This window comes from Argopecten irradians, chromosome 13 (genome assembly GCF_041381155.1).
Source record: "Argopecten irradians isolate NY chromosome 13, Ai_NY, whole genome shotgun sequence".
NCBI classification, from domain to species: Eukaryota; Metazoa; Mollusca; class Bivalvia; order Pectinida; family Pectinidae; genus Argopecten; species Argopecten irradians.
Window position 1 is genome coordinate 8,583,696 of NC_091146.1, and position 288,358 is coordinate 8,872,053.

Here is a 288,358-nt window from a genome sequence, read left to right on the forward strand (position 1 = left end):
GGTCATTAATTTTCACAACTTTGGTAGCCCTTCATCCCAGTATGCTACAGGCCAAATATGAGTACTTTAGGCCTTATGGTTATTGAGAAGAAGTCGTTTGAATGGAAAGTTTACGCACGGCGCACGGCGGACGGCGGACGCCGACGGACGGTGCATGATGACTATAGGTCATCCTGACCCTTCGGGTCAGATGACCTAATAAAACACAAATACAGAAAAGTACAAAAAATTGTAATTTTATTCGTCCATATTTTCTCTACAAAATTCTTTCCTCATCTTCACAAAACATATTACAGACATGATGATAACATTGACATTGTATACATGACTTTGGCTGCTAACATATTGTCGCTTGGTTGGTTTATATAGGGTCACAGTTCAAACTTGTATAGGTATCGACTTGTGAAAGATTTGTATATCCTATAAACTTTTAGGATTTGCTCAACTCAATGAGATGTTTTATGATAGAAATTTAGTATATAATGTTGTGGACAGCTGAGCTGGTAAAGTTGTTAAAATGTATTTAGTTCCACTGGTAGCCGGTTAGTGATCTTGCCACTCTAGTCTCTTGTCATCAAGTTCGCGCTCCGTCGCACAGTAAAAGTCCTTATTGGTTTAACAGTTTAGATGGTTGCAACTTCTAAAGCCAAAGCAATTTAGAATTTTGAGTTTTTGGTTTATATGTAAATACTCGTATGAAACCTTACAGAATGAAACTGCGACCCTTTATAACAAATAAAGGAAACATGAAATGCATGAAACTGGAATCAAAGGCAGCTTTATCTAAAGATGATTGGGGGACAAAGGCAGCTTTATGTAGTGTTGATTGGGGGACCTCCTGGATATATAAGGAACACAGCCGTGTCTCACTCTATTTGTGAATAATAAAATCAGTCAAGCGTCATAATTGGAATTTCAATGCCTTTGTCAAATTGATGTACTTAACATTAAAATTATTATTTTTTATCATTTATTTCAAAATCTTTATTGGAGTGTCTAGATCTATGAACAATGACGACAAACATACGAAACATAAGAAACGACAAATGGTTAGGAGAAAGACATTATAATAAAATCATATGTCAATAAAACCGTGGAGGAAGACACAGAATGAGTTTTTGTCATCTTTCGTTTCCAGTTTCAATGCATACATTAAATAATACCATCTTTTCCAAAGAATATGGCAGACTTTAATCTGTAGTTAACATGTATGTAAGTTTCACCAAAACATTAAAGATACATTTCCATCGGAGAATAGTAAATGAACGATATGAATATGAACTCCATGACATTAGTAAAATTGGAACGATAATTCATGAGAAACATGTTGCGTTTTCAAGTAAATTACCTTCAAACCTGGCCTTAAATCCTTACAAAACAGTATACTACATTAATGTTTCTTTGTTTCTCAACCAACGTCAATAATTGTATAGTATAGAATGATTCAAGATGAAGTAATGCACCTTGGTTTCATTTTCAATCTTATTTACAAATAAATATTCACATGTAAATCGTCCGTCGTGGCATATGGTATGAATTTATTTACATACATGATTTACAATACTGACACAAAACTAAGCTAAGATACCGTTTTGTTTTACAAAATTTAAAATCATCAAAATGAACACGTAAATATAAAGCATTCGACATTTTGTATGTCAGCATAGACACGATTGAAAACGTATAATTCGACTGAACAAAATCATTTTATTTTCCTTAATCATATATTTACCAAAATTTCCCATTATTTCCGAAGTAAGCACGGCTCTTAATCTACCAAGACATCAATCAAAACAGTAACGTTTCTCTATGCCTTGCTAAAGTTTCACCAATATCTTGGTTTTGTTACTGGTTGTCGGTAAAGATCACCCATAAAAATATCACTAAATCAAGTCTGGAACACGTTTCTTGGGTGAAATTCCCTTGGTTTTACTGAAAATTATATAACGAAATCCCAAAGCTACAGAATAATGATATTTCGACAGATAACAACTTTAACAACCATACATTAAAGCCGAGTCGAGATGAATTGTTTTAGTACTTAAATGTGTAATGTTTCCTGGACGAAAACTGTTTCCATGGTGAATTCAAAAAGCACCAAACAACACCTGTTCCAAATACTAAAATGTCACACGCCATCATAATAATTCTTCATGCATAACGATACATTATAAAAATAATCAATCTTGTACAAGCTCATTTACTTCCTAACAGACACGCCCTAATACACACACAACCACGTGATCACTTGCTTCCATCGACCATTATACACTCACCAACACTCTATCCCCAGCAGTACCTCTCACAACCTCGTACACCGCACACTGCTACGCCGCATGTGTTACAAGTATAGATATGCGTTCGTATGTTACAATTGTTCACATTTTAATTACCAAATACGTTAATGTACAACGATATGGCGGCCTATTAATGGTAACAATACAGGTAATGCATTGAAAACAAATGATCTGTAATCTCCACAATTAGGTAGGACTTTCAACTCTTCTTTCATTTCTTATGATAAAATTAACTTAACAGAATCATTTCTACAAGTCCATGGTTGTTATCATATAGAAACCATATTTTAAATGGAAACAAGTTTAGCAATTTTCGCGCTGGCATAAAAAATGCAATATTTGATCTCCACTGAAGTTTCTAGACACAATGATATAAAATGTTACCGTGAATCAACTACAAATCATAATCTACTGTTGGAAGTTCTAGGTTAAAATTAGAGAAAACAAATGTATTTCTGGTAAATAATTGATCTTTTGCTCTATTATTTAATCGAACATCATACCCGGAAATCCCTTCATATGATAGGAAGACATTTCAAACAAACAAATAAATATTATAATTTGTTGATGGGAATATATCATATCTACTACCCACATGAAAAGCATGAAAGAAAGCTGAATGGTCTCAATTCACAAATTCACATATTCTCAGATCTTGAAGGATAAAAAATGAATTATATAGTGGTATCAACTGACATGGTGGACAGCACATGGTGATTTATAAACACTGAAAACTTGTGACATAATCACTAAAATATTCTAAATGGAAACAAAATTAGAATAAATCCTAAAAACAAATCAACAATCATATAAACAGTGTTTGACAACCTGGGTGGGTTCGCGTAAAATAGATAAATCGATAAAATGATATAAAAAGATAAGAAATGATTTGTTCGTTTTGGCTTGTTTAAAACAGGTTCACTTTATCTTTGGTGACTGGACACCGCATTTTTTCCGTTACAAAGCATTTCATACAAAGAGTTAAAACTTGGCAAACCACCAATTGTTCTTGTGTTCTACTTCCAGTGTGAAGGAACGCAGGTTAATTTCTCTATTTTATTTTGTTGCCAAAAGCATCAATAAATATCAGGCAAAATTATTAAAATTCAGCAATATTCAGTAGAAACAATTGCGGATAAAACGGTAAAAGTTAAAAAGGATTAATTAAAATCATTCGTTAATAAACAACAGACAAATGTCTACAATTGTTGTAAATAATTTTCGTTTTTAATTCCAACTTGATATAAATATAATACGGATTAAAATCATGATGATGTCGTCAGTGGGATGGTTTATAAAAGATCCACACGCTGGTAGTGAAGACGCCGCTACCACGTCGTCATTTTATAGGTATTACACATCACTATATACCTCTCATTCTCAATATTCTCACATCTAACACTTTCACCTCAATCACATCCAAGTGAATAAATCTGAGGAAGATCTAGTGTCGCTGCACTTGGTGACATCTTCATAAAGTAGACAGGAAGTGACATCATAAAACACAGCAGGAAGTGACAGCATTAACCATAACAGGAAGTGACATCAACATAGCCACTTCAACAGAAAGTGGTTATCACTCAAACCAGGAAGTGGTGCCATTTTTTGGCGTCACCGATTTACAATGAAATAACATAAGAACAAAATGTAAGAACATTGGAACCTTATGTAAGACCGATGTCATTCCCTATGATAATGATGTGTTTGTTGTCAGCAGCTTGGGCTCTGTTGTCGTGACTGAATACACAGCCAAATGTGCATGTAATTACACTACATCAGGAGTCAACGACGTGTTGAGTTACAAAGATACAGAAAACATTGAAGTCGTATAAATACGTTATCTGTCCTTGTCAGGGGAGATGAATGATGCACGCTTTGGATGAATGAACCTGCACGTCTGTGGTGAATAGTGTTGACAAATGAGTTGTCTGCCCTTTTATGGCGTGGAATATGGAGGGCTAGCATTCGAAGTCTTGTTGTGTGATTGCGTTTAAGTCTTTCATCAGACAATCAAGATTGGCCATCTCTGCTGTCAGTTCCTCTGTACTAACCGACTTCTGAAACAAAATTAAATATTAAAGTGGTATGAAAGAGGTTTTGAGCGGGACATGAAGTCAAACTGAATGGGACGTAGGTTATTTCCTTGGAAAGTAAAATATTTAATACTTTCTTGAGAACTGAGGAGAAAAAGAAATACTTGAAATATTTAAGACAATTTGGTCACTGCGATCTCGAATGAATGTCAGAGAAATTTAATTAATTTATCATACTTGGAAGTCCTTCCTCCTGGGTATCTTGCCTGGTCAACTACATGTAACAGACCCTTAGGTTTTTTCTGTTAATGGGAAGAATGCGACTGCATGAAAGGTTAATGAAATACAACAAAGTGAGAGATCGAAAGTTGACTCACCTGGAGATCTGGATCCTCCTGACTGCCCTTCAGCACCACATCAGGGGCCTTAGGGGTACTGATGATGGGCATCGTTGTACGTGGTTTAATGGGCACGCTGGATATAGGTGGTGTAGGCTTCTTGTATGGACTAGACGTCTGTTGTGGCTTTACTGTAAACATATTACACAGTTATGGAAGACTCATCCACTGAGGAGGAACTCTGGTTTTACAAATATCAATGGTGTCAAATAGTGAGGACAGCGTTGTCGTTTTAATCACCATGACAAATCATCTATGAGGTGTTAGCTCATAACCCAAAAGTGATGTTTAAGATGGTTCAATTTGAATGAAGAAGAACGACTAAACACGGAGAACAGAGTTTCACTATCTATATCAGATTGACTACCTATAGCGCTGGTCTAAACCATTTAACTCATTCCCCGGTTGACACATTTAGAATCTTCTAAATCAAGAACAAAACTTGAAATTTCAGGGGTGATTTGTTTAAAAGTTTTGAAAACAAATGATGTTATATAAAATCTGAGATAATTAACTGAGAATTGAAAATTTCTATATCAATCTGAAATGTCAAATTGAAACCCGTTCTCATGTGAATACCATAAAATATATGTACACAATATCAAAACTACCAAAATAAACAAAGTAATAATGGTAAAATGTACTAAGGGGAAATGTAAAGATAAAAGGAATGTGGTTGTTATATAATAGCTAGCATGCATTCAAACTCTGGAGGTAAGCTATGGGGAATATAACTATACAAGGCAATTTCACACAAGGGAATCACGGAAATGGTTATCTCTCTATAAAATGTAGGCAATTTCCAATAATTTCCATATCTTTCAGACTCTTGTACAATTTCCACATAATAACTACAAATGTCTGTTGACGTTTATGTAACCTATGTGTTTGCATATCAAAGAGTTATATGCCCTTGCTTGTAACGTCATTAATTTGTGAGCGACAATAACGTCTGAAAGGTGTTATGACTATAAACCTGTGATGCACAGTGGGATATTAATCTGTAGCTTGTACATACAGAAGCCATTCTTAATTTCTACCTAACATGTCAGATGTCCATCACAACTCCCGCAAATCATTGGAAATTATGTCCTCCCAATAGTTATTGTTGATGTAAAGTATTTTAAATGGTAAATCACAATCACTACCCATATTTCATACATGTATTAGTCATTAACTTCCCAAGCACCCTGAAAATAAATCTTTCTGCTACACCATTTCCTAACACCCATAAAGCCTTTTCCTGCACCTTTTCCTACAGTTTTCTAAAGAGAATCTTTCGGCTACATTCTTTTCTACTTTCCTTGTCTCTCTTGAAAAAAGCCTTTTCTAACAACCCTTTCCTTTAATCCTGTACAGCCATTATAGATACTGCTAATGAATAGTGTCCCCGCTTTATCCATTTATGACACAGACCCTGGACAGGACATGTACATACCTATTTGGTGTTTTGGGGTGAGGGCGACACTGGACAGGGGATTACCGCCCGGGGGCGGGGGACTGGGCACGGAAAAGCTCCGCAGCGGATGCCGGTGGAGGGATCGGGGTAAACTTTTATGTTCTTCGCACTCGCCAGGTTGCTGTTGGTCGGGCGAGATAATGGCAGTCGGCTGACCCTTGTGGGGGGTAGGGGACAACACCCCCTGGGGGTGAGGATGTGACCCTGACCCTCCACTGGGGGTGATCCCGTGCCCAGCCAGGTGGGGTAGGCTATGGCTCTGCTTGGGGCAGATATCGGGTGATTTAAGGCCTGGAAGTAAATTAGTACACAGCTCATTAGCTAGGCTGGCCAACACAAATCATTTAGTCATCCTGGTGTTCTTTTAGCTCCACAAATATAGTTTAATAGGTGTATTCATTTTTTGTTATGATTCTGTTTTCAGCTTGATTACAGAGATACTGATCGATGATATTCTGTTGAAATAATATTCGGTTTAGTAATTCTGTTTAATTCTTATTAGTTTATTATTTCCAGTTTTTGCCTGGTAAATCTAATTCAAAATGCATCTTTTTTTTTTTTACTATGAATTGGAATTTGAATATCTTGAAGAAATTGTGTACTAATTGTTCAGAATATCAATATTGAAAGACTTCTTGTGGAGTAAGAACAAAAGGAAAGTCATGAAAAGCATGATTTCAGACAATAAAACATGCTCCTATTAATGTGATTGCATCCATGCAAAGCAATATCTGCTTGCAGCATATGGAAGAGGATATAATCATTTTAAAGGGAGGTAAATTTAATTAATTTATTGAATTAAACTTTTGTTTTTAGTATTCATGAAGTATAATATGTCATTTTAAAACTATATTAATTATGTTTTAAATTATATTTTTCGTCCTTTTGGTTAGCTGACGTCTTGCATCTAACTTAATTACAGTTAATCTATATTAATTCTACAAAGCACAAATAATCACAATTTGTTTAGAATCTAAAACTGTTAATACCATGACAGACTATTTGATGTTATAGAATTCAAACTACCAAGCCATTACTTTGAAATTTGTCAAATTTTCAAACATGATCATTTAAATGTTATGAAAAGCTCTCAACAAACATACTGAGCAGCCAATGAAGACATATTGTTATCCCATTCTCAAACACCAATAAAGCTTTACAACACTGTGTTTTGTTCTCTATTTGACATCACTGTATGATCTACGTCCCTCTATCAATCTGCACATTCATGTGTAGTCATGCAGTCCCTCTATATCTAAACATGTGAAGGTGACAGAGCAAATCCTCAAGCAGACATGCTCAGTAAAGATGAACATTTGGTCACTAAGAATACCAAGCTGGTGCCCACCTGCCCTGTAAGCCGTTAGCTGTGTGCTTTTTCAGTATGTTGGAATTAAAAATTTGTGCTTATTGAAAAGAAATGATTACCATTGTTATCAAATGAAAAGACAAATGCTATACAATTATTTCATTTACGATTTGACCTTTTTAATCATTCTTCTCATACCCATGGAAATAATTTCTGATTTATAACACGATGCACACCTATATCATGAAGGATTTAAAAATAGAGATCAGAACATTAAATGCCTAGTTACCATAGCAACCACACATTTTGTTCTGAAATCTCACATGCAAATGGTTACTAAGCAACTTGTTGATATTGGGTTACAGGTTTAGGACAGACAAACACCTCTACAGGCCCCGGTTTATACTACCCACCCCTCCAATCAAATATACCTCCTTCCCGTCACTCCCATCCAAAACACAACATTGTTTATTTGATTGAGATTGAATGAAGAGATCCGTGTTAACTCAAATTTGATAAAACTAAATTTGGAGTATTCTGTTGGTACTAACTAAATCTTAACTTAACATTTTCAAATACACTTTGTTAGGGTAGCCTGAAAACAAAAATGGTTTGCAATGATCCCATAATACATCTCTGACACTATATTGCTAACATACATACTTTTCATTATTTCGAGTCCATCTATTCTGCATCTGTGCATTACAGAGTTATCTGCCTTTGTGGTAAGATATTGATTGTGACATGTGTTTGTGAGCGTAATGCCATGAATGATATAAATAACTCACAAAATAATAACATCAAAAAAAGGGATACCTACCCACAAGGGAGATAATTCTGCAATGTTCAAAGACAGAAGCAAATGCTAATGAACAATTTGTGAGGATGATTGAAAAGTTTAACAGGGAATGGAATACATGCCATAGCCAACTCGTGCGTTGTAATGTTCATCTAACAGCGGTTCATTGACGCTCGATTCATCATCATCCAGGGCTGACACATGATCTATCGGAGCAAGAAACAACGAAAAACAAGATGCAGTGCATGCTGGGAAATGGGAATATCAACTCAAAATCACATAAAAACAACGTAAATTTTGCTTGCATCATGTCTCAAAAAAGTTTTCAATTTTGTACAAACATGTTATCTTCAAAAAGACATCATATACCAAAATTACATCATCGTAGGCATATATGGTTATCTTAATATTATCTTATTTTATCTAGTTATTAATTCAAATTGAAAACTTTTACTCATTCAAAGTTTCTGGCTGGTTCCAAACGACACTCACAATAGTTACACATGTTACTAACATGCAAACGTTTGAACATTTTAGTTTCTGTTTGCTTCTTTGTTTTGTTGCATTTACTTAAAACTAAAAACATTTTTTTTCTTTTGAAATATTTCAAACATTTACTAATGTCAAAGCTTTTCCTTAATGAAATCTTACTTAAAAGTATGCAGCATTAATAACAAATCAAATCAAATTTGAAACCAGCCATTACATTGGAAGCTTGGTAAGCATACAATATATATAGTGTAACACACACTTAAACAGGGAAATCATAAAGTCAAAGAGTACATGCTTTGATAGTTTAGGGGAATGATATTTTTACAAGATACACATGACAGGATAGCACAACAATACAAAACAGTAAGTAAAATGCATTGACCATAAAATGTTATCCAAGGTTAAATAATGTTGGTTCTAAAAATAAACAATATTTGAGAAAAATGTTTGTATCTTTAATTTCTCTCTCCTTGGTCATGAATCACAAAGATGAGAAAAATCCTGTTTACAAGCAGGGGATTTCAAATCTTTAAAAAACTTAAGATAAGAACCATATGTTTGAACAATAGATTAATCATGGTTTATTCTGTTAATTGTAGGAGACAGGTAGAGGTAGGTTTGACTTACAGTTATGGTCCATCCCCATCCCGTGCACTGTAAACAAAGGGCCATAATTACAGGTGAGTGATACAACTGTTTTTAAACGTCTGTCCATTTCACAAAGATAATCTTAACGTGTCATAGATTGTTGGGATCTTGACGGCATTCTTTTTGTTCTTCAGGAAACCACTAAGCCTTAGAATTTAGTTTCACAGTCATGTACGTTGTATTTTTACCATTTTCCTCAATTCTTATTCTCATATGAACCCACCTAGCCAGTTATCTGTCACTGCGACAGTATATTTGAAATAGCTATCAATCAAAAGGCATTCTAACCAATATATATGTTTCAGGGGAAAAGTAATCAAACATCAGTCTATAATGGGAGTCAAGCTCACACATTGATCAAACTAGCAAGATATAGGCCCGAAATCAAGACTCTGACTTCTCATCTTTAGGTTATTTTTCCACTCCATCACCTCGCATAATTCCAGGCAGATGAGTCAGAAATAATGTGAATATGCATTTTGTAAATATTATTTTGGGTACATTGGTATTTATAACAACTCATTGAATTACAAGTTTTCTCACTAAGTGATACACTTCTTCTTACCCGGTACACTTACTATTATGGCCGTGGTCTTGATTTACGCGTGGCGATGTTGTATATGGCATGTTGTACTGGGTTCTGGGGAAGCCCGGCCGCGAGTGGGACATCATTCCGTGTGACGAGTCCATCTGTCCCATCTGACTGCTCTGTAACGCTGTTACCATGGCAATGGCTGTAAAATACATAAACAGTCATTATAAATTGCAGCCTTTAAACTTAACAATCATACAAAGGATGAAATCATCAATACATGCCAGTAGATTTGACTAAGATCAACTTCTTGTTTCCCACTTGAGTTTTACGTAAGAGTTACCCCGTCGATTTTAAATACTAACGTTCTCGATGTGAAGGTTGCGTGTCTACTCCGATCATCATCGGAGGTTTCGTAGCTTTAGGGCGAATCAGACCTGATGGTGGGTGTTGTATTGGCTGTTGTCTCATGGGAGTGTAACGATCTTCATGGGTACCATGGGGGTGGTAGGTTATTTCAGGGTACTCTGGATAAAAGCCAAATTTACAGATGGTTAACACTATAAAGTAACCAGATGTACTGCTCATGATAGGTTCACTATATATATACATAGGACTTCAGATTTAACTGACAGCTACTTCATGGCAATCTAAGGTTTTTACCTCTTCTCTGATACAGACAAGTAATGAAACTAAATTTCTCAAATGAAGCAATGAGTCTTTATAATTTAACACTATTGAACTTTAAGCCCGAGTTTACTACATTAATTGTATAAATTAATAAGGGCTAGCTAGATCATTCATAAATACTAGTTCAGTATTTCCTATTCTGATATTACACTGATACCTTTCCTTACAAAAATAATCTAATGAATACAAATGATTATATCAGGTAAGTAAAATTAAATATCAACCTCAGTTAAGGTCCATAAAACCCACCTTTGTCAATGTCGGGATGATATGGGGGTAACTCATCTATGGATTTATTTCCATCGACTGAATTACGTCGTAATGTACTCATGGTCAGCATTGATTCACTTCTCTCCGGTTTGTCGACGTTTTTGAGTTCAAACTGTTGCTGATGATCTATCCACAGGTCGGGCTTCTTTAAGTCACGCTGGGTTATCTTCCCTTTACTGGGCGACTGTTGCTGAGCCGCTTGACTGGAACCAGATAATAGGATTTATTGTATAACAATTAGGGCAGGACAATTCACAAGCATCATATTAATTGAACTTCAGCACAATCTACAGTAAACCAACTACTAAATTCACATTTTCAGTTGTGGAGGTTATTTTTCACAGATTCAAATCTGAATTGAAAAACTTTCAATATTATCAAAGTAAGAAATCATTGGCAGAGATACACTTTCCTGCAAATTAACCTCTATTAAATAATGGAACCACTTTGTTTTTCTTGTTTTCAATCTGTATTTAATTGAAGATAAGCAGGATTGAGGCTTCAAAATATGCGAGAGATGTTCATAGAGTGAAATAAGATATGTTGATAAGGAGCATAGTGTTAGCAATATAAGATTATTTAAGGGTTGATTGCTAACTTTGTTGCTTGCATTAATTGATGAAAGTTAGTCTTCAGTAAATAAAGTGAACTGTGAGGGTTACTAGTTTCACCGAGGTGGAATGAAAATGTAAATAAAGATGTTTATGATACATACGGCCGTTTGTTGCGTTCTCCGTTGTCTCTCTTCTGACACAACACAATGGCGACTACAATGATGACAATACAGAAGGAAGCCCCCACGACACATGTCACAATGATAATGACGACGTTGGTGGAGAGCCCACCCGCATCATTCTGTTTGTCGTCGTCTTCTTGTGGCTGTTCATCTAACGGATGGAAAACATTTTACCAATCAGTTTATTAGAGACAAAAACTGCTGAAGATCAAGAAATACGGAAAGACAAAACTTCAGTTCGATTCTCTCTTCTTTTTGGATAACAGTAGGGCATATTTTCATAGAAATTGATAGCAATTACAAAGAAAAGAACTTGAACTTAATGCAAAACTATTTTCCCTCATTTACTTCCTTTTGTTTTAGTAACTTTTCAATGAATCGTTATAAAGCAAAGCTTATTATAAATATCATAAAAATGAACCTAAAAGAAAACTCATAATTACAAAAAAAAAAAAAAAAAATCTATATTGTTGATCAGTAAAAATAAGAAGAGAATAAAAACAGACTGAAAATAAGATAATTAAATAATATTTCTTGTTTTACCAAAACTTCGTCGGATCAAGGATTTTCACCATAAGAGATCATTACAGTACACACTTTAACCTATATGAACAAAACCATGAACATCGTCGGCCACACTAAGGCCGACCCCTCATACCAATCCCAGCACACCATGCAGTCTTAGTTCATCCCACCGTATGTTAATAGCGACCTCAGTAATCTGATGTTAGTAAATAGCCATGTCCAACAAGTATATCAACAAATAATGGCATTGCATTTGTACAAATGTGATTGACATGAGTATAGAAAATTTGTGTATCAGGCACGGCAAAACACACAATCCAAATATAAGTGAGATTTTTGTTTAAACAACTTTTATCTTGACCTATATCTCAAATCCAGAACAACCAAAGGAAAATAGAGTTGTAGTATTATATCAATTAATAAAAGGATCTAAGGGGCTAACCTGCATTCCTAATAAGGGAAGATAATTCTTAATGCTGTGTAATACCTTTTGCATCATAACTACCTAGCCAATATGCTATCAGGGAAGTTAACTCTTTACTGTCTTACCTGTGTGCTATCAGGGGGAATAAGTATAATGTCTCACCTGTATTTTGTCAGGGGGGACACTTGATTACCTATTAGTTACAAAGGGATTAACTCTGTACTGCACTATGCATATGTTGTCTATGTTGCCTTGTATTTGAACTATCATGAGGAATAACTCTGCCTTATCTATTTGTTTTCAGGGGGAAGAACTCTGTTGCAATGCCTTTGAACTAACAGGGGGGATAACCCTGCCTTATCTATTTGTTATCAGGGGGAAGAACCCTGTTACCATGCCTATGAACGATCGGGGGAATAACTCTGAATTATCTATTTGTTATCAGGGGGAATACCTTGCCTGTGAACTATCAGGGGGAATAACTCTGTTGCCATACCTATTCATTATAAAGAGTAAAAACCCTGTTTTATCTATTTGTTATCAGGGGGAATAACTCTGTTGCCATGCCTATAAACTCTCAGAAGGAATAACTGCCTTATTTATTTGTCACCAGGGGAAATAACTCTGATGTATTTGTTATCAGATGGAATAAGTCTGCCTTATATATTTGTTACCAGGGGGAATAACTCTGTCTGATATATTTGTTATCAGATGGAATAAGTCTGTATATTTGTTACCAGGGGGGATAACTCTGTGCCGCCTTACCTATATCTTTGACGTTTGGGTTGTAATTAATCTCTGGAGCTATAAATTTTGGGCTGATCTTTCCTCCACCTGTACCATCTTCTACAAAGCACAAAACAACAACATTTCCAGACTGACCGCGGTCAGTTTAAAGGTGGACACAGTGACCACCTCAGTATAAAAACCACATGCTTAAAAAATATTTTATTGGGTCACAAATTGCATATTCATCACAATATGACTTGTGTATAAGGATCACTTCAATTCCTAGATCAATTTTTCTTTGTATGGTTTTTATAAACCGGTTTAAGTGTTAACACGAATGTGGTCTCCATGGACCTTGATTCAGGTTAATTATGAGACAGTTTATAATTTGATTATCCAAAGCATAGACAATTTAATTTTAATGCCAAAGTTTATTTTACCTTCTATTCAAACCATAATCTGGTCTAACCAACTTACCATACTAAATCTATATAAATATTCGACTGTTTCAGCTTGGCTATTCTTTCACGAAGATATGTCCATTTTTTTTTTTATTTATTTTTTTTCATATAGCTAATCACTGTGTTAGTAATAATTTCCGTTGCATCATTCAATTTTCTTTCTGAATTGTGCCAACAATCATTAAGAGTAGCCTCCCTTTGCCCATGCAATGATATCATGCTCCCCACACCAGTATCTATACATTACACATTACAATAGACATCCGAGAAACAATCAGTCATATTAACAATTACAAAATCTGAAATTACAGTAACACTTTTACATAATTACAGCAATTTGAAAATACGGTATCATTTTCAGTATTATATTCGATCAGAAAGAAGATGACAATATCTAAGATGCTACACTGAGACTTACTAGCAGGAGTTTTGTAGATGATTGTGTCAGACATGGGTCCGTAGCCCTTGCTGTTCCTGGCCTGTATCTTGAAGTAGTAGGTGGTGTCCGGCGTGAGACCTTTGACTGTGGTGGACAGTTTCTCTCCCAGTACTCCCTCAACAACCCACTCTATATCATTCTGGCTCTGGTCAGTTGTATAGAACAGCAGATAACCTGGACAGAAAGGTCAAATACAGGTCAAATAGGTCATAGACAGAAAGGTTAAATACAGGTCAGATAGGTCATAGGACAGAAAGGTTAAATACAGGTCAGATAGGTCATAGGACAGAAAGGTCTGCAGATACAGGTCAGATAGGTCATAGGACAGAAAGGTCTGCAGATACAGGTCAGATAGGTCATAGGAGAGAAAGGTCTGCAGATACAGGTCAGATAGGTCATAGGACAGAAAGGTCAAATACAGGTCAAATAGGTCATAGACAGAAAGGTTGAATACAGGTCAGATAGGTCATAGGACAGAAAGGTCAAATACAGGTCAGATAGGTCATAGGACAGAAAGGTCTGCAGATACAGGTCAGATGTCAGATAGTAGGTCACATATTATTTTTAATCATTTTTTCTGGTCAGTTGTATAGAAAGGCAGGCAACCTGGACAAAAAGGTCAATAAAGGTCAGATACAGGTCAAATGGGTCACAGGTCAAATAAGTCAAACAGAGGTCAAATATTACATCACATATTGTCTTTAATAAGTTTTTGTCTTTATGTTTGTTACTTGACGTATATTGCAAGTATAAATCCAGGGGAAAAAAGTATGATGTATGTGTATTTTTTATAATTTACCTGTGATCTGCCCATTGGGTTTCTGTGGAGGCTGCCAGTTCATTGTAACCGCTGTGGGATTGTCCTCTTTTGGAACAGGGGTCAGATCTCTTGGTACAGTAGAGGGCGCTGTGATAGAGGATAAAAATAGAAGTCGGCCATAATGACAATGAATCAAGAAGTAAAACTTTGGCTTTCAGAATTATGTCAAACTTGCTAATCTAAGGGTTTAAAAACACATAATTCCAAAGCCACCTCATCACAATTTGAACACTGAAATTATATTTTCATTTGAAATCTAATTCATTATCCTCTGGTAATTTTAATGGTTTGTTTAAGTGAAAGAGACTTAACTTACAGGAACAGAGTAATCCAATGGAACCTTACCTGATTCCTGTGTGACATTGATTTCACTCATACTCCAAGTGCTCTGGCGACGACCTTTAATGACCTTGACAGAAAACTCATACCGCGTGTTGGGTTTAAGGTTGTCGATATGAGCGTTAAGGTCAGTGGAGTTGATAGTCTTGTATCGTTTGTTGTTATTTGGTAGAGAGGTGTAACGGACAGTGTAGTACCGACTGTCAGTGACCGTCTGGGACTTCCCTAATGATGTGTCCGCCCAGGTCAGTACCACTGTTGACGATGATAACACAATCGTTTTCAACCCAACAGGAGGCATCATGGGAGTCACTTGTTCTGTCACTGAAACACAGAAACACAACTAATTCAGACAAAAATAACATTCCATGTTATGTCATTTTTCAATGACAATTAATTTTCAGGTTTTCAAAATGTTTATCAACAAGACAATTTTTTGTTTTACTTTTTTCTCTAGAGAAAACTGTTTACTACTTCTATGCATTATTACATCTTCACGATTCTAAAATTCAAGAAAAAGCTATAAATTATAGGGTGGCAGACTCAATGTTTCACAAGATTTATCTCCTTAACCTGGTAATAAATCCATCAGAGAAAATATAGCTAGAGTGATCTTCCTTACCTATAATACTCTCTATAACTCTCTCCCTTAAACTAGGGTGATCTCCCCTACCTGTACTTCTTTCCCTTACCCAAGAGTGACTCCCCTACCTATAATTATCTCCCTTACCATAGAGTGATCTCCCCCTTACCCTAGAGTGATCTCCCCTACCTGCACTCTTCTCCCCTACCTGTAATTATCACCTTTACCCTAGAGTGATCTCCCCTTCCTATAATTATCTCCCTTACCTGTTTCCTCACTAGTAACAGCCGTTTGGTACTTGGGTTCTCCGTCACCTATGTTATTGAAGGCTAACACTGTGATGACATACTGCGAGGCTGGCTCTGTGGAACACAAATAGCTTTTATAATTAACAATGTATCAGTTTACTCAATTGAAGAAAGAATTTATATTTGATGATTTGTTATTGCAAAACTAACAAAAAATAACTATAAAATGTTTGGAACTGTACATTCAATCTAGGATCATACCAAACCATATTGCCAGTTAGATTTTTTCTAAAAACATGAAATGGGTTTTTTTTATTTTTTTTTTACCACAACAGTTTACAAGTATCATGCTGGTACCCAAGATATTTTTAATGTTTCCTCAAACATTTTGATTCTTCAAAAGTAATATTTGTCACTGTGTAATATTATTGCTTAAATGTTATCTGTAAAAGAATTATTGATACGCAAAACATTTATATATTGTCTAAGCATCACAGCAAAAGTATCTTTATCAGTCCAATAAATCTGCCTATATATAAGGTATTTATTTAACTTTAACATCTAAATTTGAAATATTCATGTATTGAGTCAAATAGACATTAATACAGTGTAAACTGTCAAAGTCGTCGCTTGTCTCACCTGCACTTCTGTGTATTACAGCTTAATTGTATGACACTTTTCTCCCTAATTTATAGTAATTAAAGCCTCTATAATTCAGAAACCTGGTTTATACCAGCCAAATACACTGGTCCTAGAGACATCCGTTTTAGACAACTTACACCGTATATATATCTGACTTACGTAAACTTGACTTTCCATTGAGACAAGTTATACTGTATATATCTGACTTACGTAGGTTTTCTATAGTGTATACATGACTGTCCGCATCCAATGTCAGTCGGTAGGAGTCTGGTACACCCTTACCATACCCCAGTATGTAACCACGAACTAAAATCTTGGACTCCGGATCCGGGGCAGACCACGACACTCTAATGGAAGTGTCGTATGGCACCACTCGTATCAGCCGTGGAGGTGGAGGTACTCGCGTCTCTGTAAAAATAAACACATTTATAATGGGTGTCAGGCAACTCTAGGTTGGGGGAACTTGATGCCTGGTTAATATATATATATAAAAAAAAAAATTTCAATTGTCATCAAAATAATTTCTGCATGGAATACAGATAATTAGGACATGTACATTCTTTATTAATGAGAGACAATTTATACTTCTTTAACAATGTTTTAGTGTTTAAACACTTCTGGTCGCAATTTCACAAAACAAAAATTCAACAGAGGTCACATAGGGAGAGAAAGTTATGTTTTGACTTGAGTCTGTCAAGCGATCGAGGGTGTTTTCTAATACATTTAGGATGTATTTAATGTTCACAGACTAATTATGTGATACACAGTTTCACTGCAAGGCCTCATCAATTAAAGTAAAAACAATTATGGTTTACGTTTTAGTTCATTAGGTAAAATTTGTGTACAGTATTTTAACAATTCATACAACAATGAATCTAAAATAAGTACCATCCAGGTCGTCGCGATACGTGGTGGCTCGGTGCCAGCGAACGTAGGGTCCACTCCCATTGACTGTCAGGGCTGCAATCCTCACCTAAGACAAAAAATACAAAATATACACAAAATCTTTCATTGTATTAAAAAAACATGGAAATCATTAAAGAAAGAGAATAAGTTGAGGTTAACAGTCTGAATGAAAAGTCAACATCATCATAATTTTATTGTAAACACCAAATTTGACAAAAAGTAGATTTTTTTTGTCTTTACTACAGTTTGAAGAAACATTGGAATTTGCAACTCAAACAATTGACAATTATAATTTCAATATTTTAGGGAAGAATGTGATATTGATTGTCAACGTTTCCTTATAAAGACAGGGAGACACGTACTGTCACCTCAAAGTCATTATACCTGGTACTCTGTGTCCTTCATGAGGTCTGTGAGGGCATACAGACGTCTGTTTCCATCTGTAGTCACAGTCTTAGCTGCACGATTGTCACCGCGTTTCTTGTACTTTATTTTGTATCCAGTGATGACACCGTTTTGTGAATCAGCTGGAGGGGGTTCCCATCTCACAATAATACTCTGTAAAGTAATCAAAGTACTGTAAGTACTGAGGGAGATACAGATATGTAGTCAAAAAATCCATAAATATTGGAGGGGAAAATACAGATATAAAAAGGGGACAGATACTGAGGGAGACATTGGAGGGGATTGAAAGGACATCAAAGTTTTGTAAGTACTGAGAGATAATGTAAGGAAATCAAAGTACTGTAAGTACTGAGGGGATACAGGTGAGTAAGTGCTGAAAGATAAATTAAGGAAATCAAAGTACTGTAAGTACTGAAGGGTTACAGGTCAGTATGTACTGAAAGATAAAGTAAGGAAATCAAAGTACTGTAAGTACTGAAGGGATACAGGTCAGTATGTACTGAAAGATAAAGTAAGGAAATCAAAGTACTTAAGTACTGAAGGGATACAGGTCAGTATGTACTGAAAGATAAAGTAAGGAAATCAAAGTACTTAAGTACTGAAGGGATACAGGTCAGTATGTACTGAAAGATAAAGTAAGGAAATCAAAGTACTTAAGTACTGAAAGGGATACAGGTCAGTATGTACTGAAAGATAAAGTAAGGAAATCAAAGTACTTAAGTACTGAAGGGTTACAGGTCAGTATGTACTGAAAGATAAAGTAAGGAAATCAAAGTACTTAAGTACTGAAGGGATACAGGTCAGTATGTACTGAAAGATAAAGTAAGGAAATCAAAGTACTTAAGTACTGAAGGGATACAGGTCAGTATGTACTGAAAGATAAAGTAAGGAAATCAAAGTACTTAAGTACTGAAGGGATACAGGTCAGTATGTACTGAAAGATAAAGTAAGGAAAATCAAAGTACTTAAGTACTGAAGGGTTACAGGTCAGTATGTACTGAAAGATAAAGTAAGGAAATCAAAGTACTTAAGTACTGAAGGGTTACAGGTCAGTATGTACTGAAAGATAGAGTAGGGAAATCAAAGTACTTAAGTACTGAAGGGTTACAGGTCAGTATGTACTGAAAGATAAAGTAAGGAAATCAAAGTACTTAAGTACTGAAGGGATACAGGTCAGTATGAACTGAGAGATAAAGTAAAGAAATCAAAGTACTTAAGTACTGAAGGAATACAGGTCAGTAAGTAACGAGAGATAAAGTAAGGAAATCAAAGTACTTAAGTACAGAAGGGATACAGGTCAGTATGTAACAAGAAATAAAGTAAGGAAATCAAAGTACTGTTAGTATTGAGGCGATACAGGTTATCAAAGGTCAGTAAGTACTGAGGGATACTCTGCAATATCAACAAAACACTCAAACAAAACACAAAAGTATTGATGAACTATGTACACACATTCAACACAAATTCAATGGTCTAGCCTATCCAAAATCTAAAGAATGACAAATATTGATAGTTTGAATGGTTAATCTCCTTAATATGTGTTTCTTTTCCTATGTAACTATCATTATTTCAGAATATGAGACATTTTGTAATGGGAATACCACAAACAAAACCATCAGTCTAATAAAAATAGCTGACAACTGCTCAAAATAGATTTTAAACATACAGAGCAAAAGTTAAACCAAGTGGTATTGAGGTAGAACTATCAATAGTAATTACATTGAATATGTTGAAAAAAGTAGTCCAGTGAAAAACTGCATAAATACACAATGACGTTTTCTTTTAAATTACTATAATAGGACATCAGTAATAAATACTAACCTCAGAACTTGAAGTCTCCACTGACACATTTGTTGGCGTGTCACTAGGTTTGGCTGAAAATGTTCGACAAGTGTACTCTTTAGAACTTGTTCCATCCCCAATTTCATTACTGGCAAAAACACGGAAACTGTACTCTCGAAAACTTTTTAGGTTTTCTAGCAAGTATGAGGTATCAAGGACCTCAACCCGATTTTCACCACTGTCTTCACCAACTTCGTATGAGATTACCACATATTTGGTAATGGTACCCTTTGCATGGACAGGAGGTTCCCACTCAACCTGGATTGCCATGGAAGATACTGCAGTCACCTGGACGTTTGTAGGGGGGCTGGGAACATCAACTACAATAAAATATATCTGACAGTGATAATTGTGCCAAATTGGTGTCACATGAATGTTTGTAAAGAAGCTGAGATTGTAGACTACAAATAAAGGTTATAACTGATAGTGACAGAGAAGATCCAAATGTTATAGTCTTTATAATTCTACGAGTTTAAAAATGGATATTCAACATTTTAATAAAAAAATTATAACTCCACAACAAACTAGTTGTCTGAAAGAATAAAATTAGTTCTGAATGAATTATTTACCATCTTTTTCTGTGTTGATAGATATCCGTGCGAAGGTCGGAGACGGTCCGTACTGGTTGTAGGCCCGAAGTCGGAACTCGTATGCTGTATTGGGTTTAAGGTGTTGTATGTTGGCCCCTAATTGTGTGGTGTTCAATACCCTCTCTCTGCAGATAAAGATTGATCAGTTTTTACATTTTTCCTCATAAGCAGTATTTTATAATACAATACACTATTTTCTCATTTACTTCTGAAGAGTTTGGTGTATGTCTTTTCTTATGGAGAAAATGTCATAATTATGCAAAAAACAACATATTATAGTCATAAAAGAAAAATTCATACCAAAGTATTCACATAATATAATTCAAACTATCTTTATACTTAATATCAGTTAATTCATTTACCTTTCTGATCCTAGCTCTTTCCAGTATACAGAGTAGATTAACTGAGTTGCCTCCCCTTCTCCTGTGGATTGTGGTCTGCTCCAGGACAGTGTGACAAACCTCCTGGAAACAATGGCCGCTCGCATCTCTCGTGGCTTCGATGGAAGGCGCGTCTGGTCACCGTAGATTCCGCCTAAATGATGTATAGGCCGTGTGAAGGAAGAAGGGGTGGGAGGGGAGACCACTGGGGAAAAGGGAGGTAATCGTAAAACAAGGGAGGTAAGAAACAAAGCCAACGAACAACACAAATAGAGGTTATATCAAATAAATAAAAAGCAGATTGTAGTTTAGGAAGCCAATTTATCAGGTTCATCTATAAACAGCAGGTAGTGACATGAAAGAAGAAATAGTATATCTTTTTTTCTCTCAATCATCTTTGCAGGTGTTTGATATTCTGTCTTCTTCCATGTCTAATGTCAAGCAAATAGCAGTTACTTTTGATATGAGATAAGTAGCCAGAATACATTGAGATGATTGTTTGAATGATGGTCATGAACAATATAGACTAACATTGTTATTAATGTTATTTGTTATTGGTAACTGGTTATTAAGCCAAATATCTGCCATATGTCTTGATCTGATCACTTGAAGAAATTTCTATTTAACACATATACAAACATTACAAAAACACTCTTCTATCAGCATCTATTATTTCATTATTGATAAACAAACTTGAGACCAATTTAGAAATTAAATACCATGATATTTCATATAAATCTTCAAATGATTTCTTATAATTTCCAAAAGACATTAAGTAGTGGCTAGAAAGAATACTATAGTACACACAATCACAATGTAATAACACAAGTCCATGGTTTCCTGAAAGTTGTTGATGAATCTTAATATGTAAATGATATAAAATAATTCATGAAGTAAAGCAAATGATACATACTAAAATAAGGTAAATAAGGGTAAATATAGTATGTATATAAGTGCCAAATACATGGAAGGAGTTCTTCAGTCTCCATAACACTCAAAAACTGAAAACCCAATTTAACTCCACATAGCCCCTTTCATCCCCATATGTCTGTTCAACCCCCATTCAGCTCCGTTCAATCTTTTTCTATAACTCCTCCTGTTTGACATTCATTGATATTGCACATTGAGTTATTCCTCCCTATTTTTATTCCTCGCCTTGGTAACTATTAGATCTGACCTAATCAATTTTCAGCACCCCTGCTGACTAACGCATAGATTGTATATTAAACTATAAGTATTTCAAATACAATGAAAAAAAATCGAGACTTAAGCTTAACAGTGATTTTTCTCTTAGCATGACTCCCTTAAATCTAAGGTAACATACTGCACTACTTCTCTTCTCTCTTAACAACAATGGAAACCTATAGAAATATTTGGCACTATATACACAAAATCACACATGCTACAGAAAATCAAACTATATGCTTCATGCTACATATGAAACAATATAAAATACAAAAGGTTGCATACTACAGCTTAACACGTCTGTGAAATTAAAGTAAATTACTCAAACTGATAGAGCCATCCATCGTTCTCTTCCTTTTTTGTTTTGGGGCTTTTTAAATTTGAAGACATTTCTATATCAAGAAAGCATTTGAAAAAAATATCCCATGAATGTAATATTTGAAATCTAGGATATTTTTCTGATTTGTATAGCATTCTATCTAAAGGATCAAACCATTCTAAGTCAATTCAGTTGATCATCTTAATATTAATAAATCAATCATAAGAAGCGATTTTAGGATCAATTTTATGCAAATTAACACAATTCTAAATGAGAAAGTGAAAGTGCTATGGCATTAAACACTTTGTAAAGATCCCCATGTCTATTTCATCCAATCCAAACAAATGTATGGCATCAGCAGACAAGAGTATAAAACTTGTTGAAATTGGAGAATTTTTGACCTAACGAAATAGTTTAAAACTTTCTATGTTGGGAAATTATTTGACCTGATCATCAAAACAATTTAAATCTGAGAAGAAATATTTGACCTTGGGAAAGAGGTCATAGGTCATAGAGAATATTGTTGTTATTCTAAGACATTTGCTAAACACAGAGTTAATTGTTTGAAAATAAAAATATGTTTTATTGTGAAGCCTAAATAATTATCAAGTTAGTTGGTAAGCTACGGTGGGGAGATACAGCATTACAAAGAACGACTGCATGGGAATAGCCTAAGAGATGTAAATGACTGGCTTGTATTAACTGATGATATTTAGTTTATTCCATATAAAATGTAAGGATTTGTTAACTATTGCATTTTATCAAAACAATCATATAAGTCAGCATAGCCATAGTTTAAATGTACACAGAAAGTTATATGCTAAATATGATAGATTAAACTTCTTTATTTCATCTAATTTGTTTTTTGTGGTCTTCTTTTAAGTATTTGTTTTAATTATTTTAATCATAAAGGAAGATGAAACAATTTTTTGCAAAATTTTGTACTTGTTACAAATTTTTTTTAATAGAAATGTTTTGAATATGTCAATAAAATATTGTTTTTATTTTCTTTATTGATTATTTTTTTTTTCCAAGTGTTACAATGTTTAATGAATACATGCTAAATATAATAGATATGTTGGAATACACCATGCACAGTTAAATACACACAACACCGACAGCATACTACAAATAATATCAGGAACGGATATGCTAAGGTCACATTCAAGGATTATCTCCCTTTACCCATACGGACTAGCTACAGGATTTCAGGTAAACCCACCACAAATTCCTTCACATTAACAAATCGGCCACATGTAATAACAGGACGTCCCAACATGTGGCAGACACAGGATATTCATAGGGAATAAAGAGAACAAAAGTTGTATTAAGATAAAATCAAATCTTTACAATTAAAATGTGTGGCTAATAAAGAACTTTAATTGTCTATCTGCATAAGATTTAAATCATAATGAAAAAGCTTGTAAGCATAGATAACAGAAATTAAACATAACAAGCAAATAACTGAAAACTTCCATCGGTTGTACATGAGACATACAATGTTTGGTAATTTATAGAGAATTATTCATTGATCCTTTTTAATTGGTCATAAACAACCTTAATTTTGATTGGTCTGTTCATAACAAATCTTAAATTTGATTGGCCTGTTCATAACAAATCTTAATTTTGATTGCTCTGTTCATAAAAGATGTTAATTTTGATTGTTCTGTTCATAGAAAACCTTAACTTTGATTGGTCTGTTCATAACAAATCCTTATTTTAATTGGTCTGATCATAACAAATCCTTATCTTGATGGGTCTGTTCATAGATAACTTCAATTTTGATTGGTCTGTTCATAACAAATATTAATTTGGTTTGGTCTGCTGATGAAAAATCTGAATTTCAATTGGTCTCATTTTTCATTGGTCTGTTCATAAAAAAATATTGAATTTTTATTGGTCTGTTCATGAAAAATCTTATCAATTTGTGATTATTCTGTTCATAGAAAATCTTATTTACCTTTTCAACTTTTTTTACTTTGAATACAGTAATCTTGGTGATCAAAAAACCTTATTGCCAGAATTTCCAGACACTCGTAACCCTCCCAAATTTGTGCTAAGCAATTTAATCTTAATGTACATTTCAATCTCCATGTTAGTCAGGTGTTTGGGAAGAGTATATAAAAGGTTTATATAGGATTGTACAATTACAATCAACACAGCATCGCAACTGACATAGCTAGTAATGTATACATATTTAAATTAATTTCAATTTCCAAATCTGTACTCATTGAAGAAATGGATATGTGAGTATACAATGTACCTATATTTGATTTACTGTAGATAATTTTGGGAAAAAAAAGGCAAATAATAGCCTGCGAATTGTTCCTTTAACTACTTGCTAATGCAAAAAAAAAACATTTATAATTTTGATGAGAGTCACCAAAATTTGTTTTTGTAAAATATTATACTTCCTGAACATGTACAGATGAGTAAAAATTTATGAAATTTAATTTAGGTAAATTAATAAGGTTTTTTTTCTTCTTCATTTTAATGGATTTGAATTTTCATTTTTAAAGTAAGTTTAAAGTCATGTGCAAGAGTTTAAAAATTAACTCAAATAACTTTGTAAATATCAAAAGGTTCCTACCATTACCTAAAAGTCCTAATTCTATGATTACTCTTTATGCATGCCCAGAGTAGGTTTGTTACTGACAAAGGTGAATATGATATAGTAAGACACTTGTGTGTTTACCACTGCAAATATCCCACATATTCATGATCAAATCGTTTAGAGATATAAAGTAATGGGGAAAAAATTCAGTCCAGTAATAAATTGAGAAAACCCAATCCTTTTTGTACTTTTGTAATTATCTTTTTATTATTACATTTTTTTTTTCATTCATGGGAAAAATAGAGATGTCTGTAGGCCATAAATGTCCATCTTTACATAACATAAAACTGGGATGGAACTTCCAATAATATCATGTCCCTCTTTCAGAACAGGGGCATACAAATACATAACTGTTCAGAATAATAAGGATACTTCTAAAAAAACAGATTATGACTTTGTGATCATAAATATGAGGCAAATTAACAAATGGAATGTTTAGATTTTAGTTCCAGTGACGAGGAACATGGACACTGTTCCATTTACAAAGGGTTTCACCAGGTCATGCTGTACAAGGGAAGGTATGCATCATATAGGGGGATAACTGCAGAATTACTTTATCTCAATCAGTAACTATTCAAGAACAGTTTTTATGAAATATATTTCAAAGTTTAAATTAGAATGTTTTCTATAAAAAAAATTCATTATAGTTTTCTTGGCCTTCATGCAGTTCCACAAACTTCAAGGAACTCTGTGACTTTAAATTCCCCATAGGAAAGCATTACAGAAGTAACAGAAAAATAGTAAGTTAAGAAGTCTTCCTTCAAATCTGTAAAGTTTTCATTTGGAGAACTTTAAGTTGAGGAATTCCTTAAAGATAAGGACTGTTTGTGAAACTTGGCTTTGATATAGCTATTAACATCATGTTACTTAAAATATACCTTCATACTTTGCAAAAAAAAAAAAAAAAAAAAAAAATAAAACCAAAGTAATTCTGCATCTGTGTAAAAGTCACAAATCTCGATATGTAGGATTACACTGCTTCGTCTTCTCGTATTCATCTGCCCTACCCTGTAAATAAATAGCACATTAGCTGACAACAACACTTACTCTGATCAACTACTATTAACTGTGCACTGCGCTGGATACTGCCCAGTGAGTTTTCTCCGAAACATTGGTAGATTCCTTCATCTTTCTTCAGCAATCCCAGAATCCTCAGATGTTTGTTATCTACGATTTGGAAATAGTCTGATTCGTTGAGTTCCTTGACTAATTGTCCGTTTTTAAACCACCGTGTTTCTGGCATTGGTACTCCATATATATCACAGAGAAAGAGAGCGTCGGAGTTGACCTGAGCGATGTGGTTCACCGGCTGGTCTCGGAACATTGGTGGAACTGTAACAGCAGGGAAAATATTTCTATCAAAAATTCCCGGGCTTTGTATATAGATAATAGTTGTAGCTCATTTAAAATGTTGTGGAAGTAACTTCAAAATAAAAGTATTATTCAATCTTATATTGTGCAAGTCGCATACTAATGTAGTAAACATTTTGGTGCCTTCATAAAATCACTTCTTTGAGCATTAAGATTTATTTCAGAAAATGTTGTTTTTATGAAAAATCCTCCAATACAGTTTGGGACTCAGCAATGAGTTATTCCTATTAACACATACTTTATCACAAGTCAAAACTTCCTGGCTGACCATCAAAATTGTCACAGTAATCCCTCCTACCTTGAACAGTAAAGTTATACCCCCTACCTCAAACAGTAAGAGTTATCCCCCCTACCTTGTACAGTAAGAGTTGCATCGGCGTCCTCAGAGTCGATAGGATTCTCTGCTCGACATGTAAATGTACCGGAGTCTTCCTCCCGGACCTGATAGATCTGTAAACTCCCGGCGCCCACGACTGTTAGTCTACCCTGGGTCTGCCTGTAAAAAAAGGAATGCTTACATCATCACACAGTGAAAAACACGACTGTTAGTCAACCCTGGGTCTGCCTGTAAAACAGGAATGGCTACATCAAACACGACTGTTAGTCTACCCTAGGTCTGCCTGTAAAACAGGAATGCTTACATCATCACATAAACGCGATCTATAACTACATTGTAAATATAACTCCTGGAACTTCATCAGGAACTATTTCAGTCAATTCCATAAGAAGAGTTCAAATGTGTCAACATGGGTGTTTGAGGTAAATTATAACCTTTTTTAAATGTTGTAAATGATTGTAACCAATCAAAGTCAAATCATTTTCTCATATGGAAATTTAAATACCAGTGATTTTTTCCTCTTTCCATTTTAATTATTTGATTCAAATTCACGACAATTAGATATTGATTTATTGATTCATACCAAGAACATTTCTAGAAATAATTCCACGGTAGGCAATTATCTTAAATACTTCTTCCTCTATCATTCTCTCACTTGAATTGCCATCCAGAATCCCGTTGAAGTCATTTCTTCAGTTTAAGTTCTTCAGTTTTAGTTAAGTCATAGACAGCTTAATTTCTTTATTTTTTTTGTACAAACACAATTAAAATCCCGGCCGCAGGATCGTGAAACAATCTTAAGTCCAAAACTGTCTTAAGTTTTAACTTAGCCAATCAAATATGACGTTACAAACCGTTACCTCATGAATGAAGCCAATCAAATATGACCTTACAAACCGTTACGTCATGAATGATTGGCTAAGTCTAACCTTAAGCCTAAGAATCTTTCGTGATCCAGGAGCCTGGTCTTTCTTCTCTATACCAACAGACCATATTTTGATATTGTGTGTGACATAAACTGTCATTATTTGTTGTGTATGTAAATTTATTCCTACTTTAACTCATCCCTGAAAATTGGTAGTGAACTCTTCCAGTCTTTGAATTAGAAGAGTCCAAATGTGTGTTCAGGGGGTGAATAAGTTGAATCAGTGATTTGATATCCTCATTTGCTTGTGAACTTCTGATACATTTCCTAGGTTTTGCCATAGCTTTAAATCCATGTGACAACAGCAATATAAAATCTACATTTTAAAGAAAAAATGTCACAATATTCTTGTCAAAAAGTCATCTAATAAAACAAAAGTAAGTTATTGTACATGTACAGAGTTCCGGTAACACAACAGCTTCAGACAGTTCACACTGGTTGTCACACAAAATAACTCAAAACTGAAAATTATTTGAAGACTTATTTTCATACTTCTATCTAAAACTGTTACCATAACAACAATCTCTTTTTTTATATTGAGATTTTTACCATGACAGTTGACTACATTGATATTTGTGATTATTAGGAATTTCAAAGGTGGTTGTTTTGTCACGACAAGAGGGGTTTCTCTGGGCTTCCACTAACATCAAGGCTCATTAAACATTTCCATCAAGGCCAAAAGTGTGATTTATATGATACATGTTGGTTTTTCTGTGATTTAAACATATTTTATCACCACAATCAATTACAATAGTATCTTGTTTTATAATAGTTACAGAATATGTGAGTTATATATTTCTTGTACCATCATGTTATCATACTGCTTTAGCTACAAACATGTAACCATAGAAATATATCTATTCTTACATGGTGTATTCGTACTGAGATCAGCATGTCCATCACTGTCTGTGAAACATGAGGAGAAATGTTTTGAGTTATGACAACTCAATTATTCTGTGTACATGGATTACAAATGGTTTTACATCCATTTGTATATATACAGGGGACAGTAACACCAGTAAAAGCCTGATAGATGAACCACCTCCTCCTTCCCCTGGGATTTATCTGATTTCTGCTCACAAAGTTTTTATTACTCACAAATTTCACACCATGTATCACACAGGATCTATAACAAAATCTCCTATTTTTATGTTTTTATCATATTGATTCAAACCCCATTGTACAATATATGACACTAAAATATTCATTTTTTTAATCACATAGTTTTTTTCCACTGTCAACAGCTACATTAAATGTTTATAATTAATAAAAGAAAGAAGGTATGCTTGTTTGTTGCTTTAAATGGTAAGATATTTTTATGGAATTGTAATGAAATTGTTAGTAATTATATCAGGAGTTGTCTGCTCTTGATACTCATATTAAGGTCTATAATGACGTTATTCTTCAGCCAAGCTATCGTGGGTTATCTCCCCTTTGTACAGACATAACATCTTTGGTGACGCCATTCTTTCACCATGATACACTATACTTGTGTAAAATATATGGTGATGCCATTCTTTAGCCATTATTTTTGTAGGTTATCTCCCCTACCCCTATATACTTACGTAAAATCAATGGTGATGCCATTCTTCAGCCATGAAATTGTGGGTTGTCTGCCCTCTTTTGCCTGTCCGTTAGCCCCACAAAAGAGGATTACTGTTGTGCCGACCTCAGCCCACGTATTCTTTGGTCGCATAACAAATGATGGCTGTATCCCCTGTAGTATTTCATCTACAAACAATCACAATTCATTGAATTTCATAAGTTGAGAAAGCTCTGACCCAAAATGTACTGAAGTTTAATGTCTAAATATCAATATATTCTGACATCTATATTTTCCATTGGGGGTAGATATCAATTAATATGTTCATTTTATGTGTGAAACTCGCATAAACTATAATATGGAAATACAGAATTGTACAAGAAAGTAAGAACCTACCTATATCAGCGTTCTGTCGTAATCTTGCTGTCCGACTTGATCTTGATTTAACTTTATCTAAACTTTCTGCGACACAATGATACGATCCAAAGTCTCGAAATTCAACCGGATTTATTTCTAAAACACCATCCGTAAATATTCTTATATTATTTCTATCTTGTAGCGGGTTTCCGTCTTTATACCACGTAATATTAGGGGGCGGCGCCCCGTCTATTTCACACCGGAACATAGCCACATCCCGTAAATATAATGTCATATCATGAGGTTGGATGTCAAATGTTTTTGATAAATCTGGAAAATAAATAAAAAATAAAAATATGTAAAATACATATCTTAGAAAAATCTAGCATTAAAGTGTAGAATGGATTAGACTATGTGAAAATATATTTTGAATTTTTTAATCTACAAAAATGCAAATTTTTAATTATATATAGTAAATAAGACAAAGTTTATTCTTGCATGATCTTAACAATAGGATTGACTTGGAATATGTGGTTCTTTATTTCTTTCATATATAAATGAATATATATGAGTGACTACGTAATATGGAATTTATCAAATAAGAAATTCAATCATTTGATATCCAATGGGTATACCAAACTGATTTATTGAAGTTATAGTTATCATAACCAGACACATCCTATTTACCATTTCTAATAAGCACAAAACAAATGATTTGATGGTCATAATAAAAACAAGCAATTTATCACTCAATAAGGGGAGATAAATCTTGTCTAAAAAGGGAAACAACTCACGTGCGATATCTAAGTTTGCTTTGCGACTAATGATTTGACCAACGTTCTCCACAGATGCAACACATTGGTATACAGCCTTATCAGAGAGCCGTGGCGCTGTACGAGAATGCTGCACACTCGCGATTAATAGTGACCCATTGGCCATAATGGAATACCTGTCAACAAACAAACACATTGGTGGGTTAAAATGTGTACAAACATGGATGGGTTAAAATGTGTACAAAACATTGACAGGTCAAAATCTGTACAAATAAATGGCAGCTCAAAATCTGTACAAATAAATGGCAGCTCAAAATCTGTACCAATAAATGGCAAGTCGAAATCTGTACAAATAAATAGCAAGTCAAAATCTGTACAAAATATTGATGGGTCAAAATCTGTACAAAAATGCATCGGAGAATTTATCACCAAAATTGATTGTCTTCATCCTATTGGAGAATATGTCCATCATTTATTGCATTAAATTGAATCAAATTCTAATTCCATTTCAATACAAGGTACATTCTCAAGGATCACCTGATTTTTTTCTATCTTCCAAAAAAAAAAAATGAAAATGCAGACTTTTGTTAGACTGGTTTATAGATTTAGGCTAAACTACACAAGCCTGCAAACAAAAGGTTGCAGTGACTAATTCTTGTCTTGAAGGGCAACATGTGTCAATCATATTAGTAATATTTCCTCTGAGTTATAGAATGAGTAATATCTCATAGCATTCTTGACCCCTACTTAACTATGAATGGCACATTCTATTTCACTTTTTTATCTACAGATTGGACCATTCCATTCATCACTTCATGGAACTAAGCCTGTTGGTTGTTTAGGAAAAGACAACATGATAACTGGTATTTTAGTGTCACAGGTAAAAAAAGGACAGGTAATCACTAACGAGCAGTACAGGTACAGAATACAGGTACAGAGAACGGATGCTAACGAGCATGTATCATGTTAAGGAAGAAATCAGCCTCTGTTATTTTCCTTTCGAGATCTCGGAGATGAAACGTTACAAGTACATGTAAAGCACTGTCAGGCTTCCCATATCTATACCACAGAAAGATTTATTTACTAAAACCCTCCTGAACTTCAATAAAAGACAAAAATTTAGGTTAATGATATTTGTCATATATTGATTATATTTCCCAGTCTTTCATTCATATGGAAATGTGCTAAGAATATTCTGAGTAAAGTCTGTAATCTACCTATAACAATGCATATGTCAGATAGTTTGGAAAAAAAAAATCTACATCTGCTCATAACATTTTTGTCGTAGATAATGGTTCAATAATATCACAACAACTTTTTTTTCTAAAGAGATTTTTTTTGTCTTTTCTTGCCACACATGTGAAAACCAATTAGTCCTGAAGATGTATAAAAATGACTAAAACAGAGATAGAAAACATGACAATATGGGTATTTACTTGAATGCTAGAAACTTAGATGTCCCAACTGATTGATGACAAGAAACATATTACTCATCATAGGATCGATATAGTAGTGTCGAGGGCACGAGGGCATGGGACGAGGGCATGGGACGAGGGGACGAGGGCATGGGACGAGGGCATGGGACGAATCAAAGATTACCGGTATACAAACATATAGGATGATCGTTAGTAAAGAAACATTAAAGGAAAATACAAACTAATTTTAAGGTAAGTATTACTCCTTCATCCCTGAACATGCATTTGACTTCTTCTCATTAAAGTGCTGGAACAGTTAATTTCACATTTTCAGGGGTGAATGCATTATTTAGATTCTTCAAATTTTGGAGATAAAGTATATAATAAAAGAAAATTATCTCTTCGAAATTCTAAATTAATTCAGGGATTCTCTTTTTACTCTTTTTAGAATTATTTCACCATTGTATTAGTCAATCAAAAGCAATGTTGCAAACAACAGCGACAAAGACTAAATTGGTTTGATATGTATATTTAAGATATGCCTATATAAGATCTTTAGTGGAAAAGAAAGATTCTATAACACAATGATTTAATCATTTCCTTGGTATTGGTTTTTATGATTATTTTAAATGTGATTAACTAAAATATTAAAAATCTAACTAAATAAAAAGGTAGCATTACTGTAAGTTCATAATTACAAAAAACATATTTCAATAATTTCTATTTGTTTATTTCAAATTAGTGCAAGTTTTGTTTTGCTAATTCTTATAAATGTGAAACTTTGAGTCTTGAATAACCTACTAGTTCATCCATTAAAAGCATCATGTTTATAATCATAAAGCTTTTATATGTGTACCTTTAGTGAAACAGATTATGGCTGTCGCCATGGTCCTACACATTACCAAACGGCTTTAAAACTGAATCATATTACAACCTTAATCAAGCATGCTCTTCATGACTAAGCTTCCTCAATGATTTGTTAGCTTGAGTTGAGTTAAATTAAACAACATGTATTTCGTTTTCAATCATCATCTGGTAACTTTCAAATTTCTTAAAGTTTCCCGAAGTTTTTATACTCTATTGTACGATCTGAGTGTGTATATTGACAAAAAACTGATGTTCAGAATTAATGCCAAATTTCTTTTAAAATTTGAATTTCACTTCCTAATAAAGCCTTGAATGTCTCAAAGAAAATCATCGCTGGTCACTATCCATGTTATTCAATACTTCCATATAAGGTAAAACAGATTAACCGCTGTGCATATTGACAAAGGGAGACAAATAAACCTGATTGAGTCATTAGAGGCCCAAATGGGGAATAAAAAATATTACAAAAAAATCCCTACATATATATATATATCATTTGGAATCAATTACATATCATTTCATTTTTTTTTATTAATTCAACAAGATATCATACTTTAGTATCCAAATGGTGTCTGCATAATCTAAAGCAAAAGTATAGTGAAGAATTTTCTGCGAAAATAACACAGCTGAATGATATGAAACCTAGAAATGTACTCAAGAAAATAACTCAAACTTCTATTAAAAGTGTTACTTCAATTTGACCAGCAATTAAGATGGCTATCTTGAATATTTTGACATATAAAGAAAATTATCAGTTTCTTGTCAATGGCCATTATCCCATTATCGACCCTCAATTTCCAGACGTTTGTCCTTGATGGAAGTCCCCCCTACCCAGACAATCGTCTCTAACCAATGCTACAGGAAGAAGTTAAATCTCTAATTAGGACAGGATTTTGTTCTCAAGGCCACAAGTAGGTTGACCAGCTGCCCAGTGACCATCATGTGATGACCATTCAGACTCCCTGGAGGACACACTGGACAGCTGTGTCTGAGGAAATCACCTATTTGTCCTGAAGAGCTGAACATTGTCTGGTCCAGATTCTTATGCATTACATCATAAGTTATGGAAGAGATTTCCAGTCCAAATTAATTTTCTTTGGAATTTTCTGTACTCATTGAAATTCTCCTTTAAATCCAAGGTTTACCATCTTGTATCCTGTTAACACCCAGATAATCTGAAGGTCCTAGTAATGACAAAGTAACTGTTATTCAGAGGAGTTATCTCCCTTCTGTGTGTCATCTGTGGCAAATCCCATTAACCTTACACTAATTACTGCAATGGATTAAGTTCAAAAAGGTCAAGTGTTCTTTAGATAGGTTATCTCCCTTCCCTCTATTTTTTGTCATAATGCCAAAGAACGGCTTTAGGATTTACTTGGATTTGCTAATTAAAGTGTGTCTGCAACACATCTATGAATATAAAATCAGAAAGTTTATGAGTTATACTATACCTCCCGCTTCATTTGATAGTGAGGGCATAATAGTATAAGTGAGGATTTAAAAGAAAATAAGCAACAATCAGTGTAAATGGAATTATGTTGGTCCTGAAATATCGTTTTAATCTGTGTTGATATAATGCAGATGTCCACATAAATTCAACATTTTACACACAGCAACAAATCTCCTAACAACCTCATCATTCATAATTACCATATAACCTCAATTTCCCATTTTAAAAAGTGTACCGCATCAATAAAGTTTATGGCTATTTCTAGTGTTTTAATTCCTAACTGTCTTACACAAAGTGAAGCTGATCAGATTACATAACTTTAAATCTCCTTCATAATGTGATCATTCTTCATAAAATACTCACAAATTGTAAATTATGTTTTTTGAAATCTAGAAAGAAGAGTTTGTCAGAAGAGGATATAGTGCAGGGTACTCTACACCATAAAAATGTCATAACCTGTAACTAGGACAGCTGGAAATGTCAAACCCTTAGAGAAACACTGGTACTATTGCACAGGAAACCATATATCATTATGAGAGCATACTTAGGGGATTAAGATATGGTCCCATGCCATTATCTGGCGATATAAGACAGATTTAGGCCTGTAAATGCTGTAATTTGTCTAACTTCCTACTCAAGGGTTGCCAATATACAGGCCTATTTTCTACTGTGTTTATCTGTTGCCTGATTGCTCATGATATCAAGGGTATTCAAAAACACAGCATAGTGTAGCAAGAAGTACAAGTCCTATGGACCTCTTTACCTTGCTTTTTCTTCCTGCAGCTCAATACACAAAGTTGTGCTTTAAAATGATATTATTAAGATCAATCAGAAACCAAATTTCAAACGTTTTATCAATAGATGATATTTATTAAATCATACTAGGTAGGCTTTCAATACTGAGTTTAAGTGATCCTGCTCTTAAGGGATTGATTTCGTTTAAAACCATGTTTCTGTCTAACAAATGTCAAGGGAGATAACTTTTAAGCATCAAGGGAGATAATTTTACAGCTTCAATGAAATATCAGTCTTTAAGTATTAATGATAGATAGTGATAACTTTTTGGTACCAAGGGAGGTAACTATATAGATAAATTGAAAGAATCAAGGAAGATACCTCTTAGGTATCATGTATTTATACATATATGTAATGTAACTCTGTAAGTCTAACAGGATTACAATAAATATCCACTTGTGTTTTGTTACTTTCACTAATTATAGTTAAAAAGACTGTACAAGCTCCCAACCAGTGGGGATGACCAGTAGGAGTGACCAGTGGGAATGACCATTGGGAGTCACGGTACATAACCACTTGAGTGACCCAGAATTAGTAAAGACTGACAAGTCCAGGTGGGAGTGACCAGTGGTGTGACCAGTGCGGAGTGACCAGTGGGAGTGACCAGTGTGACCAGTGTGACCAGTGGGAGTGACCAGTGGGAGTGACCAGTGGGTGATGGGTGTGACCAGTGGAGTGACCAGTGGGAGTGACAGGAGTGACCATGGGAGTGACCAGTAGGAGTGACCATGGAGTGACCAGTGGAGGTGGGAGTGACCAGTAGGAGTGACCAGTGGAGTGACCAGTAGGAGTGACCAGTGGAGTGACCATGGGAGTGACCAGTAGGAGTGACCAGTAGGAGTGACAAGTAGGAGTGACCAGTAGGAGTGACCAGTAGGAGTGACCAGTAGGAGTGACAAGTAGGAGTGACAAGTAGGAGTGACAAGTAGGAGTGACCAGTAGGAGTGACAAGTAGGAGTGACAAGTAGGAGTGACCAGTAGGAGTGACAAGTAGGAGTGGCCAGTGGGAGTGACCAGTGGGAGTGACCACTGCTTCTGGTGAAGGTGCCTTTATACTTGGATTAATGAGTTAAAGAGAGTACAAGCTCCCAACCAGTGGGAGTGACCTGCCATGCCTCTCCATCAGGTCCATAATCTACCAATTGTGCCACTATGATGGACTTTGTTGATTTACATATTTTGCCCATTTCGACCAATTTTCCTTCAATCAAATACAAGATTAGAAAAGCTTTGCTCTATAGGAGAAAAGGAGGGGGTGTATTCTGATTGAGACTTCAGAACAGTAGGAAAGCAGGAAATGTACATGTTTTTTTACAGAGTGATATTTATCCTGATCATACGTCTTTGATGCTGAATGCTCTGAGTCAGTGACACATCTTATTCTGAAGTAGTGAGGTTAGTTTTACAATACCAGTCTCTCCAGGCACCATCTAGCCTCTCACATCTTTATCTTTGAAAACATAACTAATGATGCAGACCTCTAAATCTTACAATCCTGTTTCCCACTGCCTGCCACCAAATAATCAGTCCATTAAGAATTACTTACAGTCCCCTGTGATCACTGGGGTGTATACAGAATTTTACAGTCCCCTGTGATCACTTGGGTGTATACAGAATTATACAGTCCCTTGTGATCAAATTCCTTTAATATACTAAATTATCCTTCCTCCCTTTCTTCTATCAAAATCACAATTGTTTTCGCCCAATAAGAACATACATACATAGGCAAAGACTTACTTTTATTTTGAAATCTATCACAATTTTATCTGCATAAAGTTTCAGTTGCAATGACTCCAACACAGTGGATTGAAGCATACCAATATATTATTCCACTGAATAGATACAGCTGATGTACAAAATCTCCCTAATTATTCAGTATAGGTTAGTTTTTTGAGATAGATAAATTGTCTTGTCAGAATATAACAGTTCTTCCTCCCCTTAACTATAACATATCGACAGCGACTGACAACATTCAAATGAATATTTCAAAAACTCTATGAACTTGATAGATTGAGCGGTGCCTAAAACTAACAGAGATTATCTCTTTTATCTCCAAAGTAATATGTTTATGAATATTTAATCGGTACGTTTCCCCCTGAGTTTTAATACAGAATGAATTATCTGTATTTGGCTTTACCACAGCAGTCTCTAGTGACAAAAACAAATGTAAATAATTCACACAAACACAGCAGTCTCTAGTGACAAAAACAAATGTAAATAATTCACACAAACATTTTTATATCCTTACAGGTTCTCTATAAACTTCTGATTTATACTCACCATTTGATTTGTTGTAATCAATGACAGATGAAATATCGCTATCACATACCAACTAGGTCAAATCAATCCTGTTGTTAGCATTACTCAATGTAATATTGCATTCTCTTCCATGTCCTTCGTGAGAAGTTGGAAATATGCACCAATAGCATTTCCAGCCTGATACAAATGCATGTGAAAGTCACTGTTTAAGGTTGAACTCATTCACCCCTACAGAAACATGTGAACTCGTCTAATTCAAAGCCTGGAAGGGTTCATTATGAATTTTCAGGGATGAGATAAAGCCAGTATAATAGATAATCTATTAGACCTGTTAATAATGTATTTTTTCGGTGACTTATTTTAACGTTTTCACATCTAACACATTTCTCGCAGCAATTTAATTTCGCAACTTAGACTCATATTGTTCTAGTGGGGACAGTTTTCATAGAAATAGATTCTTTTTATGGTTTCAAATTGTCAACAAAATACGCAAAATTAAATAGCATTCAGAAGTAAGCTGGTCTACAGTAGTTTGTTTAATTAGAACCAGAAGTGTCTGTAACGACATCAGGCCTCGATTTATCGAAACAAACTTAAGTCAAAAACTGACTGAAGTAAAAAAAAATTAACATAAGTTATATAAGAGGAAAAACTTTGTTTAGACTTTTGTTTCGAGAAATCGGAGCCAGAACGAACGAACAGGAACAGTATGGATATGGGACAGCGATGGGTGATGTAACTCTATAGCTACTCCCTTATATGGTCCCTGATAATTAAACACTAATTTCAGAATGTAATGTTGCTTTTGAAATTGAATTTCATGCCTAAAATTTTGGTTGAAATTCAAACTGCTGCTGTATAATGCTGTAATGGCTGACCAGTCTGGGTTACAGAGAGGACCTGATTAATGTTATATGGTAAACAAAGCCCTGAAAGGGCCGGCTGTATTGTGGGCACAGCATCAGATCCCCTGTCCCCTGTTTTAATTACAGGGCAGTTAATTAACATGTCAGTCTCCCAGGGTCTGGGTATTAATTTTAACTTGTAAACAAACACCACAATGAATGCTCCCTGCCTAGTAATTATATACAAATGTCCTGCACAACTCGCTATGCAGCTTAATGTTTCCAAAAATACATTTTTTATCCAAGATTTTCTTTCTCCATTTGTCAATAATGCCAAAGTTTAAGTACACACATCACTGCCTTCTAGTGTTATATGGTACTAAAACAGCTTTACCAGACCACAAGAAAATCCTTCCATTGACTTTCAACTGTTTTACAGGTTAAGCTGACCATGCTTTAAGCTTTATCCCCACCCTGAGAATCCTGCTGCCACTTTAAGTCTAACACATGCACATCCTCTCCAATTTCTGTTCTGTTATCTGATCCACAACTTCTCCTCCTCAACAAATCACTCTAATACCATCAATATGTTTTCTACACAACCCACCTGCAATATATCATTGTCATTTTTGAAACTATTGGTGAACTGTCAAGCATGCATATGACTCGGATCAATATCTCTTCCCTAACTTTAAGCTTGTTAAATGGGAAGCTGTCGAACGTTTTTGAAACCATAGTTTTTGTGCATTAACGAATTTGCACTGATGATTTCTACATTTTCATGAAATAGAATTGTTCCTGATCCATGATAAAATCCTTCTGTCATCCATGTTGTGGAGAGGGAATAAAATATTGTGATCTTAGATAACAGTCTCATTTATCTGTAAGGTACCCCTACTAACTCAACGTCACAATAGGTTTTGTTTTGCTGTCTAACCATCAAATTATGGTTTAATTTATGACTTCCTGAGACCTTTATATGGAGTTACATAATTCAAAACCCTTTAATATTCCAGATGGTTTAATCATTATTTTATTGCACCACAAATGCCACATCATAACTCATATCAATTTTCAGAAAATATGAAAACATTTTATATCCCAGCTCCCCCTATGCTTCCTCCCCAACATACTTTCCCTAATTATTTCCCCTCCCCCATACTTTTTGTCCCTAACCCTACCTTTCCTCTTATTATTCCTACCTAATTACTTGTCCCCACCCTCCCATTCCTTCTCCCAATGTCTTGTTCCTACCCTAACCATACTCCTGCCCAATATGTTGTCCCTACCCCATCCCCTTGTCCAACCTCTTGTCCTCAACCTTCCCCTCTTTCCTAATTCTCTCACCAACTTCTTGACCTTACCCCATCCCCTCCCCCAATTTCTTGACCTTACCCAATACCCTCCCCAACTTCTTGACCTTACCCCATCCCCTCCCCCAATTTCTTGACCTTACCCAATCCCCTCCCCCAACTTCTTGACCTTGCCCCATACCCTTCCCCAACTTCTTGTCACCACTCCATCCCCCTATTTCGCTTCCACAACTTCTTGTCACTAGCCCCCCATCCCCCCCTCCCCTCCTGACATTAATTCCACCAACAATAACTAACCATTCAATAAACCAATAACTTCTCCTCCACCCCTAGGGAGCCAACAGTACAAAGACAGACCCTCAACAAACCATCAAATCAAATGGAATCAAACTTTATTACAGGGCCTGAATGTTTGGCTGGAGGCTACCAAGGGGTACATCATCTGTCTGATGTTCTAGAATAATTTCTCCATTACAATAAGCTATCGCTGTTACTGATATCACTTATGTGTTAGGTCTTCTGTACCTCATTATAAAACTATCTCACATTCTTGTCACAAAAACAGTTTTCTAGAATTTATCTTGATAGCGTCTGAACTTAATTTGTTTCATTTTATTAAGTTATATACCTGATTTGCCGCTGACACCATTAGCCCCAAGGTATGAGATATGCTGGTGGCCATAGTGTTCTCAGAATCTTTATCATATTAGTTAGGAAGCTCCAGTAGTTTGTCCCATCAAATTCTCAAAAATTGGTCCTGATGGTATCGTTACAGACAACTTAGGACCGTTAATGTACTATTCACGGTGTCCATACTCAGGGCCCAATAGCGCAAATTTATCTTAAAATGCAAGTTTTCAATCATTTATTTAGCACTGCATACACACATAAACTCTAAATTCAACGGATTAAGTACTATTATATTTATAGCAAGCTCCTGTGATCTTCAATACCATAACTAGGAAATGAGAACCTGCTGTTCATAGCCAGGGCCTAGCATTTTATTAATAAATAAATGTATTGCAAGCTAAGTTATATAATTTTTAAAAGAGAAAAAAAATATGGATATCTTTTCATCCAAGTGCAAATTGTTTACATTTACAACAAAATCTAATAGCAGTTAACTCCAAAACATAAAGCAGTGAGCTTATTAAATCAGATCTTTGTTGCTAAATCACTTTCCTTTTTTACAAAAGATTTAGAACATGTGATGTCTTTTTGATAGCTGCAGGTTTCTTAGAGTACTTTTTTATCTGGACTGCCTTGTTCTCCTAATCTTCTTCTAATCATCTTTAGCTACAATTATGTTGCCTAGATTTCCCTGATCGGCTTCTAAAAGAATTTACATAATTAGGAATTATTCTCATTCGTGCAATATAAATAACATCACTACAAAAAATAGCGGACGAAAATAATCCTTAAAATCTCAAATTTCCAATAAAACATTTCACAATAACTTTTTTCCACAATTGCTTTTGATTGGACAGTAACTTAATTTTCACAGTTGTATCTCTCTTCTATGTAGCTGGAGGAACTAATCAAATGGTCTCCCCAAAACAAATAATTAAGTTTAATACGATGGCAATGACTTTTATTAACTGGGTACCACATGTTCTTATTAAGGGAGAAGCGGTCTTGTCCCCAGGAGTCAAATCTATATTCTCATTGGAAGACATGATTTTATTTATTGTCGTAACAAATCAATAAAACTGAGAGTATTGAATTAAACAGAATAGGGAATCTGGCTATAAACAACCAGTAAACAATAGCACACATGTTAGCTGTCCAGCTGAGGAGATTTCACAGGGGAGGGGGGGAATCAGGGGATCAGTGAGAGGGGATGAGGATTATATAGAAAGGAAAAATGAGGGACGTGAGTGAAAGGGGCTAAGAGGGAGCAAGAGGGGCATGGGAATCTACAGAAATCTGAGGGAGCAAGAGGGGCATGGGAATCTACAGAAATCTGAGGGAGCAAGAGGGGCAGGGGAATCTACAGAAATCTGAGGGAGCAAGAGGGGCAGGGGAATCTACAGAAATCTGAGGGAGCAAGAGGGGCAGGGGAATCTACAGAAATCTGAGGGAGCAAGAGGGGCAGGGGAATCTACAGAAATCTGAGGGAGCAAGAGGGGCTGGGGAATCTACAGAAATCTGAGGGAGCAAGAGGGGCAGGGGAATCTACAGAAATCTGAGGGAGCAAGAGGGGCAGGGGAATCTACAGAAATCTGAGGGAGCAAGAGGGGCAGGGGAATCTACAGAAATCTGAGGGAGCAAGAGGGGCTGGGGAATCTACAGAAATCTGAGGGAGCAAGAGGGGCCAAGAATCACATGTTTTCTGTCCAGACTCTCTCTTTTTTAAGCTAAATAAAATATGATTTCTTGAAATGAACCACTACCATTTCTCCAGACCTTACAATCACAACTTTGTTTCATGTATCAACTTTATATCTTATGTATGATGTATATATAGGAACACAACTTTGTTTCATGTATCAACTTTATATCTTATGTATGATGTATATATAGGAACTTTGACCACTCACCTGCCGCTGTCCAGGCTGATTGGTTCTCCGTTTTTCAACCACCGGACGGCCGGCGTCGTGGTGCTGCACTGAACCCCACAGTTAAACATGGCCGGCTCCCCTCTGTTGACGATGATGTCACTCGGCTCCGTTGTGAAACGGACATCGCTGAATATGGACAAGTCACCTGAAAGTCAACAAAACTATTAGTATATTTCATTTCAGTTACTGTTCAATACAGGCAATTTTTTATGCTGATAATTATATTAATGACGATGAGGTGAAAATGTCTAACATTTGCTTGACCTATTTTCAAGGGTTTGAAATTGCAGCTGTTTGTTGCAATAGAGTATAGCAAAACCCTAAAATCAATGTTACCATAGAATAATAATTAATATTTACTGTTCTTCATTCCATACAAACTATAAAACTTCATTGATCTTTATTTTATTACAACTGATGACACGGGGGTTTATAACCTATAGATAGACTAGGACCAATTTAAGCTCTAAATTAATTAGCTTGTTACCATATATGGCAATACCATGATGATAAAGTAGATTTCAACATCTTACAGGTTCTAATTTACGAAACTCACAAAATAACTGAAGATTTCTAATGGCATAATTTAGTTTTTAATGTAACAACTGTAAACAACTATTTTCCTCTATTAGAAATGTCAACAATGAAATTCTCAATTGCATTTTGTGAAGAAAAGGAAAACACAATTCTATGACAATTTGAACAAATATCTCAGGGAGTCCTGGCTCCAGAGTGTCGGAACAGTAGAAGGCTGTCTCAGCATTACAGTGACTTCCCTGGCCGACTTTACCTAGTAATTAGCACTGTTCTATAGACCAGCTGTACCTAGTAGTCGACTAAGCTATACCATCCTATAGCAGATATCCCTGATGACAATGGAAGTTCTATTTAAAGGAAACACAATGGTAACACATAATTATATTTCTAAGGGTTCTGATGACAGGAAAACTAAGTTTGAATATGGAGCTCTTCATTAAAGGATCAGCACTGAGACTATGGCTACTCAAACATATACAGTCAAATTAAACCTGCTATAGAGGACAGCTCTAGATAAAGGATACCTGTCTATAAAGGACAACTTTATATAAAGGACACCGTCTTTAAGGGACATAGACTCATGACTTAATAATTGACCTCTGTGTAAAGGACAGTTTTGCTGTGTCCCATTGGTGTCAGGTTTGACTAATTTCTTAATTTAAAACAATGTGTATCTCGAAGTAACAAAATTTTGAGAGAAATCTGATTGATGTAAGCAATATTAGCTTATATAATTTATTTCTGTGAAGATGAATGATTTGTGAACATTAATATTGATCTTATACAGATTAAAAAAATATGTGTAATTCATTTGTTTAAACAAATGATGAAATCATTTAAGTAAGTAAAAGGATATTTTGTAGCCTTTTTTATACCAGAGAGAGTAATTAATTTCCCAATCCTACAACCTGTCAATAATTTGGCATGTAGCCTAATATTTCAGCTTGTACCCCAATATTTTACTGCTATTGTACTTCCATCTTTGTCCTGCGGTTAGTCACAACAAACTCAATAATCGATTTAATCGGTTGGTCAGATAAAACATTTTTTTTTAAATTGGGAGTAATTATGCAAATTGGTAAGTGCTTTTTAATACATGTATTGATTGTTTTTATGGATGAGTGGACAGAAAACCCGTGTACCAACTAAAATCAGACTCGTCATCAGTCTTTTGATGTCCATCTTTTGTTTTGTAAACAATGCCGGAGACACAAAATCAAATTATTATTACTTTTTTATTTATACAAGATCACAAAGACCTGGTGTCCTTAAGGGTAAAAACGTCAATTATAACCTGATGCACCTATTTTTAAAATGGAACTGCCCAGATCAGAGAGGAGACTAATCTATAGAGATCATATGGGTGACAGGGTGACAGAAATATCCAATCGTCATGACAATGTAGTGTTTAGGACAGATGTATAGGAGCCACTCAGAACGATGAAACTGTCAAACACACACACCAGTAACAATCGGTATTGTAAAAAGCTTGTCTTTATACCAATAGGGATTCTGTATTATTCTTGACAATCATTTTTGAGTGTCTTCTATTGAATCTTAGAACGTTCGATTATGGAGATTAGAACTAAACTTAGTCCAACTAAAAGCATAAGTGTCTAAGTAAAAGGAAACCAGAGTACATAGAGAAAACCCATGTGATAGCGCAGGTGACCTCTGACCATTTCACGTTTGTACTGTGGATCAAACCCTGACCGATTAGGTGAAAGGCATATGGCTCAATCATTACATCAACCGATCACCCTATATGTTACCTAGCCTGGGGCAGACAATTGATCAGTTTTTGTAATTATCTCCCCTTGCCAATAATCTCCCTTGTTATTAATTCCTTTTCATATTCCTTTATAAGGAGTAGAAATCTGTGCTGAAAACAAACCCAACATGTAACATTAACCAATATATCACGCTATAGTTAATTAGTTACGACAGTTGAATTATACGGCCTCCATTGTCTCAATTATCATTCTACATTCATCATACAGTCCATTTATACAAATATTTGTTCGTATTTAGTCGCTGTATTCTGCCTAATCTCGCCCAATTATGTCACCAAACAATAGATTTCTATCAGTGTTAGATCATTGTGTGTGAGTGTAACCCACTTCTATAGTCCACAGCTGATACCCAGGTATTGATCTTCATGCTAACACATCACACAGCCTGCTTTTTATAACCCAAGTCAAATTATTTTACATTCATCATTTAGTGTGATCAAATACCAGCCATTTAAAAGCGTATAAAATAGTAAAGCACCAAGTAAAATCCAGTTTATTCAAATGGCTTTTCTCACTCAGATCCTGAACAATGAAAGCAGCCATCTATCATCTTGTCATGTTAAACGTGTTTGTCTGTATAAGTGTTTAAGAAGTGCAGTAAAACTATTTCAAGTCCCAGTACCAGAAAATCTTACACTATTTTTACGAATGTCAATGAAAGAGAACAGCAAATCATTTAATAGAACTATTAATATTGGTAAGCAATTTCATTTACAAGGAATGAAATCTAATTTAAACCCAAATCTATGCATTTATAAGCAGTAATTACAAAGAATTACAAGATTACTTCTTATGGGGGTGTGGTGTATGTCAGTCTGGCACAAGGTTGAGGGGGAAAAATCATAAATGTCACCGATTGAATCAATATAACTGTAAATGATGTGTCAAAATCAGCTCCATACACATACAAAGAACACTCAGAGATACAATTTACTCTGCTGAATCCCCATACGCGAATCACATACAATAGATAATTACTGTCTGAATCCCACATACAAAAGTATACTGTCTAAGATGTCTTGTTGTAGACACTGCTAAAGAACACTCAGAGATACAATTTACTCTGCTGAATCCCACATACAAAAGTATACTGTCTATAGATGTCATGTTGTAGACACTGCTAAAGGACACTCAGAGATACAATTTACTCTGCTGAATCCTACATACAAAAGTATACTGTCTATAGATGTCTTGTTGTAGACATTGCTAAAGAACACTCAGAGATACAATTTACTCTGCTGAATCCTACATACAAAAGTATACTGTCTATAGATGTCTTGTTGTAGACACTGCTAAAGAACACTCAGAGATACAATTTACTCTGCTGAATCCTACATACAAAAGTATACTGTCTATAGATGTCTTGTTGTAGACATTGCTAAAGGACACTCAGAGATACAATTTACTCTGCTGAATCCCACATACAAAAGTATACTGTCTATAGATGTCTTGTTGTAGACACTGCTAAAGGACACTCAGAGATACAATTTACTCTGCTGAATCCCACATACAAAAGTATACTGTCTATAGATGTCTTGTTGTAGACACTGCTAAAGGACACTCAGAGATACAATTTACTCTGCTGAATCCCACATACAAAAGTATACTGTCTATAAATGTCTTGTTGTAGACACTGCTAAAGAACACTCAGAGATACAATTTACTCTGCTGAATCCCACATACAAAAGTATACTGTGTCTATAGAATGTCTTGATGTGTCAAAATCAGCTCCAGACACTGCTAAAGAACACTCAGAGATACAATTTACTCTGCTGAATCCCACATACAAAAGTATACTGTCTATAGATGTCATGTTGTAGACACTGCTAAAGAACACTCAGAGATACAATTTACTCTGCTGAATCCCACATACAAAAGTATACTGTCTATAGATGTCTTGTTGTAGACACTGCTAAAGAACACTCAGAGATACAATTTACTCTGCTGAATCCCACATACAAAAGTATACTGTCTATAGATGTCTTGTTGTAGACACTGCTAAAGAACACTCAGAGATACAATTTACTCTGCTGAATCCCACATACAAAAGTATACTGTCTATAGATGTCTTGTTGTAGACACTGCTAAAGAACACTCAGAGATACAATTTACTCTGCTGAATCCCACATACAAAAGTATACTGTCTATAGATGTCTTGTTGTAGACATTGCTAAAGAACACTCAGAGATACAATTTACTCTGCTGAATCCCACATACAAAAGTATACTGTCTATAGATGTCATGTTGTAGACATTGCTAAAGAACACTCAGAGATACAATTTACTCTGCTGAATCCCACATACAAAAGTATACTGTCTATAGATGTCTTGTTGTAGACATTGCTAAAGGACACTCAGAGATACAATTTACTCTGCTGAATCCCACATACAAAAGTATACTGTCTATAGATGTCTGTTGTAGACATTGCTAAAGACACTAAATACACTCTGCTGAATCCCATACAAAGTAATGTATAACTGTTGTACATGCTAAGACACTCAGAGATACAATTTACTCTGCTGAATCCCACATACAAAAGTATACTGTCTATAGATATCTTGTTGTAGACATTGCTAAAGAACACTCAGAGATACAATTTACTCTGCTGAATCCCACATACAAAGATATATACTGTCTATAAATGTCTTGTTGTAGACACTGCTAAAGAACACTCAGAGATACAATTTACTCTGCTGAATCCTACATACAAAAGTATACTGTCTATAGATGTCTTGTTGTAGACACTCTGCTAAAGAACACTCAGAGATACAATTTACTCTGCTGAATCCCATACAAAAGTATACTGTCTATAGATGTCTTGTTGTAGACACTGCTAAAGGACACTCAGAGATACAATTTACTCTGCTGAATCCCACATACAAAAGTATACTGTCTATAGATATCTTGTTGTAACATGCTAAAGACACTCGAGATACAATTTACTCTGCTGAATCCTACATACAAAAGTATACTGTCTATAGATATCTTGTTGTAGACACTGCTAAAGAACACTTAGAGATACAATTTACTCTGCTGAATCCCACATACAAAAGTATACTGTCTATAGATGTCTTGTTGTAGACACTGCTAACCTGTCATTGGTTTTACACACCTTACAACACCTACCAAATTCAACCCAGTATGTGGGCATAAGAATTAATAAAACTATAAAAACTGTATAGATTTGCAATAATTTCGTCTTATTAAGCATTTTTTTCAAATTTTAATATATATTTTTTTAAACAAACAGGGTGCTGATTGGGTTAAAAACAGTAAGTGCACTCCTTATTTGTTTCATTTTAAAAGTGTCCTGGGTACTTATTAGGATGAATACAGTATATTACCATATCAACAATGGATCCTCAAACACTATAAGTTGACTTTCTATAAGGAATGACTCCCTTACCCTACCCTGACGTCTGCTAGTCTTTATCACCCTGTACATTAAAGTCAGTATATCATAAACAGAATGACTGGTTGCTTGAGTAAAATAAATCTAAATATCAAGTTTCACCATCTTATCCAAAAACAATTTAACAAGAAAAGCTGAAGTTATTTTATTCCTGTCACAAAACAATGTTCTTCTCCTATTAATTCAAGCACTTAGTTAACCCAGACAGTGTTTAATCTTGGTCTATGGCATGCTTTACCTCCCAGGTTGGGCAAGTAATGAAAATGCCTGTTTTTAAACATAATATGTTGGCTTATTTATTTTCAAATTACTGACAGATTAAAATGGATCCCTGCAGGGAACCAGCAATTAATTCCACACCTGTCTTACACCTGATAACAGTATACTCCGTAGGTCGAAGGTCAGATGTCAAAAGTCCCTATTTTTGTTGTATATCCTATGTGGGTGTCTCTGTTAATGTATTTTAACCAGGTAATTGGTTTGTAAGTAATTATCCCCACACAGTGATGGCAGTGTTTTCTGAACCTGTCACATGAATTAAATACATCGTACAAACGAAAATATAATACTGTTTATCTTTTAAACACTAAAGGCGCTGACAACTTAAACATATATTTTTTATATAAAAGACTTCAATTTTGAAAATTATCAAAGTTCAAGATTAACACCACATCAATTCTGCATTGAAATATTTTTTTCACACTTGTATTTTTGTTTTTTACATGCAGCACTGTCAATTTCGAAAGTGATCTTATTAAGCAGGTGGTCTTTATACAGAGGTGGCCGCTTAAGCAGGTTTCACCGTAATGCTCAGAAACATAGTTACCAGTATTACAATATTGCATATTTTAAAGATTGCAAAACATTTAAAAATTTTCATACTTGGATGAAATGAATACTATTCCTATGTATTATTTTGTTATTTTACAAAAACGTGACATATCAATCAGTACCTACCCACAAGGGCAGATAACTCTGCAATCTGCAAATACTGAATACACAGCTGTCCAATCATACTATTCTATTTTTAAACAGGTTTTTCTATAAAAAACATGACAAAACAGACATTGAACCCATTCACCTGAGGACACACTCTAAACTCTTCCATTCAAATGCTGGAATACTTAATTATGGTTTTTTAGGGATGAATACTGTTTAACAAACCATTTAAATATCAAAATCTGTGATCAATGCTAGTAATATTTTATTTTTGTAACAATTTATGCTTTTCCCAAAATGTCTTGGATGCTCTTAGAAAACAAATGTTAAACTTAACAAAAAGATAATAAAAATGAGTTACATAAACCAAATCTTAAAAAAAGTAAAACCCTGAAAATCTCTGCAGGACACCTCGTACTGATATCGTGAAGAAAACAGGAATTGTGACGAAAGTAAAACCCCTGTTTTGTTAATCATTCTCCAGATTCGTGTGGGCACCAACAAACCTCCTCCGCGGTTTGTAATTCTAATGTAACCTTTCACTCAGAACTCCTCAAATTTTGACAAGCTGAGATAAAGATTTTTTAGCGGAGACATGACATGCCTGTAATGATGAGCTGTTGGTGATATTACAGAGTGTAAAGTACACAGAACCCTGATAACATGTATAGACCTTGGGTTCCAGGGGCTGATACTCCTGATACAGGAGGAATTCTGGTATAGATGATTGGTGTAGCAGATACAGTATTCTCCCTTGTAAACAACCTTGTTAAAGTATTCTCCCTTGTAAACAACCTTCTTAAAGTATTCTCCCTTCTAAACAACCTTCTTAAAGTATTCTCCCTTGTAAACAACCTTCTTAAAGTATTCTCCCTTGTAAACAACCTTGTTAAAGTATTCTCCCTTGTAAACAACCTTGTTAAAGCATTCTCCCTTGTAAACAACCTTGTTAAAGTATTCTCCCTTGTAAACAACCTTGTTAAAGTATTCTCCCTTGTAAACAACCTTGTTAAAGTATTCTCCCTTGTAAACAACCTTGTTAAAGTATTCTCCCTTGTAAACAACCTTGTTAAAGTATTCTCCCTTGTAAACAACCTTGTTAAAGTATTCTCCCTTGTAAACAACCTTCTTAAAGTATTCTCCCTTGTAAACAACCTTGTTAAAGTATTCTCCCTTGTAAACAACCTTCTTAAAGTATTCTCCCTTGTAAACAACCTTGTTAAAGTATTCTCCCTTCTAAACAACCTTCTTAAAGTATTCTCCCTTGTAAACAACCTTGTATTCTCCCTTGTAAACAACCTTGTTAAAGTATTCTCCCTTCTAAACAACCTTCTTAAAGTATTCTCCCTTGTAAACAACCTTGCTAGAGTATTCTCCCTTGTAAACAAGAGTATTCTCCCTTGTAAACAACCTTGCTAGAGTATTCCCCCTTGTAAACAAGGGTATTCTCCCTTGCAAACAACCTTGCTAGAGTATTCCCCCCTTGTAAACAAGGGTATTCTCCCTTGCAAACAACCTTGCTAGAGTATTCCCCCTTGTAAACAAGAGTATTCTCCCTCGTAAACAACCTTGCTAGAGTATTCTCCCTTGTAAACAAGAGTATTCTCCCTTGTAAACAACCTTGCTAGAGTATTCTCCCTTGTAAACAAGAGTATTCTCCCTTGTAAACAACCTTGCTAGAGTATATTCCCTTGTAAACAACCTTGTTAGACACAGCTTGAACTATCCAAAAATTTTTTTCAAAAGTCTTCCTTGGCTATAATTCAAGCATCTGCATGGAAATATTATGAGTTGTTTCCCCTAACATGAAACTACATGTTTATGCGATATCTTCTTCTGAAGACTTTCTGGGGGCCTGAACTCATATCAGATTGAGGTTAGTAAGTTCCCATTGAAATGTATGAGTTGTCTTTGAAAAGGAAGTCAAAGATCGATTATCGATACTTGATGTCGATTTCGGCACTGCTGAATATACGATTCTATGCTATAGCATTGTAACGATACAAAACAACTCTTTACTGAAGGTCTGGTTCTATAAATGTGAAAGTTAATTAGTGGTGTTAATTGGACTCAAATGTATATGCACTATGTTGTTTTATAGTATCACAGGTCCAGACTTCCAGGTTTAACACTATACATGGAATCACCCATCCAACTGTACAATGTAAGGAATACATATCAGGATAATCTTATCCCATTCACCCCTGAAAACACAATTAGACTCTTCTACATCAAAGACTAGACCAGTCCATTATAGAATTTAAGGAGTGAATAATTATGATGGCTTACACTTAAACAGCCAGTAATAGATTGTTAGTAGCTACATTGTACAGCCCAGTGCTCACAGTAAATCGGGTGTGAACAAAGATGTGGGCATGCAAATTAATTATCAATCTTGAACTCTGACTGAAAATAGCTTCTTATTTTCTTCTTATCCATACACTTTACTGCCCCTATAGAATATCAATATTTTGTCATACTATCAGTCTATCACAATCTAAAAAGTTCTGACTTAGATTATCTGGGAATTTATGTTCATGGACATAATTGTGCACCATGCTTATGAGGATACTTCAGGGAACTTGGTTAGACTTGGAGTCATGAAGAACTTTATTCTGTCTTTGAATGTAACTGAAGAGTTATCTGTTCTTGAGGGTGGTCATGGAGTGTTTGTGAGTATAATTTTCAGACAAAATGACATGGGTTTCACTCATAAAATAATGACATCGCAATTGATAAGTTCCTGCAAGGGAGATAACTCTAACAAAAACTGCTTCGGGGGTAGATTTTGTTTCAAGATATACATCTTTGATGTTTATATCATACAGTATTGTTTAATGTAACTCCTTTCAGGTTCAAACTCACTCTGTATAATAACTGTTCATAAGATTTCTGATAGACAAGCTGGAAATTGACATTTTCTCATTTTATGGACGGAAAACAATATAAAACTCATGTGAAACAGGATGAGCTGAAATTTAATGGATTTTATAGTGGAAGAAAAAAAACCAAAATAATCTGCATCATAAACGTAAGAATCAAGGTGATGTGTTGCTCAGTTAACTAAGATTTATGTGTCTGGAATCCAATATATGGAGAAACAACCTTGAGAGTCAGACTACTGTATATAAGGACCCATCAGTGTAAACACAAAACATAGCACATTAATAAAAACCAGGTATTTCTAGATGTATCAGGCTTTCAGAAAATGTTAAATGAAAGTCTTTAAAGGGACATAACTCCATATCACAATGAAGATGTAATGCTTAGGGGAGATAAATCTTCAGGGAAATCAAAGTTTTCAGTATTATAGACAGGATATATGTTGATTAAACTCCAGGTCTAAAATCCCTTTCCTTGAAGTAAAGTAAAGGCAAATTGGATTCCATAGTAACTGATCTTTGTAATATCATTTCAGCATAAGAACACAGAACATGCCCTCACTTCAACGTTAAATCAATTGAAAAGTCGTATTTTGTTGATGTGAAAGAAACAAACCTGAGTGCATTTCATGCAATTTGTTTTGTAAAAGCTGTCTCAAAAGATTTGTTTGTTCATATTGGTCTGCAAAATAGAAACTTCTACAATGGGTTTCATGAAATCACTTATGAAAACAATAATATTTTACAATAACATATTTCCCTATAGAATATGAAATGGATGCATGCAATAACTGTAGTTACAGGTTCCCTTGTGAACCCCTTAGTTACAGGTTCCCCTGTGAACCCCTTAGTTACAGGTTCCTGTGTAAGCCCCTTAGTCACAGGTTCCTGTGTGAACCCCTTAGTTACAGGTTCCCCTGTGAACCCCTTAGTTACAGGTTCCCCTGTGAACCCCTTAGTTACAGATTCCTGTGTAAGCCCCTTAGTTACAAGTCCCCATGTGAGCCCCAGGACCTCAAATGTGTGTAATTGGCTGCCACAGTGAAAATGCTGTTGGATATTTTCATCACCATCAAAAATTGGATATTTTTTATCACCGAGAGCTGTGAAGTTTTTTATCACCTTTACTAACTACTGAAAACATCTGTCAAGACTTTAGTGGATCTGTCAGAGATCGTTAACTACCAGTACTCTGTTCTAGTTCTATATCACACACTATAGAGATTGTTAACTACCAGTTCTCTGTACTAGTTATATATCACACACTATGCTGACCTAACAACCACTGTCAGGTGTGAAAAAGATGGTGGCCAATCTCCTAAAATACTGAAAATTATCGATAAATTAGGCTTTATTATTCTGGTCTCTACATTGTGTCTGATTCCAAGATAAGATTTCAAACTAGGCGAGATGGTCTAGTTTCACAATTCAGATGGGAACTTCTTATCGAGAACTAACTGTCTTGTGGCAAGTTTATAGGTGTGAAATATAATTGTTTTTTCCTGACACCATGTTAATGGACTATTCCTTACTATTAATGTCAAATCCTCAAAATTTGCAAAGACTTTTAATCAATATCAGAAGTCAAACTTAAGGTCAACTGTCACCAGCTGGGATTGGGATGCTAAGTCACCCTATTCCTTTAGAAGATCAATCAAATCAATCAAGTTTGGACATCATCAATTGTCCCATCAATACTAAGTTTATAATAGTAATAGAAACACCTGTAAGACCATTATGACAGGATTAGACAGACATGGCAGTGCCACTATCAAACCCTGCACCCCTCCTTTTACAAGACAGCAGGCCAATGGAAATAATCAGAACTACATTCAGGAAACAGATACTTTCTTCAAGGAAACATCTTTTATAATTTGACCCAAGAAGATCATATTTGTGGGATATTTGAAGTTGACAATATTTGTGGGATATTTGAAGTTGACAATATTTGTGGGATATTTCAAGCTTACAAGTTATAATAATTAACCTCCTAGCTCTTATGCCACACTGTTGATGGCCCCTCCCCATCGTTGTCTAGGTATAAAAGCCCACAACACAGCAGAACCTCCTTTCACAATAAGCTACATGGTGTCCTTTTGTTATATTTAAATGCTTACTTTGTAAAATCCAGCTTTTGTAAGATTTCTGACACTCACCACCCACCCACATCATTATGGAGGCATGAACAACTGTTCTTGGGATATCCTAGTTATAACAAATCTGATTCACCATTTTCTTAATTCATATTTAACGAGAAATACAATATATAATTTCAGACAGAAAATTTCACACATAAAAATACACAAAATTTCAGCTTATGGGGGTTACAAATAGGATTCATGACTTATATGATTTCAAAGGTTACAAGTAGGATTAAAAACTTTCTTGGTATTTGAAACAGATTTGACATAGGAGGTTAAGAAAATAAGCTGTCACCTCGTAAAATGTTAATTTAATTGCAAGGCACTTGTAAACAAAGCAATATAACATAGTTTTATCGCCTTCCTCCGTTCTCACAGAACTGAGGCCTGAGTCCCGACACAGCAGAACACCTGCAGCACAACACGCACGTTGTTCAGCAGGTGACAACAAATTGTAGAATGAACAAACGTTGGTGATGGAGGAGGCTACTATGTTGTAACAACAGATTCTGGTTACCACCAATGTCAGCAAAACTTAAGGTGACAGGTATTTTACCACTAGTGGGTCAATCTACCCATCTACTAGCTGCTTCAGTGAGTAACTCTCTGCAGCTTGTGCTTGGGCCACAGTGAAGACTGATTGACCGATATGCATGTGGACCTATTCAAGGTCAGACTAGGGAATTTTGGATGATACAACATGCAAAATCAAAGTCCCATTTTGTATTAATGTAGTTTAATTGACAGCTGGCGATGGACTTCTAAGAACATGTGTTTGCATCAAACAATGAAAATATCAAACATCATTTCAATGATACTGTTATGTACAAGTTCTACATTATACAAAACCTTATATGTTAAAATGTTGCAACATATAATCAACAAAAGGTGAATTTTCCATTCTTTTATTTATTTTTTCGTATAAATATTATGACCTTTCTTTACTATAAATATGTGTGACTTCATATAGAATTATGATTCTTTAATATCAAATTCATCAGCACACAGAAGCCCTCTCCAATATTCGTTACCCACCCTCACTACCGCTGTTTCCAATCAAGTCTCCGCTCCGAATCATGTCAGATCCGGAAATATTTAGGGAGGAGAGTGGGGGTCCTAAATTATCAATTAGGTGAAATTTAAAAACTAATTTCATGTTGATGGCTTTCGATGGGGACAAGATGGATAAAGTAGGTGGGAGGGGGAACAGGGGGTACAAAAGGGGCCTCATAAGGAGGAATCATAAACGCATTAAATGTACCATATTGTTGATAAAATTCACAGACAAATGATAAATAAAATCAAGTTTCGTTGTAATAATACCATAACTTATAATACAAAATCAAATTCTGTACGCTAAGAATAAAGAGAGAATATCCCCTTCAAAATAGGAAGTTATGAAGGACAATATTGAGGCCCCTGAGGGATAACTCTTCATCGTATAACCATAATATAACCAGACAGGTCAAATTAGATTAATATTAGGTGAAATATCTTAAGAGGCCTCCTACAGGGGTATAATTGAAGAAAGAAGGACCCCTCACAAAGGTTATAATTCATTAAAGTGAAAGCAATTACATGATTACCTAGGATCTGATTTAAACATGTGGTAGATATAAGTTTACAAGTGAGAGATATGACAGATTACACTTGATGTTTGTTTTTGTTTTAATATCTTATTAACAGCCAGGGTCATTACAGAGCTTGCAAGACTTATGGAGGTGGGAGAAACCTTTTGTATCTGAAGAGAAACCATTGATCATTCATACATGTATATAGCAACTTGCTAAAGTCCTTAATAAGTTGAACAATATTCCTCATTATCTCTACACCCCTCTGTGTGACCAAATGTATTGACTATACAGATGGTTAATTTGGCAAGACATTAATATGATTGTGGAAATTTGATTAGTGAAATATTGGTAACTGGTAAAATAATATATACCCTGAAATATTCTGAAAAAAATTAACCTGAAATTTCATTTTTTAATTTTTCAGTTGAAATAGCAAAACAATTTGACCCACACACTAACTGGATATATGTAATTATTACAATATCTATAGTACTTTATTATTTTTCTGGATTTTTTGTCACTACTCATTGGTCAAAAACATGCCACGCGATCACCGATAAAAAACTATATTGCACGATTTTTCCGGAAGTAGCTTATAGAAAAAGTATATTGAACGGTTATTTTAAGATAACTTTATCGTCTACGTTACCAACATGCTTCGTGTTCCTGGCGCTTTAAAACAAACACTTTGATGACCTGAGTTTAAAGCGTAACCACAAAATGTGACAGACGACGTTGATTGTTTCGGTTTCTAATAAAGATGATGATGACTTCCAGCTGATGACTACAGTTTAAGCTTTTAAAGTTTCAATATAAACACGGTAGGAGAGTAGGAAATAATCGAATAACATTCATTAAGCGTCTGGAGCCATTGAATAGTGAATACGTTTGATATTTATTTTTAAAATTCCACCTATGCTAACTACTTACAACATTAGGCCTAGGCTAATCCTACTGTATGTATACGATTTTTATTTTACGGAATGGAGTACTAAGCATAAGATAATGTATCTTAATGTCAATCTGAATCTGTTAATTTATGTTTGATGTCGAAGTGTATTATTTCAACGGAGGACAAACTATACATTTAATTGACTGTGTCCTTAAGACATGAAGCTACATGTATAATGGAGTAAATGTACATGTATGCAATTTATAAACACGCATGCACTGGGTTCATGTAATAAAAGCTTGAAGTGCATCAATTAATACTGTTTTCATATGTTGTTTTTGAATTATACTTGTTACAAATTAATACGATTGTAACTCTCATCACGAAGCAGGATTTACAATGCGATGCTCATTTAGTTTCACACTCATTTCAAAATGTAAAAAATCCAGAAAAATAATAAAACAATTATAGCATTTTGATTTCGGTCCTCAGTCGATATTTTTTCTTCGGTCGATATAACCATGTATTGACCTCATCAAAATGCTATATTTGTATAATATAAACACTATCCATCAAAGCCATTAGCTATGAACCGTTTCAACAAGGACATTTGTTGCTTACTGATAAAAGCATGACATTTAATGTTTATTACATTTACTCGTTTGTTAACTTGTGAGTAAATAATAAAATATAATAGCAAATGAAAGAGCCAATCACTTGTTCGCTAATTCTTACCAGTAACACCACTTTATCCAACACAGCCTCGTAAACCATTTATTGTGGGCATACGTGTACATTAACTCAAATTATCTCCCTTGTTTATAACTCATTTGTGGCACAATGTTACAAGCTATGCACATGGCCAAATTAACTAAAATTACCTCCCTTTTTGTAACTCTTTTGAGACCTATGGACACAAAGCAGTTGAGTCATGCCCCTAATGCTATGGCTAACATAATTTGCAGTTTTTACAGCCCTTCAAAGGAAATTCATGTGAAAACACAAATTATCTTTTCTTGAAGGGAGCTCTCCTGTCGCTCTCGGAGTTGTTAGTAGCTCGAGCCCCCTTAATGGGTTCTGACAGTATAGTAGTGTTTTTTATCACAATGGACAGTGACTAATAGCGACAATCATGGTTTTCATTTCTAGAGAGCTTCCTGCCAAGACACACGTTGCTCCCCATCAATAACTCCATCCGATTGTTGAATGACGGTGAAATCTGAGCACTATCAAAATGCCTTCTCTTTCTCGTTATTCAATTAAGCGAGAGAAAAAATAGTTGGGGTTGTAAAAATAATAACCATTTTTTTGTGCTATGTTACCCAAACACTTTCAATATGTTCGATTATTCATTATAAAGCCACTCAGGCCAGTAATGCATAGCCAGTCATTGGTGGTACACACTCGAATGTGTGTAAATTTACGTCAGATTCTGTAAATCTCCAAAAATTAGCTTTCAAAAAGTTTTTAAATCTGTTGTAGTGATGAAACCTGATGGGATAAAATGACTAATCGAAAACAGGACGAGTTCAAAGACATACATGTATTCTCCCTGATCTGATAAAATCTAGCAATTGTAATTTATTTTATTTTTTTTTCTAAAAAAAATACTTTTGAATATTTCTCATCAAATACCTACAATCTGCCATATGTACGGGCTAATTGCTACTATTGCTATAAAGATTTTTTATGTGGAAAGGAAAAACAAGCTAAGAGTTTTTTTTTTTTTTTTTTTTTTGAAACTTGACACTCAAATGCAACATTTTCATTTACTTTGTGATTGAACTATGAATGATGATTATTTTGTCTGAAAGATCACGTCATAACTTACAGAAAGCTACTTGATTGATAAAGTAAATGTATTCCATCAAGATTACCTCCGAGGACTGTTAATGGACTGGAGTCGAGCAGTAAAAACCATTCTGAGTTTTCTAAAACAAAGCGGTAATGGCCTAATACCACAGATACAGACTCACATTATTGTATCATAATTTGTCATACTTAACTAAACAGCAGACAATAGCACACTAAAACCACAGACACCGGTGATACTTAAACAAACCTCCGACATCATGTTGGATCACGGAGAACAAAGAACATTATCATCATCTGATGATGTCTACACAAATCAATCAAATGGATTACACTGGCTCGAACTTTCACCTTTTGATAGTCGAAAATAAACCAAATCTAACACAGTCAAATCGGTCCAAGAGGGACAAAGTAAAAACGGTCTTTACATAACCAGTGCGATTCAATTGTTTTGAAATTTGGTGTTTTGACCACAAGAAAGATGACTCATTTAACAGTTGATAATTAAATGTATGTGTTAATTACTGAAAAAAAAAACTTGCTTTTAAACTCTATTGAAAATGTTGAAACTATGAATCCAATCTGACACATCTTTTCTATTTTGATCAATATTTTTCCTTCCATTAGTTGAATGTCTTAAAAACATTCAGAAATGGATTCAAAACATTTGCAAATCAATTCATTATTTTCTCTTTCTACTAATCATCATAACCAAATAGAACACATCAGCCCCATTATTCAACACCGAGAAAGGGAGTCCACTGCATCCTAATAAAGGGAGATCACCCCACCCATATAAAAGGATATCACTCATTCCCAATGAAGGGGAGATCACTCCATCCTAATAAAGGGAGATCACCCCACCCATATAAAAGGATATCACTCATTCCCAATGAAGGGGAGATCACTCCATCATAATAAAGGGAGATCACCCCACCCATATAAAAGGATATCACTCATTCCCAATGAAGGGGAGATCACTCCATCCTAATAAAGGGAGATCACTCCATCCTAATAAAGGGAGATCACTCCATCCTAATAAAGGGAGATCACCCAACTCATATAAAAGGAGATCACTCATTCCCAATGAAGGGGAGATCACTCCATCCTAATAAAGGGAGATCACTCAATCTGAATGAGGTGATATCATTCTATCCTAATTAACGAATATCATGCACTCTTTCCCATTAAAGGAAGACAACTTTATACTATTTAAGGGAGATCACTCTACTTCAATTAAAGACAAATTAGTCTATGTATTCAAATTATTCATACCAAAATAAAATCTTTCAATCATATTTATCTCAATTAAACAATTACAAAGGTCGTTAATAACAAATATATGTTGTCAAGGAGCAGACTACTCTGTCTAAATTTGACGGTCCAGTTACAGGAATGTTGTGGCAGCTTTAGAACACATGTTTTGTGATTCCCTGACAGCAGAAGAACAGGCTTCCTAATAAATCTGCCCACTCCCTTAGCCTATAATGCCTCCCTGACTGTAGTAACACATATTGCTTGTTTTCTGTTTTATGTCCAAGATGGCAAATTTTCACACAAAACACCTAACTTTTTACCAACCTACTATAAATTGTTACACATAACAGACACCTGTGATGTAGATGAGAAAGGTGACTGAAGACACACCTGTCTACAACATCAACATGGCGACCAGTCTGACACTCTAACAGAGTCAGAATTGATGTTAACCTTACAGAAAAAGAACTGACACGATGTGGAACAATCTTCTCTGTCATGCATAGTTAATATGAACTTCATTCTGACATTCTAGAGTGGCTAGAAAAAATAGGAAATAAAGTTCTGATCCGTACCTCAGAATTGGCAGGGTCACATGTTATTGGTACACTGGACAGTACTGGGGATTTAATAATTGATATTTTTCTTTTTTTCCCCTGGATGTCCTATATTACTGAAAGAAATGTAAAAATACTTTACATTTTTTGGAAAGCCATGTTGAAAAAGAAGGAGTAACACAATGATGGACCCCTATTTGAATGTTGCCTTTTATGTAATGCATTTCAACCAGGGGGAGATAACCTGGTTGAAGCAGTCAGCACATAAATGTGATTTTAAACTAAAGGGAGATAACTGGCAGTTTTGTTGAGAAGTATCAGTTTCAAATTCAGGAAAGATAACTTTACAATATGCATTTACAAGAAAGGAGGGGAGATAATCTAGTACTAACTGAATTAAAGCATTACTGTATTTGATATTGGCAATTTAAAATTTAAGATATGGGATTGTTTAGTGTTCATCCTTTTTCTTTTAGAATAGAGTGCAAACCCTACAATAGCAAAGGCATTTTTATTTCAATTTACAGGGTTTAGGCAGACATATTTTGGTATATTACAATAACATCAAACTGAATTAAAGCATTACTGTATTTGATATTGGCAACTTTAAATGTACAACACAAAGACTCATTAGATTCCTTTTTCTATGGTGTCATCTCAAATCATTAACCCCATCTTCCACAGGCGTCATATTTTAACAAAGCAAGGAATAAAAAAAACATTTACAAGATGGAAAACAATTAAAAATTTCACAATTACGTCCATCTTTTCAGAAAAGTGTCAACTGACTTTTTCTCACATCAGAGAAGCGTGAAATTTGAACTCCCTCCCCATCAAGGTCAGACAACTCTGAATTAGCCTCGACGCCTAGACGACCACACTTTATTACACGACAACATAGTATTGGACTTCAAATTTTTTCAACAGTTTTAAACACAAGCTACCACACGCAAGAGACGTTTGTTCCATGTCGTTGTTTCATTTTCCTCATAAAAACCAGCAGTGACGATACACCAGAGACACCTTCAGTTACTTCTATTTCACACTTTAGGGATATTGTCGACAGAATTAACAAGAGAACATTTTGAAATTGTTACACTCTCTTGCCACCTGGTGATCAACGATTAAAATGGTGGAGTCATTCCTCAGAGCATCTGTCTCCCAAACAAAGGCATTCCTCTTGTGTTTATAACACAGTAACCAACATACATCACCGTCACTGAACTGCCAATTATATTTTTTACTCGAATAAAATTATTTCATTCACAGTTAAATTTGGTTTACTTGAATATTTTCTTTTTTCATTTCATTAACAGTAGGTTTTAAATGGCAAGTTATCATTAAGAACTTAGACTATTTATTTCAGAGCTTTCAAGTCATAAATAGTATTCCCATCATGAAAACATGAACCTAAATTATCTAAATAAGGACATTATACCTTTTACAAGCAAGTTAGCCATATATGGACATACATTCATACCTTATTCCTAATAAGGTCATAATTGATAATTAGTTTATTATTCACTCACACCTGTCTATAAAGTCCATCCAAGGGGCCAGGAAAAAATGGTCTTTATATACTCAAATGGCCTTATCAAATTGGTGGTCTTTATATTCAAATTGTCTTATTGAATAGTTGGTCTTTATACAAGTAGTTACTAAGGCAGTTTTAAGTGTACAGATAATAAACATTATCCTTATCAGGTAAGAAGACATAAACAAATAAATACCATACAATTTAACAATGCTTACACTGGAGACAAATCTTGTTGATTTTTTCAATATTTTGTTTTTGAGTTTTCGAAAAAAACTGTTAAAAAAAATATCTCAAGTATTTCAAATTATGACACAAAGACCAAGACAACTTGGATACCCTTAATTCACTTTCAAAGCCGTATCTATGGTTACATCGCTGTCACCTAGTAACACTGTCACACAAAGATCGCTAAACATTGTAGATAGATCCTCAATGAGTTTCAAAATTCAATGTAATGCTTTTATATTGGTATGTTTGTCTAGACAGATGGATATAGGGAATCTGTGACAAACAGAAATGGTATCACAACATCAAAAGACCAGCCATAAAAACAATGTTACTACAGTAAGCCTGAAAAGCTATATCAGACATGGAAATGGAACAGCGATTTCTGATCAACGGAATATTAGTAAAAATAGTATCAATTTAAAATTGATTTTGAAATGTACCAGAATTAATTTGTATAAGATCCATTTCCTGGCTGCCTATATTCGTCTCTTTTTTTTCTATTTTTATCTCAGTTCTTTCTCTATTTAGGTAGAGGAAATCAGTAGTTTCTAAATATAAGTTATAGCAATTTTGAAAAATGTTTTATCACAAGACTTTACACATCATTTAGACTTTTGGAGAAAAGCATAATAGGAAAACATTCAACTCCTTATACCACGCAAACACTCAGATGGTCTCCTATGACTAAGAAATTAAATTGACAAATAATCCAATTACTTGAATCTCATCTTACAACAATTTTTAAGCCACCATAAAAACTGTCTCAGACAAATAGTTGTGTTTTAATGTCTTAGTTTAACGATGCCATCTTATTATTTCCTATAGGGTTTTACATGGTATCCCAGCATGACTTGATTAAATCCAGGCTCCCAGTCATGGCAGGTCACGGCAGATCAGGACATGACAACGGACATAAACAAACATGACAGTTAGTCACAGTTCCTGTGTCTGACCACAATCCTGATATTAACTAAACACAAGGAATGCCTATAGATTGGCTATATCGCCAGATCGTCAATAATCTCAAACCGAAACCATAAAAAAATAAAAATAAATAATGCTGGATAATTGTAGAAACCGTACAAATTTCATCTGGCAAGTGTGGGAAAAGGTTTGATTAAAATGGACTTAAGTCGGTGTGGAAATAACCATCTGATAAAGATAAACAAGTCAGATTTTTAAAGCTTCCTAGAGAATTGACCAAATAAAAATCCTTGGAACAGATTAACGTCCCACAATTAAGGCAATAAAATCAAAGAGAAAGAGGATCTAGGAATTATTCTCCGTGGCAGGACAAGTCCCATTTATTTTCTTCACTTTTCAGAAGAAGAAAACTGATCAAGTCCTAATACAGTTATTTATTCCTTTTTACAGTACAACAATATAGAAGGTTTCTATAGACCATGTACTCTTTTCTTTTTTGATTTTCAACTCAAGATAAAAGATACTAAAATCCAATAATAATTTATTTTCTTTATTTTTTCCGCCGTTTTTACCCTTTCAGAATTGAATCAGGCTAATGATATTAACATGAAAACAATTGCTAAATCAATTTTAAGTTGACCTATCTTCATGTCATTCATGAACCCACTGCTCATCCACCTCCAACTTCAACAATAATATCAATACATACAGTCCAGTTGTCATGGCAACTCAGCATTTCTTTTACCCTCTCCAACACTTACCTAGAAAGGAAGGAAAATAAAGAAAATCAAAATCATGAAGTTATACAGCGATACAAGTGAGGGTAAACAATTATAGAAATCGATCACAGAAGTATTTGCCTTTCCTTAAACCATACACTCCAAATTTTATAAAAGCTTTGTATCAAAATATATGAAATGTGTATTGCACACTAGTATGATTGACAACAAATATCACATTGATAATTTGCTGGTATGTTGGTGTAAGCTGACAGATTGTCAATGTAAAACAAATGTCATATGATGTTACAAAATTTCTACTAGATGGCCCAGTGACAGTATTTCAAGTTTTGATACATCATGAAAAATACATCAATTCATTTCCTTTCTCTTTTCCCAACCACATCCCTATCTTATCAAATTCAGAAACCCAGTCTGAGTGTTCCTTCACAACATTATACCCCTGTAACACCCTCCTTCCATACCACTCCCCACCCCCTCCCTCCGAATCACCAACCCCCCCTAACCTACCCCCATCCCCCAACCCCCTCCTTCTATACCCCTCTATATAGCTCTACCTTACCCCCACCCCCAACCGGCTCCTCCACATCTCTGTTTTATCAAACCACCAGATGAAAATGCAGTTATAATTACACACATTTTTCAAATATCCAAACAAATGGGTTACACTATACACCATGTTAATAAAGGATGTTTTAAATACCAAAGTATATTAGCATTCTGTGAAAAGAGAAGAAAGCGGCAAATTAATTCACTCTCCACTTCACAGAAGCTGTACAATTAGATCACAGGAAATGTTTGAGGTAAAATTCTTGTAATTAGGTTTTCTTGAAACAAGGCCGAAATCCTAATCAGTGAGAAGAGAGTCTAGATACAATTAAATATTGTAGGGTAACAGCAATATCCTGAAGTCTACTCGACTGATACACTGGGTACACACCTGGACGAAGAAACATGGACCAATATACAATGATATATCAACTACTGTAACAACTGATTTTCCGCAGTAACATGACTTTCAAAGTTTCATGTCTTCAGGCCTATTTATTTATCCAGAAGATTTAATTTTGAGATTTGAAATTAAAATGCTATAATGTTCTTGTGCATTGTTGTAGAACGGTGTCCAAGACCATGCTCAAACTACCAAATGCTTGGTTAAGCTGCAATTATTTTAGCATGGTTACCGAGCCTACTGTCATGCTCAAAGTCTGTGTTGCATGGTTACCGAGCCAACTGTCATGCTCAAAGTCTGTGTTGCATTTATTTTTGCATGGTTTACGAGCCTACTGTCATGCTCAAAGTCTGTGTTGCATGGTTACCGAGCCCACTGTCATGCTCAAAGTCTGTGTTGCATTTATTTTTGCATGATTTAGGAGCCCACTGCCATGCTCAAAATGCCAAATGCTTGGAGGCACTGCAATTGTTTCAGCATAGTTACTGAATCCAAAGCCATGCTCAAAGTGCCAAATTTTTGGCCCTGCTCCAATTATTTTAGTATTGGGTCCGAGCCCACTGCCATGCATGCTTGGCCAAGTTGTTATTATTTTAGTGTGGTATCCCAGCCCACTGTCATGCCCAAAATGATATTAAATTTTTGGCCAAACTGCAATTGTTTCAACATCAAAGTTACTGAGCCCAATGCCATCTTCAAAGGTTAAAGCTTATTTGAGCTATCTGGTCTTGTAAGCCCCTAGATAAATCTATGTGGTGTTACACTTGTCAGTTGGTTAAGGTCAAGCTGACCACTGGTCAGTAAGGAGATATTAATTTCACAGTGACTGCCTTTGCTGACAGCTGTTGAATTATATGTCAATGTCACCTTCACAGCATGGCAAATGTCTACAGGAACCATTGTCTATAAGGAGGCTAATACAGTCATCCCTTAACACAGAACTGAAACCACAATGTAAGTCAGCAAATCACCTCTAAACTGCAGGTTAAGGAACTAAATAATTGCTCAGTTGATTATAAATGTAACTGAATAATTAGAAATGCATGTTAGACAATGCTTTGATCACCTTAGTAAATTGGAAAGGGGATTGAGACAAACATGAATTATACCCCCCAACCCCATTCCGAATTCCATCGGGGAATATAACATACACACATAGTTTGATAGAGGGGACATAAACATAGAACTGCCAGGAAGAACAGTTGAAACGAAAAGGCAACATTTACCTTGGAGTGCTTTGTTTGAATTTTTTACAACCTGAACCGAGATGTTTGTGACACTTCAACACCTTACAGACATAACACGACTGCGTCCATGACACCTCCCAGCGGTACGTTACACGCGCAGGCCACGTAGTGGTGAGAAACCTGTCATGTTCCAACCTAACAAATCACATAAATATAGAAGAAATGTGCGCAGCACATGCAGGCCAACTTTACATGGAGTTAAAATCAATATGAGATATTGATAACGGAGCATGTTTATGTATACGGCTATACTGGTGATTGACCCTCAAATACTCGGATGAGGGCCAATGTTGTCATTCCGGGACATAACCACTGTCTCACCTTTGCTTTCAATAGATAACGAATTTCTGAGGAGGTGGACAGACGGTACATAGATAATACAACCCAGGAAATATCTGGGTTGAGAAGGATCTTGTCTGGATAAAATTCCCCACAATTTAATGTTGTTATCTTGTCTTTCGGTACATTTTACGCAGGGCAGAAAATCAGTCCATTAAATATAAAATAATTGTTACACTATACCTTTAAAGCTAAATTGCGATATTTTGTTTCTCTAAGATGTAATTTTCTAATTTTAGTTCCAAATCGCAAAAATGTTGACCCACAGAAATTTTGACCCACTAAAATCACCAGATATACGTTAACATACTTTTTCTCTGAGATGTTAATACCTCACTGTGAAATGACACAAACAGCAGGTACAGACAGTTTGATCTACCATACTCTCCGGGAAACCTTGCACATCTCATTCCTTATTCATTGATCTGTCCAAGAAAACTCTGAAGCCGCAGCAAAATAAAAGTACATTTTGTCAGGAAAACCTACATCCATGTTGATCAGCCATTCACTGGCTTGCTCTAAACCTGGACTTGTACAAGTGCCATTTAATTATCCGGGTAATGTTCTGGTAAATATTGCAGCAGACTAGGCCAGCAGACTTGGATCAGAGGGATACAATGTCTTCTAGAGTTACAGAACTAAATGACAAAACAATACATAATGATTTACAAAGTTTTCAATTGTGATAGACAAGTTCTATCAATTATCAGAATTCACCTATTCAAGGGATACTAAAAGATATATGATAATTGATGGATGTATCTCCTGCAATCTTCTTTATTGAAATTTGAATCTACAACTGAAGCAACTTTAACCTTTACTTTAATCAAACACATAAACCAAATCTAAACATAAAACTATTATGAAAAAGTTCATGATTTTCCTTTCGTAAGGAATTGTTATCTTAAACCTTTATTGTTTATATTAATGATCTCTAATGTTCCACAGATAGTTCACCTGAACTCTTGAAATCAGTAAATCAGTACAAAAGTTCAAGCACATTTGATAAAATGTGATTACCTGTAACAAGACTTTTCTACACTTGACATCAGTACAAAAGTTCAAGCTTTTGATAAACTGTGATTAAACTACAAGACGATATATTTAAACTAGACATTCCTTCCTGGTTTAAAGAATCCTTAACTGTTGTAAATGTTCTGTTAGATGGGGAGGTGTTAATTTACTGTAGAGGAGTTGAAGCAGTGCAGCATTACCAGGCTAACGCAACAGATGTAATCACCGTAGCAGTTTTAATCAGGCTGCAGTGTGTAATTAGTGAACACAGAAAAGTTCCACACCTCTGTAATGGAGTACTACCTAGTTACTGTATCCAAATGTAAAACCTATCACTCAGCTATGGTATACTGTGCTTTCTTCTACACCAAAGTAAAATTTATTACCATGCAGTTTTTCACATAGACTATGGTATATGTAATTGCCGTAGTTACTGAGCTTTGTTTTCTGTACTTGGACCCCAATGTATAACATATTACAGACTTTACACATAGACTATGGTATATGTAATTGCCGTAGTTACTGAGCTTTGTTTTCTGTACTTGGACCCCAATGTATAACATATTACAGACGACTTTACACATAGACTATGGTATATGTAATTGCCGTAGTTACTGAGCTTTGTTTTCTGTACTTGGACCCCAATGTATAACATATTACAGACTTTACACATAGACTATGGTATATGTAATTGCCGTAGTTACTGAGCTTTGTTTTCTGTACTTGGACCCCAATGTATAACATATTACAGACTTCACATAGACTATGGTATATGTAATTGCCGTAGTTACTGAGCTTTGCTTTCTGTACTTGGACCCCAATGTATAACATATTACAGACTTTACACATAGACTATGGTATATGTAATTGCCGTAGTTACTGAGCTTTGTTTTCTGTACTTGGACCCCAATGTATAACATATTACAGACTTTACACATAGACTATGGTATATGTAATTGCCGTAGTTACTGTTACTGAGCTTTGTTTTCTGTACTTGGACCCCAATGTATAACATATTACAGACTTTACACATAGACTATGGTATATGTAATTGCCGTAGTTACTGAGCTTTGTTTTCTGTACTTGGACCCCAATGTATAACATATTACAGACTTTACACATAGACTATGGTATATGTAATTGCCGTAGTTACTGAGCTTTGCTTTCTGTACTTGGACCCCAATGTATAACATATTACAGACTTTACACATAGACTATGGTATATGTAATTGCCGTAGTTACTGAGCTTTGTTTTCTGTACTTGGACCCCAATGTATAACATATTACAGACTTTACACATAGACTATGGTATATGTAATTGCCGTAGTTACTGAGCTTTGTTTTCTGTACTTGGACCCCAATGTATAACATATTACAGACTTTACACATAGACTATGATTTACCCCAATGTATATTAGAATTGGATTTGATATATCCATCCTGACTAAGTACCTTTATTTAGAAACAGTTCTTTTATACTTCAGAGTAAAATTAATATACAATACTACAAGCTTTCTAACATTAATTAGACCCCTAAATAGTACCAATGTGTCTCAGAGACTACATCCATACTCAATTTTCTCCTTGAGACATTAGTAAGTCTGAAGCTTACCAAACCTGTTCCTATCCAAACCAAGCTTTTTTCTATGCCAGTGTAAAATCTATTAACTCATTTCTCGCTGAACTCACCCATCCCTGAACACACATTTGAACTCTTCTCAAACTAAAGCTGGAATGGCTAATTATAACATTTCATGAGTGAGTGAGTTAACACTACAGTGAACCAAAGTTAGCCCATATCTCTTCAGTGATATAGAAAAAGAAATTTCTCATATAATTCACCATACATACTGGGTCCCGTACACTGCGGGGATATACTCCTACCCAATACATTACTCTCATGTTCAAACAGTTCTACAGAGATTCATGTAAACGCGAGCACCATTAATTTTCTCTAGATGTTTAAATGGTTTTATCCTAGAAACAGCTGCCATGGGAACAGGACACTTCAGGCGCCAACAGTTGCCATAGCAGCTGTGCCATTTTTTTTAATCGGTACACTAAACTAAATTTTGTAAAGAACTGCCTACAGTTATGGTAACTGTACCATTTTTTATTTATTTGTACCATTAAATGAAGTTTTGTAAAGAACTGCCTACAGTTATGGTAACTGTACCATTTTTTATTTATTTGTACCATTAAATGAAGTTTTGTAAAGAACTGCTACGTAAAGACTTTTTATTATTTGTACATTAAATGAGTTGTAAAGACGCTACAGGATACCTTTATTTGTACTAATGGTTTGAGCCTACGTTATGGTAAACTGTACCATTTTTTTTTTTTTTATTTGTACCATTAAATGAAGTTTTGTAAAGAACAGCCTTTTTACACAATTTAACAAATGCTATGGGCATGTGAGACAAAAGGATATTTCTCAAAAGAAACTTATAGAATAAAGAAACATTGCAACACAGGTTCAAAAATGTTACTAAAAACCTCATTGAAATAATTACAACAAAGGTTCAACAGCTTAATTAATTAAGTGAAACGAAAATCTTTAATAAAATAATTGTTAAATGCATCACAACTAAGGTTCAATCCTTTTAGTGAGAACTACCTTGGACTACCACGGAACAGCGGTTTTTGTTCCAATCAGATGACCATGCAGTGACTTTCAGGAAAAGATACTGGTGGTATTCCAGCTAGGACTTTCTCCATGTCGGACTCCCAGATTACAGTGAGGGCTTTCTCCATGTCGGACTCCCAGATCACAGTGAGGGCTTTCTCCATGTCGGGCTCCCAGATCATAGATAGGACTTTCTCCATATTGGACTCATCTTCCCCTGTAGATTTAGGAGCGAGTGATTCACTGCAGACACTGTGTCTGCTACCAGCCTATCAGGGAGAGCATTAATTGGAGGAGGCATGGAGAGAGGGTCACCATTTAATGAAGAGGGCAGCCATTCCAGGGGCTGTAGATCATATTATGATATTTAGTAATTCACACAGACTACTGATAGCTGTATAATGTATTATCCCTACATCATTATATATCTAGTCAATGGACGACTCCACGACAGCTGTATAGTGATGTTGGTGTGTCATACTGCTGGAACCATTCCCTCGCTAGGTTCGCTCATACTTCATACAACAGACCAACAACTAGACTGGCCACCAGTCTCTAGAATATTGAAAAAAAAATCCACTGAAATTGGGCTTGAAGTTTCAAACTAGGGGGAGATAATCTTAAGTTAAGAACTCTGCTGAGAAAGTCTTTATCAACAACTTAGGGTTTGGTGGCCAGTCTAACCAATTCAACAACCAATAACTTTCAGGTTACTGTTAAACCTTGGACTTGGATTAAAGACTCAGAACAGAGGGCAGACTGGCCACCAGAACCTGAGAGTTATTAATAAAGAGTTTCTCAGCAGAATTCTAATACAAGATTATCTTCCCCTAGTTTGAAGTTCTAGACTATATGAATCAGACATGTATATGTCACTGAGACAAAAATGATCAAGCCAGCTTTAAGTGGTGTTTTTGATAATCTAGAGACTGTTGGTCAATCTAAATGGAGGGTTAAGCTATCATAGTTCAAACTAGGGGAAGATAATCTACGTAATATAATTCAGCTAAGGAAATCTATCACCAACTTATATAATTAGTGTGTGGTGGCCAGCCTAGCTACCTCTACTGATGGGAACCTTCACTATCATTTTAATACAAACACAGCAATGACATCCACTGACAAACACAACATAACCTCTTGACCTTGGCAGCCCCTTCAACTTCTGTGACCTCTCCAGAACATGACCTCTAAGCTAGATCAAACATTTGGTTGAAAATTTGGGATGTAGATGTCCAGTTTGCTTACAAAGTCCAGTGGTGGGAAAATATACAGACTGATGATCCAGAAAACGTTGATGACAAGGAAGTTTGAATTGTTTGTATAAACTTCAAGGAAAGGTCAGATCAGGCCAAAGTTCAAGGTCAAGTGAAATAAATATCAAAAATGAAGCTTATAGTAAAACACAGGTCAAGAAACCAATTATCCGCTTAAAAGTTCTGATTAATGGAAAATAGTTAATTAGCTTAAAGGACATTGGAATGAAAAATTATCTTGATTATACAATACAATATCTACCGAACTGTTGAAATACAATTATTCATATTTTTTTTAATTCTATACATAGAGGAACATCATTTTTTCTATCCTCTCCTCCATGAATGTAAGGCCAAACATTTATATCATCACAAGGTATGCATCTGTCTTATATGGTGATGTACTTTTACATTACGTGATGTCCTCTCGACATTTTCTTAATTCCATTACATGATAGAATAACCCCTCCACCCCTCCACAATCCATCCTGATATCCATCATCTTCTATATTAATTTCCTCCTCATTCGTTCACCCTGTTTTGCCTAAATGCCTCAAATGAAAATAATTTCTGAGAGTAAGACTTGCGACTGAAACAATTATAGAGACTATCATCACTCTCTAAAGTACTGCACAAAATAATTCTCTAGCGCATCATGTCCTGATGTAATAATTACCAAGAGCTTCAGGTCCTGGATGTGAAATAATTAAGGAGCCTATCACAGCCTATCTTTCTATTAAATACATCACGTCATCTTGTAAAAGTCCATCTCTATGGCAACAAGATGTTGACACAATTACTGTTGATGAAAAAGAGGCTCTGATACTTTTACTCCAAAAGTGCATTTTTTTCTACCGTTACACAGTGTCACTTTGGTCTGAAAAGTACTGTACCGCTGAAATCTGATGTGAAAGGAAATATAAACAGATACAAATTTAACTCGGAACCAAAACAGTATTACATCTTTTATAATTTTTCTAATCAATTTTGATAATTCTTCAGATCTTTTCTCCTTAGGTATTTCTTTACTCAATATCTTGGTATCTGGTTGATGGCTTATTAATTAACTCCATTTCTATATATATTTGCTTGTTGTATATGTATACCATTTTAGCAGTACTCTGTGACACATTCTTTGGTGTCGGTATCTAAGATCTGTCTCCATACAATTTTTGTAATACTGTGTTACATGTTTTGTTGGTGTCAGCATCCAGGATGTTCTATATATATTGTTATTTCAAACATATGTTGTTAATATTCGCCAAACTTCTGACACGGACAGCCTGACATTTAAGTTGCATCAATAAGCATTCTATATTACCTAACAACCAGTTAACATTTACCATCTACATCAATGAACTTTAGCAAACATCTACAGGAAAGGTTAAAGTTCAATCACATCATCTCTGGAATTTCATTGTTTATATTCTAGGTTTTTTTTTTCTTTGTTGGGACAGGGGAATTTGTAGTATATTCTTGGTAAGATTTTAGACAGTTAGATTGAGCTGTGTCGGGACAGGGGACTTTGTAGTATATTCTTGGTAAGATTTTAGACAGTTGGATTGAGTTGTGTGGGACAGGGGACTTTGTAGTATATTCTTGGTAAGATTTTAGACAGTTGGATTGAGATGTGTGGGACAGGGGACTTTGTAGTATATTCTTGGTAAGATTTTAGACAGTTGGATTGAGATGTGTGGGACAGGGGACTTTGTAGTATATTCTTGGTAAGATTTTAGACAGTTGGATTGAGATGTGTGGGACAGGGGACTTTGTAGTATATTCTTGGTAAGATTTTAGACAGTTGGGTTAAGCTGTGTCCGGACAGGGGACTTTGAAGTACATTCTTGGTAAGATTTTAGACAATTGGATTGAGCTGAGAATTATATAGGACTGAATAACTGAAAAACAAAATATCTTGAATTCTGAATGTATTTTTTTTAAATATATAAACTTAAATCTATCTATCTATTTTTTTTAAATATATAAACTTAAATCTATCTATCTACACTGACCACCACACCCTCAGTTGTTTACAGGTTGTTTTTTTTAGATAAATATGCCAAGTGCTGAGTCCAAACATATTACCACAAATCTTGGTCGCATGATCAAATCCTATGTGGGGCAGTTCAAAGATACTGACCGAAGGCCGGTGGTTTTTCCCGGAGTACGCTGGCTTTCATCCATCACATAAAGATATGGAACATCTCTAAGTTACCCTGCCTGTTAAGGACGTTAAAACCAAACCAGATATATCCGAGTAGATCCCTAGGGTTAACACAGGAGTGTTGAGCATGTTAATGTTACAATTGTAACCATAACCTTATCAACATTTTCCACCATTTTTCAACAATGGCTATTGATTTGACAATAAAATCTACATACTAATTCAAACTTACACCCTTTTTATGTCTTTGTTTCATTTCTGTTGGATTGGGTGCCTGTTACTCAAACTTCGCATGATATTTAACCATTTGAGCTATTTTATGTTTATTCATGGTTTTCATCCTATGAGGGCGATATACATAACATGTACACACTATAGCTTGTATTCATGGTTTTCTTCCTCTTAGCGTGATATACAGATCGTAACTAACAGATTATCCAACATTTCACTCTATATGTCAATACTTTGACCTTTATTTGATCTGTCAATTTCTTAATGAAATTTATTTTTTAATCCAATAAGGAGTGTGTGTTGGAGTATTGAGTTGTGTTTGGATCAATGTTGTGGACTCAGTTCCAATAGCAGCATTTGTATCTTTCGTTAAGTGTAAAATGTGTTTAGTTAGGTTCTTTTTAGTTTATTTTCCTAAACTTATCAAGTCTTGAGATAGAATCGTGAATTAGAAGGTTTGGAATCTTTGTCTGATGGGGTTATCTCCCCTGTATGACTATTCTGCTGATTAACATGTAACAACAACCGGGATCATTCATCAAATTGTAGTTCCACTTCTGAGGGAAATTTGTCATACCTTTATAGGTCAAAGAACAAAATGTAGGTCACAGTGACCAAAACGTTAATAATATACAGCACAAGCCATTGCATGATCAAGATTGTTTTCTTTACATGTTGATCAGAAACCAAAATGAAAATTGTACTGACCTATTTTTGAACAAGAAATCACCATAACTAAGTGAACCTTTTACCAGAAACTGAACTTACAACAGCTATATAAAAATGTATGAAAAAGTCGGACAAGATATTTTTTCATGTAGGCCAAACACCAAATGTGGGTCAAACATCAAATGTAGGTCAAATGACTATTTTGGTTAGTACTGTGACCTAAAATTAGTTTGTGTGACAATTCATGAAGGAAACGGATTGCAGATTAAAATGGAAAGGTACATTGAAAACAGTGGCTGCATTGGCAGAGAGTACATTGGTTATGGGTAGAGCCAGCACAACATTGAGGAATCCTTGGCCCAGTAGACTAGGGAGGAGATTACAGAACAGGGTTATCTCATTAGTGGCTTTAGAATTCTAATGAATGATGCTGCTCCAGTTTCAAGGTCACTGCAAATATACCAACAAATGCAGATTCAGACAAGACTCTGGCATCATTAGCATCAATGGTGGAATGTTTGTTAATGATAAAGCCGAGTTTTATCAGAAGTTTGGAGATTAGTGTGAAAAGTATGCTGTATCCATGGTAACAAACTGGCCCAGGGGTGCTGATATACAGGCAAATATAATCAATAATCTCCAGCTATTCATCACAATTAACATAGCTGCAAGGCCAAAGTAGTCAAAAGGGAACCAATATATCACAATAAGATAGAAACTATCCAGGCAAGACTATAATATACCGATAATCTGCGATAAATCTTAACTCAATAATGGGGGTTGATATTGCAGGATTTTGACACAATGATCACAATTAGAAATTGAATATATTCTTTTTCCATTTTTTGTAAATGTTAGAAACTTCATGGTGACTGTGATGAAATGTTACTGTTATCTTTAACCTACAGTTTGAATCATACATGAGGCAGTTGAAGCAAGGATGCTGCCATTATGTTGGTGTTTTTTCTACGGGTACTCAGGACTTTCAGCCAATGTTTAAACCTTTTGTATGCTTAAATGACCTAACTGTTATTACATGATAGGCAATAAAAATTTAATAGGATGGTTTATGTGAGCGATCATACAATTCAACGTGATGTCACAAGGTTGTAACCTAACCTCTTGCTTAGCATGTTCAACCTACATATAGTTTAAAAGCATTAAATGTGTACAATTTTTACGCAATATGTCCTTGTGTTAATCGCATCAAAATATAAATTTCAAGAAGATATTGCGTCTACAGCTGTTGTTAAGAAGTTGCTACAGAAACAGAATTTATAGAGGAATAAACCTGGATAAACCTATAGCTATGATTTGATGTTGATTGTTTGTTGAAAACTATTGAATGGTGAACAGCTGAGGCGTATAAACATGTCGATCTATAGCAACTTATATTCCTTCCCTAATCTCTCATTCTCAGTGTTTATCATCTGTTTATTTTTCACATTAAATATTGCACACCCTATAAATCTTACTAAGTGTAAATACAATATAATGGTATTTTATGGGTTGTTCTACCTTAGTATTCAACTACAGAAGATTAAAGAAGATAATACTTTATCTATTTAGTTTTTGTTTCATTTTTTTTTTTTTTTTTTTTGGGGGGGGGGGGAGGGGTGAGAGAGGGATGAGGAGGGGGATTAGTCAAATCCCTCCCTTACGCATACCTCCCCTCTTTGTCCTGGGGTGAGGAAAAGAAATTCATAAAAGTACGACCTGTCCTAAGGTCTACCTGTCTTTAAAGACCACTTTCTTCTCTGAAAACACCCTCCCCTATTCCCCATGCCCAATTTAAACAAAATTTGACTAGTGGTACAGACTACTTTGCTACAAAAAAACTTTTTTTTCTTTGTGCCTAGAGTGGTCTTAATACACAGACTTGTCTGAATCTTGGAATCTTTGGCAATGGAAGCTTGACACAATTTTTTTTTTTTTTTTATGAATAAAGAATGGATTGTAAATGGTTAAGGATAGCTGATAAAAGGTCACAGTACACTTCTGTTTTGTGTGACCTATAAAGAAATTCAGGAGCAGCAGTGTAAATATATCAGAACATTCTCAAGAAGTAATCAGCTGAAATACACCTTCCTAGCATTAGACATCAAATGGTTTAAACTTCAAGTTTACGTCGTCAACGCTGGTACATTTATCAATGAAGACCTGGAGTGTGTATTCTCGCACCAAAGCTGACTGCGATTTACTCCAACCCGTCCATTAACGGCAAATGGATAGGAAATGCATTTAAAAAACATGGTCTATTTACGTCCCACGTGCTGAGGAAACCTGTACAACCGGCACTCACCATCTACACACAACGGGTATATATTATAGGTTTTTGTGATTTAGAGACGAACGGCCTGGAATTATTCAGGATTGCCGTCAAGTCAGCGGCCCGATTCTGTCTGATGATATCTCAGGCTTGTTGTGTCATGTTTTTACAATGTCTCAAGTGCCTGTTTTATACAAGTAATGCAATGTCGACTAGGTTTACAATGTCAACATCTGTAATGAGGTTTCAATATTTGCATCAAAGTCCCGTGGCTGTATGATGTTTCACTATTTATCCCACTCAGATGTTACAAGATTTATATCCGTATCCACATACAGTTGTTATTCTATTGGCACCAGTGTCCAGGACCAATGTTCTAATGACTATCCTGACATGAGACAGTGTAGGCCTATATCCCTCCCATGCATACACTTACTCCTTGTATTAGGCCAAACAAAAAAATATGTCTGTTTGGGGTTACCCGAACAACATTGATTTTTTACCCCCGACCCTAAATTTCCCCCCCACTTTTCTATGGAAAAAATTAAAAGTTGTGATTTCGATCTCGAACTCCGGTTCCGGCCATTATTTTAGAGTGAAAGACACTAAAAAAACATCCCCACCTTCCGATTGCATTTTTTTCCCCCAATGTAACCCTAAACAGACATATTATTTTTTTGGCCTTATCTGTATGTGATGATGTCAATCTCCCCCATATATCTCCACATGGAGATTTCTTCCCCCAGTAGCCTGGAGCTGTGTTAGCCAATGTGTACGATCAGGTAACAAAACCATAGCCTGACAATCAACTATTCAAATGTTACCAGCATGCTTACATACAGCTAGCTATAGGAAAGATTGGAATTAATCAAAATCTTTGTCAATTCTCGGTGATGTCAACCTTTTCAATATGTTGGCCCTCAAATGCAATTTTCGTCCAATGAAATAATGTCATTTGAGTTGAGCAGCTCATGGGTTATCTTCCTTTTTTTTCAAACCCTGTCTTTGTTTCTGTGTAAAGACACCCTGCTTATCAGTTCACTTATCACTCCCGAATAGTCATTTATAACACAATTTGACCTGTGTATATAGACCACCTGTCTATACAGACCACTTTCCCCTTGTCCCCAGGGTGGTATTGTCTGTACTCATGAACCAGGTCCCCGTTCCCTCCCTAAAACACTACTATCTTTATGTCCATACCTTCCTGCCATGAACATTATATTTCACACAGACACTTATTACTGACATGCTTTTTGTGCCCCACAAGACACTAACACTACACTGGACTAGCTTCTTGACTCCCCCCACCCAACTTTTCCTATATGACATGTTAAGCATTATGTCTGCTTCAAATCGTATGGACCCCCTTGACAAAATAACACTACCGCTTACCTTCACACTGCAGAGACCAACTCCATTTCCCTATAATACAATGTACTATTTTAGCCCTATGGACCGTCCAAACTAAAGCCATGTATTCTACCCTTCCCCTACTGACACAGTTTTAGTGGTCCACATTACAATAACATTACCAATTACATTCCCACTGTTAACCAGCACTAGTAGGTGGACCGACCCCCCCTATCCCTATGACACAGTGTAATATTTTAGATGTATGGACCCTCCATACTAAAGCCATGTATTCCATGTATTCCACCCTACCCCTACTGACACCGTTTTAGTGGCCCCCACTACACTTACCTTCACATAGCACTAGCTGGACCACCCCACAGATCACCAGGTACAAACATCCATTAAATCCCATTATTTGAGCAAGATTAAAATCCAAAGGTCACACATATCCATCAAACAACACTTATTAAACATTTCTCCTTCATTTTTTTTTCTTCACAACATCGTGGAGACACACATTGTCCTGCGGAGAGCCCTACAGTGCGGAGAGCCGTCTGCTCTCTACCAATACAACAACTACCTCGGCCTGTAGTAGTAGTAGCTGTGATTGTAGTGTGAGGGCAGAACTGTCAGATCACTTACCTAGAACAGAGCAAAGCAAACAGTTAGCTTACAGTCATACAGTAAACAATACAGAATCGGACACTCAGGGAAATACAAAGGATGGAGGGGGTGGATACTTTAGGGGCATGATACTAGGGAAATATGGATACCAGGGAATCGAAAATGTATTGAAAAATTAGAATCATCAATACTAGTCAGGGTATTGTGTAATATAGATACCAGGGGAATATGGATACTAGTCAGGGTATACGTAATATGGATACCAGGGAATCGAAAATGTATTGAAAAATTAGAATCATCAATACATCGGGTATTGTTTGTAACGATGACAGCTCTATATACCACTAGGATATGGATACCAGGGGGAATGTGGATACCAGGGGGAATATATGATTTTTAGGGGAATATGGGTCAAATACAGTTATGTCTTGAAACTCTTATAACTTAAAACATCCTGTTTATTTCAAGTTTTTTTTTAAATCCATGCCAATTGAATGTTAAACAAATATAACTGGCATCACATGGCACCAACAACTGTGCAATGAAGTTAACTGTTTACATATTGAATGAATTGTATGTTAATGCTGTCTAAACATGAACTACATTGAATCATTTCATATTTAACACATTTTCTAAAGCTGTAAATGCTGGTTTCTTTTGAGAAAATTTATTGAAAGTGAACAGTCGGGCAAGGATGGCTAAAGTCGGTAAAAATGGTGTGAATGTATCCAGTATAATTTCTTATGAAATAGAAAAATAAAATCTCTCGCCAAAATCTGTCTGCGTACGAAGAAATTAATTTAAATTATAGGAATCCTAAAACGTCCTCCCGGCTGACTATGTCCGTGGTTACATTTACACGCAGCCTCGCTTTCAATGCTTTCAACCTTCCTTTACTTTAATGGTCAGAACTGGGAAACGTAAGCAGAACTTGGCCGTCGTATTAATATGTGAGAACTTTTGGAAGGCCAATGAACGCATTTAGACTGGTTTTCTTTGCCCGACTATTCACTTTAATTACTCATTTGATATAATTCATAGAAACTTTGTTGAGTACTTTAACCTGCTGGGGCATCTATTCACCTAAAAAGTATTAATTTAACATTAAAGATAACAAAATAGCAGTTATTTTATCTTTTTTTCTTTCAAAATGTCACATAATTTCAATAAGAATCCAATACATAGCTTGATGCACTTCCCTCAATATCAGTTTTATTAACCTATAAAATACATTTCTTGACACAAGATTGCTCTTATACAAATCTTTATCTAAACTGTATAACAAATCCACAATACTCTATCTATACTTAACATCAGGAAAATCGCCCCCACTTCTTTATAGCGGGCTATACTCAGTTTATTTAACGATCAATTATGTAAATGAAATTATCCTTAAAGTGCATTTTAAGCCCTTTTTCGGAAGGATGATTAAAATCGCATAATGTTTATTTTATTACATGTTTAAAAGCCTGTATCTGATGTTGGAATGATATAGTAAGCATTCTCTAATGCAGGAGTTTTAGCTTCAGAATTAAACATCTAAATAAATTTAATTCACAATCACCAACTCATTGTTCAATTGTTCAACTGCATTTAACTTGTTTTACTATTCAAGAACAGAAATAGATACTATAACACCACTCTAATGGTATAACTTTAGATGCATTTAGAGTATGTTCCATTTTAAACTTTTATATGAAACCCAAACCAATCCACATAATACATAATACTTCAATTAGAAACAGATATTTAATTTAAATCACTCAAATATTTTCAACTGGTATCATTTAAAAGTATAAAAACAACATGGGGATAAAGTGGATTTTAGAAATGTTCACTTTCATTTAATTCTAATCAGAATTTAATTTTCCGTACTTTTTTCAGTTATATAATTTTTAAAACTTGTTTCATGTTGAAAAGTTAACGAGGTTGTCAGATACAGCCAGCTAGAGTCAGCATCGTTTAACAAAAATGTAATGAAGTCCAGATTTGTATGTTAGTATGTCTTGAAACAAGAGCTGAAAATCTGTTTAGGTTTCAAACATTCACCCAACATGTCAAGTCTATTGAAGATAGATATATTTACACCAGTAAATAAGGCAGGGATTTTCCAGGTTCTGTCTCATTTGGCAGGGATTTGCTACAGCCCCTAAATAAGGGCCACTGTTGGCGTCAAGTGGTTGTAAAGATGTTCTGACATATGTCTGTACCACTAGCCTGGCACCTCTGGGTCGTGAGTTTGATTCCTATGTCAGGCAGTTGCCAGGTACTGACCGCTGGTCAGTGGCCTGCCACCTCTGGGTCGTGAGTTTGATTCCTATGTCAGGCAGTTGCCAGGTACTGACCGCAGGTTAGTGGTTTACACAGAGTACTCCATACTTCCTTCCATCATATAAACCTGACCCATTCTTAAATGATGCTGGCTCCAATGCATATAGAAACATCTCCCTAATACATTATAATATTCATTTAGTTCTATTAACTAAAGTACTCTGTTGAAATTCTATCCTAAACCATCACTTTTAAGTCCATACTTTGCAATTCAAATTGATAATCAAGCTCACACTTACTTCTATTATTTTGACATTCAAGACACCAGGGCTTGTCAATATGGCCCATGGTCCTGCTGTTTCATTTGACTATACATTATGGAGAATATCTAAAACAGACATTACATTAGACAGATAGAACCATTAGATGTCTGTCCATCATTGTCTGACCAGTGGTCAAGATCAGCTAGGTGACTTCTATCTTCGTATCAGATGACCATAGCAAAGATAGTAGGTATCCAATGACCATTGGTCAAGATCAGAGAAGGCTGATAAGGCACAGAGATTTCTACTTCATCATAAGAATTGGCAGATCAGTTCCCTTATCTGTGTTTACTGACAAAATACAGGGGGAAAGGGGAGATTACTCTAGTCACTTTCATCACTTACTGATAACACCCCGGGCTGTAACACAGAGGTAAGGGGATATTACCCAACTCTCTTTCATCAGTTACTGATGCCCAAAGGTTTGTTAGACTTATGTCATTGTTTAGGAAGAGATAGGTTATACATTGATGGTAGAAGTGGGAAGGAGACTTGTGTGGGAGGGATGGGTTATACAATTGATGGTATGCAGGAGGTGGAGGGGGGAATGTGTGGGAGGGATAGAAAATCAGGAACTTACATGTATATCTATTTTACAATAATTGGAATCTAAGCAAGAGTTATGGTTTGATTTACGGATTTACCAAATTTATCCAATACTTTGCCATCCACTTTCAGAATTAACTTGCATTAGCGATCACCTCTGTTAAATAACCACCTGCTTAATCAAACCACTTTTTCTGACTCCCAAATGGCCAATTTAAAAAAAGTATGACCTATGTCATATTTTGCTTTGTCCTTTTGGCATTCTTTATATACAGTTTTGATTGTAAATGCTGAAATATCTACTGTATAGTTTGTAATATTCGCTGGCATTTTAATTTCGCTCATTTTGCAGATCCACCCTAATTCCCGAAATTTAATACCTCATGATATCTATCAAATTCATGGTTTTAAAATATCTTAGCCTGTCGTATGAATGATAATATCAAATGCTACAAAGATGATTAGTGAAAATAAAGTTCCCAACCGTAAATCACGAAAATTTACACCTGCAAAATTGAACTATTATACAGTACAATCACAGGTGTAATATAGCCACGCCTCGTGACCAATCACAGGTGTAATATAGCCACGCCTCGTGCTCACAAATGCACATGTTTCTATTCAATGTCAGAGCAAACATCGTAGCACACACAATACAAAATACAAAGTCACGTTCGGTTTGATTGACAGCTGGCGATCTGTCAATTATATAGCTGGTCAGATAGGTCAACAAAAGGAAATTTCTGGTGTTGTTAGCAACACACTTTATAAACATGCTTTTCAGAACAAAATCAGCGAGATCTTATCATATACATATACCAGTGTCTACAGACGCTTTGTTTATATTACTGAGGAGATGAACTTCAAAGCGCAAACATTTAAATATCTTCGTTAGATTTTAACTAATTTTTACGTCATATAGATACAAGAATGCCAAAGCAAGACAAGTCGTTTAATGACTGTCATGTGTAATTACGTTAATGAGTTTCAGATGTAATTAAATTAATTACGATCTAATTCAATAAGAGGAAAGATCATAGCAGAGCGGAGCACACCCATTTGATATAAATGGCTCTAGCTATTCCTATAAACCTCTATCACTAATGCTCAGTAAAACACATTCAGTGAGGAAACGCACACTACCTCTGTTAAATGAACGGCCTTCAAAGAGAATATAAGACTCAGATCACGGCTACAAGGTCACTTTAACTCTTAAAACTCCAGTAGTAAAGGATTTGTTATTGACGTAGCAAGATTTACTTTGTGTTTCAGTCCTAGATTTTTGTAAAATTTTTAACTGATCCTAGTCTTTTAGATGTTTGCTATGAAGGTAGAGTTTCATTGCAGAGAAACATGCAGACCTAAGCATTTTGTTGATGACGACTGGCATTGATTAACAACCCTTACAAGTGCTGTGTTTGAATCGTATCAGCCCTTTGTTTTCACAAAATAATTCACATTTTATATTCAGTTATAGATTCATTACAAAGAAGTAGCTAATTATGTCAAAGGTTTCTTTCTCAGCAATCAAACGATATCATTAAATTAACTTACAGAGCAGTGGTGCCCATGGAAACCAAGCTAATTAATACTTTCTATAAACTCATCTCATGGAAATTTTATTCATAAATCACATTTAATTTTAAATTTGTTTGCTAGTTCCCCTCCTGAAGACACATTTAGTCTCTTCCAAATCAAGGCTTAGAACAGTGTATTGTGAAATTTCAGGTGTGATTGAGTTAATGCAAATCTATTTTTTCACCAACACAAATTAAAAGTTATTTTCTTAAGACCTGTGTCAGAAAACAGGTAATGGTCACATTATAGCTTTGTTCTGCACTTCAGGACAGTTAGGAGAGACAAGAAGCGGCTATCAAGACATAGGAAACGGTAAAACTACTGCATAAAAGAGTCACAGGCAAGACAGAAACAACATAATTTAGAGGCTTTAGACAGAAAACATCTTATGCTATAAACCACGACTTTTTTTTACACATTATAGTATTATAAGTGTAAAGACGTCAGTATGTATGACTATCTTACCAAAAATCTAGGTGTCGAATATCATCGACAACATTTGTAGTGACGGTAGGTGAAAACAGAAGAAGGTGGGGACACTTTTTAGTACCTCAACTGTTGGTTTAGATATGTATTTGCCACAGGAGATAAGATGATTTTGATAGAAGGAATCATATAATCAGGGGTGTTGACAAGATGTCTGTCAACTCGTCTCCAATCCACCCCCAGACTGGTGTATATCTCAATCTGGTCAGGCGGGCTATACCTCGCATGGCGACAAACTCAGACAGTGTGTCAGAGTTATGAACCTGTTTTATATTTGTGGAATGTGTGATAAAAAGTTTATAACATGTGTATATCTGGTTTTTCAGTATTCACCTTCAATGGTGTGTCAACACACAGCCTCTCAATCATTCTATGGACAAAATTAATCTCCAAACGTGAATTTTTTTTTTTATTATTCCATCAATCAATTGAAGTTCCTTCCTATCTTGACCATTAAATCAGATTTATTCTGAAGGAGAATAGATAAAGGGATACATTTTGTCTATAAAATCAGTGAAAGGTCGATGGCCTTGGTCAATTAGGATTAGATCATCTGTTCTCATTTTTTTTTTTTTTCAAATTGCAACATTTTCATTTCTTTCTCTTTTTTTTTAGTAAATTGTGTTAATTTTTTTCTTTATTTTTAAAGAATAATGGAAACAATTAAATGCCAAGAGAAATATTTTTTTTTTAGTTCTATGCTTCTTCGAACACTACCATTGGTTTAGTTGGTCTCTGACCACATCAGTTCACCTCTGAGCAGCACCCACTTAAACTTATTGTATTACTCCATACTGACAGATCTGTCCATGTCGCCCGCCTATATCTACAATTAGGGTGGCCAGACACATACCAGGCATAGCTTCTGTGATCTTCACACTAGAGAGTTCCACTTGACTGTAACCCTAGTGACCTCCACACAGGAGAGCTCTGATAAATCCCAATAAAATGAAACAGACCAGTATAAATAACACATGGCACAGTCTCCATTTATCAAACACTCATCCACAGCCAACTTATTCTCTCTACTTGTATATACAAAAATAATCTGATTCTGTCATCCCAGAGACATGACTATTCCATAAACCAAATTCCAAAAACCTTAATTGTGTTGGTGTCCCTGTAGAAACATGTCCTCATATGTATTATGACCTTCGCTCATGATGTCCTCCTAGACACCTGTCCTCATACGACCCTCGCTGATAATGTCCCCCAAAACACCTGTCCTCATATGAGCCTCGCTGATGATGTCCCCCTAGACACCTGTCCTCATATGACCCTGACTGTTGGTGTCCCCCGAAACATCTGTCCTCATATGACCCTGACTGTTGGTGTCCCCCTAGACACCTGTCCTCATATGACCCTCGCTGATGATATTCCCCGAAACATCTGTCCTAATATGACCCTTGCTGATGATGTCCCCCTAGACACCTGTCCTCATATGACCCTCACTGATGATATTCTCCGAAACATCTGTCCTAATATGACCCTCGCTGATGATGTCCCCCTACACACTTGTCCTCATATGATGCTGACTGTTGGTGTCTCCCTATACACCTGTCCTTATATGACCCTGACTGTTGGTGTCCCCCTAGACACCTGTCCTCATATAACCCTGACTGTTGGTGTCCCAATAGACACCTGTCCTCATATGACCCTGACTGTTGGTGACCCCCTAGACACCTGTCCTCATATGACCCTCGCTGATGATGTCCCAATAGACACCTGTCCTCATATGACCCTGACTATTGGTGTCCCCCTATACACCTGTCCTCATATGACCCTGACTGTTGGTGTCCCCCTAGACACCTGTCCTCATATGACCCTGACTGTTGGTGTCCCCCTATACACCTGTCCTCATATAACCCTGACTGTTGGTGTTCCCCTAGACATCTGTCCTCACCCTCCAGGGTTGATGACCCCCTAGACACCTGTCCTCATATGACCCTGACTGTTGGTGACCCCCTATACACCTGTCCTCATATGACCCTGACTGTTGGTGACCCCCTAAACACCTGTCCTCATATGACCCTCGCTGTTGGTGTCCCCCTAGACACCTGTCCTCATATGACCCTGACTGTTGGTGTCCCCCTATACACCTGTCCTCATATGACCCTGACTGTTGGTGTTCCCCTAGACATCTGTCCTCATATGACCCTCGCTGATGATGTCCCCCTAGAGACCTGTCCTCATATGACCCTGACTGTTGGTGACCCCCTATACACCTGTCCTCATATGACCCTCGCTGATGATGTCCCCCTACACACTTGTCCTCATATGATGCTGACTGTTGGTGTCTCCCTATACACCTGTCCTTATATGACCCTGACTGTTGGTGTCTCCCTAGACACCTGTCCTCATATGACCCTGACTGTTGGTGTCCCCCTAGACACCTGTCCTCATATGACCCTGACTGTTGGTGTCCCCCTAGACACCTGTCCTCATATGACCCTGACTGTTGGTGTCCCCCTAGACACCTGTCCTCATATGACCCTGACTGTTGGTGTCCCCCTATACACCTGTCCTCATATGACCCTGACTGTTGGTGTCCCCCTATACACCTGTCCTCATATGACCCTGACTGTTGGTGACCCCCTATACACCTGTCCTCATATGACCCTGACTGTTGGTGACCCCCTATACACCTGTCCTCATATGACCCTGACTGTTGGTGACCCCCTATACACCTGTCCTCATATGACCCTGACTGTTGGTGACCCCCTATACACCTGTCCTCATATGACCCTGACTGTTGGTGACCCCCTAAACACCTGTCCTCATATGACCCTGACTGTTGGTGTCCCCCTATACACCTGTCCTCATATGACCCTGATTGTTGGTGTCCCCTAAACACCTGTCCTCATATGACCCTGACTGTTGATGTTCTCCTATACACCTGTCCTCATATGACCCTGATTGTTGGTGTCCCCTATACACCTGTCCTCATATGACCCTGACTGTTGGTGACCCCCTATACACCTGTCCTCATATGACCCTGACTGTTGATGTTCCCCTATACACCTGTCCTCATATGACCCTGACTGTTGGTGACCCCCTATACACCTGTCCTCATATGACCCTGACTGTTGATGTTCCCCTATACACCTGTCCTCATATGACCCTGACTGTTGGTGTCCCCCTATACACCTGTCCTCATATGACCCTGACTGTTGGTGTCCCCTATACACCTGTCCTCATATGACCCTGACTGTTGGTGTCCCCCTATACACCTGTCCTCATATGACCCTGACTGTTGGTGACCCCCTATACACCTGTCCTCATATGACCCTGACTGTTGGTGACCCCCTATACACCTGTCCTCATATGACCCAGACTGTTGGTGACCCCCTATACACCTGTCCTCATATGACCCTGACTGTTGGTGACCCCCTATACACCTGTCCTCATATGACCCTGACTGTTGGTGACCCCCTATACACCTGTCCTCATATGACCCTGACTGTTGGTGACCCCCTAAACACCTGTCCTTATATGTCCCTGACTGTTGGTGACCCCCTATACACCTGTCCTCATATAACCCTGACTGTTGGTGTCCCACTATACACCTGTCCTCATATGACCCTCACTGATGATATTCTCCGAAACATCTGTCCTAATATGACCCTCGCTGATGATGTCCCCCTACACACTTGTCCTCATATGATGCTGACTGTTGGTGTCCCCCTATACACCTGTCCTCATATGACCCTGACTGTTGGTGTCCCACTAGACACCTGTCCTCATATGACCCTGACTGTTGATGTTCCCCTATACACCTGTCCTCATATGACCCTGACTGTTGGTGTCCCCCTAGACACCTGTCCTCATATGACCCTCGCTGATGATGTCCCCCTAGACACCTGTCCTCATATGACCCTGACTGTTGGTGTCCCCCTATACACCTGTCCTCATATGACCCTCGCTGATGATGTCCCCCTAGACACCTGTCCTCATATGACCCTGACTGTTGGTGTCCCCCTATACACCTGTCCTCATATGACCCTGACTGTTGGTGTCCCCCTAGACACCTGTCCTCATATGACCCTGACTGTTGGTGTCCCCCTATACACCTGTCCTCATATGACCCTGACTGTTGGTGTCCCCCTATACACCTGTCCTCAAATAACCTTGACTGCTGAATTGATAAAAAATGACGAAAGTTTGCACTGATAGGCTTCATACCATACGATCTCTTTCAAAAACCTATGATAAACATGAAATCAGCCAAAATCGAACCTTAATCAAATCTACATCCACAATCCAGTAAAAATTACACAAATGAACTTAATTTCAATTCAATAACTTCTATATATATAATACTTTGACTGAAGTTAGAAATGACTGCTAATACTCTTCAAGAGTAAGGCTACAAGTGATTTTCTGACAGTTTGTGTCGTGTCCATTGTAATTGTTCCAACCCCTATAACCCATCTGTCAGGCCCTGTATACTCTACACATCACCAGCTCAATATTACAACCCCTCCCTTACATAACCGCCAGTCACACAACACATAACATCTGGGGGATATTATACTCAGTTATTACACAGTTTGTATAAAACTATTATAGACTTAATTGTTCCCCCTCATGACTGAGCAGCAGGGCAGGAGTAGTGCCAACCAGTGCAACAATATGTCCAACACACTGGGGATGGATATATATGGGGGCATCATGGGGCTAGAACATCCACCTAGTGACACATCAGGCCATGGAAAAGCTGTGATGGGACAAGGAGGATAGAAGAATCTGAGGAGGATGAAACATCAAAAACAAACAAGACAATCGCAATTTGCCTCTAAGGACTGTTTAAGGGCTTCCAGATATCAACCATAGGCACCAAACAGATGTTTGGTGTTTCCATTGAAGGCAAGGCTCAAGTTCAGAAATATATCTGATGGAAGAATATCTATAAGTAAAGTTTCAATTGGAAAATTCAAAGCAACGGTACTTAGAAATGAAAGATTCTGAAAGAGATTTTGATTGTATTTGATAATTTTGTATGATTTGTATCATGAAAGACATTGTGAATCATTCAGTCAGGATTATATATAAAGAAAACAAATAGTATCTCCTGGTCAAAAAATAATTTTCCCTATCCACACTAACTGATCATATTTCTTATACTGTATAGTTAATTTTAATTTATGTAGGTCAAACTCTTCGAGATTTGGAATAAAAACAGCAAATAAAAATTTGGTGGGTTTTGAAATTTCATGATCCTGGCTATAAGGATATATATATAAAACTCATCCATTTTTTCAATTTTCTAACTGGATGAAAATTCTGCGACCATAGTAATGCCATGCATTAAAGCCAAGAAAATCATCTGGTATTCGGTAACTCTGTTTAGTGCTGGCTTCGTTGACTTAACTATCTATATAATGCTACTAGGAAGGCATATAGAACTATACACTAAGTGGAGGGGACTTTAACGACAATTACATCACACAATCAACAGCCAAGACAAGAATCCGCTATAACAATGAAAACCTATGTATAGAATTATGAATGGATCAAATAAAGCCTAAATGCACCATTATGGGGTACTACAAAATAATGAGAGGCACAAAAACTTAGAAACAAAGAACCAGAGTTTTTTTTTATAAATTATAAATCATAGAAATGCCAAAAAGGAATAACCAGAATGTCTGCGAATCTTCCCCAACAATGGGTGTAAACTGTCGAGCTAATGGTCCACCTATTATAGACAGAGGATACCAACATGGAATCTATTATCAATGTGTCGTAAAATTCATTCTATTAGAGGTATACTGTAGCTAGCCATCACATCCTTACCAACAACTATATTGTCCTTTATGGAAGCAGCAAGAGACACAAAGCAATTCCATGCAAATAATACTAATAGATTGTAGATGGCAAAGCTCCCATTGACAATAATATAAAACACCAAAAACTGGCATTGACAAAAAGTGGTGGGTATGTGTATACATGTTACCTAATGACCCAGGTTCCTCTATATATGAAAGCAGGATGCAATGCTAATAGTGATGGGACAAACATGGGTATCAATATTCCACCAAAGTTCATTGTCTGGGGGCCTGAGGATTTTAGTTGCCTGGACAACATTTGATCACTTACCTGGCTATGAAAACAAACTATTAACTATTAGATTATGCCTAAGTTTCCAGAACAGGAAAAATATAGGGGCCAATGCAGTCACCAAGAAGACCACACTCATCCACCAATACAATGGTCACCATGACAATAGCTACCATGGCATCATCATCACCTTGCTGACTTCAAGGAAACAAGCTCTGACAGTTTTCAGGAAGGTTAAGAGCACTTTAACAAAATTTATCAAAAGTTTGTCCCAATGTGCGTCAGTGCCCATTATCCATGAAATTACGAAATGGTTCCCAAGGAGATATCCAGCGGAGATGTCCCTAGTCACTTAGACTGTCAAAGCTGGTACATATCATCCCAAACAAGGATAAACATCCCATAATACTAACATTACTGTCAAACCTGTCAACATGGTGCAGGCAAAATGGTTAAAGCAAGTTTGACCTGTTGAATTCTGAAGTTTAACCTTTAAGTGATTCACCCCTGAAAGTTTACAATGCACTGTTCCAAACCTTTGAATAAGAAGAGCTCAAATGTGTTTGTAGGGTGAATGAGTTTAACCCAAGACTCCATGCCAACCACTCTTTGCAGTTGGTGGCTGAAACCAATCTTGGTTCATACCATACCATCTACCCTTCAGACTTAATGTCAAGGTCATGGTGCAGGTCATGGCTGAAGGTCACGAATCAAGGTCACACTGGTATACCACTCAAACTTACCTGAAAAGACACAAAGAAAAGAAAAATTTTACAATCAAGGCATACAGATTTTACATAGGTATGGATATTCTCTATGATACAATCAGCAATCTTTGTATAACTAATGACAGTTTCCCCTTTGGTAATACTATGTGGATACTTGTTTGTAAAAAATGCTGTGACAAAATCTAGATTTATTCTGTGATAAATGTTTATTTTCTAATAAAGTAGTATCACTGTACAGCTGCCCAATGCTGAGTTATTTAGCAATTTGGCTTAATATATTAATCTCCTGATTCTGTCAAGTTGTTTCAGAGATAAAGGAAAAACACCCATTCAATATCAGTCACGTTTGCAGATTTAGTGGCATAAAAAAACCATGCCAGAATTTTTCAACACTGATAGATTTTTATCATTCCGACTTTGTATTCCAATTTGTTATCAATTAGGGGAAAACTGAAACGTAGCTCTCAAACATGGGCCATGGCCGTGAAATGTTCTGTTTTATTGTCCCCTATGGCTCTCCTGGCCCCTCGGGTGTCCTGAAGTATTTTCTATGACTGGAGTTAATTTTGGCTCTTGATCAATACCAATGAGTCCCGCTCTCATACAAGGGTCCTAAACAGATATAAGAGCCCTGATGTGGTTGGCTACACCCTGGTCATGAGCCCCATGGCGGCCATTACAGCTGAGGCATGATGGGTATATCACAGCCGTTCTCCTAGTGACTGATAGAGAGTTCGGCTGAGTATGTATACTGGAGAATTATCCAGGAGAGGCTTGGAGAGCTATTCACAGATTAATTTGTCCGTTTTAACATTGTACAGTAAATAAATATGACATAGATTGACCACAGAGGACAATTTGAACTTTCAACCTCGCCATCAATGTCATATATTCCATGTACAGATCATCAATGGCCATAGGAATCTAATATATCATCTGTATTGGAAAACTTTCACAGATGGAGAAAATGATGAAGAGATTCTGACAAATGTATACATATCCTAACTAGAGTATGCCCACTACACCACTCATACAACTCACCATTTAGACTTTGAAAACTAATTATCAAATACATCATCACTAAATGTGACACAGAATTGTACGTTTATGGTTCTATATAACTTGAATATGGCATGTTGCAAAAAAAAAACCATTAATATGTAGCACTTTGAACTACAACTGAAAAAAATAAGTTATTGCTGTGTTGTTGGTTTTTTTTTTTCTCTCTAGCCTGAAATAATCTCAGGTACAGTGGTCCAATATTTGACCCCATAATTTGGAACATAAAATGATTTAATACTTTTGAACCATTATTTCTCGGTAGTCAGTCACAGTGACACAGTGTTTGCAGAGGTGTTGCTATGGTATCTAACACCAGGTAACTATGGTAACCATGGTCTCTATGGATATATACACTTTGTAGGTACCTTTGGTTCAGCTCTCTGGTAGTAAGATGTGTTAGTACTGTAACTTACTGCTATCCCATGCCACACTAAACTAACAATGCATTCAATAAGGAATTTCATCAAATCTATACAAAAGTCTCCAAATAAGCAATATTGCCTTACAAATAGTAGATTTACTTAACATTGAATTTGACATTTGGAAATGATTAGAACATGTTTCTAAGCAGTTTATATCATTTCAATAACTATATATTGTTAACCTGGCTCTAAAGATTGTAGAAAGCCAGAATTCCTCTAGTAAAATCTCTGATTTTTTATTTTGATGAAAATTATGATTTCTGTAAGTCATAAATTATACCATATCTTTCTGTTTCTTAATTTAAATAAGAAAATCTGAAAAAAAATATATTAAATATTTAGAACACCATGTAATTTTTATGTTCTATGAGAAAATATGTGTAATTTTATCCGAGTAATCTAAGTTTTAATGGGGTTATTTTTCCCCAAAGCTAAATCTTACTACCTGTAACTTTTTCTTTTCTATTTTTAATTGTAGTGTACTATAGTAAGTAATATGCCTGATTAAATAGCTAAATACCAAATTCTCTCCTTACCCATGTGACAGTATTTATACAGAATATAGCAGATTAATTTGCTGGTCGTTTTCAAACTTTGCATGTCATTCCGTCATTACCCCTGTATCGCTGCGAGACTTTTCGTGAGACCGTGAGCTGGCACAGTTCGATATGTGATAGAGGAGATCAGCTGATCAGTCATGAATTATAACACAGATTGCATGTCTGTAGCTAGTTTGGGAACTGGCATGTGACCATAACTACCAGGCCTGCCAGAGTCAGGGGAGATTCAAGCTTTCATAAGACTTGGAATTCAACAATGGATCCTTAAGTGAGTGTCGTTAAACACTTGGGATCAAAGCTTTCTTCAGACCTGGAATTGTGCAAGCTTTCTCCTGACAGGGAATTTACCTAATGTATGAACAGCTGAATAAAATAAATTCAGACTTAGAATTTACCAAGTTTTATCAAATGTATAAATATGCAAATTATTTAAGCTTTCTTTAGACCTAGGCTGTAATATTAAACCTAAGACCGAAGGGTAAATTTACGTTTTATCTAGACCTGAAGTTCATCAAACATGGAAATTTGAACAAATTATCGTTACAAAGACCTGGAGTTGAATTCAAACTACTTTGCATTCTCAACTTTGGATAGCACTCCACTGATGTTTTTTAATTTCTAATGCAATATTTTTTTCCAACAATTTCAATATCAATTCTTCCTGTATTAAAGCATGTTACTATATCGCCCCAGTGGAACAGATGACTGGAGTTACCATGACACCAGTTTTAAAAATGCGAGAATAAACGAGATGACGCAACACAAACCGACAGCCAGAAGTCGCCACGACATGACCTAGGTCAGCTCTTACCATCAATTCAAATTTTTTTTTTCCACTGTATTTAAGGAATCTGTTTATGTCATTTGGCACTAGCGATCATCACAATCACCATGAGTGAGAACTGATGAGTGGGAGACCGGGGCTTGGATCCTCCAAAGACAGAGAGAAGGGGCGATGATACACCCAACACTCTCCATGGGAGTTACACCTAATGCCATAATGTTAATCACATCTCACACAAACTTTGAAAAATTGTCTCTACTCTAGTCGGACATCTGTGCATCTATTCCTACCAGTCCCACTATTCAAGAGTTTATATATATTTAAAAACAAATTTCACAGATTTGAAGTTGGCAGGACAATGATAAAATGTTAAGTTCAGTTTATTCAAATAAGAATAACAAAACTTCAAATTATCTCATTCACCCTGAAATTGCATAATGGACTGGTCTAGATTTTGCTTTAGAAGAGTCATTGTGAAACAGAAAAGTACCGTTCCTTCATTTTTAGCCTATCATTTTAAAGCAATTATAAGGATTGAATAATTCCAACTTTAAATGTTAAAGTTCTTTAAAATCAAAAAGTCTGTTTAACAGTCAAAGTATCATACAATGTTATGTTGTCTAAAAGTCTTGTCTAAAATTTCTTCGTCAATTTCAACACAATTTTATCTACATGCCATTGACTGTATTTGAAGACTTTTTCCATATTCATTGTTTGGTCGTTATAGACAGGTTTGACTATGCTTATCAAATTCTATGTGATTTTAACTATTTGAAGCAATAAATTTCCAGAGATATGTTTGTGAATGGCAATGAAAATTGCAGTGACAGTCCAATGGTCTAATTACAGGGTAGATAGAGACGTTACTGTGTGGGGTGGGACTACACAGATGGTCAGGGTGTTGAGTACACATCATCGTCTTTTACATCTAATGACTTCAGTAACACTTACATCATAGATTCTGGACCACGTGAGTTGTCATCAATCCAATGTCAAAGTCACACTTTCCCCCCCTCTTGACTTGTTTTACATCAAATGTGAAACAAGATGTAATTCTGGACCTTTATACATCTGTGCTGGGGATCAATCCCAATCCCGAGGTCCACTAGGTGAAAGCTGTGTGGCTAAACCACTTCCCCACCTGTTCACTCTTTCATTGTTTTTAGCCTTCACATTTTGTAGATTTCTAAACACCATTCATGTTTTAAGTTTCGATAAACTTCAGAGAGGCAGTAAAGGCAACTAAATCAACAGATAAATTCTTATACACATCTCAACTTGTCTAACCAAAGCAGGTATTTACCAGTACCAACGTCTGTAACTAAGATTCTGTAAGGCAAACTTGTAATCGCTATCATTTCTAATTTGTTACTCTGTCCATTGCATCACAAGAGTAACTTTTACAAAGCTAGAAATCTATTTTAAATCTAAAGGCCTACGATCATGCTTTCTCTTTTATCCCACACCAAATTTAAAAAGTCTCTTTTAAGTTTAATTTATTTAACAAAAGTAAGTTAAAGTTAAGTTTATATCCAGTACAGGATCAGTAGATCCTCATCACCAGACTTCAATATAAAACGTAATATCTAGGATCTGAAAGCGTAGCAAGATGGTGACTAGAACACACAATCACATACAGGTAGCCCTTTTTATTTTTCCTAAACCTGTTCAGTCGTGATATTTGCAATTGATATGATAGATGTTGTGATTATATATGAGGATATAACAATGAAAGAGTGATCAGGTGGTGAAGTGATTTAGCCACACAACTTTCACCCTAGTAGGTCGCGGGTCCGGGGTTACATGCTCGATCATGTGGGTTTTCACCCACTCTAAAACCCCTTACATGCTCACATGGCACTGCCACCTTTACTGAAGTAAATATAAATGGAAAGTGAGGACTCTGTGTCAATCAACACCTTTAAGTGTACAGCAATGACCATAAATCAGCCATTGATACTCACACATGTCATAAACACTAGATGTTTTATGGTGCTAGCCTTGTTGATGTTTATAATGTCATTGGCTCGTGTGAGGTTTGTAAACACTACACTGATATAATCTTATCATTGATGGTACACCAACTGGACCTGAGGATCAATAAGTGTATTTCTTATTCTATTATGATGTAACAAGGTATTTGATTGGTCAATGTTACTTGTGTTATGTTTCAGGATTGGCTCATCTACACAGACAAGGATGACAATCAACACTTCGCATTTGTATACCAGTAAAATATTTTGGAATTTTTTTGTTTTTGCAATGACAAAAATTGCGCTTTTCTGTATTATAACTTCTTAGTTTTAAAAACCTTCAAAAGAATTCTAATGTCCGTGTCCTTAAATCTAACATTTCTCACAAGTGTTCCAGGATTTGCACTGCTATAGATCTGTATATATCTTGAACCTAATCAGAAGAGTACACTATACCATTAGGACAGAACAACAGGATGAACTCAAGACTGTCTAGGTCAACATTTTTATGTCCAATTCTACCGATTATCAGCACTATTTCCCTCACTTATGTGGGGTACAGTTATATCAAACTGGCTGGTATTCCTCCAGGAAGGTTTCTGTGGAATTATTGCCAAATTTATATTGAAGTACAGAGGGATTAAGGCGGAAGTGCTGGCAAGTGGACTTCAGTAGATAGAGGTCATAATGGCATGTCATGGACTGGACTTGATCCTCGGATATCCAAGGAGTTTGATAGATCAGTGGAGCATGACTAGTGTTACAGGTCCAGGGTTTGATTCCTGTGATCTAAATCACTACAACAAAGTTTACTGTCAATGGGCCACCAGACCTCTGTATTCTCTCAGCTGAATTCTGACCTTAGATTATCTCCCCCTAGTGTGAAAGTCTTAACGTGCGTTCCATTTGCAGATACAATTAGTACGAACCCGCTGTATCTGTAATGGAACACGCTATACCAGCCGAATCGAACCAGTACAAGTGGTTTGTTTTCAGAAGCGTACCACATGTATCCAAGATGGCGGACCAGAGATTCTTCATTTGTCACCGGAATGTTTTCTTTGTTGAAAACAAGGCAGAGCATGTTTATATCCGATAAAACTACATGGATCGTTTATTTCAATGTGTGTTGAAACTATTTAAGTATTATTTTAAATCCATTTCTTTGTTAACACTGAAAATACTTCGCTTTTATATTCAAAGCGTATCCTTCATATGGGTGCCGCAATCATGGAAAAATCCAAACTCGTTCCATTAGGCGGTGCCGTATCACTTTAGTGCAAATGGTACGAATCCGCAAATGGAACGCACGGTAAAACGGTGTTGAAAGCGAGAATTGTAGGACTGGTGTACTGTGATATCGGCCTCGGTCTATATCCTCTGTCTGTGTTCTCTAACACTATGATATATGTTTAGTCCATCCATCACTTCACAATATGGTGCCACAACCATCCACCTCACCTGCCAGGTCCTAATTAACAAGGTTAATGTAATAGCCATCAAGTCAATGAGGTTGATTAGGGAGGTAATCAGAACAGCCAAAGTACTTGTAGTTGAGATTGACTGAATTCCCTTGATGTGTGCTGGTATGTTTTTGTACTTTTATCAAAGAAACCACACCACACAGTTGTATTGTTCTGATTCAACACAAAGGTAGTGTATGGGGGTACCATACATGGCAATGTTCAGGCCAGATTCTGGTAACAAATGTGATACACTAAAGATGCTCCACCACTACGTATGATATTTTTTCTCTATCAAAAAAAGGAGCAGACGAATTAGCATTTTACTTCAGTTACAAAAGTGTCTTACTTTGCACCATTACTACAATTGAAAAGTTTGAGCTTCTGTTTTAATTCAAGATAAAATTACTTTAAATAATTAATTGCATCCAGAAAAAAAAATCCATGGCACTGCCTTATATGGAATTTGGTAATGATCGTGCACCAAAAGCAAAGAAAAATCATTTTATATGTATTTTTGTGTTAATTAGACACATATACAATTAAATGTCGGTTATTGTTTTAATGATCAGATCAGTGTCATTTATGCTTTGTCGGCAGTGGACCATCTTTAACATTTTTGATATGATTTAATAAAGAAACTTAATTGGAATATCATGTATGAGGTTGTAAGTGTGAAAGAACCACAAGATAATGATTGATACAGATGATAGAGTACTGAAGATAGACCCTGGAACAAAGAATGCCTGTAGGAGAGTCAAACTTAGATGTAAATATACTATCAAAACTCGTAGGACCTCCTTATCATGACCTCTGCTGAGATCTTAAACACCAAGGGGAGATAACTCTCATGAAAAGGTACCACCATCGGAGCAGGAGTGTCAAATTGTGGGAGAGGAGAAAGTTGACCCTGTGTTTGGTACCTGGTATTGATTAAAGTACTCTATACTCTCACAGTTGGCTACTAACTCCCTACAAGTCAATCTCTCTGTGGCCAGATTAATGAGTTTGTATAGATGTTGATCAGTAGTGTCAGTTTAATGTTGTATTATTTAGTGGGAATGTGACCTGGTACATCTACATGGAGTAATATATCTATCCAGTAAAACATATACAGCTGTACAGCTACAATAAATCAACTCAATACTCAGGGGGAATAATTCAATGTAATAGCAAGGGAGATAACTCCGACAACCATTGCCAACGTGATACCAGGAGGAATATAGTAGAGGAGATAACTCTTGACAACTATTGCCAACCTGATACCAGGGGAAATAACTTCATAAACCTAATTCATTGTAATACCAGGGAAGATGACTCCAGCAATCATTGCCAACCGGATACCACGAGGAATAACTTAACAAAGTAATTAAATGTTTTACCAGGGGAGATAACAACCAACTACAATATGATACCAAGGAAAATTATATACCAGGTATATATTTTCATTCTGACACAAGGGTAGAAAACCATGAACTCTAATCACATATCAGGGGAGATAACAACAAATTTCAGTTTAATGATTTTTAAGTTTTTAAGTTGAATTGGGAAAAACCATTTAAAAACTTGATATTCACAAGAGCAGTTCACTCAAATAAGCTGGCAAAACAAATTTCGAAAGACACTCCTTATATTTGTGAAATTGTAAAACTAAAGGTTTCTCGTTTACAAAATCACACAAAAGTTAGTCAAATGATGAAAATAAAACCTTGATGTTGAAGGTGACATTGTAAGGTTGATGTTCACACAGCTAGCTATAGGTAATATAAGACAGCTAAATCAGATCTCAGTGCTGTAGCAGGCCGTAGTAAAGCTCAACAGATCTACTTAAGGATGTATCTATAGACATTTTAGTCTACATGGTTACAAATTGCTGTTAAAAGTCACATTGAAGGTCAAAAAAGGTTTAAAAGACACAAATCTATGGGTGATTGGAGAGAATTAAGTAGGCACCTTTGGTCTTTGTTCACATCAACTAAAACATTATATACACCTACACACTCGGAGTGACAAGCTTTCAGATTCAGTTGGATACCGGTATTACAGTTTTCTACCCAGAGACCCTTCACAATCGTTTGATTTTGAGAATTCTTACCATCCATGAATTTTATAAAAATAAGGTAATCAGTTGAACAATAGTTTTTCACAATTGTTATTTAGTGTATTGTTGTATGTGCTTTGTCCCGACATTTAGAGATAATTTAGTAATATCCTGTAGTACAGTAGAATCTCCACCTGGTTCCCCACTCACAATGGTGGTGGGTATACCATAGAAACAGTAAAACATAAAACAGTAATGAAACCTGAATGTGTCCTGTCAAATTACTATCCCTGGTGTAATTGACCCTGTAAGCTAAAGGCCTACATATCCTTTTCAAAAGGAAGTCCCAGTGTGTCTTGTCAAATTATCACCCCCATAAATTGTACCCTGGTTATCTCTCCCACCAGGCTTGCTTTTATCAGGATAGATAACTCCTCCCAGACCACTGTGGGCTGTCCATGTCTGTGGCAATCAAGAAACTAGGGACTGGATCACGGTGAGCAAAATCATCATCTAGACAGATATATTTATGGGAAGTTAGCACAGTTAGTCTGTGTTTTACTGTAGGCCCTGAGTAAAGTCATCACCAGGCAGTTTTATCAGTAAATGAAGACCACACTGATTCCTAGGGAAGGGAATAAAATTGGGGCTAATTAGGGAGAAAGTGGGCCACCAACAATCACAGGAGTCTAACAACAAGCACCTGTTGTCATCCAATTACTACATAGGGTTCTCTATCAGACTATAACGACACCTCTATAGGAAGCAAAAGACAAGGAAATAAAGGTATTCAACTAGACATCATTATCACAAATTTGTCAGAAATGGCGATGGAAGATGACCTGAGATTACAGATTGGACAAAATAAGCTGACTAAACACATAGAAATTACCCATCCATATGAAATAGAACAGAAGTGACCGGAAATGACAAGAAGAGACCGAAAGTGATGACATATCTAGTAGCACTTCCTACACTCCCTCCTTCCTTCATGACAGAGGCTTACAAATATATTTAGAAAATATATCAACAATTATTTTTTTCTTTTAATATTATTTTTCACAAATGCAACAACTCTTGTTATGTTTTAAGTTCATATATTTTAAAGAGGAGGTAGCTCCAGGTCATGTTCTGCCAGATGTTAATGAGTAATTGGGCCCACCTGTATGATATATATCAGGTAATTGTCAGTTCTATTGTATATATTGTATAACCACATTATAGATAGAGATATAGAACACCTTTATAAATGTCTTCATTAGAGAAGGCTCTCCGCAGCTGTAACCTAGCTGTCGGCCACAAAATACAGAGAATTTATAATCGACATGATGTTCGGGAGAGTCAATATATATCTAATAATTAGCTTCCCTACAGTTTTAAATTGTTTTACAGAGAAGATCAATCTTCAATCTGGCACGATCCTTTTGTAAGACTAAATCTAAGTTTTGTTTAGGCCCACTAGGCAGTCTAATTACCTCAGAATATTTATGAACTTTAACATTGAAACATTCAATATCGTACAAGGCAAAACTTAGAAAGATCTAATATTGCACACGGCAAAACTTGATAATAGAAAGATTTAACATTATACTCAGTGTAAATTATTGCAGAGACAAAGTTAATCCTATCCCTGTAGAAATAGGTCATGTAAAATCGATAATTCAATTTTTATTTTTAGAATCTTTGATTTGTGTCACTGAAATATATTCTGTTGCTTCCATCTTCTTGTTCTGTGATACTACATGTCCCTCAATGAGACCTGCTACCTCGACTTCCCTAATGATTGTAATTTTCTAACGTCAAAAAAGCAGAAGTTTGTTTAATTCAAATTTACTGTAAGCCAACTTATTTTCCTGTGCGATTCAATTTTTTACTTCTTTCGCGAGCAATAACAAACCATGAAAATTAATTGCTGTGAAGTGTCTAGCATTAGTACAGAAGAATCTTACGATTTTAAATCGTGAAAACAAAATACCGCCAAAAAGTAGTTAGGCATGGAAATGCAAAATTAAGTCCCTCTGAAAATATGTTGGTTCAGTTACAGTTTTAAATAAAATCAACTTTTTTTTTGACAATCCATTGACTCAAAGACAATCACATACATACACAGTATCATTGAACACCATAAACCATTATATGGAGATATCATTTCCAAATGATACCTATATATATAGTTTTATTTACTGCCTCTTGATAAGATGTTTGAACAGCACACTTCATCAATACTTAGATAGTTAGCACAGAACCTCTGTGGCATTTACACCAACAGTGTTAAGCTTATCCATCACCCAGAGTTTTACGACATCTATAAAATGTTTGATTCCTTTGAAGACTCTCATGTAAAAAGAACTAGTATAAAAGTTTACTTCCTCCTAAGTGTGATGATTTTATTGTCTAATCACTTGATGTCCTCATAAACACCGACAACCGAAAGACAATCAGGGTCACCTAGAGGCTTCACCTTATCTGGAGATCAATGATACGCTTGGGTCATCACAATTCAACTGATCAGGATCACTCACAGGTTTGGTTCAATCTCATCTGGATCATTCACAAGTTTAATCTACTTGGTTTAATTCTACCTGTCTTGATTCATAGGAAACCTGGTCAACATCTTTAAATTTAAAAACCATCAATTTACAAACAATAGTAGTTTTACACAATATAAAACTTAGTCTAATAGGCCAATGTCAAACTGATCTGAAATAATATCTCATTGTCTCTATAGGCCTAGTAACAAATTAAAAGATTTCCTACCTAAGGTCAAGGTCATATCTTAAGTAAAGTTCAAGGTCAATGACAGATATATTAAATTCTGCAACCGGAAATATCAGAGATTTCTAAATATGTTGTTTATCAAACCCACCTGCACAGTAGGAAATAAATACATTCAGTTCAGGACATACACATCAATCCAGGATTTTAAGGAGAAATTTGAGATGTGAAAATGAGTTGATTTGATATGTTTCTGGTATTGTGGGACTTCATTCCTGATAAGGTTGTCAGTCTGTTTAGGGTCCGGACGACAATGTACACCATCCGTGTCAGGACCACAAATAAACCAGTGACATAATTATTATCAGGGGAAGTGGAGAAACTTTATACCCTAAACAGTATCATATCACCTACAGTCTGATTAAAACACTAAAACTTCACAAAATGTTGTTCTTGGCGGGACAACTTTCTATCCTAAATACTTCTATGACTGATGGTTAAATATCCTCTGACATGACAGGAAGGACTGATATACACTAGAATAAAGAGGCTATAATATTGTATAATTATGACAGGAATTTCTTCATCATTGAGTTTTTATAGATTATTTCCCCTTAGTTCGAATTGTAGAATTCAGCAAGTCAAACAAAATATTTGATTACTTTCACAAGTTATTCTTAAATCAGCTATTGTATTTGAATTTTAAATTATACACACTGTATTCAATCTATCAACCTTGACTGATTTACCCCTGAAGAGTCATTTGGACTGTTCTAGAACAAGGAAAGGAACAATCCATAATTAAAACTCAGGGGTGTGAATGGATTAAGCCCCAACACCCAACCCTTAACCCTTAATCCTCCTTAACCCTTAATCCTCCTTAACCTCTTAACCCTTAATCCTCCTTAACCCTTAACCCTTAATCCTCCTTAACCCTTAACCCTTAATCCTCCTTAACCCTTAATCCTCCTTAACCCTTAACCCTTAATCCTCCTTAACCCTTAATCCTCTTTAACCCTTAATCCTTAGCCTCCTTAATCCCAGATCCTTAATTGCGTGAGCCCTCACTCAGTTAAGTATATCTAAATCACATAACCCCTGTCAAACCTTAGATTACCATCTGATTTTGGCAGCCATTTTCTTCAGTCTGACGCATTCATCCAAAAGAAAGGTCCAGACATACTTGTACTTTTAGATGTAACTTCAACATAAAATTTTAATGCCATTATTAAATTTCAAAGGAGGAGGCAAGGTTTTGACGCGAGATTAGTCTATGGAGCATTTTTGTAAGGCAGATTGGAATCCTGGTAATACCAATGCCATCCAACAGGAAACTCTGAGTGACATTCATGTCCATTCCAGCGGACGTACACACATTAATACAGAAACTTATCCTCTGAATCCAGGCCGTCTAAACCGTAATACAGTAGATAATACAGAGAAGGGGCAGACCAAGAGGAGGATTGGAACTCTTCAAACATCAGACAATTTAACATCTCTGCTGCATTATTGAATTCATTTTTTAAACAAAACTATTTGCACCTCAAACAAAGCAGAATGTGTTTGAAAATTCAACATTAATTTTACATTAATCAAAGATTGATCGATCCCTTGTTTGACCAGACTAGGGACTATCTGACCAGTGGATACAAGGATATCCCAACCGCAGTGAACAATTGTGGCTGTCAACACTCGGCAAGCCTCAGTCAAGAATCTTTCACTCAGGTTAAGATGGCTTTGTCCACTTGACAGGCCTACTGTATTCAACCAAATAAGGGCCCAGGGCGTTTAATAATTTTAAAAAGTACTAATAAGACAAAATTATTGCAAATCTATACAGTTTTTTGTCTTTATTTATGCCTGGGCAATTGAAATCAAGGCCTCAAAAATGGGGAGGGGCGCTTATAGGGATATAGGCGCTTATTGGGTCAAATACTGTATGTAAAATTCTATTATTGCTTGTTCCTATTGTGCGAGATGGGTGTGTATCCCTTGGTCTGTTGACCACCACCATATCATCTGTCTATAGATAGCTCCTGTCACCATTATAGATGATACTACAGTAAATGATGAGATGTACCAGACAGTTTTTTCTCCGTATATGTGTGATACCACACGATATCTATCCCGATTAAAAAGAAACACTGCTGACCCTCTGCTACAATGACAAGACATTGATAAGCCTCTAAGACATCAATGGATAGATAGACCTCTTGAGCACATAGAAAACATTTCTACATGATCTTGATAAAGACTTGAGACATCTCTCAGACCCTCTACTGAACCAACAAGCCACAGGGAAACATGTATCTGGAGACTTTGTTTACAAGATTCTGTATCCTCAAAATAGTTACCAAGGACACAGCAATGTCACATGGATGTCAAATCTCTGACATTTTCTATATCCAAAATTATTGCAAATGTCACTCACCAATTTTTTATGAAAGAGAATGATTTTTAGTCTGATATTTTATTTCACAATTTTATATCTTTATTTCATAGGCATGTTTTTGCTTGAATCAAAAAAAGGCTAAACTTTTGCAAAAAGTTGCAAAACCCTTCAAAATCAATACAATTCTGAATAATTACCTAAAAACTTCTAATGTCAGATGAAAACAGTTGAATTCAGGTAAATTATCTTAAAAGGTCATCTGTGATTAAATGACATTTGAGAACATCGAGAGGCAGCTAATAAGGTGTCTGAAAATGTTATCAGGAGATACCAACAAATGTTACAATTCCACCGCTTGTCATGACTTTTCTGTATTTCTGCCCTTTCGAGTCACTAGTAGGATTGTAATGTCAAATCTTTCAGAGAAAACATTTTTTTCTCAGAAGGTAATGACATCACAATTTATACTTACTCACAAGGAAGACAACTTTGTAACTTTGCAGAAGAGAGGCTATTTAAGGTCAGTGTTTTTTTAGGTAACGCGAGCTTTTCTCTAAATCTGCTAATACACTAAATCTACATAATTGTCATGTCCATATTTGACCAAAACTATTAAAAGGATGTAAGCTTTGTTGAATGTTTGAGGATCATAAGACATACCAACTATATGCCGAGTCCAATTAATTCCCCCTTTGGCCCACAACAGAGAGAGTGATTCTATAGGCTGACTTGTATTTAAAGCAGTGTTTATATACATGTCAAGTGATTTAAGAAAAAAATTCAAAACGTTTTTCAACTTTCAGTTGCCAATCACAAACCAATCAAATACATTTAGAATCCATCGAAGGGAAAGTATTGGAACTCTTTAGTAATGAAGGAGTAAATTGCTCACCCACTGAGATGGAAGTTTGTTAAGCATGCAATAAAATTTATTAAATTTTTCCTGCCAGTGCATTCGTTCAACAACAAGGAAAACTGGCTAAAGGTTGATAACATTGGACCGAAAGCTGTACACATTTCTATACCTTGAATATCACAAGAAACAGACAAAATCTTCTAAAGCTTCATCAATCAGGCCTCAAGGACACCTGATTATAGAGCTCAATAATATACGGTGCAAAAATCATTATTTTGTATGGCATATTAGTTATAATTACCAAGCTAAAACCCCAGTATGCTCAATTTACTATATAAGATTAAGAATATGTCATAAATGCTTGAACAGATCACATATGAATCAAAGAAATAATAATTTCTTCGGGACTTCAATGCATAATGATTTCTTCCTTTTTGCTGATATCATTACCCTGTATCACAAACCTTAGTCATTATATTTACCAAACTTTTATTTATTTTTTATTTTTTTTTTTACTTTTTTTAATTTAGACAAATCTGTCTTTCTGTTGCACAAATTATATCAGGCAGCTCAGCATGCAATAGTACCATAGGGGGAAATGTTCTCTGGAATTCAAAATTTTTATAGGGAGAAACTAAAAAATTTTTTTACAAGAGATATACTTTAGAAAAGATAATTCTATAGATAAAGGAATTCTAAATTCCAATCAGTTGACACTCGAGAGGAGAGTTCCTATACCCATCCTAACATCTTTATGTCTCCAGACATCCTTACATCTCAAACGTTTCCGACATTCTAATTCCGCCATGTTACCCGCGATACATTCAAATACCGCCAACATTAGACACGATACATTCAAATACCGCCAACATTCTCCACAATAACAGATGGAATCTGTCACATTCTATCATCACTCCATATTGTACTCAAACATTTTATACAAGACAATTTTTTTTAAAATTTACTTTAAAATGAGGTTCAAAAATAGAGAATCTACAGAATGTTTTTCAGCTTTCAACAAAAGACATGAACAATTCTTGAGATTTAGATTTCAGTGTACCGACAGAAGAATTCAGGAAAAGTTCCAGCCTTGTGATTGTTTGATAAGATATACAAAATTTATACACACAGGTGGAGACAAAAAGATGAAGCACATCAAAAAAAATCTAAATCATTCTCCTATTCATAGATTCATCAATGGTTTTTATCCCCAAGAAATTCCTTTCCTTTTATTTTTTTTTGTATGAAATCAATTAAGAATTAACGAAAGTTTCTTTCACTTGCCTGTGTAAGTTTTTCCCCTATATTAAAAATAATTGGCCAACTGGAGCCTAAATATTATCAAGCACACTAAAACTGTAACTTCTTTATAAGTAATCTAATCTTTGGAAGTTGTTCTCTGATTTATCAATCTCGTTGAAGTAGAATTTGTTTTTAAAGTATAAAATACATTGATCATCAGCAATTACTGCTAATTACTGTTACTTAATTATACACGATATATCTAGCCATTATGTAAGAAATTTCTGCATGCAATTGGTTAATTTTTAAAAAATCTGTGTAATTTCAGACCAATGACTTGTTTTTGTGTGTCTTGATGTTGCTGATCAAGCATAAAAACAGTGCTTACTACTCAGAAACACATGGACCAAATCCTTCTTTAAAGTCAAGAGCTGATGTAATGCCTGAACAGGTGTGTCTGTAAATTATGTAAACTGTTTCTAACTTTTTGAAATATTTTAAACAAGAATTACATACTGATTACTTTATTAACTAGGTATTTCTCGGAAATCCAATGTTTTTACAAACTTTAGATATACTTAATAATAGTTAAAATCTACTTATGATACAGTAGATGTTGATCCCATTGGACCAGATGTCTTTTGCTTTCAAAGGACTTAAAACAGTCATACATAAAAACCTATCTTTGATTCTATTTGAGACCCTCAGTACAGATTGCTGCTGCCCTGTACTCTGTTCCACTGGACCTACACTGACATGCTCTTTACCCTCTGTAAACACATTTACAACCCTGACCTGTAATGGTGAACAGAAAACTCCACTAATAGTCCTTTATAGACTTACAAGCATCTGATCCACCAGGTTAATGTACCTGCTACTGCTAATGACTGCAGTTGTAAAGCTTTCAACTGACCAAGATTTATCTGGAACTTTCCGACCACATGTTCCTAATTCTGATTTATATTGGATGTGTTATGACCTTAAGTCCCCTCCTAGTACTGAAATCTACTTTATTTCCCTGGTATTTACATTTCCCGATAATTAACAGGAATGTCAGCCGTCAGGCTTCCCAGCCCTGAGACAAGGCTAGATAGACTAATATACATTAAGAAATTTCAACTTTTGACGATGATTCCAAGAGAGAAACAATTTAGCTATAAAAGGGTACAACAGCATTTTTACAGCTAGCTAACCTATAGATAGATCACCCACTGGACCAGGTAGCTATCTCCCATATCAACCAATCAACACCCAGTAATCTGAAATATTAACCAATCAGAACATGGATATACATTCTATTCTCATGGATGTATCAACTACGGACAAGCTATCAAATTATCCATTTAATAGGACCTGGTGATAGAATTCCTGCTCAAATCATATCTCAGAATTAAAACATTGTTAGTTTTAAGTATAATCTAAGAAATTTGGTTTGGTTTGCTAAGTTTATTGTCCTATTAACTGCCAGGGTCATGTAAGGATGTGCCAGGTTTGATGGTGGAGGAAAACCGGAGTACCCGGAGAAACACCACCAACCAACAGTCAGTACCTGGCAACTGCCGTACGTAAGATTTGAACTACCAACACAGAGGTAAGGTGGAGGGCTTGTTGTTGGGATGTCTTTTAACCACTCGGCCACCGTGACCCCAGAATGTAACAAACATGTAGGTCATAAAGAAGTTGTATGATTGTGACAATATTTGCTCATTTTATAAAGCTATCGACTGAACTGAACTATCTCAATACACATCAATGATATAGGTTACATATATAGGTCTCAAAACACCTGCAGCTTTAAATATTCATCATTGTATTAACACCAAATAAATCATCTAATTCTCCGGAGGCGTTTAAATATTCATTATCATATTTACATCAGTGTTGACTGATGATTATTCTGTTTTTTTCTCTGTTACACATCACTGCTATCATCAACCTGTTTACTTGATGAACCTTTCACTTTGATGGAAAAATATGATTACAACATATTCTGCTTTATCTCGATCTTAATTTACTCTGGTAAAGTACATACAGTTACTGGTAATTAGCTACAACAGAATAAAAACATCATCAACACGCGTTAATGTTGCTGAAGGATGAGAAAAGAGTTACTTCCCTTGAATTGTCATATATTGTCACAACATCACTTCCAAAACATTTAAGATTTGTTTCTTTTCATTTACTAATGGTACAAACTGCATGACTATAAAGCATTTGTATTGTCATTTAAATAACCTGGGTGATGATATGATGCTTTTTGGTCAAATTTTCGCTTTTTTTTCAGTAAATGACATGTTTTTTAATGACTGAATCAAACCCCAAGTTACTGGATTACTGGATATCTTCCGTTATCTGAGTTATCTCCCATTACCTGAGTTATCTCCCATTATCTGAGTTATCTCCCATTATCTGAGTTATCTCCTATTACCTGAGTTACCTCCCATTATCTGAGTGATCTCCCATTACCTGAGTTACCTCCCACTGAAATTGTAATCATACCTTTTCTTGCCATATATTTATGAAGACTAACTAACTCCATGCAGCCATCTCCCATCAATATTTGTATAACATACATACTGTAAGACATGACCACCATCATTGTCACATGACTTGGTAAGATATATCACATGGGTGTCACATGACCAGTACAGTAATCCAAACACTGACAGCAAATCACCACTGTTCCCCTGCACAATCACTTACCTGAAAAAGACACACAAAAAGTAAAACAAAATGTCAGATTTTATACTGTTCTTGAATTGTATTGTATAACATGTTTTGTTGTGTAAAAGCTTTGTTATTGGAATATACCACAGATGTAAAATTGCTTCTATTATATATACCCTAGGATGGCCATATGTTTCTACCCACAAATAGTGAATGTTATACAGTATAAAATTACTATTAAATATAACAGCTTGAAAATTTCTAATGTGAGAATATATGAAAACATACAAAGGAGAACTAAAGCCAACCAAAATGTGTAACAAACATATCCCACTAATTTCCTCATTACGTAGGAAATTGACACAGAACTCTGCTGATAAGTTGTGGTATATCCCTCTATACAAAAACAAGATATCAGCACTTCCTGAATCTCATTTGGAACCCCTCGGGGACATTCCCTTCAATTCATTATAAGGTCCAATTTTGTCTTGCAATACAAAGCAATGTACGTTCATTTTACGTGACCTTGCGAAAAATCAAACCAATTTGGTTTGGTATAGCCTCAGGTCTGGTATACGAAGCACGTTCACACAGGCAACAATCCCAAGACCTGTCGTGTCTATAACACAACGGATATTGGGGAAAAGAGTTCATTAATATATCACCACGTATTCTTATGTAGAATGAAGTATTGAGGAAAAATATGCCATTATCTGGTGAAAAAGCCAATACCAGGAACAATATCAGGACTTCAAGTATAGTTTGTGATACAGTTTTATATTCATTCCATATATATTTCTGCTACATTCCAATCAACATTCTGTGTTGTTTCTGTTTCATTCAAACATTTGAGATCACAGTGGCAAAGTGGGTAATATATATTATCACAAACCCACTACATCTGGGTCACAATTAAGTTCAAAACCCATACAAGGTTATATGCTAGGTAGTGATTGGAAGTCAGTGTTATTTCTCAGACTTTACTTTATCTCATAACTATGGCACATCCTTAAATCACAATGGCTATTAATAGACAAAACAAACCAAATCTGAAGCTAAGAATAGCTGAAAAAAACCACTGTCTATTAGAATGTCACCATGATATAATACAGAAATCATCATGATCAACAGACAAAATCATTTTGGTTAAATGTATGTAACTATACAAATGGCATCAAGATCATGAAACAGTCTTAATCAAAAGAAGTTCAAGTTTAGCCAGTTGTTGCAAAACGTAATGTCATTTTTGATTGGCTAAATCTAAGCTTCAGTCTAAGATTGTTCCCTGATACTAGAGCTAGGTGATATGATGCACTTATGTCATCTGTAGTGATAATCTATAAACACTACAGTCCTCCCTACAGACATAACAAACCACATAACATTATCAAGACAACCCAATTATCCTAGTTCTCCAACAGTGCCACTGGTCCCTGCGTGTGACCTTTTGCTTTGAATGAGAAATGTGTCAAGCAAACAAACAAGACTCTACACTCAATCGGGTTTAATTTAATTACTACATTAATCAAATTGGAAAATCTCACCTATCTCCCCAGGTGTAAATCCTCCCTATGAGATCGATGATTTATCCACCCACCTAACATTGGATGTGACATTACATCAACAGCTCGATTCAGTGAAATATGCCTTAGTGACCACCTCTGTATAAAGACCACCTGCTTTCAAAGACCATTTCTTTGATTTAATTTGATTTCTTTGGGTCATAACTGGTAAATGTCTCCATGACCATATTTCCTGTGTTTACCAACAACCTCTGTAAAAATCTTTTCATTGTGCATTAACGATTAATATTAATTATTATAGATTTTTCTTGATTTCTCACATACATGTTCATCAAGAACAATAAAAACATTAACAATTCTGTTTAAAATTTTCCCCAAATTTATTATGTCTTTTCCATTGCGATAATAAACAGCATTACTTTATGAATCTTCTGATAACAGCACAAAGCACTCAAAACAATGTCATTCTTACTTCAATACACAATGTTTATAGCTTGGTGATGTGAAATACTTCGCATTCAAATAATGTCCATAGAGACTAAGTCAAAATTTAATTATAATTAGACAATCATGTTACCAGTTAAAATTATCACAAATGTTGACATTTCAGTGGGAGCTGATCAGTTGTCTGACACGGAATCTGCACTGTCAGCAAATCAGGACCATCAGCATCTCCTATAACCTATAGCACATTCCTGTGGAGTCTCGTCAACAATACAGATATATTGATATAAATATTTTATTATACAACTTCTGCTGAAAGCCGAGACATTTATGTGACATTTCTTGCTGGAGCACTACTCTGCTTAATTGAAACAGAAGAATCTGTAGCAATATCAGAGAGATCTGAGTGTGTGGCTTCAGAACAATCATTCAGATGTCAAAGGCTTCTTCCAGGTCAGCACTTTACATGGTTCTTACAATTTTATGAATCAGCAATTTTAATGTTGACTATTAGCGCTGACTTCATCAATTAGTGAACTTGGAAATGATCTGTAGTTATAGCTGACAGAATTACCAGCAGGGACAACTTACCACTACTCCTTAATATCTGCAGTGAATGCTGTGATATGAAGTTAGGGCCCAGCTTAATGAACATTCCTTAATTTTGAGGAATTTATTCTTTAACTTAAAATAGTCCCTAGAAATGCATATTAAATAAGTGAAGGAAAATTCATTTATCTAAGATTTTCTCTGAATGTTTGTAATTAAATGGATAATTCTAAGTAAAGTAATTTCTTAAAGTGAAGGACTGTTCATGAAATTAGTGCCAACTTAGTCTTTATTTGGGGCACAGAATTCTGAGGTTTCCTTTCAGCTAGTACTTAAAGATGCTCCAACGCCGACAGAGCATAAATGATATTCATTATTTGAACAATAATTGGTGTTTAATCAGATATATTTATGTCTAATTAACACAAAAATTAATATAAAATGATTGATTTTGCCTTTGGTGAATGGGCAATCAGTACTTCATTCAATATAGAATATAGTGCAACAGAATTTTTTCGGGATGCAATTAATTATTTTTTGTATTTTTAACATAAAATAAAATTAGAAGCTCAAACTTTTCAATAGTGGTAATGGTGAAAAGTAAGTAAAAAATACTAAATCGTCTGCTTCTGTTTTTGATAATGAAAACATACCATTTGTCAGCGGTGGAGCATCTTTAATATATTTAGTTCTAAGGTTTAACATTAAGAGTTCCATCAAAATATTTCATCTATTCTTATCTTTACTTTTTTTTCAAATTTCCATACAGTTATGAAATATTGCATTTGTTTGGTTTTTTATTCAGAAATTTTAAATAAATTGCAACTCATTAGTTTATGTTCAATTACACACTGTCAAAATGAGGAATAACACAGAAATGAAACATAAATCAACAAGGAGATGATCGAGAGATAAAGTATGTAATGTAATTGATGATTGATTTTCTATTCTCCCTCTTGATCTCATGTCTGACAATAATTCATCCGTTATTTGCCCTCCTTTTATCAAGAATCGTTAAATTTTATGGAGTTTTAATTTTGTATTTAATTCAAATTCCACTTTTCATTTTAGATAATTGTTATCACAATATTAAGAATCATATGTACTGTTTTACATTCCATTATTGAAAACACTTTGAGAACATTACAAACATAAACTCAAAAGTAAAGGAACGATTTGTCTGCTTTCAATATATAAATCTTCATTTAAAGAATTTTGAAAATACAACAATTTTATAATGGTGAACTAAAATGTTTATATTTTGTATTTTCTAATGTGAATGTCCTATCAATTGCTTTATATATATGAGTATGTACATTTTTGTTAAATTGTATTGATAATTAAGATGACAAAAGGTCCTATGAAAACACAGAACAATCTGTACCTTTAAAATTCAATGTAAGAAACCCATTTCAGGTTTGAAAATGTCAATAGCAATCTTGACCTCAAAGCAATCTTGAAAGAAATACTCTGGATTTTGCTTTTCTATTTTTTTCTCTCTATCTTCTTTCAACTGTAAGTGCGAAATCATAAACCATCAACAAGAAATGAAATTACAAATATGAATCTGTAAGATGACTATGCTTTATATTGTTGACGTCCTCGTCCTGCATACAACTCTATATGTATATAATATATTCCCTTTACAATAATCAAATACTACATTTAATTTCCTTGAGTAGTTTTAATGTGCACTTCCTTCCTTCAGCTGATTGAGTGGTTGAACTGCTTCCAAAAAACGTAATTGATGCACATTTCCAGAGACCCTTAGAACTGTTTTGTCAAAGTGAAACAGTTAAAATTGAGAATAATCTTTCACAAGTCGGAAATTGGTTCTGTAATAGTGTTATTGAAATGCTTTAGTTTCCTGATGAATGGTAACCAGGTTGTAGGCTGGTGTAACACTGTAGATATGTAGGTACAGAACCCAGGTCCAGTTTAGACAAATTTGTGATAATTCCATTTATTACCATGTTTGTTATCTTTTAAAAGTAAAGCACAGTTTTCTTGCTGTTTTCATTTTTGTGATTTTCTGGTCTGTAAAATCTTTTTTACAGTTTGGCTTATTCTTGTTCTATGTCTGTGGCAGCAGGCTTCAGTGAGAGCATGAGTTCCATTATCACATGGAGACACAACACAAACATACCGCAGCCTCCCAAAGTTCACACACTTTACAACAAACCACAATACACAGGAGGCCGTCCCTAAAACACACCGACTGTTAATAGAACCTTAATCTAATTAGCCAACATACTGTTTAGTTCCTCAATCATATATTTATGTAGTTACTTTTCACTATACTTTTGTTGTCAGAGTCATAACTGTCATAACTCTTTAGTGCAAAAAGATTATCACTATATATTGCTTCATAAATATTAAAGGAAAATGATGAACTTATACAAGTCTGCTTTGATGATAAAAAAAATAAAATCAAGGTCGGTGAAAGTGTCGAAGATTAAGACAAACTGACAGTAGAGTAAAGTGTTTCAGCTGGGAGATGAAACACTAAATTGAACTTATTCACCTCTGAAAACACATTTGAACTCTTCTTGTCATAGGACTGGGGCAGTTCATTATGCTATTACAGGGGTAAACAGGCTAATAATATGGTCATATAACAATTACTACAGCATCTTAACAACATTTAAGTGGAACAAGTGCCTTAGAATTAAAGATGAAATGACAAAAATTCCCCTTTGATTAAAACACAGCCATTCAACAATAAGGGGAGATAACTGTACTGGGTCCACCTTCTGTTTGATTAGGACAGTGAGGGAATCTCCTCTTTAATCATTATCTTACATATTAAACTAATTATCTCTTGGTCTTCTTAAATCTGTAGGTATGATGAATCTCTTTACACTAAAACATCTCTTAGAACTCTCTGCTTACCAAATCTGTTCTAAGAAACACCCTGTCTGCAACAGATTGACAAAGCTGTTTCTCATGTTTTTGAAGTAAGCAAATTTCATTTGTCCAAATCAAAGATGATCGTGTGTTGTACATCCTTTTTTTTGGATCTGACTGAATATATATAAATCAATGTTTCATAAAAATCCCTCCATGACTTTTTGAGATTTTTGAATAATTATAAGTTTATGGCCCAGGAAAGAAAAGTGATTTGAATTAGCCCACCATCTAAAATTGTTACGTCCTGGCTTGCTTTCACTTTCCATTTTACATCAGTATGGGACAGGGAAGACCAGATACAACAGACCATTAAGGGTAGTTACGAACTTGCTTTATTTTCTGTAGTGTGTGGGGGCATTTATTGGATGAAATACAACATGTCTCCATGCCAACTTACACATTACATTCTAATATTTACACTCACACTGCCAGTACAGCGCTGTTTGAAGTTCAAAAGATCCTTTTGATTTCATCTGAGTCACCTAAAGGAAATCATTTTTTCCACCAAGAAAACAAATTGCTCTTGAAGAATCTGTATCCTGAGAGTGTTAATGGTATTTCTCTACTGATCCAATCAGTAAAGTCTCTCTACAGATCCTTTCAATTCCTTCTCAACTTTATTGGATAATTCTACCTATTTCGTTTTAAACGCGGAAGTCACAATGTTTAAATGAATTTAACCTGTCCCCTCTGAAATAGATAATGAAATGATCTAGATAAGTGATGGGAAGGTCCATTATATAATCATAGGTAATGGTGGAATGTTTTACACCTGGGTTAAGTGTTAAAGGTTCCTGATCAGGTGCTGAAACGACTTCAAATACTACACGGACTTCAACTCTGCTACACCCTGATGTTTACTACATGAAATGTTAACCATCTGTTATCCTGCCTTTATTTAAAAGGAAACACACAAATTATGTGCGAACTTAAAATCTTCTCTGAATAACTAAGATTAGACTGGCCACCAGACCCTAATTTGCTGATAAAACTTTTTCAGCAGAGTTCTTTACTAATATATCTCCCCCTAATTTAAAACTTAGAATCAGGCATGTAGTAGAGACAAAAATAATCAAGCCAAATTTTAATGATTTCTTTTTAATATCCTAGAGACATTTTGGTTTGATTAGTTTAACGTCCTATTAACAGCCAGGGTCATTTAAGGACGTGGCAGGTTTGTTGGTGGAGGAAAGCCGGAGTACCCGGAGAAAAACCACCGACCAGCGGTCAGTACCTGGCAACTGCTCCATGTGGGATTCGAATTCGCGACCCAGAGGTGGAGGGCATGTGGTCATATGTCGGTACATCTTAATCACTCGGACACCGCGGCCCCACTCCTAGAGACTGGTGACCAGTCTACACTAATATATACATCTATGCTTTTCATCGAAAACTTTCATTTGTCAATTAAGAGAAAAAATTTGAGGCCTTAGTGGATCATATATATATGGTGTAATTTTTTCTTGTCGCGCTTAAAACTTGTTGGGTCAATATTTCACAATTAAATTTCATGGTCACTTTTTCCTATAACTCTTTGAGCTATTCATTCTTAAGTATGTTAATTATTCTCTGAATATATTGCTAGTGTTTAAAATTCCCTGATTTCAGTAAAAAAGTGAATATATAGAAAAATAAACCACCTGTAAAGTCCAACCACTACACAGTGCCTCCAATCTGACTACTAACCATGTATGGATGTCTGAGGTCAGTAGTCTGAGGTCGGTACATCCCTTGGGAGTCCTGACCTAAATCAACCCCATTAAGGAGACTTTTTCCAAAGTGATAAGTAATAGTGAGATGCTAACAGGACAGAAGTAATGAAATAGCTTCATGACAAACACCCCAAGGATTCAGATCAGACATTAGACTTCTGACGTTCTATCTCTCAAATGTCAAAATACTCCATATCGGTTGAAACTTGTTTTGAAGATGGCAGCTTTTGGCTCGAAAATCAGTTTATGGTTCGAAATGTTTCTAATATATCCATGCATCGTCCATCCCTTAAACAAAATGTATCATCCAATCTTCTTTTCTCTAGATAAGGTTTTCAGTTAAATTTCATAAAACATTTCCAGGAAACTTTGGACAGGGAACATGTCTTTGAATTTACATTGAATGTAGTCCAGAAAAGATAAAGAGTTATGAAGAAATACACAGGAGACAGATAAAACATGAGATAGAAAACTGAAAATAAAATGACCAAAAATCAATGGATAAAACATTCCATGCACAATATACATGGAAAATAATCAAAACTGATTAAAATTTTACAAGTGTACACTTTGTCATGTAACACCATACACTGTATATACCCTTATTTAACCCCATGGGAACCCCTGTGTAAACTCCCTTGCATAAACCCCATGGGAACCCCTATTCACACCCCCTTATGTAAACCCCACAGGAGCCACTAATACAAGACAAATTACTAAACCATTTCTACCCTGACTGGAGAATCAACAGCCTGGTGTCTCCATGGTGATTCCTGCGACAGAACGGCGCCAAACTCAATGACCAATCCATAGTCGGTATATTTCTTATCAATTATTCAAAGATTGAATCAAAATCTCTGGGCCATTTTTTCGCCATTTTTCTAGACACTTTGACAAGCTGAAGCATGAGTTATGAAGATGGACAGGAGATGATGAGAGTTGCAGGCCTTTGAATGGAACTCTTTAATGAAGCGCGTCCTGGAGTCGGACAGTTTCCATCACTATTTGCACTGGTCTTACTGTCTGTCACATTTTTACCATAACACTAATGCATTTGTACTTTTTATATGTCCTTTATCAACCAAGCGCCAAATTTTGAAAGATCTATGGAATTTAGGCTTTAAAATTGTTTTCTTACGTTAAAATTCAAATCATGATAACTCAAATTAATCCTCACATATTAGCAATGTTTCAAACAGAGAATTATCTCATCAGTCTAAAACTGGTATAGACAATCGGGCAGAATGCCAGCTTCATAATCAAGTGGTCTCCCTAGATCAGATGAATAATCTTGTGTAATTCAGATTTCTTTCTCTCCCTAGATCAGATGAATACTCTTGTGTAATTCAGATTTCTTTCTCTCCCTAGATCAGATGAATACTCTTGTGTAATTCAGATTTCTTTCTCTCCCTAGATCAGATGAATACTCTTGTGTAATTCAGATTTCTTTCTCTCCCTAGATCAGATGAATACTCTTGTGTAATTCAGATTTCTTTCTCTCCCTAGATCAGATGAATACTCTTGTGTAATTCAGATTTCTTTCTCTCCCTAGATCAGATGAATACTCTTGTGTAATTCAGATTTCTTTCTCTCCCTAGATCAGATGAATACTCTTGTGTAATTCAGATTTCTTTCTCTCCCTAGATCAGATGAATACTCTTGTGTAATTCAGATTTCTTTCTCTCCCTAGATCAGATGAATACTCTTGTGTAATTCAGATTTCTTTCTCTCCCTAGATCAGATGAATACTCTTGTGTAATTCAGATTTCTTTCTAAATGTTCAATTCATTCCATGTAAATTTCACATCAGGTCAGCTGTATTGTATCATGATCATCTATATTTTATTTTCAATTTTTATCGCTTCCATTTCATATTCAATTTACACTGAAAAACAATAAATGCAGCTGGATCATATTCCGGTGCTTAGAAGGCTGTCTGATTTGTAGAGTGATGTTACATGTGTTTTGGAGACAACCCTGAGACAGATATTTTATGCAGAGACAGACTTGGCATATTATCGTCACACTGTGACAACAGCCTTGAAGATTTACCAAACAGGATAACACAAAAAACATTGAAACTCACTTAAAGTGATCAAAATTCCATCAGTCATAGAATATATCTGTCAATGCTTACAGTGTTAAATTGAATTCAACACATATTTTTTCCCGATAATTACTTCTATCTAATTACTTATTGATTAAAAAAGAAATCATTTTAATATTAGTTAGTGATTTAATTTTTTTTTCTACACTTTTTCTGTATCTAACCTGCCTGTTTGGCCTATGGAATGTATAGCCATAGATAGACCTTAAGTTGGTGGTACTAGTTCTTAGTATTATTGTCTATAATGTGATATGGCCATAGATTTATATAGGCCTGAAGTTGGTAGTACTAGTTCTTGCCTATAATGTGATATAGCACTAGATAGGCCTGAAGCTGGTGGTAACTAGTTCTTGGTATTATTGCCTATGATGTGATATGGCCATAGATTTATATAGGCCTGAAGTTGGTAGTACTAGTTCTTGCCTATAATGTGATATAGCACTAGATAGGCCTGAAGCTGGTGGTAACTAGTTCTTGGTATTATTGCCTATGATGTGATATGGCCATAGATTTATATAGGCCTGAAGTTGGTAGTACTAGTTCTTGCCTATAATGTGATATAGCACTAGATAGGCCTGAAGCTGGTGGTAACTAGTTCTTGGTATTATTGCCTATGATGTGATATAGCCACAGATTTATACAGATATGAAGTTGGTGGTAACTAGTTCTTGGTATTATTGCCTATGATGTGATATAGCCACAGATAGGCCTGAAGTTGGTGGTACTAGTTCTTAGTATTATTGTCTATAATGTGATATGGCCATAGATTTATATAGGACTGGAGTTGGTGGTAACGATAGTTCAAGGCTGTTTTTTCAGTACCATATATGTGTAGTTTACAAACATATATAAATACATAAATTAGCAAATGTAACCAATTGTTACATCACTTTCAGAAGGTGTATGATACAATATGATGACTAAGACGATGATGACGATGATAACATTGATCTGGAGTTTATGATGATGATGATGAAGATGAAGAGGAGTAGGATGGTGGTGATGCTGCTAATGATGATGATGATGGTCCTTTTATCACTACTGAGTTTAAATTACAACTTTGTTATAATATCAGCATTACTCCATTACCATTAAATTGATTGAACTGCCTGATTTATTAGATTTTATGTTTAGGAACTCTACCGTATTATGTTCAACTGTGTGTCCACAGAAAACTAAATATTGACACACTTGAAAACTTCTCCAATTGCAGTTCACGTTTCTTTGCCAATGAAGGATTAAATGATGAGTTTGTCTACAGTGTACACAAGTTTATCTAGGTGTTATCTAAGCTCCGGTGGCCCAGTCAGTGTAAAAGTCAGCCGGTGGCCCAGTCAGTGTAAAAGTCAGCAGGTGGAGTCTGACAAGCAGGTTTCTCATTTTTCAGATAATATCCCTTACAAAAAATATCATTTATGAAATGATATTTATCTTAGACAAACAAACTTTCTCTCAACTTACAAGTTATTGGTAAAAGTCAACAACCCTTAGGTATGATAAAGTCAACCACTTACACCACACTGTTTAGAGTTATCTCCCCTCAATCCTGTCAATGACCGCTGTAGAAAAATTATCTTAATTGGGGGATATCTTTAAATACACGACAGTATTTCTTTTTATCAGTTTTAGTGATGAGAGTTATCTCCCCTGTAACAACTTGTGATCAGGAAAGGAAGCTTGTCAGTATTTCTTTTTATCAGTTTTAGTGATGAGAGTTATCTCCCCTGTAACAACTTGTGATCAGGAAAGGAAGCCTGTATTATTTTAAGAACACTTACATGACACCTTTAATTTTCACATTTTTCCAATTTTGAGAGTTTTCTCTCTGGAATAATTATAATGAGCAGGATACAACTCATTGTGTAAACTTAAAAATTATATCTAAATCTAATAAAGTATTGATTCCAGATCTCGTCCAGCAAATTGAATTTATTTTTAATAAAAAAAGCTCTCATTTAAGGTGTTTTTTCAGAATACTTTTCCTTTCTGTGGCCATTGCTGAATTACATACATTTATATATGGTGGACGGAGATGCCAGCTGATTGAATTAAAGTTGATCTCCTGACAGAGACAGCTGAGAAAAGGTCGCAGACAAAAGACCAAAGTGACATCCCACCAGGTCAATATCCACAACATTTTTTTGTGACAAGAAGCCAGTTCAGCAAAACACATAACCTTTGTACTAGCCTTTAGACAGACATTGGATAGCTTTACTTTAATCGCGGTGGAGAGTTAGAAGACATTTAGGGATTTCAACCTGTGTTTTACTGCAAATTTTCTTTAAATTCTAACAATGTATTGAATTTCACCAGAAAATAACTCACCCCTTTCCACAAACACTTTAGAAAGCCAATACAATTAACTGTTGTGATTTATCAATAATACAGCTCCAACAGTTATGTTGTGTCCTTGACCTAAAACCTCAAGGTCGTGAGGCATGTCACCACCATCTTAGGACTTAAATTTACTTACCTGTTAATAACCTCTACTGTGTATGGTTGTTTGACACTGTTAACTAACGCCATCAGACAGAACTTACCTGCAATGACAAAAACAGAAAACATACATTATACAATGTAATTAACATGACTTTTTCTCTCATCCTGCTTTATAAAAAACATTCAGATAATGATTTCTTTTTCAAAATCTGCACCATACTAATACTGGGTACTTTATCACAGAATTACTGTAGTCCATTCCTCTCTTATAATTATCATTATTGTATGAAGACGGGTTTTTTTCATACCTGTGGCATTGCATTTGATGGTTTATTTGATTTGTGTTACCTCCCCCTACCTAGACACCTAAATGGACTCCTCCTTTATCCCCCTACCTAGACACCTAAAAGGACTCCTCCTGTATCCCCTATCTAGACACCTAAATGGACTCCTCCTTTGTCCCCCCACCTAGACATATAAATGGACTCTCCCTTTATCTCCCTACCTAGACACCTAAATGGACTCCTCCTTTATCCCCCTACCTAGACATATAAATGGACTCCCCCCTTTATCCCCTACCTAGACATATAAATGGACTCTCCCTTTATCCCCCCACCTAGACATATTAATGGACTCTCCCTTTATCCCCCTACCTAGACACCTAAATGGAATCCTCCTTTATCTCCCTACCTAGACACCTAAATGGACTTCCCCTTTATCTCCCTAACTAGACACCTAAATGCACTCCTCCTTTATCCCCCTACCAAGACACCTAAATGGACTCCTCCTTTGTCCCCCCACCTAGACATATAAATGGACTCTCCCTTTATCTCCCTACCTAGACACCTAAATGGACTCCTCCTTTATCCCCCTACCTAGACATATAAATGGACTCCCCCCTTTATCCCCTACCTAGACATATAAATGGACTCTCCCTTTATCCCCCCACCTAGACATATTAATGGACTCTCCCTTTATCCCCCTACCTAGACACCTAAATGGAATCCTCCTTTATCTCCCTACCTAGACACCTAAATGGACTTCCCCTTTATCTCCCTAACTAGACACCTAAATGGACTCCTCCTTTATCCCCCTACCAAGACACCTAAATGGACTCCTCCTTTATCCCCCTACCAAGACACCTAAATGGACTTCCCCTTTATCCCCCTACCAAGACACCTAAATGGACTCCCCCTTTTCTCCCTACCTAGACACCTAAATGGACTCCCCCTTTACTCCCTACCTAGACACCTAAATGGACTCCCCTTTACTCCCTACTAGACACCTAAATGGACTCTCCCTTTATCCCCAACTAGACACCTAAATGGACTACGACACCTAAATGGACTCCTCCTTTACCCCCCTACCTAGACATATAAATGGACTCCCCCTTTATCCTCTACCTAGACACCTAAATGGACTCCTCCTTTATCCCCCCACCTAGACATATAAATGGACTCCCCCCTTTATCCTCTATCTAGACACCTAAATGGACTCCTCCTTTATCCCCCTACCTAGACACCTAAATGAACTCCCCCTTTATCCCCCTACCTAGACAACTAAATGGACTCCCCCTTTATCCTCTACCTAGACACCTAAATGGACTCCCCTTTATCCTCTTCCTAGACACCTAAATGGACTTCCCCTTTATCTCCCTAACTAGACACCTACATGGACTTCCCCTTTATCACCTACCTAATCATCTAAATGGACTCTCCCTTTATCTCCCTACCTAAACACCTAAATGGACTCCTCCTTTATTCCCTACCTAAACACCTAAATGGACTCCCCCTTTACTCCCTACCTAGACACCTAAATGGACTCCTCCTTTATCCTCTACCTAGACACCTAAATGGACTCCCCCTTTACTCCCTACCTAGACACCTAAATGGACTCCTCCTTTATCCTCTACCTAGACACCTAAATGGACTCCCCCTTTACTCCCTACCTAGACACCTAAATGGACTCCCCCTTTACTCCCTACCTAGACACCTAAATGGACTCCCCCTTTACTCCCTACCTAGACACCTAAATGGACTCCCTCTTTATCCCCTACCTAGACACCTAAATGGACTCCTCCTTTATTCCCTACCTAGACACCTAAATGGACTCCCCCCTTTATCCTCTACCTAGACACCTAAATGGACTCCTCCTTGATCCCCATCTAGACACCTAAATGGACTCCCCCTTTATCCTCTACCTAGACACCTAAATGGACTTCCCCTTTATCCCCATCTAGACACCTAAATGGACTCCCCCCTTTATCCTCTACCTAGACACCTAAATGGACTCCTCCTTTATTCCCTACCTAGACACCTAAATGGACTCCCCCTTTATCCTCTACCTAGACACCTAAATGGACTTCCCCTTTATCCCCATCTAGACACCTAAATGGACTCCCCCCTTTATCCTCTACCTAGACACCTAAATGGACTCCTCCTTTATCCTCTACCTAGACACCTAAATGGACTCCTCCTTTATCCTCTACCTAGACACCTAAATGGACTCCCCCTTTACTCCCTACCTAGACACCTAAATGGACTCCTCCTTTATCCCCCTACCTAGACACCTAAATGAACTCCCCCTTTATCCCCCTACCTAGACAACTAAATGGACTCCTCCTTTATCCTCTACCTAGACACCTAAATGGACTCCTCCTTTATCCTCTACCTAGACACCTAAATGGACTCCTCCTTTATCCTCTACCTAGACACCTAATGGACTAAATGGACTCCCCCTTTACTCCCTACCTAGACACCTAAATGGACTCCTCCTTTATCCTCTACCTAGACACCTAAATGGACTCCCCCTTTACTCCCTACCTAGACACCTAAATGGACTCCCCCTTTATCCTCTACCTAGACACCTAAATGGACTCCCCCTTTACTCCCTACCTAGACACCTAAATGGACTCCCCCTTTATCCTCTACCTAGACACCTAAATGGCCTCCCCCTTTACTCCCTACCTAGACACCTAAATGGACTCCCCCCTTTATCCTCTACCTAGACACCTAAATGGACTCCCCCTTTACTCCCTACCTAGACACCTAAATGGACTCCCCCTTTATCCTCTACCTAGACACCTAAATGGACTCCTCCTTTATCCTCTACCTAGACACCTAAATGGACTCCCCCTTTACTCCCTACCTAGACACCTAAATGGACTCCTCCTTTATCCTCTACCTAGACACCTAAATGGACTCCCCCTTTACTCCCTACCTAGACACCTAAATGGACTCCCCCTTTATCCTCTACCTAGACACCTAAATGGACTCCTCCTTTATCCCCATCTAGACACCTAAATGGACTCCCCCTTTATCCTCTACCTAGACACCTAAATGGACTTCCCCTTTATCCCCATCTAGACACCTAAATGGACTTCCCCTTTATCCCCATCTAGACACCTAAATGGACTCCCCCTTTACTCCCTACCTAGACACCTAAATGGACTCCCCCTTTACTCCCTACCTAGACACCTAAATGGACTCCCTCTTTATCCCCTACCTAGACACCTAAATGGACTCCTCCTTTATCCCCATCTAGACACCTAAATGGACTCCCCCTTTATCCTCTACCTAGACACCTAAATGGACTCCTCCTTTATCCCCATCTAGACACCTAAATGGACTCCCCCTTTATCCTCTACCTAGACACCTAAATGGACTTCCCCTTTATCCCCATCTAGACACCTAAATGGACTCCCCCCTTTATCCTCTACCTAGACACCTAAATGGACTTCCCCTTTATCCTCTACCTAGACACCTAAATGGACTTCTCCTTAATCCCCTACCTAAACACCTAAATGGACTTCCCCTTTATCCCCTACCTAAACACCTAAATGGACTCCTCCTTTATCCCTCTACCTAGACACCTAAATAGACTCTCCCTTTACCCCTAACAGTATAGATAGAGGGACATCACTATGGACCTCTCTATATAATTTTATCTAAACAAACAATAGACCCACCATCACCCTGCACACAGACATCCTTACACTTATCTTTATGTTTATCACCTCAATCATTTCAAAACCACATGCTACATTTACGTCTTTCCATCAATTTGTCAAAACAGAATCAGGCTGTATGGTCCAGACTTTTTCTGGTGTTGGTCAGTGTAAACAATCAGATTGCCTGATCTACACTAAAGCTCCTTAAAACTTCACCCTGACTATATTTCACCGGGCAGTTTATCTCAGGTTAATAACACTGACATTGATAAAACAGATATAGACCACTCAAATCCAGCTTATCGTAGCTACCATCAAATATTGTCTGTTCACAGACAGTGAAATTATAACTTATTACCACGGCAGCCTCCCGCTGATGTTTGTTACAGTCTAAGACATCAGATTATCTCCCTTAGATAACAAATCTTGATGTCCAACTTGTCTGACTTACCAGCTTAGCAGATTCATCTTAAAAATCTGAATCATAAATCTCAATCCACTTATCATCTCAACAAAACTTAGACACTCGGATGAGTCTTCACTTAAAATCAATGAAGTCAATAAAGCAAACAATATTGATGTAGGTTACATTACAAAGGATTGTGACTTTTAAGTTTTAACAGAATTGTACATATACGCATCTGTCGAGGAATGAGGGTCAGAACCTTCACACTTTATACAACTCAAGTAGGACCTAATATATACTAAAAGTTTTCATTATCGGCAATATCAGTCATCTATTTAAGTTTTTTTCGTCTCGTTTTTATTGTTATTTCGTAAGTTTAATGTTGGATCTCAGTTGGACCCTTGAAGACACACAAGACATTCATACATTACCAAACGTGGGGGAATATGAATGATATAGAAATAAATAAACCTATTATTGATAAATATCACAGCCCTCAAGATAACAAATAACCAGACAAATCATTAATGTTTTGTAAAATTTCATGAGTTTATTCGATCCCCTAAGGCAAGTTTCTAAAGCTAGGCTCCGTTAATGACCAATTATTTGCGATTTCTGCAGCACCAAGATGAAATATTTACTGCGAAACTGCCACTCAAACTGGTCTGAAAATGAGAAATGGCATGAAATATATATACGTTGTATACATGAAATGAATACTGAAATGTCTAGAGGAAATAGGGGTATTGCATGATATTGGCAATGTAAGGGCCAGAACAGTGATATCTACAAATAGCAGTCTCATACCAGCTCTACTCTATACAAAAAGTCTTGTTTGTTTTAAGATATTTTGATTGAAACAGAGGCCTACTGGGTTTCTAAATGTTAAAATAAAGTACTTTATTATTTCAAGAAATTTAAATTTGATAAGAACCCCAATTTGGGCTTTTAATTTATTTTGAAGAAGAAGCCAATCAAATAGGCCAAATTGGCCTGTATCCTTTATCTTTCATCACAGATAATACAGGTAATGCATTCCTATGGGAGAGTCATTTTACAAACCCTTGCTCAATTTCAGAGAAATTACTATCATTAAATTCAAAAGAACAAACTTAAGCTCTGAAGTTTGCATAGGTGTAGTTAAATTGCTTTCTATTTTCTTTTTCTTTCTGACTCCAGAATAATCTCAACCAATTTCAACCTAAAACAGCACTTCTACTAAGATTGTAGCAGTACATGGGTATAAAAACAAACATGAGAACATGACAATTTGCATGCATCATTGATCATCATTCATGAAGTAAAATAAAATAAAATTCCCATATCGTCTCCAAAACACTATCCATTATACACAAACTATTATCCGCATATATGACGTATTATCAATCTTAATGTGATTTTTAACAACTTGAGTATTTACATGAGAACGCTACCATTATTTCTGGGAGCTGTCAATCAATCATATACCTTGATGATGTTGTGAAAGATTGAAGCACATATGTATTATACTCCAGACGTAGTTATCCATCACAATCCCACCGGATCAAGGGGAAAGTTCTGGTAGGTACAGTATACTGTACTCAGTGACACATATACTGTTATAACTACATTGATCTGATACTGTAAACAAATCTATTTTCGGGTGTGATTTATTTTCGGGTATTTCGCAGGCGACTTTTCGCACCATTCGCGATCAGATGTCATTCTGTATACATATGTATAGTGAGAAGTAGTGGCTATATATTTTCACATAATTTACAGGCAATTAGAATTCGCAAAAATTACAGCAAAAATTATTCAACTACAAAATGCAAGCAGGTACTGATTTTAGCAGCATTCTAGATTTACCGCCTTTCTGGCTCACTCCATTGTGCTAATTCAAGTACAGCGCTGAAATGTGTCGGATATATCATTCTATATGTATATAATGAGATGTAGTGGTTGTGTGCATTTGAAGTTGCACTAATATGTCAATACCCCCTCGAAGCGCTAACATCTTAAGTGCGCTAATTGAAATACACGTAAAGTACTTATGAATAACCAATTTGTGCATCTACAGAACATGGCTGCATTTCTTTCTGTCTTACATGATGAACTTTATAAAAATAATCATCAATAAATTGTGTTGATTTAACAGCTCTGGAACTCTCCTGCTTCTGAAGGAAAGAAAGTGCCTCTCATCCACGTTCTGACAATTGGTTGACTCTCCACACGCCTGCGAACTTCACCACTTGACAGGCGAGAGTTGAATGACTTCCTGTGACTCTTGATTGAAGTAGGAAAGCAACTTCAAGTGTACAGACATTGAAATGTGGATTATCATTGTGTTCATGGTCTCAAGGATATATAGTATTGAAGGCAGGTCTGACTAGTGACATTGCAGCAAACATGCAACTTGTTAAATCTCTTTATATCTCAGGAAAGAAGCATTAGAATCTAATCTTAGGCCCAAAAAAAATTTTATGTCTAATTTTTTTACCCCCCACCCTAATTTTTTTCCCACTTTTCTACAAAAAATATTTTAAAAGTAGGGATTTCAATCTCAGACTCTGTTTCCAGCCATTATTTTAGAGTGAAAGACACAAAAAAAATCTTCTCGACCTACCGAACTTATTTTTTTACCAATGTAACCTAAACAGACATTTTTTTTGGCCTTATCCAGGCTTGTATCACTGACCTTTTGTAAAGGTGACTTTGACAGTACTAAAAGTCATCTAAGTGGTAAACTAGAAACCAACTAAGTACTAATGACTCTAAAGTATAGCAAAGATGTACCATGCTTCTCTTTATATCTTTGGAAATAAGAGTTAGAATTGATCATATTAGCTTGCATTAATGACCTTTCGTTATAAGGTGAGATTGAGATTGCAGAGGTGCAGTAAAGATGCAAGTGCTTTCTTTTTTTTCCTTTGGAAAATTGAACATATTGGATTTTATTGTATCAAGGAAGTTTTGTTCAGACAAGTTTGAGAGCACTAAAGTGCAGTTAAGATGCACCATCATTTCCTTTCATCTCTTTCTTTGAAATAATTAAATAATATTGGTTTGTATTGTACAGTGTATTGAAAATAATTCCTAAATTGCTAATTGGATCCCTGAGGAAGGTCTAAGTTTTATATTGAGTTGTATACAGGATTTAACATGCAGTTATATGGAGGATCATGGTAAAACTCCAATGAGAATCAATAGGAGAGAAACTTTAACTAGCGGAAATAAACTGCGTCCACAGACCTGGTCCACCTTATTCCTCCCATACAGCCGTCTTTATTTTCTAACTTTTGGATCTCAGAATTTAAAAGTCGGAGGAAACAGTTTTAAAAACAAGATTTATGGACAATTACATTCCAAAGAAAGATTGATTTCTGGCCATTTATTGGCAATAATGTCTAAAACCGATAGTTTTCAGCTCAATACATGTCTATATGAGGAAAGCAGGTTAGGAAGTTGCCAATAGAAATTCCAAGGCCAATGTGTATATTTGGATAGATTCTGAGCAATCCCAGAAATACAGGATACCCTACAGCGATCAATGGCTGGGGAAAAGGAGGGCTTTTATTTTAATGACATCCACAAAACAGTGAAGGTTACAATGGTAATAGCCTGGGGTTAACACATTCTGTAGTTTCAAAAAGTAGGATTATAGAACATTACACATAAATTCATTCTTGCTAGATGTAGAAGGTATTAGAGTATTCAACCCTAAGAATCAATTTCAGTTCTTCTAATTAAAAGGCTAGAACACTCCATTATAAATTTTTAGAGATGAATGGGTTAACATTGAGCTTATCAAAATCTGAACTATAAGAGTACTACTGAAGAAAATCCTCTTGATTGCTCTCAAAAACCTTAGAGACAATTGACAAGCAGAATTTCCTAGTCATTCAATTTCAGCCCCAGTGACCTTGATACTGACCTTCATTTACATTATACATTGACCCTAGCTTTGACCTTTACACTTTCTAGTCAAAAATGTATTGACCTTCACTTTTACTTAAATCCTGACCTTAACCTTAAATGATATCACTTGTTGTAACCGTTTATGAATTGTATAACCATCTATATCAAACAGATTTTACCAAAAGCATATTAACCCCAAACATTTTATCCCCACCCCATTTCTGGTTTCTAAAATCACCACACCATTAGTGGTGAAATTGATACCTATTATGTGAACTTGGAACATACATTCACCCCTGAAATTTCAGAATGGACTATCCCAGCCTTGAAACAGAAGAGTTCAAATTGAATTTTCAGGGGTAGGCATGTAAAATAAACCAACCTACAGACTACACATAATCAAAGGTTTACCAGAGGGTTAAATCAAGTGCTCAACATTCAATACTCAGACAATGATTATATTCCATGTTAATACCAATTCACAATCTCTACAAAATCTAGAAATGTCTGTGATGCTTTCCTTCAAATTCAAACTAAAATGATTTGATAATAAGCCTGCCACTTAAGTAAATGTGTGAAATCCTCTTGTATGTGTAAAAGTGTGGAATCCTCTTGTATGTGTAAAAGTGTGGAATCCTCTTGTATGTGTAAAAGTGTGGAATCCTCTTGTACAACGCAGATTATAAAGCAGCCGGAAATCTTCAAAATCAAAACACACATTTGAGAAGAAATGTGCAGCTTGATCAGCTACAACAATCGTTTACTGATGTTTCAGCCCGAGGCGGATCACCTGACACGAACAGAGATCTTAGGAAGGTTTCCAATGTATTGCCAGTAACGACTTCTACTGCAGTGACACCATGTCAAACTCGTCAAGCTTCAATCTACTTCTAAACATTTCAACAAGTCTTAAAAGTGCAAGTCTAATTCAACACTTAAGCTCATACACGACCAATTTTACCCCAAATGTGGACATGTTCGAAGGAATAAGAATTCGAATTAAAACAGATTTGGATAATTTTGGTGAAATATACAACATGTAAGAGAACAAAGATGACAGTTCTCTGGTCTATAGATTGTTAGTAATTAGCTTCACTAATCTCTATCTCCACTAACATCTCCCCTCTTCCTCTAATCAAACAATCTGAGATTTACGCCCGACACGATAAACAAATCTTAAAAGTTTAATTTGAAAAGTGGTTTCCCTTCAGGCAATGCTCTGATTTCAAAGTATCTTACGCTTTTGTGAATGATTTCTGTTTTTCATGTATTGCTTTAGCTTTTTTGTTAAAAAGATTTCTGATAACGAAATAATGCAGCTAATGAATTCGAATAGTAAACAACTTATTTTTACAAACAAAATGGACTGATTCTCAGAGGTACTTTTACATTTTTTTTTTAAATCCTGACCGTAAATAGGATGTATGTTTACTGAACATTGTCAACCAAACCAGACAAAACTATATAGGTGTCTGTAACTACATTTCTGAACATTAATATGCTAACAGTTTTTGTTAATATTCATTTAATAATTTTTAGTGAATGAAACAAAATTCTTAAGACATTTTTGTAACATTTTCTCCACAAGATGGCGTCTATGTAATTGGTCACTATAAGAACGGTTATTGACCGATTCCTTGTCGGATACTCTTGTTGTCACCCGCCCATCTGTTCCCGAATTACGATTACGAATCCTCGTCTTGAGAACACTATGATTCATTGGCTCCAGTGTTTACAATCCATCACCACGGTTACACCATGGTTACTAACAATGCACACGTCTTTTTAACGTCCGAAATTGGATTGACTCTGTCTGGGTCCCCGAGATGCTTGACACTAGACATCTCAACTGTGTCAGATTTGAGATGAAGTCAAGCAAGGAGTTAAGATCGTTGACCACCCCTAAATTAAACAGTGGACCAGTCATAATCAAATAGATGGTCTTCACATTGTGTTACAAAAGGGGTACAAGCCACATTATATCATTGTCAAGAATGTGACAGATTCCCTGTAGGATAAGATAAAACCGAGGGAGAAAATCATCTCGGGACGCATTCAATTACCAGGGAATTATTATAATCTGGACAAGAGTTGCTCAGACCGTGATCAGTTAATGTCCGATTGAAAGACTATAGCATCTTTGAGATCCCAAGATTAAACAAGAAAGAATTTCAAGCTGTTCAATCGCAAATCTATTCTGATAGAATAAGACATCCAAATGATCCTGCATATGACGAGAAAGGAGAACAACGTACAAAACACAATCAAATTGTGACCTTTCTTTATCTATTGATGGATTTTAGATATTGCTTTGAAACTAAAAATGTGCATGTCTGCAGACAGAAATACTCCAGCCGTCATATCAATTTGGGATGCGATATGATTATATGGGACACAGTATTCCCTCTCCTACCCTCCTACCCTCCCCCCACCCCCCCTCCCCCAACCCCATCATTGCCCCACCCCATCATTGCCCCTCCCCCCCCCCAACCCATCATTGCCCCAAACAAGTTATGTTAAGAACATGATAATAAGTTTAAGCAAAAGTTTATTCATTTATTTCATATCAGTATGGGTCTGGTTGATTGCATTGTTACCAATACTCAGCAGCAGAACATGATTATAAAGAACGCTGTAACCAATCAACTCTCTGGATGCAGCACAGAGTGACCAATACAGAAGGAATGTTCTGACCAATCAACTCATGATCAAGAGGCTGTGGTAACTTGTCATTATAAGTGTCATTGATCCCGCACCCTTGGGAACATTATCGTGGGACAATACCGCCCAACTCAATCCAACAGTAACAAGTTAATACAACGACTTAAATAAGACATTATAACTTTAATTAAAACCCTACAGGGTTCTGCTACTGTCCGTAAGTCCGCTCCGCTCAAGGGAATCCCTCAGTAATTAAATTGTACTGACCATAGTCTATAATCACTATGGCGTCATCGTCGTGGTGACAATCTACAGTAATGGACACCAGGGTATCCCTCGCCCTAAAATGGAGAACCAGCTGATTTATAATTGATCACCATCTCGTTTGGTCAAAGAGATCGATCTTCAGGACTCTTAAATATCCTTAGGAGAGGGAACAACTGTAGGAAAATGGTTTGAGCAGCGAGTGAGATCTCCCAGACCAATAGATCTACAAAAACCTCAAAATGACAAATCAATTTCTACCCCCACTAACTGCAACACTACAATGCTGCTCTAATTATACAACTGAGTATAGATACTAATTAGGCCTTGTTTTTTTTACTAATTTGTTAATTGCTCACGATCATTTTTTTACCATTTGGAAAATTGATCTAAATTGTTTTTGGCTTTTGAAATTGTGAATTGTTTTCAGTAATGTATTGAGAAATGACCTAAACTTTCACAGATAAGTCAATCTAATTATTATATTTCATTTTTGTGGGGGTGGGGAGGAAGGATTCTTTTTCTTTATCTATTTAATTTGCTAATTGATGAATCGCCAGCTGTCAATTAAACCGAATGTGACTTTGATATTTTTGCAATTGTTCAGAACTAAAACCAGTTTAACACACATACTCCTGATCCAAATTGTGATATACTTTGTTTGTATTTTTTTTTCTTCTCTAAAATGGAATCTAAATCAAAGTTTTGTTGATCCTCATACCATCACACGTTCTTTACAGTATTTAGCTATGTAGAATGATAGCATCAGTGCTAAAGGAATTCTGTGTACCTGTCTGTAGCTTGTGGAATTCTAGTGCTGAGCAGCTAATGCAACTGTGGAGAATTTCTCCTACCAATTGTGTATATCGGTTTGCAAATGTCAGGATTTTTTGTACTGCTGAGAATTTCTGTTTATACCTGTATGTAAGAGTCAGGAATCTCTGGTACACCTTTTTGTAACGGTGGGGAGTTCTGGTACATCAATATTCCTGTTAACGTTTGTAACCGCGTTTGTGGTACTTTGGATAATTCATGTAGTAGTAGTACGTAGCTGTGACGAACTCAGAGTTTGTGGTACTGTAAAGAATTCCTGATGCAGTATAGTATGCGAGGGACTGTGTTTGATGTATAAGGAGTAGCGTTTGTTGTAATTACGAGGTAACAAACAAACAGAGGAATACAATTGTCAGGTATGATTGGGTAACAAGACAAGAACAACTCCAGCTGTGTATCTCTAACAGGATAATTACACAGGTGTGAATCAATCATCATCACAGCCAATCTTATGTCCAGATGTCTGGGGGAGAGTTGGGTGGGGGGTAGGGATCGGGGATAGGGGTGGGGGAAGAAGCAGGGATAGGAGACAGGGGTGGGGGAAGGAACAGGGAAAGGGGACTAACACAGGTGTGAATCAATCATCATCACAGCCGATCTTATGTCCAGATGTCTCGGGAAGAGTTGGGTGGGGGGTAGGGATCGGGGATGGGGGTGGGGGAAGAAGCAGGGATAGGAGACAGGGGTGGGGGAAGGAACAGGGGAAGGGGACTAACACAGGTGTGAATCAATCATCATCACAGCCAATCTTATGTCCAGATGTCTCGGGAAGAGTTGGGTGGGGGGTAGGGATCGGGGATGGGGGTGGGGGAAGAAGCAGGGATAGGAGACAGGGGTGGGGGAAGGAACAGGGGAAGGGGACTAACACAGGTGTGAATCAATCATCATCACAGCAATCTTATGTCCAGATGTCTTGGGAAGAGGGTGGGATGGGAATAAGGAATGGGGATAGGGGACGGGGGTGGGGAAGGAGCAAGGGGAGGGGACTAACACAGGTGTGACAATGGTAAGGTAAATAATCATGCACAGACGATCTTACACCCAGATGTCTGAGGAATGGAGGAGGGGGTTATACTTATAGAGGCTGTTAGATGTAATAGTGACATTCAAAAGAATGGTACATTTCATTGGAGAGAACCAAATAATACAGATGTTGCAGTCTATATTTACTGCGAATTTTAGATTTGTCAAGTAATCAGTATGATTAACCCTGGGTATACAACATCTTACAGTAACTACATCAGAAGCTGACAGAAGTTCATCAGAATGAAATGCCTCCACACATGTGTCAGTCTTAGATCTACACAGAAAATAATGAATCAGATTGGCTGAAGTACAGCACATATAGAAAACAGATTTGTCAGTTTGTGTGAATTCTGTGATATTTGAGAACAAGCATGCCGGTGTGTCGGTGTGTCATAGAACAAAGTGATCAATGGATAGTACACTTGGTACATCACTGGAGTACTGTTAAGGATCACACAGGTATAGAGACATCTAGTAAGTGTCAGAAACTACACAATTCTACATCTGTGGCTGTCAGGTAATTATAAAACAAAATGAAATCAGTGGTTTCATACAAGTCAACAACTACAACTTGAGCTATCCCAGCTCTTAGCTATTTGACCATGGTCAGAATATAAATCCAGAGAAACACCAGAATTTTGGTTGCTTTGGTTTGTGTCCTATTAACAACCAGGTAAGAACATGCCAGGTTTTAATGGTGATAGACAAATGAGTAACACTGACAACAATTAGTACCTGGTAACTGTCCCATGTCAAATCGATCATGACCCGGAGGTGGAGGTTGATAGCAAAAGAAAATTCAACAATTTTAATTGTTTCTAAAACCATACTTTTATTTGTGATGAAGCATCCAATTTAATAATTTGGAACCATTTTCTAAAACAAAGTCAAAAATTCTTGAAATGAAAAAGAATTTGAAAGTGTGAACTGAGGGGAAAAGGTTTGCCCTTTAGCGATGGTATTCTATAATATTGAATTTTCTTCTTACACTGCTATTGTGATGGAACCCTAGCTGTAAATGACAACCAACCACATCATACAATATGAATAGCTACCCTTATAACACATTGATTGGGTTGGCACTGATGACATATAGGGGAGTTACCAGTATATGGAAAGTTCAATGTTTCGTTTCCATCTATATCTGATCATGAGGCCAAGGTCTAATTAAGTTTTTAAAAATCCAGTAAGGTTATGCTATTAACTTTTCATAAATTCTAGCGATACTGACCCAGCATACGGGATAAGGATTTTCCTTATAATACGCCAGTACAATTATAATCACTTAAACAAAATGCATATTTGAAATTCAGAAAAAAAAAATTGGACATTCCAGAAAGGGTTGGCAGGTACATGTATTACCATGGTTACCCCTTGACTCTGTCCGTCTCTTTCTTGTCCTTAGTTTGACTTTGAGGATATAATACTACAATGAATTCCAGACCTTGAGGTAATATAATATAGTTCTCTTTCTACCAGGGACACCAAACCATTCCTACATCTTTACTTATCATTCCAGGTTTGAAAAGATGAAAGGCAACATCCCTGTGAAAAGGGTCAGGATTTGGACCGTATAGGTCAGTTCTTACAACATTGTATCTCTTTGTGGAATGTCTACAGACTCCATGTACCTAGGTATACTGGATAGTATATCAGGAGATATGTGATCAGAAACAGACTTAGGGGGAGAGCTAGATAAACTAAGGACAGACAGCACAAGACACACTAGATCTGATATAATCAACTATAACCAGCTACAATTTAAACAAGATTATCTCCCTTTACAAGCATGCTAGCTTTACCAGCAAAATTCTTAAGTGCTTTAAAATACCTCCCTTTATCCCATTCAGCTCTAATAAAGCATCTAGACTCTTCTAATTCCAAGGCTTGTATAGTCCATTTTGAAATGAGAGGGGTAATGTTATCATTTACAATCCAACATAACCGAGATAACAAAGTCATTAAATTCAATAATATAAATGGTTAATAAATTTCTAACTCATCATCCATTTACTGGCTGCACCAAGATTGGTGAATGAGCATGAACAAGAGAATGACCGAGCTTTAACAAAATGGCATATAGGCATTTATTTCAAACCAAAGTTTCTTTTACCAGAGTCCCAACAAATTGACAAGACATCTAGACATTCATTTAAAACTGTTTTCATTGATTTCCTGTGAAGACCTAATACCTGTCTGTCTTGTCAGTGAGGATAGCCTACACTTACCACGGGATTCTGACAGAAATCGCTTGTGTAAACCATACCAAGGCTATCCTATCTAACAACGCTTGGGTTTAAAGAATAAAACATTCAAATTAGCTGGTACTGGAAGTTTAATGGAATGGCTTATGCTTACACTGTGTGGACTTTGACAAGCAGACAATTTGACAAACTTGATACAGGACATCAGGGCTTATTTCTAGAGACAGACTTATTGTCTGAAGAAATGTATTTGTTAAAGGTTACCAGACATACCAGGCTTATTACCAGGCATGGGCTTATTACCAGGCATGGACTTATTACCAGACATAGCTTATTACCAGACATCGTCTTATAACCAGACAGGGGCTTATTACCAGACATGGTCTTATAACCAGACAGGGGCTTATTACCAGACATGGTCTTATTACCAGACAGGGGCTTATTATCAGACATGGTCTTATTACCAGACAGGGGCTTATTACCAGACATGGACTTATTACCAGACATAGCTTATTACCAGACATCGTCTTATAACCAGACAGGGGCTTATTACCAGACATCGTCTTATAACCAGACAGGGGCTTATTACCAGACATAGCTTATTACCAGACATGGTCTTATAACCAGACAGGGGCTTATTACCAGACATGGACTTATTACCAGACAGGGGCTTATTACCACTGATATGGGCTTCTAACACTATTCATTCTTTATTAAACACATTCCAAGTGCACATTTGAAGAGGCAATTTTATTACCAAATATTCATTTTCAAATCTCTTAACCATAATCAGTACTGATATTTTGGTTTGATTGTTCGCATTGAAACCCAGACAATGCTAAATGTGAAGGAGATATCTATGTAGAGCAAGTTAGTTTATGGAGAAACAGCAATTTTCTACCATAAAGAACAAACCAAAAATAGCACCTTTCTATACATTAAATGAATAGATATAGACCATTATCCATACATGGTCATATAAAATTTACCAATCACTCTACCTCTGTATAGACATATCACATGTATTAAGTGGTATAGCCAGACATACATATATATGTTACCTATATGTGTACTTACAAATCCTACTATCAGGATAAACTAAAATGATCAATGGACACTGGTCACTCTGCCTTGGCCACAACACAGACTTGAGACATGGACATGTCTGACCAATAAATTACAGGCCATCACCTGCTCTGGTTATAATGTATAATAAAGGGCACCTGTTGGTACCTCGGCTGGTGACTGTATGTACTCAGCTGATGTCTATATAATGTCTTTATGTACTATATTGGACCAGAAGATACACTCACCCATATGTATAACCCTATAAAAGTGTCCAGGAACTATATAATATAGTCCGTCTCCATGCTAATGAGTCTGGTCAATGTGACACAGACATCACTACATACAAAACCATACTGCTACGATCAGGAGGAGAATTCTGGTAATTCTCCTCAAAATATCAACAAAAGAAATCCATTATGTTTTAGACAAGACAGGAAGATCTTAGGTTTCCCAACACTGTGTCACTACAGTATTGTAATAGTCATGCAGTTAAAATCATGTCCAGTCATATTATCTGACCATGGCCATAGGTTGCAGGTTTTTTTTTACATACTCTGGCTTTCCTACGCTTTTACACTGTAGTGTATGCCTAATTGACCCTGTCTTCGGATATAATAATTACATCAACTGAAGCAATCTACTAACCCAATGTCCATATGCACTCGACAACCAGAAATCATTTCCAAGTGCATGACCAAAATTACTGCAGAGATTGGAAATTCACGTTAAACATGACACACTTTCGTCAAATACAATGAAGCAGAGGTTCCACAAATAACAACACAAAACTAAGTGACAGGCTGTGCAAAAAAATCTATGCCACTACCACGGCAACCAAATAATCAATCGAACTACTCCAGTGTTAGCTTAAAAATTGGATTTGCAATCTCCACAATTTGCCATACATTTGTAAAATGAATTGTCGTTTCTTCAGCGCTAACCATTGCGATATTCTGGTTGAGCCAATCAGCATCATTGTGACAGGCGTGACCTTTGATCTGGGTTTAGTATGAAGGATTCTGTATTGATTGTATAATTGTTAGATTTGACCTCTGACCTGACATGTTCATGGTTGCCATGGTTTCATACCTTGGCAGAATTATTGAGTAACTCAATTTGTGACAGAACTTCTTGAAGAGAAGTCTTGATAAAAATGGAACAGCACTTTTTTAAGCTCATGAAAAATCAATGATAATATTTCATGTTGTTTCGCAGCAAATATCCTGACCCTGTAACCAAACATTAACTAAATGTTGATATTGATTGTAACGACATGGTGACCCCTGACCCTGATCATTGCCGTGCTTCGTGTTGAAGGTTGCCATTGATTTGTTCTGTAATTCGCAACAGGTTAAATGACTTTCACTTCCTGTGCGTTACAACAGCATATCAATCACAGTTATCGTCACCGCTGTGATAGATTCGGCAACCAACAGCAACTAGTGGCCACACGTTTGGCATCAGTAAATCGGCTCCCGATCCCATCACAGGAGGACAACTCGTAACCTAAACACATTGTCATTCATCAGGATGCGAGAGCCATTTACTGAAACATCACACCAAGAAACAAAAGATCAAAACATGATACAATTCATAATGGGTTACCATATTTAACCTGGAAATAACCAGAGATCTGCTTATATAAAACTTCTTGATGACTGAGATTTCCTCGATCTGTGTATATATATGATAGACATTGTACATCAGTATGTATAACATAGGCTTTTCCTTGTCTATGAAATGTTTTAAATCAACAGAACCTGGGTATAAAGAGTCGGAAGGGAAGGAAAGAGCTAAATATTGAACTTCTGCTTTTGCCATGTCGTGAAAGTTTTTATACCAGAAATCCTACCATTAGTCTCCAACAAAGAAACGATGAAGTTTATCTGCATTCTACCTAAGCCCTCCATCTGGGGAACTATATACAGATGTGACGGAGATAAGTGATTTTTCTCAAAGAACTCAGGATTTCCTCCACAACTAAAATTAAACTTTGGCACATCACAAATTGACAATGCAACATAAAATGTACAAATGAGCTGTTTCTGCTTGCTGTATAACAAAGTTCAGTTATGTTGCTTTTTAACTTAAACTTGTGCACTGTATTTCTATAGTTTTATAATCATGTCAATATTTAGAAAGCAATAAACATCAAATAATAGGAAAATGCTTTTTATATTTTTTACTTTTAACTATGTAAATCAACTTTTAGGTATGTAAATTAATCCCCAAGAGATGAATATAATGTTTCGCTGGCAATGAAAATTTCCTCTGAATAAAAATGAGTTATCTCCCCTTAACTTAATCCAGCATAAAATTTGATCACTGGGAAAAAATGAATTAATTCTGGATGGAAAAAAATACAGAATTCTGGCTAATTTGATGTCAAGTATGCGAGCCAGACTTTACGTCGCCATGTCTGTCATTCCGTTGCCGCCAGTGACATGAAAAAAATATTATGTGGCAAATAGGTCCCCATCTAATCTTCTCCATCAATGAACAAATTTCTAGTTCTATGATGAGCTTGAACTGTCGATTTTCAGGTATGAGGTGCACTAATTCATGCAGAAAAAGCAGAACATGACAAGAATATGGCTTTGCCTAATACATAAATCATCGACCCATCGTCATGATAAAACAAGACATGACAAGAATATGGCTTTTCCATAATCACGCACAAGTCACTCGAAGCTCGGCCCATGGCCCTTACAAAGCAAGTTTTTTTTTTCTCAATATGGATCATTAATTTACACCATCCAAAAATTTTGAAAATATTACTTCAAAATATATCTATAGCTACATGTGTTTAATGAGAATGTGAAACCTTAACAGTTAGGTACCAAATTCTTTCCCTTCATTTTTTTAAAGATTATGCGACAGCATGAGCTGATGGATTTGATAATACTATAATGAGGAAAGTTAACACTTTTAAGTGAATTCATCTGATAAGAAAGAGGAATAACAATAATGATGACAATCTACATACATTAATCCTAAAAAGAAACACCTGCCATGCTAGAAACGAACCATCTGGTATAATCTATCCCGTCTTTGCATATTACAGAGTTACCTCCCCTTCACATAGGTATCCATTATTGTGACATCATTATTTTTTAGCGCAACTCACATCATTTTCTCTGAAAAGTATGAAGTTACTCTTGCAAAAGTACCTTGTCACAATCAATACCTACCGTTAGGGGCAAATAACTCTGTAATATGCAAATACAGAATATATTTCTACAGCAATGATATTTCAACTCATGACAAAAAAGTTTCCAAGATCACTATAAGATGAAAAAGAATTAATTTCAAACCTCAATAGTTCATCCAGAGTCAAATTTAATTGGGAGAAGTCTTAAACTTAATAGTCATTGTCAGCAATTTACATGGATCTTAATATAACAGTATTTAAAATGAAGACTATCTTTCTTTAAACTCAGAAATTTGCTGATGGAATTTTAAGCTGCGAAATGTTTCACTCTCTGAACTGGAAATTTCAATTTTAAAATCGCATTTGTGTCAATTATTTTAACAACATAACTCAATTGACAAGTACATCTGCGAGCTCATCTCCTCGACTTTCAATTCAAAACCGGATTGGAAATTAGAAATAAATTTCAGTAACGCCACAGCAAGCTGATGAAGAAAATTAACTGCTATTACTTGCGCGAAAAGCGAGATTTACATTATATGAAAGTACTTTATGGAATTCCCTATTAGCAAAGACAGATGAAATTATTTGAAAGTGTAAGAAGTTATTACAGGCGACTTGACAACAGTATATATTGGCCTTATTAGACTTGAGAGAGTGCTCAGGGAGCACTGAGTGTAATTTTCCTTCTCTAACCTATACAGTCAATAGGTATATATACCACACTGGGGATTCTACCATACCGACTTTCTCCTATAATGAGGTATAATTCGAATTGTAGCAGGATATGCCAAAATGGATTTGTGAAGCAGGTCCCAAGTGACCATACTGTGAACTGCATGGCTCCAAGCCTGATGAAGCAACAGGTAAAAAGCATTCACTTCCACAATATTGGGAAAGGTTACCAGGTAACTGATGTTATTGTATATATCTTAGGAGAAGGTTTTTATAAGTGATCACAATAACTTTTGCCAGATCCTTTTGCATTGACAATACAATATATTTTAACTAAATCTGATTTCACTGTCACATTGTATTCCAGTACCAAATTCAAATTAGAGTAACAAAGACACCCCTAGACAAGACCAGTCCATAATGTAATTTAAGGGATGAATGAACTAATTAGCAATAACTACAAAGTGGAACTAACTACACTAACAAACTGATTCCAAAAAGTCCTCTGTAGAATGCCCTGCTATGATAAAACCCTTGAAATGAATATTAGTCATATATATTTATTTCTTAAAACTCATGATAAACTAATCCAGCCACTGGATCGGAGTAGTTCAAATGTGACATCAGGGTTGAATTCTTCCAAAGAGAGGGTAAAGTTCCTATCTCACAGCTACGTCTTACTGTATGTACATATATATAGTGGACTGTACTTCCAAAGGTTTCCAGCTTGACCTCCGGCATACACACAAGTGACCATCTGACACTTACCTAAAACAAAGGAAACAGAACATTACTAAATATTATATTTTGAACATATAAAGCTGCAATATAAGTCTCCAAATCTGTGGTGGCCGAATTTTCTTAATTAATAGCTATAATTTTTTTGATTTCTAATTGCTCATTAAATATGCTAGTTTAAATCACACATAAAAATAAGATCTTATACACTTAAAGTGAGTGAAACTTGCATGCCCTTACCGTTAAAAAGGAAGATTTTTTTAATTTCAACATACTTTATTGCAACTGTTATATATGATATTGAAATCATTGGACACAACTTTTCCAACTGAAGAAGTTATCTCCCTTAGAAGAAGTTATCTCCCTTAGTTATGGGACAGTATTTTTTTTATTATATTGTGGATGTAAACAAAATTGATATCTTTTCACGATTGCGTTATCAAATAACACAAATAGACGTGTTTTGTATAACTTGAAATAATTAGAGAAAATGCTTCATCTGCAGGGACGTATTTATGAATAATTGACGACATCCCCCAGACTGGTGAATTTTATACTTTAGTAGGGATGCATAGAGGATGTTACTTAAATTGATAAGTAAGGAGTACAAAGGCATTCAAAGTCTTTCATTTCCTGAAGGCTTATACCTGAATATTTCATCATTGAATATAACAGGCATATATATAGCTACACTGAGGCACATAGCTAGCGTAAACAGGGGGTTCATAAATATACAACACCAGTAAAGTAGCGACGTTTTGTATCTATAATTAATTTTGATAGAAGTTTTATTCTCGTCATAATTACTATTCAGATTTAAATTACCATTATGGCTAGCATGATTCAGATGTTTTACATCTCATAGCAGGAAGTGGCAGTCAGTATTTGTCAAGCTTTAAAAGAAAGGATGTTTTTAAAAAAGTTAAAAATAATTTGAATTCTCTGAAATTTTTGTCAGTACAGTAATCTAAAGTCTGGCAGATAGTTATAGCATAGAACCTAGTTTTTATACAAATTTTAGGTAGACTAGTTATGTAATAAACTTTCACTATATCAGCATTAAAAGTTGAAAGATTTATTACAATATCTTGAATACATATAATTTGATTTCTTCAACGTAAAATATTGAATGTGAGTGACAACGAAAGCATACACAACCTGATAACAATGAATTCACATCATTGTAATACATCGTGAGTGATTACATTGTTATCAAGGGAACTAACTCAAACAACGCAAAATTAAGTAAAAGTGATCCTATTGATCCTGGTGAACTACGTACAATGTTCGACCACTAGAGTATATAACAATGGCATGTATAAGTACATGCTATATAGGCCCATTATATCTGTAAGTGGATTTATAACCTAGCTTCAACACTTAAGGTGTCAAGTACCTAATCAGCTTAGGCCACTTCAAAAGTCATAGATTCTATTCCTCTTAATCTCTCTACAATATCTCTGAGCTTCTGGAGATATAGTGATAGGCCTATAACTTTCATAGATTCTATTCCTCTTAATCTCTCGACAATATCTCTGAGCTTCTGTAGATATAGTGATAGGCTTATAACTTTAATGATCGACATTGTCAGACGTATTTAGATTTTCATACCTTTACATTAACGAGTGTACTTTTAAGTGAGGAGAGAATGTGACTTCAGGTGTAATAGTGCCACTCTACAAACACCTACAAACTAAACAATGCAGAAAGGTTCAATTCACTCTACTGACCATGAAGTAATGGCGACAAGCACAAATAACATGCAGCAATTACAAGTATGGCAGGACTTACTGTATAAATGTTACAATTTGTGGGTGTAAATATTTCGTGATTTACTGGTTGGAACTTATTCAGGGCGGCTTATTTCGCAAATCATCTTTGTAAAAGTGTCATTGATGTGACAGCATGTGCTACGCAAATCCATGACTATCAAAGAATTCTATAAAGTATCAAAATTTGCAACTTTGGTGGAATCTGTGAATCAAGCGAAAATAAATCCCCCCGTGAATATTAGCAAATAAACAGTACCAGTGTTTAATACATCAGAAACATGTGTGTATGTATATGTGTTCTCCCAGAAACATCAGAAACACATGTGTATGCATATGTGTTCTCCCAGAAACATCAGAAACACATGTGTATGCATATGTGTTCTCCCAGAAACATCAGAAACACATGTGTATGCATATGTGTTCTCCCAGAAACATCAGAAACACATGTGTATGCATATGTGTTCTCCCAGAAACATCAGAAACACATGTGTATGTATATGTGTTCTCCCAGAAACATCAGAAACACATGTGTATGCATATGTGTTCTCCCAGAAACATCAGAAACACATGTGTATGCATATGTGTTCTCCCAGAAACATCAGAAACACATGTGTATGCATATGTGTTCTCCCAGAAACATCAGAAACACATGTGTATGCATATGTGTTCTCCCAGAAACATCAGAAACACATGTGTATGTATATGTGTTCTCCCAGAAACATCAGAAACACATGTGTATGCATATGTGTTCTCCCAGAAACATCAGAAACACATGTGTATGCATATGTGTTCTCCCAGAAACATCAGAAACACATGTGTATGCATATGTGTTCTCCCAGAAACATCAGAAACACATGTGTATTGCATATGTGTTTCCCAGAAACATCAGAAACACATGTGTATGCATATTGTTCTCCCAGAAACATCAGAAACACATGTGTATGCATATGTGTTCTCCCAGAAACATCAGAAACACATGTGTATGCATATGTGTTCTCCCAGAAAACAGAAACACATCAGAATTGTTCCCAAACACATGTGTTGTTTGTGTATGCATATTGTTCTCCCAGAAACATCAGAAACACATGTGTATGCATATGTGTTCTCCCAGAAACATCAGAAACACATGTGTATGCATATGTGTTCTCCCAGAAACATCAGAAACACATGTGTATGCATATGTGTTCTCCCAGAAACATCAGAAAACACATGTGTATGATATTGTTCTCCCAGAAACATCAGAAACACAGTGTATGCATATTGTTCTCCCAGAAAATCAGAAACACATGTGTATGATATGTGTTCTCCCAGAAACATCAGAAACACATGTGTATGCATATCTGTTCTCCCAGAAACATCAGAAACACATGTGTATGCATATGTGTTCTCCCAGAAACATCAGAAACACATGTGTATGCATATGTGTTCTCCCAGAAACATCAGAAACACATGTGTATGTACATATGTGTTATTCTCCCAGAAACATCAGAAAACACATGTGTATGCATATGTGTTCTCCCAGAAACATCAGAAACACATGATGTCATATCTGTTCTCCAGAAACATCAGAAACAATGTGTATGTATATGTGTTCTCCCAGAAACATCAGAAACACATGTGTATGTATATGTGTTCTCCTCGAAAAGGAATTTTATTGCAGTTATACTCTATATTGGTAGTTTTTACAAAATGATTTTGGGCTTAATTTTGGAACAATTTTTGACAGACCTAAACTTGGTCAAAACTAGAGCCCCCTAATGACTAATAATCCCAAGTTTTAAGCACCCTACAGGCACTTACTGTGTAAAATGTATGTTTTACTGGCATTTGGACATATGCTTAATCACTTACACATCATGTCCATGGTTCTATGACTGTACAAAGTAATATTTAATTATCTTTACATAATGTCATTACAGTTCTGTGACCACAGATAGTTGACACACCATCCAGATAATACAGAAGCATTAAAATGATGCCTGTAGTTCTCTAATCTACCTGACCTTGAACTTTGATCTTGACCCTGGAGAATAAGAACCAAATTAAAACTGTAAGGTTACATTTAATGATTACATCTAGAATTTAAACTTTGTGTTATATTTCGAAACAAAGAAGAGTGTTGACCCACCCCTATAATCAAGTTCATTCCTTCCTCAATTTTCCTCATTTGACCCTTGACTCTTTTCCAGGTCCCGATTTTAAAACGTATGTTACCATCAATAGTAGTGTCCCTATATAGTACCAGCAGATTTTTTTTCCATTAACCTGCTCGTTAACGAGATGGTAATTAAAACTACTGAGTGGTATAATACGACGTTATTACGAGGTTATTTCTGGTCTCCAGGGTAATTAAATATCAACATTAAATCTTAAAACACCGCACACACAAAAACATTTCTAACCTTCTCAAAGGAAACACAACTTTATCAAGGTTTTTTTTTCTTATTTGTTCAAAAAATATTGGCAGTGTGAAAAGTAAAATTTGGTTGTTTTTTGTTTCACTAAGAGAAACCTTTTAGCTTCTGACCCCAACAGATGATACTATCTGTGAAGACTTTACGTGGGCCTTTTTTACCAGTGATTAGCCTAGATAGTACCCCTGACCTGTGTCTACCATAGCCAGTTAATAGAGCTCTCCCGGAGTAAACAAAGATAGGACTGTAGACAGCAACATTCTTCCACTGAGATGTTAATGACCAATTTGTCAGGGAAGAGTAAGAGGGAGCTGGTAAAAGGCCATCAAAACCATCACCAGGCGATATTAGTCTTGGGAAAGTTTACAACGAGTTGACAAGGATGTTCAGGTTTTCAAGTTATTCCATACATTTTTATGCTGCTTTCTTTATAATGATTATCTATTTATGCCTGTCAAATACTTCACTATGCTAGCTAACCAAAGTTTGGGGAGTACCAAGATGGAGAAATGGCATTTATAAAGTTACCAACAGTTGATAGGACATGTATCACCCCTACCCCCTTGCAAATATCGGGGAAAACAATCTGAACATACTGCAGCCTCCCAAAACTTATACCTACTCACAACAGTATGCCGAATGGATGAGTTTGAGGACGAGGAAGTCAAGCCCATAAATTGCCCTAAAGCTGTCATCAACTATATCCAGCCTATTATTCAATCTCTTAGGTCACAGCACAATTACATTTCCTTTTCAAACAACAACGTTGACAAAATGTCACAGAGCAGTTACACTTTCTTGCATTCTTTCAGCATTTAGTGTTTTATCTCTGCTCCTGACGGTGATGTGTTCTACAGAAGGTTAAAGGTCAGGTGTGCATAAACAAACACATAAACTTTCTGGTGTGACAGTCTGTGTAAAGTACACGCTGTGGATCATTAGAATACAGCCCAGGTTTATCACATGTCTGAGATAGACGTGTAGCTCCATCAGCCATGCCTACATCATACACTGTACTACAGCCTTGACAGGATTATCTACTCATCAAAACCCATATAATGTACACACCAACAGTACAATGGTCCAGCCTGGCAGCATGGCACGTTCTTGGAGTTCAGCCATGACGTTTGGAAAAAATTATGTAACAAGGAAAACTTGGTAGAATTCAAATTGCTTCATATTTATTGATCCATTTTTTTTTAGAAAAGATGCAGCAAAATGCACTGTAAAAATTCAGTTTAGATATACTTGGTTTTCTATTTTTCCTTGTTTTTTGATATCAGGAAATGACAACACGATAGTTTACCTCAAGCAGCGGAACATTATAGAATGTAGAGAATTTTTCACTATACAGACAATTGATTCTGAAGATAAAATTAGGGGAGGTAAATATACTATTCCCAAACTACAAATGAAAATTGTCCAAAATATTAAAACTGTGACATAAAAAACAAGGATCTTTATTTCACAAAGGACACAAAAGAATGTTTCATGATCATGATCAGATCACAAAACAAAAGGATTAATTAAGTATGCTTTATCAGATTAAGAGATCCAATGTATTTCATCAAGAATTAATATAATTAATTATCAAGAATTAATATAATTAATTATCAAGAATTAATATAATTACTTCTAATTAAGAATTAACATAACTTATTCTCTAGAATTATTTCCTAATTCTCTGAAAAACTCCTCATAAGATCACCATGAATGTATCTTGTGATAATGGATGGGTCTGTTCCCTTATCCTCTCTCTTTTAAAACATTAATATAATATTATCCTCGTATTGACTTCCACATCATGCAGCCAATGAACTCATTATGAAATCTATTCCATTCCCTCCGACCCCTTCCAATCCTCCATCTGACCATGTGATAGTCTCCATTAATTACCTCCCTTATCAAATCATACAGCCTTCAGTCCCAGTTATATATATATAGGTCTGTTGCACCACAACCCAGCACCTTCAAAATTCACAAAATTCACTTGGATTCAAACACTGATGTAACGGATTTGGATAATTGATTATTATTGGATGACGTCAGCTGTAAATGATGGATAGAATCCCGATAAAAGTTCACTTGACCTTTGACCTGCGGTCAGGACACATGACCTTTGACCTTGAGAGGACACACGGCCTCTGACCCCATGAGGACACAGAAGTGTGTTTGGTCTGCATAACAAGCCTATCAATCTTACATTGGTCGTTAATTTTATGATATTTTAATGGCTCCCAAACCTAATACAGATATTTTTTCCTTCTTTTTTTCTATTTGGCATTTTTCACAAACTTCTGATATAATTACAGTGGTTTTTTTCACTTACTATTTTCAACAGCCCATGCCTTTCAATTGGGAAAATAACTCGGAATTTGGAAAAAATTGGGATAAATTTCAGGGGGTGTAAAAAAATTTCAAATCACTTGCCACGGGCAAGTAGAGTCCAATAATTCACTTGCAATTGCCAAAATTAAATTCCACTTGCCCCCAAAAATACCATATTTTTATCGCAGTACTGTACTTACTAGAAAATTGAAAATCAAAAACTTTAGAATGATCGAATAAACATTACTAATGCTATTTCACAAGATATTTTCCTTCTATTATTAGAAGAAAAATAAAACAATTAATTTGCAGCACTATTTGCATATTTAAAACTTTTTTTTTCGTTTCCATATTATTATTTTTTTTCTAAATTTCCTGAAGTCCGGAAACCGGATTCCGGCTCCATTATTAGATCCCAAGTACTACTTCCTACCTTGAAAAGAGATCGTTTTTACACAGAAAAACTCCTTGCTTATGTCGAAAAAAAATAATTAAACAACTAATTATGTAAGTTAATTCTGGAAACATTGTTATATAACTTAAATGCAGTTAACTATTGTTTTTATCAGCTTGAATGTCTGTAAAACGTCTCTGATCTGAAGGTGCACCTAGCGACCTAGTTATGCTCATTTCGATTTTGTTTTTATTTTGTGAAATAAAAATTGTTTCTAATCCCAAATTATTTGTTTAAGTAATGTAGATTATCTCTACACATTTTAGGAATGAAAATCTGGTACAAATTATCAAAACAGATGTCACTGCATTTGATCAGTTTTATTGGGAAATATGACTTCAAAATTGGGAAAATGAAAAATTACAAAGAGCAAGTACTCCAGTCCTTATATTTCATCTCGGTGTTTTAATTCTACATTCATCTAGCTATATTCCACCAGGACTAATTTCTCAGTTTAATTCTTGTCGATTGTATTTAAATTTCTAAGAAGCTATAATCAAATTAATTATACATTTATTGTGACAAATCTGTTTTTAGTTCTTTGACTGGAAATGTTGATTTGGAATTAAATGTTTCCCATTACCCTAGCCTGTGATTATCAGAGAACATCATTGAGTACAATGCTTTCACTTGTTAAAATCAATATCATCCATACAAAATTCTGTCACTCTGCGGACAAAGAAAAATGTTGAATTCAATTAATTCTTTGATTACATGAAAAGACTGCTTAAAATTTTTTCCTTTTCCCTTAAAAAAATAAATTCTATATAAAATATTTCAAAGTAAGGGAATGAAGAGGTTTTGATTTTTAATTGTAATTATAATAAATACATACTAATGTTCAACTGTTCCTTCTCTTCTAAAACTACAACACCCTAATATAGCTATATATAGCTACCACCACCCATATATAACCACTATACTCAAACATCATTATATTTCTGTCACCTTATGGTATATACTTTTTGTGACCTTCTGGCACGTATTTAGTATAGTATATGGTAACATTCATCATAAATTATCTGCGTTATGTATTGTGAGCTCAATTTTACAGTCACAAACAAATGAAGTTGGTGTTATAACACTTCCTCACACCTGGCATAAGTCATTCTATAATCTGAGATTTCAATAGGGGTCATCAGTGTCCTGGACAGACGTCACTCACTTTTATAGAGAGAACACCTGGCCAGGTAGGTAAATAGAGCATACCTGTACAATATTTACCTATCCGAGCATACCTGTAGAGTATCACAACCTGTCACAGTTGCTGACAGGTAAATCTGTTTAGCTTGTTAGATGATAATGATTAAAGTGTACAGTCAGTTTGGTATGGTGTATATAATACCACTATAAAGCTCCAACCAGACTGATGGATACTGAAACTTATGTAATGATATATATAGACCACATCATACACCTATGATGAAATTATTGAGGATGCCTCAAGTGTGTGATACAGAAAAATCGACCACATCGATCATGTATCAATGATGAAATTATTGAGAATGCCTTGGGCTAATAAATTTCGCGATTTCCATTTCAAAACAAGTTTGCAAAGATAAATGTTCACAGATTTAAAAACTTAAAAAATTTCCAGAATACCTATCAGAATGATCAAATGATGTTAATGTTATTTGCAGAGATAAATTTCATGAATTTAGTAAATTTGTAAAGTTCACGAATATAAAAAAATTTGTGGAAAGGTATAACTGGTATACACAAAGAAAGTTGGTTTACAGCAGATTTGATTGTGGGAGGAAAAACCGGAGTACCGGATTAAACACCAACAACCAGCAAACCAACTGCCCATGGGAATCAAACTTCACGACCCAGATGGGAGGGCCTGTGGTAAAATGTTGGGACATATTACCACTCCACAATTGCACCCATGCTGAAACTACCACATAAATCAAAGTACTGAAAGTACTAAATGGCACTCGGTCTTGATGATAGGAGAATATTTTAAGGTCCTAAGGCTCACATTATACTGTTGTGTGTTACAATAAGGAAAAAACTTTGGCTTGGTGTTCCTTCAGTTTGGACTTTTGAGGATTCCTTGGACACCAAGGTGTAAAATAAGGACACATACTAAAATCTTGGAAGCCCATTCTAATATTTCTATGATGTTAATATGTCAATGATTTTATTACATCCTTTAGCATTTTTGATGTAATTTGATGTTAAAATTAATTATTCATTCTTAATGACTATATATAGCTATTGTCATCAAGTTTCCTGGGGGACACAGTTCAGTTAACAAGTATTGATTTTGAAGCAGAGAAAGACCACAGATGGCATACTTTTCTATGCCATAAATGTCTTATAATATAGAATATTCTGTCTCTTGAAGACTTATCCAAAATATAATTGTGAGTTTTGAATAAATTGGTCAATTGGTTTTACTTCTTAACATGGATATTAATCATTGTATCCGCTAACTTCAATTCAAAATCTTGTTAGCTCACCAAACTCACGACCCAGGATAATAAACTGATGATTCACTTTATTTCTTATATATAGGAGTTCAGCAGGTTTTTTTCCCCTTTCTTTTTAAAACGGTATTTCCATAACATCAACTGGTTGTTGTTGTACGATTGTGGCCCAATACCTTTCGACTAAAATGTTGGGTCCTAAACATGACTATTTTACCACTCCACCAATGCACCATGCTGAAACGTTCTACCACATAGAAAAACTGAATATTATAATAGTGTTATCAAACCGTAAATGTATTACTATCATGCAAACAAATATTTAAATTCTGCTTTCTCTTCCTAAGCCTCCGAAACTTAGTTTCAAGTGGTGTTATTACTCCATAAATACATGAATATTTGAAAAAAAGTTCAATATATTTACTTAAATGCAAACAATAAGTAATTTGTGTTGTTTGAGAACTTATAAAGTATTCTTTTCCACCAGGTAAAGATTCTAAGTCATAAATAGGAAAGGGAGATAAAATAGTACCAGATAAATATTATGTAGCATGATCAATGATGGTTTGATTATCGGATGATTAGGTAGGCTTAGTCGGAGAGAACTACATTTTCTACTCTCCCTGTTACATTTGAAAGGGTCGTGTATGTCTTTCAAAAAAGAGAGGGAGGAGGTGTAGCGGGGACTGTGACTGGGGTCGATTATCGATGACCAGTAAATGTTAATTTGCTTGCCGCTACATTTTCTCCCTCCTGAGGATAAACAATGTTTCATTTCTTGCCGAATTGCCTTAATTTAGTAAATGTAATTTGTAGGCAGTTCTTCTGATTGTGTTGGTTTACTTAAATAATTATTACAGCAGATTTGTAATTATTGCTTGGTGATTAAAATATTAAGAGGAAAAGACTGTTTCCAGTTTGGAAAGTATAAACATATAATTAAACCAACAAAGCAACAAAGAAAGTTATTAAATATACACATCCATGGGTACAGTGGTCAATATTATAACTGATCAGGTTTGCCCACAATCAGCAGTATAAAAAACGACCCAGATGAGGAGGGTCGGGGAAGGGATTTGTATTATGTAAGTTTTAATTGCTAATCCCTGATGCTTTTTGGTAAAAATCTCAGGATAATTGTTGGGACATCAGCTTTTTACCACATTTTCCACCAATTGCTGAAACTGTATACCACATAATAAGAAAAACCTTCTTTTAAGATATAGATATAATTCTGAAATAATTACATCATGCAAACCTATCAATTCGTGACGAGGTGAAATTCGATTTCAATGCCATTTCTTCTGATATTTTGGGGGACATCGAATATCTTTGTAAACAAAGGGCAGAAGACCTACTATTTCAACGTTACTGCGTTTTTGTCTTTGTAATTAATCTACTAAGCCTATCATTAGATTATGCAACCACGATCCCAGTAATCAAGAGTAATGTTATTACATCATACTTAGCTTTCTCTTCTAAAATATAATCCTGTTATTGTGTCAGAGATTACAGGAATAACAATCCAGACATTACAGAAGCTACCTTTATAGTCTAACCTGTTATCATATTGTTGGTAGTTAACATTCTACTGGTATACCTATGTGAACATTATCTGATCTAAGAATGTAGATCTTCATTTTAAGTGGATTAAACATTTCCTCTCAGATTTATCTGATTATCAGATCTGATTCATTATGAAGTATCTGTTTTTAGATTCCATACAGAAGATTCTAGTTTTTTTCAACATGCCTGAGGATTTGATAAAATGGGTTAATCTTATGTCTTAATGACAGCCAAGGTCTTTTAAGAATGCTTCAAGGTTAAAAGATAAAGGAAAGCGGGAGTTCCTGCAGAAAAAAAACCTATCAATGATCAAAACATGACAACTGCCCAACATAGGATTCAAATTCGCATCCCAGAGGTGTGTGAAAAATATGTCAGGGCATCAACCAATATGTGGCCCCCATTTTCCAATATCAAGTATAGGCCAAATATTGCATAATGGTTCTAGAACGCATAGTTGATCACTAATAGTTATAACAGTACAGCTCATTAATATGGCCGATCTAGAGCATCCAGCTATATACCTATTGCATTCTGAGTTCCAAACTACGGAACTTTGATCTATAGCCATAGATAGCATGCCTATTTCTGTTCCTCTTAATCCATATCTTAGCTAGATCTACATCTCATGGTCAGGACCGTTATCAAAAGGCCATCTCAAACAATCTTTTCATTGAATTTTGACCAATAGCAATTTTTTGCTGTTTTATCCCTTCCCCAACCCCACACAGCCCTCCTAATTGAACCAGTCAAAACATTGCATAAGCTCAGGATTCTTATCAATAAGCCATCTCAAATAATCTTTTCATTAAATTTTGGCCCATGAAATGAGGTTTTTTTTCACTGTTTCATCACCCTTCCTAATAGAATGTTATATATTTCCAGTCAAAATAATTTAAGCTCATAAACTTGGGATATCATATCGCATTTTGGATATAATAATTCCAATTAGCCTACTGCTGCTGCCAGCCTTACTTCTACCAATGAGTATGGTGCCTCTGATTAGCTGCAGGATCAACTGGTATAATATTTCAGACCAGGATTCCTATTTTAATAAAAACATCAAACTGTCATAATCTACCATCGTTATGAAGCAATATCCCTGTCTCCAGCTTAATTACATTGGGTCCACGGTCTCTAAATCCTAATTCAATTTTCTGATGATTTTCAGCTTTTAAAGACAGGAGAAATTGACCTTGACTTTGGTCTTAATTTTACTGTATGTGTAATAATCTGGATAGTGTAGAAATAACGCAAGCATCATCTACATGATGAGGACATATTCTAATTAAATTTTCAATAGGTTGAAAACAGATTCTAAAGTCATGTATATGACTAGCTTGATAATAATTAGTTTACAAATATCTAAGGAGTTTTAACTTGTTCATCTCTGGAATTTCATAATGGACTGGTCTAGTTATTGATCTAGAAGAACCTAAATGTGTCTTCAGGGGTGACTGTGTTAATTTACTTAGGAATGTCAAGTTAGCTGTCCCTAAGGTTAAGTATTCCCGATTATATTTAATAACATACAAATCCTAGTGAGAGTTTTAATTGACTTCTCAATGTCTTGTTAACCAGTTTCATGTCAAGAATATATGCTGAATATTAAGTAATTTACGAAAACATCATTAAGAAAAATGTTAAATTGACTTCGGAATGCTTGATGAACCATTCAAAAGGCCAGGAATGCAGTGATTTACCAAGTATTGTGGAATATATATTTGAGGACCAATTGAAATAATCCATAACAGTGAAGTGAAGAGTTTTACGTGCCCGTCACGCTATATATCTCGTTTCGGGGCACACGATCCATAACAGTAAGAGGTACAAGTGTTTATATAATCACGGCAAGGTCAATACGGTGCTTTTCTTCTCAAATATTTAATACGAAATATTTGGAGTTTTATTAATTTCCATGTTTTAAGCCAATACAACTGTGTTTCTGGAATCCCCCCTTCCCCTAGCATGGGAACTTCAAACTTTAAATTAATGATGTTGAAGCTTTACATATGAAGAGCACCTGTTACTTTCTTAAAAACTCTTCATTTTCAGGTATCTGAAATCTATATAGCTATTGCTAAAATGGGTCAAATGTATATCAGCCAGTAGGATATTCATTACTTGAAGCAGTAAATATGGTGGAAATTCCAGCAGTGTGGACAAAAATATTGTCAAATTTAGTCTTGATTTCAAAAGGCTTTAGGTAATTGAACTTTTCATCACTGAAATTGTTAGTAAATGACATTAAACTGGCCAGTCGTAAACCAGTAACTTATTAAGTAGCTATAATGTTAAAGCATCACTAAAATTTAATTTGGTTTGATATAGGGAAGCTTTCCCTATACCTAGAGGATACGTGTGTCAACGAAGTCACACGCTCAGAGGTAGAAAATGATTCTTTTATATACAAAAGAAAAGATGAGGGAATATATAATATATAGTCAATAGGTGTAGTGTTGACAAAGAAATCTCTCACAACTAAATTGGTGACAGATCAGTGAATTATTGGAGAAATTTGTCTCTACAGCATCTGTCTGATCCTTAAGTTTCGAACAAGGGGGAGATAATTCAGAAATAGAACTCTGCTAAGAATATGTTATCAACATATACTGTAGTAAATCATATGAGTTTAAGGGGGGTGGGGGTAGGGGGGGTCACTTCCTTCTGATTACCTAACAAGTAGGCCAGCATTATCAGCAGTTTCTGCTAATCTCCCTAAGCCTGCAGGATCTAGATATATTTCCCTACACCAATGTCCTGAAGGAGCACTCAGGCTGCAGTACTGTAGGTCCCAAGGGCCATATTGCCCAACAGATAGGAGGATGATAGGAGTAAGTAACACAACTTCGCAGACAAACACAGACAGTCCGACTCCAGCATGTTATCCTAAACAGCTATAATTATTGTACCATATCTGTGACATGATACCATACTTAATATAACTCCATACATTTGTGCAGTAATGAGAAGTATATTGAACACAAACATTGTAAGATTTCTTCTTGGTTTCCATTGGGCAGTGGGATTTGATGTAGACTAATAAAGCTGGAGTCCTTCTGCAGTGAAAAATCCTGTAGACCATATCCCGACATTATTTATAAACTGCCAAGCAGAAAGTGAAGCAACTAATATAACCTGTCACCCCAAAATGCCATTATAATTACCGGTATATTATAATATTAAGACAGCTTTTGTTTAAAAGTCATTAAGTGAGTAAGTAGAAGGAATAATAGTTGAACAGTCTATCAAAAGAATGAAAACCCTCCCACCTCCCTGGCCCCAACCCATTTCCCTACTCCCCAGAATGAATATTACACTGATCCCCTGGGCGGGCTGGCTGCAGAGTACTGATAATTTTCTATTGATAAACACACATGAAGTACAGATAAACTTTCTACAGATTTCTCACCCTTCATCATTATAATCTCTCCTTCACTGTACAAGTTCTACCCCCTAAAACTACATCGATCTATTTCATACTTTAATTCCATTACTCCTTTATAGATCCTTCTAACTGTTAGCTTCCTGCTTCTACAGATCTAGACAAGACATCATATATAATGTCATTACTGGTCAAACATATATCTATGTAACTCGATCATTAGTCTTTGTCGCTGTTGTTTGCAACATTGCTTTTGATTGACTAATACAATGGTGAAATAATTCTAAAAAGAGTAAAAAGAGAATCCCTGAATTAATTTAGAATTTCGAAGAGATAATTTTCTTTTATTATATACTTTATCTCCAAAATTTGAAGAATCTAAATAATGCATTTACCCCTCAACACACTTTTATTATTTGAGGTTTTCTTAATGCAAAGACTGGAACACATACAATTCATTATGAATTATGGATTTTCAGCTGGGGTGAATGAGTAAAAGAGTTATCTGCCCCTATGAAGGTTAACAATAACTGATCTAAAGAGGAGGTAACTCTGTATTATGACTATCAAGGGATCATAAAGTGTACCAAAATATACAGGGGTGGAGTCAATAAGATATATTCTGGAGATAGTCGATGTACTGAGGAGATGAGGTTAATGTTATTTTCCAGTTGTACTGGGAGGGATGTATTCCCATAAATCCTTACAGTATATGTTATGTGGGCCGGGACAACCCATAGGGTTACACAGAGTGAAATGCCAAGTGTGAGAAATCTTTGATGTAAAATAAAATTATTTCTTATTATTAATTCAACTGGTTAGATGAGAAAACTTTCCTAATAATTAAATGCCTACATAATTGTGTAATCACGAAAAAACCAAAATGTACCATAAAAAATAAAACTAAGAATGTTGTACTTATCACCAATCAACTCGCACAAATTCCGAGGTAGATTAATTTTTCATGATTATATACCCAAACTCATTTTATCAAGTTTATAACATTCTTTGTAAATAAATTTATTACCTTTGATGATTAGGTTAAGATATTTACACAGAAATAAATACATTAAAAGCATCCCCAGAATTTGTAAGATGTTAACTTGTTCTTAATTCTGCGAGTGTAGATTTCAAGATGAGGATATGTATATATACTTCTATCCTGAAAGATTACAGAAAAATCTGCACGAGAGCAAACAGTCGAGGACCATCCCATGATGTATATTCCTCATGATATCGTTTTAATCTTGGCAAAATGATATATATATACCTAGTTGATAACTCACTACAGCACCAGTTCACTCTAAAAATTGAACTTAAAATTGTACAGAAGACAAGAAGATACCCATCATTTAAGTATAGATATGCATCATGGATTATAATATACAGTAAAACATGGTTATAAAGAACCTATGGGGACCAAACAATATTGCTTTGCTATAAACAAAGTGAGTGGCCTTTAATTAATTGATAATTAGCATAAGTGAAAGTATTAAGTTTATAAATGATAATGCGTCTTCGTCTGGGAAAAGAGCTTGTCTGGTAAAGTCAGCTACCAAATCAAATATTTGTGCAATAAAAATATTTGTAAGTAAAATGGAAATTTAAAATTTAATAATCTCATAAATGCATTATAAACTTTCCTATCATGACTGGCACGATTCTCTCCACCAATCTATTACACTCTGAAGCTATACAGTCGAAGCTAGATTAAGAGACATGAACAGATTTAAAACTAGATTGCTTCTCCGACTGCTCATGAATATATTAAACCCCAGGAATTAGTTCTCCTTGGAACACTATAAACATTTTAATACACTATTTTGGGACTTGTGTAAGGCTGTGTTGAGAAAAACCTGGATAAAATCATCATGTACTTTAAAGTGAGGGAGATAATTATACACAGACTACAGGCGGGTAAATTTTCATTCAATTGTAATCAAGAAAGGAATAATTGGCAGAAAAGCCCTGAATCCTAATTCAGTTATAATTATAATTTATAATAAAATATCATATATTTTGTAACTATTTATAGCCCGGCAGGTAAATAATTACCACAGGTGAGAGGTCACAAGTAGACACAAATTTGTATATTACTACTTCAGTACAGGTATGACAGATCCTGACAGGTATAATGGCCCTAGTACTGGGCCCTCAGGTATCCTGTAACTACCAAGAGATTTAAACTTGGTACCACCAAGGTTAGGTAGGTAAAGTCCAATCTTCATGTACACCCAGGGGTAAAGCTCAATCCCCCCCCCCCAACAGGGCTCAGCTACAGGACCATTGGACTCCAACTAACTTGAAATCACAACTAATACCAAATAACTACCTGTAGATCCTTAATCAATATCTGGCTCATCAAGGTACACTACATATACCTGATGTGTATACCTGTTCCTGTTACGATACAGGTATACATTTTGAATGAAATATGTTTTACAGGTATTGGAGAAACCATCAGCATCGACTATATAAGCTATATGATGCAACTACCAGACTTGGTATATTGTATACCATAAAGGTGTTAAAGTCTAGTTATATTGCCCTCAGGTATATATGTACAGGTAGTTATACATGCAGCCCCCTGGAGTGCTGGACCCCTGGATTCTAACTTTAGATCACTAATCAACTCTACCTACCTCATCCAGGTAGGAACATACAGGTACACCTTTTGGTAGTAGATCATTTTATTATAAACCCTTGGCCTGACGAGCATCAGTGAGCTGGTCACAGTGATTGATCATGAAGGGCTATAGTTATAATGCTCTTGGTAGCAAAAGTCCAACTTCACCATCTGGCTGTCGTACTGAACATTATCATTAAAATGCAAATATTATTTTTGTAATCCTTTGTTGCTAACAATATTGTCTGTGTATAAGTGACCATCTGTCATATTCATTTGTACCTCAAAGTCATTATTGACCAGAAGGTCAAAGTCCATTGTGCTAATTAATATAATCTGAAAGTGAAATCTTCGTAAAACCTGCGGTTTAAATAGTCCTAACCAGGGTTTTTATATAAGATCACAAACAGTATTACATTTTATAAAATGTTTAACTTTTTTTACTTTTTAATTATTGATTTGTTTTATTAAAATACAAACTTTGTTTTGATGTCAAAGTAAACCATTGAACTTTTAAAATACCCTTGCTCTGTAATTAATCTATACCTTAATAGTAAAATTTGGGGAGTGAGAATTCTGCCAATAATTAATTGAGAAGATAAAATATTTATAACAGACATCTGATACACATGTCAGATTTGTATAATACAAATTATCAATGACATAATGGCAAACTCACAGTCATACTGATGATATTCATGCATATGCAAATGAAGTAGCTCTATAGACAATAGACAATGTTTATTAAACCAATCAAGGTCCCGCATGGGGCATTACATACAAAACATTTATGATTACATAAAGTAGACATCATACTGGACAACTTTTAAAGTGAAAACGCACTTATATGACTAGAGATTCATAACTAGATAACTATACAGGTTATATAATAGTAGATATACAACCAACAGTAGATAGATAGTTAAAATGTATACAATTTGATAGTTAGCTTCCTAACTGTTAGTGACAACGAGAAGTGGCGGTGTCGTTTCAGTGGGAAATTAGGAAATAGCTAGGGAAAGGGCTGGGGTAACCCTACCAATCCTTTTTACAGATTTTTTTGTCTGGAGGACTGTCTGACAAAATCATTTTAAAATTCACTTATTTCCTTTGTTCTAAAAATTCAAATTTCAAGATTTTGATCAATTATGAATTAAACATTTTTTTAGATTTTCAAATAGAATGAGATTGTACCACATGAAACATATGCTAAAAAATGCCTGCAGACAAAACACCAAATAACTACCTGTAGATCCTTAATCAATATCTGGCTCATCAAGGTACACTACATATACCTGATGTGTATACCTGTTCCTGTTACGATACAGGTATACATTTTGAATGAAATATGTTTTACAGGTATTGGAGAAACCATCAGCATCGACTATATAAGCTATATGATGCAACTACCAGACTTGGTATATTGTATACCATAAAGGTGTTAAAGTCTAGTTATATTGCCCTCAGGTATATATGTACAGGTAGTTATACATGCAGCCCCCTGGAGTGCTGGACCCCTGGATTCTAACTTTAGATCACTAATCAACTCTACCTACCTCATCCAGGTAGGAACATACAGGTACACCTTTTGGTAGTAGATCATTTTATTATAAACCCTTGGCCTGACGAGCATCAGTGAGCTGGTCACAGTGATTGATCATGAAGGCTATAGTTATAATGCTCTTGGTAGCTAAAGTCCAACTTCACCATCTGGCTGTCGTACTGAACATTATCATTAAAATGCAAATATTATTTTTGTAATCCTTTGTTGCTAACAATATTGTCTGTGTATAAGTGACCATCTGTCATGTTCATTTGTACCTCAAAGTCATTATTGACCAGAAGGTCAAAGTCCATTGTGCTAATTAATATAATCTGAAAGTGAAATCTTCGTAAAACCTGCGGTTTAAATAGTCCTAACCAGGGTTTTTATATAACATCACAAACAGTATTACATTTTATAAAATGTTTAACTTTTTTTACTTTTTAATTATTGATTTGTTTTATTAAAATACAAACTTTGTTTTGATGTCAAAGTAAACCATTGAACTTTTAAAATACCCTTGCTCTGTAATTAATCTATACCTTAATAGTAAAATTTGGGGAGTGAGAATTCTGCCAATAATTAATTGAGAAGATAAAATATTTATAACAGACATCTGATACACATGTCAGATTTGTATAATACAAATTATCAATGACATAATGGCAAACTCACAGTCATACTGATGATATTCATGCATATGCAAATGAAGTAGCTCTATAGACAATAGACAATGTTTATTAAACCAATCAAGGTCCCGCATGGGGCATTACATACAAAACATTTATGATTACATAAAGTAGACATCATACTGGACAACTTTTAAAGTGAAAACGCACTTATATGATTAGAGATTCATAACTAGATAACTATACAGGTTATATAATAGTAGATATACAACCAACAGTAGATAGATAGTTAAAATGTATACAATTTGATAGTTAGCTTCCTAACTGTTAGTGACAACGAGAAGTGGCGGTGTCGTTTCAGTGGGAAATTAGGAAATAGCTAGGGAAAGGGCTGGGGTAACCCTACCAATCCTTTTTACAGATTTTTTTGTCTGGAGGACTGTCTGACAAAATCATTTTAAAATTCACCTATTTCCTTTGTTCTAAAAATTCAAAATTCAAGATTTTGATCAATTATGAATTAAACATTTTTTAAGATTTTCAAATAGATGAGATTGTACCACATGAAACATATGCTAAAAATGCCTGCAGACAAAACTACACTTAAAAAGCGATAATTTGGATTTATTTGATTTTGTTTCTTGATAAGATCAAACAACACAACTGTTCATGCACATGCTTTTGATAACAAATGCAAATCAGCACTAGAAGGAGTGACTTGATACTGAACATGACTTAAGTAATAAGTTAAATTTGTTTAACATTCTAAATTTTTTTTGTATATAACCAAAATTCTTGATCCTTTGACCTACTCATCATCATTATATCACTGTGCTAGGGAATTGAGTTTGTTTCGGGAGGCTGCTGTATTCTTGTTTCTTATCAATTTCTCTAAGACATTTTGTGACATCTGAGATCATTTTCATTCACTGCTTTGAATCTTCTTCTTAGAAGTTTTTTTGTCAAATTCACTATTCTTTTTCAAAAGTTTATTTTATAAATCTAGAAATGTATTAACTCATTTTTTATGATTCATCCCTGAAAAGGATTGGCAATTGTCAAGTCTTTGATTTAGAAGAATGTAAATGTGTCTTAAGGGGTGAATGAATTAATAATTGCATTGTGATAGCTTAATAGACTTGACAGAATGGGTTAACACCATCTTACTCCAACCCCCTCTCATCATCAATTTCATGATATAAACATGTACATCAAATCAAATTTCTGACTTACATCATTCAGGTAAATCCCTATACAGGTAATGATTAATCAGGTGATGATTAATCTGACACCTGGATTATTGACGTGTACAGGTGATGAGGATTATTGACTGGTAATCATGACTGACCGGGACAATTAGCTATTGTGTATGGCCACTTATGTCATTATAGATACAATACGTGATGGACCTGCAGGGAGGCAGAGTATTGATAGGTCATTACCCGACACAATGGTCTATCTGAGGGACATAAAACCAGACACAATAGGTCTCGGTCCTTGTTATTGTAATTACTCACGCGTCACTACACTGATCCAATACTCATATACATATACCTATACTGTACACATCCTGTTAGTCACGGCAATCAGAGGGTTCATTCCAAAAGATCATGGAACTTGTAGTTTCAACAAAGTCTTAAAGATTCGAAATTGAAGCCCAGAGGAGGGATCAGGCTTATAGAGTGGTCAGCTCTATATAGCAAATCCTACATACATTTTTACTCTTAAGTAGTGTGACTCCATATACCTGAACTAATTACAGTTCTAAAAAATCACCTGTATGATCTAACATCAGTTACATGAGTCATCAAATGTAAAATAGATGTGATTCAATATTTTAAACATGAACATCCAATCAAGCTAATTATAAATGGCTCATGATCACCTAAAGTCTAATTATCTATGTGCTTATACTGCCCCACATAGGAGAAAGTTGATCATTCACCCCGGCCTGTAGACACATTAGACTTCCCAATTATAGACTATAAACAATGCCATTATGAAATTTCAGGGGTGTATGGGTAAAATCACTTAAATGGTCACAGTGACTACTTATATACCAAAAGGTGATGATTACAAAGCAACAGTTATAGCTGTAGTAAACTTTCTGTGAAATTATGTATCACAACACCAATTTAATGACAATTATTCACATAAACTGTGAAATTTACACCAGGGATTTGTCCACAATGTATTGTATCAAATATGGATGATGCAGAGTCTAACCCTGGATGTGACACCGTGTCATAATGTCCTGTTCCTCATCAGTCTGGCTGATCTGTCTGCTGGTCATGAATATTCATGATAATGGACTACAGGTGAGGAGCTCAAGTCAGTGACGATAACAATGACCCCTAGTGACCAGTAGTGACCAGCAGCTGTTTAATGAGACTATAGTCTGGTCAGTTATGTCATTGACAAAATATGTCAGTCTGCCTATGCTACCAACACTTGTGTATTGTACCTGTTATTGCTATATGGACAGGTATATTATCTAGACTGTCCCATGCTATTACAGAAATCAGCTAGCTATATATGTTGTCTATTATTTAAGTCTGGAGAGAAGGTATAGTAACCAATTGGTGTAAATCTTAATTAAAACAACCAATGAAACCAATAATATAACACCATACAGGCCTAGGGGTAATATCATCAGAGCTCAAGGATTTGCAGCGACTGAGATCATGCAACTACAATTCTCACTGATTTATATCAGGAGTACATCAGTATAATTCTTATCAACAATTCTATATTTTTCTTACGAATTAAGTTGATAATGAGGTGGATGCCAGGACTAAGAACTCGCATGATAATTATTATTATATTGATGGCTAACATTTTTTTTTTTCAAAAAATTATTCACCATTTATGTAATTGACAACATGGCTTTTAATGTATGATATACATGATTCAACACTTTAAAGTCCACAACCAACCTATAGATAAAATAAATAAGGATGTGGAAGATGATTTACCTGCATTATTCTCCATAACAATATTACCATAACAACCGAGAAATTCATTATGATACCATTATTATCAATTCATAAAACCTGGTGTACCACAATCATAAACAGAGAGTATAAAACTGGTTTATGACACAATCTAACACCTTCAGGTGACATACAGGTGATGTACAGTATCCTCGTTAGGATTACTTAATGAGCCCTCGTCTAATTGAGGAAGCACCTGGTTACGACAAACATCAGGTATGCTGTACACATTGTTCATTAAAGACCGTCGCTACATCCGCCCCGGTGATTTTTGTCTCCTGGCGATATCAATTATTGATGTTTATAATTGAACTTTACTGTTTATACATATTAATCCCATCATCATGCTACTTAATTCTGACAGGTAAAAATAATCATACCTGGAGATTCTAAATCTCATTATAACAGGTAAATTTTGTCAATATCTTCATACAAATAACGCCTTATCATGATTCAGATAATAAAACTGCATCTTGTTTCAATTTCAATTGTACCACAAAATTACCTTTTCTAAGACTTATTAATTTGCATCATTCTCTTTCCTTCCTTTGTATGTATGCTCGCCTTGCTTGTTGCAAAACAAAATCATTTTATAATAATTACCGCTGTATCAGAATATCACAGACAGTTTTTGTAAGTACATAATACATAACAATTCAGATTCACTTTTAAAAATGAATCAGGCTTCAATAAATATAGAACACAGCTCTAGCATTTGTTCTAAATAACACCCCGCCTTTTAGAAACCCTGGGCATGAAGTCTTTAAATGTTTAAAATCAATATTTTCAAAAGCACAAACAAGCAAAATGCATACAAGCTAAAAAGCCCTGCTATAGAAGCTTGATGCAGCATTCCGATATAGTCCTAAAACACAACTGTCCTTTGAGCAGTGCATTCTATTTACCAGATAGTTTTTTTATGTTTTCTATTTAAAATTGTGAAGGTTGCACTGTACAGATTTTGTATCATTCGTAGAGATTCCTTAAATGTGGCACATAGCCCATGATATGTAATGCACATGTATGTGAATAGGTTGCATTTATGATTTCCTGACCGAACAACTTATACAATAAATAAATAGAGTTCACGAAATAAAATTCTCGGTCTATTAACCCTAGACCAATTATGTAAGTATGGCAATTTAAAATCCAAAATATATTATTCATATATGGGGTTAACCTTAAATGTTGAAATGCTAATTTTATAAACAAAAATCCTTTTAGCAAGTTCAAGTTGTTTAGCTGTAATAATAATGTTCAATAGAAGATATTATAATTTGATGAAAACCATGGAAACACTAGTACCTACCAATGCTTTATTAATTAACTTTAAATTGTATTTGTATATAAAAGTAAAATTAAAGTTAACATTTAAATCAGCTGGTTAAACAGTGAAATACAGGACTCGCCTCGATGATTCCTGGACTAATGATTTTCCTGTGGGACGTACTCACCAAAATTTCAAGAACCCTCTATATCTCTTTGTATATATATATAATCAGACTCATCAAAATTAGGATTGGTGTTCTGGACTTGCCTTAAAGACTCTCGGTACTTAAATTGTTGGTTAAACATTTTACTGCTATATATACAGTATAAGAAATATTAGAGGAACACACATATTTATCATCGAAGGAATTTGAAATGACAATCGGGTCGTCTCAGTATACAGCGTAGATCCCAGTATATGTACACAAACATATAAACATATGTTTGACTCCCTCCTAACTTGTACAATCTACTCGATCCATTGATTTTTAAAAGTTAAATATTTAAGATTTTAAGTGATTCACATCATTTTGAATTCTCTAAGCACCTGCAGACTCAGATGTTTTATGAAATGACTGGGTTTATCTAGGTAAATGTAATACATGTGTAGATATATCTAGAACTACAAGTTGAAATAACATTTATCTTTTATCTATAGCATTGAAAGTGTTTCAACTGAAGCACTCAAATATCAAAGTGCCCTGTTAAATCTATACACATGTATAAACTTGTGTATTACTGGAGTCTTATGTATCATGATCATTCCTTGATCTATTTATGTGAACATATATATGTATTAAGTTTAATACTTTGTTTGGAACATATAGGGAATAACAACATCCCCTTAAAAAATTGATAAACATTACCTTAACATAAAGACATGTATACAAATGTATAAATACCAATTAAAATATATTTTATGTATCTCCCATGCACTGAATTTCAATAAACATCTTTTAAATTAAACTAAGATGCAGGGTGTCAATAACATTGTTTCTATAATACTTTGTAATACATTTTTATTTCAGGTTATTATTTATGAACTAACTACAAAGTATAACATAGTAACTCTATATACATATCAAAACAATGTTTGTCAATACAGAAGTACTATACATGTTATACATTGTTTGGCGTTATACTTTGTTGCTATGTAATGTTTAATTAATGACAACTGTTTATGACATTATTAAAGATAACTGTTTCGTGTAATAATGAGGTAAATCATTTCGGAGACATGTTTGTCATGCATGGTTGAGTGGTTTTCTGGTATGACGAATATATGGTTCTCGAATATAAAACAGAATTTATAACATAAACAGCTGACGAGAATGGGTTTGTTATTTCTCCTCTAGTCAGACAAGCAATCCAACAAAATCCACCCTGTAATCTGGACGTTTGTGTAGTTAGACATGGGGTACACACACACAGTACTCTAGGGATTGAACTAGCTTATCGGGTCGAAATCTGAATAACGGCGAAGTTTACACTCAAAAACTGAACGTGTCGTTGTGTATTCCCCGTGCCCCCGGGTCTACTGCCAACTTTCGACCACTTTCTTGTTGACACTCGGATAACAAAACAAACCACGAAGCAATCAGAGAGTAAACGACCAGACACAAGTTATTAAAGGTCAATTTTTTATGGTGTACAAAAGTTTTAAAAAGTTGTACCCATACCTTTCACTGATGTCGCTACGAGTAAACAGACGAGACTCGCGGACCAACGTATCAGCTCCGGCCGGCATTCCCTCGACCAGGGGGCCATCTTCGGCCCTAAAATCCAAATACACAATAAAAAGACTGTCCTCGGGATCTCACATTATATATAAATCCATCCTAATGACAAGGAATCATGTTAAAAACACCCGAACCGGACCATAGGCTCACTATCCGTGCGCCATAACTCTCCCTAGCATACAATGGAGGCTCCTGACTCCAAGACGAGGTCACCCAAATATGGATTCCCGCTCATTTGCATAATAAACACCCAGTAGATGGCGCTTCTTGCCGGAAGTGCAAGTATGTTTTGAGAGATCAAAGGAAAAGCGCAGGTATTATTACTGAGAAATGAAAGTATGCGTGACGGAAGAGGAATGTGTATCGTTGCAGGCCATTTCTCGTACTGATACGCTGAACTGAGCATGAATAGAAACATTAGAACGAAGTAATCATTTCTGAAACTGCCAAACCGTTCACAGTTTTGATGCTTTTGTGTACACATACATAAAATACGAATATAAAATCGTTACTGTGGAAATAAAATTCGTATCTCTTTCAAGGGTTACATCATATACGCTTTTAGCCTAATGCTTGTATGTGTATTTTTTAAATTGATTTAACCCATTTACACGAACATTGCTTGTTCATAAAGCCAGAGATTTATATAGTACATTTAAATCTCTGATAAAGCATATATATAATACCGGTATACATACTGTAGTATGTTTTATATATATGTCTGGTTAATTTACCTCTTTATATTACCAAAAGATCAAAACATGTATCAACTTTGATATAGATTTCTAATTAGCTGCTTAGCACTGAGTTTAAAGATAAATGAAGATTTTGTGTAAAATACCAAAGGAAACGATGCCTGACTATTGAGTGATCACCACGTGTTGTGGTATTGAACAAAAAACATACCTGTATGTTAGAAATTAAGCCGTTACATTTATATAGATTCCCGTTTCCAGACTTAACAGTCATTTATATCAGTCTATAAATTCATATGTAATCAGTGATTCAGATTGAGGCACAATTTAGGTCATTTTGCCAGAACTCTTCCGAAATACCCGAAAGTTTTTGAAAGTCTGTAATCAGTCCAATAGAGAGTGTCCTAACAAAATTTTGTAAAAATCCAAAAATGTTCTAAATAATCTAAAACCAGTCTGAAACACTGATTATATATACAGAATCTAGACATGCTCAAAGCTGACACAGCCATGTTTACCTTTTCTATCCTTAGTGAATCAGTCATTGATGTATTTTATTTGGAAAATCTACAAATCTATGAAGTGTCTTTTTTATGTCCCCCTCTGACACGCTACCTAGCTGTATTTGTAGGATTTATATAGTTGTTTTACGAGGTGTGTATTTCATGTCAACATCATCTTCGTTTGATTATGGAACAGCGACGTAACTCACGCGCGTGACACGTGATTGATGAAGTTGATAAATGTCGTGCCCTGAAATTCAAATTCAAGATTCTGATGGTAGCAATTTGATTCGCCATTTCCAAAGGTCACCTGGACATGACCTCTAATGGGATGTTGTCAGATCCACTTATCAAACGTAGTGATAAAAAGGATCTGTATTTTAATCAGATTATGGAGCACCTTTATTTAAAGCAATACACACAATAGAGCAGATCACAGGTTGTTATACACAGTACAGCGTGGAGGTGGATGTCTAGTTTGGTTCATTTTACAACTTATCACCAATCTGATTAAAATATCCGTATTATCGCACGGTTTTATAACGGATCTGACAACATCCCATTAGTGGTCACAATCTGCATGGTGACGTTTTGATTTGGCCAATCAAATTGCAAATTCCTAAATCTTTGAAGTAACATTTAGGTGACGAAATACTATGCAAAAACTGTCAGAGTCACAGTTTCATCTCGGCCAAATAGGAAAACATAGCTAAATGTGTATGTGGGCTGGGACGAAATGTTGTTTTCAGTTGATGTAGCTAGGTTTGTAAAATCACAATATACGCACGCGTATGTCGCGAATTTCTTTGGATGTCACACGTTATTTGTTTCATATTGTTTTACGTCCCATTAATTGTCAGAGTTCGTGTAAGAAGATGGAAGAAACCCGGTATCACCGGAAAAACGGCTATAACCTGTCCCCAGCAGGATTCGAACTCGAAACCCAGAGGTGGGGATCCAGTTCTACATGTAATATATATTGGAGCATATTACCCCTAAACGATAAATAAAATATCCGCTAAACGATATTTATAATATAGCAATGATCGGTATATCAAATACGATCGTTATACAGACATGTTATCAGGTTTGTATTTGAAATACCATATTGATGTTGGAGGTGGGTTTTTTATTTCATTTTATAATATTGAATTGTCTGATGACATGACAACAGGAATCAGGTAATATATCAAGTCTATAAAAGCCTTCTATTGGCTAATGGAACTGTATGCATGACTCGTAAGGCCCACAGTCATTACGTGATATCAGTACAAGGACGCATATTTTAAAGTGTCAGTGTCTAATTTCACTGTACTCATACTGGTCGATAAAGTTTTAATAAACAGACACAAAAAGATCGGTCATCAATCGGAGAAGTGTTAGTCATTTTCCCGGTGACAGGATCAGGACGACATTTGTTACCGTGGTACTTGTCGTAAACATTAGGAGAATCAAGCTCGACTGGCCCAGTCTTCCTCTACACTAAATAACAAAACAAATTATCTAAATAATTAAAACGTTCACGCTTGACCTGCTGACCCCTGGCATTTTACTCGCGTGCGTAACACCAGCGACGGCACGCGCAGACCATTCGGTTAATGGTACCTATCGGATCTGGGATCTTAAAAAGACACGGAACGAAAATTGATTAAAAGCAGTCATAGACGACTAAATGACGACGTTCCTTTGTTACTTGTATTGTTAGCATACAATAATTACAAGTTATTCATCGTCTCTAAATAGTCCACACCAGTCCTGACGCCGCCGACCATGAATAAGAAATGATATCCCTTCCTAATTCTTTACAGAACGGTTTTTGAGATGTATAATTTTGATTTAAGCTGTATAAGCTTTTGTTGGTATTTTAAGATAAAACAAAAGATATGGTCGCTGGCAATGTCACGAGGAAAATGTATGGGGTTTTATGACAAAGAATTGCAAGCAATAACTGTGTGTTTCTCTAAAGATAAAACAAAGACGGAAATCGGCAAAAAAGCCATCCGGAATCGGTTCTAATTTTATGCTACTTAACTTCCGTAACTATAGCCACGCGCGGCCGCTTAGGTACCTCCCAAGATCTATGGCATTACAATGAGGGGAAACTCGCGAGCGATGTAATGTTTGTCAAAAACAACGATAAGGCTACGGTCGCAGAAAATATTTCCCTTAATTATTTAATGAAGGACAGGGATGGTATACTGTACTCGAATCATCGCACGAATGCGTAAATTTGATGTCAGGGAATTACAAACTTTATATTCCGGCCGTGTTCACCCTATGACCAAGGTCCGATAGAGATTTTTCAGAGTGGATAACAAGACGATACTATGCAGTCTGTCGGGATCGAACCCGCGACCCTGGACCTATTGGTCCCCCATTCTAACATCCGTAAAACACAGTCTGATGAAATAAAGATCCGTATAACCACTCCGTAAATATCTAGGATCTGACAACATCCTATAAGGGTCATGTTCGGATGACCTGTACACCACCTATACTTCAGATCAAACGCAATTTCTACACATTTCCACATTAATTGAAAACGACATTTTGGCCCAGTGTACATATACAATTAGCTTTGTGCAATTTCCTTCAGGTATGGTGGCTGATTTGTGCTGATTTGTGCCATTTCGTTATATCGTTCCCATATTCAGGATCATGGCGACAGATTAAAAAAAAAACAAAAAACAAAAAACGAAAACTGCATGGATGCATTCACACAAATGTGTTTGTATGGTGTTTGTGTTGTCTAAATCTCCTGCTTATCGCATTTTATATAAAAAAGATTCTATCATTTGGATTCGATTTATGATATTAAATATTAAAAGAAAGATGTCCATCATATTTGTCTTTTTACTCATTTTAAAAGTTTATAGTCGAGGTCATAATCACCAACATCACATTTTAAAAACAGCCCGTTTTTTATACAGAGCCGGATTCAATGTTTGATATTGTTTAATTACTCATTCATTACATAAAAAACGTCATTAATAAACATTTTCTCCATTTTATTTACACAATGTCATGGCTAATTTTTAAATACATTGTAGTTGTTTTTATATGATAAATTCCTTCCATTTTTAGCTTTATAAAACGGATCTCGGTTTCATTCCGGCTTGTTTTCAGCCTGTTTTGTATATTACTCACTCCCGAATCCCCTGGTACGCCACCGGCCTTTGGGCGCAGCATCAAACAAACCACATAAATTGTGATATTGATCCATTTTAGGAGATATATTTTATCGTTTTGGTCGTGAATGTCGGTCATTAAATCTGTCAAACATTTCAGCGTTGCGTCAACTTCTTCAGATATAATTTAGCCCGCGGAAAATAGGATTCGCATAATAATGGCAGCATTGTCCACTGGCATTGTCCACTGCGCGACATTTCTTGCCAAGTTCTGAGAAGACTTTTCCTCCATTGCAATATGAATTCCATGTACTGTATATACCATTCTTATCACTTGTCTAGCGAACATATCTTCACTTTCAAACCAGCTATGTTCCACATGGATCCAGAGTCGTCTCCCTTGCAAAGTTCAGCTGGTACAATTCTAACGCCCTACCTGCAGGGCCCTATTGCATGGTCGTAAATGGCGACTAAATTTAAGATCGTATCTTTTCTCTTCTTCCTAACTGACTTTATGTTTCCTAATGCCTCCCTCGGCACCGCCTCACTTTTGGCTCTGAGTTGAGCGTTCGCCTCTATGAGGAAGGCTCTGGGTTCTGTCCCCTGGCCGAGACATACCAAAGTCTATAAAAGTGGTAGTTTCTGCTGCTGCTTAGCGCTCAGCAAACAGGGAGTGAGACGACTGGTTCACCCGTTGTCAGTATACTGTGACCGGGTGGGGTGTGTTGCTTGGTGTCTTCGGCGGCATGCTTCAGTGATATATCACAATAAAAAGGACAACAGTTCCACTATACAAGAAGACACGAGACGAACATACCGCAGTCTCTCAAAACACTCACCTCGCATTTTACACACGCTACACACTGCATACATGGGAAGCCGTCCTTACATGACCCTTGTGGTTAATAGGACGATAAAATAATCAAACAAACAAACAAACAAACAAGTAAAGTTCAGAGTAAACATGGGAGGGGGTATATAAGATTTAGATTTTTGACAAAAAACCAAAAAAAAACCATGACTGCTAAGCTGCCATTTGGACAGAAGTTTTATGCTTTATCTGGACACCAATACATGTGTCAATCTTTCTTACAGTAAGTCTGCCATCTTTATCATTTGACTACCGTCAGCTGTGATGAAGCCAGTGATCATCTTACTTACAATGATCTCGGAACTAAGGAACGAACAGAACACAGAAAACCTACACGCCATCTTACTTACAATGATCTCGGAACTAAGGAACGAACAGAACACAGAAAACCTACACGCCATCTTACTTACAATGATCTCGGAACTAAGGAACGAACAGAACACAGAAAACCTACACGCCATCTTACTTACAATGATCTCGGAACTAAGGAACGAACAGAACACAGAAAACCTACACGCCATCTTACTTACAATGATCTCGGAACTAAGGAACGAACAGAACACAGAAAACCTACACGCCATCTTACTTACAATGATCTCGGAACTAAGGAACGAACAGAACACAGAAAACCTACACGCCATCTTACTTACAATGATCTCGGAACTAAGGAACGAACAGAACACAGAAAACCTACACGCCATCTTACTTACAATGATCTCGGAACTAAGGAACGAACATATCACAGAAAACCTACACGCCATCTTACGAACAGAACACAGAAAACCTACACGCCATCTTACTTACAATGATCTCGGAACTAAGGAACGAACAGAACACAGAAAACCTACACGCCATCTTACTTACAATGATCTCGGAACTTAGGAACGAACAGAACACAGAAAACCTACACGCCATCTTACTTACAATGATCTCGGAACTAAGGAACGAACAGAACACAGAAAACCTACACGCCATCTTACTTACAATGATCTCGGAACTAAGGAACGAACAGAACACAGAAAACCTACACGCCATCTTACTTACAATGATCTCGGAACTAAGGAACGAACAGAACACAGAAAACCTACACGCCATCTTACTTACAATGATCTCGGAACTTAGGAACGTACAGAACACAGAAAACTTACACACCATCTTTTCTTTCATAACAACTTGCAGATACAACCAGATTCCAATCGCGACCGGAACAAAACGCCGCGAATCATAACTATTTAAATCATGAAATACCATACACGAAATCAAGCCGTCTTTAAGATATGCTGGTTATAGTAACTCTCAACATTATGAGGTGGGGGCTAGTGGATTTGTCGGAACACCTTAACCACCATTCTGTTCTAACTGAGTTACTCCCCTTCCACAAACTCTGTGCTGACGGAACGCATGGTCGCGGATGTAAGCATGCCCAGTAATTTGTCGTCACGTAATATTGAAACAGTGTCATTTTTACGCGTTAACTTCGTGAGACTATTTCCTGCACAGCGTTATTCCCTGTGAACTGACAAGACGTAGCCTTTCCGCCTACTACCAGTACCACGTGCATTCCTGATTTGATATATCGAAAAACAACTTCAAATTTGTTTTCAACCACTCCCTCCAATTACCAGTTAAATTAATATTTTAATTAAGACATGTGATATCAATAATATCTCAAAAACATTACTCATTTTTCTGAATGGCTCCATGGACGATAACGTCTAGGTTGTTAGGGTTACATAACGGCAATAATTACATTACACGGAACCGCATAACGCCATTTCGCTCACGCCCCTGGTAGACATGGTGGCGCCAATTCGAAGACATAGAAACGTTCGCATCACCATAGCAATCGCTTGAGGGGTGGTAGGGTCAAAAAGTGCAATCTACGAACCAATAACCACGACAAACTACGAAATACAACGAATGTGCCCGAGGGATATAAATTTATTATTTCATACATATATCGTCATTGATTTGTCATAGTTTTGAGGGTGTCCTTACAAAATATGTCTCGGCTATAAAACAGTAATTTAACTGCACACAGGACGTTAGGTTTAATATCTCAAAAGTTCTAACTCAGCGTATCATTAGAACGGAGAATTTGTATCTCCTTTTCACCAAACCACCCATTCCAAGTATTAAGTTTATTCTGCTTGTATTCTTTATTTACGGGTAGGTATAGCTCGCATCAGCATGTAAAAGTGTACGTAGCGTCACATTTGTCATGAAAACGACGTGCTTTTCGCATACATATACTTGGAAACATCTTTATATCCAAACCCATATGGCCACAACATCAATTACATGGATCAAATGACAATGAGTATGAATTGCTGGATACTTACACTTTCAATGTCTTCACGAATTCTTTAATCGCAATTTTTACGAGGCATTGATTAATCAACAACGTATCCCTTATATATATCCTTTATATTGGTTTTGAGCGCTTCTTGGTCTTTAGGTGCTTACATTGATCAATGGTTTCAGATTTGTTTACAAAATAGCAACGCTTCCAATATATTATCTTGTTGGATGTTTCATATTCGGAAAGATTAATTGCTGTGTATATATATACTTTTAATTTCTTTTGAAGTGACAAGAAATAACCCGACATTGTAAAGTGGGATCATAAACCGGAAGTTGGATATTCAATGAAGACCGGAAGTACATTCCAATCTGGAACCCGGATGTATCGATTTATCAATAAGGTACCAAGTTAACGTGAGTGAAATCGCATGTCACATCTCGATAACTCGGGTAGATGTTTAAGGGCAGATGTACGCTTATTGAAGCGTGTGTCTGATCAGGATACTGATCTGTAAATCAAGCGTGTTTCAAACCAGGACACCGATTCACAAACCAAGCGTATAGCTGATCAGGACAAAAGCTCCTACAGAGCAAACATGCCTTAATTGCATTATTCCATTTAATCAACGAATAGCCAAAGCTTAATGAAAATTTCGCTTTTGTCTTCAATATGTAACTCAATCATTTATGGTTTTGCGGAGATTTCTATCCCCTATAACTGTGTGCTAGTTTTATTTTGAACACGGTAACGTGTAGTAGAGTATGTACTGCTAGCTACACAGAGAGGGAATAATCTTATTTGTCTTGGTTTTTTTTTATTTTACAAAAAACTGTCAACTGTTAGATCACTTCAAGATTAAACTCTAAATACATCACAGATGGATTGATTTGTAAAACAATTAGACACTAAATACACGTATCCATGACGCTTTCTGGGGACGGATCGAAGGGACATCATCGATTGAGAGGTTAAATTTAGCAAAATAAAACCCTATTTGTACACTGTCGTGACATGGTGAATTTGTTGTTATTTCTGGCGTTTTTCGTTACGTACCAAAAATTTCCATGTTTTTTTACACAATACAATTACAAGACATTGCGGATAGGTATTGATTGTGACGTCATGTATGTGCGAGCGTAACGTCATATTTTTTTTGCCGTGGAAAATGACGTGAATTTCCTTCACAAAATTATGACGCTACAATTGATACCTATCCGTAAAGGAAGTAACTTTGTGACATGCAAAGACGGACTAAGTGAAGGTAAATCTGGTACGTTTGTAAAGTTTCTCATACACATGTTCACTTACGGTTTCTGGTAACGCCAGTAATAAACATACCATATTTTCCGGATTATCAGTCGCACCTGAGTATAAGCCGCAATGTTTTTGTTTTATTTTTCACGACTTTGTTCAGTTTTTTTACAGGTATAACTTGCAGTGGAGTACACGCCGCCGCCAGTAAAGAAAACGAAAAACTATTACTATATATTTTTGTCAAATTGCTTCAAAATAAGGACTCACTTTTCATTTGTCTCACATCGAATACTGTACACCTTCCGTGGATTTCTAGTTTGCATTACAATATTTTAGAATATACTAACGCATCGGTTTTTCAGTTATGGTTCATATCAGACAGATACATCAAAACGTAAGATGTATTATAAACACACTTGATTAATTGATATCTGTAAATATATTCCAATGACATGTAAACAATGGATTGTATTAACAAGAGTTATCGCTCTTGCTCGCTTGAGTAATTATACTTTCACGAAAGGCTATGAAATCGAAGATGACGCAGAATCAGCGAACTTGATTGATCACTCCTTCTTGTGCATTTTATAAATAGCCCAATTTGAGAAATGTCAAGACCAATGCAATGCCTTTTCATGTTTGCTGCTTTGGTCCCCTCCCCCAAATCACTCTGACACACAACAAAACAACACATGGTGCGATTCTAAAGAAATATTTATCAAATGCTAAAAACGGGGGTTTATATCCCCGCAACAGGCTATATAGTCAGTGTAACGAAAACTGACAACAGTCATACGGAGAGCTAACCAATACTGAAACTTTTACCACACGGAGAGCTAACCAATACTGAAACTTTTACCACACGGAGAGCTAACCAATACTGAAACTTTTACCACACGGAGAGCTAACCAATACTGAAACTTTTACCACACGGAGAGCTAACCAATACTGAAACTTTTACCACACGGAGAGCTAACCAATACTGAAACTTTTACCACACGGAGAGCTAACCAATACTGAAACTTTTACCACACGGAGAGCTAACCAATACTGAAACTTTTACCACACGGAGAGCTAACCAATACTGAAACTTTTACCACACGGAGAGCTAACCAATACTGAAACTTTTACCACACGGAGAGCTAACCAATACTGAAACTTTTACCACACGGAGAGCTAACCAATACTGAAACTTTTACCACACGGAGAGCTAACCAATACTGAAACTTTTACCACACGGAGAGCTAACCAATACTGAAACTTTTACCACACGGAGAGCTAACCAATACTGAAACTTTTACCACACGGAGAGCTAACCAATACTGAAACTTTTACCACACGGAGAGCTAACCAATACTGAAACTTTTACCACACGGAGAGCTAACCAATACTGAAACTTTTACCACACGGAGAGCTAACCAATACTGAAACTTTTACCACACGGAGAGCTAACCAATACTGAAACTTTTACCACACGGAGAGCTAACCAATACTGAAACTTTTACCACACGGAGAGCTAACCAATACTGAAACTTTTACCACACGGAGAGCTAACCAATACTGAAACTTTTACCACACGGAGAGCTAACCAAACTGAAAAACACGGAGAGCTAACCAATACTGAAACTTTTACCACACGGAGAGCTAACCAATACTGAAACTTTTACCACACGGAGAGCTAACCAATACTGAAACTTTACCACACGGAGAGCTAACCAATACTGAAACTTTTACCACACGGAGAGCTAACCAATACTGAAACTTTTACCACACGGAGAGCTAACCAATACTGAAACTTTTACCACACGGAGAGCTAACCAATACTGAAACTTTTACCACACGGAGAGCTAACCAATACTGAAACTTTTACCACACGGAGAGCTAACCAATACTGAAACTTTTACCACACGGAGAGCTAACCAATACTGAAACTTTTACCACACGGAGAGCTAACCAATACTGAAACTTTTACCACACGGAGAGCTAACCAATACTGAAACTTTTACCACACGGAGAGCTAACCAATACTGAAACTTTTACCACACGGAGAGCTAACCAATACTGAAACTTTTACCACACGGAGAGCTAACCAATACTGAAACTTTTACCACACGGAGAGCTAACCAATACTGAAACTTTTACCACACGGAGAGCTAACCAATACTGAAACTTTTACCACACGGAGAGCTAACCAATACTGAAACTTTTACCACACGGAGAGCTAACCAATACTGAAACTTTTACCACACGGAGAGCTAACCAATACTGAAACTTTTACCACACGGAGAGCTAACCAATACTGAAACTTTTACCACACGGAGAGCTAACCAATACTGAAACTTTTACCACACGGAGAGCTAACCAATACTGAAACTTTTACCACACGGAGAGCTAACCAATACTGAAACTTTTACCACACACTGAGAGCTAACCGAGATACTGAAACTTTTACCACACGGAGAGCTAACCAATACTGAAACTTTTACCACACGGAGAGCTAACCAATACTGAAACTTTTACCACACGGAGAGCTAACCAATACTGAAACTTTTACCACACGGAGAGCTAACCAATACTGAAAACTTTTACCACACGGAGAGCTAACCAATACTGAAACTTTTACCACACGGAGAGCTAACCAATACTGAAACTTTTACCACACGGAGAGCTAACCAATACTGAAACTTTTACCACACGGAGAGCTAACCAATACTGACTTTACTTTTACCACACGGAGAGCTAACCAATACTGAAACTTTTACCACACGGAGAGCTAACCAATACTGAAACTTTTACCACACGGAGAGCTAACCAATACTGAAACTTTTACCACACGGAGAGCTAACCAATACTGAAACTTTTACCACACGGAGAGCTAACCAATACTGAAACTTTTACCACACGGAGAGCTAACCAATACTGAAACTTTTACCACACGGAGAGCTAACCAATACTGAAACTTTTACCACACGGAGAGCTAACCAATACTGAAACTTTTACCACACGGAGAGCTAACCAATACTGAAACTTTTACCACACGGAGAGCTAACCAATACTGAAACTTTTACCACACGGAGAGAATACTGAAACTTTTACCACACGGAGAGCTAACCAATACTGAAACTTTACCACACGGAGAGCTACCAATACTGAAACTTTTACACACGAGAGCTAACCAATAGAAACTTTTACCACACGAGAGCTAACCAATACTGAAACTTTTTTTTTTACACGGAGAGCTAACCAATACTGAAACTTTTAACCACACGGAGAGCTAAACCTGAAATACTGAAACTTTTTTACCACACGAAACTTTTACCACAGAGCTAACCAATACTGAAACTTTTACCACACGGAGAGCTAACCAATACTGAAACTTTACCACACGGAGAGCTAACCAATCGGACTGAAACTTTGTAAGGTCTAAAAATAAAACTACTACAGTTGACGACGGATAAGGTCTAAAACTTACATCTTCTCAGTTGACGACAGGATAAGGTCTAAAAATTACACTTATTCTCAGGTTGACGACAGGATACTGTCTATAAATTACACTTTCCAGTTGAAAGTCAGGATAAGGTACTAAAAATTACACTACTCAGTTGAACGACAGGATAAAGTCTAAAAATTACACTTATACTCAGTTGAAGACAGGATAAGGGTCTCAAAAATTACACTTCTCAGTTTGACGGCATAGGAATCGTCCTAAAAAATTACACAACTCAGTTTGACGACAGGATGATGGTCTACAATATTACACTTCTCAGGTTCGACGGCTAGATAAGGTCTAAAAATTACACTTTTCAGTTGACGACAGGATATAGGTCCCTAAAATTACACTAACTCAGTTTGACGACATGGATAAGGTCTAAAAGATTACACTTTCTCCACTTTGAGCCGGCATGAATAAAGGCTAAAAACTTACACTTAAACTCAGTTTGACCGGCAGGATAAGGTTCTAAAAATTAACATTTTCTCAGTTGACGGAACATGAATAAGGTTCTAAAAATTAACCAGCGTTATACTCAGTTGACGACGGATAAGGTCTAAAAAATACACTTCTCAGTTGACGACAGGATAATGTCTAAAAAATTACACTTCTCAGTTGACGACAGGATAAGGTCCTTAAAATTACACTTCTCAGTTGACGGCATGAATAGGAGTCTAAAATTACACTACTCAGATGACGACAGGATATATAAGGTCTAAAAAAAAATACACGTATTCTCATGTTGACGGCAGGATAAGGTCTAAAACTTACACTTCCAGTTGAAAGGCTGATAAGGCTAAAAATTACACTACTCATGACACCAGGATAAGGTCTAAAAATTACACTTCTCAGATTAAGGTCTAAAAATTACACTTCAGTTCAGTCCTAAAAATTACACTTGACGACAGAATAGATAAGGTCTAAAAATTACACTTCTCAGTTGACGACGAGGATAAGGTCTAAAAGTACACTTCTCCAGTTGACGACAGGATAAGGTCTAAAAATTACACTTTACTCAATTGACGGCAGGATAAGTCCTAAAAATTAACACTACTCCAGTTGACGACAGTCTAAAATTACACTATACCATTGACGGCAGTATAAGTCTCTAAAATTACACTTCTCAGTTTTGACGACAGGAATAAATGGTCTAAAAATTACAGCTTCTCAGTTGACGACAGGATAAGGTCTAAAAATTTACCCTTCTCATTACGGCAGAATACTAAAAATTACACTACTCAGAGACGACAGATAAGGTCCTAAAAATTACACTCAGTTGACGACAGGATAAGGTCTAAAAATATACACTTTTCAGTTACAGGAATTGGTCAATTGCATTGACGGCAGGATAAGGTCTAAAAATTACACTTCTCAGTTGACGACAGGATAAGGTCTAAAAATTACACTTATACTCAGTTGACGGACAGGTATAAGGTCTTAAAATTACACTTCTCAGTTGATCGGCAGGATAAGGTCTAAAAATTACACTACTCAGTTGACGACAGGAAAAGTCACAATAAAGGTCTGAAAAAATCCTAAAATTACTCCACTCTGATGACGACAGGATAAGGTCTAAAAAATTACACTTCTCAGTTTGACGACAGGATAAGGTCTAAAAATTACACTTAAACTCAGTTGACGTACAGGATAAGGTCTAAAAATTACACTTCTCAGGTTGACGACAGGATAATGTTCTAAAAATTACACTTCTCAGTTGACGACAGGGATAAGGTCATAAAAATTACACTTCTCAGTTGACGACAGGATACGAGGTCCATAAAAAATACACTTCTCAGAATGACGACCAGATAAGGTCTACAAAATTACACTTCTCCGTTGACGACAGGATAATGTCTTAAAATTACACTTTTTCAGTTTTGATAGGTCAGGATTTACACTAAGGTCGACAGGTAAGGTCAAAATTACACTTCTTCAGTGAACGACAGGAAAGGTCTAAAAATTACACTTATACTCAGGTGACGGCAGGATAAGGTCTAAAAATTACACTTCTTCAGTTGAAGGCAGGATAAGGTCTAAAAATACACAACTCAGATTGACGACAGGAAAAGGTTCTAAAATTACACTATACTCAGTTTGACGGCAGGATAAGGTCTGAAAAAATTACACTTTCCAGTTGACTGACAGATAAGGTCTAAAAATTACACTTCTCAGTTGACGACAGGATAAGGTCTAAAAATTACACTTCTCAGTTGACGACAGGATAAGGTCTAAAAATTACACTTCTCAGTTGACGACAGGATAAGGTCTAAAAATTACACTTCTCAGTTGACGACAGGATAAGGTCTAAAAATTACACTTCTCAGTTGACGACAGGATAAGGTCTAAAAATTACACTTCTCAGTTGACGACAGGATAAGGTCTAAAAATTACACTTCTCAGTTGACGACAGGATAAGGTCAAAAATTACACTTCTCAGTTGACGACAAGGATAAGGGTCTAAAAATTAACACTTTCTCAGTTGACAGACAGGAATTGGTCTCAAAATTACACTTCCTCAGATGACGACAGGATATATAATAGGTCTAAAAAATTACACTTACTACTCAGTTGACGACAGGAAAAGGTCTAAAATTACACTTCTCAGTTGACGACAGGATAAGGACTAAAAATTACACTTCTTCAGTTGACGACAGGATATAGGTCATAAAATTACACTTCTCAGGATGACGGCAGGATAAGGTCTAAAAATTACACTTCTCAGTTGACAGAAAATGTCGAAAATTACACTTCTAAGTGTAGACAGGATAAAAAATTACACTTTTCAGTTGACGGCAGGAATAGGTCTAAAATTACACTACTTCCAGTTGACGACATGATAAGGTCTAAAAATTACACTTCTCAGTTGACGACAGGATAAGGTACTAAAAATTACACTTATATCAGTTTGACGACAGGAAAAGGTCATAAAATACACTTATACTACAGTGACCGGCAGATAAGGTCTAAAAATTACACTTCTCAGTTGACGACAGGATAAGGTCTAAAAATTACACTTCTCAGTTGACGACAGGATATAGCTAAAAATTACACTTCTCAGTTTGACGGCAGGATAAGGTCTAAAAAATAACACACTACTCAGATGACGACAGGATAAGGTCTAAAAATTACACTTACTCAGTTGACGACAGGAAACAGGTCTAAAATTACACTTCTCAGTTGACGACAGGATAAGGTCTAAAAATTACACTCTCAGTTGACGCAGGAATAGGTCTAAAATTACACTACTCAGATGACGACATGGATAAGGTCGAAAAAAAATTACACGGATAGGTCTCTCACTTTTCAGTTGACGGCAGGAATAGGTCTAAAATTACACTACTCATGACGACATGACAGGTCTAAAAATTGACAAGTCTAAAAAATTACACTTATCTCAATTGACCGACAAGATAAGGTCTAAATAATTACATTTCTCAGTTGAAGTACAGGATAAGGTCTAAAAATTACACTCACTCAGTTGACGACAGGATAAGGTCTAAAAAAATTACACTTACTCAGTTGACGACAGGATAGGGTCTAAAGAATTACACTACTCAGTCAGTGACGACAGGATAAGGTCTAAAAAATACACTTCTCAGTTGACGACAGTAATAAGGTCTAAAAATTACACTTCTCATGTTGACGACAGGATAAGGTCTAAAAATTACACTTCTCAGTTGACGACAGGATAAGGTCTAAAAATACACTTCTCAGTTGACGACAGGAATAAGGTCTAAAAATTACACTTAACTCAGTTGACGGCAGGATAAGGTCTAAAAATTACACTTCTCAGTTGACACAGATAAGTGTCTAAGAATACACGTCTCAGTTGACGACAGGAAAAGGTCCTAAAAATTACACTTCTCAGTTGACGACAGGATACAGGTCTAAAAATTACACTTCTCAGTTGAAGGCAGGATAAGGTCTAAAAATTTTACACTTCTCAGTTGATGACAAGGATAAATGTCTAAAAATTACACTTCTCAGTTGACGACAGGATAAGGTCTAAAAATTACACTTCTCAGTTGACGACAGGATAAGGTCTAAAAATACACTTCTCAGTTGACGCACAGGATAAGGTCTAAAAATAACACTTATACCTCAGGTTGACTGCAGGGAAGGTCTAAAAATTACACTTCTCAGGTTGACGGCAGGAAAAGGGTCTAAAAATACACTGTATACTCAGTTGACGGCAGGATAAGGTCTACAAAATTACACTTCTCAATTGACGACAGGATAAGGTCTAAAAATTACACTTCTCAGTTGACGACAGGATAAGGTCTAAAAATTACACTTCTCAGTTGACGACAGGAATAAGGTCTAAAAATTACACTACTCAGATGACGACATGGATATATAAGGTCTAAAAATTACACTACTCAGTTGACGACAGGAAAGGTCTAAAATTTCACTTCTATACTCAGACTCAGTGACGGCAGGATAAGGTCTAAAAATTACACTTTATCTCAGTTGACGACAGAATAAGGTCTTAAAATTACACTTCTCCAGTTGACGACAGGATAAGGTCTAAAAATTACACTTCTCAGTTGACAGACAGATAAGGGGGCCATGGCATAAGGTCTAAAAATTACACTTCCTCAGATGACCGACTGGATAAGGTTCTAAAAATTACACTACTCAGATGATCGACAGGTCTAAAATTTCACTTATACTCAATGACGCAGAAAATTACACTTCTCAGTTGACGACAGGATAAGGTCTAAAAATTACACTTTTCAGTTGACGGCAGGAATAGGTCTAAAAATCTACACTACTCAGTTGACGACAGGATAAGGTCTAAAAAACTTCTTACACTGGATAAGGTCTCAGTTCAGATGACGACAGATAAGGTCTAAAATTACACTTCTCATGACCGACTAAAAATTACACTTCAGGAATAGCAATTGACAGTGGCAGGAATAGGTCTAAAATTACACTTCTCAGTTGACTGGACAGATCTAAAAATACACTTCTCAAACGGTCTGGAATGCTAAAAATTAACACTTCTCAGTTGACGACAGGAATAGTTCTAAAAATTATACTCTATATCATCACTACCGAACACCAGTCCAAAAGTCAAAAAACAGCTTTAATTGGTGATAGTTTAGGAGGAAATGAATTATTGACTGTTTGGTGAATTGATGTGAACAAACACTAAAGGAAATTGTATCAAATATTTTTCCAGGTCACAGTTTACCATCGATCAATAATATCTCAAAAAGAAACTTATCGATAGAAAAAATCATACATATATCTTGATTTTTGTATTTTGTAAGCTATCTATGGTCGCCACAAAGCCATGTTGTTGATTGTACTTATAGTCGTTATCAGCCGTAATGAAAATAAATTTGTTTAAATTAAATAAAATTTCAACAAAGACAGATGTTAAAACCCAACACTTCCTGTAATTCTTCATTCAATTATTTGATAGGAAATCGACAATTATGTAAAAAACACCTTCGAAATATTTCAGTTTCTTAATTGTTCGAACGAGCGAACGAATGGGAATCTACTTTAGACACCTTTCCTAAAAATCATATGACCTTTACTGTTGGTGCCCCCTCCCCCACTTTAGACACCTTTCCTCTCATATGACCTTTACTGTTGGTGCCCCCTCCCCCACTTTAGACACCTTTCCTCCTCATATGACCTTTACTGTTGGTGCCCCCCTCCCCCACTTTAGACACCTTTCCTCCTCATATGACCTTTACTGTTGGTGCCCCCTCCCCACTTTAGACACCTTTCCTCCTCATATGACCTTTACTGTTGGTGCCCCCTCCCCCCACTTTAGACACCTTTCCTCCTCATATGACCTTTACTGTTGGTGCCCCCTCCCCCACTTTAGACACCTTTCCTCCTCATATGACCTTTACTGTTGGTGCCCCCTACCCCCACTTTAGACACCTTTCCTCCTCATATGACCTTTACTGTTGGTGCCCCCCTCCCCCACTTTAGACACCTTTCCTCCTCATATGACCTTTACTGTTGGTGCCCCCTCCCCCACTTTAGACACCTTTCCTCCTCATATGACCTTTACTGTTGGTGAACCTTCCCCCAATGACCTTTACTTTGGTGACCCTCCCTCCCACTTTTTAGACACCTTTCCTCCTCATATGACCTTTACTGTTGGTGCCCCCTCCCTCCACTTTAGACACCTTTCCTCCTCATATGACCTTTACTGTTGGTGCCCCCTCCCCACTTTAGACACCTTTCCTCCTCATATGACCTTTACTGTTGGTGCCCCCTCCCCCACTTTAGACACCTTTCCTCCTCATATGACCTTTACTGTTGGTGCCCCCTGACCCCCACTTTAGACTTCCTTTCCTCCTCATCCATATGACCTTTACTCATGTGACCTTTACTGTTGGTGCCCCTCCCCCACTTTAGACACCTTTCCTCCTCATATGACCTTTACTGTTGGTGCCCCCTCCCCCACTTTAGACACCTTTTCCTCCTCATATGACCTTTACTGTTGGTGCCCCCTCCCCCACTTTAGACACCTTTCCTCATCATATGACCTTTACTGTTGGTGCCCCTCCCCCACTTTAGACACCTTTCCTCCTCATATGACCTTTACTGTTGGTGCCCCCTCCCCCACTTTAGACACCTTTCCTCCTCATATGACCTTTACTGTTGGTGCCCCTCCCCCACTTTAGACACCTTTCCTCCTCATATGACCTTTACTGTTGGTGCCCCTCCCCCACTTTAGACACCTTTCCTCCTCATATGACCTTTACTGTTGGTGCCCCCTCCCCCACTTTAGACACCTTTCCTCCTCATATGACCTTTACTGTTGGTGCCCCCTCCCCCACTTTAGACACCTTTCCTCCTCATATGACCTTTACTGTTGGTGCCCCCTCCTCCACTTTAGACACCTTTCCTCCTCATATGACCTTTACTGTTGGTGCCCCCTCCTCCACTTTAGACACCTTTCCTCCTCATATGACCTTTACTGTTGGTGCCCCCTCCCCCACTTTAGACACCTTTCCTCCTCATATGACCTTTACTGTTGGTGCCCCCTCCCCCACTTTAGACACCTTTCCTCCTCATATGACCTTTACTGTTGGTGCCCCCTCCCCCACTTTAGACACCTTTCCTCCTCATATGACCTTTACTGTTGGTGCCCCCTCCCCCACTTTAGACACCTTTCCTCCTCATATGACCTTTACTGTTGGTGCCCCCTCCCCCACTTTAGACACCTTTCCTCCTCATATGACCTTTACTGTTGGTGCCCCCTCCCCCACTTTAGACACCTTTCCTCCTCATATGACCTTTACTGTTGGTGCCCCCTCCCCCACTTTAGACACCTTTCCTCCTCATATGACCTTTACTGTTGGTGCCCCCCTCCCCCACTTTAGACACCTTTCCTCATCATATGACCTTTACTGTTGGTGCCCCCTCCCCCACTTTAGACACCTTTCCTCCTCATATGACCTTTACTGTTGGTGCCCCCCCTCCCCCACTTTAGACACCTTTCCTCCTCATATGACCTTTACTGTTGGTGCCCCCTCCCCCACTTTAGACACCTTTCCTCCTCATATGACCTTTACTGTTGGTGCCCCCTCCCCCACTTTAGACACCTTTCCTCCTCATATGACCTTTACTGTTGGTGCCCCCTCCTCCACTTTAGACACCTTTCCTCCTCATATGACCTTTACTGTTGGTGCCCCCTCCCCCACTTTAGACACCTTTTCCTCATCATATGACCTTTACTGTTGGTGCCCCCTCCCCCACTTTAGACACCTTTCCTCCTCATATGACCTTTACTGTTGGTGCCCCCCTCCCCCACTTTAGACACCTTTCCTCCTCATATGACCTTTACTGTTGGTGCCCCCCTCCTCCACTTTAGACACCTTTCCTCCTCATATGACCTTTACTGTTGGTGCCCCCTCCCCCACTTTAGACACCTTTCCTCCTCATATGACCTTTACTGTTGGTGCCCCCTCCCCCACTTTAGACACCTTTCCTCCTCATATGACCTTTACTGTTGGTGCCCCCTCCCCCACTTTAGACACCTTTCCTCTCATATGACCTTTACTGTTGGTGCCCCCTCCCCCACTTTAGACACCTTTCCTCCTCATATGACCTTTACTGTTGGTGCCCCCTCCCCCACTTTAGACACCTTTCCTCCTCATATGACCTTTACTGTTGGTGCCCCCTCCCCCACTTTAGACACCTTTCCTCCTCATATGACCTTTACTGTTGGTGCCCCCTCCCCCACTTTAGACACCTTTCCTCCTCATATGACCTTTACTGTTGGTGCCCCCTCCCCCACTTTAGACACCTTTCCTCCTCATATGACCTTTACTGTTGGTGCCCCCTCCCCCACTTTAGACACCTTTCCTCCTCATATGACCTTTACTGTTGGTGCCCCCTCCCCCACTTTAGACACCTTTCCTCCTCATATGACCTTTACTGTTGGTGCCCCCCTCCCCCACTTTAGACACCTTTCCTCCTCATATGACCTTTACTGTTGGTGCCCCCTCCCCCACTTTAGACACCTTTCCTCCTCATATGACCTTTACTGTTGGTGCCCCCCTCCCCCCCACTTTAGACACCTTTCCTCCTCATATGACCTTTACTGTTGGTGCCCCCCCCTCCCCACTTTAGACACCTTTCCTCCTCATATGACCTTTACTGTTGGTGCCCCCTCCCCCACTTTAGACACCTTTCCTCCTCATATGACCTTTACTGTTGGTGCCCCCCTCCCCACTTTAGACACCTTTCCTCCTCATATGACCTTTACTGTTGGTGCCCCCTCCCCCACTTTAGACACCTTTCCTCCTCATATGACCTTTACTGTTGGTGCCCCCTCCCCCACTTTAGACACCTTTCCTCCTCATATGACCTTTACTGTTGGTGCCCCCTCCCCCACTTTAGACACCTTTCCTCCTCATATGACCTTTACTGTTGGTGCCCCCTCCTCCACTTTAGACACCTTTCCTCCTCATATGACCTTTACTGTTGGTGCCCCCTCCCCCACTTTAGACACCTTTCCTCCTCATATGACCTTTACTGTTGGTGCCCCCTCCCCCACTTTAGACACCTTTCCTCCTCATATGACCTTTACTGTTGGTGCCCCCCTCCCCCACTTTAGACACCTTTCCTCCTCATATGACCTTTACTGTTGGTGCCCCTCCCCCACTTTAGACACCTTTCCTCCTCATATGACCTTTACTGTTGGTGCCCCCTCCTCCACTTTAGACACCTTTCCTCCTCATATGACCTTTACTGTTGGTGCCCCCTCCCCCACTTTAGACACCTTTCCTCCTCATATGACCTTTACTGTTGGTGCCCCCTCCTCCCCCACTTTAGACACCTTTCCTCCTCATATGACCTTTACTGTTGGTGCCCCCTCCCCCACTTTAGACACCTTTCCTCCTCATATGACCTTTACTGTTGGTGCCCCCTCCTCCACTTTAGACACCTTTCCTCCTCATATGACCTTTACTGTTGGTGCCCCCTCCCCCACTTTAGACACCTTTCCTCCTCATATGACCTTTACTGTTGGTGCCCCCTCCTCCACTTTAGACACCTTTCCTCCTCATATGACCTTTACTGTTGGTGACCCCTCCCCCACTTTAGACACCTTTCCTCCTCATATGACCTTTACTGTTGGTGCCCCCTCCCCCACTTTAGACACCTTTCCTCCTCATATGACCTTTACTGTTGGTGCCCCCTCCCCCACTTTAGACACCTTTCCTCCTCATATGACCTTTACTGTTGGTGCCCCCTCCCCCACTTTAGACACCTTTCCTCCTCATATGACCTTTACTGTTGGTGCCCCCTCCTCCACTTTAGACACCTTTCCTCCTCATATGACCTTTACTGTTGGTGCCCCCTCCCCCACTTTAGACACCTTTCCTCCTCATATGACCTTTACTGTTGGTGCCCCCTCCCCCACTTTAGACACCTTTCCTCCTCATATGACCTTTACTGTTGGTGCCCCCTCCCCCACTTTAGACACCTTTCCTCCTCATATGACCTTTACTGTTGGTGCCCCCTCCCCCACTTTAGACACCTTTCCTCATCATATGACCTTTACTGTTGGTGCCCCCTCCCCCACTTTAGACACCTTTCCTCCTCATATGACCTTTACTGTTGGTGCCCCCTCCCCACTTTAGACACCTTTCCTCCTCATATGACCTTTACTGTTGGTGCCCCCTCCCCCACTTTAGACACCTTTCCTCCTCATATGACCTTTACTGTTGGTGCCCCCTCCTCCACTTTAGACACCTTTCCTCCTCATATGACCTTTACTGTTGGTGCCCCCTCCTCCACTTTAGACACCTTTCCTCCTCATATGACCTTTACTGTTGGTGCCCCCTCCCCCACTTTAGACACCTTTCCTCCTCATATGACCTTTACTGTTGGTGCCCCCTCCCCCACTTTAGACACCTTTCCTCCTCATATGACCTTTACTGTTGGTGCCCCCTCCCCCACTTTAGACACCTTTCCTCATCATATGACCTTTACTGTTGGTGCCCCCTCCCCCACTTTAGACACCTTTCCTCCTCATATGACCTTTACTGTTGGTGCCCCCTCCCCCACTTTAGACACCTTTCCTCCTCATATGACCTTTACTGTTGGTGCCCCCTCCCCCACTTTAGACACCTTTCCTCCTCATATGACCTTTACTGTTGGTGCCCACCCCCTCCCCCACTTTAGACACCTTTCCTCATCATATGACCTTTACTGTTGGTGCCCCCTCCCCCACTTTAGACACCTTTCCTCATCATATGACCTTTACTGTTGGTGCCCCCTCCCCCACTTTAGACACCTTTCCTCCTCATATGACCTTTACTGTTGGTGCCCCCTCCCCCACTTTAGACACCTTTCCTCCTCATATGACCTTTACTGTTGGTGCCCCCTCCTCCACTTTAGACACCTTTCCTCCTCATATGACCTTTACTGTTGGTGCCCCCTCCCCCCACTTTAGACACCTTTCCTCTCTCATATGACCTTTACTGTTGGTGCCCCCTCCCCCACTTTAGACACCTTTCCTCCTCATATGACCTTTACTGTTGGTGCCCCCTCCCCCACTTTAGACACCTTTCCTCCTCATATGACCTTTACTGTTGGTGCCCCCTCCCCCACTTTAGACACCTTTCCTCCTCATATGACCTTTACTGTTGGTGCCCCCTCCCCCACTTTAGACACCTTTCCTCCTCATATGACCTTTACTGTTGGTGCCCCCTCCCCCACTTTAGACACCTTTCCTCATCATATGACCTTTACTGTTGGTGCCCCCTCCCCCACTTTAGACACCTTTCCTCCTCATATGACCTTTACTGTTGGTGCCCCCTCCCCCACTTTAGACACCTTTCCTCCTCATATGACCTTTACTGTTGGTGCCCCCTCCCCACTTTAGACACCTTTCCTCCTCATATGACCTTTACTGTTGGTGCCCCCTCCTCCACTTTAGACACCTTTCCTCCTCATATGACCTTTACTGTTGGTGCCCCCTCCCCACTTTAGACACCTTTCCTCCTCATATGACCTTTACTGTTGGTGCCCCCTCCCCCACTTTAGACACCTTTCCTCCTCATATGACCTTTACTGTTGGTGCCCCCTCCCCCACTTTAGACACCTTTCCTCCTCATATGACCTTTACTGTTGGTGCCCCCTCCCCCACTTTAGACACCTTTCCTCATCATATGACCTTTACTGTTGGTGCCCCCTCCTCCACTTTAGACACCTTTCCTCCTCATATGACCTTTACTGTTGGTGCCCCCTCCTCCACTTTAGACACCTTTCCTCCTCATATGACCTTTACTGTTGGTGCCCCCTCCCCCACTTTAGACACCTTTCCTCCTCATATGACCTTTACTGTTGGTGCCCCCTCCCCCACTTTAGACACCTTTCCTCATCATATGACCCTTCTTCTTCTTCTTCTTCTTCTTCTTCTTCTTCTTCTTCTTCTGGAATAATGACAAACTTTCAAGTTGAAGTTTATATGTCATGCGCTGCCACAGAACATGAATATATGTATAGTGTCTTTTTTTACTGTTTTTTTTTCTTCATTTTTTCTTCTTCTAAATTTATGTACACCGTGATATTTTTAGTTGTTTTGGTGAAATGTGAGTTACCCCCCCCCCTAGACACATGTCCTCATACGACCCTAACTGTAATATGTCCTCGTTTATTGATTAACACCTGTCTCTCACACAAACAGACAAACAAATGAGAGAGAGCCCAGGAGAAAGCGTATCACGAACAGGTATTATTATCATATTAATATTTAATTTCAAATATGCATTATCGTCCAAATAAATCAGACGGATTCAGTTTCACTTATTGAACTACGAGTGACTAATGTTGAGTCAGTCTGTTACAGACTAGTCGGGGATAAAACAATCACAGGTGTTTAAACAAGGTGAAACATTCGGACCTTTGCAGTTAGAGCAACAGTTACTCAACTAGTCTTTGGGTTTTTAGCTCCAGTTTAAACTAGTGTAATTTGTATGTCTGTATATTACTTGTTAGATGTACTTGTTCACATATTGTTAATAAGTTGATAAAAAGAGTGTGTGCTTCGGGGCTAAACTTTACACAACAATTCACGAGTCAACAATAATACTAAGTTTATTACCTGCATCATATGTCGCAGATAGAAACTGTTAGATGCCATATGGAAGTTCTGTGGTCGATAGCCTTTTACTTTTTCGTCTATGCTAAAATGCCTTTAAATATTGGGTGTAGAGAATACCAGTTACAGTCCTTTAGCACGACGAAACACTTTTGAAACATGACGTCGTGTTTAACAAAATAACGCCCCATAAATACCGACGGACCATACACTGTCTACTCTCATGTTATGGGAGTAATCATTTCCATGTTTACTTATTTCATTTAGTATGTACAGTACATTGTAGTTCAAATTCACAAAAAATGTTGATGTGATTTATGAGATTGTTTAGAACTGAACTTATGTGGCATACAGCTTCACAATCTATTGATCTATTATGTGAATTTATGATAAGTATGATACTACTTCCAAATATTCTAATATTTCTAATAAAGCCGTCTTATGGTGTATGTTTTGTAAGTGTGATGGAGAGGGCGTTTGTAAGTTAGATTTAATTTGTGCCCGATTAATTTGATAATTATGGTAATAACAAATGATTAAATTAAAAGTTCAAACTTCAGATATTAAAATTACAGAAAAAAAAATATATGTAGTAAGAATGAATTCTTATACTCCTCCTATTCGATAGAAGTTTAATCGACAACTGTTGTAAATATTCCGATTGCCTACTGAAGTATATGTACATGTACAATGTAGATTCAAAGGCCTTCTGATGGATACAATGGGGTAGAAGATGTTCAATGCGTTTCTTATCAGAGCATATTTCTGTATGTATAGATGAGACAACTGTCTGACGGGCTCCGTGTGTAGCCCGTGACGGCAGATAACTTAATGCAGCCCCCGCTCACTTTGATGGTATAATTACCTTCGGTAGCGTTGTGTAACTCTCCATTGATCACCGAGAAAAAGGAGAGAAAGTTATGTTAGAAACGCGCTAAACATAACGATGCAATGTTTGTATTTTGACACTTATCCATGTATATATGTTAGAACACACGCAAAATACTTACCTCGGAGTAATACCTAACATTGTTGTGTCGGAAGTGATTACGCCGTAGAATGTAGTGCCACGTGTTGTGATGATTGCTCAGGGTTGTTACCATTTTTAGGTTGTATATGACACACTTTTTTCTTTATTAATGAAGTTATAAAATCGTTCCATGATAGCTAGTGTTTGAGTTACAGTGTATAGCCTTTCGAGAGATGGTTCGTACCGCGGATGCCCCAATATTTGTCTCGGTACGATGAAGGCGTTTCATTGATCGAACCAATAGAATGCTGAATGAACTTACCGGAAGCATACAAGTTCACTTTGCTTTGGTTTGGTTGAATTAGTTTAACTTCTTTTAACAGTCAGGGTCATTTATGAACGCGCCATGTTAATTGGTGGAGGGAAGCCGGAGTACCCGAAGGAAAAAATGACCGGTCAGTGCCTTGAAACTGTCATACATGGGATTCGAACTCGCGTCTTATAGATGTAGGCTTTGTGATAATATGTCGAGAATACATCTTATCTGTATGGTGGCCCGTAAGTGCCGTTTAGTAATATCGCAATATCGCCCTATTAACTTAGATGGACATTGTGAGATTGCGACAACTCGACGGCGACAACGTGACAACTCGACGGCGACGCTCGACGACTCGACGGCGACGCTCGACAACTCGACGGCGATAATATCGCTCTGTCGCCTTCGAGTTGTCGGGTGTCGACGTCGAGTTGTCGTGTTGTCGCCGTCGAGTTGTCGCGATCCCGCGTTGTCGACCTTTATTGACAGGGCGAGATTGCGATATTACTAAAAAAAAAAAAAACACTAACGGGCCACCATATAATTGGTTTGACGGGGGAAGTTCCTCAATTGGTTGAGGCGGCATTATCTTGTAACCAGATAGTCCCATAGCTCAGGACAGACAAACTTATAACGACAAGCCGAGGCATTAAGGGACACTTTTCTTTATAGTCTAGTGGTCGTTATTTACAGGTCAAACCTTAGAATTTACCATTTGGGACCGAATGTTAGTCATATTAAACAAGTGGTCGTTATAGAGAGGTAGCTGGTAAGACATGTGTTAATATAAATAGGTTACACCAACGTGTTTAGAAATATCTTGATGGAGTATTTTGAGGTGATAGACTATTTCTTAGTGAGCTCTCTCTGCTTAACTGACCTGTTTCGGCATGCTCTAAAACGGAATTTTCCGACTGGGAAGGATAAGAAAAAATATTGCAAATATGCAATAAAGTATATGTGTTAAATAACGGCAAAACATACTAAAACAATCATTCTTAAGACTGGTTTAGTCGATCAGGATACAAAAACCTACAAAAGCTGAGCAGTTTCATGTAGAAATTATTAGTTTTTCGTAAAAACCCGACTCACCTAAATATATTTCACAAAGGTGTTGGTCGAATGATACATATTGATGAATTAATTTAATTGAAGTATTTTGACATTTAACGTAAAAGACCCCTTGCGTACTTACACCCATGTCAAAATATTTAAGTAGTTTATATTTAAATTTAAATTTCAAGCGAAAACATTTTCGGAATTTTTGAAATCATACACCCCGGGGTTGGTACAGATGATTGAATAGGGGACATTGATGGGCTCAAGGGGATGGAATTGACTTTATATTAGGGATAGTTTTATCGCCAAATTACACAAGTTTTATTTCTATTTTCCTATTAGGGGACTGTCATAGTAACGCAGTTTATCACCGCTACAGACGTAATATAACGGCCAACACGTGCAAATGCACGTCCGAAAGACAAAGAAACGCTGATATAATGCAAATACGACAACATCACAGGCATCCGTGGATATGGCATGCGTCAAATATGTCAAATTTACTACCTCATTAATATTCATGAGTTGGCAAAATTTCGCGCCGAATTAGTGGCAAATTAATAGTCAAAGTCGGCAGTGTCCGTATTATATAGTATTATATAAGATGGGCGTGGTTTGATGTTTAAGACCACAGCCAGACAAAGAATTCCGGAATTTTTATTAGGATGGCCTAATTTATACTCACCAAAACGCCACCTAGCGTCGGACATGGTAACTACATTCTAATTACTGTGTCGATTTTTATAAAAGCAGCAAATAGGATAAGAACGACATTGGAAAGTTCTGCATTCATTCGAACAATACGTAGACATTGGGCAGTGACACAATATTTTGTAATAACAATAGGACGAACATCGGTGTTTAAAATTGATAACCTCATAAATATCAGTTAATGAGTCCTCGTCTTCGTTTGTTTTTCATTATGAGCCGATGAAACATACTGAAGTGTACGGGTATGGTACTGCCGAAAATGTAATTAAAACAACGCAGCGACCGAACCCTTATTATCCTCTGAACATGTATATAATAAGTCTAAATATTTACGAACTATTTCTTTTATTCAAATATTAATTTGATTAACGTGTACATATGTAGAATATATGACAGCATAGGGGTCACTTTATCTTGACCTTTTGGGTTTAATCAATCGCATATTAGGACCATTTCAGAATTTTCTATTCCTTTCGCTGGTCCTCCTTGGTTACACGGAGACGAAGAAAGATAACTCTTGCAAGAACAGAAACATTCAGGCTAAATATATATATATTGGCGGAAATATGTAAGGACACGTTAGTATAAGTGGTGTTGACGCATGTGGTGAAAAAAGGCCTTTATAAACCATAAACCATATTCAAAGGGACTTTAGAATATCCGGATAACAAAGAAATAGAATTATAAGGGTTCATTTGAATAGAATTTTACGATAGGGATGTTATGGAGATACAACACAAATATCTGAATTCTCAGTTACTCAAGTTAATCCGTATTGCCATATCAACCAATCAAATGCGACGTTATAAATGGACCGATGACAAAATTTTAAGCCTATGTAAATGCTTGTTACAATCAAAATAATCCTTTAATTAGAAAACATTTGTTCACATACTATTAATTTCACACCAGTTAACCAGTCATATAATAGACTTGTTTTGATTTAAGCATATTTTTATTGTTCAACATAACAACAGGGATAAGGCACAAGTTATCTCAACTTAGAAACCCCTTCTCCCAGAATTACATTGTATATATATAGATCTACAATACCATACACTATAATCAATTAGATTTTCTAGAGTTAGTTTTTGCTTAGAAGAGGAGAGTTGAAAAGCCTGGTTAAGTCTGTTGAAGTGAAATATTCTTAAGCGACCTAAGAGCCGATTATTATTGGAAAAAATATTATGTCGTAATAACGACTAAGTTATGTCGTAGTAACGACTTAGTTATGTCGTGATAACGACTTAGTATCTCGTAATAACAACTTAGTATGTCGTAGTAACGACATAGTATCTCGTTAAAACGACTTAGTATATCGTTATAACGACTTACCTATGACGTAATAACGACTTACCTATGTCGTAATAACGACTTAACGACATAGTATCTCGTAATAACGACTTGTGAATAACGACTTAGCTATACGTTAGCTATGTCGTTATAACGACTTAGTTTATCGTAATTACGACTTAGTATCTCGTTATAACGACTTAGCTATGTCGTTTAAACGACTAACCTATGTCGTAATAACGACTTACTGCATTTGTATGTCGTAATAACGACTTAGCTATGTCGAAATAACGACTTAGCTATGTCGTAATAACGACATAGAATCTCGTTAAAACGACTTAGTATGCCATAATAACGACTTAGTATCTCGTAATAACGACTTACCTATGACGTAATAACTACTTACCTATGTCGTAATAACGACCTAAAGACATTTTATCTCGTAATAACGACTCGTATTAACGACTTAGTATGTCGTAATAACGACTAAGTTATGTCGTTATAAACGACTTAGTATGTCGTAATTACGACTTAGTATGTCGTTATAACGACTTAGTATGTCGTCGTTATTACGACTTAGTATCTCGTTATAACGACTTAGCTATGTCGTTTATAAAACGACTCTTTGTATATCCCAAAAGACTTCAATACTTACCTATGTACAATTTTCTTAATTACTTAGTATGTCGTAATAACGACTAAGTTATGTCGTTATAACGACTTAGTATGTCGTAATTACGACTTAGTATCTCGTTATAACGATACATCGAATGTCTATGGTATAACGATAACACATAGTATATTGTAATACGACTCGAAATAACGTTAGTAAGTCGAATAACGTAAGTAATTCGTAATAAATAATAATCAGTGTTTTGCGGGTTGAATTTAGTGAGCCAGTCTTGGGACCATTGATGAAGCTTCTGTAGGTCACTAATTAAAGATCGTTGAATATCTACATAGGATGATGAAGAAAACATTAAGGAAGTATCATCGGCAAATAAACGTGAAACGCTATTCAAATTATCAACGATATCATTTATGTAAATTAAAAAATAAAAGTGGCCCAAAGACACTTCCCTGCGGAACACCTGCATTTGTGGAGCCTTGATCAGAATACACATTTTTTTTTTACTAAAACTGGCTGTTGTCGTCCTGATATATACTTTTTAACCAATGTAATAGATTATCTCATACATATGCTTCTAATTTAATTAATAAACCCTTTTGGCATACACGGTCAAATGCTTTTGATATATCCCAAAAAATAAGACAAGTGTGTTGTTTTTTTCTTCAAGAGAACAACATATATTATGGTACATTTGTATTAATTGGTGTACTGTAGAGCTAGACATAAAACCAGACTGGTTTTCATAAAATAAGGGGTTATCAAGAAAGTCATTATAAATATACTTGAACACTACCCTTTCAAAAACTTTACCGATACACGATAACAAAGTAAAAGGGCGATAACACGACACCACATGTCTGTCCCTTTCTTAAATAAGGATAGAACAATTCCTTTCTTCCAAATAGAAGGAAAAACATTTTGGCTAAATGACATATTAAAAAGAATTGCCAATGGCTTACATGTGGAATTTTAAGTATATTTCAACATGTGGTGACTTATAATATCGTGGCCTGACGCTTTTCCTAATTTGAGAATTTTTAAGATATCACAAATCTCATCAGATCGAACAACAAGAGAATCAAGGTAAGAATTTGTTCTATAGTTAAATGTTAAATAATAGATTTTGGTAGACGAGAAACACTAAGTAATTGAACGCTCCATTTTAGATTTTGGAAGCAAAAGAAGTAATGGCTTTTGATTTCAACTCAAAGAGTTATCCCAAATACACAAATCGTATTTTCTAAATCAATCTATTTCTCTAAAACTATTATATGCTTTACTCCACTGGTGTAGAATCGTTATACATGTATTTCTTTATAAACTCGATATTCAATACACGCTGATTTGTTCCTGTATGACTAGACGTGTATTACGAATGGAAACTCACGATAAACGATGGTTTGAAGGTGAACCATGGTTAGGAATAATTCTTGTTTGGGGTCATTATGGGGGAATGACATATTTCAGTGAAATTATGAAAGATGGAAAGAAATGAATAAAATGGAAGTGAAGGAAAGATAGAAAAGGGAAAGGAATGGAAGGAGGAATGAAGACGAAACATCGCAAAACATAAGGAATTCGAAAAAAAAATCCTGTCAGCGTCACTGTTCGAATTATTCTGTCACACTAGTTTTATATAAACCTGGTGCTGATCAGAATAATTTCTGACTAATCATCTCCCGCATCTCCGTATAATAATACCTGGTCACGTGCCGGTGCACTGTGGCACACATCAAAGTTACAACTTAACATAATGTAGAGTGGTACACCTCAAGGTAAGTCCGATATTACTTTTTATAATTCTGGTTTTAAGTTGTTTTTTTTTTACTTCCGTAATGCTTTCCAATGGAGAATTTTGAGTTAAAGAATTCATTAAACCTCAGAAATGTTGTTGAAACTGAACAAAGACTTACGTTACCGTGGCCCTGTTTCGTGAATGTTCCGTAAATTTAAGGAATCCCTGAACTTCAAATTCTCCATAGGAAGGCATTACGGATTTTAAGAAAGGCTTCTGAATTTAAGATTTTTCTTAACTTTAAGTTTTAATTTAAGTTAATGAATTCCTTAAAGTTAAGGAATGTTCATGAAACTGGGTCCGTCGCATACAGATCGTTGTTACTCTGGCCAAATTAATGGAGAACATAATCTATAATAATTCGATTGATATTTATATGAGAAGAAATTAGACCAAGTTGATATGCGTTTTGCTCGTACATAGTTTGCATGATGTATCTATAGTAATCTGAAGCTTTTGCTTTGCTTTTTTGTGTTCTGGTTTTGATTTCATACAGTGACTGATATGTATGACTTGACTCCAAGATGAGTGACACACAAGGGTTACATGTAAAGTGTGAGACAAAACAAAATGAACCGAAACGAATCAAAATGAAACGATTTCGTTTAGTTTTACTTTCGTTTCGAAATTTACAGGAACCGGTCAACCAGTGGTTTATTGGCGGGAGTCGCTTACCACATTAACATGTTTTTAAAGTATGGTTTAGTGGCAACCTCTAAACGTGCTTTAATATATAGATATAATATGATAGTGTATACATGTGCTTATAAAATTATCGATATCATGAATGTGGTAAATATTCATACCTTATTAACTGCCGTAATTTACAAAATATTCACTGTCTGTCACGCGCTATTTGATCAGTATTCTAAATTATGTTAGCGTTGTCTTTCTTTCATTGTGAATTTACACGTCCATGTGGCATAACACAGCCGTCATAAACAAATCTCCATTTCGTCATGAAATGTATTTGCTCCCGAACTAATATGATTCAAATTACAAAAATCATTATTGTAACAATTTTGATGTTTGAGGTGAAATATTGATTTCATGTTTTCCGTTGCGGGATAACTGTCACTAGTAGGGACTAAACGTCTGGGGCGAACCAACTTCGGAGCGAAGCATCTTCGGGACGAAACCTCTTCATGCATTGTAAACAACATTTTCGGGACGAAAAGTCTAGATATATTGTAAACAATTCACGTGAAAATTTTCAAACATAAGATCATTTGGATAGTGTATATGGTAAGGGTAACAAAGCAGTGACCTGCTATTCTCTTTTCAACATTACAGGTACGCTTATTTCAGTAATTTTCATATTAAAATGTGCCATTTAAAATTTCCGATAAACTCAAAGTTGTTGAATACACTGCCGTTAGGAGCGCTAGTATCTGCGAGCAACTTCTTAGCCAATCATATTGAGGAAATTGACTGAAAGAGAATTTTGCAACCACGATCACAAAGGCGAGGTCGTTATGACCTCGCCAAAAACACCAATAGGGAACTCCTAGACACTTCAGTGGTGCATTGTATGACCAGGTGAGGTGTGCTGTTCGTGGTCTTCGATGGCAAACTTTAACAAGGAGACACAACACGAACAAACTGCAGCCACACAAAACATTCACACAACGCATTGCACACATGATAGGTCGTTCGTCAATGACTCTGGCTGTTATTAGGACTTCAAGCTAATAAAGCACACTATCTTGTCATGGTATATTACAGGAGGACTGAGATACAGGGCTATGTACCATTGATCAAATCACTCACAAACAGAAAGTATGGAAAAGGACGTTTTCACGAAGGATGTAGACGAGGAAACTCATATCGAGGCAACAAAACACCCGGATGTTCCGCCACTGCGTTATAATGTTGGAGAACACCCGCCATTTTTGTTGTCATTAATTTTAGCGTTACAGGTATGCTTTAAGAGTCACGTGTTAACTGAACCTCATAGTCACAGTTCATTCTCTGAAAATATTAAACGACAAATAGCTTGAAGTACATCGTACTGATAATGGCGGATTTGTAGTTAAAAAAGGATAAAGCTAACTACTGAGTTGTAATATATTTAAATATGAATAATAAATAAGAACCATGCCCATGAATATGGCTGCACCTCTCAGCATTCGCATTTGTATATTTTCATTATTGAGGATTTATGAAATAACAGTTTTAAAAGATTAGTATCAATGATTTAAGAAGATCTTTATTTCTAGAGAAAGTATCCGCCATATAAATGTTTCAAAATAATATTCTTGTTTTCTAAATTTTTTAAACAATATTCTGACAACAATAATTCACAATCCATTTGATCAGAATGTAATGTTGTCTTTTTTAACACCCTTTTCATGTCAGAATGTAATGTTGTCTTTTTTAACACCCTTTTCATGTCAGAATGTAATGTTGTCTTTTGTTAACACTCCTTTTCGAGTCAGAATGTAATATTGTCTTTTGTTAACAACATTCCGACACCAATCCATTTCTTTTCAGAATGTAATGTTGTCTTTTGTTAACACTCCTTTTCGAGTCAGAATGTAATATTGTCTTTTGTTAACAACATTCCGACACCAATCCATTTCTTTTCAGAATGTAATGTTGTCTTTTGTTAACACTCCTTTTCGAGTCAGAATGTAATATTGTCTTTTGTTAACAACATTCCGACACCAATCCATTTCTTTTCAGAATGTAATGTTGTCTTTTGGAATGAATCTTCTCGTTAGTGTCACGATCGCCGACCTCGCATGCGCAGAAAGGAACGATCCAATCAGAGCCAAGCTTTTCTGTACGTCTGTATTTGTGGTCGGTCTTACAACTGTGGTACAGAGCGCTTTAGGAATAAGGTAATTTTCCGTTATTGGTCTTTCTATTGTGATAAGAAAACCTTGGGAATAAGGTAATAATTTTACCTGACTATGGTATATGATGGATATTTGAATATGGTAGAATTACAACTGGGTTCAGAGATTGTTGTGATTAAGATTTACTTGTACGTGTTTTCTATATAAATAACATGAATGCTGCCCCGTAAAAATATACCAAGACACGCATTGGTGTGGAAATGGACAACTCCAAATCTCATGTGTGGCTCATATGTTTTGACTGTCATTTTTAAAATCATCACAATTATCAATATTAAGTGAAAAACGTGTTGGAAAATAGCCTATATTGGCAAAACATTTGCGTAATTTATGTATAATAGAAACGATAATAGAAACATTATTTTTTTCAGGGATGTACTCAATATTTGAAATACAATTTTATCACTAAATAACAGGTCTCGAAAATCAATGTATTTCGGGTTATAAAGTGTACAAACCATACAATGCCTTTTTAGTCCATTGTTTTTAAATTTTAATTTTGACCACTTCCACCTTTGATTGATGAACTTTGAAAACAGAAACGACATAATTTGAATAATGCCTATTTATGATGATATACAGAATTCGTATAATGATTACAATTTATACATGATTCGGACTTTTAGACTCCCCATTCTCCAGGGCGTATCCGGCGCGTTCATGGCTCCGCTCCTGTCCATGAAAACGGCCGGAATCTGGGACTGTGACGTCACAGATAAGGAGTTGAGTGAAGGTGATTTGTCTTGAAGGTGATTTGTCTTTTCCTATATTGGAATGTTATCGAGAGCTCTATCCTTATGATATCGATTGTGATTCCATGTTATTGTTAGTGTATTGTCTAATTTCTCAGAGAAATTTTACATCTAACGATCGAAATCCTTAGTTCTAATATAAGGTCATGGAGAAATGTAGATTCCCTTTAAAAGATGATTATTGGACTGACGAGAAACATCTACAGTAGTCTCAACACAGATACATTTTGCCGTCTAATTCGGGTTAAATAATACACATCTCTTCGATAAATTCCACTGACAAATGATAAAAAAGACATCAATATGTCTAGTCAATTGATGATACAACGTAAATAGTCACCCCTAAAATATCACTAGAGATGGGAGAGCCGCAGTTGAGCGTGGTTAACATTTTGTACTATCGAAATACACTCACACGTCACTCATGGCTTACGTTGCTATGAATGTGCTGTTCCCTATCCAAATGCAACCCGCCATGTGACATGCGAAATTTATATCATATAGCTCTCACCCAATCAGAACGCAACAATCTCACTAGAGATATCATAAACATATAAGAAAAACTTTCTTCTATGGGCTCATTGTAAACCGAGTCACATAAAAATATTCCCTTATAAGATTTTGTTGTCGTCACATGCAGTAAAATACAATGTGATCATTTTAGAAAGTCCTGTTTTTGCTCCCATCCTCATCGAAATATCAGCGGTTCTCAGTGTATGTCTGGAAAAGATTTCTTTACAAAGTCGAAATATAACCACGCTGTATATGGGACACCTGTCAGAGTTATCTCTCTTTGATTTACGTTGGAACCGAACATGATGGTTTCAGCAACTTTTCACTTTCAGATATATTTGTTACTAACCAGACTATGTTTCAAAACGGTTCCATGATGACAAGACAGGAAATGGTTTACTTCCGGGTAACTCAGGTTTGTTATTTTATCAGAAAATCTTCTCATAAGTTCACAAAAATTCATTACTTTGTAAAAACACTATTTCTTTGTGAGAATTTATCATACCGTATAAAAATATATTGTGTTATTGTATCATCAAAATGTTTTACTTTTATTTATATTTCCATATTAATCATCATCATCATCATCATCATTATTATCATCATCATCGTCATCATCATCTTCATAATCATCATCATCATCATCATCATCATCATCATCATCATCATCGACATATCAACACTATCACTATCACATCACATCATCATCATCATCATCATCATCATCATCATCATCATCACACATCATCATCATAATCATCATCATCATCATCATCATCATCATCATCATCATCATCATTTCATCATCACTCATCAACATCATATCATCATCATCATTCTTTATTTCCTCCATGCGAAGATTAGCACAGCAAATTAGAAATAAAAAATTCTTTTAGGCCCCAATCATATCTAAGACCAAATACAATGCAATTATGACAAAAATTTTATGTCCATGTAATAAGACAGATATATAATACATTAAAATTTGTATAATTATGATTGTTTTATGCAGCTTCAGGGAAGTTTGATGGTTTCCGGTATATTAACTGAAGTGTTTCTGGGCGGGACTGGCCTTCTGGGATACCTGGTTAGCCTTGTCGGACCAATCACAGTTTGTGTAACAATAACGGCGATTGGTCTGTCGATGTATCCAATCCCTGTCTACTTCTGTAGTACATACCTTCCAGTCGCCATTTGGTGAGTAACGTAACGTAATCATCGCAAAAAAGGCAACTTGCATTGTTAAAATTATCTAAAGTAGAAAACGATTGTGTTGATGTAATATTAGTCAGTGATACCAAACGGCCATATTTTGTCAACTCATCATAGCTTTGATTACCTATAGAAACTCATACGCTGGCATTTTCTTACTTGATATATATTATTTTACAGTGGTGCGCTGACAATGATGATCTGTATTATGTACCTGTCACACATATCCATCGCCATACACACAATGCATTGTGACCGGAAGAAGAACACGGATATACTTAAGTCGAATACACAAGCAAAGTTACCATTTTTTGAGATATTTCCGGTAAGTCACTTTGATTATTACTATTGGTATGACATGATTATTTTGTAATTACTGATGATAACTGTATGTTTCATAAAAATGTTATTTTATCTGATAAGTAGTTCGATGTTTCGCATTCTGTTTGCGGCATTAATCCAAGCTGTATGAGGGTTTGTCTGACTTCCAAAATTCTCTGCTGACGCTGTACCATGTTTGTCTACTGTTAATGTTCAAGTTTTTATGACGTCACCGTTTTGTTTGTTCTAGATATTTATTACAGTGGTTGTCATGTGGGCGGTATGTGGGATTCTGACCTTAACCGGCGTCTTACCTGATGACCCTAGTGAACCCGCCTATCGGGCCCGGACAGACACGCGCGGAGATCTGATAACATTGTCACCATGGTTCTTCTTTCCTTACCCAGGTAACATAACAATTACCTAGCCGTCCTGTCGAAATAATGAGGCATATATTACATAAAAAAGAAAAAGCTGTACGTAGTTTGTTAGACTAAACATACAATGAACGCCCTGTGTCATAAGAGGGCTTGGCTCTTCTCTTTATTTTGCTGATGGACCATGGACGCCACGTGTCATAAGACGACTTGTAGATATGTAAGGTATATACAGTTTCGCCCTCAATACCATGCCTGGTATAACATCACTATGTCATAGTAAAGACATTTTAGGTGGAAAAAACAACAAAACACCTGAGCAATCACGGGCCTACATCGACTTCATCGAAGTTTGTTCCCATCCTCGATACTCCAAGGGTTTCGATTACTTACGATCTCTACCCCTGGACTATCTCATAGTGAAATTGGTGGCAGATCAGCGAAAAACATTTGACCAACACAGGCAAGCAAAAATTTCCTTTGAAGGCAGCAGAGAGAGCGAAGCCCAATTTCAAAGCCACACATTCAACAACCTTGTACCGTTATATACGACTCTTTTAATTGGTGCAATAAATCAAACGACTAAATTACCTGTTCTGTTCTGTTGCCGTCAATTTTACTATGAGAAAGCCCAGGGGTGTAAGAGTCCTTGGAGTATCGGGGATGGATTGTACCTCGGCGTCCAACATTGAAGGCAATAATGCATACCAGCCGAATTCATGTAGTGTACACCAAAGGTCCAAACTAGTTTTGTTATGCGTGCATTACACATGGACATTTGCACGCATGCCAACAGCCACCATGATTAATACTGGTTGTCTATGTGTTACCATACGTCCATTTTGGTCTTCTCCTTCAGGTCAGTTCGGCCAGCCTCGTTTTAATACTGCGGTATTTGTAGGATTCATTAGTTCTTACTTCGCCTCTAACATCGAATCTATCGGGGATTATATGATAATATCCCGGGCCACGGGCACCTATCCCCCTCCCCGTCACGCCATAAACCGGGGGATACTGACTGAGGGCATCATGGGTGTGGTGGCGGGTGCCCTGGGGGCCGGGCATGCTACGACATCATACACCGATAATGTTGTAATCATTAAACTAACACAGGTAAGTGCTGCTTAATTGTAGTTTAAGGTTTTCTCATACTTCATTCTGTTTGTTGAAATTATGAACCAAATATCAAATGTTAAATAGTCTTTGTCTGTCTCTAAGGGTAGTTTCAAAGTAGTACCACACTGTAAAACTGTGTTTGTGTTTACAAAGTACCAAATTTATCCACAACGTAACACAATACCTGCGGAATACGTATACATAGTAAATACTCTATCAAATAAAAATTACTACAAAATAGCTAAAGCTGAATTTCAGAAATGTCTTAAGGGGAAAACACTCCTGATTTTAAGAAATTCTCAGAAGAAATCGTGTTAAGTATACAGCTGTAGAAAGTGTATTTCAGTAATTTTGTTTTTTTAATTTTGTTTTGATCACCTTTAAAGAGCAAAATATTTCCTAAATCTGATTAAGATGAAATCAGGAATTAACAAAATAATACATATGACTGAATTTTCGTTAACAATAATTATAATAACCAAGCTATGTTCCCCTATGTTACAGGTAGCGAGTAGAAGTGTGATGGTTTTGGCAGGCATCATTTGCATGCTTTTTGGAGTTGTCGGTAAATTTGGCGCAGTAATGGCGTCACTTCCGGATCCGGTTATAGGGGGCGTGACCGTTATTACCTTCGGACTATTGGTGGCGATAGGATTGTCATCTCTTCAGAGGATCAATCTGTCGTCCACTCGGAACCTCGCAGTATTGGGATCTTCATTATACATTGGCTTAATCACATGCGAATGGGTAAAAATCAATGCAGACGCCATTGACACCGGTACGACATTCATCATAAAATAAAACTGCTCATTACTTCCATGTAATTAATTTGTTTATTAATTGTCTACATATAGAGTATTGAATATGTTTTGCCTATTTGTTTTTTCAAAATTTTCAAAATTGTTGCATTCGTTGTTATATGGTATACAATTATTATTTATTGTTTAGCTCAGCATTATCAACCTTTATTTCTTTTGTCTGTCTTCCGTCCTTCAATTCGTCCGTATGTAGGTTTCCATTGATAATAGATGTGCATGATGTATTTTAGGAGCGATTAGATTACAAGATGGTCGACATGCAGTCATCATGAATTTTGATATTTGAAATTAGTTACCGCTGTTGATTAGCGTGTTCTAAAATGATCTGTCTCATTTCATGTATATGCTCCCCTTGGACATGTGAAAAGTTTTAACTTTGAGACCGATCGGACAACAATATGGCCGACAGTCAGCTATCTTGGATGTTGACAAGAAAGTACTGAAGAGATCCTTCTTATTATTGCATGAATAGGTTCTTCATGGTCCAAGAAAAGCAGAGAACAGATCCATGACTGATACAGATCTATCACTGGTGGTCGTAAACACATCTCAGGAGTCTCTTGTTCTACGATCAGTTTGAAAGTGAAAACACATAACCATAGAACAGTTTTTTTTTCTGGCGATACTTCAGCTCATATTGAGAACAATCTAAATGAGAAAATCCTCGAACTGATGACGTTTTTCGTATTACACAGGTTACCCCGCTCTGGACCAGGTCATAAGGCTTATCCTCGGGACTCAGATGTTTGTGGCAGGACTGACCTCTATTGTACTAGACAACACTGTTAAAGGTTGGTATGAGATTTTCTCCGAGACTCAGATACAGCGGATCTGGTCTCCTTTAGTCATAATATTAGTGTTAAAGGTTATTGAGTGTTTTTCTGCAGGCCATAAAGGTTTGTGGCTGGGCTGGTATATTTTGTACTGCTGCTGTATTTCTAGGTAGAGGGTCCACTGGCGTACTACCGTACCGTACGTTTATATTGTTGTTGTTCTGATGTGTGATTAAGTCCCATCCTCCCACAACCCCCACATTATATTATACAATACAAACCTTGACAGCATTTGGGCTTCAAACTCGCGATCTAAAAGTGGATGGTTTGTCATTTTTTGTGGTAAAATGTTTAGACATCTTAGCCTCTCCGCTGTCATTGTTATAACCTCGGTTGCTTTTATTTAAAACATAATCTATATGTGGTAAACTGGCCTAGTTACACACTATTTAACTAATAGTAAAAAACAACTTCAACAATAATAAAATATCAATTAATTATTTTAAATGTTCTGGATAAAGAAATTGTGATGATAACTGATACTGTGTAGCGGTATACATCATTACACTATACGAATAGTGACAATTTGTTATATATCTAGGCCCAGTTTCATGAACATTCCTTAAATTTAAGGAATCCCTTAACTTAAAATTCTCCATAGGAAAGTATTACAGAATTTAAGGAGGGCTCCTTAACTTAAGATGTTTTCCTCGACTTTTGCAATACTTTTCTTTTGAGAATTTTAAGTTAAGAAATGATTATGAAACTATGCTCATATCATCGTGTACCCTTGCGGATATCATCCTTTATTATTCCTGATGTCAAAGACGTGGTATCAATCATTTAATCATCCAATCGGAACTCCTCCGATCCAACTGTCGTACATTGACCTCGTATATGACACAAGAGCATTCATTTAAAACTAATGGACTATTTTCATAACAACTGGTTGCCACTCGAGGACACAACCGTCAAAAAGCGTCAGCTTATCGATTCAGTATGTTGTCCGTTTCTAAAGAGAAACCGTACCATTCAATTTCTTAAAATACGACTATAGATTATCAACATTTCAATCACTATTAATTTTCTTATGCGTGTTTATGACGTAATAAGGTTTTCCGGCGAAGAAAATCTTTGGTTTTCTTACATATTCTTACACCTATCACATCCGAGGAGTTCCGATTGTTTAATCATGGAAGGAGAAGAGAGTACGCATTTGGATTCTTTTTGTGATATTGATAGTTGTTTATTAAAAGCAAATATCGTATGTTAATTATTTTGTAGGATCCCTGAAGGATAGAGGAATGGATGATATGGGATCTTTCAAACCCGGAAGTGGAAGTGACGTAGATCATTACAAATCGGTGTACGATGTTCCTATAATATCGAAGTTACAACGGAATATCCGAATTCTTCGCCACGTTCCGTTTCTTCAACCGTACCGTCCAAGCTAACGCAAATGTGATAACTTTCTTTGATACGGATATCACAGCACTCGTAGGTAATATAGCTGGTCTACATTCGGCGTGCCTCGTACCAATCCGAAATCTTTTATTTGGATTGAAAATGGCCTTTTAACCTGAGAGTTCCCTTTTAAATCCTTATTAATGTGTCGGTATTGATAAAGTTTATGAATGAGATTTCCCTAACTAGATTACTGTGTCTAGGTTTCGATAGCTTATTGAGCATGTGTTAGTATGTAATTCTGGTGAAACAAGTTAACATATATTCTTTACTGGCTTAATTATCATATAATAACCAATTCACAAAATTGAATTTTTTATAGTTTTAACTGAAAATAAAATTTTGTTTTAATTTTGTTTTTCTTTCTTTAAGTACTAAGTTAGTTCAAGAAATGTTTCATTTATTTTATTTCACACCAAATACAAATACAAATGGTCGGTATTGGGTTTACCTTTTAAAAAACCGAACCCTTTCTCAACCGCCCAAAATTCTGTACACCAAAAATCATGATCGGTTTAGGTGAAGCTTCACTGCACTGTCAGGATATTTTACATTTATTCCTTTCATAACACACGGCTTTGTCCTTCACTCGGTTTCAAGAACTGATTCAATTGGACCTAGATTCAAAGGTCAAACATTCCCGCAATCAGCTGTGGCCCTTCAACTTCCCTCAAACCATTCAAAGTACTTGCTCCACGCTTTGCACAGTGCATTACAGGTTATTCTTTGACGTATCCTTCAGTTTGAGTTTAAATGTCTCGGCCGGGAGTTCAGAATCCCATTTCCCGTATAGCACTAACATGGCGGCTATACGTCCGATCTCGTCGCTGGACTTGGCAGCATAACCATTCCCTCCGATAGCCACTCCGAGGTCAGGGTGGACAAGGTCAATATATATCCGATGGGTTGGGGTCTCGGTGACAATACAATGGTCTCCATGGTAGGACAGTGGCTTTATATCTGTGTCAATAAAATACCAGTGATTAGTGGAGACATTTATATTTAGTTCGGTCTGTCAAGACCTATTACATGTGATGAGATTTTTCGGAGGCATTAAAAAATATATCTTTATAGGATGTTTGGTCTAAATAGATGCCAGTGCATTGCAGACAGTCTTCATAGAATCCATAAAACGATAACTCAATTATGCTTATTTACTCATTTTGAAGGTCTCAGCATTACAATTGTTTCAGTCAGACCAGCCAAACCGTTTATCAACGACATTAAATTCCACTACACGGAACAGACCGTGATCAGCTGACGGTACCATGTCAACATTAACATTTGTGATGTGATAATTGTTTGTTTGTCGTTCATACCGACATAAACCTCGCTTTGGTGTGCTTCATTTATATATTAGAATTTACAACAATACCAAAATATATGAATATATATTTACATTCGCTTTTCACGATCAATATCAAAATTGTCATCCATATCGTAAACATCATGACGTCACTAATGCTGACGTGGTGTCGTCCACTGAACACTGTCAAAATGGTTGTTTCGTCATATGGAATGAATCAATGTTGGTAAATGGTTTTGTTTTGCTGGTCTAAACGCTAAAGAGTATTTTTTGTAATTTTCGTCATTACAAATTTAATAATACATCAATATTTTAATCTAATTTTTAAATAACTTTGCAAATACCAGCTTTACAAAAATCGGTAAATATCGAAATTTTAAAACTAAGAGAGGCGGAGAAAAATATGTAGAACACTCTAAATACTTTTACTATGCCAAAAATGCAACACGTCACAGACCATACAACTTGAAAGCAGAGGCTCTCAAACTTCGTATATAATGCAAATATAAGAATTAAGCGTTTATATAGACCATACATTTTATATCTTTGTAAATATTCACCTTTAGTTACGGCAGTAACCAGATCGGCTGATTTCGTCACAAGAGGAGTCACGCCCTCTGTACAGAACCACGCCTTCACTTCCGCCACGGTAGACAACCGGCGGGATTCAGTACCGTGGAGATAGCCACACTTGATATAGAATTTACCTGGAAAATATCAATACAGTAAAGATTATATGGCATTAAGGCTTTTAAATTTTGTAATTGAGAGAAAGATTTCGGATATAAAATAATGCGTATAACGTTTGGCATCGGTTTTTCTAAGTTTTTAGTCCCTTTATCATGTAAAGATATACAAGAAGATAAAAAATAAATTTTAGCGAAATCCAAAATCTATAAAATGTTAAAATTATAAATGATTGGATTTTTACCTAGTTATGAATTGTATAAATATGTAGCCTTCAGTAACCACTAAGCCGACTTCTTCAGTCCTAACAGCCCTTTTTGATTAATAGATAACAAAGAAGGTATTTGAACCGAAGAAATCACATCCATTAAAACCCAGTAGAGTAAACCTATATACCAAACTTCAATTTTTACGTGAAAACCGACAAGGGATTACACATAATATCTTGGCTAACAAAGCTATACCATGAGTAACAATATCCAGTTTGAATTATTTGTGTTATAGAGTATGGAGTGTTTCTGGGCAAGAGTTAGTACAAATGACGGTGATAAGATCACAATAAAAATTATAAATAGCTGACAGTTACAGTAAAATTAAATATCAATTTCATGTTTTTATATTAATATACCTATTTAACCATGGCCACATAATAAATATATTTATCCTGCAACGAGCATTGATGTTGTTAGAATACACAATATGAAGAAAAACAGTTGTATTTTAGAATTTCAGCACGTGCGCCTATTCGACTGACCCACGTTCGAGACCAACGTTGTCAGAAATATATTTGTTGGCATCTTTCAGTTCAAATAAGTATGCTTTTGATAAAGATCCGGGATAAATAGTATACCAGAACAGTGTTGAAATTTTGTCTTTCTTAACCAAAATACAGCTCATGTTTTAAGATACTGAATATTTTCCATTATTAATAATTGATATATCATCCCATAGTCTTAAGGTAAATAGCACTATTATATATGTGTAGCTAGTTATCAAATTACAACAAATACTCTTAAAATTATTCGTAAGGAAAAATGAAAATGTCCAGAAGCATTTCTGTGTTTTATTAAAAAATCTCACCATCCGGGTACTTGATAGGTGGAAGTAGATATATACCATATAGTTTGTTCGGGTAGCGTGGGTAATCTTCAGGCCAGTTTGTGTTCCCTTCTCCTTTGTATATCATAGACGGCATATCTCTATGGGGATAAAATGTACAAACATCAAGTGATTGTCTATGTTTTGTGCTGTTCCTGTCACCTTTTAATACAAATATTTGTTTGTAGTAGGATTTCTTCCCTTACTAAGATACTATGTCATTGAAACATGTCATCAAGGCATCAAACAACACAATCGGTCACTGACAACGGACAATGAAGTCTAAACCTGAGCAGAACCTATTACTAAAATTATGGAATAAACCACAGCATTACTCATAGTCCTAAAGCTATAAACCCAAGTCCGAAAGTAAGGCTTATCAAGGAATATGTTAAGGAATACGAAAATCTGGAGAAAGACGAGAAAAGATCAAATCATAAATTGAGTGTGTATCATGATCCAGAACATTGCTCAAAGTACAAGTGCTATCAACTGTTGTCCGAAAGTGAAGCATCTCTAGGGATACGTGAGGGAGAAAAAAATCATCAGAAAGAAAGTAGCCCAGATATAGCATTTTTAACGATAAATGGGGTTTTAGGAAAATGACATAATTGGAGTAAAAATAGTCCTTCATGTCGGCGATTTTGATGTCACATTTTGTTTGGACTATGTTGACGTCGCACACCGGTGTCTATTTATAGAACATTGTAACATCACCGGATGATTTCCGGTATCCAAATCACTTATGTACAGTAAACATGGCAATTGCAGACTTTATAACAACATGTACACGGTATACGGCATAAAGAGAATGTAAAAGGATATGGTATTAAATGAATCGTTGAATGAATGAAGCAGAAATCATTTCTTAACTCGTAACTTTATAGTTAAAGTAACTCTGTACTAACCTCAGTCGTTTAGCATCCTCTACGCTGACCTCGACCTTTGCCACAGCTAGAGGAACTAACATTAGATCCGGTTCCTGTCCCGGGGGTAGCAGGTTTCTGAAGTTAGTGAAGGAGCCTGTTGCTATGAGTACCCGACGCGCCTCAATCTTCTGACCACCTTCTGTTAATACTGACATCAAGGAAGCTCCATTATCGTCCTGTTGTGTTATTTCATACACAACGTCATTGATGACGACACATCCGTTGTCCCTAGCGATCTGTTCCTGAGCTGCGATCAAAACCCTCGGGTTAATATATCCTGCATTTTTGGTTTCATATATGGCTCCGTCCGTGTCTGGTAGATTCATGTATGGGAAGCGCTGCCTGAGAAGTTTTGGGGTAAGATAGTCGTGTTGAATGTTCTGTGAGGTTACTGTCTCCTGGGTTTTAGTCATAAACTGTCCCGCCGGTGGACCGGCCATCATACATCCCGTCTCCGAGTAGAAATTAAGACCTTGTTGGTATCAAATATCATGAACAAAAAATGAATTACTACAAACGTACAATGCACTTGTTATACTAATCTCTCATTAGCTTTAAACAAAAACGTGTTTATAATCAAAATATATGTGTTGTTTCGGAATAGGAAGAGTTTTCTAAATTGTGAAAGACGTTTGCAATAATATTCAGGCCGCATACATTTACATACTGGTCGCTTAGCTCTAGTTGCTTCATAAAAGATCTTCGAAAATGCATATTTATGATATATTCGTTAGGGTTTTTCGTGTATCATGATCACATAATGTTCTGTTTGGACTGCATGTAACATAAACTAATTCTAACCATAGATAAAACACGTACACATTCCTTGAACTCAAATATAAGACAATTTAGATAATGCGACTTATTTTGGTTGTGCACGTTTAGTTTGGTATCATTAAACCTATATTTTGTGATTTGCCAAGTCAAAATCAGTCTACAACAGTAAATCGCGTTACCGGAAGTTGCCTCCAAGTCTCTGTATCTATCCATAGCTTTCTGTCCCAATGTAGCCCAGATCGGGTCGGGATCCGAACGTCGTGTGATTCGGCTTTCATCGTAATGGGAAGCAAATATCTCCCTAGGAGAATCCATGCTCCTCTCCTAGATTAACATGAGATATATAGTGAGTTATTACACGCTATAATATATATAGCTAACTCTTCCAGGGTTCATTGCGATCTCCATATTCAGAGACGTTATGAACTCAGAGATCGATATATACAGACGACTATTGGGCATTCCTATTTTGCTACAACTGTATAAATAATTTTTTATACTATTTACATGATATAAAAGTAAACACGAAAGGTTAGATATATGACTATATCTCCCAGAGTCCATTGTATCGCCCCATCACAGGACCACAATCAGCATCTAATTATGTATGGTCACATTGGATCAAAATGATAATTTCATAAACAAATAAAAAAGAAAATTAACTTATATTCTGCTTAGCTAAAGGAGAAACAGGAAGTTTATAAATATAAACCGGAAGTACATCACTGAATCTTACCTTTGGCTCCTCTGGTCCTACAAGACAGACCCGGATGTTGGGTTGTAGTGAGGCGTGCCGAGCCGCGGCCGATCCGATCATCCCCGCCCCTACCACACATAGATCGTACATGGTATTGTTGGTGTTGAACCTCGAGATGTAATACCTCTATGTAGCGTTTATCAGTCTTTTTCCAGTTCCCATTGTATAACAAGACAAATCTGCAAGTAAGTTTCGTTTGGTGTTTAAGATACAAAATCCTATTACATTCACATCTTTACTTCAGCCCTACAATGTAACGTTATTAAGCGTAAATGGCATTCATCAGTCTATGACCTGCCATCCGCGTATTATAATTGTGACATCACAATGTTCTTCTCAGAGATAACTGAAGATGGCCCTTTAATTGGAAGTTCCTTCTTTGAATACTTTATTCATTTAAGATGCAAGCTATCTTGAGATTTCATGATTAAATTGTTATCAAATGTGATATAAGCATTGGACGTCTTTTAGTAGGCATTTATAGCCAAAATGAATGCCAACTGAAAGACATCCGATGCTTATGCTTAAAACAACAGAGTCATACTCGAGAAAGTAAGTGAACATACATACAGAGGTGATAATGCTAACTAGCTATGTGCAGCTGATAGTCTACACCAGATAGAGCCAAAGGGTAACAGATCAATTAGCGATACTGAACTGGTACTGACATTCTAATACAGTTATGGTCATTTAAGGAGGGTATCTCCTGTATGCGATGTGTAATGTGTGGAGAGATGTGGTAGGCCTATATTTGTTTTGTCTCCGTGTAAAATGAATACTTGTTTATCATGTATCTCATTCAACCACGATATAGAAGCGAACCGCTACTGACCACTCTATAATGACAATGTTCAAACCAGTCGTCCTACTCCTTTACTAAGCAGGAGGAACATAAACTACTATTTATATATGTTGAAGTGCGTGATACGGGGACAGAACAAAAATCCTTCGTCAGATGTGCGAACGCACACCTCAACGCCAAAATGAGTCTGTGTCAAGCTTGAGAAATAATAAAGTTATTTAATTGGGTTATGTGATTAGGTTAAATAAAATCCTTCCAGAATAAAGAAACTAATAATAATACTTTTCTTGCAAATATAACTATTGAAATAGACAATAACCGCCAATTTCAAATCTTATCAATAGTTAGACTAAATTATCTGGTACAATGAAGCTGCTAGACAACAATTGCCGTGGAAGGATGCCCTTTCCTGAAGGATACACATGTTGTACGAGAAAACAAACAACACAACTCTTTTAGTTTTTAATTTGATTTGGCAATAAGTTCACTACATCCTAGTTCGAATGAGATAACATAACGCCACCTCTAATTGATGCCAGCAAATACAAGAAAAATCCAAATTTTAGTCGCCTTTTACGATCATGCAATGGGGACAGCAGGTGTAATTCTAACGCACTACCTGAGGCAATGACAGTATTGATAGTCCCCTTTACAATAGACGAAGGATACATACGACACATTGGATTTTTAATATCCCTAATGCGTATACAGTTTATGAAAAGGTTATAAATATCATTTAATGACGATAATATCAGAGTTTGATCGAAATACGCAGCGGATCATCATATATCAATGCAATTAACTAAAATTTTTTTGAGGGTGGATTGTAACCTTTTTATACAACGCCATCTTTTAGAAATATCAAGGACCCGTTTTTTTTCGTCTAAAGGTCCTAATATGACAAGGTCTATTGTTAGTTAATGGGAGTATACCATATTCTAACGTAACCGACATTAATACTTCATTCTACACTCATTTATAAGGAATGAATTGAATTCAAATTAATGTCTTCAATAATGTTTCGTAGAAATTTTAAGTTGTTTAAACAAAATCACAAAACGTTTTAACATTTAAAGACCATTATAAACTTGTTTGTGTTATAGGGTAACTTAGCTTCACCAACGCTCCCAGTTCTAATAATGGATGAATGCCTATGTAAGCTCTAATGGTAATGGATATTCAAATATTCGTTCGTTACTAATCGTTAGGTTGGTATACGAATAAGAAATAAGAAAACCGATATTCAAATATTCTAAAAGAGGATAAAAACATCAAACATATATAGCTGTCAGAAATACCCCTTATGGGGCCTCTAGTTAGTCGTCTACCCGAGCAGTTATCGATCGCTGCCGAATACAAATGACACAATCGTGATTATTTGAAATTTTTACATTAGTGATTTTTTGTATGTCTATAAATGATTTCATAGGTGTAGTTGAACATAACTTAGGGTTTCGGTAAAGTCCATTTTGAAACATTGAAAAAATTATGCATTTTTTCATAGAAATCCCTGGAATTTTTAAAACATATTTGGTGAATCTTATTCTTAGTGGTCGAAGCAAAAATAATTGTGTGCATGTCAAGTTATGTCTTTCTTGTGTAATGGGTATATTGGATTGTATGTCTACATTTACACACATGAGTGGCAAAAATTCTTACTTTTTAATAAAAACTTGTTTCTGATACTGAAACTCGAAGATAGATAGATACAAATATAAGCTAGGTAGTACGGGCTTTACTTTAAAAAAAGTCTGCATGAGGAAATTCCTGGGTTTGTATGTAACTGTGTACGAGAGATCGGTGCATTGTCACCTAAAAAGTGTCATACGTTTTCCAAATAAATGTTATTACACATCACTGCGTTGTCGTCGCCGGGAAAGGCTTGTGAGAGGGTTTTGTTGTGAAGGCGACGTCAGACATACAAAATAAGGGTCGAAACAATGACAAAATCTTCTGTTCTGCTGCCTGCTTCGTTTATTTTCATTTTCTTCACATAAGTAACATAATAACCGAAACCCGGAGAAACAATTCCGGAAAATTGAGATTGTAAAATTAGAACCAAACATATAACATTTTTATATTCCGGATTAATTTATATTTTCTTTGACATGTACAAATACACGTATACGACATCCCCGCCCCCCAAACAAAAATTGTGCATACAATTTTGAAATGACATGTCAAAGAAAATACTAATAAATACGGTCAAAACCATAGTTCAGGAATGCAAGTCATACGTGTAATATTATACAGAAATAGAGTGATATCTGAATTTTAACATTTTTGCATATTATCAAAATGCACCAAACTATCACAAACATCATCCTAAACAAAGGAGCACTCTACATTAACCAGGAGAATATTGAAAACATCCTCAAATGTGACATTTAACAAAGTGCAAGTAAGAGGAAAACAGAAAAATGTGTTTATGAACCCTCACAGTAATATTGTAAAAAGAAATGACCTTGTCTGGTTACAAGATCTACTAGCATGACTAAACCATGCCTACTGTTACAATAATACATTTGGAACAAACAAGATTTCCATTTAAAAGGTAATACTTAACATGCACAAGAGAGTTTCTGGCCTGTATAATGTAACATGACACATAGCATTTCCTATTACATAGAAGTAACTTTGCTTAAAATCTGGTTTTGAGTTCTAGGTGTTGTAAGGAAATTTTCCAGAAAATAAGAATGGAATAAGTTGTAATAACAACAGCGAAAAATACAGATATTTTGACTAGTATTAGGGCATTGGCACACTGAAAATCTATTTCACAAATAAGTAATATTGTAATACCTTTACAATAAAACAAAATCTCTGAACAATAAATGCATAAACATAACATGAACATATTTGAGTATGCATGGTCAATTATATCAAAAATCCACAACATTTCAATGCAATAGCTATACATGGGAGCTAATCTTTTCACCATACATTGCAGAAATCCATATTAATGTCAAAGTTTAAATTCATATAATGAATATCATGGTAATATCCATTTCATTATCAGAATATATCAAATTATGATTATTGCATGTCAAATATCAAACTCAATCTAAATTTATTCATATGCAAACCCATTCATGAAATACATACTATACAAAACTGTTGGGAAAATATATCATTCACATGAGAATAAGATTCTCATATTATCTTTAATTCAGTGCATTTAATTATCAATAGTTATAGGTATTCATCACTTTGACTAGAATTTAAAAAGAGATATTTGGTCAAGGACTCTTTTATGTTGCATCAATAAATTTCCAATCAAGATGTCATCTGATCAGACATGGGGAATGGCAAAAAATATACAAACAAACAAATATAGAACATGAATTTTCTTAATCAGAGATCAACATTATGAAAAAATCTATAGCATCAATACATAATTTGGAATATTGAGAAGTGGCACACTTCCAACATAGCAAAGTTCTGTCTAATATATCAATGTATTCATTTGATTAAAAAAATCTCAAAAAAGGTGAGAAATGTTATGTTGTAAGGAAATCATCAATTCAAAATCAATCATAAAATATGAAAACCATACAAAAACATGAATGTCATCATTTTACAATACAGTCCTTCAGTATAAAAACATCTAACTATGGCAAAAAGTATCAGCCTCATCTTAAACATCAAATAATGAAAACACTCAATACACTGCATTACATATGGATAATTGGATTTCATAAAATCAGTATTTGAGTCATCAATTTCATACAAAAAGTCAATAGAACAACAAGTACTGAACCTGTGCATAAGACAACAATTATGCACCCCTACATATAATACATTCTCTATAACACAGTTTTAGGTGGCTTCAAAAGGCATGTTTTCCGAGCATGAGTATTCAAGTCCCGTGGTTTCAGCCACATGGCATTTTGTGATGGTTCTCCTCTGAATTGGATGAGATATTCAAGCGTTGCTCCAGATCCTCTTTGAGCCAGAACACGTTTGATTTTATAGAATTTATCTTGTCCAGTTGACGAAGACATGTCGGAATCAGCTGTAAAGCTAGAATCACGGTAGCGCACTGGCTTTTTTATTGTTCGTTTAGGTCTTTGAGGTAACACAGGTAATGGAGTAGATGAAGAGGAATCACGTTCTATAACCTGTGGAGATGGCGCATGAATATCTGAATGTGAATCACTAGTAGACTCCTGGTTTGAGGACATCGAACGAGATGAGTCATTTCCTACAACCTGCGGAGAGGATACATTTACATCAGAATGTAAGTCACTGGAAGAATCGAGGTTTGAGGATATCGGTGAAGATGAGTCGCTTCCATTAATCTGCGGGAAATGTTCATTTAATCTGACTGTAAGTCACTAGCAGACTCGCGGTTAGAGGATGAAGAAGTGATAGGGCTAAAGTCTTCAGTTTGGACACCACATTCAACTCTGTTGTTTGAAACAATACGGAAATAATTTGAGGGTGTTGGGGCGCGAATATGAGCTGGCTTTAGTCGATCTAAGTGAACAGGGCGAGTACCAACTTTCCCTGTGGTAGGATCACTTAGGGTCACTAAATGTTCAGACAGCTTTTCTTTAACTACTAGTACGTCTGAGTAAATGTTCTGAAGTTTATGTCCAGCACCTGTGGGCGTTTGTTGTAAATAAACATAATCTCCCGTCTGAACTGTTTCCTTGTTATTTCCAAGTTGTTGGGCAACCATTTTGTCCTGATTCAATAAGACTGCATCCTTCATGTGTGACCGAACCACCTCCAAACGACGTTGAAGATCTTCAACATAAGTAGATATGCTAGCCGGTATAGTCGACATATCCACTGGAACTCCAGCTAATGGAAAGGTTGGGCGCTGACCGAACACAACTTCGAAAGGTGAGTATCCTGACATACGGTTGACTGCAGCATTCATGGCAAATATGATGGACGGCAATAAGCTTTCCCAGTTGTTCTTGGCACGATTCATGTACGGTGTAAGCTTTTCAGCCAGGACACGGTGTGTACGTTCACATGCACCCAAACACTTGTGTACAAAACTGGGCGTGAAGTTTTGCTGAACCTGGAGGAGACGGCAAGTTTCCTTAGCAGCTTTCGCAATAAATTCAGATCCATTATCTGATACTAGCGTGTTACAGACACCGAATGTAGTAACCATATAATACAGAGCAAGGCCAACAGTCAGTGCATCAGAGTTCTTGATTGGCATCACCCAAAGGTATTTTGAGAACATGTCGACCGCCGTGAACACGTAAGAGTTTCCAGCAGAACTAAGAGGAAGAGGTCCATACAAATCAACCTCCCAAACCTGGAATGGGGAACTTGGTGTTGGGTAGGCAGTGATACCAGTTTTTATCTTTGTACGTGTGACTTTCCGACGTTGACATTGGTGACAAGACTTTATGTAATCAGTAACAACAACAGACAGTTTAGGGAAGTAGTAGCGCTCACGAATCCGGTCCAAGGTATCCTGAATTCCTCCATGACCACTGATAGGCGAGTCGTGGTAGAGCTCTAAGATTGTAGGAATGACTTGTGGTGGTAAAACCAACTGGTAATGGTCAAGGTTCTGAGCTCGTTTCGACTTTGTTACTCGGGAGTGAAACAAGAGAGAGTCAATTAGAACAAAATCATTACTTTGTAGCAAAATTCTACGTGATAGTTTCTGTGAATCAGGAAGTGCACCATTTTGTAAATAGTCAATCAACAGAGAATGTTCATTATCCTGTGCCTGTAGCTGAATCAGACGATTCACCGTAAAATCAGTCTTTTGAAAAATGTCAAGTCGCTCTATCATGAAACCACAAAGATCGTTGTCATCATGTTTCTCCTCAGTTTCGTTAGTCGAAGAACTTGTTGTTTCCTGTTGATTTACTTCAGGGGTCATTGGTTGGGTGTCAACAACAGAATGTTCTGACTGGTTGCCATCATGTAACACATGAGTCGTGTCATTCAGAGATATCGTCATTTCCTGTTGCTTTAATTCGGTGGTTATGGGTTGGGTGTCAACAACAGAATGTTCCGAATGGTTGCCATCATGTATCACATTCGAAGTTGTGTCATTCGAAGAACTCGTTGCATCCTGTTGTGTTTCGCTTGATGGATCATGGCCACGGGTGGGGGTTCAACAACAGAGTATTCTGACTGGCACAATTTACCCCGAGATCTGTGACGAAGTTGTTTTTTAATGACGCTTTACTGATCTATCACAAAATGTTTCTTCTTCAGTGTCAGCATCATACTCAGAATAAGAATGAAGCACAGATATGTTGGTATGGGGTACAAGCAAGATCTTGTTCAATTCCAAATCAGAATCGCTAGAACAGTTAATAAGCGACGCAAGATTTTGACCTGACGGCAGTTTCACAGGCTTAGCATAGTTGATCTGTCACATAAGGAAAGTATGGGTCATCCTCTGCAGGGCTCGAATCCATGGTACCAAATTTATCGTGAGGATGACATCTAGACAACGCGTCTGGGACAACCATTTGGGCAGCAGGTTTATAATCAACCCCAATGTCAAATTGCTGTAGAATTGCGACCCATCTTTCGTATATCGCTCCCTTAAGTTGTTTTTGGTTGAGTGGTTGAAGAGCCTTGTGATCACAATAAACAGTACAATGTCGACCACGAATATATGACGCGCAATCCAAAACGCTGTAAACCATCCCCAACAGTTCCAATTTCGTTGGACCATAACTCTGTTGGTATTTGTTCAAGCCCTTCGAGCCAAAGCGAATCACACGTACTTCATTGTCAGGCGATAGCTGGTATAACATATAACCTACACCTTTACTTGATGTATCAACTGATAAACAGAAGTCATGGTCATAATCGGGGAAAGACAAAGCTTTTGAGTGAATGAGAGAGTCTTTTAAAGTCTGAAATGCCTCATCATGCTTATGTGTCCATGCATACTTCACTCCTTTCTTCAATAGATTAGTGAGCGGAAAAGCGATTTCGCTGAACCGAGGGATAAATTTGCGGAACCATCCCAGCATGCCTAATGCTCGCCGAAGTGCCTTTTGAGTATGTGGAACTGGGTATTCACGGATCACAGAAATACGGTCAGATGGTGGTCGAATTCCTTCTTTCGAAATCTCATGGCCAAGAAATATGCACTTGTCGCGAGCAAATGTACATTTCTGTGGACCTAACTTTAGGCCTGCATGTCTGAGACGAGAAAATACATTGGACAAATCCTGTAAATGTTCCTCAAAAGTGTTTGAACATATTAAAATGTCATCTAAATAACAGAGCACTGATTTGAATGTAAGCCCCTTCAATACCTTATCCATCAATAGCTGAAAACTATTGGGGGCTGTGCTAAGACCCATAGGTAAACGACAAAATTTAAACGTACCAAAACAGGTATTAAAGGCTGTGTATTTTGATGACTCAGGTGCTATGCCCATCTGGAAAAAACCTGACTTCATGTCAATAGAAGTGATAAAATTTGGGGTTTGCGTACCTAAAGACTCAGTCAGTTCCTGGAGATTTGGAATGGTGTAACGGAACGGCTGTGTTTGTGAATTGAGAAACCGGAAATCACAGCAAAACCGATATGCAGACATGTGTGATTCCTGCTTAGATTTTGGTGAATGATTGTCAGTTTTTTTCTGTTTGGACACAAGCACAATAGGGCTAGTAATAGGTAAATCTTCTTTTTCATCAACTGAAGTAATAATACCCTGCTCTAACAAAGTATCTAACTGGGTTCTTAATACCTCTTTCTTATCTGGTGTTAATCGATAAGGTTGCTGATATTTGGATGTAAAACCAGGTTTCAAATGTATCACATGTTCGACAACCTTTGTGAAACCGAGGGAAGGGTTTTCTGGCGTTACAAAAAACATCTTTATTGTCATATAAGCATGACTCTAATGACTTGACCTGGGATGGGGACAAATTTGGAATGTTCAAATTGAAATTTGAGAGAAAATCACTGGGGTTTGGACTTGTTTGGTTGTCACCACACTCTTCCCTGTGTTCACCAGGTTTTTCAATCACAACATTGTTACAACTTATTTCGTTTACATGATCGAGAGATGTATTGAAAGGCATGACATGATGCGACCCATCCATTGTTTCAAGGTTCACCAAAACTGTTCCTCTTTGGAGGACAACTGTAGTATTACCTGGGTTCAAAATTTTTACAGGTACACGCCTTGAATTTTGTACAGTTACTACAGACCTTGCAGCAAGTAGGCCAGTGTTTAAAATTTGTTTACTAGCAGTACAAATACCTTGAGTACCTAATATAACACCCTTTGGCAACTGACCTTGTACTATACATTCTGAAGATGGTAGTACATGTACTTCCTGCCTACATTTCACCTTGAGGGTCTTTTGTACAAATGAATGTGAAAAGGTTGAAAAATCTAACACAATCTTATACTGCGTCATGAATTTTGTTCCCAAAATAAGAGGATGTGATGTTTTAGGTAAAATGTAAGCCGTAAATTTACATGACCCATATTGATTGTGTCCCTTGATTCGAGCTATGCCAAGAATGTCAATATGTCTAGAATCAGCCAATTTTACTGAGGATTCATGGGAAGGGTATAGTTGGGATTTACATGCTGAAGGTAAGGACTTATATAATTGTTCTGACATAACATTTATGGAGCAGCCCGTATCAAGGAGACCTACAACCTTTTGATGAGCAAATGTACAATGTAAATACATAAATTTAGAGCTATCCTGATAACCACTATCATCATTTTCAGTAGTAGTGTCACTATCGCTGAAACCCTCAGAAGTTGCGCATGTCTCCTCTGACGTATCACTTATAGTCCGAAAAGTACATCTGTCTGGTGCTGGACTTCTATGACGCGATTCTGTTAATAACCGCCCGAGTGACCGCGACCTATCCCCGGGGGAAACCAGTTTACCGACGCAGGATATGTAGGCATAGGTGGGGGGGTTGTGTAATGTTAATGTTCTTGACACACTGGGTAGCTACATGCCCTCTTTGATTACACAGTTGACAGGTGTCCTGTGGTCTAGACTCACCGTGCCCTGTCCACCTACAATCACGTTGACGGTGTCCCATCCCTTTACAGCGATAACAATGAGTGGATGATGTAGAGTCCTTCTGCGGAGAAACCTGCAAACCCTGGACTAAAGATGTGAGGGCCTGTACCTGAGACTTCAACTCCTCAATGTCTGATTTCTGTGTTTCTGACTTTGAGACTGCAGCCACGAGGGGAGGGTTTAACATACCGGGAACACCATTGCAATATCCCGAAGCCTCACCAGAACGTGCACGTAGTAGCGCTGATTGGAGATCAGTACACATACCGGACCGTACGAAGAATGCTAACGAAGGTGTTAAACCCTCAATAAATTGATATACCATGTCCCGCATAGGTTTTCCTAGTTTGAGTCCCTTTTCAAGGATTATACTATGGTATTCTTCCAATGGCTGCCCAGGATGCCATTTTAAACGGTGAAATGACGCCGATTCCACTAGTAAGGCAGGATCAAGGGAATCTGTGACTGTGTGACTTCTCACGAAACGCTTTCTCTAATTCTGTCCATGAGGACTTAGATGCTGAATCTAAAGCATGAAACCATACACGTGCTGGTCCGATAAGGTGCATATGAAAAGCGGCTATTTTCCTCTGTGGGGAGGGATCAAAGTGAAGTCCATTGAAAGTTATATAGCTTTCAAACTCCTCCAAAAATTTGGTGCCCTCTTCATGTGTATAGCCTCCAAATTTCCGCATGGGGACCCTGTCCGATATCGGTGGAATAACAATAAATGGAGATTGTCCAGGGTATCCCTCTTCTGAAGGAGGAGAAGAATCTGTGTTGTCATTGACAGTAAAATGTCTCGAGGATGAAATTTTTGGATTATCAAAGTCGAGCTTTTCTGATGGATGAATATGAGATGTATTCTTTGTTATGCTAAAACATCCTGAGGACGATTGTTTAACGTGTGGAGACTGGATGGACTCCAGGGGGGCAGCAAGTACTGGGCCTGGTATTGTCTGGCTAACGTTCGTTCCCCTCAGTAATGGATTCATGGCGAAAAAACGCGGGAAAAATCACACACGTACAAATTATGTAAATCGATGAAAATTGCAGTTTATATCAATGTTCAAAACTCACAAATATTCTGGAAAATGGCAATCGAAACATTCTTTCATCTCCAAATAAATGTCTGATAAGCTGAGATGGGGAATACATTGCAAAAGTTCAGTTTGGCCAATCAATCACAACATCATAAAACCGCATGGTCCAGACCGGAAGTTGATAATCGCACAACACGGGACAACACGGTCACAAACAAATGTTAAATTTCAAGTATAAAATGTCATACAAATGAGGATTCTCCACCATGTCGTCGCCGGGAAAGGCTTGTGAGAGGGTTTTGTTGTGAAGGCGACGTCAGACATACAAAATAAGGGTCGAAACAATGACAAAATCTTCTGTTCTGCTGCCTGCTTCGTTTATTTTCATTTTCTTCACATAAGTAACATAATAACCGAAACCCGGAGAAACAATTCCGGAAAATGGAGATTGTAAAATTAGAACCAAACATATAACATTTTTATATTCCGGATTAATTTATATTTTCTTTGACATGTACAAATACACGTATACGACACAAGCTATCGCTATGACTGTTGAGAGAAAGCTGATATTTACCAGAACACCAACACCGACAATCTATCGAGCGTTTCAATAAGATTAGTAAATGTTTGGTATATGATTTAGGTACCAGCTGTGACACGAATGTAGCTGTTAAGAAACATTAATTAATCCAATACGTTAATATATACATTTCGATATGTATATTGATAGCATTCAAGAATAGCTTAATTGCACTTTTGATTCATAATTATTCATTATTCTTACCGCAACATCATTTCAGGTTGTCTTATTTGCAACATCAATACCAGTCTAGGTGTCTAGTAACGTTAGCACAGTTCTACAATCACACCCAAGTTAAGTATTACAACCCTGGCGCTCAGGGTTCGAATCCTGGTCAAGGCACAAATGTAACAGGGCAAGAAAGTACTTGCAAGAAAGTATGTAATGTGTCGTCAGCAGGACTAGAACCTCGAATCAACCAACTGAGCTAAAGTAAAATTCCTCTAGCGCAAAGCTAGAAGGCGAACACATCACCATTTACAGTTAACACTCCCTACACAACGAATATTTTTCTTGTACTGTATAGAGTCCACAGCCCTTGAATAGTTGGCCGATTATATATTTGTTTATCGTGTTCTGTAACAACACACACCTGACTTGTTATAAATATTGTTTTACATGATCTTACGATGTGTTCATTATCGCATAAACGTAAACAAAAAACCCTGTATGTGGGCCCACACACATTACACTACAGTTGACAGACAATCTGAATTATCAATCCAAATTTACACACTAATATCAACAAATAGAGTTGTCGGCTATATAAAACGAAAATGTATCATATATTAGAAATTCCTTACCTGTAGATGAAGTAGCCCGATCGACGTGTTAAATCTATTAAAGTCGATCACATGTAATCATTAAGACACACCGAGGACTGGGGTAATATACTTCCGCATGCCTGTGGAATACATTTAACGGACTGTAAAATAACAATGACATGGAACACAAATAATTGCACCCATACGATCATATCGACTTATATAATTCTGTATTTACTGTTGACTCCCACTAACCTGGGGCCACCCCACGGGGACCTAGTCATGTAAAATGTAAACACAAACTTCTAAACTAGTATGTAAACCAACAACAATATATATGTCCACTGCTAACTCGTTTGGTGTTATGGTACAACAGCGATTATCTCCGATTTAGAGAATGACGATGTGGGGCTAGTGATTTCAATGTCCTCACCACGGGAAGCTAGACTTGCTGCACTCCCACCTTCAATGTCGAATGCTTACACCTCGAACTAAGATAAATCAAAATTGTTAGGAAAGTCATTGAACAAAAGTCTAGCGAAACTGTGACCTAACACTAGCACGCGAAGTCTTATTTCTGGTCTCCTGAAAGTTTTCTAGTTAGTCTGGTATGATCGGCGTACAGACAAGATGAAGTGCATGTACATCTAAATAAAAGTTATAAAAGAATTCAGTATTGACTCTATCCCAGCACATGACGTCACATAAAACTACAAACCAAAATATGGTCCTGATACCAATGGAAAAAAACGCTAGCAGACTTCGAACAACTTATCATGTATTAACGGTATTCTAAAAAGTCCAGATAAGTGCTGATTTACGATAGGGATACATCCCTCAGTCTATTCCAACCAATCAAAAGCTTGCGATGCTATTCAGTTATCGGCACCCAATCAGACTAGATATTAAGATACCTTTACGAATTTTTGTTCCAAGATATTATGATAATGTATCATACTGTAGTTTAAAGCGTCAGACTTCTTGAATTTGTGATTCTCAAATTAGACAAAGTGGATCCTAAAACATAAGCTACGTTTTAGGAGGCTGTGGTATGTTTTATTGTATCACCTGATAATAGTGGGAGTTCAGTACTGATTGTTTGATAGTGCTGATAGGCCAGAGAGAGAAAAGTATCATTATAAAAAACATGGAGGATACTATTTTCAGATAGATTATTGCTGTATTCAATTATGTCATTGTGTTCTTGAAATAGAGAAACTTCCTCGTAAAAGGAAACAAACTATCCTCCTTCAATTTCTTCAAATATTTAAAGTTTTCTCGCATGTCGTATTCAGGTATCCAGAAAAACAATAAAAAATGTAGAGAAATCAAAACAACCGTTAACAAAAACAAAATCAATCACATGTGCAAGATAAAGATATTTTTTTATTTTCTTTTATTTACGTGAAAACATTCTTCGTGTATGATGTCATAATACTCGACGTACAATTGTTTCATTCCTTTCAAAAATAACCTCAATTTTCTTAGCGATGATATTAAAATATAACATATAAATTAATTATTCATAAATACTTGCTTCCCCAAAACAGCCTAGTTAATCGGAAGTCATTTTTTTCTAACGAGGCTAGATTGTTCCGAAGGCAGTGTACTATGCTTCCCACAATTATAAACATGACGTCATCTGATTATGATATTATTCTGATATCCATAACCTATTTGTTATGTGATTATCTCTATGTATGATACATATCATCATATTATATACTGATTGTAGCAAAAGTTCTGGTTTAAACTTTTGTAAATATTTTGCATGTCAATAAGGAAAAAGAAAATAGAAATGTGATCTTTGACAAAATCTGCAACTTGCTACAGTTATTGATGAATTTTATTTGAAAATTTCATAACGTCTTTGATCTATGTCGAAACGAGACTTCAAAGTGACTGAAACCTCATAGGTGTACATCCTTCAGTTACAGTTTGGACTTTGATGTATCCTTCAGTTTGAGTTTAAATGCCTCGGCCGGAAGTTCAGAATCCCATTTCCGGTAGAGGACTAACATGGCGGCTATACGTCCGATCTCATCGCTGGACTTGGCGGAAATGCTATTCCCTCCGATAGCCACTCCGAGGTCAGGGTGGACAAGGTCGATATACGGGTAGCGTGTGGGAGTATCCGCTATAATACAATGATCTCCATGGTAGGAAAGTGTCTGTATGCCTATGATAAAAAAATACTTGTGATTAATAAAGCTTTGTAGTTCTGTCTGTCAGGACCTATAAAGGCCCACTAACGTTCCGAATAAAAAAATAAAAGTTCTTTAAACAATAATAATATAGTAAATCTTATATTGATGGCCTAAGATGAGTTTAGAACTCAAATCAAATGCAAGATTTCCTGAGTAATCCATTTTAACATGGAAGATTCATTTCGCTGTGTTTCTTCTGGCGCAGTGATAGTCAACCAATCTACGGTAATTAGGACGACCTGCACTATGAAAAATAACATTTAATTATGAATTAAACTGTTCAGAAGATTAACGTTAGGCTAATTACATTTGCGACTCTACAAAATTATCAATCCTGTTTTACATTCCCGTTTTAAAACTTCACTTTGTGGTGAGGTGTTACTTGGGTACCAAACTGTCTTTTTGGAGGATCTTCTGTGTACATACTTATATGATATCTGGTCTTAATAGATGCCAGAGCTTTGCAGACACTCTCCATTCTATAAGAAGATAGTTTAATAATAATAATTAACTCATTTCAGGATCTCTGCGTTAGGATTGTTTCAGAACCGTTTATCAATGGCGATATACAATGTAGTCTACAAGATGAAGCAGCCATTTTGACGATGATCATCTGACGTCACCATATTATTATTAGTGACGTGATAAAAGTCACATTTGGGTGTCATTTATACCCATATTGACTTCACTTTCATTCATTTCTTTATTCCTCCGAGAGTTATATAAATACGGGGGCTTCGAGATCCCAACACGACGTGGGTTTAGTACTATTTAACGTCGATTAGTCCAACCTTCCGGTGATTAGGACGTCGTCATTTGACTTTGACCGGAAGGTGGGACTAATCGACGATAAACAGTACTTTACCCACGTCGTTTTGGGATCTCGAAACCCCCGTATTAAACAATAATAATGACAGGATAAAGGAGAACAAAAAAGTAAATGTGGAAGGTTTATTAAACAAGAAAAATGAACAAAAAATTACAAAAATACATTCAATACATAATCCGTCTGTTATCCAGTGATTTCGCCCGTGTAATATTTTTTGTGTATGTCACTAATGTAATATGACCTGGAGCGATTTCCATTGGCTAGAAATTCATTGTGACGTCAGATAGAAACAATAAAATAACGTCAGGAAAAATGATGTGACGTCAGGATTAAGATGACGGCGGGATGAAATGGCGGCCTCAGCTGAATTTTTGGAATACATTTTGACGTGAAATTTTTTGTTATGTATCTATTTTTAGTTATGTGATAAAAAGTATCTTAAATTTGTGTTCATGTCATATGAGATTTTATGAAACTTCGAAGTTCTAATCTTTCCTCGCCAAGGCTTGCAAAACTAAAAACTTCTTAGAATCGTTTCATAAAACCTCATATGAAATGTATACATGTATAAGCATTAGTTCACATTCACAAAGAGTGGAATGGATATAACCATGTAAGCGTAAAAATAGGTCGAATTAACGATGGACAAAAACTCAATTTTAAGTTATGAAATATTACGTAAACAGTACAGACAATTGACTCAGGGTTTGAAAAGAGACTGCTATGCTAGAATTAAATCAGATTAAAACAAAAAAACCTTATTGGAATGTTAAAACTGTGGCCTTCCCAGTAAAAACAGACAGTCACGTATAAAAGACAGAATCCTGTTGTCATCACCAAGAGCTAGAGAAATGTCGTCTGATGGACGACCTTGTATGGTAGTAATTTGATCTTCTCTTTCAGCTTGGTCTAAAGTTACATATACATGAACTGGGTAAACATTCACTATATTTGTATAGAAACTATCTCTGAGTGAGATTACTTCAGGACTGTTGCAGTCTAAAAGACAGTGGGCGACAGCATCTAAGGCAAATAAGCTGCAACTAGCACAATGTAGTTCGAAGTCAGGTAGAATAATCCGTAGCTTAGAGAATCTGACTAAAAACAGCTGTATTTTAGAATTTCAGAACTAGCGCCTATTCGAATGACCTACTTTCAAATCGAAACTTTAGTGACAACTTGAATATGTTGTTTTTATGACTGTTGCAGGATAAATTGTATATTAGTAATTGTCCGAAAAATATAAGATGTATTTATAGCTCGGGGCAGAAAAAGTGTTAAAAAAGCTAATTTAGTCTTTCTTTACCCTTGCCAAAAAACAAATTTTATTTTTAGACACTGGCCACGTATTCGTATCTTGGTAAGTAATGATATTCACCTTTAGTTACGGCAGTAACCATGCTTGCTAATTTCGTCGCCAGAGGAGTCACGCCCTTTGTACAGAACCACGCCTTCACTTCCGCCACAGTCGACACTTGTGGGGAGTCTGGACCGTGTAGATTACCAGACTTGATATAGAATTTACCTGGAAAATATAAATTAACTAAAGGTTTTTATGACATTTACTTTTACAGATATCCTTTGGACGGCCGTAACGTATTTATGCGTAATTATTCATTTGCCCCATTTCATGGACCCTTCTGGAGCCCCACTGAGACCGTTGAAAACTGAATACTAGTTTTTTGAAAAGGTAATGTTCATCACTGTATAGCATGTCAATATTTTAGTGTGTGCCCGGAAACCTGTCGTTGGGAGCTTAATTATCAAGATACAGACATGCAGATGGTCTTAAACGATACAAGAGATATAAAAGTAAGAGAAAATAGAGAGAAGGGGAAAAGGAAGGGGAAAATAGCACCGATTAAAAAAAAAAAAAAAAAAACAAGTCCCACGCGCAGGTTTCTGCCTCCCATGACCCGTGCGTGGTGACCTTTAGGGGACTTCCGGTGACTGTTTTTGCTTGTTTGTAGTGTGTACTGTTTGTTATCATCGTGAAAAAATGGCATCAAACCAAAATCTAGATGCAAACTGCTTTCATACATTGCATTTTTTATAACCTTCTATCAAAATCGAGTCAAGTTCGAATCCTGCCGGCCGTCGAAAGGATATACAAAAAGATAGAAATAATCAAGCGAAACCCCAAATGTATATGAGACGATAACAGATATGTTGGAGAAGTTAAATCCCGTTAATATGCCGTTAACATGGGTACTGTATACTACCACAAGCGTATAGGTTTTGTGATTTCGGCTTTGTAATTGAGGTAGCCATTAGAGGCGAGACGACAGTGAGAGCAGATACAGAATGTCTACCTACATTACTAACAGGTTGGAGAAGCATATTTGTATTATATTAATACACTCACCATCCGGGTACTTGATAGGCGGAAGTAGATATACACCAAAGAGGTTGTTCGGAAGGCGAGGGTAGTCTTTTGGCCAATGTGGGGCCCCTCCCCCTCTGTATAGCATGGACGGCATATTTCTATGGAGATAAGATGTACAGATATCAAGTGAATGTCTATGTACTGTTTCTGTCTCCTTGTAAATCAGAAATGTAGGAGTAGGACTTTTCTCCCTAGGACTATGAAGTAGGCCACCAAAGACAACAAACAACACACCCCCAATCGGTCATTGCCAGTGGTCAAAAAGTCTAAATATGTGCAAGATCGATTATTAAAATCATAGACTAAACCAGAGCACTGTCGACTCAAGTTCGAATATGACGGCGATTTTGACGTCATATTTTATCGGGACTATGTTGACATCACACACCGATAGTAGTACTCACACTGCGTGATTTTACGTTCTATTTATTGACCCCTGTAACACCACGTGATGATTGTCGGTATCACTGATATACAGTGTACAGTTTTCCTTAATTGAGCAATGAAGAAGTAACGAACAAACTTACATAATAGCTATTCAAAGAACAACAACCAATAAACGGGTTTAATACTTAGCTGAGGAGTTCAAATTAAAAGTTATTAAAGATGCTTCACTGCTGACAAATGGTAATTTTCCACTATCAAAAAACAGGAGCAGATTATTAAGGATTTTTCTTCAATTACAAAAGTTATTTACTTTACACCATTACCACCATTAAAATGTTTGAGCTTCTAATTTTACTTTAAATTAAACAAAAATAATAATAATTAATTGCATCCCGAAAAAATTCTGTGGCACTATACCCTATATGGAATGAAGGACTGATTGCGAATGCACCAAAGGCAAAATAAATTATTTCATATTATTTTTGTGCTTTTAGACTTATATATACAAGATTAAACACCAATTATTGTTCAAATGATGAATATCATTTATGCTCTGTCGGCGGTGGAGTATCTTTAAAGTTACTGATTTTTACATTTGTTTTCTATCCGTAGTGAGCTTGGCATTTGCCAATCTGATTAACATACAGGTCCTTATTATCACTAAGTTTGATAAGAGGATCTGGCAACATCCCATTAAAGTCATGTCCTTTGGAAACCAAGTTGCTACCATCTGAATTTTGAATGTGAATTGCAGGGGACGAAATCGTTTGAAAACAACTGTCGTAATTATTTATGTGTATGTAGTCATCTCGCCCACATATCACAACAAAAATAATTGTATATGTGTATGGGGCGAAATGACATTGTCAATAGATGTAGCAATGTGTAGAAAATGCATTTGATTTGAAGTATACGTGGTATAAGGGTCATCCGAATATGACCCTTAATCGGATTTTCTCAGATCCTCTCTTGAACGGAGTAGTTAAGGATCTGTATTTTAATGAGATCGGACATTTGCATACATGTAAATATTTTTATTATATATATATATTATATATTTAGATATAAAGAGAATGTAGAAGGATATGGTATCTATTTCATCGTTTCTAAGCAAAAACTATTTCTTAACTAAAAACTTGTAAACAAACAGGCAACTTTGTACTAACCCCATACGTTTGGCATCCTCTGCGCTGACCTCTACCTTTGCATAAGCAACAGGAAGTAACTTTAGATCCGGTTCCTGTCCCGGGGGTAGAAGTTTTCTGAAGTTAGTGAAGGAGCCTGTTGCTATGAGAACCCGACGCGCCTCAATCTTCTGACCACTCTCTGTTAACAAAGACATTAAGGGAGCTCCACTATGGTGTTGTGATATTTCGCACACTATGTCATTAATGACGTCACATCCGTTGTCCCTAGCGATCCGTTTTTGAGCAGTGATCAAAGACCTTGGGTTAATGTATCCTGCATTTTTGGTTTCGTATATGGCTACGTCTTCGTCTGGTAGATTCAGGTGCGGGAAGCTCTGCCTGAGTAGTTCTGGAGTAAGATAATCGTGTTGGGTGTTCTGTGAGGTAACTGTCTCCCGGGTGTTAGTCACAAACTGTCCCTCGGGTGGCCCGGCCATCATACACCCCGTCTCCGAGTAGAAATTAACGCCTTGGTGGTACCAAGTATGATAAAAATGATATTGAATTACAAAAAAACTCACAATGTAACTGTTAGACTACTCTATATTAGCTTAGTAAACGAAAAATTGTTTACATCAAAAATGTACGTGTAGCTTCGGAATATGAAGAGTCTTTGAATATGAAGAATCGTTAGCAGTAAAATGCAGCTACACATCTACTGACGGATACCTTTAACCACCTAGTTGCCTTCTTCAGCCCGTGGACAAAGAATTACAGACTGATGTGGGGTGCGAGTCAGTCACATGACACATGACACAGGGATTAACCCTCTAGTTGCTCAGTAAAAGAATTGAAAAATAATATCCATGGTATATTCTTTTAAAACTTTTTAATTTGTTTTATTTGCATCATTATAAGACCAGGCGTTCTGCTCATGTTGTTATATCTACATTTCCACTATAAATGTACCTGTACATTGTACTGAACCCAATGTATGTTAATTTCCAATATTAACATTGTCAATTAGCTATAGGCGTACTTATACTTTCATTAGAGTTCAATAGGTAACACAAATTTAATTCAGTGTGAGAATTCATTGAAAGAATGCTTATCTAGGTCACTGTGACCTACTTTTCGATTTTTTCATCAGTTATCTTAACTTCACAAACCGAATATTTACATACAAAAATTGCAATAAATATTATCTCTATTCTAATGTTTTATTAATTAGGACTTAAACAATGAAAATGTTAATTTTTCTCCCTTTGACCTCTGAAATCACCATACGCACAGAAAAAATCGGTTACTCCGAATAGCATAGAATATACAACTTCATGGAAAAGGTTTTGCTTATCACTGAGTGGCCGTAGATCAATTGAAGTGTTTGTTAGAAAGAGTCGCGATAAAATGATCGTACATAGCTGTAATGTTCAGCCAAGTTTACAACGGTGCCCCTAGCACTTTTTATTGAAGTCAGAGGATTTGAATATTTGGACCTTGCTATCTAGCTAGGGATCATATTATACCGTTAATACAAAATCGTTATGAATGCATCTAAAATATTTGGAAGAGTGTTAAATATGATAGAGGTTTAACGCATTTTGAAATTTTTTTTTATCTCAAACTGCGCTGATTTTCACCACATTTAACGCACTTTGAAATAATTTTTCAGGGTGCGTTATGTTTTCAAAGTGGGTGGTAATAATTCATGCGAGAATGCCTATCTCTATTCATTGGAGTGTAAACGGTTGAGATTTTTACTTCAAAAGTTAGATGGCATTAGAACAGATATCAATGTACAGTTATTTTCATTTGGTAATCCTGATTTATTACGAATGTCAACCATATACTGTTTTAGTAAGATATTCTGAGTTCTTGTGAATCCGTACCTATATATCTATTGAACTACGAATACCTGTTTCATTTCAACCCCCTTCCCTTTATCTTTCCTTATCTAACCCTATTTCATCTTTCAGATTTCATTACATATTATATAGATAATAAATATCCTGTTATATCGTATACTATTTGTACTTGTAATGTGTCCATATTGTATTATTTGTATAATTGTAGTTTTTGTTGTTGTTTGATTAATTAAATCAACGTCCCATTAACTCCTATCTGAAGTCATTCGAGTTGGGTCTTCTTGTATAGTGGAACTCATGCCCTTTTATAGTGCTATATCACTTAAGGATGTCGCTAAAGACATCAAGCAATACACCCCACCCGGTTTTTTTATACTGAAAACGGAAATATTTGTTTCCTGAAAGACCTTCGAATGTCCATGTTTTTACGTTATTAAATAATGGTTTGTAATTGACCTAAGTAAGTCTACAGCAACACAGTAAAAGTAAACCAATTTACCGGAAGTTGCCTCCAAGTCTCTGTATCTATCCATAGCTTTCTGTGCCAATGTAGCCCAGATCGGGTCAGGATCCGAACGTCGTGTGACTCGGCTTTCATCGTAATGGGAAGCAAATATCTCCCTAGGGGATTCCATGCTCCTCTCCTTGATAAACACGCAATATATAGTTATTTATACACACCCAAAATGGCACAAACTGACAACCTCACAAATGATTTAACGAAGGAAGAATGAAAGGAAATGAGGTGTATAAATATAAACCGGAAGTACATGTACTGTTTCTTACCTTTGGCTCATCTGGTCCTACAAGACAGACCCGGATGTTGGGTTGTAGTGAGGCGTGCCTAGCCGCGGCCGATCCGATCAGCCCCGCCCCTACCACACATAGATCGTACATGGTGTTCTTGGTGTTGAACCGCAAAGCGTGATCCCTCTATATAGTGTTTGTCAGTTTTCTTTTTGCAGTTAACCCTGTATAACACGACAAAGCGGGGAGTAAGTTTGGTTTGGAGAGCTATTTAATGACGGACTCCTTTGTGTGCAATGTATGTGTGGATGGCTGTGTTTTGGGAGGCTGCGGTATATGCGAGTAAGTAAACTTGCATAACAGATACTGGTAACTATTGATTAATCATCCCTTTCCTGAAGTTTAAATTTATGAATAAATTATTTTTTTAATTTTAAAAATAACAATACTAATTATACCATCAATCAGTATTGACACCTAGGCTATACTGTAATAGGATGACCTACTGTGAATGCATAAAAAAGTACATATTGTATATATAATAGGGGATATAACTTTATATAACGTCATTTTCAATGAAAAATAAAGATTTTATGGTGCTAAAAATGCTCTATGTTGAAAAATTGTTGTTCAATTTTCTTGAAAGTTGTCTGAATAAAATCAACTATGTCCCCTTTTAGCCTATTACTTCTCTATCAAAATTGAACTTCACAATGTTGATCGATTTTAATTTTTGTGAGAATGTTTTTGGTTATTTACATGCATTTTTTTACGTAATTTCTACGAATCAACATCACTAAAAATTAATTATGAGAAGAACAAAAGCATTTTTTCTTGAAAAAACATAATGATATAAATCACATCAATTAAACAATACATATATCATAGATCATTTTGTTGAGTTTTTTACGGGGCAGATTTAGTGCAGACTAATGTTTTCATGTGAAGAAACTACTCAAAAATGACATATATTGATTTAGAAAAATGGATGCTTCGATTTCGATGCATAACAATATATCTACCTCATAAAACAACTATAAAAGATATTTAACTACTACCTTAAGCTGTACTTACGTGTTTGGACGGGTTCGCAGTTTAATATGTTGACTTGTTTCGGACAAAGAGTTAATGCATATATTGCACGTGCTCGCTGTCACAAGGCTACGCCAGTGTAATCCTATGTTCCTTTCTTCTTCTACTATTTAAGGATCAAACAAAACATCAAGGCGGAAATGCACTGCCTTCTTTTCGATTGTTCTACCAATCGCCACGTTCCTTTGACATAATCGTTAACAGAGAACGAGTAATTTGGTTGGAGGACCGTCTCGCTCATTCTGATTGGTCTCTTACCTGGAGTCGTTGAAAGCGTTTGGCAGCAGCAGAGCCAGACACATTCAAATATACTTAAGATGATAAGTAAATGTTAATTGAAATAAATTTTTGTTCATAAGTACTGTGTATATCGATACAGATTGTATCTGAAATACTAGAAATAATCAGTTGTAATTATTTTCTGCGTTGAATAAGTCTGTACTGAATTTTTTTATCAAATTGATAGTAGGTATCGTACTATTAAAGAAGTCAAAATACATTCACATAGAGACATGTGTAACAAAACCAACATTGGAGATCACCTATAAAGGAAGAAAAAATACCACTCCCAACAATAGTGGTATTACTTGTTTACACCATACAGCTTTCACGAACAATGGAAATTACTCATTATCCTTGAACAAACTTAATATTTACTGAGAATTTGTATGCACTTCCTATCTTTAGGAGAAATACAAAATGTCTTCAAAGATAATCTCTATGATTTCTTAGACAAGAAGTTAGTATAAAAAGCCACACATTTTCAAAATTAACATATTATCATAACTTATGCATCTTCTGGATGGTTACCATGGGAACTTCAGTTGCGAAATTAGAAAATAGTCATTAAAGTTAAATCAGGAATGTACTAAATATGTCAAATACAACAATATAATCGATTAATAACGATTTGGAATTTTTTTTAGACCTGGGGCCAAAAATGGCTAAAACCATACATAGTCCTTTGGCAGTGTATACGATCGAGGCATAGTGATATGGAATTTGTTCGGGATGCACTAAATTATTTTTAAGATTTTTATCTTGAAGTAAAATAAGAAGCTTAAAACTTTTCAATAATGGTAATAGTGTAAAGTAAGTAACTTTTGCAACTGAAGACAAATACTAAATCGTCTGTTCGTGTTTTGGATAGAGGAAAAATACCCAACGTAACCGGTGGAGCATATTTAACGGTATTCTAATCTAAACGTCTTTCTCGCTCATGTCATTGCGCTATTTAATTAAACCGCCAAAACGTCCGAGATGGAATTCTGTGTATATGTGCATAGTGAGAGGTCAATACCCCACAGAAAGGTTAAACTTGAATGAGCTAATTTAAGTACATTATGCAGCCTCTGCCTCAAAGCAGACACTGTTTAGATGTTTTTGTGAAATTTTTGTCGCTGTATTCTATTGTTACTTGTTGTGATGTGTTGTGAGTCTACAGAACCAAAGACAGTATTTTAATCAGATTTATAAATAATTGGTAGATGATTTAGCGTGTAGATACAAGCTGTGACTCGAATATAACTAATACGAAACATTAATTAATCTTATCTCTTAAAATAGGCATTTCGATATGTGAAATGATAATATCCACGAATAGTTTAATCACACTTTTGATAGTATTACGAAAACTAAATTAATATAATAAGTAAAAATATACTTTCGAAATGTATACTGATAATTTTACAAAATTAAGTTAATAACACTTTCAATATATAATTATTCATTACGACGTCAATACAGCTGTCAAACGTAGCTTGTTTTCTGATAGCGACAGTTTGATTTGCATCCGTTCTGTAAACCAATATTAAAGTGCATATTAAATGATATTTTAAGGTGTCATTAAATATAAGTATACAATTTTCAAGAAAAACGTTCTTTATTTCAGTCGAATCTTGATTATGGGCAACATTAAGGGATAAAATGACATCAACAAATTTTGGCAAGCCAATATTTATATAGAACGTTATGTGATATCTATAATTCAATTTTCATAGTAATGCAAGTAATTATTATCCTAAAAATAAAATAAAATCGATATTTTTGTATTTTGTGATATAATAAGTGTATGATATGTAAATTCATTTTTATTGTAATGTATGTAAGCGATGTTCAAAAAAGAGTTATAATCAATATTATTTTGTATTTTGTACGCCAAAATTTTTAAATGCTAATGCAGTTTTTTTCTGTATTCAAAAGTTTTTAACCATCTCAGAAATAGACAAACTTTGAGGATATAGACGAGGACAATGTAGATAATTGTTGATTGACTGGGAAGTTGGCCCTATGTGTAATAACTTGGTTGTTATCGCTCTATAGTAGACATATTATAATATAATATTATAGTAATATATCATACAGCTACCGGACATACTGACGGATAACAACTGCCAGATGAACTGTATCCCTCAATACTCAGTATTGTTTTTCTTTTACGTGCTAACGTAAAATTTATTAGGTGAGCATGGAAAACGATGAATAATAATTTTGCATTTTGATTTTGATCTTTTTTAAAATAATGGATTAATGAGTGATGTAAAATAACCATATTGCATATGTAATTGTGCTATACACAGGTAATCATTTCTAAATTTAAAAAACCAACAAAACAATGATCTTAGGCCTTGTATTCGTCATACTACAAAACATGGTACATTTGACGTGTGCGTGATACGTCTCTAAGGGTAAGACAATGTGTGGGTTGGTGACAACTGTTTTAGTCCTATTTTGGATTCCAATAGTACACCACCATTAATGTGTTTATACATGTATAAACAATACATTTTACACATACATTTACGAATGTTAGAGATTTATATTGCATGGTGTTATTATGTAAATGAGAATTAAAGCAAAGTATCAAATCAATAATATTGATATTTTCGACTTTGAAGTGGAATTAGTGATAAAACACTCCTCGCTGTATCAGCATACTACACGAATGACACTTATGAACTTCTCAGACTAGTCTGCTACGTACATACTGCGTTCCATATCTAGATATCATTTGTGTTTCTGCTGTTCTCAGTTACGACACAGTTTCTAAAAGGTCAGTATCCACACCTTTATACAAAGATTCTCCACCACTGACAAGTGTATTTTTCTCCATCAAAAGCAGGAGCAGACGAATTGGTATTTTTCTTCAGTTACAAAAGTTACTAACCTAACACTATTTTCACAATTGAAAAGTTTGAGCTTTTAATTTTACTTCAGGTTAAAAATAATGAAAATAATTAATTGTGGCCCGAACAAAAATTCGTCACTATGTTTTACATGTAATGAAGTACTGATTGCGAATGCATCAAAAGCAAAATATATTATTTTATATTTTGTGTTAATTAGACATATACATACATAAATATATATATATATATACAATATTAAACATAAATTATTATTCAAATGATGAGTAGCCTTTAAGCTCTGTCGGCGGTGGAAGATCTTTAAGTGGTCAGACAAATATTTATTATACCGTAACTTTACAACACATAATTTGAAATGATATTTATTGCTAATTTGGTCAGAATATATTACTTTTTTTTATTTGTTGACCTTCTAAATACTGTAAACCTACATATTTTAGCGGTAGTCTTATTTTAGCTCTTTTGGCCCTAGGCATGCTGTACTGTGCAAAAATATGATTGTTATATTATTTTATAAAAGAGTTACCTTCCCTGCTGGACTCCTTTCTCCCTCCCACCTGTGATATGATTAATAGAATCTTACATTGGTCTATCAAGTGGACAGGGATATCTCATCCCGAGTGAAGGATCTTGGCTAATCAACCAGAGGCTTGCCAAAAATCTTTCACGAGGGTTGAGATATCGCTGTCCTCCTGACTAGCCCATGTAATATTCTTGGCAGACCAATGTAAGATTCTATTAATCTTATCCTTAGCAACAGTGGGATGACCCTGTCAAGTATGGGAGAAAAAGTAGATTCTGATATGTTCTGAATTATCTTTATTTTTGTGTTCAGAGCCTATTTGATTGCGCTGCATTTACATATTCTCCAGTGTAGATGGAAATTTAATAAAGTCCTTTACGTTGGTTTTGTTTCTATTTCAATAAGAAAGGACAATTTTATTTAGATAATGATATGTTCTTTTAGCGTATCAATTTGTGGTACCATATCCCTATACATTGTACTTGAAAAACTTCTTTTTAAAAATTCTCACGGCCGTCGGTCCAGGTGAGCTAAATATCGATAACTGTGTTGTTTAGATTGCTATAATATCAGCTTTGGCATGTTATTCAATTTCAAAACTAACATTACACAATTGTATACGTTAATATAAGCAAATTTTGTTTGTGTGTCTGTGTATTTATCGTTTTGGGTGAAATTGAAAGGTATTACCGCAATTATTTATGGCTAACATTGTGAATGGGAAATGTATGTAATGAAAAAAATAATGGATGATTTTATCACAGATCTTGAAGTTGTAGCACAGTTTCTGGTGGCTGTGTTTATTTGATAAGACCACATGCTTTTGCGAAAATGGGGTTGTCTTAATATTGTTGGGATGTTCTTACAATTTGTTCAGCATAGTCACACGAATGTTGATAACCGTAGCCTATGGTTTATATATCTGTGTGACACGCCGGTTTGATCGCTGATGTTTGTCATAAAATAGATAATACTACCTGAATAAAACAAAATAAAGTTTAAGCAGTGATGCTTGACGTCAACGTTTATGAAGGTTTTCGTGACCCACATGGTTTAACATGTATAGGCTATAGGCTGTGTTCGTTAACCATATGCCATATTTCCATGTGCGTCAGTTGTTGCAGCACTCTCACTAGTTCTTAATTTTTGAATAAAAATTTAGGGCCTCTCCTTCAAAAACAACATTAGGCCTTCACATACTTTTTTGCAATTCTGCACTGCTTTTAGAGCAAAATATACAAATATTTTCCTCAGATCAGTCTCTTTAATAAGCGGGTACTGCTTTTTTTGGCATGTAACAGCATTATATCGCTTGCGGATATGTATCCATTGTGACGTCATTATTTTGTGAGAGAAATTCTGTTAAAGGTATTACGTTACACTCCCAAACACATGACATAGCAATCAATACCTACCAACAAGGACAGACAACTTACAAGATATCGATATAATCTGCACAGACGGAATGATAACAATGTGGTATGTTGAAGCATTTTTGTTCAACAATTGGTTATTTATAGTTTTATTTACTCCAGGATGGACACGAATGCAACTAATGAATCACAAAATGTCGCATTGGACTGTTTACTAAAGGAGGTGTCTAATATAGACGCGCAGTTCAGTCTTGATACTGCGGTTATAGACGACACAGACAACCAGATTACAAAAGACCCGGATGAAGACGTGATAACTGACCCGGATGTTACAGATTTACGTTACAGTGTCGAGGATTATCCGCCTTTCGTTTTATCCGACCTTCTAGCCCTACAGATAAATGAACATGTCCGTGTTATACAGTTTTATTTATGATTGTGGATAAGGTTTACCTGTTTGGAAATTTAACATGAATCAAGCCCGTAAAATGTTTTGCGGGTAATCAATCAGTTGAGTAGGCGTAACATCCTTTAACTAGTAAGGGTCATACAGGGTGGCCTCCCCTGTATGTAGTGTTGTGTGTGTCAATGTATGTATTTGGATATCATGGTATACGAGTGTTGTTTCTCCTTGTAATAGTAAAACTGTTGGTTTTTATAGAGTTACCTTAATGAAGCATGCCTTGAGACGGATTAACATGTATGCTATCTCACTAATGAAATCAGGACAGGTGTTTACCTATATTTTCTACGGTTTAAGCTGTTGACTTATTATTCGATTACATCTCTGATCAGTTTCATTGAAAGTTTTGCGATAAATTCCTTATATTACATTCTGAATTCCATTCCTACTTATATCTGTCGCGGACAAAGACCCGAACCTTCAATCATGTTGCTGTAACTAAATGAAAGCAAACTCTATAAATATAACACGTTTATAACGAACATGGTTATAGTATAGTTATCCTGATCATTCCTCCGTCCATGTTCCTAAAAGATATCTTTAAAAAGTACATATGTTTATAACCAGTAATTTTATTGGTCCCTATATTCGTTATAACCGTGATTTACTGTGTCTTTTCTCACCAGAACGTGTTGCTGACCTTTGGTACAATCGTACTCATCAGTGTCACGATAGCAGACTTGGCATGCGCCGACAAGAATGATCCAATCAGAGCCCAGCAGTACCGCAGTCTTCATGGTTGGACTCACGACGATTGTCCAGAGCGCATGCGGAATCAGGTTTGGTTCATGTGGTAAGGGGGTGGCAGATATAGAGGTCACGCCGAGATCTTTTGCTTTATAATGGTAAAAGTGATTGGGAGAAATTCATTAAAGATTTCATTTCGTGCATCAAAGTTCAATTTTCGTTTTCCGCATACATATTTATTTATTGATATCCGCTCTTCTATACGTTTTTAACTTTGTGTTAATGGTACCAATACCAACTGTACCGGGACATATAGTATATGTGGAATGATGATGGAAAACCGTGGTAAGCAATGGATGTTGTGAATGTATGTAAAACAACAGAAAGTTTGGATTTCGTTGTACCAATAATTCAATGTAAGTTACATGCAAATACGATATACCCATTCCCAATATAGAACGCTCCCTTTAACTTTTATAAAAAATAACGATGCTAATATTTTACAATTAAATATAAATATATTTCATGTGTTGTAAATTGCAGTGGACAGGGCATTTATAAGTTAGATATAACTTGTGTCCCATACTTCAATAAGATATGTTTAAATTAGTGTAGTATTTGTTTTCAAGTAATTACCAATTTGTTATACCAATTTATTTAGGTTATCTTATTGTGGGTTTATAAAAAACAATCTGAAAGATGTATAAATCTGCAAATAACTCAAACTCGTAGTAGTTGTACATTGTGCATTTATCTACTTCAAGTAAACGGTCATGTACTCTTTATCAAGTTATAAACGTACAATGCACAACTACTTAATCAGCGGCCATCGTAAAACCGAGAACCGTGTCTAACGCATCATACAATGCATTATATGTATACATGCCTTGCATCCCTTACAATGAATTCCACCACAGTGGAAAAAGAGAGGGCTCGTGCTCAGCGGATAAAACCATAGTTATTATATTAACTCGTTTTACAAATATATAAATAGTGAGGCTCGTCTCCAACACAATCAATACGAAAGGGACATACAATGTGATATGTCCTAGCGTTTTGGTTCCCCTTATTGGAGGTTACATTCCTGGAATACCAATGATCGGTGTACATGTAGCTACATGTACAGCAAGTGGTCTTACACTTTAAGTCAATCAAAGTGTTACACTCACGTCGATACTGTTCCCCGATTGGTCGGCCAATCAGAAACGTTTTGCAAACTGGTCGTCGCCGAGCTGTGTGGGAGATCAAAGGAATCCAAACAATTTACCGTTACAAGTTTTGCTTAATAATAAGCGGTATGCTGTAATACAGATGCAGTCTTCGTTTGTTTGTTTGTTTGTTTGATTTATTAACGTCCTATTAACAGCTATGGTCATGTAAGGACGGCCTCCCATATATGCGGTGTGTTGCGTGTATGTTGTGCGAGGTGAGTGTACTGGGAGACTGCGGTATGTTCGTGTTGTGTCTTCTTGTATAGTGGAACTGTTGCCCTTTTTATAGTGCTATATCACTGAAGCATGCCGCCGAAGACACCAAGCAACACACCTCACCCGGTCACATTATACTGACAACGGGCGAACCAGTCGTCCCACTCCCTGTATGCTGAACGCTAAGCAGGAGCAGAAACTACCACTTTTATAGACTTTGGTTTGTCTCGGCCAGGGGACAGAACCCAGAGCCTTCCTCACAGGGGCGAACGCTCAACTCAAGACCACAAGTGAGGCGGTGCCAAGCGAGGCATTAGGGAAGATAAATGCAGTCTTCGTACTTCATATTGATGTTAATTGACTTCATTAGCAGTCCGATTGTTTAAAAAAGAACACATCACAGACATAATGTATAGAAGCTTTCACATTGATATTTAATGTTCATAGTTAAAACAATTGTAACACGTGTACTGAAAGTAGAGTAAAGTGTATGTAATTCTATCAAACGTGCATATATGATGAGACCAAAGTCCAAAGAAACAAGAAACATGTAATCTATGTATCTACAATTTAGAGAAGACAGAATACACATGCATGTAGACAGAACAGGCCTTTGGCTAAACAGATATACGGTCACCTCGATATATATATATATATGTGTGTGTGTAACACACAGTGAGGTATCTATAGAAATGTATCTATAGTGATAAAGGCCTTTGGTGGATAACATACATATATAGCAGTGTATCATAGATGTACGATGCAGTGTTTCTATAAACTGCATGGTATATACAATATGGTTAAGACATTGGGGGCTTCTGTCCTATACATCTCTTTTTCCCTTTGCTATATACCTGTATAGACAGAGCATTGTACACATGGATAATAAATCTAACCCTATGAAACATTGAAAAGTGTACATTCAGTATATATATACATGCTTTATTTTCCTGTTTCCGTGTATACAGGTAAAATGCATAATTTGTTTCCATATAAGTCCCTGAGTGTTACAAACTTTTGCTCTGTCAACATTTATTCTGTTGATGGTATTGATACTTTTGTGTGGAGGAATAAGGAAAAGGTGACACCAGGTAAATTGATAAATTAGTTGCCTTGGTAACTAACAAATTACTACAGTGTACACACATATGAAGAGTACTGCATTGCATTTTTCATTATATCCAATGGCATATGTAAACCTATTCATCCGAACATCTTGATTTTCGAAACATATACATGTATGCTATCGGATTACTGCATACTATGACGAAATAGAGAAGGATTTATATAGAATATTATACATGTAATGTTGAATAATGACATCCAAAAACTCGTCTAAAATAATAAGAACTGTTCATAGATATAGAATATTAAATGTTGCTAACAGTATAGAGTCAAACAAAACTTTGTACAACATAATACAGATATCTTTCCATTCGACTGGAGGCCCACATAAATGTTTCTATAAGCTAAAATTTTTGAATAGGCACGCTTTCAGTTGCCATGGTAACATTTTAGTGCAAAAACTCAATAATTTGTCATCAACTTTGACACTGTTCTCTTCAAAAGGCAATATGCAAGTTGAAAGGTAACAGCTATAGCAGGACAAATACAGCGCTAAATCAAAACATTTTCAAAAATAATCGGTTATGAATATTTCTTGATAACCATGGTAACAACCAAAACTAAATTGAAAATGTGACATTCAATAGAACGTTCATCTCTTATTCAATGATATACTTGATTATTAAGTTGTTAAAAGAACATTTAAATCACTTTCATAGGCTTTAAGAGCTATACATGTAAGAAACTTTACATTTTTGTGAAAGTCCCGATTTCCGGTTGCTATGGTAACGACATTAACTCAAAAACATATTTTTTTCTTATAAAATTTGAAAAGGGTGTGATATGAAGTTTCTAAATATATATGGGTTGTTTACCAAAATTGTTGGTGCAAAAGGTTAAAAAATCATTTTGAAACAATATTAGAATTTCGTGAGTTCCATAAAACATTCTCGGGAGTTAAGGGTTAAATAATAAGAAATTATCTGACTATATTTCAAAAATGTTTTAAAATTCTTCGAAATTCAAAAAAAGTGCCATTTTCAGTAGTGAGGTCACTAACATTTCTTACCCTTTTTCATACCATTCTTTACTCTCGACATATTTCTACAAGCCCTCCACCTCTGGATCACGAGTTCGAATCCCATGTTGGGCAGTTGCCAGGTACTGACCGCTGGTTGGTGGTTTTTCTGCGGGTACTCCGGCTTTCCTTCACCAATAAACCTGAAACGTCCTTTCATGACCCTTGCTGTTAATAGACGTAAAACTAAACAAACAAAACAAACCATTCTTTACAGAAAATTGTTCAATTGTCTATTTGAAACAAGCAATTGCACCACTCTGGTTTATTTGCTAATGCAACTTTATTCCAAGCTGTAAAACATATTTCCAAAAAAAAAATTTGCTTGTTTCCAACTTATTTCAATTATCATACCAAAAGTCATAAATGTAGCTAATATTACAGTTTTGCTTTTCCAAAACATTGATCCATTCATTACATTGAGACCTGAGTTCTTCGTACCCATGTTGTCTTAAGTACAGTAATATAATTTTCTACATTTAGCATTTTCAATCCCCCTTCAGTATAATCATAGACTGCATCTTTTTAATGTGTCAATATTTGACTGCCAAATGAAGTAAAAAAAAGTTTGGTATTTAGTGTTTTAAACAAGTTTCTGTTTTCATCTGGTATATATATAAATAAATGATTCAATTTTGGTATAGCTAGTGTCTTTATGATAGGTATTCGACATATTGGAGTTAATACTCTAATTATTTTGATCCAATCCAAATGACTGAGGTTTTTTCTTTATTCACTTTAAGTCATTTTAGAAAAAAATATATTTAGCATGCATATAATAATTCTACTTTCACTTTAAAATATATCTCAACGTCATTCTCGGTTGCCAGCCGGAAAAAATTCGAAGCAAAAAGTCACGTAAAACGACTTTTACGTTAATATTCAGGAAAACATGTAAATGTAAGATTCAGGTAAAAAATAAATTGGAAGGTTTTTTCTTTCACTGATTGTTTTTTTTAGTTTTTTTTCCAAAGTTTATTGCCTGTAAACATGCAACAGTCTGGCTTTACATACTATTTTGCGCAAGACTGGACCTTGTTGTGATTTCCGTTCCCTGTTTATGAGCAAGTCGTCCAACTTTACATTTGTGGATGGTTTACACTGAGTAACGTTACCGAGACACCTCTATCACAAGAGTTCGTTTTCTGATCTTCTGCCCGCTCTCTATTGCTGTGTAACTTCACCTGTGTATGTAATGTTGCATAAATAAAAAAGGTTATTATCGCTACCTTGCTGATCTTGACAAGGACCTGGGTGCTGCCGGATATCGGGAACCGTCAATAGTTGCTTAGGTGCTTGCTGAGTTGTACCCTGACACACGAGATACTGTTCATATACTGGATGTAGCATTAGGGACTGGACTCGTTGGTGAAAAGGTAAATAATTCAGAAGACTTAAGTATATATAAATGTAAGGAATTTCTGTCTTGTTCCGTTAAGTTAAACAGAATTAGAGGATGATTTCAAGGTGTGTTTGTGGTTAACGGGTTTATTTACAAGTTTTGTAAAAAAAAATTACGGACCTTAGGTTTGGTTTGTTGATCGTCCTAGTAGCAGCCATTGTCGAGCGGACTTGTTGTAATGTCGGGACATCTTAAATACACGGCCCCCGCGAACCAACTTCTTATTCCTTTATGTAGGGTATTTCACTATCTAAAACTCAAAATGTCGAAACTAACAAAATTATCCTACTCTAATAATTAATAGACGAAATCCTAGATATTAAAACAAGAATAAATTCAATGTTATGGAGTAGGGTGCAGTTGACGTCATAAACACAGCGCGCCGGAGTCACGTGATGGCCGAAGAGCGCTGACCAGGTGTGACATGCGGGTGTATAAATTTAAGAAATTTTGATATATAACAGACACTGGAGATGTCCTATCCAAGCAAAGTAAGTCAATAAGATATCATGGAATCATCATGCTGATAAATTTTGTGACATTGAACATTTTAAAGGTGTTTACTTGAGCCATTTTGCTGGATCCTTTGTCACCTGTTGCTATTTTTAGATACAGTGACAGTTATACATAGACTAGACCATTGTGGCCACTACTTGTGAGTACGTTGCAGGTGTACACTCACACTGAGCTTAGATCAGAGAACTTTACGTTATTTTCATATGCATACGGTGTATACCATGGCTACTTCCAAATCCAACAACCTTGTTAACTGTGATTCACCAGCCATAACCAGAGACCAAGCATTGTTGTTTTGCTCACCGGTATCTCATACGGTAAACAGTGACCTAAAGCGTGATAAACCGTGTAGTCCTCAATCTCCCGATGAGTATTTATCCAAACGTCATACTGGTGAGAATACACCAACTTCTCAAGCGGCCGTGTATCCCTTACCAGAGAGTGATCCCGACCCGTGTACCGATACTCCAAACCCAGGATTGAGCCAGATATTAGATACTATGTATTCCCCACAATTCCTCAATAAACTCGTTAATGCATTAGCACCCGCAGTTGCTTCTATTGTGACTTTAACCATGGAAAAAATACTAGTTGAACGCACCAAGCCCCAGATCGAAGCAACAATCAACGAACTCGTGTCCAACAATGCTTTTCTAAACGAGGCAATCGAACAAAAACTGGACGCTGTTGTCTCCCCCCTCCATAGTAAGATCAAACGGCAGAGTGACGAACTCGAGATAGTTAAAAACCAGCTCCACACTACAGAGCGTGACCTTGAAGAACTCCAGCAGTACTCCCGTCGGACGGCACTCAAGTTCCATAACGTACCAATCCCCCCCGGGGGAGTCCAAGACCTCGATCCATACAGCGCAGTGACATCAATTGCCAGCGACATCGGAGTCAATTTAAGCGCTACGGACATTTCGCGGGCCCATGTAATAGGAACACCTAGAAACCAGAAAATCACTGTTATTGCCCGCTTTGTCCGTTACACAGACAGACAACGTGTCTACGAAGGTAGATTTCGTCTCAAAAATCACCGAGATCATATCTTTATAACAGAGAGTCTTACTAGACCAAGACAGGCATTGGTCTCCAGTCTCAACATGTTACGCAAAGATGGCAAGAGTCATTCGTTCAGGACAGCTGATGGTCGAATATTCTGTAAAAAAAACAGCCACCTCTCGGAAAACCGAGATTTGTTCCCCGCAATGCATCGAAAAGCTTGAACTCCCCGTCTCCGGATCAACATCATCAGCAGCAGCAGCAACAACAGACAACCAGCAATGAAATCCCCCAACCGCAAAAATAACTGACTTATCTCCAGCATGTAGTGAAGTATACTTATCTAAACATGAATTTCGAAATGCATTTAGCTGCAAGCTATTTTGTTCATAACGACATAAAATAATGCTATTTATGTAAACTGATTACATTCTACTAGAAACAGATACCCGACACTCCTGAGGGGACCTGATTTTTTTCACCTGTATTTTATACATGTGAGCACGCGCTTGTACATTTTTAAATTAAATTGCGCTCCAATACTGAGGTTTCCTATGGGTACCCATCGGTCCACCAGTCCTCCCGGAGTTTCGGAGCTCTGTTTCTATACTTGAACGCATGTCAACAAAAATGGTTAGAAAATTGCGATAATCGAATTATATATATATACGTATTCATACACTTCCTACCCCTGCCCATGGCCACCAGGATTCATTCTTCCCTATACTTAATTTTCCATACTGAAAATTCCTTAAAACCATGAAAAAGTTTGTTGGTGTGTTCCATGCCGATGACATTGAGAAAGATCGTATGAATTGCATTATCATTGTTCACATGTTTTTAACGCTCATATGTATATAACATCTGCCTATTGATCTATGTACATAAATATAACGACACCAATAATGTTATTTATGTAAACTGACTACATTCTACTAGAAACAGATACCCGACGCTCCAGAGGGGACCGGAATTTTTCACCTGTATTTTATAAAAATATACATATATTTTTTCTATAATCCATATTCTTGATTAAGTTCCTACACCTTTTCAACCCTCAGACTATGTGAACATCATTATGTTTCCTGGATGTGTCTTGTCTACACTCTAAAATTCATATTTTCATGTTTTGTAGATCTTCGTAATATATATATATATATATTACTGGTTCCTCCATACATACCCAAAATCATAAGTTCATATTGTTCGATATCAACAAGCAATTTTTTCTCCAGTGTCATACACATATTGATCACCCGCTGACACGTTATTGTAGTGTCAATACTATTATTTTCCTTCCAATGTTGTGTAACCATGTCCTATGTATATATAGTGTTTTCTACCTATTGTTTTCAGTTCCCTCCCCCTCTCTCTCTACCCCTCGCTCTTACCTCTTAGTTATCCTGGTTGTCCGACATGCACACGTAATAACAACAAACCCATCCGTTAGCTGTCTCCACTTTCCTACTTTATACTCTTTCGATCCCCCATGACAGGGTGCTCTGTATCCACATGGAGATGTGCTATCGGACTATATTACTCTAAGCAAACTCGTATATATATAAAATACAGATCACATAACAACACTCCTTCTTATTACGATACCTTCAAACTACAGTTCATACATTTGCCTATAGCATTCGTTTTCCTTACTTTCCTACAAACATATAGCAACCCTAACAATATTGCCCTATTACTAATCCTCATCTTACTCTTGTCAGGGGATATACATACAAATCCAGGGCCAGTGAACAGTTTTTCTTCATTTAACGACTCCGACTCCGACAATTTATCTTCTTCTTTCTCTGAAGACAACTCATTAAAAATTATGCACTTAAATATCCGCAGCGTTAGAAACAAAATTGAATTTCTTGAAAGTTTTACCGACGACATAGACGTATTGTGTTTGACAGAAACTCATCTCGACCCTTCCATCCCCGATTCTGATCTTCTTCTTACCAATTTTACGACAATATACAGAAAGGACAGGAACTCTTTTGGTGGAGGTATTATGATTTTTTCTTCTAACGACATACTGACTAAACGGAGGCTTGACCTAGAATCACCAAATGACGAAATAATGTGGATTGAATTTTTTACTGACAATAAGAAGTATCTTTTATGTCTATTATACAAACCACCGTGGCAAAAATCTAACTCTGGAATTTGGACACGACTGAAATATTCTTTGGACAAAGCTTTTGACTATACGCCTCACATTATATTATCAGGGGACATAAATATTGACCTATTGACAGCAACTAATAATGATCTTAGCAATCTCGCACAACAATATAATTTGACTAACCTTGTAACCAGTCCAACTAGAATAACACATACAACTCAATCTCTTATCGACCCATTCTACATCAGTGATACTGTATCCTCCGAATCATCCATGGTTATACCGGTTTTAGAAACTATCAGTGATCATAGAGCTATTATTGTGTCATTGTCATCCTGTCTACCTATACGTAAATCTTTTAAGAGGAAAATATGGTTGTATAACAAAACAGATATTCTTAACCTAAAAACAGAGGTAGGACATGTAAATTGGGATGATTTATTTTCTCAAACGAATAACGTAAGCGACAAGTGTAAATTGTTCTCAGATAAACTTATGTCTATTTTAGAAAAACATATCCCTAAAAAAACTGTAACTGTCAACAGAAACGACAAACCATGGATGAACGGAGATATAAGGAAAGAAATCAAACGTAGAAACAGACTAAGGAAACACTTTATCAGAGTTAAAACCCCAATGTCCGAAATAAACTTTAAACGCGCTCGAAACAAAGTAAACAATATGCTAAAACACGCACGAACACTATTTTACGCAAATGTAGACGGATTCATCAATAACAACTCAGCTAAACCCAAAGTATACTGGAAACTAATGCGCATGCTTTTAAAAGGAAACACTTCAACCGACATATCCCCTTTACTAAACCCTACAAATAACCGCTTAACTTCAGACGACTATGAAAAATCTAACATTCTAAACAACTTCTTCAAATCTGTTTCGGACCTTGGCGACCATGACGACTTTGACAATTTTGACAAACAAACTGACATGTGCCTTTCTGAAATTGTAATAACTAACCAAGATGTTTTAGATATAATTAATATTTTAGACGTCAACAAAGCTGCTGGTCCTGACGGTATAAGTCATAAAATGTTAAAAATGTTATCCAATGAATTATCCGCACCTTTAACACTCCTATTTAATGAATCCCTTAACACCTCCGTATTTCCTGACTTATGGAAACTCGCCCACGTGACACCTATTTTCAAAAAAGGGGAACCTGAATTGTCAAATAACTACAGACCCATATCCCTACTTAGCTGCATAGGCAAACTTTTCGAACGAATAATCCATAAGCACATTTACAATTTTTTCTTCCAAAACAAACTTCTATATAATTTGCAGTCTGGCTTCCTACCTAATCACTCTATAACTCATCAACTTATAAACTCTATCACACCATACTTACAGCAATGGAGAATCATGAATATACTGCTCTTGTTTTCTGTGACTTTTCCAAAGCTTTCGACCGTGTCTGGCACAAAGGGTTACTGATTAAATTAGAAAACTACGGGATAAAGGGTAAACTACTTGATTGGATAAAAAAATTACTTAAGCAATAGACGACAGTCAGTCGTACTAAAAAATGTTATATCCTCTGAAGTACCTATCAAAGCCGGAGTCCCCCAGGGCTCAGTTTTAGAACCACTTCTTTTTCTTGTTTACATTAACGATATTTCAAATACATTATTATCAATTACTAGACTTTTTGCAGACGACACAACATTAGCATACTCCTCTAAAAACGTACATGATATAACACAAGTAATAAACTATGACATGGAACAACTACACCTCTGGTCACAGAAATGGCTAATGAACTTTAATCCTAACAAAACAGAAATACTCCTAGTCTCTAACATGCATATTCCTGCAAACCCCCAATTTATTTTCAATAACACACCTATACCTATTGTTAGAAATCACAAACACCTAGGAGTCATTATGAATGACAACGGTACATGGAACACCCATATTGAACACATACTATCAAATTCTACCAAGTATATTGCAACTCTAAGGAAACTAAAATACATCCTAAATAGAAAAAAAACATAGAAAAAATATTCCTTGTTTTTATTAGACCACTTTTTGAATATGCCTGCGAAGTATGGGATAATTGTAATATAACACTCTCGAATAAATTAGAAAACATGCAGTACGAAGCTGGTCGAATCATAACCGGTTTACCAATATTTTCGAAAAAAGAATTTATTTACAGAGAGCTTGGATGGAAAACATTATCAGATAGGCGTAAGGACAGAAAATTATCAATGTTTTACAATATTTATCATAATAATGCTCCTTCATATCTTAAAACGCTTCTCCCACCACTTGTGGCAAACTTCTCCAACTATAATCTTAGAAACAATAATAACTTCCAAAACCCACACTACAGACTGCAAATCACAAAATCATCCTTCATACCAAACACTTCAAACTCCTGGAACAACCTACCAACAGAAACAAAGTCATCTGACTCTATCAAACAATTCAAAACTCTTCTTCGACCTCAGAACACCATACTTCCTCACATTAAATGCTTTCTCGAATATGGCCCTAGAAAAACTAACATTTTACATTGTCAACTACGAAATCGCTGCAGCCCTCTACATTACGACCTCTATAAAGCTAATCTTCGAGACGACTCCTATTGCGACTGCGGACATTACCCAGAAGATGCATCCCACTTCTTACTATACTGTAAAAATCACGATCAGTCCCGCATCTTAATGCTCCTGTCTCTTAACTGGTACAAGGCAATCACTGTGGAACACCTTCTTTTTGGAGATACAAATCTAGACGCTAATCTAAATATTCAAATATGTAGATCTGTCCAACTTTTTATTTCTAACTCTAAACGGTTTAACATGTAACTCCCACCAACCATACCGGACGGCCAGGATACTCTCAGCTTTATCTGCCCAAATCTAGGCCCTACTCTCCCTCCCCTCTCCTCTTTAGCACCAACGTCTTCCACTTTTACTTCAAGCTCGTAGTTTACTTATTAAATGTATATATAACAAATTTATTTATTTTCATAAATTCATCCAACAATAAAGAGCGTGTGCCTGGTTGATCTTATCTAGTCGGCTAAGTACGAAAGACAGGAATTCGTAAGGACCCGGAGTATCATGGTGAAAGGCAAACGCGGCACGGGATGTGACTGAACATTAGAAAAGCAGAAGGCTATGTGTGTGTAGACAAGGATTATACTTAGGCCGCCTAGTTAAGAATAACCACTCACACGTTCTAAGCAAAACCCTCTATAACAAACATAAATATGCGTTGGTGTCTCTTATCCCTCCTTTATCTCTTTAGCTATATCCTAATTTGTAACCTTTTGTTTTGTTTTGGTATATAAAATATATATAGACATATTTAAGCTATCACGTGACAAACTATCATTGTAATTATATATTTATTTGTTCGGAAAGGACGTCAGTAAGTTGTAATAACTTTTGTCCAATCCATTTGTCTTTTGTTACAATAAAATTGATTTAAACTAAACAGCGCGCCGAACCCGAATATTCTTTCGACGAACATCATTTTCTAGAGAAGCTGCGACAAGTTTGATTAATATTGCGTACAGTGAGTTGTTATGGAAAGATATGGAAAGTAAAAACGCTGTTTATACGAAAACCATCGTTGTATGTTACAATTCTAGTATATGTTGAAGTTTTGGTTTTGCTTTATTGAACACCGATTTGATATATTTCTGGACTATTCAGGTAAGAAAACAAAACTGTGTAATATGGTGGGATACTAAGCCCTGCATTCATACACTGTTACTCTTAGTAGGAGGGCAAATTTCGTACAATAATCTAGGCATTTGTAGCAATGTATATATAAGTAATTTGTAATTATGTTATACAAAGAGACAAAGATTTGAGGCTTGTTAATATAATTAAACGTAGAAATTCTGACTAAAAGTCTCACGATTAGATAATATTAATTTTAAGGTACATAATAATTTTGAATGATTCAATGCGAACTTAACAATATAGACTATTTCTTTTGTTTTATATTTCAGTTAGCGAAGCAGGGATTTCTCAGGATAGACGCTTTAGATCCTTCACAAGAGATGCTTGTCCAAGGGTGTCTACACAACAATGATATGTGCTTACTTCGACGAGAAAGAACTTGATATTAAAGCAGGTAAATCTTTTACATATGTTGAGTGTTAGTGGTAAACCTCGGTGGCAACACCTGTCACAATTGCATATATTCTATATGGCCTCGTCGGTATCGTATAACAAGAAGAATAAAACAACTTTTTACATTGTATTGCCGTAATTGTAATGTAAGGGTACACTTTTGTCCCTTTATAACTAGCGGTGACGGTCACGGAAGGACAACAGGTGGTACGTCATATATTGTGAAATCTACTGTCGTCTGCGATCTATTTCCAGGATTTTATCCTGCAACTGTCCCACATACTGACCAATAACTACTGCCGGATAAACTTGTGCTTTATCCGTCAATACGAAATGCTTTATCCGTCAATACGATCACGTGAATTTGTTCCATATCTGACGGAACTTTTTCTAACTTGACCCAGAACTTGAACCTTCCGGTGAATGAAATGTCATTCAGTCCCGCTAAAACGTGACGTCACATTCATCGGAATGACGTCATTTTTACGGTATCCAAAATCTCGTATGGCGGTGTGGTTTTTTTCTTGGCTCATGGCAAAGGTATGTATTGCAAAGTAATTTTTAAACGGGTATATATTGTATTTTGAGTATTTTCATATTGTTTCAGTGATATATATTACACTGAATGGATTTACGGATGGTGTTTGTGAATGCGTTTATTTATGTAACAGGAGCGAGACGGGCCCAGTTTGCAACGATGTCAAACTACACCCGACGCGCCCCTAGTGCAACCCAGGTTCGTTGGGTATTATTTAATATGCTTGTCTGTTGGTAGGAGGAAGAACAAACTACAGGGTTTAGACGATAATGAACAGTTTATTATGACTATAACAGTAACTATTTACAACATACATCACACATGCATCCACACACATATTATAACCAGCCCCCTTTCCCGTACCTAATTATCTATTACAGTTTTATTCCCATCTAATTACTAAATATAAAATAGTCACCTATAGCCTAGTAGCGGAGCTGGCAGCACGCAGGAACTTAATCCATCAGACTGCCCAGTCTACTAGAACTACCCCGAATTTATCCCCATACCCGAGTCTAGGCAGCCAATCACAACAGAGAAAACACAGACACACATTTAGGACATCTCACGAGAAATGAATGCACGACACAAACACTACCACAGCATAGAGAAATACAAAGGTCACAGCACAGGTACACAATACACCTACGGACAAAACAGCTTGACTGGTTAGCTTGCCTAGACAGTAAACATATAAATTAATGTCCCCCGCTACATTTATTTCCCACGGCAGTAATAAGGAGTACACTCTCATTCGGTTTAGCGAATGAATATTTACCTCCACATCAAAGAAGCGTCACGCTTCGAGCGAAACCAAGTAAATAATTGTCAATTTGCTTTCGTTTTGAATGCCATAATAGTTGCAGGATAAACAGAATACACGATTAGTATCTTACAATACAAGTTTTATTTTGGTGCTCGACACGGAAAGCCGAGATGACTCGGCAAAGCCTCGTCATCTCGGCTTTCCTAAGTCTCGCACCAAAATAAACCTGTCATCTTCATTAATGAGCTCCCTAATCTAGTAAACTCCGAGATATATCTTTTTGCAGACGACACAAAAATTTTCAAAGTAATTTCCAACGAAGAAGATAGGAAAATCCTGCAAAACGATTTGGATACCATGAGCAAATGGAGTGAAGATTGGTTATTAAAAATGCACCCGGACAAATGTAAACATATGCATATTGGAAAGTCTACAAATACAAACCACCATTACAACTTAATGAATAAACAACTGCTGACTACAACAAGTGAGAAAGATATTGGAGTAACTATAGCATCAGATTTAAGCTTTGAAAACCATATCAGCAACAAAGTAAAAAAAGCCAATTCAATGTTTGGTATGTTACGTAGAACATTTCATTTTATGGACACAAAGTTATTTATACCATTATACAAATCACTTGTCAGGTCCCAGCTAGATTACGCAAGTTCAATCTGGTATCCATACAAAAACAAGGAAATCGACCTGATAGAAAGTGTTCAACGACGGGCCACCAGATGCCTGCCCGGACTACAGAAAAACTGAAATTGCCCAGTCTATCATACCGGCGTATGCGTGGGGACATGATTGAGGTGTTCAAAATGATTTCTGAATTATATGATAAAGACTGCTGTCACTGTATAAGCTTATGGTCAGATGTGGCCCCCAAACATAGTGCTAGAGGAAACTCAAAAAAACTTTACCCCCAACATTCAACATCAACACTGAGGAAAAACTATTTTACTGTGCGAACTGTCAGAATTTGGAACTCTCTTCCAGAATCTGTTATATCATCACCTAATATAAACTGTTTTAAAAATAATTTAGACAAATTCTGGGAAAACCAAGACCTACTCTATAATTATAGAGCAGAGTTGTCATTATAAACTGTGTTAACAATATAAACATGAACACCTTGAAATTATCAACATGGAAATCTAACATTTCTTAAAAGCTTCCACTTAACGAAACTTTATAGATTATTACCTGCAATGCTACATGTACATTATATACTGTATCATGTATGTATTTATTGTATGATTATGAGTCCAGTGTAGAGGACCTCAACCCTGTACTGGAAAATAAACTTAACTTAACTTAACTTATACCTAAAATTAGCCAGTTGTCTCCCTTCCATCAGGTTCATCCATAAGGCCAATGTCTGTTCCTCTTCTGGACAACCTGTTATTGTAAGAAAAGTTACTATCCATATTGCTTCTCATGAACAGTTCTCAGACAACAAAACAGACTTGGCTCATATACATATTATTAGCATGTTTATACTGGATACTGTGAATAAAGTTACTTAAGATAGAATAAATTATCCACACTTTTATTAAATATATAAATTTGAGATCACATTAAAACTTGAACTGAATTATTTATAATTGCCTTGTATTTTTCCTTATCACTACCAGTATGTTCTAAACGAGGACCACAGATATATAATAATTGTACTTAATAAGTATAGATCTACAATTTGAAGACTTTGAAATTTAAAATTAAAAAAAATATGAGAGTTGATTTTTGCTTCAAGGTTGCCCTAGCACTTGTGTTCCATTTTTCTAATGCATGCACACAGTGAATAAAGCAGTCATCCATTTATCAATAATAATTAAACAAAATACAAACCGAACATGTTTTAATCTTTCAGTTCTTCAGAAGATTGGGGCCTGCAATAATGAAATAATATAATTATATACTTTACATGACAATGGTATAGTAACCAGGTACAGTACTTTATCAGGGATCAAGCCTCTCTTGTGTAAACATAAATGACCTACATGAAGTACTTGAAAGTGAAGGGAATGGGTGTTTTTTTTAAATAGTTATGACACGGTTGTGTACGTACAATATGTATATATTTCAATACCCCCCGAGATCCATACATGCATAGCAGGAGAGGAGAAAATGTAGCGGTCAGACAGGGATTCAAACCTGGGACCTTTTAACAATAACCGACTGAGCAACTTGGTCATTGACTATCGATCCAGTCTTATCCTGCTACAAATGTGCAGTCACACGTGCCTGATCATTGTTGATGCTTAAGAGAGTTTTAATGACTGTATAGTTAAACGACAAAATAATCAGAAGTCCCCAGTTTGCTATTGCTTGTGCGAGATTTAATCAACTATTTTTTTCTACTTATTTCACAAATTAATCACTAAAAGGCAGCAAGATTTACATCATAATTTAAAAAAAAGTGTTACCAATATATTTTATATGTAAATATAAACAACAACAATGATAGTTATTCAATTGACGCATGTTAACATTTTAAAGAAAAAATTCTACTGAAGTGCACTGTATGTATTTATGTTGTTGATGTTAGATGTTGTCACAAATTTATACAAACTGGATACCCCATCAGGATTATAAAAAAACTACGAAAATTTTGTTATTCTTTGAGAGACATAGGGTATAAATGGTAAATTTTAAGTTAAAGCACAAAATCATTTAATTATTGCAGCTAAAATATAATGAATATCGACCAATTATCATTTTCGCCAATCTAACAATGCGCACCTGTTCGATTTGTCAACCGGAAATTGAAACCGTCATGCGGTCGATCGTGTTATGGATTTGAAAGGCTCCATAAAACGCTAAAAAATGACTATGAAGCACAAAATTACTGATCAATATTGTCATTAGTAGTAATATTTATTGTTAATACCAATTATTTAACTATATAATCAATTAAATGTACCTATTTTGGGTTATTTCTCTCGCTGATCCGATTTGGGTACTCTTCTGTTGATAAACCGGAAGTCCATCTGTCAATGTTTGTGACGTCATAATTCTCGCGCGCACGCGATTTAGACAGTGTGGAACTGTCTGAACTTCGTCACGCATACTCTATTTATGAAAAAACACGATATGTGAAAGGTTAGTTGCAAACTTTTGTTGAGAAAGAAAAAAATGTTGTTTTGGTGATCCGAATGGGGTCCTCTGTCCTTATTCTCTATATATCATTCCACACTCGTGCACGACTTTCACACCTGAATACACAACGTCCCCAAATATTGATATACATACAATTATTTACATGAACGATTACGTAGCGGACACGATATTTGGACATACACGTTAACATTACCTATTTTGACACCTGTAACACATGCATGTGACAATTAATATAGCATTTATGAATAAAAGCTATTAACTGAAACAGAATAGTGTAAGCAAATGCATACGTGTCATCCGTATTGTTACGTCATTCCCAGTACACAAGTAGATGCCATCACTATTGTTGGGGCTTGTAACAACACGCACCTGACTTGTGGCTGTTTGCTGGAGGCTATACGCCTAATAAAACCAGGTCAGTAAGATTTAGGTTCATTCCAGTCTAGCCAACCTTCTAAGTGAACATAATTCCAGTCTGGCCAACTTTCTTGTTTTCACACCTTGGTCACACTTGGTCATACCTGAGTGACCATCAGGTAATTAATTAAATTCCTAGTTGAAAGTAGTCACTTACCTACATATAGTGTAAGATTTGAATCTACCGTTCACAGTACTGGTTTTTTTTTCTTTTTACAACTTATTGGAATAATGAAAAAGCATAATATATATATACATGTATAACAGAAAATAACGAGAGTACCCAATAAGTAATGAATATGAATCCCCTCTTCTGTAGCGATTTTCTGCTTTTCTGAGATTGAATATACTTAATATGTAATTGGATCATTCCAAATGAAACGTAACCATTTCTTTGTAAATTCAATTGAACTCTGGGAATACATGATATGTATTGTATGCATCAATGAGAAAACAATGCACATTAACTTTTAAATGTTTAAATAGTAAATATAATGTCTCAAAAATAGGTGTGTATATCAATTACATGTATAATGGAACTTTAATTTGACGATTGGCATAGGACAACACCCTCAATAATTAGACAGTGATATTCTGATGGGAATTTTAGATATTCACGGGAGACATGTTGGCGAATATTGGTCAATTTCATGAGCTGATGAATTGAGTTCATCTTGAAACAAATTGAATGAAGCGAACAGCTCATGTTGAATTCGTTTCAAGGGGAACTAAATTCATCACCCCATGAAATCGACAAAAGCAAGATTCAATCCTTATATTTCAATTCAATCGTATTTAATTGACATGTTGGAATATTTTGTATAATGATAAATGTTTCTATCTAAATCTCACTCAGACACTTTAAATGTGTGACAAGGTGTCCAATGTATAATACTGTCGTTAACCGTTTTTGTTTAACTTCGTTCTTTAAATAGTTAATATGTGGTACACAACTTTTCTGATGTAACAATATTTTTTATCAACATGAACCATGCTACATATTTGTACAATTTGATAATTTATTTTATTACAAACCAACATAAACCAAAATTGTATAATTCTTAACCAAATATCGACATCTAATGAATCCTTTAGCTTCTCCATGTACCATAAAAAGTGTATCAAATTGTCTCTACTAGGATATGTTTCCTGAGGTTTACCTGTGCTGTCAGTGTTTGATAGTAGATCTTGTGTTGTTTTAGCAAAACACATCTATTCCACCCTGGCCAACCTTTTACCCTACCTGTTTCTCACCTAAAATCCCAAAAGTTGGCTAGACTGGAATCGAAGACTAATAAGCAGTGGCGTAGGAAGATGAAACGTAATGGGGGGGGGGGGGGGGGGGCAAAGGTCCTCAATATTTTGTAACAACGCCCCCCCCCCCCCCCGCCGCACCTACAGGAGGAGATTAATTCAACACACAACCATATATACTTTATATACTTTTTTTTATATATCATTAAATATAATCCTTGTACACATTTATTGACAGTGGGGTCGCTAAAAGGAAATTAACGAATACGCAAATTGGCCAAATTAGCGTGTGAGTGCCGAATGCGCGAGATTTTGGGGTCTGGGGGTCGACCCCGGGAAAAATCTTACGATTTAGAATGGCTGAGGTGAGTTTTACAATGTATTTTGATAATTTTGTGAGCGCGAGATTTTGGTGTTTGGGGGGTTCGAGGGTCTCCCCCGTGAAAAATATTACGATTTAGAATGGCTTAGATGAGTTTTACGATGCATTTGGATGAATTTATGAGCGCCCGAAGGCGCGAAATTTTGGTGTTTGGGGGGTCCGAGGGTCTCCCCCGGGAAAAAAAATTACGATTTAGAATGGCTGAGATGAGTTTTACGATGTATTTTAATGATTTTAAAGCGTTCTTACCATGGTAATTTTTTTATTTAAAGTAACATGCATTTAGAAATAATAATTGTGATAATTGTGTCGTTATATCATTGTGCAACCCTGCTCGATCTGAACTAAAAACAATAATGAATTAATTGTCTTACTAAGACATATAAGCAAAGTATAATCTTTTAAGAGACATTTTTTGAAATACAAATGTAGTACGTAGAATCCCTTAATGGACATTTTCAGTGTAGTTCATGTGTATTGAATTTCTGCTATTAAAAGTTTGAACATTATGTGCTTAAACGTTTTAGGAAATGCGCCGCGCAGCGGAAAATTTTTTAGAATGAAGAACGAAAAATGTGCAGGAGGACCCATTTTTCTTTCAAATATGCATTTTCGGAACATTTCAGTCGGCGAAAATGGGGGGCAAAAAGACATGTTTGCCCCCCCGTCCTGGGGAACGGGGGGGGGGGGGGGGGGGGGGCAGTTGCCCCCCTGCCCCCCCCCCCCCCCGCTTCCTACGCCCCTGATAAGTAATTACTCCATTAGTCAATTAATAATATACTCTTCCCTCCAATATGATAAAATTTCCTGACAATTTATCCCCAAGAAAACTCCCAGAAAAAAGTTATGAGTTAGAGAAGGTACATAAGTTGATAAATAATATATACTGATGCATGTGTTAAAATGATGAATTCATTCTCAAATACTGGCTGCCAGACCCTCAGTTATTGTTACCTAAATGTTGATCTAATATTGAGCCTGTAGCTTGCTTGTATTAAGGGCTGAGTTTGCTCAAATGGATGACCTTGGCTGTCATTCATCATGGTCAGAGTCATAGGGGTCAAAACGTTTAAAATCTTTAAATGATTTATTTCAAGGTTTTCATCAAGAGTTAATTCCTCTTCCCAACTTTCTTCATTTTATCCACGACACTCCTTAAGGTGTCTCTCACTAGCTATTGATAGAATTTTCCCATGAGAATTATAACACAACATTCATTCCCCCTAGTTGAAAACTGGTGTCATTTGGAAAATATTTTCAGACAACATTTCAGTCTTTTTGATATTATAGAGATCATAGAGAGAGTAGCAAGTAATGGTATGGCATATTACGGTACTCGATCATTAGTACCGTCAAAATTACCTTATATCTTCTGAATTTAACGATCTTCTGTCATAAGCGACATAAATATTTCTACCTACAAAAAATGCTATGTAAATTATATGCTACGATACTATTTGGAAAAAAAACTACACCGATCTTCTGTATTTAACGATCGGAATCATACAATGTAATGGTCATCTATTGATATATAAAGCTAAGCCAGTTGAGTATTCTGTAGGGCTACCTACACAGCCTTGTTACGATTACACTAAAGATGTTATTGTTACACCCTGATTATAAAACGTGTTAATTTTGAGACTTAGTACTCATTCTAAGGATGACTATGTTGAAGGCGTCTGCTAATTGCCAAGGCTCGCAAAAATGAAAAATTCTTAGACTCGTTTCATAAAACCTCATATGAAATGAACACTCATGTAAGATCCTCTATTTATGTGTTGTCTATGCTGATATAGGCTAGTTATAATGTACTGTCACGTTTACTCTCTGATCATTAGTGTAAAATGCTACAACGATAATTATCGTAATAAAGGCTAATTTATTTTGCGTGTAAACAAACAGGATGCTGGCAAATATATACGCGGAAATTTGTGGCATATCAGTTGGCGTCGTTTTATGACGTACCGCGTGACGTTACTTTTTACGGAAAATGCCGACGGTTCCCGATAACAGTGACATTCAGAATATTTCCCTGTCGCGAGAAAATAAATTACGCTGTTAGTGGCACTCAATGGGTTGCGTTCTTTTACTTAAAATTTTTCCTGGTTTGAACCAAACAAGAATCTAGCAATAAGCGAAATATATCTGGATTCAAGTTTGGTTTTAGTGTTTTTTCTACTTCCGGTTCATCTTGTGAAAGGCGACGGGAATTCGGAAACTACTTCACTTCTATTTCTATTATGCGAAATCAAACAACAATTGTTCTAAGTAAACGCTCGCTTTCTTCAAACGTGTTCAAACGTTAGTTTCAGGACCGCGGCAACGCATGCCTGTCATTCCGTGCGGGACTTGGACGAAGTTTTATTTCAACGTTACCATGACTACATTTGTTTACACATACATGTTACCTTTACAGAGCTTCGTTCGCTCTTATTAAATTGTGTGATATATATTTGATGATTTTCAATTGTTTTTACTGTTTTAGAACATACCACAAACTTCATATCACACAGTATATTGGTACATGCATTTACTGTTATATCTACGAAGTATCATTCAATCAAGAGACTAACTGTTAGATGTGACCTATTTTCAGTCTCCCTTGGAAGGTCTCTTTAAACGATTTTGACTATATATTGTGACCACTGTTGTTTCTGATAACATATGTTTGTGTTTCAAGAGTTTTTTTCCTGATGTGTACGCGCCCTATGTTATTAAAGAAAATGGAGGACAGAGAACCTTTGAGACATGAATGGAAAATATTGAGAAGGAAGGAAAGTGGAAATGTATCCGGAAGGAAATTGTACCTAGATACATAGACAAATACGACGGTGTTATCTTTGTTTATCAAATAGTTTAAACATATTTTGTGAACATTTTCTCTTTTAAAACATTGAATGTGTAGATGTTATAGAGACCGCAGAACCAAATGATTTCCCATAGACGACAATATTGACGTTTGCCACTGTCCAGGTTAAATAGAGTTTTCAAGTCTGGTCACCGGTCACTAACTAGGTGTGAATACCTGTGAATAAAAAATCAGATCTTCCATCTCGCTAAACGTTTATATGGGTGTGCCATTTTATGTTGAATTCCGCACCAAAACCTGACCAAAATATTCATGCAATTCCAATATGTATAACTCCCCCCTCCTGTCAGAGACAGACTCAACAGAATTGAAAAATTTCTTTACATATTTTACATCTACATGTATTGCCCAGTCCACATATTAAACATTGAAACTGATGGGCCCTGAGTACCCAATCAGCAGGCTCCGAAACATGCACCTCTCTATGAAATCTTAAATGTATATTTGGTTTGATTTTGCGGTCCCTATAAATCACCAATGGTTAAATGTTATAGGAACACGTATTTTATATGATGACTATATCCATGCGGTACTTGGTATAATACGTGGTCTTCCTCATACCACCGCATACTGGACTAAACTGATATTTTCTATTTGCCTTTATATCTAGTAAAATTGCTGCAATGTATGCACGGAACAAAATTAGAAAAGTCAGTTTATAGTGATGAAGCCTATAAGAAAACATAAGATAACAATTAAAACACCTGTTCACAGGACATAGACACGTTTACCATTTTACTGTGTGTTATTCCTGTGGCACCTGCAGTAGTGAAATAGAACTTTAAAGTGAAATGGTCCGAATCGCTACTGATCGATTTATTGATCATTTGGTAGATAACATTCTAAACGGAAAGAAACAAATGTTAATGATAGTTTATGATAAATATAACCTGTCATTCATTTTCCATCATATCAGATTAATGATACTCGCCAAAAGCTCAGAAAACGAACTTTTAAACTAGTATTGTAAATCAAATATCAAGGGAAACTCATGGCTCTACTTATGTCAGCTTTAATGTGGAGATGTCAGTCATATTGCATACCATGGTATATGTGTAAGCTTAAAACACGACATTTCTCGGAAATAAATGTTTAACCCCTAATTACACATTGTTGTTGCTCTTTCATATTCTCTAAGAACTCCAAAGAAAATAGTTTATATAAAGACATTGGTGCTACAACATTGACTAAACGCGTCCTGTTTAGAATAAATTCCGAGATAGGACTCCTAGCCGTAATAATAAAGCATATTTCAAATATTTAAAGATGCTCCACCACTGACAGAGCATAAACGATACTTATCATTTGAATAATGATTTGTGTTAAAGTTGTATGGTCTATCACTTTCGCTCTTTTTCTCACAGTGAAAACTGTTTAAGTGTTATACACACTTTTCCCCGTCTGTCCGAGGTTTAAACTTTCTACTTTTACCACTTTTTATAAAGTTGCAGCACTGGAAGTATTTTTTAATTATAGAAGTAAAAAATATTTTTAACGTGTACACGTCAAAAATAAACTCGAAAGATGCCGAATCATTCCGAACTCTTCCGAACTCTTCCGAAGTAACACGAGAGTTGTGAAACCAAATGTCAACAATTTTTTTCATAAACAAAACATGCGGTCGACCTCAGCAGACTTGATCTACAAAGAAAATAATGCTTGCACATTACAATATTTGATACACACAATATTGAATTACGGCAATGTGTGAATTAAATGTTTCAAATACTCGCTCTGTGGACATATACCAGCACGATTTGCTCATATTAGCTAGAAGGAAAACGTAAACAAACACATGTGCGCTTACGCTAGGTACCTGGGTCACCACGTGCAGGACGTGTGGACATTTAAGTCACGTGGTACGATTCGGAATGCCGACAAAAGCCGAAGGTACTGAACATGGCGGTGATTGAAGGCGCTGTATTCAAAACCAGGAATATATGATCCCTAGATTTCGGCGCTCTTATAGGCCGACATATTCTTTTGGGGAGCTTAATCAATAAGTTACATGTGCATGTTCAAATATCAAATGTTTAAGCAATGTATCGTTACAGTGAAAATTATCAGAAATACAACTTTAAATTATGTATATATACATCTAATTAACAAAATAACTAATATCAAATAATTTATTTTTCTTTTGGTACATGCGCAATCATTACTTCATTCCATATAGAACATAGTGCCACGTATTGTTTCGGGACACTATCAATTATATTAATATTTTTATCTTGAAGTAAAATTAGAAGTTCAAACTTTCCAATGGTGGTAATGGTGTAAAGACTTTTTTTTGTAACTGGAGAAAAACACTAAATCGTCTGCTCATATTTTTGATAGAGAAACATACCATTTGCCAACGGTGGAGTATCTTTGAAGTTCTACAAAAAGGGTAGATTATCAGTCAAAGCGTAACATCAGAAGTATTTAAAATGTATACTTCCATATTTTTGTAATTATCAATGCAAATCAGTCTGTGTATGTATATAACTGCGGTAACAGGTTGCAGGGCACATTTGTAAGTCATCTCATGTCATGTGACATTTTTGAATGTAAATATGCTTATTTCGAACATTAGTATAACTTATCATGTGTCATGTATACAATTCCACATTATGCAATGACGCAGTGTTTGTGTTATAATATATTATAAAACATTTGTGTAGTAACGCTATCCATGTTTTCTTTATGAGAACGATACATGCAATACTAATGCAGTATGAGAACCAATCTCATCAAAATTAGACTTTTAATTCCGCTCCACTACGATGCTTTTCGATAACCCTAACAACACCCCGTTCGGCGTCATCTCAACATGAACCCTATGGTAAGCCATTCAGCGTTTCGCCTTTGCAATATTCGGTGTGTGGTCAAATCTCTCACAAGCATTAATAGCTACTAGTATGTCCTGAGATGTTCCAATTCTAGACCAGTGGTTATGCTAAGGTGACCCAAAACAGTAAGTTGTTAGTCGTTACAGCTGTTATTTTAATTAGATTGTTTTGAGAACTACATTCAATATTTTACACAGTATCACGTATACCATTCCTCATCACTCAATGATCCAGTGTTTGTGTTAGGCGCATGCGCAGTCTTAATACTCACGCAGAATGACGAACAAACGTCCATTCGGAGACAGGAGACGATACTGGCTTGTCATAAGTTGTTGGTAAGATATTGTTAGTTATTTCTAATGAACATTTTTACTACTAATGATATTAATTCTTATAACTGCTACCCACTGCTAATTCGGTAAGCAATCTCAGAGAACACTGTTGTCCACGATTAGGGATATGTAAAGCATTCCCTTAGAGGAAGTAGCAACAGTTTATTTTTTAAGAGTCATTTTCATTCAGGATAATATTGCACATCAGTTGTGTTGAAAATGTAATGATAATTTTTTTTGATTAATCAATTTATCTTGTGAACAATAATATATATATATTTAAAAAAAAATAAAAGCTATACTCAGGAACCAAAAAGGACTTTGTGGGGTTTGGGGGCTTTTTGGCCGCCAAATCAATCAAATTCTCAAACTGTTATCTAGTAATCAAATTGTTGAATATCAAATAAGAGTACGTTTTGATAGAATATGTATAATCATTATGTGTCACTGAAGCTGTACACATGCAGTTGTTATGGTGGTAACCATGTGAATTTAGATACAAACGGTTATAAAATTACAATGTTAACTTGGAATGCAGCCTGCTCTCCTAACCTAATTATTTGTCCAAACACTACCGCGGTAACAAAACGTTTTTTTTTTTGCTGTCTGTGTCTGTAATGCTGATAATTATTGTCTTTATGTATTTCGGATTTACGTTGGTCTCACACCCTATTTCATATTGGGAGTATTGCAAGTAGTGTACCGTAAAAGTGGCCAAAGTGTGATTTCTTTATATTTTTGTGATTTTCCATGTGTTGAAAAATGACTTTCTGAACATATGATTTGTAGATACTTTTTTCGTGTTAAAAAAACTAGGATATTCCAGCCCTAAAGAAGAAAACATATTCTGTCGTAATTACTTGGAGGTTAGGCCTATATTTTTCATATTTTTACTGGACTATGTACTTCAGTTGGTTTCGCATCATATACGTCTGCTGCCATTCGTAGTCTTTTCACGATATGGAAGTCAGGTGTTTGGTGTTTCAGTAGTCATACGTGTTGGCACCAGAGACAAAACGGTATACTTCGGTAGATTTGTACTTGAATTACAGCAGGTGGTTTTTACAATTTAAAAATGTAACAAGCATAATTTATTGTCTTTTTTAATCATAACATTCCCATTGTTTTGCATATTACATTTTCTAATGGGAAGTGAATGATAAATTTGTATGTAAAATATTAAGGGCATTACCCCTGTTTCTTAGAAAGCACCGAAAACTTTACATGTATACCTGACACTTGGTTGGTTGATTTTATTTGTGTCCTATTAGACACGGAGTACGGACACCAACACCGGAAAAGATTTCCCAAATTTGGGGGCCGTTTCGAATTGTCAAATAAGCAAAATGGTAACAATTACTTTCTATATAAACAGTTAACGGCATATTACAAGTAGAATATATTTATCGTGTAGACATTGTTGCTTGAAATAGTTATATGTTTAACTGGTAACATATTCAGTTGTGAAATGATTGTGTATTACCTTTCATTATGTGTCTAAAACGCATTAAATGATCGTTGTATGGACACGTAATATTAAAAATGTATATACGATATGCTATATGTTCTATATAAACATGTGTCACATATATATTTGACCTTTGTCATCTGTCCATATCTTATACTTTAAAACACAAAATTATACTTATTGATTTGAGTGCATTACGAGACAGATTACTGACTTTCGAGGAGTGGCTGTAAGTATTTGTGACATGAACTGTATTGTGATGCTACTCTTACATTACGGTTGTACATCAATTCAATGTCTGAATCATTTATTTTTTCCGTTTAAAAAAAAAATCCAGCACTCCAAATGGTCAGAGGTAGAACTTAACAGTATATGTATAGATAAAAAAATCTACATGCTATAAAATAACCGTCGCATGGAAATAAGGTCGAAAAACCAACAAGATATATATCAAGCTATGTCTATATTACAACCATGCATTCAAATATCATATAAGTTATTGATAAGAAATGTTAGCGGTGATTTAAATAGTAGCCTTTGTCATGCTACCGTATGGTGTATAGTAACTTTACGGTATTTTCATTGTAATTGCTTACTTATAACCTTAAGTTGAGTAATAAAGAAATCAAACTGACGAATACTTTTTTAACAAATATCTAACAATTAACCAAATCCTGGCGTCATCTATCGACAAGGAAAGAAGTTAACTGTGCGAAAATTCCTTAAGGGGAGAAATGTTGGGTCAAAAAGGCCGAAATCGATAGTTTCTGTGTAATGTATCCTTTTAGACAAACGCTTAAAATTGACAAACTGAGATTCTACACATTAAAAGTTGAAAAGTAATTCTGAACATAACGGTTATTTTGGTGTTTGAAAATATTATAAAGAACTACCCCATGACAGTCTTGGAAATTGGTAGTAATTCGCAGGTTTCTAGTAAATTCCCAATCCTGATGAAATATTCCGGGACCTTGCCTTCCTTCAAAGTGATTCTGACCGATTGAATCGACGAATGGGCCATTCCCAAATAAGACATGCTTGTGGATATTTTTATTTTATACTACAATTACTTACATTCATAAACCATTTTTGTAGCTTATACAATAATATCCTAATATTTGCGATCATGCAATAGGGGCAGCAGGTACAATTCTAACGCCCTACCTGCAGGGCAGAATACGTTTATAACGTATAGTCCGTACAAAGACATGCCGTACGACAAGCACCACCTATTATGAGAAATATCTTTTGTCATTTGTGTATCCGGTTTGAACTTGTTCGGTTGGCGTTGAATCCGCCTTTAACTTGCTGTTCAAGTTAAAATCGGCTGTATTATGTAAGCAGTTGTGCATTTTACTTGTCATTGAAGTAAGTATCCTTGTCGGTAGATATACGTATTATTCGTTATCTAATATTTCTTGTTACTGGTTGCTATTGTCTATTATGATTGTTTTTCGAATTTCGTTTTGATCAATGAATGTTTAAACATTACTCGTAAGGCTACAGTAGACAGTATAGTACATATTAAAACAGTTCGTAACCTGACAGTCGCAGAGACTCTGAGACAGATGCCGTTTGAATATATGTATCTCTTAATATACTACTTGATTTTATGATCAAACCGCTGGTAGTGAAGCCATATTTATCAATGATCATGATCAGCTGTTTACATTTGTAGTCTAAAAATAGCGCAGAGCATCATCATTAGCCTAGGAGACACGACTAAATGTCTATAAACATCAATGTATGAGGATCAACTTGGCAACATTTATCTGAATAGTATAATTACATTAACGGACAGTAATACTGGTAAATACTAACTGCACTAACCACTCAACTCATGAAAATCCATGACGTCTATCGGAAAACACATATTATGCTAATGAAATGTTGAACACGGGTACCTAGTGATTTTGGAAATTGACAGAACGTGACAATAGACGTGCTGTCAATGAGTGATACACAAAGTGTCGCATATAGTTTGTAAAATGTTATTAGGAATAAATGTGCCTTTAATCGCTTAAAGTGAAATGGGGTGCCGTAAGTCACGTAACCTAGTGGCCAACCTTATAATATATTATTACATAGACACGCTGTCAGATTATTTGTTTAGTCTGGAAATACCCATGGACTGACTCAGGTCGTAAACTGACAATTGTACAGGCGGTGTGACCGTGTTTTATAATGTTTATGTCCTATTAACAGCTAAGGTCATATAAGGACGTGCCAGGTTTGTTGGTGGAGGAAAGCCGTAGTAACCGGAGAAAACCACCGGTCAGCGGTCAGTACCTTGAACTGCCCACATGGAATTCGAACTCACGACCCAGAGGTGGAGGGCTTGTGGTAATATGTCGAGACATCTTAACTACTCGACCACTGCGGCCCAATCACCGTACAGACTCCGAGACATATATAGTTTGACTATATGTATCTTCTTTCATATTGCTTAATTATGATTATGTTACTAATAGTTACAAAATGTAAGCCATACCCGTTATCAGAGGACGCTTGTTTTTTTTGGCGATCAACTTTACGTTTGCAGTCTAAAACATAGCAAACGTATGATGTCTGGATGAAGTAAAATGACGAGATCAAGGACGTAGATATAAATCCATGGCGAGATCAAAGGGACAGTGACATGTCTATACGACAATGATGTACGGGCAATAGATACCTGTTATTTACATACGTGTATATAACAAACCAGTTACTGTACACACTACGTGGTTTGGGAAGTGAAAGGGTGGGGGAGAGGTAGGTACACTATAGGAGATCAATAATGTCAACACTGAAATTCACTATTGTTGCTGTATTGCATAGTGTTAGTCAATTACTGCATGGTAATTAGGATGATAGCAGAATCATAAGACAACCAGCGTTATGGAAATTCACATTTATAACAGAGCAAGAGTAGTGTACCGCCAGCTGAGCACGAACCCGTGACCCCGACTTACTGATCTGCCGCTCTAGCAACTGAGCTAAAGATGTAAATCTAGAGTGCGACCATATCACTATATATAGTGTTTAATAAAAACCTAAAATTGTTTAGCATACAAGAAGTTAGTTATTGATATAGTTCTAAATCGTATACTTACTATTTAAAGATTGTCAAATTCTTGGAGTAATTTGTAGATTAGTGGACTTGATTCTTCAGAAGAGGCGAAGGTCGTTTATATACCATGGTGTCACAGTCGGAAATGAGTTATCGTCCCCTACGTCATGTCATTCCATTTTTGACATCGTTTAAGTGTCACACCACTAGTCAGTAAATATAGCAGTTTGACCACTGTCAACAAAGTTCATCTTTGATCAGAGCTTAACAAACTTTTTTTTTAAATGTGCATATATCGTGTTAAATTAGAACCTATCATACATAAATTGAAACTTTACATATATCGCTGTTTGCATCTGCGTCATCCATGACGGCACATTTCATAAAATTGTTATGGATATACGTGCCGCGACAACCGCTTGATAGTTGGATATTTCTATTTAGTAGTTCATAAGTTGAATATGTAGTTGTGTATAATTTGTTTAAATTTGACTTTCGACATAAACCCACCAAAATCCGATGTCCTTGACTGGGTCGGTGTCCGTACTCCGTGTCGAGCAACACGAGATATGTCTATTCATAGCCAGGCCAGTTAAGGACTTCCCCGATGACAATATATGAACAGTCAATATGTATGCAATGTGTTTATGTGAATGTGTGTATATTTTGGTAGGCCGTGGCTTGTTCTAATTGTGTCCCTTTTCAATAGTGGGAACACCTGAGAGTGTTATCTCACTGACCCATAGAATCCATATAAAACTCTTCATAAACGATTTAAAAAAAACTCTATTTTATTTCAATAATGCTGATTATGAAAATGCTAACAATAATCTAAAATCAATTGCTCTGGATGAAGAATTAGGTAGAACTAATAACGTTGAAGTTCTAAATGAAACCTTTTCCGACAAAATTTTGAATTTTATTGTGAGATTTGGATTTGTTCCTCATAAAATTGTTATTATAAGACTCAATGACAAGATATGGTGAACAATGAAATCAGATTGGGAATGAGACAGAGAAATAGACAGCATTCTAAGGCTAAACAATTAAATACCCATCTTCTTGGGAAAAATATAGACAGCCTAGAAATACTGTTATCACCATTAGTCCAGTCGTGCAGAAATTTTGTCAAATTGTGCACTTTTTGATAAAAGCATGAAACTTGGCACATATCAAGAATACAACCAAAGGAAATTTTTTAGAACTTTAGAACCCGGACCATTTCCAAAATAAGCCTATGACGTCATGGCGGCCATTTTCAAATATGGCTGCCACACATATTACTTACCACATTCCAACAACATCAAGTCAAACTTATCAAAATTTATTGAAGATTTAAATACAATTAATTTGTTTTGACATTAGAAATGCTAAACATGTTTATTTATTGAAATTACAAAATTATCTTATTGATAAAACTATTCCTCCTGGTAAATGGTGGAGAATATCTAAATCCGTCATTAATAATAAAAAGAAAAATGATGCAGATTATTCCTTAGAAATCAATGGTGAGTTAAACTTTTAACTCTTTCTTCACTTCTATCTCTACTACTGATAAAACTGCAGATGATGTTCCAACTGATATTTCACCTTTCCCACACCAATTTTCTAATATAACTATAACTGAGTAAGGTGTACATGTATGTGACCAGCTCCTGAGTATCAATGTCAAAAAACCGCCACGCCCTGACTCAATTCACCCTAGATTTATCAAAGGTGTATCTGAATCCTTTATCAAACCTTTACTTATTATTTTTAATAAATCTATTGAACTTTGTTATTTACCGCAAATTTGGAAAAATGCTAATGTTACAGCTATATACAAGGACATGGGGGTGAGAAGTGATTCAATCTGGCTTTCTCCCTAAAGACTCTACTGTTTACCAACTTATTTCAATGTATGATACATTTCAGTAAAGCATTTGAAAGGGTTTGGCATGACGGACGTATATATAAATTGAATTGAAAAAAATATGGTATAAATGATAATATTTTAAAATGGCTGTCTAATTATTTAATTGATAGGCAGCAACGAGTAATTATTGATGAATCAATATGGAAAGCTGCAACAGCCGGAGTAACTCAAGGCTCAGTACTTGGACCATATTTATTTCTAGAAATTCTATACAATTCATATATACGCCCTAACCTTGAATATGCAAGTGTTGTATGGAATAATTGCAATCAAACGGAATCCGAAATTTTAGTATATATCCAACTTGATGCTGCTAGAGTTATCTCTGGTTTACGCAGAGGTACTAGTCATGCTGTTATCTATAATGAACTTGGTTGGGGCACTCTCAAAAAACGTAGAATTGATCAACAACATATGTTATTTTTAAAAATCATTAATAATGAAACCCCTGACTATCTACTTGAACACATTATACCTTTTATTATTTATCATAGTCACTTGTCTCATGATGTAAGACATCAACGTATGTTTCAAACCCCCATTTGTAGATCTTGCATGTAATTTAAAAGTTTTTAACCGTATAAGAGGGCTTATATAGGCATAGCCTGCTGCCCAATTTTTATTAAATCAAATGACTTAATAAAATATTTTGAAATTAAACCCATAGAACCAGAGACACCGGACAGCACACCCAAACCGGTCATATTATACTGAAAACGGGCAAACCAGTCGTCCCACTCCCTGTATACTTGTATAGACTATGGTGTGTCTCGGCTAGGGGACAGAACTCCAGGCCTACTTCACATGGTCGAACGCTCAACTGAAGGAAAATGTAAGGTGGTGTCAAGGGAAATGTTAGGAAGAAGAAAGCTAGTTAGGAAGAAGAGAAACGATATTATCCTAAATATAGTCGTATTTTACGATCATGCAATAGGGACAGCAGGTACAATTCTAACGCCCTCCGAATCGATAGTGTAAAGCCACCTTGATTGATGTTAATGCAAAAATAAACAAGAAAAACGATCACTCTATCATATGACTGGTATGGATCTATTAATTCTAGGTATGAAGATATAGGCTTTCAAACTGTGATATCTGTAGACTTGGACATCATCGCCGTCTGTATACCAGAGATAAATCAGTCAGGAACCACGTTAAGATGGAGAACATAAAGGCATTTGATAAGTACTGTCAGAACACTGCATCAAAGGAGGACATGACAACATACTACGATTCCTGGAGCTCAAAATATGATCAGGTAAAACATGGTCTATATAATTTTACTGTATTGCTTCCAAACTTTTCCAAACGATTCATTCACACTTGTTCTCTAAACAAACCGTTTGGAATAATTAACCAATGCTTACATCGACCTTGTAATATAATAATATCGCTACTGCAGCAACCAGGCGACTTCAGCTATAACCACTGGCTGGAATTTACCAAAATTTGACTGACAGCATCATCATGGGGTGGTGGTGATGACCCGAACTTGTATAATGGTCGGGTTGACTTTCTTAAACTAAAATATTTGATAGTGCTCATGTTACATAAATATTGGATTGGGGTTCATAATTATTAAGATGGTTGTGTTGACCTTTCATCGGCCTAAGGGGCAGGGCTTGTTTCCCTATCAATCCTTGCTTTGTCACAGTTTTTAGTCGTGAAGAATTTATCTGTCAACTCCTAGCGTATGACAGATTGAGCGCGCTAATATTTAGAACTATAAATCCTGGTGAAACGTGACGTCATGACTTTATGTTGCATAATTGTGGTGTATTGATGACGCCATCTAAATTGACATACAGTCGACGGACTTGCGTTCATGTTGTTGTGAGAAATCGTCTTTAGAGACGACTATCTCAACCATTTATTTTGTTTGTGAGAGAAAAAAACAAGCATGCCTAACTTTTAGAGTGTGACAACGCAACCCTCGGGAGTTTCTGAATGTTCAACCTTGGATCATGAAATACCCCTCAGGTTGTGAGGTCGTTAACACACCGTCAGGGAATCCCATTTCCAATCGTTCAATAATGTCGACTTCTACATTATTCATTTTCATATATGTATATTTCCATTCTACTTTCAGTTTCCCGTTTGATCTATGTTAAACCAGATGGGCAATATCACGCTATGAACTCCAATCTGGTCAAGCGTATGAATTTGTAACGTTTCCGCCGCGTCACTGACAATGTATGCAGTGTATACTTACGCCTATACATAACGGTCAAATAATTTAAAAAGTGGTTTTAAAATTGTGCGGTCTATGAAATCTAATAGTATTATCGTGTTGACAAAATAGCATGTATTAAAAAATGTCATCGCATAATTTTCATTTGTTCGCTTGTTTTAAAACGTTTTGTGTTGAACTATATTCAGAATCTGATGCTATGGCTGTTCCGTTTATTAAACTTGGTGACGTCAACACTATCGCAAGCGGGAAATTCAAAGGATATACGTGCATAGTTTTGAATTTGAATGATCGTAATGGAAATATAAGTAATAAACTGCTACCAGATTGTACATACAGTTGATATGAAGCCCATCCGTTCGAAAGATAAATATTCATGGCGCCCTAACGGGCGCCATTCTATTTATCTTCCTTCCGGATGGGCTTCATATCAACTGTATGTCCAATCTGGAAACCGTTTATTGCTTAAATATCCATGTCTGCTAATATTGCTGTGTAACTCTACCTTCATGGATGAAATCAAATTAATATAAAATCAAAATAGTTTGTGATCTATTCCCTCTGCCTAATTATGTCATATTTTCGTGACAAGGACCTGGATGCTGCCGGATATCGGGGGCCGTCAATGATTGCCAAGGCTCTTGCTGAGTTGTACCCTGATACACGCGAAAATGTTCATATTCTAGATGTCGCATCAGGGACTGGACTCGTTGGTGAACAGGTAACGTAAAATCAAAGACTTACGAGATACATGGGAAATACATGGTACTTCATCCGGTTCCTAGTTATGTTAAACAGAACTCGGGTCTGGTTTCTCGTTTTGTTTAAACTTGTTTCCCTTTTTTTTGATAAAAAAAACCATTTAAAGTGCTCTACATATTTTTTCCGCTTATCTACTCTTTTAAAACTTCACATATTTACCGAGGTTTGTGAACATCGTATTCGCAAAGTTATTGATAATAAAATTTAAATATTGATTTTCCACGTGTACACTTTTAAATTAGCTCGGAAATCTCCGAAGTATTCTAATCTATTCCGATCTGTTCGGGTATTGCCGATGTTGGTCACGTGATAAGAATCGGGTGGTTCCGATCTATACGGGTATTGTCGATGTTGGTCACGTGATGAAACTTGGTTTTCCGATATAACCCGAAAGTTTGAAACATGGCTGTGACTGTGGTAGTTGCATCCAGAAAGCGGTTGAGATAATGTTTTTACTTTAAGATGCTCCATCGCTGACAAATGGTATTTTTTCACTATCAAAAACAGGAGCAGACGATTTAGTATTTTTCTTCAGTTACAAAAGTTACTTACTTTACACCATTACCACCATTGAAAAGTTTGAGCTTCTAATTTTACTTTAAGTTAAAAATATGAAAAATAATTAATTGCATCCCGAAAAAATTCCTTGGCACTATATCCTATATGGAATGAAGGACTGATTGCGCATGCACCAAAAGCAAAATAAGCTATTTTATATTATTTTTTGTGTTAATTAGACATATATATACACGATTAAACACCTATTATTGTTCAAATGATGAATATCATTTATGCTCTGTCGGCGGTGGAGCATCTTTAAATGGCAAATAGGAAAGATTGAATATGTCAGAGATCTGTTATAACTATGGAAACATATGTTTCTGGTGTTTCATGTGATTATACTACAACCTGATCACGGCTTTGATTTGTGGACGGGGTAATCTCTAAAATCAGGCAGTATACGGATTATATTAGACCTTAAACAGGTCCTGCATATTTGTATGGGTCCCATGGGCATCGAATCGTAAATACTGTTGTTTGTTAAAGTTGGGTTATAACAGAAACTTACCATGGAGGTGGAACAAAATAGCTGTAGTATACCACAACCTAATGATGAGGAAGATTGACACTCCAAATGTAGGATATACAGGAATCACAACTTTACTAACATAAATGAAATTCTGATTAATGTCTCATGAATAATGAATATTCATTTTTGACTCGCATTATGTTAGTATTGTGAATAATTTTCCCATTCGGATATTTTCATGTTTAACATAAATGATCCAATGCGTCCTAACCAATAGGATTTTTTTTTCGGTTTATATTTTAGTTAGCGAAGCAGGGATTTCTCTTGATAGATGCTTTAGATCCTTCACAAGGGATGATTGATAAGGCAAAGTCCAAGGGTGTCTACAAAGGAATGATATGTGCTTACTTCGATGAGAAAGAACTTGATATTAAAGCAGGTAAATTTTTCCATATACCGTGCCGGTTATTGCTGTAAGTGATAAACATCAGAGGAAAGAAATACATAGGATTGTTCAAGACTATATGTTCGTATAACTGAAAAAGTATGTTTTGTTCCGTTTTTTTGTTTTGTTTTTAGTTTTAACGCGATTCCACCTTAGTTTTACTGTCATGGTACATTTGCATTATTTTAAAGGATCCTACGATGCCATCACCATCGTCGGGGCTTGTAGCGCCAAACATCTGACATGTGGCTGTCTGATGGAGGCTGTACGTCTGATCAAACCAGGTCGGTCGGGTTGAGGTTAACCACTATGCATGCGTAAAGACTCTTTTGTTTACGTGAAAATCTGTATTTCATTAGTGTATAGTGTACGCGAGATTATCTGTGAAAACAATCGGATAAAAACAAAATTGTTTTTACCATCCCACTTCTTAGATGATAACATAGTACTACGGGTCACGTTCTGTAACACTAATCTTATCTTTTGATAATTACAGTACTCAATATTTACTATATTTGTTTTTCGAACGCAGCTACGTAAAAATCGACTTGAACCATTTTATATACCTTATAGACATTAACAATAACATCAAAATGATAATGTAAATTCCATTTTCGGTTTCTAATAATATATGTTTATGTTTCAGGAGGATTTTTCCTGATGTCTACGCGTCCGTTGTCATTACAGAGTGTAGAGGACAAAGAACCGTTTGAGACTAGAATGGAAAATATTGAGAAGGAAGGAAAGTGGAAATGTATCCGGAAGGAAATTGTACCTAGATACTTAGACAAAAATGACGGGGTTATCTTTATTTATCAAATAGCTTAAACAATGTTTTTTCGTTTGAATATTTTTACAAAATTAATATCTGTCTAATGTGGAGGTATAGAATAATAATTAATATATTTATTTAATGTTATAGCAATACGTATGTATATTTACTGATATGTTATTATATTACCATTTTCTATCTTTAATTAAGCATTGATGTCACTATTTTATAAAACTTTATCGGGGTATGAAGGACACTGTTAACGAATCCTTACAAAAGTTATTTTATAGCCCGATGAAGTTAAAAAAATAGTGACATCAATGCGTAAGATTAATTTTCCAGAATACATGATAACATACCACACGTTTGAACGCACAATTCCATTGATTTTTCAATGGATTTTTTTTAAATCATTACGCCACGTCGAACTCTCAATTCCATCTTTGCATAAAGAGTTAGCTCCCATGCGGGTAGGAATCTATTGTGATGTCAATATTTTGTGAGCGCAATTCACGTCGCTTTCTTCAAAACATATAGAGATTGAACAGTGTTTTGATTGCGTTAAAGGTGGTATGAACGCAATGGGATACAGACATATTCAATGTAGCGCGTTAGCGCTACATGTAGAATATGTCTGTATCCCATTGCGTTCATACCACCTTTAACGCAATCAAAACACTGTTCAATCTATATATTTACATAAATAAATCTACCTTTACGTACAATTTAAAACGGTGATGGTTGCTAAGTTGGGTAACTACGGTAGTCAGGATGACCGAAGATATAGTTCCGATTGTTGAATGTTATAGCTGTAGTTTGGTTTGAAATACAACAATGACACTTTTCAATTATTTTCAACATATTTTTTTTTCAATTTGATAATATATATTAATAATGTCCATTTCGAATAAAAATTGAGATAACCAAGGCGGAACGACTACCGGTATGTAGCGTTGTCAGGGTAGTGATGCGGTCCGAAGTGAAGCGAGCCGCCATATTTGATTTTCAAACCGAGGAAAGTGACTGTGATAAAGCCTATTGATGGTATGACCGTTGAGCTGCTGAATGTTTGTCATGTATGTATCGGTCTAAGAACGCGATATACACTAAATTCTTCGCAGTCATGACTTTTATTTTATTGTACGGAGGATAGACAAGTGTTTGCGTGTGTGTAGGCCTATTTTGAATGCAAAGACGGGGCCATTTAAGCTGATGATACTGTTTCGGATAGGCTACCTGTAATGTTTTTTTTTTCTGGAAACCCGTATATGATCTGTTAACCTATTGTTCGCTTAGACGCTCCCAGAATTATTCACCGACAATCAGATGTTCTGTATATTTAGGTGAGATGAGTGACCGTACACACATATACATCTGACGTAACTATGGGATTCCCCGAACATTCATGAGGAAAGCCCCCGGTTGTAGCCCCGAACAGCGATTCATTTTGTAGTTTATTACCGTTACAATGCTTGAACACATGTTTCGTTTTGATGTCAAATACATATTTAATTGGATCTAATAAAAACTCTTTATTGTTATTTTAAAATCCGTCAACTTATGACGTCATATGTTTGCGAGCGTAACGTCATATATTTACATATGCCCCTATATAATCAACGGGAGGGGAGTTGCGTTCAAATTACGTCATTGCGTTTACGCTAATTTGAACGCAACTCCCCTCCCGTTGATTATATAGGGGCATATGTAAATATATGACGTTACGCTCGCAAACATATGACGTCACAATCAACCTACCCGCGAGGGTTGATAACATCGAGTTTTTCGGAGTTTTCTCCATGGTAGTATGAGGAAAAAATATCTGGGAATCAGAAAGTCAGGTTTAGTGTAAACACAAATTAAAATGGATTATTACACATTGAAATAGTGTTCTTTTTATCATTCTATAAAGTTGAAATTACAACGGTCATCTCGATATGTTTCCAAGCTTGTCGGTCACAGCATGCAAACGAGAGCACGGAACAAAACAGATGGAGACTATAGTACGATATAGAGTTGTGTCATCATCTTACACTTAACAATTAAAACACCTGTACACAGGACACAGACACAGTAACATCATGTTAATTCTTGTAACATCTGCACATTTATATTTATGACTTCCGTGTTACCCATCGAATAAACCAATTCCATAAATTTCATCTGCATCATAATCGGTTTATTGCGATGAATAGTACGTATTTCTACGCACATGAAACGGCCTTCTTTTTTACAACGAATTGTTCCTACGTAACGATGCGTACAACAGCGAAGAATGTTCCTAATAATAACCTAATAATAGAAACCATTAGAATTTACAGAAATAGAAATATCTTCAGTATATATATGTTCAACATAAAATATATAGTGAACAGTGTGAACATATATAATAATTATTTACAAGCTATATCATGGAAACGTCATAATATAAACTGTCGCTTGTGATATCGCTTATGCTCTACAAAATTGATAAATTTCAAGATTCTCCATGCATTAAATTCCCCGCTGATAGGTCATAAGCCATAAGTGCAAAATTTATCTCAGGACTTAAATTAAAATTTTATTTCCCTTTCTCATAATAAATGCACAGAGAAAACATATTGTTTGAAATATCAACTCTACAATCATTTGTATAATATATGTTACATGTAAATTTATGGTTTTGTCAAATTTGCATGATGTGAATATTTTTTTTAAAATTGATGTGTTTTTTTAAAAATTCAATAACCTAGAGGAGTTATTCACATCATTCTCCCAGTTCTGTAAGACTTAAGAGTCATATATATATATCGGGCCCTTGTATGGTGTAGGTTATATGGTAGGTTTACGTTAACATTATAAAGATGTGAAATGGAAGCAATTAATTTATTCAGTCATGCATCACAATCTTACGGCGGCGTATTAGGGCCACTACATTTTTTTTTTTATCTTTTTACATTTACTCAAGTCATCATGTTCACAAAGTAAAGTTAACGCACGATGGACAATAGGCTATTGCAGTAGGTCACTATGACGTATGGTCAGGTGACCTAAACATAGTAACAGTGACCTTGACCTGGCAATCCTAAAACTGTATCTTGTCGAAAATATTATGGTCCTTTAAATTTGTGTGAAGTTTGATCAAAATCACTCAGGGAATGAAGCCGCTAGAGCACTGAAAAGGGTTTTCTAAAATTGTAACGGTGACCTTGACCTTGACCCTGCAACCTTGAAACTCCAACTTTTTCATATTAAGCTACATAAAAAGTTTCACCAATCTCGGTTCACATTTACTCAAGTTATCGTGTTCACAACAAAAAGTTAACGCACGACGGACGACGCACGACGGACGACGACGGACAAAAGGCTATCGCAATAGGTCACCATGACCTATGGTCAGGTGACCTAAAAAATTTGTAGTGGCCCTATTACGCCGCCGTACAATGTTGAAGTCCGTGATCGTTTTTAGTCAGAGCCAGCTAGCAAAATCAGACATAGCAAATTAATGCTGCTTAAAATCAGAAATAATCTCTTCAAAAGAACAAATACTTGTGATTTCTGACAAAAATTTACTCACATGAATACAAATAGTCTCTGTGAACTGTAAAACAAATTCTACACCTTAAACGGACAAATCATGGAGAAAGTTAAAAACAATCCATATCTTGGTCTTACATTTTCGGACGATTCAAAATATTACAAACATTGCAAAAATAGCTAGCTCAACACTAAGCTTTCTAAAACGGAACCTAAAACACTGCCTACCTACCTGCAAACAAATAACATATTTCACTGGTGTGTTCCATTCTTGAGTATGGTAATAATTTTGCACCCTTATATCAAATACAACAAACTTGAAAGATAACAAAGACTGGCAGCCAGATTCATTTCCAACGACTATAAGCCCAGGGAAGAAGGATGCATCAGAAGAATGTTACAGGATACCATCACTTCAGACCAGAGAGTGACCGTCCTATATATTCCTGGTCACTTCAGACCAGAGAGTGACCGTCCTATATATTCCTGGTCACTTCAGACCAGAGAGTGACCGTCCTATATATTCCCGGTGGATGGGATGCTACCATCAATATTCCAAGATAAGTACCTAACAAAACAAAGACCAAAAGAAACATCAAAGCTAATTATTACGAATATCACATAACCACAAATAGTTGTGGAAAAATATGTCACCAGAAATTTACACAAAATACCGACAAAAAACTGTGAACAATACATGAATTCATTCTTTGTGCGTACAGTCATTGACTGGAACCACTTAGAGGATACGGTAGAATGTGCCCCATTATTGGAGGCTTTTAAGCATGCCCTGTAAGATCCTGTCTCTGGCGTTGTGTTAAAACGGGAAACGGGTTCTAAAACGTATCTTAATAGATAGATATATATAGATTATGTTGCAGTAGGCAGGCGGACCAATCATTATGGCGGCCATTTTTTTTAGTGAAAGGCAATAGTAAAATCGGACACATGTATAAAATATCCGGTTTCATTTGAAAAAAAATATTTAAAGCATTTCATTTAGATTAATTATCAGATATTAATTGGATTATTACTTATTAAAAAAGTATTATAAATGATAAAGTATACAATATAAAAATAATAAGAATATGCGTTTGATTTTGTTTCAATGCTTTAAAATAATGCTAGAAATGATTTAAATGTTTTTCGCACATTTCCCTTGTTTTGACCCTTTCACCCGTTTTTTCAAGGGTGTACACCTAATTCTACTTCATCAAATTCACCTGAATTTTTCAAAATTACAAAAGTTCCTTAAGACGTTGACAGGTAGTATGATAAGCTTGCATTCTCGTAAGTCACAGTTATCTTTTCTGTTCAAACGTTTCTGTTTACATATAGATTTTAAAAAATGGGTAATTTTGAATAACATATATAATTATCCGTTACAAAACATGTCCTGATCTATTCTATTTCAGAATTTAAAAATCATAATTACATGCAGTAATGCCCAATGTCACGCATATATATATATATATATATATATATATATGACTGATCGAGATCGAGAAGCAGCTGCTTAGAATATAGATAATTACTTTATATAACATGTAATATGACTTACATCAATACAATACTAATAGTACAGATATCGTACTTACACGTAACGTGATAAGATACTATGTATAACATGTAATATGACTTACATCAATACAATACTAATAGTACAGATATCGTACTTACACGTAACGTGATAAGATACTATGTATAACATGTAATATGAGTTACATCAATACAATACTAATAGTACAGATATCGTACTTACACGTAACGTGATAAGATACTATGTATAACATGTAATATGAGTTACATCAATACAATACTAATAGTACAGATATCGTACTTACACGTAACGTGATAAGATACTATGTATAACATGTAATATGAGTTACATCAATACAATACTAATAGTACAGATATCGTACTTACACGTAACGTGATAAGATACTATATATAACATGTAATATGACTTACATCAATACAATACTAATAGTACAGATATCGTACTTACACGTAACGTGATAAGATACTATATATAACCACAGGTGTTCGTTTCTAATATAAGTATAAGTATAATACTGGGTCAAGGTCTATAACTCGGCCGGCCATATAACACTACCCAATTTCAGAAAAAAGTATGATTATTAACCAACCGTATAGGATATAATAATAGGAATACTCTCAATCGACAGCCAGATAATTTATCTTTATTTTGGTATATGATACAATATATATCATGCCGTATAAATGTCACTAGGTATCCAAAAACATCGGAAAACAGCCAGATTTCAACTGGTCGGACACTGTGGTGTCCTCCGATGAACACGCCAGGGCTCTAATGGGTAGCTCAAAAAACCACTGCATGTCAACACTTCAGCGTCATAAGAATGAAAGTTTGGTAGAAAACAAGCTTACCGGTTAGTAAATCCCTGGATAAATACCATCCATTTGCCTAACGTAGCCCTTTGAAATTTCCGATTGAAAAAAATTATGTCTCTAGCCGCCATGTAAGTATGTGTGCAGTAGATTTGTTTTGCGGCGTTGATTGGCTCTCGAAAATTAATTGACCAATCAACGCCGAGAAAACAAATGTACTACACACATATCAACATGACGGCTAGAGACACATTTTTTCAATCGGAAATTTCAAAAGGCTGTATTGCGCAAATGGATGGTACATAGATAAACACTAACATACCGGTAAGTTTGTTTTTTACCAAACTTTAATTCCTATGAAGCTGAAGTGTTGACATGCAGTGGTTTTTGAACTACCCATTAGAGCCCTAGCGTGTTTATCGGAGGACACCACAGTGTCCGACCAGTTGAAATCTGGCTGTTTTCCGATGTTTCTGGATACCTAGTGACATTTATACGGCATGATATATATTGTATCATATACCAAATTAAAGATAAATTATCTGGCTGTCGATTGAGAGTATTTCTATTATTATATCCTATACGGTTGGATAATAATCATACTTTTTCTGAAATTGGGTAGTGTTATATGGCCGGCCGAGTTATAGACCTTGACCCAGTATTATACTTTTACTTATATTACAAACGAACACCTGTGATATAACATGTAATATGACTCACATCAATACAATACTAATAGTACAGATATCGTACTTACACGTAACCTGATAAGATACTATATATAACATGTAATATGACTCACATCAATACAATACTAATAGTACAGATATCGTACTTACACGTAACGTGATAAGATACTATATATAACATGTAATATGACTTACATCAATACAATACTAATAGTACAGATATCGTACTTACACGTAACGTGATAAGATACTATATATAACATGTAATATGACTTACATCAATACAATACTAATAGTACAGATATCGTACTTACACGTAACGTGATAAGATACTATATATAACATGTAATATGACTTACATCAATACAATACTAATAGTACAGATATCGTACTTACACGTAACGTGATAAGATACTATATATAACATGTAATATGACTTACATCAATACAATACTAATACTTCATATATCATACTTATATCTAACGTGATAAGATACTATATATAATATGTTATACTACTTACATCAATACAAGGTATACATGTACATGTAGTATAAATATATATAAACTACATAAAATTAATATAATATGTTCTTAAAGGGTTAAAATCATGCTAAGGAATAAGTATCTGTATGGATTACTCCAATATATCCCCGAACTGGTAATCTTGCAGTGGGTGAGAGAGAGCATAGGAGGTGGTTTAATCGCGCGGGTGAAAGAGTGCACAGGAGGTGGTTTAATCGCGCGGGTGAAAGAGAGCACAGGAGGTGGTTTAATCGCGCGGGTGAGAGAGAGCACAGGAGGTGGTTTAATCGCGCGGGTGAGAGAGAGCACAGGAGGTGGTTTAATCGCGCGGGTGAGAGAGAGCACAGGAGGTGGTTTAATCGCGCGGGTGAGAGAGAGCACAGGGGGTGGTTTAATCGCACGTTTTGAATGCTGATCTGGATGCCTCGAATTAGTAATTGCCTCAGTAATTTATCTTAGGTTCTTAACAGTAATTGATCTTAGGTTCTTAACAGTAATTGATCTTAGTTTCTTAGCAGTAATTGATCTTAGGTTCTTAGCAGTAATTGATCTTAGGTTCTTAACAGTAATTGATCTTAGGTTCTTAACAGTAATTGATCTTAGAGTCTTAGCAGTAATTGATATTAGGTTCTTAGCAGTAATTGATCTTAGGTTCTTAACAGTAATTGATCTTAGGTTCTTAACAGTAATTGATCTTAGGTTCTTAACAGTAATTGATCTTAGGTTCTTAACAGTAATTGATCTTAGGTTCTTAGCAGTAATTGATCTTATGTTCTTATCAGTAATTGATCTTATAGTCTTAGCAGTAATTGATCTTAGGTACTTAACAGTAATTGATCTTATAGTCTTAGCAGTAATTGATATTGCGTTCTTAGAAGTAATTGATATTGGGTTCTTAGCAGTAATTGATCTGATGTTCTTAGCAGTAATTGATCTGATGTTCTTAGCAGTAATTGATCTTAGGTTCTTAGCAGTAATTGATCTTATGTTCTTAGCAGTAGTTGATCTTATAGTCTTAGCAGTAATTGATCTTAGGTTCTTAGCAGTAATTGATCTAAGGTTCTTAACAGTAATTGATCTTAGGTTCCTAGCAGTAATTGATCTTATGTTCTTAACAGTAATTGATCTTATAGTCTTAACAGTAATTGATCTTATAGTCTTAACAGTAATTGATCTTAGGTTCTTAGCAGTAATTGATCTTATAGTCTTAGCAGTAATTGATCTTAGGTTCTTAGCAGTAATTGATCTTAGGTTCTTAACAGTAATTGATCTTATGTTCTTAACAGTAACTGATCTTAGGTTCTTAACAGTAATTGATCTTAGGTTCTTAGCAGTAATTGATCTTATAGTCTTAGCAGTAATTGATCTGATGTTCTTAACAGTAATTGATCTTAGGTTCTTAGCAGTAATTGATCTTAGGTTCTTAGCAGTAATTGATCTTATAGTCTTAGCAGTAATTGATCTTATAGTCTTAGCAGTAATTGATCTTATGTTCTTAACAGTAATTGATCTTAGGTTCTTAACAGTAATTGATCTTATAGTCTTAGCAGTAATTGATCTGATGTTCTTAACAGTAATTGATCTTAGGTTCTTAACAGTAATTGATCTTAGATTCTTAGCAGTAATTGATCTTATAGTCTTAGCAGTAATTGATCTTAGGTTCTTAGCAGTAATTGATCTTATAGTCTTAGCAGTAATTGATCTTATGTTCTTAACAGTAATTGATGTTATGTTCTTAGCAGTAATTGATCTTATGTTCTTAGCAGTGATTTAATTTTGACAGGAGGGTCGACGTCCATGTCAGCATGTAAACAATCACGATTCACGGGAACTGGTGCCGTTTTATTAATGTAATATTTTTAAAATTACAACGTGGCAAACAGTACCCTGTTTTGTTTATTAACAATAATAAATATATACAGTACAGTGTAATGTGTGCAACATCTCATACAACTGTGTACTGTGAGCTACGTGTGTCGTTTTATAACAATGGTGTAGGTCTACATTGTATGAGTATTGTATATACTTATTAGGGCTTTTCACCATGTGGTGAAAAGACCTATTGTTTTTGTTCTGTTTTTTATTATTAGGGATTTCCATTAGGGATTTTCATTCAGGATGGAAATCCCTATTGTTATTGTTCTGTTTTTTCTTATTATTCTTATTATTTCCACGAAACCTTCTTAACACTTTTT

General features: G+C 36.1%; 5 protein-coding genes and 1 long non-coding RNA gene across 14 annotated transcripts; 2 read left to right on the forward strand and 4 right to left on the reverse strand.

Moving 5' to 3' along the window:
• Window positions 1–220: 220 nt before the first annotated feature.
• LOC138306007 (neogenin-like) lies at window positions 221–165,978 on the reverse strand. 7 transcript variants are annotated; one of them, XM_069246325.1, is made up of 27 exons: window positions 165,714–165,978; window positions 41,905–42,070; window positions 30,442–30,596; window positions 29,687–29,977; window positions 29,313–29,478; window positions 26,839–26,981; window positions 26,162–26,446; window positions 20,979–21,150; window positions 20,596–20,741; window positions 20,006–20,346; window positions 18,164–18,337; window positions 17,762–17,846; window positions 17,084–17,281; window positions 16,250–16,345; window positions 15,407–15,724; window positions 15,041–15,148; window positions 14,221–14,415; window positions 13,378–13,458; window positions 11,643–11,814; window positions 10,907–11,130; window positions 10,333–10,494; window positions 10,014–10,169; window positions 9,415–9,441; window positions 8,418–8,501; window positions 6,167–6,478; window positions 4,708–4,859; window positions 221–4,354 (listed from the first exon to the last, which is right to left on the reverse strand). In XM_069246325.1, the coding sequence occupies exons 1-27, from the start codon at window positions 165,799–165,801 to the stop codon at window positions 4,256–4,258; spliced, it is 4,596 nt and encodes a 1,531-aa protein (XP_069102426.1). In that variant the 5' UTR covers window positions 165,802–165,978; the 3' UTR covers window positions 221–4,255. The 7 variants fall into 7 exon arrangements, with proteins under 7 accessions (XP_069102426.1, XP_069102424.1, XP_069102423.1 ...); XM_069246323.1 differs by having other exon boundaries at window positions 221–4,351; window positions 20,979–21,201; XM_069246322.1 differs by having other exon boundaries at window positions 20,979–21,201.
• A 31,296-nt stretch (window positions 165,979–197,274) lies between these two features.
• On the forward strand, window positions 197,275–207,941 carry LOC138305537 (solute carrier family 23 member 1-like). Its single transcript, XM_069245806.1, has 12 exons — window positions 197,275–197,363; window positions 199,109–199,302; window positions 200,069–200,226; window positions 200,871–200,977; window positions 201,842–201,924; window positions 202,522–202,706; window positions 202,902–203,046; window positions 203,293–203,449; window positions 204,279–204,532; window positions 205,040–205,313; window positions 206,049–206,144; window positions 207,411–207,941. The coding sequence occupies exons 2-12, from the start codon at window positions 199,165–199,167 to the stop codon at window positions 207,578–207,580; spliced, it is 1,767 nt and encodes a 588-aa protein (XP_069101907.1). The 5' UTR covers window positions 197,275–197,363; window positions 199,109–199,164; the 3' UTR covers window positions 207,581–207,941.
• Window positions 207,942–207,980: 39 nt separating this feature from the next.
• LOC138305538 (peroxisomal sarcosine oxidase-like) lies at window positions 207,981–225,543 on the reverse strand. 2 transcript variants are annotated; one of them, XM_069245808.1, is made up of 7 exons: window positions 225,385–225,543; window positions 213,124–213,323; window positions 212,567–212,711; window positions 211,590–212,082; window positions 210,700–210,782; window positions 209,457–209,603; window positions 207,981–208,550 (listed from the first exon to the last, which is right to left on the reverse strand). In XM_069245808.1, exons 2-7 carry the CDS (start codon window positions 213,232–213,234, stop codon window positions 208,303–208,305), a joined length of 1,227 nt encoding a protein of 408 aa, XP_069101909.1. In that variant the 5' UTR covers window positions 213,235–213,323; window positions 225,385–225,543; the 3' UTR covers window positions 207,981–208,302. The 2 variants fall into 2 exon arrangements, with proteins under 2 accessions (XP_069101909.1, XP_069101908.1); XM_069245807.1 differs by having other exon boundaries at window positions 210,664–210,782.
• A 1,227-nt stretch (window positions 225,544–226,770) lies between these two features.
• LOC138306409 (peroxisomal sarcosine oxidase-like) lies at window positions 226,771–235,391 on the reverse strand. The gene is made up of 6 exons (XM_069246854.1): window positions 234,933–235,391; window positions 234,646–234,790; window positions 232,321–232,810; window positions 230,747–230,865; window positions 229,760–229,906; window positions 226,771–227,524 (listed from the first exon to the last, which is right to left on the reverse strand). The coding sequence occupies exons 1-6, from the start codon at window positions 235,041–235,043 to the stop codon at window positions 227,277–227,279; spliced, it is 1,260 nt and encodes a 419-aa protein (XP_069102955.1). The 5' UTR covers window positions 235,044–235,391; the 3' UTR covers window positions 226,771–227,276.
• A 19,312-nt stretch (window positions 235,392–254,703) lies between these two features.
• LOC138305944 (methyltransferase-like protein 27) lies at window positions 254,704–280,058 on the forward strand. Of its 2 annotated transcripts, none has more exons than XM_069246250.1 (6): window positions 254,704–254,914; window positions 274,924–275,118; window positions 276,644–276,772; window positions 278,147–278,282; window positions 278,480–278,572; window positions 278,935–280,058. In XM_069246250.1, exons 2-6 carry the CDS (start codon window positions 275,020–275,022, stop codon window positions 279,114–279,116), a joined length of 639 nt encoding a protein of 212 aa, XP_069102351.1. In that variant the 5' UTR covers window positions 254,704–254,914; window positions 274,924–275,019; the 3' UTR covers window positions 279,117–280,058. The 2 variants fall into 2 exon arrangements, with proteins under 2 accessions (XP_069102351.1, XP_069102352.1); XM_069246251.1 differs by lacking the exon at window positions 254,704–254,914 and adding an exon at window positions 267,275–267,428.
• On the reverse strand, window positions 257,031–259,389 carry LOC138305945 (uncharacterized). The gene is made up of 3 exons (XR_011205736.1): window positions 259,144–259,389; window positions 258,069–258,109; window positions 257,031–257,618 (listed from the first exon to the last, which is right to left on the reverse strand). It is a non-coding gene; the product is annotated as an uncharacterized lncRNA (long non-coding RNA).
• Window positions 280,059–288,358: the final 8,300 nt, after the last annotated feature.

Excerpts from the sequence above, each read along its gene's own strand:
- LOC138306007 (XM_069246322.1), bottom strand. The coding sequence starts at position 165,801 with ATGGCCCCCTGGTCGAGGGAATGCCGGCCGGAGCTGATACGTTGGTCC. Across the intron at positions 42,071-165,713 it reads CGTAGCGACATCAGTGAAAG|GTGACTTGTCCATATTCAGC; the intron begins GTATGGGTACAA and ends GTTGACTTTCAG. Across the intron at positions 20,347-20,595 it reads TATCAACACAGAAAAAGATG|TTGATGTTCCCAGCCCCCCT; the intron begins GTAAATAATTCA and ends ATTTTATTGTAG.
- LOC138305537 (XM_069245806.1), top strand. The coding sequence starts at position 199,165 with ATGGAAAAGGACGTTTTCACGAAGGATGTAGACGAGGAAACTCATATC. Across the intron at positions 203,047-203,292 it reads CATTTTTTGAGATATTTCCG|ATATTTATTACAGTGGTTGT; the intron begins GTAAGTCACTTT and ends TGTTTGTTCTAG. Across the intron at positions 206,145-207,410 it reads ACTAGACAACACTGTTAAAG|GATCCCTGAAGGATAGAGGA; the intron begins GTTGGTATGAGA and ends ATTATTTTGTAG.
- LOC138305538 (XM_069245807.1), bottom strand. The coding sequence starts at position 213,234 with ATGTACGATCTATGTGTGGTAGGGGCGGGGATGATCGGATCGGCCGCG. Across the intron at positions 212,712-213,123 it reads TAGGACCAGAGGAGCCAAAG|GAGAGGAGCATGGATTCTCC; the intron begins GTAAGATTCAGT and ends ATGTTAATCTAG. Across the intron at positions 209,604-210,663 it reads ACCTATCAAGTACCCGGATG|GTAAATTCTATATCAAGTGT; the intron begins GTGAGATTTTTT and ends GATATTTTCCAG.
- LOC138306409 (XM_069246854.1), bottom strand. The coding sequence starts at position 235,043 with ATGTACGATCTATGTGTGGTAGGGGCGGGGCTGATCGGATCGGCCGCG. Across the intron at positions 230,866-232,320 it reads GAGGATGCCAAACGTATGGG|AAATATGCCGTCCATGCTAT; the intron begins GTTAGTACAAAG and ends TTATCTCCATAG. Across the intron at positions 229,907-230,746 it reads GCCTATCAAGTACCCGGATG|GTAAATTCTATATCAAGTCT; the intron begins GTGAGTGTATTA and ends TATATTTTCCAG.
- LOC138305944 (XM_069246250.1), top strand. The coding sequence starts at position 275,020 with ATGGAGAACATAAAGGCATTTGATAAGTACTGTCAGAACACTGCATCA. Across the intron at positions 276,773-278,146 it reads CTGGACTCGTTGGTGAACAG|TTAGCGAAGCAGGGATTTCT; the intron begins GTAACGTAAAAT and ends TTTATATTTTAG. Across the intron at positions 278,283-278,479 it reads AGAACTTGATATTAAAGCAG|GATCCTACGATGCCATCACC; the intron begins GTAAATTTTTCC and ends ATTATTTTAAAG.